Source organism: Hippocampus bargibanti, linkage group LG18 (genome assembly GCF_051943395.1).
Source record: "Hippocampus bargibanti isolate YZ-2025 linkage group LG18, ASM5194339v1, whole genome shotgun sequence".
NCBI classification, from domain to species: domain Eukaryota; kingdom Metazoa; phylum Chordata; class Actinopteri; order Syngnathiformes; family Syngnathidae; genus Hippocampus; species Hippocampus bargibanti.
The window spans coordinates 12215230-12430008 of NC_142751.1; the positions used below are offsets into that span (position 1 = coordinate 12215230).

Sequence of the window (214779 nt, forward strand, 5' to 3'; positions counted from 1 at the left end):
GCGGTGCACCCTACATATTTTAAACATATCGATTTCGAGAGCTGATAATGGTTAGTCAGGTGAAGTCACATTTATATATAGCCCTTAATCACAAACAGTCTAAAATGGCTTCACGTGCTCACAGTTGACAAATATTAATGATACCCCCTGACCTTAAACCCAAGGAGGCCAAGGGAAAAATAAATGGGGAAATTTTGAGAAACGTTAAGGGCCGTATATGGTCGAATCCCTCTTCCGGTAGGAGCAGGCTGCAATGAATGCTGAGTGAGAAAAATCACAGTGATTTACGATTGTGTACGATTGTATGATTTTATTGTGAAAGTGCATACATTAAAAATGTTGTGTTGAACACATTCATCCAAAATTAAAAATCGATAAGGTGATTTGAGCGTAATTAGTTTCCATTAACACATAGTGTTTAACTCAAGTACTGTATGTATTCCAGGTACTTTCTACCAAACTGGTGAATTTTGTTGTTGTGAACGGCGCCTTTAACAACAGAGTGGAAAGTCTCGTGGTCGAGATCTCGCGAGATTTGCTTGGCGCTGCGACCTCATGTGAAACACCATCCGCACGAGCCACAGCACACATAGTCCCCCGACCGACGTTTTTTGGCCTCTGCGGCGAAAAAACCGCGATGGAGACACCAATTGCTTTCGTCTGAACCACCGCGCCCCTTATTAGGAAACCAACAATTCCCCAGTCAAACACCCAAAACGCGCATTTTAGTCGAGACGTTTTTAAACAGGGGTGGCGCGACGATGTGGATTCAGGTCCGCACCATAGACGGGAAGGAGACCCGAACCGTGGACGATTTGTCCAGGCTGACCAAAATTGAGACCCTCCGTGTAAAAATTCGGGATATCTTCAACGTAAACCCGCAGCAACAGCGCCTCTTTTACCGGGGCAAGCAGGTAGGCAACCGTAACCACGCAACACTCGTCTCTTTTTTTGTATATATGTCTATGTAGCGAAAAACAAGTGACACTCCGTGGCTTCCTGTTTTGATAGGAATTCGCCAATAGCTATTGCGCAAGACCCCCCCCCCCTCTTATTCCCACTCTCCATTGTCAAAGAGTGGTCCTCACGGTCATGTCAAGTTGTTTTGGGAGCCCCCCCTGCACCCACAACACGCGCCGTGTACATGTTTGTTTACATTGACGCGGTAGAGTGGGAGAGAGCGGAAGGAGAGCACCCAACTACTTCACCAATGCTGTTTGCACGTTAGCATCAATTAAAGTCCTTGACACTTTATATCCATATGATAAAAACAGGAAGCAAGAGTATGCATTCCTTGTACAAGTACAGATACTTGACTTTAAATACAAGTACAGATACTTGACTTGAAATACAAGAACATATACTTGAGTAAAACAAAATGAAGTACTGAGCCAATGTGTTTTTCAGATCAAGAAAGTTCAGATTCCAAACGAAGGGTCAAGACCAAGTACAGTATCTTATTTGAATGTATCAGGCACAAATTGAAGCTGTCAATACCTGCCACCGATACTGTAAAATCGGCAAAATATGATGTCTGTCAGAAAGAGAGGTCTTTGTTTACAGTTTTTTTTTGTCATTGTGTTAAATTAAATTGTATATAGCAATACTTTTTGAGGTATCGGTACTTTTTAAGAGTAAATACTTGTATTGGTTCAAAATAAATTATGACATGTTGCGCTCCATGATAGATTGAATAGAAAGAGTCGACAATGACATTCAACTGGAAGGTTTTTGTAAAAATAAAATTGAGAACAACATAATAGCACAATTGGTTCCATTGGGGGACACATGGCGACCCCTTATCTTTATGTCTTTATTATTTTTTTCAATCAATTATCATTTATTGAAACGTATACAGCGCCCTCCCAAGCTACATCTTATGTGGAGTCCGATTTGATGAACCTCAATGTGGTTAAGTCATGCATTTCGTTAATTTAAATGGTTTTATTTTGTGTCGGGCAGAAAGTAGCACGCTGTGTATTTTGTGTTTACAACGTAACCAATTCTGCAAGTATATTTTTTTTAATGACTTTGCTCTCACTTTTGTTTGGACTGAACATAATGAACAAAAAAATACGTTTACTATGACGGGGTTCATCAGCTACTTTATGACAGTTCTTTAGATCTGTCAAGATTTTACGAGTGCACTGCCAGGTGTCGTAAAATGCACACTGGATACAAATAGAAGTAGTCCTCAATTGCAGAGGAATACATTGAAACTGTTTCTTACCATTTGCAGATTTTTTTTGAGGGGTTGGGGGAGGCACGTGGCTAAAATGGCGCCCAGCGATGCACTTTGGTGTCATTAGTCCGCCCCTCCTCCCGCTTACTTGAACGCCTTTGTTCGCATCAATGGTTATCCGGTGCAAAAGGAAGTTACTTAGTTATTATTGCCGGGCTTGGGCCTGTTAGCTCGTAAACTAACTGGTGCGGTTGCCAGATAGCATCCATTTTCAGCGTCGTATGCTCTCACGCATTCAGGAGGGCAAATGGAGGAGGCGCCGCTTGATACGGTGTTATCGTTTGTCACGATTTTTGAAGCTTCGTTGTGTATGCTTGGTGATTTTGGAGGTGTTATGATTGGGTAATGACTCAATAGCTAATTCCATATCAAATGAATCAATGAGTACTTTGCATCATTCATACATATTTCATTTCATTGAAAATTTCAGTCTCTCAAAAATAGTAAATGTTCTCATATTTCCGCCACGAAACTTAAGAGCAGACTTCCCATTTATCTATTCCAAATATGGAAGCAGAATCAAATATTGCGTTTGCAGAAAAAAAATATTTTGAAAACAATGACATGTTACAGGCCGAAGTTGTTATTCAATGGGAAAAGTCTCAATTCGGGAAAAGGCCTCATTTCTTCACTGCCATTCACTGCCATTCACAAATGTATTCCGGAATAGAAAATATGAGGTAAAGCGCCATTCCTGAATTTGTTCAGGCTTTGTTTTTTCATGCTTAGGTGCCGATAAAGCGCTGGCCATGGCCTATGTCATTGTTTTTTTTTTTCTTTTCCACAAGGGGCAGCATTTCCCTTTTTTCCATGTTAGCGCTTTGTTCCAACGTCAGCTCTTGTTAAAGCACTATGTAAATCAATATGTCTGTATTGTAAAGTATTTTGTACATCCGGCCCCATTTCAAGCTCATGTAACTCCAGACCCATATAACTTAGACATTAACTATTTCTTTTCTAATAAAAGAAGAGAGTCTAAGGTTTCTAACGCTGTATTGAATGTTTATGTAGCCCTAAAACTCAATATTCAGTGGGTCTTGGAATTCAAGTGAAAATGACAAAAACCCTGGCACCGGATTGGACACATTTTTGCACGTTTGGCAGTGAATGAGTTAGCCATCCTGTGTGGAGTTAGCATGTTTCCCCCTGTCTCGCGTTTGTTTACTTCTTGCGCTTCTGCATGTAACATAAATCAATATGTATGTATTGTATTTTGTACAGCTGCCCCCATTTCAAGCTCAGATAACTCCAGACCCATATAAATTAGGAATTAACTCTTTTTTTTTCTGATGAAAGAAAGTCTAATGTTTCTGTTTGTGTAGTCCTAAAACGCTATATTCTGTGAGTCCTGGAATTCAAGTGACAATGACAAAAACCCTGGCACTGGATTGGACACATTTTTGCACATCTGGCAATGAATGAGCTAATACAGGAAACTAAATGCTTCTTAAAATCCAATCAGCTGTTTATCGAACTATGTTCAAGTGAGGGCAAGGAGATTCATTTGGTTAGACTGTTTTCCTCTCCAATTTAAAAGAGATCTTTGTCATCGTCTTGTAATTGTCCCAGAAAATTGTGACTGGCGACACAAAAACCTGAAGGCCCGGGGGGGTACTCATAAATCATAGTACAACGACAAGCCTGTTCTAATTTGTGTGTTTGTATAATGTTTGTTATTTGGATGAGGTTGCGATCCCTCACCTGTTCCATGAATGTCGAACCGAGAGCCTGAAAATTGCGTCAATTTGATGTTGTTAAAAGACATGTGGTTGATTCATAGTTTAATTATTAGCTGGGTTATGTCACAAAGCAGTTTTAGGGTTAGAGGGGGGGGGGGGCTGTGCTGGCTATGCTGGCAACGGCGAGGTCTGCGCAACCGCAAAATCCCGCGCTTCCTCCTCCGTCTAGCTCGAAAATGAGCAGCGAGGCTTGATTCGGGGATTTCCGAGCGCCCAGCAATGCATGGAATGAGCCAGCGACACCCAGTCCAACACAAGCTCGTGCCCTCCCGCGCACGGGAAAAGCTCCGTCTTAATTCCTTTTTCAAAATGGCGTCTTGTTTACCACCCGCCATCGCACGCACACACCAACACAGACACGCATTCACGTTCCAGCTCACCGCAGCCCCCCACCACCACCACCACCACGAGGGTCTCGACGCCATCGCCGTTTGTGTTTCATTTGCCGTGGTAACTTGCGTTTCACTTTGCGGCCATTTTGTGACCACGCGCACACCCCTTCTGTTGTCCACGCGGCCATGTTACCTTATGCCTCCGCTCGCTTCCACTCAGCCTTTCAGTCAAGAAAACCAAAAAAAAAAGAAAGTCGGTTTGTTTATTAAATGGTTCAACATGTTTTATGCGTTACCAGTTCGGGCCGTCGCATATTGTCGACTCGTCGGAAAAGCTTAACGCACAAATGCAGCGCGTACATATGTGCTCACACTGTCGCGGTGACCTAGTTAAGGCTTCAACTTTTGATTATTGCACACGCGTGGAGGTTTTCGATGGCTCCTCTTTGGGCAGTTTTGACGCAGCCAAGCGTGTTTGTACCCGTACGCTTCATAGATGGTCACTAGACTAAGACAGGAATCAGGAATCTTTGCACACGGTTCCCTGTTTTTTTTTACTTCACATGTCGAAATACAATGTTTTCCTTTGCACTAGTCGCCCTCCATTTATAAGCGTTACTGTCGTTGAAAACATTGTACAGTGAGACCTCAACTTACAAACTTAATTGGTTCCCAGACAGAGTGTGTAAGGTGAAAAGTGTGTATCTCAAAAAAAGTTTCCCATAGGAAACCATTAAAATGAGGATAATCCGCTCCCGGCTTTTCATAATATATACTTTTCAACTAAATAAGCCTTAAAACTACACACAACATACCTTATTCTATGTATAATAAATGTGCTATTGTATTGTAATGAAAGAAATACACTGCATTGTATCATAAAGTCACTTTATTTACATTTGTGATGGTCATTGATGGCTTGATGGAATGGCGTTGGAGGTCGAAGGTCAGAGGGAATTGCTGTTTGGAAAGAGAGGCACATTACATGAGGACTGTAATTAAAGAAATAGACTGTGCTGTAAAATAAAGTTTTATTTACCTTTTTGATGGTCGTTGATGGCTTATGGAAGGAGAGTCACCTTCCATAAGGACTGTTGGGAACTTAACCTCTGGTGCTGTTCGGTCATGTGCTTCCGCCGAAGATCACTTCGCTAGCCGTGGTGGGTGTGTATTATGAAAATAGTGCTTATTGTAAGGTTTAATTTTCAGAAATTTGACGTTTGTAAGACGAAAAGTTTGAAAGATAAGGCGTTTGTAAGTTGAGGTCTCACTGTAGATAGAAAGCTAGCTAATAGATAGTTAGGTACATAGCTAGCTAGCTAGCTGGCTAGATCATTAATAGATAGCAAATAAATAGCTCACTAAGTAGGTAGCTAGCGCGATGGATAGCTTAGCGGTTAGCTTACTTTCCCAATGAATCACAGTTAAAAAAATATGAAGATGTTCACTGAAAATGTTGCTTATATTGCTGACTATATATTCTTATTCAGGTAAATCTCTGTTTAAGAACTATTCAATTTCCTGTATCCTGAACTGTTAAACCAGTCCTTCAGGGCTAAAAGGCCTTTAGCGTAAATTTAGCGAATGGCTGACACGCCCCACGGCCTGTGTCATTGTTTTTTTTGGAAATGTGACCTATTTTGTTCAGCTCTTCGCCGAGACGGGTTGTGGGTGGAGGGCGAAGGCGAAAATCGGTTCGGATAGCTGCCAATGCTGTGGGGGGGAAGCTGTTTCATCGTTTAGGAAAAATAACACTCCAGTCTTTCTCCTCACTCGCTTTTAAGTCTCTTAATCGCGACCTGGCTTGTTTTTTCTTTATTTGTATTGTATTTAAATAGTTCCAGGCAGTGATATTAAAAGATTCATGTAAAAAAAAAAATGGAAAAGTTATTAATTTTTTTATCACAGATGTAAGGTAATCAACAGAGCTGGTGATTGTTTTCTTGTTCTATTGAATACTTCCCGGTGATTGGCTTTCCATTGTTTGGCTTTTTGCCTGACCAAATTATTTAGGCACTTTAAACACACAAAAGTCGATTTTACACAGTGTCCAATTGCCTTTTGTTTTATAATAATAATAATAATAATAATAATAATAATAATAATAATAATAATAATAATAATAATACATTGAATTTGTAAGCGCCTTTCAAAACATCTCAAGGACACTTTACAGTCACGGGATAAGAACTTTTTTTTTTCTTTTTCTTTGTGCGGGTGAGCAGCGGCAGCCATTCGCGCTACCCGGAAGTAACACAGCAGTAAAGTTAGGTAAAGAAGAGGAAAGGAAAGAAAGAAGAACAAAATACAGACGCTGCTGGAAAGGCAGCCAATCTCGCGGCGCCATTTTGAAGTATAAAAAAAAACAAGATTAACTAAATAATCAATAATATGATAACACAAAGACACAGAGAGTCTTTCATTCATTCTTCATCACTTGCTGTACGCTCTTTGTGACATGAAACAGTTCTAGATGAAAGAGGAGAGCATCAAAGCATCCTTTTCAGCAGTGGATCAGGGACGTCATGGTGGAATTGGACAAGTGGGCTACATGGATTTATTTTCGCAGTTAACTCATTCACTGCCATTCACGAATTGATGAAACACAGAGGTGGAGGGAGGAAGAGGATCTGAGGGAACGAGAGGGAATAGAAATTTGAAGATGGTCAGATAGGTAAGGGGGGGGGCAAGGTTCTGGATAGCTTTAAATGTATAAAGACGAATTTTAAAGTTGATTCTGTATTTAAGTTGTACAAAGAAGAATGTTCAAGTTGATTCTATATTTGACCGGGAGCCAGTGGAGCTCTTGGAGGTGTCTCCGGTGTATCCAAAGCTTTGTTCGGATCAGACATCCTTAAGTGGAACACCACGTGACATTTCACTGAGTCATAAAATGAGTATACCAGAGGCAAATGTGTGTTTATATTCGACTGCATTATTTATGACCAGGAATAGACTGTACCCGTGCTCGGATCATGGTCATGTCATTGGTATTGAGGATGAATCTGGACGGACGGATTCATACGAAACGTCCCTTTCTCTGCGCGATGGGTTTCTTTGTGTTGTCGGCTGTCATGGAAAAACTGGGCTGCCACAGCCAGGGTGCCTTTTGCGCCGTGATGGTAATAAAGTTGCCAGAGGGTGAGAGCCGCCTCGATACAATTCGGTTTTAATGCGACATATGCAATTCCGCTGCGTTTTTTTTTTTAGTCTGAAAACCGAACCCGTGTTTCCAATGCGGTCATCCGGTGAAGGTTAAACGCTGACCTAAAATGAAGACAATGAAGTCACGTGGCTGCACGGTTTTCACCGTTGCCGTTTTGTTCTACATTTTGCCAGACAATTAAAACTAAAGATAAATGGGGGAGAGATGTACCCTACCACACTCGCCCACCAACGACTCGTTACGCCTTCAAATCGTCTCTTCCTGGAGGCGCGGCGGCGGCCATGCTCTGCTCGGCGGCACACAATGAACCTGGAGATGAATGTCTGACGCGTGTAATTAGTTATGGTGGCTTGTGTATGCGAGTCAATTTAGTGAAGCGCGTTCTGCAAAGTCTGCAAAAATTGGTGGAATATTGATGGTATTTTAGATTATTTCCACATTCGGGTTCACGTGAATGAGGGATGTTGAGGGGGTTGGGGTAGGTGATCGGGAATGTTCCCGTTTGGTCGTCATGGAAACCCTGTTTTGCGCCTCATAAAAATTTCGATTTAAAAAAAAAAAGCACGGTTCCGCATGTTTTTACTTTGATTTTGTAAACATGCGTATGTTTGTAATCAGTATGGCTAGAAAGCAATATGGACCACTAGATGATTGTAATACTTCTTCCGCTATGCTGCCCGTTTGCTTATTGAAAGCTTTGAACGTAGCCGTGGACCTTCTTCGTCCCTGACATGGCTGCTTGCTGTTTTGGTGTGACAGCGGTGGGCTATTGGATTGGATTGGATGAGGTTTTATTAGTCTTGCAGTGGAGACATGAACATTTCACAGCAGCAAAGTGATCAAAGTAAGAGGAAAGGAAAGAAAGAAGTAAAAAAAAAAATACAGGAGCTGCTGTAGAGGCAGACACTCTCGCGATGCCATCTTGAAGTCAAAACAACAACAAAAACTTAATAACAATGTGACACGACACAAAAAAAGTACTTCACCTTTTCCAACTCCTCGTTAGTATAGTGGTGAGTATCCCCGCCTGTCACGCGGGAGACCGGGGTTTGATTCCCCGACGGGGAGAGCACTTTTTTTGCAAATTTCCCCATTGTGGGACTATAAAAGGCTTTCTGATTTTTATTTTGCACCCTCTTTATTTGTATGTAGCAGTTCCAAATGAAAGAGTAATGGATAAAAGCGTCCTTTTCACCAGTAGATCAGGGACATCATGGTGAAATGCGCATTTCCCCATGATGTTACAAGCTAAATAAATTGAAAGCAAACACGAAGCTGTAGCATCCATTGACGAAGAGACTGTCAACACCACTATTGGAAGATTGGATTGAATTAGCCTTTATTAGTCTCGCAGTTGATACATTTCGATTTCACATTAATAACCGTAGCCAAAATGGAACTGTATAGTGCCACTTAGCAGTTTTTTTGACGACGATACTAGTGCAGCGTGTTCTACCGGAAACAAATTCCTTGTGTGTTCTACATACTTGGCAATAAAGATGATTCTGATTCTGATAAAGTGATGAAAGTAAGGAAATGAAAGAAAGCAATACAAAAACAAAATATAGTACTTGCTGTAGAGGCAGACACTCTCGGGACGCCATCTTGAAGTCAAAACAACAACAAAAGCTAAATACCAAATGTGGCACAACACAAAAACTGACAGTCATTAAATTTAAGTAATTCTTCCTTTTCAACTCCTCGTTAGTATAGTGGTGAGTATCCCCGCCTGTCACGCGGGAGACCGGGGTTCGATTCCCCGACGGGGAGAGCACTTTTTTTGCAAATTTCCCCATTGTGGGACTATTAAAGACTGCGATTTTTATTTTGCACGCTCTTTGTTGTATGAAGCAGTTGTAGATGAAAAAGGAGAGGATCAAAGCGTCATTTTCACCAGTGGATTAAGGACGGCATGGTGGAATGTGCACGTCTGCTACAAGCCAAATGTTGAAAGCAAACACAAAGCTGTAGCATCCATTGACGATAGGAGAGGTTCTCAAATCTCCTGTCCCATGTACTGTAAATCCGCTTCAATTCTAAGCAGCGACAGATTCGCATTGGTGCTGTTAATATTTTTCAATTTGTTTGTTTCAGCGGTAAACTGCATCCAGTTTACTAGTGAGCAAAGGTATTTCGACATCCCTAAAGATGTTTCTGGTTGCTCAGGTGTTGCCTTTGTGATTGATCATGAATGTAGGAAGCCTGCGATTTCCACCATTTGCTTTTCTCTGTGGACGTTTGAATCGAGCAAGCCGACAGTAACTGTTTGTTTACGTTGTATCTCAGTCATCCATTTTTGTGTTTTTTCACCAGATGGAAGATGGCCAGACGCTGTTTGACTACAACGTGGGTCTCAATGACATTGTCCAGCTGTTGATTCGCTCCAAGACAGACCCCTCGGATAGCCCCGTGACTAAGGACCCCCACAGTACGACGTGCACTTCGGCCGCCGCCACGGCCTCCAATGTCCCTCGGGCTGAAAGCCCCCACTGCCCCGCTACCATCTCCCCCGCCGCAATGGAAACTTCCAGCGATAAAGACAATGACTGCAGTGACGCGGCCAAGACTGCCAATGAGCCCAAGCCAGACAAGGCCATTGCCCTCAATAACTCAGCCAGCACCAAAAATGGGTTCAAGCCCTCGAGTCCGACGCGCGACACCCAACTCCCGACATCCAGCAAGAACACACTGGTGGACCCGGGAATTGGGAAGTACAAAGTAAGTCTCGGACCTTGTCGATCTGAAACCAACTGGGAATTAGCAAATTTTCCGGTGTATAAGGCGCACCCAAAAGCCTTTCTTTACTTGAAAAGATGACACTGCGCCTTATATGCAGGTGCGCCTTATATGTGAACTCATATTGAGCCACAACAGGTGTCTCAACTACTATCAGTCACCAACGACTCAATTTCCCCTTGTAGAAGTAATGTGTAACCCTAGCCTCTACTTTAGCGCCTTATCAAGTCAGCTTTTTTTGTCCAATATGCTAATATGCATGACATACAGCACAAATGAAGGCACAGCATGCAAGGCTGTCAGCCCTGCCTGCAGCCTCGCAGGTGCTGGTCATTCTAATCAGTGGCAGTCAAAAGGACTCCCGGCACGACCATTCGGTGTCGGGTCATTGTATGATTTGTATGCATTGTGTATGCATTGTATGCTGTGCATGTGTTTGTTTCATCTTGGCAGACTTTTACTCTTGTTTTTTCTTTTGATCCTTTGTATTTTTCTGAGTAGATTTTGTTCCTGTTGACTTTATTTTAATACAATTTCTCCAATACAACCTGCTGCTCCCTCCTGCCTGCTTTTTGGGATCCACAACTGCCATCACCACCTTGCAAACCGTGACAATTTATTTACAGGCAGTGGCTTTTATTTTTAGGTCTTCAATTATCTTCTTTTTTTCCTGTTGTAAAGACAAAGAACCGTCACACAATCAAATGTTCTTCCTGTAATTCATTATACAGTAAAGTCTCGTTATATCAATATCGGATATATCGATAGTCCCGGTTATATCGATACTATTTCTATGCACGCACGGAGAAAATTACATGCAAACAGGGTCGGATATATCGATAGTCCCGGTTATATCGATATTTTTTCGGACTCCCTTGAATATCGATATAACGAGACTTTACTGTATTTTTGTTGTCAACATGAACTAAAAAAAAAAAACAGAAAACATTGTTTCTGTGACCAGCCTAATGGCTACCCTTTCACCTCCTCCCCCCGCCAGATTAACGAGCTGGTAGACTGTCGGGATGTGACCGTGGGCGCCTGGTTCGAGGCCTGCGTGGAGAATGTGACCCGAGCCACCAAAGGACTCGTCAAAAACAAGGTGGGCCGACCACCGAAAAGGACTAACGGAAAGCTGGAAAGCGAGATGGGGCAGCAGCAGCCACTCAGCACGGGCCAAAGCACGGACAATGTCAGGAAGAACGTCAATGCGTTAAACTCAGAGAGCAACGGCGCATCCACATCGCAGACGGACATCACTGACGAGGATGTCGTCTATCACATTAAATACGAGGAGTAAGTGCTGTTTTATCATGCTGGGAAATGCTGTCCAATGGTCTTTGTTTACTTAACTGGAGATGGGCTAGGTGTCTATTAGAGGGGTCTGTTATCTATTAACTCATTCACTGCCATTCACAAATATATTGGGGAATTGAAAATATGACGTAGAGCGCCATTCCCGAATTATTTTTTTTCATGCTTGGGTGCCGATAAAGCGCTGTCCATGGCATCTGGCAATGTTTTTTTCCCTTGCACCAGGGGGCAGAATTTCCCCTGTTAGCGCTTTGTTCCATCCAGCTGTTGTTAAAGCGCTATATAAACCAATATGTATGTATTGCATTGTATTTTGGACTGCCGTCCTCATTTCAAGCTCATATAACTCCAAACCCTCATAATTTAGGAATTAACGATTTTTTTCTGATGAAAGAGAGTCTACGTTTTCTAACGCTGTATTGAATGTTTATGTAGTCCTACAACTCAAAATTCAGTGGGTCCTGGAATTTAGCCACCTTCATTTCAAGCTCATATAACTCCAAACCCTTATAATTTAGGAATTAACGATTTTTTTCTGATGAAAGAGAGTCTATGTTTTCTAACGCTGTATTGAATGTTTATGTAGTCCTAAAACTCAAAATTCAGTGGGTCCTGGAATTTAGCCGCCTTCATTTCAAGCTCATATAACTCCAAACCCTCATAATTTAGGAATTAACGATTTTTTTCTGATGAAAGAGAGTCTACGTTTTCTAACGCTGTATTGAATGTTTATGTAGTCCTAAAACTCAAAATTCAGTGGGTCCTGGAATTTAGCCGCCTTCATTTCAAGCTCATATAACTCCAAACCCTCATAATTTAGGAATTAACGATTTTTTTCTGATGAAAGAGAGTCTACGTTTTCTAACGCTGTATTGAATGTTTATGTAGTCCTAAAACTCAAAATTCAGTGGGTCCTGGAATTTAGCCGCCTTCATTTCAAGCTCATATAACTCCAGACCCTTAGAATTTAGGAATTTACTCTCCTTTCTGATGAATGAGAGTCTACATTTTCTAACGCCCTATTGAATGTTTATGTAGTCCTCAATATTCTATGGGTCTTGGAATTCAAGTGACAATCACAAAAACCCTGGCACTGGATTGGACACATTTTTGCTCGTCTGGCAGTGAATGAGTTAGCCATCCTGTGTGGAGTTAGAATGTTTTCCCCTGTCTAGCGTTTGTTTACTTCTTGCGCTTCTGCATGTAAGAGAATTTTATTAGCAAAAGGAAGCATAATTGTATCAACCCACATTCCCTTTCCTAAATTCAATCTTCATTTAGTTTTAATGACCGGAACGCTGGCGGCAACCAATTATTTGAAGAAGGTATTTTTTTAGGATTTTTTATTTTTTTTTAACCATTCATGAAACGATAGGTTATTATTTGGGAAAACGAAACGCGATCTACAGTTCGTAGTCTCCTCGCTGTACCTTCTAGCGCGATAATGAGCTTATATGCCTCTTCTGTGGCATACAATATGTCATGCAAGATGTTGCGGCGGGCAATTGGGTTCCCTCCCATTAGTAGAACGCAAATGCACGGCTACAAAAATACACGCATGCATCAGAAATGGCGTCCCACAAATTAGACTCGTATCTGGCGCGTACCCCCATCTTTTTTTTCCTGTCAAATTAATTCTACAAGCCGCCGTTTCCATGGTTACCCAGCGTTCTCTGGAGCATTACTTTTTTTCCCCCCGCCACTCTTTCGGCTTTTGTCTGTAATTGCTGTGAACGTGTCGCCGTTACGACATGGCCGCCTCGGCACGGCTAACGGCGTACGTATTCTTGTAAGCGTCGAAGCGACTGCGTCGAATGTTTCCCAATTACGCTTTTGGTTGCCGACGTCATTTGAATCTGTGTATCATATGCGGTTTCCATTTTCAATAAGCAATCGAAAATCATCAACGCGAAAATAAGACTTCCTGAATATTCAGCGCGAGTCTTAAATTGAAAAATATAGCTAAATGCGGTGGAATCTTTGTAAAATACGCTCAGTGGAAGACATTTGAAGTGATTTTACAAATTATGGACACAACTTGTCCGGAGGCGTCGGTTGTCCTTTAAAGTTCTTTCTATGTTCAGCAGATTTTGTTCATTTTTATGTTTTTAATTGAAAAAAAAAAATGGAAATAAGATAGCGCCAGTCCCATGATGCAACAGTCATGTTTTTTTTTCCCCAATGCATCTGATTGAGTGACAGAACGAGGAACTGAAATTGTACAGCAATAAACTTGCCAAATATTAATAATTATTATAATAATTGTGTTGGGGAAATTCAAGCTTGTACACAACGCAACATGTCATAAAAAATATACTTGAAATAACTGAACAGCCGTCATCTGATGACAACGTAGCAGCGTTTTTTTTTTTGGGGAACAGCACAGCTTTTGAGTTGAAGATAAAGATTAGAGCGTGAATCTTGGCTTGTCGTGTTAATTATGAGGGATAGAAACTGCAAACGGGTGTGTTTGGATCATAGTACAAAAAAGTCTCAAAGGACTCATGCACGAATTTGAACGTGAAGCTGACCATGTTGATTCCAAGCAACACTGATGTGGCCTTCTCGTCTTATGCCAGCTACCCCGAGAATGGTCTGGTGGAGATGCGAGCGGTAGATGTTCGGCCACGAGCCCGGACCCTGCTGCAATGGGACCAGCTCATGGTGGGCATGCATGTATTTGTCAACTATAACATGGAAACGCCGGAGGAGAGGGGTTTCTGGTTCGACGCGGAAATTCAAACCCTCAATCAGGCCTCCCGCACCAACAAGGAGCTCAGGGCCAAGATTCTCCTTGGGTGAGGGTCTCGAAGCTCACGCCTTCTTCAGCTCCTTCATGTTTCTCCCCTCATTGTGTTATGTGTCATACTGACTTCCAGGGGTCCCGGTGACGTGATCGGGGATTGTAAAGTTCACTTTTTGGATGAAATCTACCAGGTGGAGAAACCAGGAGCTCAGGCACTATCAGCTGCAGATGGACAATTTAAAAGTATGATGTTTCAACGAGCTTCTTGCAAAAAAAATATGATTTATTATTATATTTGTAAAAGAACAGGTAAAAATCTATCACTCCATTTCAAATACACTGGTCAAAATGGAGTGGACATGTCCACCATAAAGGGCTGCGTAAAAAAGTCTCCAGTCAACCATTTTGTTTTGAGGTAGCCATTTTGGAAAAACTACCTGAGGGCTGCATAAAAAAAGTCTCCAGTTGGCCATTTTGTTTTGAGGTAGCCATTTTGGAAAATCTACCTCAGGGCTGCATATATACTTAACATTGTAAGGTAACTAGTCCAGCCGGACTAGTTACCTTACAATCTTACTAACCAATAAGAAATTCAACGAGCCAAAATGTGTCTGATCTCAGTAAGTTCATCCGTGTGTAAAAATGGCACAGAAGACTACAATTGTTCATAGTTAATATGCATTTTATTGTATTTCAATAGTATTTTAATACTGTTGTTCAATAAAAAATGAGAATTATATATAAATATAGATAGATAGATAGATAGATAGATAGATAGATAGATAGATAGATAGATAGATAGATAGATAGATAGATAGATAGATAGATAGATAGATAGATGTTACTTTTGGGTTGAGTGAACGCTGGCGGGTGTGGCTGCCGCTGCTCACCCACAGAGAAAAATATCCTGTGACTGTAGTGTCGTTGAGATTTTTTAAAGGCGCTTATAAATTAAATGTATTATTATTATTATTATTATTATTATTAGTAGTAGTAGTAGTAGTAGTAGTAGTAGTAGTAGTAGTAGTAGTATTATAATAATAATTATTATTATTATTATTATTATTATTATTATTATTATTATTATTATTATTATTATTATTATTATAAAAAAGTCTCCAGTTGGCCATTTTGTTTTGAGGTAGCCATTTTGGAAAATCTACCTCAGGGCTGCATATATACTTAACATTGTAAGGTAACTAGTCCAGCCGGACTAGTTACCTTACAATCTTACTAACCAATAAGAAATTCAACGAGCCAAAATGTGTCTGATCTCAGTAAGTTCATCCTTGTGTAAAAATGGCACAGAAGACTACAATTGTTCATAGTTAATATGCATTTTATTGTATTTCAATAGTATTTTGATACTGTTGTTCAATAAAAAATGAAAATTATATATAAAGATAGATAGATAGATGGATAGATAGATAGATAGATAGATAGATAGATAGATAGATAGATAGATAGATAGATAGATAGATAGATAGATAGATAGATAGATAGATAGATAGATAGATAGATAGATAGATAGATAGATGTTACTTTCGGGTTGAGTGAACGCTGGCGGGTGTGGCTGCCGCTGCTCACCCACAGAAAAAAATATCCTGTGACTGTAGTGTCGTTGAGATTTTTTAAAGGCGCTTATAAATTAAATGTATTATTATTATTATTATTATTATTATTATTATTATTATAAAAAAGTCTCCAGTCGGCCATTTTGTTTTGATGCAGCCATTTTGAAAAATCTCCCTAACTGAACCCTCAACAGAAAGAAACACCCTTATGTTGTTTATGATGCTAAATCGCGGCCAATTTCAAGATTTTGCCATGAAAAATGATCTCGTAGAGGTTTTGATTTTATAGTCATTGAATCACTGGCGTCCAAAATCAATTAAACACACCTGCCTCTAATTATTGAAGGAACTTAGCTCACCAATAGACTCCATGTTTTGCCATCCCTCTTGTCGGTTTTAGGAAAGAGCGGGCCGGAATGCAAACACTGTAAAGCCGACCCGGATGCCGAGTGTCGCTTCTGCTCGTGTTGTGTGTGCGGCGGCAAGCAGGACGCTCACATGCAGCTGCTCTGCGATGAATGCAATATGGCCTTCCACATCTACTGCCTCAATCCGCCATTGGCTACCATCCCAGACGATGAGGACTGGTGAGATTCTATACATCCTTGATAGACATGTGTCAAAATAAAAAAATAATAAAAAGGGTTTATTCCGTGAGCTAATCCCTTGTGTCTTGACAGCCAAACCAGCGTATGGGTTTGCTGTTGCAAAGGCAGGAAAAAACCCACCCGCTATGTTTCTTTTTATATCCCTCTCCCTGTTTTGTAACTGCCACAAGCTAACATCAGAAATGTAACCTCTTCCCATGTGTCGCCGCCAGGTACTGTCCCACTTGTAAAAATGACACCAGCGAAGTGGTCAAAGCCGGGGAAAAGCTCAAAGCGAGTAAAAAGAAGGCCAAAATGCCATCGGCCACCACCGAGAGTCAACGGGATTGGGGCAAGGTGAGTGTAAAATCACAAAAAGGCAAATTGAAGATGGGCGTAATTATGTGAAATTGGTGTCAATTTTCTTCTCAATGGGTGCTGCTCAGTGTTTCACTCAAGACCCATAAAACACATTTACTTTACACATTTTTATTATTTATATACAGTGACACCTCGGTTTACGAACGCCTTGGCTTACGAACTTTTCGGTTTACGAACGTTAAATTTATGAAAATTTTACCCTGGCAGATGAACTCGTTTTTGGGATACACATGGAGCCCACAATGAGTGATGTGTCGTTCGCTAACGAGCCCGTTCTCTCACAAGGAAATGGCAGTTGACTGTTTTTGTGATTCGTCAAGAACGCAGCAGTGATGGGGGGAGGGGTTAAACATTAAAGAGACAAGCAGACGACAGAGAGAGAGTGAGAAAATGGATAGAAAACAATGTAATTTGGACTCATTTCAACTTTGATAATTCAAAGGCAGAGTGTAGACTGCAAGGTTAAAATATCCCATCAATCAGGCTCCACAAATAACCCGCACAAGACATCTGTACACTTGATCAAAAAGCTAAACAGAACACAATTGATGAGGAACTAGGTAAAATTATCGCAGAGAAAGCACCAACAAGGGATCATTCCTCAAGATGGTGAAATAAGAAGGCTACGTTCCTCATCAAGTGTTTAATGCTGATGAAACCGGCCACTCTATTCCATCAAGCCATGGACGATCGACAAATCAACAAATGATCAACATTAATGATCATTAAAATTAATGATCAACAAAGGTCAATAAAACCACTTTATTATACACTACAGTTTATTTCTTTAATTATAATACAATAACACCTTTATTATACATAAAATAAGGTATATTTTGTGTAGTTTTAAGGCTTAGAAAATTAGAAAGTAGAAAATTATGTTTTATGGGCACCTGGGAATGGATTATTCTCATTTTAATGGTTTCCTATGGGCAATTAATGTTTGGGATACACACCTTTCGCCTTATACACTCTGTATGGGAACCAATTAAGTTCGTAAGCCAAGGTATCACTGTACTTAATGTGAATAATCATGGCAGATCTCTGATCCTTTATTTTCCGCCATTTTTTTTTTTTTTTTTTTTTACCTTCTCTGGTTACGAGAACAATGCGACTGAGCGTGACCGAGACATTTTCCTGGACTTGTCACAGGAAAAATACCTCGTTTCTTCTGTGGAACGTTCTCTGTCTGTGGGCTAATTTAAAACAGCCCATCTTCCGTGTGTGTGTGTGTGTTATGTTTGGCGCATTTAACGGCCATAAGTATTCTCCTGAATTCTAAATTCCTTTAGATTTAGAAAGAAACAATTGTATTAGCATTACACTGTACTTGCTACGCTCTCAATAAAGCAATTTTTCCCCTCCGTGTTGCAAAACGGTTTGCAGCTATTTTAATCTAAACTTTCTGAAAATATACTGTCAAAATATACACATGATAAAACCATATCAAGTAATGTCATTGATGGATATTGTAGGTCTTAAAAAAATGAATGGACGAATCAGGGTATTGATCAATAAATGTGTCTCCATAGTTTTGTCCAGCTAATTTTTATATTGTCTGTGACATTTTGATATTCTTTTCAGGGCATGGCCTGTGTGGGACGTACTAAGGAGTGCACGATTGTTCCCTCTAACCATTATGGACCCATTCCCGGCGTTCCTGTCGGCACCACATGGAAATTCCGAGTCCAGGTTGGCTGCCATCTTGTTGCGCGGTGTAAACCGCGGACAACGCGTTTAATTTTTACGCCCCTTTGTCTTATTTTTGTCCTCTCAGGTAAGCGAAGCGGGGGTTCACAGACCGCACGTCGGCGGCATCCACGGTCGCAGTAACGACGGCTCCTACTCGCTGGTGCTGGCGGGCGGCTTTGAGGATGAAGTAGTAGGTCACAATGCTGGATTTACTTTTTTAGGTTGACTTTCTTATGTAATACTACATATGTGACTTTGTTTAGGACCGGGGGGATGAGTTTACATACACAGGAAGTGGAGGCCGTGATCTCTCCGGTAATAAACGAATTGGAGAACATTCGTTTGACCAGACGTTAACTCACATGAACAGGTAATGGTTTAGTTCAGGGGTGTCAAAGTCATTTTTTGCCGCGGGCCACATTGTAGTTATGGTTTCCTCTCGAGGGCCGTTATGAATTTGGGGAAGCCATTAGATTGTTTAAATCCCTTCAAATATTACATATAGAGCACACAGCAAATTAATGAATAACTCGTTTTCAAATCTGAAGTCAAGAATAATGACTTTTATTGTGGTTGACATCCAAAAATATGACATTTTGGCTCAGATTTTAGCAATCATCATGGAATTTAACAAGTTTGATTTGCTTTCGCGGGCCGAAAAAAATGATGTGGCGGGCCGGATTTGACCCACGGGCCTTGACTTTGACACCTGTGGTTTAGTGTATTCATTATTTCCCTTATTACAGGCGACGCGGTGGTATAGTGGTTAAGTCAAAGTCAGCTTTATTGTCAAATATGCTAATACAGTAAAGTCTCGTTATATCGATATCAGTTATATCGATAGTACTGCTTATTACGATACTATTTCTATGAACGCAAGGAGTAAATTTACATGCCGCAGGATCGGATATATCGATAGTCCGGTTATATCGATAATTTTTCCAACTCCCCAGAATATCGATATAACAAGACTTTACTGTATATGCAAAGAACTTATAATGACTTTGATAAACATAATAAACACGAAAAGGCCAACCTCACATTACAGAAGTACCGGATCATCGCACCTTTCTGTCAATTCCATTTTCCATACAGTCACATGTATACGTGATAGATATGGTATACCTGCAGAGCCTTGGCGCTGAACTGTGACGCCCCACTAAATGACAAAGTTGGAGCAGAGTCCCGGAACTGGCGGGCCGGGAAACCGGTGAGAGTGGTACGCAGCTCCAAAGGCCGCCGCATCAGCAAATACGCCCCCGAGGAAGGAAACCGCTACGACGGTATCTACAAGGTGAAGGAAGTGTCCAATTTTACAGCACATTTTGAATTTACTTGCACTTATGCTTGTTTGCTTACCCAGAGATTAACCGCTAAAGTGGAAAATATAGCCGATCCCCTCCTTGCGAACATTTTTAAATACGAACATTTTTGTAGTAACACATGTAGTATTCTCTCCAGTTGTACATGTAATAAAAAATAACAATAACATTAACAACAATAGTAATAATAATAATAATAATAATAATAATAATAATAATAATAATAATAATATAATAATAATAATAATAATAATAATAATAATAAATTTCATTCATAAGTGCCTTTCAAAACTCTTAAAGTCACTTTACAGTCTCAGGATAAGTTTTGCTGTGGGTGAGCAGCGGCAACCACATGTGCCAGCATTCACTCAACCCAGGATAATTCAAATAGATAGAAAGTTAGCTAGCTAGCTAATAGATAACTAATATATAGCTAGCGAGATAGCTGACAGATAGCTGGTAGATAGCAAGTATAAAACTAGCTTGGTAGCCGGCGAGATAGCAAATAGATAGCTAGCTAGGTAGCCAGCTATATAGCTACCTAGATAGCCAGGTAGACATTTACATATCTTTATAGAGCATATATTTTATGACATGTTTATTTTTCAGTACAAACCAATACAGGTTACTTATTCAGGCCTTAAACATACTTATATAAGCCTTAAACATACATTCCATCCAAAATGTACTGTAGCACCGAATCAACTTACAAACGAATTCACCTTACGAACAACCGTTCGTAAGTTGGGGAGCATCTGTACTCCACTAACAACCCTAGCTAAATGCTGTTACCTTTTGTTTTAGGTTGTGAAATATTGGCCAGAAATCGGCAAGTGCGGCTATCTGGTGTGGAGATACCTGCTGAGACGAGATGATCAAGAACCAGCACCCTGGACACCCGAAGGATTGGATATAATTAAGAAATTGGGTCTATTGATCCAGGTGAGGCAGCATGAAATAATTGTTTCCTTCACGTTGCTCCGCCCTGTTACTTCCCACCATTTGCCATGTGTGGGTTTCTGTCCGCGCAGTACCCACCAGGCTACCAGGCAGTTATGGCGAATAAGACAAAGAAGGAGGCCATCGCCCGGCCCGGTCGCGGCGGTCGGGGCAAGCACCGCTCCGGGAGAGGGCGGGGGAGAGGCCGGCCACGGAAACAGCTCAAGATAGAGGAAGAGGAGGATGAAGAATTTGAGCGCCTCATGGCCGCCGTGGAGGAAGATGAGGAGGAAAGGCCGCAGAGTAACGGCAATCAGACAACCAGCAAAGACTCAGGTGGGTGGTGGTGTTCGCTTGTTCGTGGGTAATTATTTTTAGTCAATATTTGTCTAATTTCCTTCCCCCATTTAATTTTATTATCATACAGTGAGACCTCAACTTACGAACTTAATTGGTTCCCAGACAGAGTGTGTAAGGCGAAAAGTGTGGATCTCAAAAAAAAAATTCCCATAGGAAACCATTAAAATGGGAATAATCCGTTCCCGGGGTTCCATAAAATATACTTTTCAACTAAATAAGCCTTAAAACTACACACAACATACCTTATTCTATGTATAATAAATGTGCTATTGTATTGCAATGAAAGAAATACACTGCATTGTATCATAAAGTCACTTTATTTACATTTGTGATGGGCATTTATGGCTTGATGGAATGGTGTTGGAGGTCGAAGGTCAAAGGGAATTGCATGAGGACTGTAATTAAAGAAATAAACTGCTGGAAAATAAAGTTTTATTTACCTTTTTGATGGTCGTTGATGGCTTATGGAAGGAGAGTCACCTTCCATAAGGACTGTTGGTGCTGTTCGGTCGTGTGCTTCCGCCGAAGACCACTCCGCCAGCCGTGGTGGGTGTGTATTATGAAAATAGTGCTTATTATAAGGTTTAATTTTCATAAATTTCACGTTTGTAAGACGAAAGTTTGTAAGTTAAGGTGTTTGTATGTTGAGGTCTCACTGTATTTTGATTTTTTTTACTGAACTTCAGAGATGTCAGGCAGCTCTATATAGTCATTCATTATCACTTTCAATAGTGTCGATGAACTATGATTGCTTCATTGCATTTGTCCTAATTAAAAGGAAAAAAAAGGCAATTGAACAAGCAATTTCATTTAATTTTATGGAATGTTGCACACCCACAAAGACTCTCTGAGGCCATTTTTTGGGAGAAAATACACAAGTAAGGTATGCATTAATGAAAAGATAAAGAAAATGTTTTTTTTTTCCTGTGGAACCAAAGGATGCTGTTTATTTGTCTTTACACCTCCGCAGAGACAAACGCGAGCTATTTGTGCTAATGTGACAGGTGAACCGATTCAGATGAATAATGGCGTTTTCCAGAGGGGATAAAACGAAGCATCTATTTAAGGGAAGTGTTTGTTTTTCGTAGCGATGACGTACCCACCAACCATCTATTAGCTGGGCATTATTTCAGGAAATACAGTAAAGTCTCGTTATATCGATATTCAAGGGAGTCCGAAAAAATATCGATATAACCGGGACTATCGATATATCCGACCCTGTTTGCATGTAATTTTCTCCGTGCGTGCATAGAAATAGTATCGATATAACCGGGACTATCGATATATCCGATATCGATATAACGAGACTTTACTGTATTCATAATTTGGCATGGATTTGGATCGAATTATCCTATATTAATTTCGCAGTGGAGAAATTTACATTTCACCGCAGCAAAGTGAGTAAAGGAAGAGGAAAGGAAAGGAAGTGGTGAAATGTGCCCGTCTGCTGCAAGCTAAATGTTGAAAGCAATCACAAAGCTGTAGCATCCATTGGCGAAAAGAGATTGTTTCACATTTCCTGTCCCACATAAATCCGCTTCAATTCCGAGCCGCGACAAAATGTTGAAGTTGTCTATTTGAGAAAAGGGTTTATCGTTGCAGCAGAACAGAGTAACTTTGATGCCATGGCTTGATCAAATGCCGAAATTACCGAAAGAAACGAGAAAGTTACGGAATAATCGAGGGTAACGGGATTTATTTGTTTATTTGTCTCTGCAACCCCCGCCCCCATTTTGAGCCCATTATTGGAGAAAATACTGAAGTTAAGTGTAGACTATTGGCGCCCTCTGTTGGCGTGACAGGTGAACAACAAGGGGTTGATTGGGTGCGATTAAAAAAATAATAATAATAATAATAATAATAATAATAATACATTTTTTATAAACGCCTTTTAAAGCTCGTAAGGACACTTTACAATCACAAAACAGGACATAATAATAATAATAATAATAATAATAATACATTTCATTTACAAACATGCGCATCAAACCTCTAAAGATGGAGGACACTGATGCTGTGGCGACCCCTTGAAGGGAAAAGCCGAAAGGAAAAGAAGAGGAGATTTATAAGCACCTTTCAAAACTTTCAAGGACACTTGATATGAATTATGATTGCATCTAATGAACTGAGGTGTGGATTTTTCCAAAGTTCTCTATCGGACTGTTACTTGAGCAATACCTCCTGAGTCAAAAAAATAAAATAACATTAGTGTGTGCGTATTATTTACTATTTCCAGATTCGTCACCAGCGTCCGAGCCTCCTTCCAAGCGCCCCAAGGTGGAGGCGGCATTTGTTCTGTCGGAGCAGCAGCAAAAGTTGATCGGAGAGGATGCGGCCAACAAGAAGCTGTGGGACGAGGCCCTGGGACACCTCGCGGAGGGGCCAGTATGTCCTATATCACACACCATGGAATATGCAAATATCATGTGGGATACAGTACTATTTAAATCCCCAAAAAATGTTAACGTATGTTTACTTTTGTGCTTTGGAGAACTTCCTGCGTAAGATGGAGCAGATCTTCATGTGCATTTGCTGCCAGGAGTTGGCGTTCCAGCCCATCACCACCGTCTGCTCGCACAACGTGTGCAAGGTAAAACAATAATGTTGCCCTCCAAAAACGTTATATGTACTGTACAACACTTTAAGGGGGGGGGGGGGGTTAATATTCCTGTTACAGTAAAGTCTCGTTATATCGATATCGGATATATCGATAGTCCCGGTTATATCGATACTATTTCTATGCACGCACGGAGAAAAATTACATGCAAACAGGGTCTGATATATCGATAGTCCCGGTTATATCGATATTTTTTCGGACTCCCTTGAATAGCGATATAACGAGACTTTACTGTATCTATCCCATTAACTCATTCACGAATTTCACTACCATTGTCGATAAAGCGCTGGTCAGAAATCTTGCACTGTTTTTCCCTTCTACAAGGGGGCAGCATTTTCCTTTTGTACAGCTGCCCCCACTTGCACCTCATATTACTCCAGACCCATATAAATTAGGAATTAACTTTTTTTCTGATGAAAGAAGATAGTCAAAATTTTTTTTTTACGTTGCATTGAATGTTTATATAGTCCTAAAACTCAATATTTTGTGCATCCTGGAATTTGAGTGAAAATGACAAAAGCCCTGGCACTGGAGTGGACATATTTTTGTATATTTCTGGCAGTGAATGAGTTAATTAAAAAACAACGCATGTAGAAAGGGACTACCGTATTTTTCGATGTATAAGGCGCACCCCCATTGAATGGTGTATTTTCAATCTTTTTCCATATAAGATGGCTAGCTAGATGTCTAGCTGGCTATCTATTAGCTATCTGTTAGCTAGATAGCTAGCTTTCTATCTATTTGAGTTACTTCCGGGTTGAGTGAACACTGGCGCATGTGGCTGCCGCTGCTCACCCGCAGAAAAACCGATCCTGTGACTGTAAAGTGACCTTGAGAGTTTTGAAAGGCGCTTAAAAATGAAATGTATTATTATTATTATGGAAAATGTTTCAATCAATCAATTCAATCAAACGTCTGAAGATGGAGATCACTGATTCGCTGTGGCGAACCCTGAAGGGAAAAGCCAAAAGGAAAAGAAGAAGAATGTATAAATATATCAGTTTTCCAAATCTAAGGCATACCACGTTATAAGGCACTACAGTAAAAGCTGAGGGTACGCACTACTTCTTCTACAGGAATCGTGGTTGCTGTAAGTTACTGGTGTCAAAGTCAAGGCCCGCGGGCCAAATCCGGCCCGCCACATCATTTTTGCGGCCCGCGAAAGCAAATCAAACTTGTTAAATTCCATGATGATTGCTAAAATCTGAGCCAAAATTTCATATTTTTGGATGTCAACCACAATAAAAGTCATTATTCTTGACTTCAGATTTGAAAACGAGTTATTCATTAATTTGCTGTGTGCTCTATATGTAATATTTGAAGGGATTTAAACATTCTAATGGCTTCCCCAAATTCATAACGGCCCTCGAGAGGAAACCATAACTACAATGTGGCCCGCGGCAAAAAAATAACTTTGACACCCCTGCTGTTAGTAGTTGCGAGACCTGTCGTGGCTCAATATGACTTCACATATAAGGCGCACCTGCGTATAAGGCGCAAAGTCATCTTTTGACCAAAAAAAAAAAAAAAAAAATCAAGGCTTTTGTGTGCGCCTTACACACCGGAAATTACGGTACTTTTTCCTCTGCGTGCTTAGATGTGCCTCCAGCGCTCCTTCCGGGCGGAGGTGTACACCTGTCCCGCTTGCCGTCACGACCTGGGTAAGGATTACGTCATGACGCAAAACAAGACTCTACAGCTTCTGCTGGACCAGTTCTTTCCTGGCTACACGAAGGGCCGATGAGAACCACGACGCTTCAAACCCAAAGGCACACACACACACACACACACACACACACACACACACACACACACACACACACACACACACACACACACACGTAAGTGTACATATACTGTTGAAAGCTCCACTTTAAGGGATGCATTGCACCCCATCCCCCTTTACCCCCAATGGGCACATGTATAGTGCATCACACAGCCATTTCATGTCTACAATCATTGAGCACACAAAGCACCTCAGTAGCTTCCGACCTCATCCGTTTTTCTCCGCAAAACCTCACCAGACTGAGATTTCAAACCAAGCACTTGAACGCACGTACACACGAGCCCGCCGCACAAATATACACACATACACGTATAGTACACACATACACACTTTGATAGTCTGCAAGAGGGGTCACCAACCAGTTTGGTATTGTTATTGTTTTTGCCAGGCTGATTTAAACAGTCAATATTCGTTATTTGAAAAAGAGTCAAATAAAAAGAAAAAAACGATTAAAAAAAATAGATTGAGACGTTACAACATAAGACAAAGTTAACTATGTTCTATGTAGAACATTCCTGGAATCCGCCTTGGTGACCCTTGCCCCTACAACTACATTAGTGTAGTATTCGACTACCAAGAGTACGTGGAATCGGCTTTCGGGAGGCGTATAGTCAAACGTAAGCCACCGTTTGACGAAATTTGGTATGTGTCATTGATCTGCCAACTTGCATTTATTTGTACCATCCACGCACTTTGATGATGATAAACATCTTTGATTCTCCTTGGTGACCCTTGCCCCTACAACTACATTACTGTAGTATTCGACGACCAAGAGTACGTGGAATCGGCTTTCGGGAGGCGTATAGTCAAACCTAAGCCACCGTTTGACGAAACTTGGTATGTGTCATTGATCTGCCAACCCGCATTTATTTGTACCATCCACACACTAATGTGTCTTTGAGGACATAGTAAAGCATTTCACAACCATATCGTATAGTCTCATTTGATGCGTTGTTGAAACTTATTTGGGATAACTCGTCCCATTTTCTAAGTGTCGATTGTGTCCCGTTTCACTTGACGGGATGCTTGTTTGAGGTGTACTCATGTCACGTGTCTTTGAGCATATCGTCACTTGGTAAATTTGATCAGGCAAACCCGTTTTTAATTGGCTTTCATCATAGCACGTTTTTGCTTCTTGGATGAAACGCCTGTTGTACACTCACTTTAAAAGTTTGAGGTAACGTGGCCCATTGATTGCAGCTTTGTTACATACAATTAGTGTGTCTTTGATGGGTGTGTGACACCCCCATACTCTGTTATGGTGCATTCAAATGTTGACGGTTGGCAGGATTTCAAATTCTCAACTCCTTTATGGTCACGTGACACGTTTTCCAGTCATGTTTCCTCGGTGGGCTTGTCGTGTTTGTTCGGTCATCGTCCTCGCTTCTGTTCAATCATTCAGGTTTTTTGTTGTTGTTGTCGTCGCTGTTGTTGTTGTTTCATAACATGCAAGTATAAATTGTCTTTTCAAGGCAAACTGTGATGTGCATTAATAATTTGTTTTGTTTGTGGCTGACTAAATGGCTTCCTTCCTGCAGTGACTCCCTTCTGTACGTGAACTTACAGTGCTAAAAATCCTTGTTAGACGTCTTGTGGACGCTTGGCTTCAGTGCAGTGGTTTTATTTACTTTTACGTACTTAAAAAAAATAATTATTGCACCCTACTCAAGAATTTAAAAGTTACATTTGATTTCTCAAAGACTTCAAATCTGTCAGGTTTCTTATTAAGATTTTGAGTTGCTTCCCTTCCATTTTAATCGTTTTTATTTGATGAGCACATTCGCCAGTCTGAGGAGGAGTTCTAATGCATCATGTTTTATACATGTTATAATACTTAATATGTACCTATTAAATATTTGGATTCAAGACAGCATTCTTTTTGTGTGTATGTGGACTAGTAACAGCATTAGCACACCAGTCTGAATTAAACTATATTATTATACTATTATGACTCTTTTGAACAATTATTTGCGATTTGCCAATATGGCGCCAGTATGTTGTATAGGCCGCGGCCTGGAATCAAACCCACAACCCTGACACTTTAAGGTGGACTTGGAAACTAATCGACTGCCTGAAGTCAGCTGGGATAGGCTCGAGTATGCCTGTCATCTGCATGGGGATAAAATGGTCCAGATATTGAATATAAATCTGATTGAGGCTCGGACACTAACTCATTTTTATTGTTTTGCATTTGACTAAAAATATCATCCTGCGTGTTTTGGGTATTTTAGATGCTATAAAACATTTTTCTGATGTCAGTTAGGAAAGAAAAGAATGGCGTCGGTACTCCTTGAAACCGCACATTTCATAGTGCATTGTCATTATTTCGAACTCCCCAAAAATTTCAATGTTAAATTTCATCCGTTGATGTTTTAAGCTTTCAAGGTCTATAATTGATTTTTTTTCTACCTTGGTGATGTCAAAAAAACATTGATTTCAAATGAACCATCATGGTAAGTTTTGGGGTTGTTTTATTATAAGCACAATAGGTACAGAAGCACAACTAGCCAGCTGAACATCATGAAACAAAACGGAATGCAGATGCAGTCAGTCCAATCACAACGTCACAGCTTTTCTTCCCTCATCATACAACCCAGAAACCAGAACATGAAATTTTATATTATCGCTGATAATGAAGCAAAATAATAATAATAAAGCCCTTTGGATAATTACTCTTGTCGCTAAAACAATGTGGCTATTTTAAGTACCAATAAATGGGGTTATTAACAAAGGGATGTTAATGAATGCTACACAGTGGTCCCCCTGAAAAATAAGATTCAAATGTAACACTCATGCTCGCTGCAGTACCAGAATGTAACTGAGGGGAAAAAAAAAGACCTTTGTGTGTTGTACAAACAATAGAACGAACGGCTCAATGGGTAAACAAAGCAGAGCTAACATATGCGCAGCTAACACTAAACAAGCCAAAGTCAAACATCCTTCCCTATTACCCAACCTTGATGCTCAAAGGGGAACACAGCTAAGAGATCAACAAACACAAAATAGGGAAAGGGAAAAAAAAGAAGAGGTGGGGTGGTAGAGAAAGGGTTCCTGGGTTCTACTCCTCATCGGAAGAGGACTCTCTATCGAAATTGTAGGCCATGAAGACAACATCTGGTCGAGGTGGGACGAGGGCGTGGCCCGGTTTCACGATCTCGAAGCCCAGGAAACTGAATGTACGTACCAGCTTAGCTAAAAAAAAAAAAAAAAAAACACACATCATTGGTACATGTTCTATGTTAGTTCAGCGATAAGGTGCTCCGAAGCTTTCTGTGTACATACCACGATCATCCCTGTTCTTGTAGAAGCAGACAAAGACGCCGACCACTTTCAGATGTTCTTCAGCGTATTCCAGCAGAGATGCTAAGCTGCAAATACAATAGAATCAGATATTTTTAAAAAAAACTTCATACAGTGATACCTTGGCTTACGAACATAATTGAATCTCAGACAGTGTGTGTAAGGTGAAAAGTGTGTATCCCAAAAATGTATTTCCCATGGGAAACCATAAAAATGAGAATAATCCGTTCCCAGGTCCCCATAAAACATAATTTTGTACTTTCTAATTTCCTAAGCCTCACAACTACACAAAATATACCTTACTTTATGTGTAATGTGCTATGGTATTATAATTAAATGAATAAACTGTACAGTGTAATAAAGTCGTTTTATTAACCTTTGTGGTGGTCGATGGCTTGATGGAATGGAGTGGCTAGTTTCATCAGCATTAAACACTTGATGAGGAACGTAACCTTCTTTCAACATCATGGGGAAGGATCCCTTGTAGGTGCTTCCTCTGCGATGATTTTACCTAGTTCCTCATCAATTGTGTTCTGTTTAGCTGGGTTGATAGCTTATAGCATCAAGTGTACAGATGGCTTGTGCGGGTTATTTATGGAGCCTGAGTGATGGGATATTTTAACCTTGCAGTCCACACTCTGCATTTGAACTATCAAAGTTGAAATGAGTCCAAATGTCACTGTTTTCTATCCATTTTGTCACTCTCTCTCTGTCGTCGGCCTCTCTTTAATGTTTAAACCACCTCCCCTCACTGCTGCGTTGACCAATCACGTGGCTTTAACAGATAACTGGAGGCGGGGAATAGAGGACCAAAACAAGCTGGCTGCCAATTTCTTGTTAGAAGGGGCTCGTTCGCGAAGGACACATCACTCATTGTGGCAGCTCCGTGTGTATCCCAAAAAATAGTTTGTATGGCGAGGTAACATTTTCATTCATTTAACGTTCGTAAACCAAGGTATCACTGTATTTGAAAATAAATACAATTAACATAAAATTGTATGAATGGGACTGAATCGTTTGGTGATGCGCCCCGTATTTAGCTAGCTCAGCTCATTTACACGTAGAGAAGATCACCCGTAAGGCTCACCTCTCCTTGCTACCTTCAGGCAGCGGCTCAACAGGGATCTCCACAAAGAGAGCGCTGCTGCTCACGACAGCCTCCCATTGAACCGCCTTGCTGACCGTGAGGTGACTTTGAAAGTGGAGTATCCCGGGGCGACCGCTGCCCGCTGGCTCCTCACTAACGGTCAACTTCAAGTCCTGGCGAGAAGACAAGGGGGCAAAATGAAATCGTTCAATGTAATCTTAGGTTGGAGGGCAGCATGGGTCTAACTTACTGAATGGAGCAACCGAGCTGCAGGAGCGTGATCCCGTGTGCCAGTCCCTCGCCCACCTGGGATCTTCAGGGGTGGGAGAGGGGCATCAGGAGCACCACAGAGGCCCTGGGCCGGGGGTACTACAGTGCATGGACAGACTGCAAGGCGACCACAGAAAAAGCATTGTTAGCAACGGAACAAAAATATAAAACGTAACATAATAATTCAAATGGATGACACGGCCCAAGAAATGGTCATTTGGCTCAAGATGGCTGCTTAAAACCATAGCGCCAGTCCCGTAGACACTTTTTTGATGTGTGTGAATCTCTGCTTTGCTCTTTTGGAGGCTTGCTTGCTACAACAATACGGATAAGACATTTTTTAGCTTAGTATTTAATGTATTCTGGCGATTGACGCCTATACACTGGTGAGGCACCCCAACTCCGCCCCCAACGAAGACGTCATTACGCTATGTGACGTCACTGGAAATGCAGCCGTCGGTTACATAACGGCCTTGACCTGTCACGAGACACGGAGCCGAACATTTTAAAAAATATATACATTATTAAGATATAACTTACCCTATAACTTTTTTGTAGCATTATGACGCATTATTCAGCCTACATTCAACACAGCTAGATGGTCGTTAAATGTCTTACATGCACAACAAGATTACCATCCATTGTGACGCACTAATGCTAAACGAGGAGGATAAGTGAAATATTTACCGAAATATCATAAAACTTTACATTGAAGCGAAGGTTCATGACTACAACGAAGTTAGTTCAACGATTAGCCTTACTTGCGCGACTGAGATGCTACTGGCCGACTAGCATGAACGGTTAGCGTAAATAGTAGCTAGCTAACGGGCGATGGGCAACAAACGTCAATATATGGAATCACATTCGTAATTCGGTGTATACTGGTGTTTACACGTTTTACGGCGTGCTGGAATTTCCACATTCCGTACTATAAATACATATCTTCACTTAAGCGGATTGCTGCCACCCACCCCCCCCCCCCCCCCCCATAAATCGATTAGCACCGTTAGCTCGCTTGTTTACTTACTTAGCAATCATGTCACAAATACCGCTACTCAAATCCGCCATGGTAGTGAGAGGCTGTTGTTTTCCTTCCTTTTCGCGAGCAAAGCAATGACTGTTGAGGATCCGCTGGAGGTTGGATTTTACCATCCGTCCTCGGGTCGAGACACGACGGGCCGACTGATGCTCTCTCCCCCGCTATGCCCTGGTGATGAGTGACGGACCAAAGTTGAAGGTAGTTTCTGTGACGATGTTAAGCACACCGTGAATGTTAACACACTTCCGTTTGAACCTCCGCGACGTCAAAAGACAGTGATGTCGAGTGATTCATTCGGGGGGGAAATACACACAAGCCACCACCTAAATCTAATATAAAATCATTCACATTTGCTGCATCATTGTTGTGACAACATTTGTATGCAAGCTCGTTGGAAAAATATGATTTTATTTTTGAAGTAACAACGGAAACAGATTACGTTTTTTCGTGGTACTTACGCCTCTGATGACGTAACGTCAGACGCTACCGATGCTAATATGTGCGTGGGTTGCTTCTGTCATGACTATTCAAGAACATCTTTCGACAGACGAAAGACTCAGAAAAAACGAATATCCCTATCGTCATAATTATGTTTTGTTTGTGTCAAAGTCCCACCACATACCACTTTGTTCGCCAAGTAGATGCCATTGACTCTACTTGCCAAACAAAATGCCAGCGAGGCTATGTGAAATGAAATGGAAAAGTACTGGGATCATAAAACAAAACCGAAGATGGAAGCTACCCTCCATCCAATGTACTCAAACCATTTCTATTGTCAGCAGTATAAGCGTCATATATAAGAATTTCCTCCCCAGGAGTTAACACTTGTCTTAGTAAAAACAATGGATGATGAAAACTCCAGGGACTTTAACGGTTGTCTGTTAAAAAAACGATGAAAAATTTTTTTTTTAATAGATTCAGGAATTGAACATGAATTTAAGCAACTAACTAAGTGATACGCTGGTTTAGTTAACATATTTGATTGTTACAAATGTCGTTTTTTTTATGAATTTCATTTCTTACCTATTTGGGAGACTGTGTGTAGTGAAAGTGTATTAATATGTTAACACAAGTGTTTAATGAACTGTACAGGTGTGCGTTAATTCATTCACTTTTTTATTCTGTATTTTGAACAAACATATGTCATCATTAGCTTTGCTGCTGTGAAATGTAAATTTCTCCACTGTGAGACTAATAAAGGCATATCCAATCCAATCCAATTACCCTGTCGCCTGTTGACACATGACAAATGTTCCATCAGTGACGTCACGTTTAAATAAAAATCGACGTTCACATTATTCTAAAAAGAAAACTAGTTAAGAAAAATGTAAATGTGTTTTAAAAATATGTGAAACCTAATTTACCACTATTGTGGCTTTAAAACTACAATTCTAAAACCACTGCTTTGACATTTTTTATCGTGACGTATTTTGAGACACGCCTAGTTTGTCCCCAGTAGCTTCCCGTCCGCCATCCCGGAAGGTGAAGAGGGGGGCGAAAAAAGAAAAGCAGCGACGCCTTGGAGCGACGCTTGCAGCTGATGTGCCGCTGGCCCTTAAAATGGAGAGCGACACAACCGTCCGTAGAATAAAGCCGCCTTTCGGGACGCATGGCAGTGGCAGCCGAGTGGACGGCTACGGAGAGGACTACAATGGTTGGAGCGGCGGTGGCGGCGTTAGTGAGCCGAAGAGGAAGCCCGACGTGAGCTTGTACCTGCTCCGAGAGGGTCTGGCAACTTCGCTGGTGTGCGTGTTTATTCTGCTTCTATGGGCACTCGTTCACTTGTCCCTCCAGCAGCTCGTGATAGGGAGGCCGAGCGGGGAGTTCAACGCGGAGAGAGCCAGGTGAGTAGGCTGAGCGGAAACACAACTGAATTTCATCCTGTTCAGGCGGCTAACGGTCTGGCTAACCTTTTCTCCAATCTTACCCGCATTGAAAACCTGCCAAGTACAGTGACATACATGCAGGTACTATGTTGAGAATAAACACAATTCAAACGCTACTGAAAAGTACAACCAAGAGAATACTTAAATGAAGCCAAAAGCAGATGTTTTGAGGCTGAGTTGATAAGCTCTAATGTACTTTTGCCAAATAATATTTGAATATCCCCGAAAACATACTTCCAATAAAATCTAATTATTGTAACAAATATCTTAAATGATCAACGTGTCAATTTCGCATCCTAATCAATGAACACATTACTTTTGACAGTCAATTGGATCATGAATTCATCTGCTTCATACAAAACATTTTAATTTTCATATTGGTTGTTTTACATCAGGCATGATGAGAACGTTCCTTTTCCATTTAAATAAAATATTGTGACATGAAAGTAAAACACTGGGCATATTCGGTGGACCCATTTAACCAGCCAAAAATCGCTTTTCATTATTTTTTATGATGACGAAAAGCACTATGTACAGTTTTTTTATGAAACGGTTTTGCACATTCACATTATACAGTTGACATTTTTGTTTTACTATGCTTAGAATATCTTGTTTTTCTATCCTTTCACCCTCAACCCCACCCCCTTTCAAATTGCTGCTGTGGACTGCAAATTTCCCCTTTGTGTGATGAATAATGGTTTTCTGACATCAAAACAGTCTTTTTTTTTTAATGGACTTGATATGATGACAAGAGTAAACAAAGGTGCTGTAATTTCAGGGTAACTCCACTATCCTTTTCTTTTTTTATCAAAGCATTGGCTCACTATGTTTCGCAAAGCAGGCTTTGGAATCATGTGACGAAAAAGAAATGATTCTGGTGCGACACGGATTATGATAACCACACTTTCTCTGGGGATCAGCTGTCTAAAATTCTGGCCTAACAGGATTAACTGTCGTCGTGTACGTTACACTTTCTCTGTGTAAAAATACACAACTGAACCGATTAAAAGCCAGTTGCAGATGATTCATTTTTGCCATTGAGACTAAATTCGGTTCAATTTAATGTTTCAATACACAGCAAAAAGCATGTCAGAGCAAGAAAGGGGCACGTCCGCTGAACAATAAAAATAAAAATGGGCAAAGGATGGACCCCTGTGGCACGCCTTCAGTGATAAATGTATGTTTTCTATTGATGGGTGTCCTCTTTAGTGTTGAGGCGAATGGAGGCGAAAGCACCAATTCACCCACTTTTATGCATGTTATAAAACTCCCACAAAAACAAGTGGAAATTGTTCACAATTCAATTCATGCACGTCAAAATAGCTCCAAAGAAGGCAGAAGTGACCTTTAAACTCAAAACTGGAAATGAAAATAGTATGTCTCTGGATCCAGGCAACACCTGGAGCGTATCGTCAGCGTGGGACCAAGGCCGGTCGGCAGCCATGAGAATGAAGTGTTAACGGTGGACTACCTCCTTGAGCAGATCGATAAAGTCCGTGTGATGACTGAACGAGGTCCATATCTTAAGCTCAGCGTGGATGTGCAGCGGCCCACCGGCTCCTTTTCCCTCGACTTTCTCGGCGGCTTCACAAGCTTCTATGACCGTGTCACCAACATCGTGGTGCGCCTGGAGCCCAAAGGTGGCGCCAAGCATTTTATGCTGGCCAACTGCCACTTTGACACGGTGGCCAATAGTCCAGGTATGAATTTTACCCTCGGGATGTCGACCGTTTACATGACGTACGAGTGCTATATTTTGTATGGAATGTATATTTAAAGGACAACCAACGTCACTTTTTTGTTTCTTAACTGATATCAGAAAAACGTTTATAGTATCTAAAATACCCAAAACACACAGTATGATATTTTTATTCAAATGCAAAACACCAATAAAAATGACTTAAAGTGTCCAAAATCTGCAAAAAAAAAATAACCCGGAAGTAGCCAGTTGCTGAAGGTCCCGCCCCCTTTTTCGTGACGTCACGCCAAGACGTCTTGCACTGCTGGAGAATCAAAACAATGGCTTCAGATTCGGAGAATATGCTTTCTTGTTACACATCCAGTTATGAATATGATTCAAATAGTTCTGAAGAGGAAAGCATACATGTTTGCATTCGATTAAAGAATTTATTCCGTGCCATTTTGAGGCAACATTGAGGGGAAATGTCTCACATCAAAAAGAGGCACAAAATGGCGACCTCTTGCAGACATGACAGTGTATTGCGTTTCCACAGGCTGATAAATTGCTTCCATGGAGCTTGGACGCCCTCTTCTGGCGGCTTTTGGGTGCAACACGGGGTTTTCAGACCAAACAAGTACAGCAAAATACATTGACGTGATGGAAGGACTGCTACAATGTGTCTTTTTTCGGTCAGGGGCGTTCCTTCAGTGACGTCATGTACGGACTCGTCACCAACTCAAAAACAAGACTTCCTGAATATTCAGCGCGAGTCTTAAAACGTAAAATATAGCTATATGCGGTGGAATCTTTGTAAAATACACTCAGTAGAAGTCATTTGAAGCCATTTTACAAATTATGGACACAACTTGTCCGCAGACGTCGGTTGTCCTTTAAGTCAAACACTGAACGGGGAAGTATAAAACACAGACTCTCTAATAGTTACTGAAGTTGCTGGCGCGTAATTACTAAATTACATGCCAGCAGCAATCACCTTTTGTTATGCATTACGTCTTCCTGGAGCGTCAACTGGGAAGAAGGATTTCCTCCCCGACCACATACTTTACGCAGCCAATCGCAAGCGAGCTCGTCCGGAAAAATGCGCGCAATACAAAATCTAACTTACAGCATCTCTGTCCTAACATTTTTTGACATATTGTACACGCAAAAACGTTCGTACGTACCATAACGTCGTTACTTGAATGTTTGTAATTTGTGGAGTGTCTGTAAATAGTTTGCACAGTTGCTCAATTAAAGAAAATGTATTTGAAAGTACATAAAATAGATGGTTATTTGACTATTTTAATTTTGTTATTTCAAATAATTAAGTTACATTTAACAATGCAACAAACCCCCCCCAAAAAAAACAAAGATGTTTTTCTTTTTTTCTATGATTCTTGACATGTTTGAAAAAAGAACGTCAACGCCCTCTATTTAAACACCTGAGAACTTTTAAATTATGACATGTTATTTTAAAAAGCACAATTACATCCGAGCCTATAATTAAGGCGGAACAATTGAACTTTGACTCCCCCACTCCACCCTTTGCTCATTTTTGCCCCAAGCACTCTACTGAACCTGAAATTTACCTTTCATTTGTTCCCACTGCCTAGAAAGGCTTTGGATATGTTTTTTTTTTAGCCTCTTATCATAATACTGCAGCGGCTTCGTATTTCCTCGAGTCAGTTCCAAAAGTTTTGAGTAAAAACATAAGCGTCGCCACATCATTTGTTGGTTTAAAACTTGAGATGTACTTTTTAACATAATGTTTTGATCAAGCGTGGACTCCTGAATACTAGACGCTCCCCAACTTACAAACGAGATACGTTCCGAACGGTCGTTCGTAAGGTGAATTTGTTCGTAAGTTGCTTCAGTGCTATAATTTGTATGGAATGTGTGTTTAAAAGACAACCGACATCACTTTTTTGTTTCGTAACTGACATCAGAAAAACGTTTTATAGCATCTAAAATAACCATAACACGCAGGGTGGAATTTTTAATCAAATGCAAAACACCAATAAAAATATCTTCAAGTGTCCAAAATCTGCAAAAAAAATTGAGCTGCGAATTGGGCATTTTCAGAAAGTCCCGCCCCCAGTTCGTGACGTCACGCCAGGACGTCTTGCCTTGCTCTAGAATCCAAACAATGGCTTCAAATTCGGAGAACATGCTTTCTTGTTACACATCCAGTTATGAATATGATGCAAATAGTTCTGAAGAGGAAAGCATACATGTTTGCAATCGATTAAAGGAGTCCTCCCATATCAATTCAAGCCGTCAATGACAGCAATGTAGCTCCTAGAAAATGCAGAAGATGGCGCCCAAGCTCTGTTTGTCTGTGCGCCATCTTGTGCATTTCCTGGGCGCTACATTGCAGTCCAGGCGGCTCGAATTGATACGGAAGGACTAATTTAATCGATTGCAAACATGTATGCTTTCCTCTTCAGAACTAATTGAATCATATTCATAACTGGATGAGTCACAAGAAAGCATCTTCTCTGAATCTGAACTCACTGAAGCCATTGTTTTGATTCTGGAGCAAGGCAGTGTGTGACCAATAGTGACATCACGAACAAGAGGGCGGGCCTTTCTGAATCATTTTGTGGGAGTTTTGGGACACTCTAAGTCATTTTTATTGGTATTTTGCATTTGATTAAAAATATCATACTGCGTGTTTTGGGTATTTTAGATGCTATAAAAAGTTTTTCTGTTGTCAGTTAGGAAACAAAAAAAATGGTGTCGGTTGTCCTTGTATAAGTAACCTGTATTGGTTTTGTACTGAAAAATTGACATTTAATAAAATCGATGGTCGATAAAAATATGTACATGTACAACTGGGGAGAATACTACATATGTTACGACAAAAATGTTCGTATGTACCATTGTTTGTAACGCGAATGCGTAAAAGGGGAGTGCGTCTTATCATGCCATCTTATTTGAACTTCAGTTGTACTTTCAAACCGGTTGGTTGAAGCGGGCAGTTTTTCCTCCTAGACTTCTCATAGAAGGCATTTTTTTCTACCCGTATACCAATGAGTCACAGTAGAGAATCATATTTGCTCGATCGCGTATGCGGATTAATGAACTTCTTCACCCCAGAGAAAGGGAAATGGCTCAGATCTGGAGCAGGAAGTAGCACAAAACTTGACAACCTATTGATTTCCTGAACAATCTTTGACTTGTAAAACTTAAATCAAATATTTATACCTTTCAATAAAATGTCATAAAAAGAAACTGATATGGCAGGATCTGCCTTTTCATGAAGCGGCCCATTGCTTTTGCCTGTTTAAAAAAAGCAAAAATGTGGTGATTTTTATCATATTTCAGAAATTTCCACTGGCCCAGTCAGGCCAGCACCTGGAGACTGTGCTATCTAGCAAGGTACCTAGCTGGCTATCTATTTGCTATCTATCTAGCGAGCTATCTATTTGTGATCAATTTGCTATCTATTAGCTAGCTACCTATCTGGCTATCCTTTTGCTAACTATTTGCTTTCTATTAGCTATCTGTCTAGCTACCTAGCTAGCTATCTATTTGCTATCCATTTTCTATCTATTGCCTAGCTACCTAGCTGGCAATATATTTGTTAACTATTAGCTAGCTACCCAGCTGGCTATCTATTTGCTATCTATTAGCCATCTGTCTAGCTAGCTAGCTATATAGCTGGCTATTTATTAGCTATATGGGTATCTAGCTAGTTAGCTAACTGTCTAGCTGGCTATTTATCAGCTATATGGCTATCTAGCTAGTTAGCTAACTGTCTAGCTGTCTATCTGTTAGCTAGCTGGCTAGCTTTCTGTCTATTTGAGTTCCTTTCAGTTTGAGTGAACGCTGGTGCATATGGTTGTTGCTTCTCACCCGCAGAAAAACCAATCCTGTGACTAAAGTGATGTTGAGAGTTTTGAAAGGCGCTTATAAATGAAATGTATTATTACCTCCGGCAATGTTTTTCCCTTCCACGAGTGTGCAGCATTTGCCTTTTGTACATCCGCCCCCATTTCAAGCTCAGATAACCCCAGACCCATATAACTTAGGAATTAACTCTTTTTTTTCTGATGAAATAGGAGAGTCTAAGGTTTCTTAACGCTGCATTGAATGTTGATGGAGTCCTAAAACTTAATATTCTGTGGGTCCTGGAATTTGAGTGAAAATGACAAAAACCCTGGCACCGGAGTGGATAGATTTTTGCACAGTGTCTGGCAGTGAATGAGTTAATTGGGAACTCAAATTTGAAGACTTTTGGGGGCGATGGCGTTGAACGTCTGTCACATGAGGAATGGCACTAGTAGCCCAGACAGACAAATTAGCGCTAAGCCTCCAATCTGCAAAGATGAAGCACATGACTTGGTTTTTCGAGGGTGAGGGGAAACAATTGAATGCAATGAATTCCTGTCCAATGTCACGCCTCGACACTAACCTGTTTTAAAATGTCGGCATTACATGCCCTACACTCTTCCTCCCATTGGGTAGCCCTACCACCCCCCCCATCCCTTTTTTTCTCTTTTGTTCGTTAATAATAATAATAATACATTTCATTTATAAGCGCCTTTCAAAACTCTCAAGGTCACTTTACAGTCACAGGATATTTTTTTTTTCTGTGGGTGAGCAGCGGCAGCCACACGCGCCAGCATCCACTCAACCCGGAAGTAACTCAAATAGATAGCAAGAAAAAGATAAGGAGTTTGGGATGTGAAATCGACCATCAGCAGCATCCTAAGAAAGAAAGACAATAGAAAGTCAGTGATGTGGATGACGGATCTCCTGTGTTCATATTTTATCAATGACATACTCTGTTATTATGTCTTTATCCAGTTTATGCTGTAAAAAAATTAAAACATGCTTTTAAAAATATATTTTTCAAGATTTGGAACGGATTAAAAAATTCTACATTGATTATAAGGGAAAGTGCTGTTTCGGATTTCAAACAAATTGGTTTTGGAACAGGTTTCTGGAACGGATTATGGTCGAAAACTGAGATATCACGTTATGTAAAGGTCTCTGGAGAAGAAGAAATGAAATAGAGGTGTCACCTTAATTTTCTGAACTATGCCGTGTGAGAAAGTTGCCATTTTTACCGTTTTCCTCATCCTCAGGTGCGAGTGACGACGCCGTGAGCTGTGCCGTGATGTTGGAAGTCCTCCAATCGCTCGCCAACCACTCCAATCCACTTCGCCACGGCGTCATCTTCCTCTTTAACGGGGCGGAAGAAAATGTCCTACAGGTCGTGCACAATCTCGACTATAACTCATTCACTGCAAGAATTGAAAGTATGACGTGGAGCGCCATTCCGGTTGTGCCGATAAAGCGCTGGTCAGCACTCTGGCCTTTTTTTCCCTTCCACGAGGGGGCAGCATTTCCTTTTTTTTCATGTTAGCGCTTTGTTCCAGCTTCAGCTGTTGTTAAAGCGCGATATAAATCAATATGTATGTATTGTATTTTGTACAGCTGCCCCCATTTCAAGCTCAGATAACTCCAGACCCATATCATTTAGGAATTAACTTTTTTTTCGAGTCTAATGTTTCTTACGCTAAATTGAATGTTTATAATAATAATAATAATAATAATAATAATAATAATAATAATAATAATAATAATACATTTCATTTATAAGCGCCTTTCAAAACTCTCAAAGTTACTTTACAATCACAGGATATTTTTTTCTGCGGGTGAGCCGCGGCAGCCACACGCGCCACAGTTGCCACAAAAGACGCATATAGACAAGGGGAAAAAAGGTCTTTCACATCAAAGAACAATTTGGAGTCTTCGTTGGAAGTGGAGAAATTTACACAAAAGAAACTTGTAGAACCTATAATAATAATAATAATTTATTATTATTAATCATACATAGGTTCTATAGGTTTATTATTCTTATCATAATAATGATGATGATGATTATTATTATTATTCATAATACATAGGTTCTATAAGTTTCTTTCGTGTAAATTTCTTCACTTCCTAAGAAGACTATAATACTAATAATAATAATAATTATTATTATTATCATTATAATAAGAATAATAATAAACCTATAGAACCTATGTATGATTAACAATAATAATAACAATAATAATGATAATAATAAGAATAATAATAAACCTATAGAACCTATGTATGATTAACAACAACAATAATAATAATAATATTATTATTATTATCATTATAATAAGAATAATAATAAACCTATAGAACATATGTATGATTAACAATAATAATGATAACGATATTATTATCATTATAATAATAAGAATAATAATAATAAACTCATAGAACCTATGTATGATTAACAACAACAATAATAATAATAATAATAATAATAACAAAGTCTTTGATACCCACAATGGGGACATTTGAAATCTACAGCAGCCCTCTCGTTTTGTGGACTGGTCTGACTCATTCTTTTCATTTCGGCTTTTCCCTTCAAGGGCTCGCCATTTATGTAGTAGAACTCAATATTCTGTTGGTCCTGGAATTTAAGTAACAGTGACAAAAACCCTGGCACTGTAGCGGACGCATTTTTGCACATTTCTGGCAGTGAATGAGTTAAAAATGCATGCCGGTTTTATTTGGACCAATTCTATAAATCTTTTGTTTGGTCTGCGTAGGCCAGTCACGGGTTCATCACTCAGCACCCATGGGCCAAACAGGTGAGAGCCTTCATTAACTTGGAGGCCGCCGGCGTCGGGGGCAAGGAGGTCGTTTTCCAGACAGGTAAGCGAACCAAGAGCAAATAGCCAAATACATTTTAAAACCAAGGCTAAATATTGGAAACCGTTCATTCCCACATGTTTGCTTTTCCCCTTTTGACAAATATATCAAGTAGTGACACATAACAGCTGTGTCTTAAATTCCCCCACCATCACCTCAGCGTTTTGGTTCCCACAGGTCCGGAAAACCCATGGCTGGTCCAAGCCTACGTGCACGCTGCCAAACACCCCTTCGCTTCCGTGGTGGGCCAGGAGGTCTTTCAGAGCGGGATCATACCTTCCGACACGGATTTCCGAATCTACAGAGACTTCGGTAACATCCCAGGTAACAACGTGGAAGGGGTTATCAAACAATCCCTTTTGTTTCTATTCCTTTTGAAAATGCTTCCAATCAAATCATTATTTGCAAGAATCCAAACTAGGGCGCGGAAAATCCTACTGGACCCTCCGCACCCTGCCCACCACCTTTTCCAGCTACTCCCCTCAGGCAGGCGCTACCGATCCATGCGCACCAAATCCAGCAGACATTTAAACAGCTTCTTCCCCCAAGCCATTAACTCTTTGAACTCTTTCAACAGTAGCCAAAATGGAACTGTATAGTGCCACTTAGCAGTTTTTTTGACAACGATACTAGTGCAGCGTGTTCTACCGGAAACAAATTCCTTGTGTGTTCTACATACTTGGCAATAAAGATGATTCTGATTCTGATTCTGATTTGGGTGTTCTGCAGGAATTGACCTGGCGTTCATCGAAAACGGTTTCATCTATCATACCAAGTATGACACCGCCGACAGGATTCTCACAGGCTCCATACAGAGAGCAGGTATGCGGTTAACAGGATATCGTAATTAATTAACTCATTCACTGCCAGACGATGTGCAAAAATGCCAGGGTTTTTGTCATTTTCACTCAAATTGCACATAAAATTGAGTTTTAGGAGTGCATAAACATTCAATTCAGAGTAAGTAACTTGAGACTCTCTTCTTTCATCAGAAAAAAAAAGTTAATTCCTAAATTATATAGGTCTGGGGTTATCTGAGCTTGAAATGGGGGCAGCTGTACGAAATACAACACAAGAAATACATATTGATTGAAATAGTATTTAGATATTGTATTTATGAGCGCCTTTCAAAGCTCTCAAGGACACTTTACAATCACAAAACAAATAAAACCACAGATAAAATTATAAATAAAGACAAAAGATAAAACAACACACAGAATGTGAATTTAAATAGGTGGATTAAAAAAAATAAGTCATCCTTTTTCTGTCAGTGTTGTACAAATCGACATTTTTATTCATTTACGCTCTTGTCAACAAATTCATTTTTGAATTGATTTAGAAGACAACACTGGCAATTAATTCTGCCGCGTTGTCTCGTCAATCAGATCCTTCAGAAGAAATGTGGTAGACCCAATTGATTTTCAAAATAAAAGTTATTAAAACAAGTGATTAAACTGCTGTAAAACATATTTAACTCTCCTCCAGGCGACAACATCCTGGCCGTCCTCAAGCACCTGCTCATGTCGGAAAAACTAGCCGACTCCTCCGAGTATCGCCACGGCAACATGGTGTTTTTTGACGTCCTCGGCATGGCCGTGGTGGCCTACCCGGCTCGTGTCGGCACCATCCTCAACTACATGGTCGCCGCGGCAACCTTCATCTATCTGGCCAGGAAAGCCTCTCAACCGGGCAACAGTGGTGGGTTTCAAATAACACGGGATTATTATTATTATTATGATGATATCAGGTTCACCCGCTTGTGATGCGTGTAGACAGAAAAACACAGCCATTTTATTTTGAAGGACCGCATTAAGGCTTATATTGAACATTCACCTGCTAATAAAAATAGAGTAGAAAACTCACTAAATAACTCATTAAGGAACCACTGTCTGCATATGACGGTCGATGGTGAATTGTGACAAAGGTTTTGACAAGTTTGACTTGACGGCTCGCCATAAAGCCACACGCGCCAGCGTTCACTCAACCCGGAAGTAACTCAAATAGATAGAAAGCTAGCTAGCTAATAGACACAGTAATAATAATAATATATTTCATTCATAAGCACCTTTCAAAACTCAAGGTCACTTTACAGTCACGGGATACAGTCGCTAATAGATAGCTATAGATAGCTAAACGATAGCTAGCTAGATAGCTAGCACCTGTGACTGTAAAGTTGCCGTGAGAGTTTTTAAAGGCGCTTATAAATGAAATGTATTATTGTTATTATTATTATTATTATTATTATTTATTGTTATTATAAAAATGTACCAAATCTTTTCATGGATTCGCCCTCTGTGCCACAGGTGGGCGCTATGTTTGCAACTTGGCATGCGCCACAGTTGTGGCCCTGCTGGGCTGGTTGGTCGCCTTCCTGTCTGTTCTCATCATGGCCATTGTGGTAACGCTGATGGGCCGCTCCATGTTCTGGTACACTCATTTCTATGCCTCTATGTGCCTCTACGGATCCGTCGCCACCGGCAAGATGGTGCTGGTGCACACGCTGGCCAAGAACCTTTATTACAGGGTGAGTGTAGCGGTTATTGGATTGGATTAGATTGTATTAGTCTCGCAGTGGAGAAATTTACATTTCACAGCAGCAAAGTAAGAGGAAAGGAAAGAAAGAAGTAGAAAAACAAAATACATGAGCTGCTGTAAAGTCACCCACTCTCGCGGCGTCATCTTGAAGTCAAAACAACGACAAAAATAAATAAGACACAGTCATTAAATCTTAAGCACTTTCTGCACTCTTTTTTGTATAAAGCAGTTCTAGATGAATGAGGAGAGGCTCAAATCGTCCTTTTCACCAGTGGATCGGGGACGTCACGGTGAAATGTGCACGTCTGCTACAAGCTAAATGTTGAAAGCAAACACGAAGCTGTAGCATCCATCGACGAAAAAAGATGTCATGTCTCCTGTTGCATGTAAATCCGCTTCAATTCCAAGCCGCTACACTTCAAATTTGCAATTATTGGCAAATTTCCCCATTGGGGATTATTAAAGGCTTTTTGATTCAGATTCTGATTCTACATACGCATTGGCACTGTTAATATTTTTTAATTCCTTTGTTTTGGCGGTAAACTGCACCCAATTTTCTAGTGAGCAAAAGTATTGTGACGTCACTCATGATGTTTCTGGTTGCTCGGGTGTTGGCTTTGTGACTAATCATGAATGTAGGAAGCCTGCAGTTTTATTGCCGAAAAGAGATTATCTCACATTTCTTATCCCATGTAAATCCGCTTCAATTCCAAGCCGCAACATTTTCAAATCTGCACTGACGCTCGCAGACTGTCCAACAACACCGACCTTTCCGCTGAACAAAGCGGGGCTGTGAAAATGCTGCCTATTACAGGCGCTAAAAAGCACAATCACCCCAGAGCTGTCCTGCGATGACAGTCAAATGGCACCAACATTCCTACCAATCAAAAACAGTGCTGGCATATTTGTGCTGCCGAAAAAAAAACAACAATCCGTATGCATTCCACTTGACGCAAAACAACTAAATGTGACAAAAGAAAACACACAAACAACAACAAAAGCAGGGCTCGTCGCAACACTTAGTGATGGCTGCCTACTCGGGCGCCATCTTGGACTTCCTTTTTTTCCTCTGAGCGAATGTAAATAACGGAAGAAAAGTTCAACCGGATCTACGTTTGCTTTCAGGGAGTGCGCATGGTTGAACTGGGTGATCTTTACTTGGACGTCAGCCTGCTGCTGTGGTGCTGCAGCCTGCTCTGGATGACCCAGCGAGGTCTCTGCTCGGCCTACGTTCCCATGCTCATGGTGTCCTTCCCGTTGCTCACCAAGCTGCTGCTCGCTAACGAGTTCAAGAATAGAGGTCGGGCGGGCATGTTTTGACAGCTCAACTGACGGTGACATCCCAGAAGATTCCTTTCCTAATTTAATTCTGTGTTGTGACCGATGCAGGGGCGTCGCTCAAGTACAGCCTTCTTTACTTGGCGGGCCTGGCTTTGCCATATTTGCACATCATGTTCCTCATTTGGGTCGTCTTCGAGATCTTCACGCCCATCATGGGCCGTAGCGGCACTGAGATTCCTCCGGAGGTGGTCCTGGCCGCCCTGGTTACCATCGCCACTGTTTTCCTCTCTTCTTTTTTTGTGAGTATTTTTTTTTTTTTAATCCCCCTTGAAGCGTCTCCTGTACCAGTTTTCTCATTTGTGAATTTTGTTTCGATGACAGCTTCATTTTGTCTACTTGGTGAGAAGCACCAAGTGGATTCTGGCGGGCCTGGGCTCTGTCTTCACCGTCGTCTTCCTGCTGGTGTCCAGCGGCCTGTTTTTTCCCTATTCGGGAAGTCCGGATAGTCCGCGCCCGAAAAGGGTCTTCCTGCAGGTTTGTTTTTGACGCACGCATTTGAAATGTAGAGTTGGAAATGTGGTTTAAGGTTTAAAATATTGAGATTTTGGATTGGATTGGATTAGCCTTTATTCGTCTTGCAGTGAAGAAAATTACATTTCACAGCAGCAAAGTTATGAAAGGAAGAAGTGGAACAACAAAATACAGGAGCTACTGTAAAGGCAGCCAGTCCTTTGGCGCCATCTTGAAGTCAAAACAACAACAACAAAATTACCAATAATGTGACATAACACAAAAGACAGTCAGTCAGTCAATCAATCTTAAGCACTCTGGATGAAAGAGAGGATCAAAGCGTCCTTTTCACCATTGGATCAGGGACAGGGTGAAATATGCTTCTGCATATTTCACCATGATGTCTACAAGCTAAATATTGAAAAGCAAACACGAAGCTGTAGCATCCATTGACGAAAAGAGATTGTCTCACATCTCCTGTCCCAAGTAAATCCGCTTCAATTCCAAGCAGCGACAGTTCAGCAACGGCGCTGACGCTCCTTTCTTCTCGTCGCGGGCTCCTCAAGACATGCATCCATCCATCCAGCCAAAGACTGTCCAGCACCACCGGTTCGGGTTTCAAATTAGGGCTTCAAGACAAAGTCTGGTTTCAAAATAATAATAATAATAATAATAATAATAATACATTCAAATTCTAAGCGCCTTTCACAACTCTCAAGGTCACATTGCAGTCACAGGATAAGTTTTTCTGTGGGTGAGCAGCGGCAGCCACGAACGCCAGCGTTCACTCAACCCGCGAGGTCAAATAGATAGCTAGCTAGCTATTAGAATGCTTGCTAGCTATTAGAGAGATAGCTAACTAGATAGCGAATATGTTTCCTGACTAAAATAGCTAGCTATCTTGCTATCTAGGTAGCTTGCTAGCTAGATAGCTAATATGTTTCCTGCCTTGACTTGAACATTGCATCCTCCCTCCCTCCCAAGGTGTCAATTATAAGACATAATTAGGATTTCAAGACAACATAGTTAGAAAAATACCGTTACGGTTGTTATTTGGCTTTCCAGCACACCACCCGCACTTTCTACGACGTTCACGGCCAAGTGGAGGCACGCGATTCGGGCGTGTGGATCAACAGCTTCGACTACACGGGCATGCAGCACGTCACGCCGCATTTGCCCGAGATCCACGACGGCGTGCGGACCGAATGCCGCGAGGACCGCCCCTACTGCGGCTTCCCTTGGTTCCTTCCCGTCAAGTTCCTCAGCAAGTGCGTCCCTTTCCCGTCGACTGTCGGCGCCGTCGTCGTGCCTTTTGTTTTTAACATTACAGCTTTTCGACAGGAAGAACTGGTACCTCCCCGCTCCAGATGTTTCTCCAAGCTCCCCGGTGGACTTCCGCCTGGTGTCTAAGGAGGAAACCGGCTGGGGGACCGTCAAGATGACGTTCAATGTCAAAGGTAAAAAGCGTCCCTGTGACACCCCCAAACCCCTCATCCTTTTGATTTTTGGGCGCCGCCCAGGTCCGAGTCACATGTCCCTCTACTTGATGCCTCACCACGGAGCAAGTCTCTCCACGTGGTCCTTTGGAGACGGAACGCCACAGTTTGACCTGAGCGGCGAGTACTTTGTTTCTACTCGCATGGTTTGGACGCGCCTTCATGGACGTTCTGGTTTGAAATACAGGTAGGTAGCGCTGATAGCATTTTTAGTCACTCCGCTTTTGGGGATGATGATACGATTGAGGAAAAAAAAATGCTCTTCCCAGAAGTAGGCATAAAGGACAACCGACACCTTTTTTTTTTGTTTCGTAACTGACATCAGAAAAACGTTTTATAGCATCTAAAATACCCAAAACACGCAGACTGAAATTTTTAGTCAAATGCAAAACACCAATAAAAATGAGTTAGTGTTCCGAAACTACTTCAAAATGAACTGGGAAATTGCTAGTTTGCTGTAGAATCAAAACAATTCGGAGAAGATGCTTTCTTGTTACTCATCCAGTTAGGAATATGATTCAAACAGTTCCGAAGAGGAAAGCATAAATGTTTGCAATCGATTAAAGAAGTCCTTCCGGATCAATTCGAGCTGTCTGGACTCCAATGTAGCTCCCAGAAAATGCACAAGATGGCGCACAAGCTCCGTTGGAAATGGGCTGACTTGTCTGCTGGGAATTTGTGTCAACTAGTATCAAATAGTAGTCTTGGTGCAACGCACAACGGTCACCATCGCATTATTTATGTGTTTTTCTTCGAATTTCGCCATCAACACGGATCAAGACACAGTTCTCAGACCAAACAAAGTACCCAAAATGCAGATGGCTTGTGCAGGTTATTTGTGGAGCCTGATTGATGGGAATTTTAACCTTGCAGTCTACACTCTATCAAAGTTGAAATGAGTCCAAATTTCACTGTTTTCTATCCATCTCTCTCTCTCTCTCTCTCTCTCTCTCTCTCTCTCTCTCTCTCTCTCTCTCTCTCTCTCTCTCTCTCTCATCTGCCTGTCTCTTTAATGTTTAATCCCCCCTCACTGCTGCGTTCTTGACCAATCACGTGGCTTTAAACGAAGACTTGTGGCGGGGAATAGAGGACAAAAAAAAGTCGGCTGCCATTTCCTTGTTAGGAGAACGGGCTCATTCGCCAACGACACATCACTCATTGTGGCGCTCCGTGTGTATCCCAAAAAATAGTTTGTATGCCAAGGTAAAATGTTCACAAATTTAACGTTCGTAAACCGAAACGTTCGTCAGCCAAGGGGTTCGTAAACCGAGGTATCACTGTATTTATTTATTTGTTTACTCATTCATATATTAATATTTTTATTTATTTTTTCATTTGTTTATGTATCTAGCTAGCTATCGAGCTAGCTAGCTATCGAGCTAACTAGCTAGCTATCTATGGATTGTAATCGCATTTAAGTGACGACGACAACAGACCAAAAACAGAGAGGATCATAAAGCATCAACACCATGACTTTAGCATACACACAATCACAACTTGATTCAATATTATATTCAGGATTAGCACACCGAGTCACACAAACACACTTGACTGTCACCTTGTTTTTGTTCCAGCCGCCCCGAGACACCCCGCCCTCTACGGCGGGCCCCGACGGAATGATCTCGGTGGCCATTTCCACTCACTACTTCTTCGGTGAGGACCAGAAGACACCTCAGCTGGAGGAACTCCTAAGCCGCTTCCCCTCATGGGCTTTCCCCTCATTCTGGGTTAGCACTTATGACTTGTACCGATACTGAGGCACTAACCCTGGCTCATCCTGCCTTTATACACACTCACACATACACACACGCAGCCTGAGAGACCCCCAGTATCACTGTGTCAGTTGCAAAGGCGTTTATTTTATTGATCTCTAATCTGTGGTGCCTTTTTCCTCCTTCTTCCCCTTCACATGCTAACGATTTTAACATGCTACCTCTTGTTCCTTCATCAGCATACAGTAAACTATCAGCACTGCACTCGACCCCTTTTTCACTGCTAACGGCTTCGAATATGATTTGAGGCGTTCTAATGGGCACGCGGCGCTAAAATTAGATGTTGAAATTGGGATTTAATGCAGGGTGTTAGGGTTTGAAATGAAGAGGTATGCTGATGTTGATGATGCTACCTCTCATCTACAACGCTGTCGACTTTAAATCATCGAAACTGGAATTTTTATTCTTTTTTTTTCGCCCCACTTTTTTCCAATCACCACCGGATGACGCTAACATCAAAGCTAAAGCTAAGTTAATTCAAGCAGACACGAGAGGAAGTTGTGAAAAATATCAAGCTGTGAAATCCATTTTGTGTTTGTCATTGAAATGTCCACGAGAGGGCTAGAAGGGGAGGGGGACAACGATCCAGTGAGACCGTCCGTCTTCGGGTATCGCCATGGTAACGGAGTGGCCGGCCAATTGGGGTCGAGTTTTCAAGTGAATGTAGTGAGAATTGGGTTTTCAAATTAGGGTTTGTAGAGGATTCAAGATTTGGTTTACAAAGAGGGTTGGATTATGAAATCTATAGAAACAACAATGCATAACATGCAAAAACTAAAATATGAAAATCTAGTCGCACTATTCTATGCATTCCGTTTGTCCCGAACCAACATGACTAACTACATTGTTGGGACTTGTAACCAATCGCGTTCAACGATATCACATTTGTTCATCACGCATCTGATTTCACACTCACACAAGCATGTTAGACGTACGCAAACAGATCTCGCAGTTTTTTTTTTTTTGCACCCGACAAGAACGTTTGCCTGCTAAAATGGCCACCCTATTGAAGATGGCGGTCAGAGGCCAAGAAGCAGGTGGCCCTGTAAAAAGCTACATGAACGGTTAAATCGCATAGTTCTTCTTCTTTTTTTTTTTTTTTTTTTTTACTTCAGACTAAAATTGTCCTGAATAAGAACAGATTTTTTTGGGGGGGCGACATAATAAATGAACACAAACACAAAAAGTACTATGTGGGAGCCATATCCGAATGTCTTCAGGATCCCCCCCCCCAAGTTAAAACTTTGAAAAGCCACTTTAGCTTTTCAGTCTTTGTTTACCTTTTTTCTTAAGTTTCCATGACCTTTTCAATGTTTCTTTCCTGACCCTCATCAACTTCTTCGCCGTTTGATTTTATTATTATTATTATTTTTTTTTTTGGGGGGGGGGGGCTAGGGGAGGGGGTAATGTGTCTGAAAAATTTGACACTTTACCGCTAACTGCTGTTTGTTTCTGGTTTATGATTGTTCCCCAACAAAATGCAGTTTTTCAGTGACAATGGACTGTTGGGATTGTCGCTTTGGGATGTGTTTAATACTGAAGATTTTACATAATGCTTGAATAAAACAAGCACTTGGAAGTAAAAACAAAACAAAATGACATCTTCCCATTTATAATAATAATAATAATAATAATACATCTCATTTATAAAACAATTTTTCCTCCATTTTGTACTAGCTAGCGGTTAGAAATGAAGGAAAAAAGGATGGCCATTTCAAGGTAAGATCAGAGCTTTGTCATTAAATGGTGAGTATTTTTACTTTATTTGAATGTTACTGTGCCGATGACCATTTTATATTGAAGTTAATGGTGTACATTTCCGGGTTGAGTGAACGCTGGCGAGTCTGGCTGCCGCTGCTCACCCGCTGAAAAAAAAAATTCTTATCCTGTGCCTGTAAAGTGTCCTTGAGAGTTTTGAAAGGCGCTTATAAATACAATTTATTATTATTATTATTATTATTATTATTATTATTATTATTATTATTATTATTATAAGCGCCTTTCAAAACTCTCAAGGACACGACAGTCACAGGATCTTTTTTTTCTGCGGGTAAGCAGCGGCAGCCAGACTCACCAGCGTTCACTCAATCACCTTCCCCCATTTACTTGTGAATTATTTAATCTTACTCAAGGTAACACCAAATTTTACGCTATGCAATATTGAATGCATTATTTTAATGGTTACTCAAAATTATAATGTATAAAATATTTTTAAGAATTATAAATCTAATTATAATTACAATGATGTAGATAAGGGGTCGGCTACCCAGAATGTATATAAAGATTGGACGAAAAAGTAGCTAAAAATAATTAAGATTTATAATGAAGGTAACAGACACATGCTGTGATTATCAATTATTGCTATATTAGCCTACAATCAAATTAATATTTGTTGACTACAAAATACACAAAGGGATTTCGTGGTTAATCAACACCCCCTTCGTTGAATTAATTTCATATTTGTTTTTAACAGTTAGCGACCCTCGTAATTGTAACGTGTCGGCTATGACGTAAATCCACGTTGACAGAAATGTCTAAATTGTAATTTATTCTCCACATTTTTAAAGCATTTAAAAGCCTTAAGATTTTTTTGTGTCGCGCTTCTCTAATGGAAACAATATTAAAACCGAAATATTTATATTTTACATACAGTAGTTTTGAAAAATATTTAAAAGTGGCTGGGAGCCACTAGGGCGGCGCTACTGAGCCGTATGCACAAGCTGACCAACAAGGTAGATTAATTGAGACTCCCATTTTTTTAAACATTTATTCTTTACTCAACCAAGAGCAAGCCACCATTATTCAACACCAATTAAAATGTAAGCAATTTTTTTTTTGTAAAATAATTTATTGGTCTATGTACAAGCAAAAAAAGAAACGAGTAGAAAAAAGTGAAAACCTCGTGTTCATAGCACTTGGCGTGTCTACTGCGTCGTATTAGTAGTATACTTGTAGTATTTAGGCGTGTCTACTGCGTCGTATTAGTAGTATACTTGTAGTATTTAGTACTGTACATGTACACTGTGGGGTTCTAGTACCTTAACGAGACGTACATATTGGGTACAACGAGGGTTTAGGTTTGTTGTTTAAGCTGTATTAATGACCAGTTATTTGTTTATGGTGTGTTTAAAAACTAAATATTGCGCTTGTTTGAATGAAACGTGTCCAAAGTACACTCAGTCGCCAGTCAATCAAGAGTACAGCCATATTTTTGCGAATGAATGTTCGAAAAAGCTTCGAGTATGTATTAGATGCAGGTGTCCCCAATGACGTATTCGGTACCAGAATTGAGTTTAAAAAGGCCTCTAGACAAAACACACAAAAAATGTCTTTGGTTCGTCAAGTCAGAATATTTTTTTTCCTTTTCAAGTAAAGCGTCGCCAGGACGACGGCACCGTTCCAAACGTTTTGTGTTTGTGTCCCGAATAAACAGTAGCCGTTCACTCGACACGGGTGGCATTTGGTCGAAAAAAAAAAAAAAAAAAAGAGAAATCATGAGTAGAGTAACATTTGGATACATTGCACGATATAATACTGACGCCGTTATACCACCCGGATGAACTTAAAACAAAAAAAAATGTTAGAACTAAAAACCAAGGATTCAGAAATGATGTTACAACCATAATTACAATAAATAATCCTCATAAATGTTGACCAATACCATAAAATTTACTCCATGCACAATACAATGTGGTAAAAGCAACAATTTTAAGCAGATGCTCTGTAAAAATGACGAGTGGATCCTTTTTTTATCCTGTAGAAATGTTATTTTACATTTTTCCTTTACATATGTGTGTAAGAATCCATAAATCATGATTTGGTTGTGTAGAAAAATAACATCTGTGAAAAAATATGTTTAAAACCACTATGAGGTATGAAACGTCATTTGTGAGGGTTTGTTTTTCCACTCTGATGGCACTTTTTTACATAGTCTTGGGGGGGGGAAAATAGAAGCCGGCGGGAATGAATTCATATCCCTATGTCTGAAAAAAAAAAATCACTCCCCATGTTGGAAACGAATTGACTGCCCACGTGGGTGGATAATACTGAGTGGAGTGGAAGTTCAAATGGGTTCAGGACATGGTGCAGTCATAGGCGCCCTCCTCCTCTGCCCGCTCGTCCATTTGATCTGGGGCTCGGTCCTCTGTGACTGGTTTGGACTCCAGAGAGGGCAGCGCCAGGAGTCCCAGGGGTGCGGCAGCCACGCACCTTCCGCTACCGCCATCGTCAGGCCGGGCCGAGGTGACGCCCCCGGGGATGTCACCGACGCTGAGGTTGGTGCTCGGACAGGCCGTAGGCTGGAAGGCCTCCGGTTGGACTTGCTCTGCTGCGGCGGATGCCATCAGCTGCTGCAGGTGAGGTTGGATCACGCCGAGGAACGCTTTGTAACCCAAGCTGCAGAGGAATTGTACCGGCAGAATGACTCACAAACAGTTTTCATGTTTCTCAATTTTGAATCTACAAATTTTCATGGTAAAAACGATCACTCACCAGTCAGTGGAGGTCCAAGCATTGACAGCCAAAAGTCCACTCCGTACGCTCTGAACGGTTTCAACAGGAACTTCAGGACTGGCCAGGAAGCCGATGGCCTGCTTGATGACGTTGGCGTCGCGCAGTATCAAACCAATGATGACGCACCATTCTAGGCATCCCGCCTCCATGAAGACATGCAGCAGGTACCTGAAAGGATGCCGTTGAAGAACCTTTCCGTGAGGCGAGGCGGCCATCTGGACTTACCTGAGCTGCACCTGCGACTTGTGCGGGCCTTTGTTGGCTAGTTCCATGGAGATGTGCTCCAGCTCGGCCTGGCTCAGGCTCAACGTGGACGAGTTTTCGTCAACCATAGTCCAATCGCCGTCCACCACCGAGCTGCTTTCCGTCAAGTCTGTGGCTGAACCGATGCTGTACTCCTCCGCTGTTGGTGAAAAAGAAGCTTATTCAAACGAGAAAGCTTATCAAAATGAGGACCGACGGGATCAAACCTTTGTTGGTGAGCAGCGACAAGAAGGCGTCATGCGTCTGCGGCGAGTGTCGGTTGGAGGAGGCGGCGTCCGTGTCTTTGCTCTTCTGGCTTAGGCCGTCCATCCAAGCGTGGTCGATGGTGGTTGCTGGAGGGCACGCAGTGTCCATGTTGCTGTTCAACAGGCTGTTGGCCGACTGCGACTTCAGGAGCCGCGTACTAAGCACTACAAAAACGAAAAAAAAACCACACGATCAATAATAATAATAATACATTACATTTTAAGCGCCTTTCAAAGCTCTCAAGGACACTTTACAGTCACAGACAAGCATAGGTACTATAATAAATAAAATATAATCACAAATAGAATGCAATAAATAAAATACAATTATAAATAGAAACGAGAGAGAGCTATACAGAAAATGCAATTTTAAATAGTTGGCTTTTGAGATGGAACTTGAAGGTGGGAAGAGAATCGATGTTATAAATGTTGGGAGGAAGTGAGTTCCAAAGTTGGGGGGCCATACAGAGGCGGAGGAAGGAAGAGGATCTGAGGGACCGAGAGGGAATAGAAATTTGAAGGTCAGGTTATGGATAGCTTTAAATGTATAAAGAAGAATTTTAAAGTTGATTCTATATTTGACCGGGAGCCAGTGGAGCTCTTGGATGACGACGGGAGTGATGTGGTGAAAGGATGAGGTTCTGGTGATGATCCAAGCTGAAGAATTCTGGACGAGTTGAAGTTTGTGGAGAGGTTTCTGAGGGACACCCAAGAGAAGTGAATTGCAATAGTCAATCCGGGAGGTGACAAGACTATGAACGAGGATAGCAGTGGTGTGAGGAGTGAGAGACCCGTGCGAAGACGATTGATATTGCGTAGGTGGAAGTACGCAGACCGGGTTAAGTTATTTATATGGGAGTGGAAAGATAGTGTGCTGTCAAGAACGACACCTAGACTTTTCACCTGATGGCAGGGAGAAATGGTTGAATTGTCAATAGTGAGAGAGAAACTGTTAGCTTTGCTCAAGGTGGATTTGGGACCAAGGAGGAGAATTTCAGATCAAGTCAAACAAATCTTGTTAGATGCCACATGGAAGAAAACCAAGAGATAAACCTCACCAGGGCGACAGCGTCCGTTTTTGAGCGGCGAGCTGATATTCGCCACGGGAATGACCGGGAAAGGCCACAGGAAGTCCTTATGGAGTCTCTTCAGGGCCAAGACGTAGTCGTCCACTCGGGCCACCCGGTTGCGCTCGCGGCACAACCACCCGATCAGCTCGAAACCCAGCTGGGCCGAGAAGCAGCCCAGATCGCGAAGACGGACCTGCTCCAGAAGGCGACGGGCGTGTCGCCACAGCATCATGTCGATGTACATGTTTTCGGCGCTCTCGCCGTCCCGTCTGAAGGGAAGCAGTAAAGTTTTGATGTTCAAAATTGTGTGCGTGTGTGTGTGTGTACATCTCATAATTGTGGCAAGATCCATTCCTACCCTTTATTCGAAGGTCCGGCGGGCATGCTGAAGGTCTTCTGTAAGTTGAACTTGCCCGTGGCCACCGACTCAGCAGACTGAGATAAACTGATACTGCGATTTCGGAAAAACTCAAACCCGCCGGTTGAACTGGGCTCCTGTTATAAAAAAAAATAAAAAATAACAGAATATTGTGTCATGATATGATTTCGCTTTGTAGATAGATTTATATTAATTCATTCACTGCCATACGATGTGCAAAAAAATGTGTCCACTCCAGTGCCAGGGTTTCTGTCATTTTCACTCAAATTCCAGGACCCACACACATTATTACATTTTAGGACTACATAAACATTCAATGCAGCATAAGAAACCTTAGACTCTCTTCTTTTCACCAGAAAAGAGTTAATTCCTAAATTATATGGGTCCGGAGTTATATGAGTTTGAAATGAGGGCAGCTGTCCAAAAGCCAATGCAATACATACATATTGGCTTATAGATAATACGTTTTAGGACTACACAAACATTCCATTCAGTGTAAGAAATCTTCGAATCTATTCTTTGATCAGCAAAAAAAATGTTAATTCCAAAGTCATATGGGACTGAAGTTATCTGAGCTTGACATTGGAGCAGCAATACAAAATACAATACGTACATTTTGATTTATATCGCGCTTTAACAACAGATGAAGGTGGAAAAAAGCGCTAACATGGACAAAAGGCAAATGCTGCCCCCTCGTGAAAGGGAAAAACATTGACAGACGTCTGACCAGCGCTTTATCGACACCCTCGTAAGAAAAAACAAAACCCGAACAAATTCGGGAATCGCCTTCCACGTCACACACACACTTTTCAATCCCCGAATAAATTCCCAAATTTGTTGTTCCGGTTTTGGTTTTGCTTGGGGGCGGTGTGGATCAAGCTCAGGTCAAACCTCTGGCAATGTTTTTCCCTCCCACAAGGAGGCAGCATTTGACTTTTGTTCCCCCATTTCAAGCTCAGATAACTCCAGACCCATATAATTTAGGAATTAACTCTTTTTTTCTGATGGAAGAAGAGAGTCTAAGGTTTCGAATGCAATTTAATTGAAAATGACAAAAACCCTGGCACTGGAGTTTTTGCAAATCGTCTGGCAGTGAACGAGTTAAAAAAATAATACATCAAATTCTGAGACTATTCCAAATGAAAATGTGCTGCATTCAATGTAATCAAGTATTTCCAGAATCAGCGAGTGTCTGTGTCACAGGTCGCATTCATACTTGAGTAGTTGGCGTTGGGGGTGGCGTCTCCATCTCCCCCGAACCAATGGCCTTCAGGAAACGGATCATGTGACGGCAAAGGTCCCATTTCCCCTGCTCTAGCGCCGTGTTGAAGAGCAAGGTGGCGTGCTGTCTGCTAACAGCCGGAACCTCCATATTCTTCAAAGGTAAGCAAACGCCACTCAGTTGTTAATCTTATTTTAGCTCTTTTATTTTGAAGAGTATTAAAGGACAACTAACACCTCCGGACAAGTTGCGTCCATAATTTGTAAAATCACTTCAAATGACTTGTACTGAGCGCGTTTTACAAAGATTCCAACGCATATAGCTATATTTTACGTTTTAAGACCCGTGCTGAATATCCAGGAAGTCTTGTTTTCAAGTTGATGACGAAGCCCTAAGTGACATCACGGAGGGAACGCCCTTGACCGAGAAAGTGACACACAATGCATTTTGGGTGTTTTTTTTTTTTTTTTTCATCCAAAAACACTGTGTTGATGGCGAAATTAGAAGGAAACCTACATACATAACGCGATGGTGAATCGTGTGTCGCAGCCAATTGCGGTAACACGCATCAAGAAGGTGTAAGTTGACACAAATTCCCAGCCCATTTCCAACGGAGCTTGTCCACCATTTGTGCATTTTTTGGGCGCTACATTGTAGTCCAGATGGCTCGAATTGATACGGAAGGACTTCTTTAATCGATTGCAAACATTTATGCTTTCCTCTTCAGAACTATTTGAATCATATTCATAATTGGATGAGTAACAAGAAAGCATCTTCTCCGAATCTGAAGCCATTGTTTTGATTCTAGAGCAAGGCGAAGACGTCCTGGCGTGACGTCACGAACAAGGGGGCGGGACCTTCTGAAACTCGCCATTTCCGGGGTCATTTTGAAGTAGTTTTGGGACACTTTAAGTCATTTTTATTGGTGTTTTGCATTTGACTAAAAATATGACCCTGCGTGTTTTGGGTATTTTAGATGCTATAAAATGTTTTTCTGATGTCAGTTAGGAAACAAAAAAATGGTGTCGGTTGTCCTTAAATAAATTAATTAAAAAATATATAGTCTGGACTCTTGTTTTTGTGAAGAAAAAAAAAAAATATTAGTGACATACGTTTCCTCATACCTGCAATATGATCAAGTAAGACGCAGCTGTGTCCAGATCTTGAGCCATGAGGCACTCTTCAAAAAGATCCTTGGGGTTCCCCACGGCGGCGAACAAATAGTTCCACAGGGCGTACTCCGTCTTCCGGGCGCAGTGAACGATGGTCTGGAGGAAGAGGGGGAACTCCGTGATGAACTTGGCCACGGTGGGTAGCAGCGGGTCGGGGATGGGCTCCCGCGACGTCGCCTCCTCTTCCAACACCACGTGCACCATCAGCTCCATGACGTGAGGGAAGTACGGCAGGGAGGCGCACGATTGAGCCAACATCAGCGCCTGTAGGGTAGGGGGGTTGCGGGGAAACAAATCAATAATAATGATAATAATAAGTTTATTTTCAAGTGCCTTTCAAAGCTCTGAAGGACACTTTACAGTCACAGACAAGCATAGAAAAAAACAGAAACAATAATAAATACAATTATAAATAGAAACGTTGCTAACTAAGGATGGTTAATTAACTCATTCACTGCCATTCAGGAATTTATTCGGGAATTGAAAATATAACGTGGAGCGCGATTCCCCGAATGTGAAAAAAGTTTATGTCTAGCTTATTTGGTTCTAGAGTTATCTGCAGTTAAAGTGGGGGCGGCTGTCCAAAAGGCTAATCGGCTCGTGCCGTAAAGCGCTGGTCAGACCTCTGGCCATGTTTTTTTCCCTTCCATAAGGGGACTGCATTTTCCTTTTTTCCATGTTAGCGCCTTGTTCCAGCTTAAGCTGTTAAAGCGCTTTATAAATCGTGATGTATGTAATGTATTATATTTTGTTTAGCCGCCCCCATTTCAAGATCAGGTAACTCCAGACCCGACTTACTTAGGAATTAACTCTTTGCGAATGAAAGAAGAGATTTTAAGATTTCTTACACTGAATGGAATGTTTATGTAGTCCTAAAACTCAATATTCTGTGGGTCCTGCAATTTGAGTGAAATGACAACCCTGGCACTGGTGTGGACACATTTTTACACATCGTCTGGCAGTGAATGAGTTAATATATTATTTTTTTTAACAAAGCAAAATCAAACCATGCCACAATATTAAGTTTTTATTTTTTTTATTTTTTATTTGATTTACGGGAACCGGCGGGTTTGTTCGGGTTTTGGTTTTTCTAACAGGGCTGCCGATAAAGCGCCGGTCAGACCTCTGGCAATGTTTTCCTTTCTACGAGAGGGCAACATTTGCCTTTTGTCCATGTTAGCGCTTTGTTACAGCTTCAGCTGTTGTTAAAGCGTTATATAAATCAATATGTATGTTTTGTATTGTATTTTGTACAGCCGCCCCCATTTCAAGCTTGGATAACTCCAGACTCATAACTTAGGAATTAACTTTTTTTTTCTGATGAAAGAAGACAGTCAAAGGTTTCTTCTGTTTATGTAGTCCTAAAACTCAATATTCTGCGGGTCTTGCAAATTTGAGTGAAAATGACAAAAACCCTGGCACTGGAGTAGGCACATTTTTGCACGTCTGGCAGTGAATGAGTTAAAAAAGTGATTATAAATTCGATTTGGTCCATGTTACGTTGACTCCACATACTTGTTCACCCAGGTTGCGAACCAGCAGCTGCCTGAGAATGTGATGCAGGTAGATCTGCGAAGTCCTCTCCACCGTGCAAAAAGGAAAAAGAGCTTCCAGCGGCTCGGAGGATCCTTGCAACCCGTCGTACAGCACCGTCTCATTGGTGGCCCCCAGCACCAGCGCGTCCTCGAACAGCACGGCCAGCGGGTAAATGTTAATGTGAAAGGGGAGCATGATGCGACGCGATAGGAAGGAGTGGGGCTTGCGGTGGTCCCTCGGAAACAGCGGCATCCACACTTTCATGCCCGCTTCGCCGCAGGATAGCCACAAAGCCTCCAGCAGGTGGCGTTTCTTCCTGTCCGAGCGACAGGTGGTCCACACGTTCTCCACGCACTGGGCTAGCACCACCGGCGGGCAGAATGGTAGCTAACCGGGAGAAGCCACAATACAATCAGGGGGAGTCTTCATCAAAATATCGACTACATAAAATAATTTTGCCTGAAAACACTGAACACTGAAATCATTTTAAAGCAAATTACATCCTACAGCTCATAACTCAGGATAGTCACTCACGATACAGACGCTCCCCAACATACGAACATTCGAGTTACGACGTTACGGTACATATGAACATTTTTGCGGGGACAGTATGTCAAAAAATGTTCGGACAGAGATGCTGTAAGTTAGATTTTGATTGGCGACGTACACAGACACATTAGAGGTGATGCATAACGAAAAGTAATGGCTGCTGGCACAAGCAAGGGGTCGGGACTTTCTGAATCTGCCCAGTTCCGAGCTCTTTTTGTGGCAGTTTTGGAACACTTTAAGTCATTTTTATTGGTGTTTTGCATTTGACTAAAAATATCAGCCTGCGTGTTTTGGCTATTTTAGATGCTATAAAACGTTTTCCTGATGTCAGTTAGGAAACAAAAAATGGCGTCGGTGTTCTTTAAACATACATTCCATACAAAATATAGCACTGAAGCAACTTACGAACCAATTCAGCTCACGAACGACTGCTCGGAATGTAAGTTGGTAATTTGTCAGTTGGGGAGCGTCAGTCATCTGAATTTGGACAAAGTTCTCACCAGCTTCTTGTTATTGACGGGCGTCTCCTTCTCTCGTACTTGAGGCCCCGAACGGTCCCTCTGTAGCATGATCAACTGGCCGGCCAGATTCAACATGATGCTCTCTGCCATGCGGGCCTGAGCGGATCCACATATCAAAATACATCAAGAGGACTATTATTCATTTTGTCCGGGTGTTTGGGTCCGTAAATGTGTGGGTGAGTCACCTGCTGTGGGGCTTTCAGCGCGATGCCCGTCTCAGTGCGCACGGAGGTGAGCGTGACGGAGACCACCAAGGCAGGGTGAGGGATGTACCGGGACATGGATACTTCCTGGAGTAGTTCCACAATGACTGATGGGTTTGGGCTGAAACATAATATCGCGTATTAATTAGCATTCAGGGGAGTGTTGTTTAATTATTATGAGAAAGTTTGTGATAAAATGACAACGTGCACTACCTGTCGCTCCTCCTCTCAATGCTATAGAGGCAGATGGAGCAGTCGGCTCTGAAGAGGATGACCATGTCCCGGAAAACGTTGAGCAGCAGAGTGTCAGAGTGCAGTTTGGTGACTAACGCAAAAGTGTTGTCCAGGTTGGACGAGCGCTGATACAGCCTCAGCTGACGGCAACACGGGACCAACGTTAAACGCTTGGACACCTCGCAAGAGGATTTTGCTGAGGGCGTCGAGAACGGTGAGTGATGATGATCTCACCTGCTCTTGCTGGTCAATGAAATTATAACAGGCCACCACCACAAAGTCGTTCCACCATGCCAGTCCGCCTGTCACCGTCATGTTCTGCTCCTTCGGGGGGAACGGACAAACGCCGATTCGTTCATTTGTTCTGTGACCGTGAAGATCGTCAAGCAATTTTACACGGTGAAATTACTTTAAATTAGTGTATTTTCTGGTATATAAGGCCTGAATGGTGTATTTTCAACCGTTTCCATATATAAGGCGGTACGCCAAATCAAACTTGTGAAATTCCACAATGCGTGCTAAATTCCGAACCAAAATGTCAAATTGCAGCACAATAACGGTCGTTATTTTTTACTTTAAATTTGAAAAGTACTGTATTTTCTGGTGTATAAGGCGCAGCCTCATTTGAATGATGTATTTTCAAAAAAATATATATATAAGGTGCACCAGACTATAAGGCACACCTTCAATGAATAAAAAAAAGTTTTCTAAATAGAATATAGAGATATAAAAGTTTTGAAAATATAAGGCAAACCACATTATAAGGTGTTGGGTATATACTATATTGCTGATTTTTGACTTTTTGTTTTTATTGGAAATCGTAATTTTCATTCATAAACTGGAACCCGGAATGGGATAATGAAAACCGTACTCATTACGGCAAAACCGGAGTAGTTGACAGGTATGTAATATGACTTCACATATAAGGGGCAGGGTCATTTTAGGAAGAAAATTAAGGCTTTTGGCTGCGCCTTATACACCAGAAAATATAGTAATTTTTCGTTAAAGCCACCCTCCCAAATAAAAAAAAAACTAGCTCTTCATCACACAATATAAATAATAAACTAGTTCATTGAGTTTCTTAAATTATCAATATTTTTTATATTTAGTTATTGCCATTCTAAAAAGTATTTTCCAGTACGCAATCGTAACAATAGGTCCTTGAGTACCTAACATTGTGGCTCGGGAAGAAATGAAAGTACTTGTCTCTGTTTGCTGAACTCAAGGTATAAAAGATTCTTCTGTAATTATTATTCTTCTTATTATTTTTACAGCCGCACATACCTGAGTGATGTTTCCAAACAGTTTCCATTTCCTGCTATACAAGGAATAATGTGCAAAGCCCCGCCTTCCCGCCACAGCCATGCACTGCCCTGCTGTGTCAATGGCTGCAAACTGCACACAGGTACAACGCGGGTGATTTTATTGCGCTGATTTTACAAGTGAATACGCTGTGGCGGCATCTCGGCTATACTTACGCGTATTGGCCAGTTGCTCTCTAAGTATGTGCTTTGAATCTGTGGGGGGAGGAAAGAGCAGGGTTGTCATGTTTTTTTTTTAATTTTTTTTATTACAGGCTAATAAACACGCCACACATGAACACAACAATTTTCACGATATTGTTTATGCTGCTTTAAAGGACAACCAACACCATTTTTTTGTTTCCTAACTTACATCAGAAAAACGTTTTATAGCATCTAAAATACCCAAAACACGCAGGCTGATATTTTTAGTCAAATGCAAAACACCAATAAAAATGAGTTAAAGTGTCCCAAAACTACTTCAAAATGACCCCGGAAATAGCGAGTTTCAGAAGGTCCCGCCCCCTTGTTCGTGACGTCACGCCAGGACGTCTTCGCCTTGCTCTAGAATCAAAACAATGGCTTCAGATTCGGAGAAGATGCTTTCTTGTTACTCATCCAGTTATGAATATGATTCAAATAGTTCTGAAGAGGAAAGCATAAATGTTTGCAATCGATGAAAGAAGTCCTTCCATCTCATTTTGAGGCGTCTGGACTCCAATGTAGCGCCCAGAAAATGCACAAGATGGCGCCCGAGCTCCGTTGGAAATGGGCTAATTTGTCTGCTGGGAATTTGTGTCAACTCGCATCAAATAGTAGTCTTGGTGCACAACATTCACCATTGCATTATTTATGTTTTTTCCTTCTAATTTCGCCATCAACACAAAGTTTTCAGACCGAACAAAGTACCCAAAATGCATTGTGTGTTGCTTTCTCGGTCAGGGGCGTTCCAGACGTGACATCGTGTCAGGCATCAAGACTCAAGACTTCCTGAATATTCAGCGCGAGTCTTAAAACGTAAAATATAGCTATATGCGGTGGAATCTTTGTAAAATACGCTCAGTAGAAGTCATTTGAAGTGATTTTACAAATTATGGACACAACTTGTCCGGAGGCGTCGATTGTCCTTTAAATTTCCCAGATGCATCCCTGCTACAGATTGCGGAAAAACTGTCCAAGTCACAATGTGAAATGGCGATCAGAGTGGCAAGCCTACCTGGACCACGTGCCAGTGCTTGTGCCCCAGTAAAGTGCTGAGTCCCTGAGATAGAGGGGGATTGAGGTTGTGATGGTGGTGATGGTGCAAGGGGGTGTCGTCGTGAGGGTTCAAACGCGTGTGCTGCTGCTGTATATCAGAGCTGCCGTGGGCCTGCGCCGGGTCGCCGCAGGTCAAGTAGAGGCGATCCTCGCCGTGCAGCAGCACCTGCTCCTGGTTACTCTGATCAACAATGGCATCTTTCGTACAATCGCAAAAATGGAGGTGGGTTTGCAGTGGGTGGGCTCACCGTGCAGGGGTTGACGGTGAGGGCGCTTTTGATAAAGTGAAATTGCAAGATGCCGACGGCCTGCGGGGATGACGGATGAGGTGCGGTCACTGTCGCCTCCTCTGCCATCTCTACTTTTTGCTCTTCATGCGTCTTTCTTCTTGTCTGTTTGGCGGGCAGCACCCACAGGTGATAGCCTTCTGCCCCCCAGCTCTGCATTACATTTAATACTTAAAATAAATAATGATAGTAATAAAACCATCGATGATTAGGTTTCTTCAGCCGTCATCTGTACTTCTTTGAAGGTGTCGGACAAGAGGCTTCGTCAGCGAACTAACATTTTTGCTGGTAGTTTTGGCCCTATATATATATCCCTACTGTCCAGACATGGCGGCGGCAGACTCTGCTATGATTGGTCCCTATATTGGGGGGAGCAGAGGACTACTCCCTGCGGCTACACTGATTACTTCTATTGTCTTGCCTGAGTATGGGGTCTTCGACTGGCCTGATTGCCCCATTTGCTCTGGTATCACCTCACCGGAATCACTAAGCCTATGTTGCCTAAGAAGTCGGTTGTAGGAACGATCCAAATTGAACCACACCCCACCATGGTGATTCAGTGAAGGGTTTTGCTGTTTTATGAAAATAGCTTCTTTTACTTCCCTTTCAAACCATCTATTTTCTTTCGCTAAGATGTTCACCTCATTGTCGTCAAATGAGTGGTTGCTAGCTTTTAGGTGCATATGTACTGCAGATTGAGGACCACTAGTCGTAGGGATATATATATATATATATAGGGCCAAAACTACCAGCAAAAAAATAGTTCGCTGACGAAGCCTCTTGGATAAGAAGCGAAACGTCCGACACCTTCAAAGAAGTACAGATGACGGCTGAAGAAACCTTCTCATCGATGGACCACTCCTGTACGAGACGGAATAAAAATATAAGTTTGCAGTGAATAAATATATACAAGAACACAAACCATGGAGCTGATTTTAAGGGGATCCTTCTTGGTGCCGTCAGATCGATACCTGTGAAAGCACACAGAAAGTACACGTTTCGGATTTTGTTTTTCTTAAACTCGTGTCGATGTGTGTTCACCCACGCAAAGTCCTCCCCAAGCGTGCAGATGAGCTGCGCCCCAAAAACGCTCCACAGCGACAGGCCGCCACACTCCCATGTCACCATGGCGACGCTATAGTCGGGTGACCAGCAGATGAGCTTCACTGGACCCGTCTTGTTGTAGATATCTGTCAATTCACCCGCCCCAAAAAAGTTCAACATTAACTCATTCACTGCCATTCACGAATAAATTCGGGAATTGTAAATATGACGTACATTGCCATTCCTGAATGTTTTTTTTTTCATGCTTGTGTGCCGATGAAGCACTAGGCATCTCCTCTTGCAATGTTTTTTCTTTTCCATGAGGGGGCAGAATTTCCCTTTTTTCCCTGTTAGCGTTTGTTCCAACTTCAGCTGTTTTTAAAGTGCTATATAAACCAATATGTATGTATTGCATTGTATTTTGGACAGCCGCCCCTCATTTCAAGCTCATATAACTCCAGAACCATATAATTTAAGAATTAACTATTTTTTTCTGACAAAAGAAGAGAGTCTGGCGTTTCTAACATTGTATTGAATGTTTATGTTGTCCTAAAACTCAATATTTTGTGTTTCCTGGAATTCCATTGACAATGACAAAAACCCTGGCACTGAAATGGACACAATTTTGCACATCTGGCAGTGAATGAGTTAAAAAAAAAATATTTTTAGAAACACTCCATTAAAAAAATAATTAGAAATAAATAAAAATAGATAATAAAAATAATATGAAAAAAAAGAATATACAGTAAAGTGTTGTTATATCGATATTGGTTATATCGATAGTACTGCTTATTACGATACTATTTCTATGAACGCAAGGAGAAAATTTACATGCCGCAGGATCGGATATATCGATAGTCGGGTTATATCGATATTTTTTCCGACTCCCGAGAATATCGATATAACGAAGACTTTACTGGATAACATTTTTTTCAGATTTGGCTGAATCTAACGATTGACCCACTAGGGGGAGCTGTGACATCATTGCCTTGCTTTTGGTTTCATGGGATTTTTTAAAAAAGAAGTAACCACGTGACATACCCGGGTAGTGTTTTGGGGTTAGCTCCAGTTTGTGCGAGAGTTGCATAGATCCAGTTGTAGTGTCGATCATGTAAACTAGTACCGAGCCACTGGGGAAACAAATTAAACGGAGGAGACAACAAGAGAATTAGTTAAAATCTGCATCAGGGATGGTCCAAATCTGGGCCACTGAGCATTTTCATTCAAAAATATTTTCCCTTCATTTTTTCCTCCAAATATATCTATTTATCATGCTTAAATTTCCAATTCATGTATCTTTATAAATCCCAGCTGCCTACTCAAAGCAAAGAGACTGACATCCGGCGCTTACAGACATGTTTCTGACAAGCACACACGAGGCAGGCTGGACAAACACGGCCTGACACATTCTCACACCGGCCGCATAACAATCGCCCCTCTATGGCACGTAAGCAAACGTGCGAATGCTTCATGAGCCGGCGTCGCGCCGTGTTACACGTGAGCACTCACTGACACGACTCAAACGACACATTGTGAAACAATCGCTCCACTCACGCTCACTCAACCGTTCACACACAAAGCCACGAGCACAGACTCGTACTCGGACACTTACCTGGCGCAGCCGAACGCCATCAGCCTGTACTTGTTGTTGACGGCCACGCAGGTGCCGTCGCTCACATCTGCGGCCCAGACGCCCTGCAGCTGCTGGATAGGCATGAAATGTTTATTCAAGACGGCATGCTAGTTGCCTTGAGGATTGCATTCACGTCAGTAAATCAAACCATTAGTGGGTTTGGGATTTATTTTTTTTTTTTGGGGGGGGGGATCCTTATAAAAATATTTTTTTGCGTTTCTTTGAGTTGTGGAACTGTGCGTGATGGATATGCAAACATCACAGAAATCAGGAATTTAACTCCGGGCATTCTTACGTCCGCAGTGATGGTGCTGCTGAGCGGCGTGATGAAGCCCAGACGGCCATCGCTGAGCACCACGGCGAAGCCGTCCAGCGTCTCGCAGTATTCCATGCAGCGGATGTGAATACCTTCCAAGTCCAAAGATGGGCCGCCTACGGACATATTCAGGTACCGGTTTGGTGTTTCTAAAACTTATATTGAGAAAAAAAAAAAACACGCTGGCGCACGAGGCCTCGTCGCACCTCGGGCAGATTGCAGGTCGAGCGAGAATGGGATGGCGGTGAGGCAGATGGCTTTGCGTCCGTTGCCGCCCGGTCCGTCCCAGTGTAGTACGTGGAGGTAGCCGTCCGCCGTGCACACCAGCAGCTCGTCCTGGAGGGACTGCAGACTTGCAGGAGGACAAGGCAGTGAATGAGTTAATGCCTCCAACACACCACACAGTAGATGGTAGATGGTAAATAAATACATAAATAAATGAGGGGGCCTTACCTGGTGATGGGAGCCTCCAGATCGACAGGTTTCTTGATCTCCAGCGACAAAGCGGGGGCACATTGCTCCTCCTTGTAACCCGGGGTCACTTTTACACGGGGGCTGCCCCTAAGCACACACATGCAAACGTTTCACCGGCACAGACAAAAAAAGCCTCCAAAATGTGCAAATCATGCTCTGACTTGTTCATATTTGGCAGATATGCCATATAGGAATGTAAACGCAAGAGAAGAGATATCAAGAATGTGCGCCCCCCCCCCCTTTGTGTACCAGATTTTGTGTGTGAATGCAGACACTCACTTTGGGTATATCGGTTCGTAGAGATACTTATCATCCCCGCCGCCCAGTACAGAGAACAAAAGGATGTAGCCTTTAGCAGTCTGTAAATGGAGAGCAAATCAAGTTGAGACAGCAAAGTAACATCAGTACATACGTCTTTTTAATTAATAATTACCGGAATGTGACAGAGAAAGGCCAAAGGGCCAAAACCGTGATGCAAGAAAAGATACTACAATTAGAAATGGAAATAAAAGGTGCAAGTATGCAGAAACGAGTCATAACCTCAGGAGGGTTCTCTCACTTTGAGGCCATCTTTTGTTCGCACTTCATAATTTGGCATATAGTGGTAAGAATGATCATAATTCACAAAGTGGATGAGGCTCATTTGCGCCAATTCCCGAATACGAGTTCACAGTATGTGACGGAGAATTCACACAAAAAAAAAGTCATTTCAAATCACAATGCTTGTCGTCCAGTTTAATTTTGCGGCGTGGGTCGCGCCACACTTTTTCCGCTAGTTGTGCAAAAATATTTACATACGTCGCCTCATTTTTTCCCAGCGTATAACATGGCTGCCATTGATGAAAAGGTTTCTTCAGCCGTCATCTGTACTTCTATGAAGGTGTTGGACGTTTCGCTCCTCATCCGAAAAGCTTCGTCAGCGAACAAACATTTTTGCTGGTAGCTTTGGCCCTATGTATATCTCTAATGGACCCATGGCTGCCATTACAAGACAGTTATCAAACTTGTTTTTTGTGATTTATCTAAAATATAATAATAATAATACATTTTCATTTCTAAGCGCATATCAAAACTCTCAAGGTCACTTTACAGTCACAGGATCACTTTCTCTGTGGGTGAGCAGCGGCAGCCACATGCGCCAGCGTTCACTCAACCGGGAATAACTCAAATAGATAAAGTTAGCTCGCTAGCTAGCTAGCTAATAATAATAATAATAATAATAATTTCATTTATAAGTGCCTTTCAAAACTCTCAAGGACACTTTACAGTCACAGGATATTTTTTTTTCTGCGGGTGAGCAATAGATAGCTAGATATCTAATAGATAGCAAATAGATAGCTAGCTAGGTATCCAGCTCTTATGTCAGAGAATACCTTCCGGCTCCGTTTTAAATCCGCATTTGCTGGTACAGTATTTGACATTCAAATCGCTAACTGTATCCAAAATTTATGACTGATAACCCTTCCCCGAAAACCCAAAACATGTTTACTATACGCACAGAAGGGCCCCTGAGTTCAGAGTTGCGTACCACTTTGGGAAAACAGACCGCTGATGTCAAAACAACCTTTTCAAACGGCGCGTTTCACTATGGCACGACGAGGACGGCACGTTAGTCACAAGAAAACAAATTCAAGGTCTCTTTGATGAAACAAGAACTTGTTTTCAGGTCCGCCTGACAGTCAGCGATATTGCACCGCCTCTCAAATGACCAATGCCTGCATTATTAAAAAGAGATTAATGAAAAGACCAATCACACATAACCGCCTTCCAACTTAATCTTCAAGCAACAATAAGAGGGCGGAAACATGAAGCGAACGCAATTACCTTTGACGTTGATATCTTCACCAAGCCACATAAAGCAGACATACGTGGCAAGCGCCTTTCAAAACTCTCAAGGTCACTTTACAGTTATAGGATATTTTTTTCTGTGGGTGAGCAGCGGCAGCCACACGCGCCAGCGTTCACTCAACCTGGAAGTAACTGAAATAGAATAGTAAGACAAATAGATTGAAAGCTAGCTAGCAAGCCACTAGATAGCTAATAGCTAGCCAGATAGATAGTGCTCAATACTGTCAATTAATGAATAACTACCAGATTTTCCAGTGCATAAGGTGCAACCAAAAGCCTTGATTTTCTTCAAAAGATAACCCTGCGCCTTATACGCAGGTGCGCCTTATATGTGAAGTCATTTCATTTGTAAGCGCCTTTCAAAAACTCTCAAGGTCACTTTACAGTCACAGGATAAGTTTTTCAATTAGCTAGCTAATAGATAGCTAATAATAATAAATAATAATTATAATACAGTAAAGTCTCATTATATCGATATTCAAGGGAGTCCGAAAAAATATCGATATAACCGGGACTATCGATATATCCGACCCTGTTTGCATGTAATTTTCTCCGTGCGTGCATAGAAATAGTATCGATATAACCGGGACTATCGATATATCCGATATCGATATAACGAGACTTTACTGTACATTGTGTTTATAAGCGCCTTTTAAAACTTAGTAGAAAGCTAGCTAGGCAGCTAATAGATAGTGAACAGATAGCTAGCCGACTAGATAGCTCTATAGCTAATAGCTAGCTAGTTAGCCCATACACTGAATGTCACTATTAAATACACAGATAGAAAGCTAGCTAGCCAGCTAGTAGATAGCTAATAGATAGCCAACAGATATCTAGCTACAATCCCCCCTGAATAAAGGCTAATCCAATCAAATCCAACAAATCCCCCACAGGTTGACAAAACGAGCACAGTAATGCCTCATAAAGGATGAATAAAGTCAAAAATAACAGCAGTAAATCTAATGAACGCTATACTTTAGCAAGCATCATGGAAGTTTGATTTGCTTTCGCGGACCGAATAAAATGATGAGGCGGGCCAGATTTGGCGCCCCGGGCCTTGACTTTGACACCTGTGCTATAGAACTACAAACTAAACCACCAGGGGGCGTATATACAAACATGAGGATGTTTGGAACAGAGGTTTGCTATATTATATCGCACTTTTTTTTTGTTCTTCCCACAGAAATGTTCCGACTGCTGGTAGGAGAACCGAACATTGCCACAGACGCGATAAAAAGCATCAGCGGAGGGAAGGCGTCAAAAAAGCGAGCGAGCAACACTTAAGGCGAATCAGGAGGAGCACAGCCTTGGCCTGACATAAAACCGAGACCTCAACTGAGGTCTGCAAAAACAATCAAAACGGGTAAGCTCCAAACTAAATAACTCAAGCCTGATCTCACATGCTCACATTTACTCGGAGAGAAGCAGAAAAAAAATAAGGAGTTGAAATACACTGAATACCCTCTCGGGGGAAAAGTCATGGCTTGAATAGTCGCGATTGTGTGACCAATAGGGCTTTGTGGCTTTTCCATCAATCGTTTAAAAAAAAGCAATATAGTAAGCTTCCTGGCCGTCATAAAGACGAGCTAGCAGCGTGACAGGGTTGAAATACAGAACATTCATCCCAAAAAAACAAATTCCCCTTTTTTATTAGAGGAAACATTATTACATCACAGTACAGTGATACCTCGGTTTACGAACCCCTTGGCTTACGAACTTTTCAGTTTACGAACGTTAAATTTATGAACATTTTACCTTGGCATACGAACTATTTTTTGGGACACACACAGAGCTGCCACAATGAGTGATTTTCGCGAACGAGCCCGTTCTCCTAACAAGAAAATGGCAGCCGGCTTGTTTTGGTCCTCTATTCCCCGCCCCCAGTCTTCAGTTAAATCCACGTGATTGGTCAAGAACGCAGCAGTGAGGGGAGGTGGTTTAAACATTAAAGAGTCAGGCAGATGACAGAGAGAGTGAGAAAATGGATAGAAAACAGTGACATTTGGACTCGTTTCAACTTTGATAGTTCAAAGGCAGAGTGTAGACTGCAAGGTTAAAAGTCCCATCAATCAGGCTCCACAAACAACCCGCACAAGCCATCTGTACCCCACAAGCCATCTGTACACTTGATTCAAAAAGCTATCAACCAAGCTAAACAGAACATAATTGATGAGGAACTAGGTAAAATTATCGCGGAGAAAGCACCGACAAGGGATCATTCTTCAAGATGGTGAAAGAAGAAGGCTCCGTTCCTCATCAAATGCTGATGAAAGCGGCCACTCCATTCCATCAAGCCATCATCGACCATCACAAAAGTAAATAAAACCACTTTATTATACAGTACAGTTTGTTGATTTAATTATAATACCATAGCACATTTAGAAAATTATGTTTTATGGGGATGTGGGAACGGATTATTCTCATTTTAATGTTTTCCTATGGGAAATAAATGTTTGGGATACACACTTTTCACCTTAAACACTCTGTCTGGGAACCAATTAAGTTCGTAAGCCATGGTCACTGTATTTTTGTTTTAAAAAAAGAGAGGTGGGGAGATGGTTGGGGGAAGGGGCTGAGTAGCCACAACTGAGAGTTCTAACACCTCTTCGAAAACCCCCTCATGCATTCACACATGCAGATGTGCTCAAACAGGAAATGGTCGCCATTGTCTAGGAGTCTGGGAGCACTTCGAAAAAAGATTTGTCAAAAGAAAAAAGTGTCACCTGAAAGTATTCAATAGCTATTTATTAGCTATTTGTAACAACACCAGCACGCAAAGAATCAAGATGTGTGCTTGCTACTACGCGATGTCAAGTAGCGTTCAGCTGTCGGCTCGTCTTTCCCCCCCGAGTTTATAAACCGCCGGGGTCAAAAGTATGATATGATCATTGCAATATGTGATCTGGAGAGGGTGGAATAATTATGAAAAATAATGCGCCGGTAAAGGAACCAGGAAGTAAAAAATGATAATGCATCGGTAAAAGGTCCCGGATGTTTAAAAAAAAGTCTTAACCTGAACATTTTTGGGGGAGAAATAATAATAATAATAATAATAATCCGTTTCATTTAGAAGCTCCTTTCAAAACTCTCAAGGTCACTTTACAGCCACAGGATATGTTTTTCTGTGGGTGAGCAGCGACAGCCACATGCGCCAGCATTCACTCAACCAGGAAGTAACTCAAATAGATAGAAAGCTAGCTAGCTAGCTAATAGATAGCTAATAGAAATAATAATAATAATAATAATAATAATACATTGTATGTATAAGCGCCTTTCAAAACTCTCAAGGAGCGTAGCTAATAGATAGCTAGATTGCTATATACCTAATAGATAGCTAGCTCGATAGCCAATAGATCGAAAATAGATGATTGCAAATAGATAATAATAATAACTGGATTGGATTTGCCTTTATTAGTCTCGCAATGGAGAAATTTACATTTCATAATAATAATACATTTCATTTCTAAGTGCCTTTCAAAATTCTCAAGGTCACTTTACAGTCACAAAATTGTTTTTTCTGCGGGTCAGCAGCGGCAGCCACGTGCGCGAGCGTTCACTCAACCCAGACGTACCTCAAAGCTAGCTAGATAGCTAACAGATTGCTAATAGATAGCCAGATAGACAGTTAGCTAACTAGCTAGATAGCCATATAGCTAATAAATAGCCAGGTACATAGCTAGCTAGCTAGACAGATAGCTAATACATAGAAAATGTATAGCTAGGTGGGAGCTAGGTAGATAGCTCACTAGATAGCTAGATACATAGATAGAAGGATTGCGAGATAAATAAAAAGAAGTGATGAGAGGAAAAAAAGAAGTCAAGAGAAAAAGACAAACTAAATGTGATGAAAGAAAGTTGAGTCAAAGAGCAAAAAAAGAAAAAAGGCACATTTGAACAAACTACAAACAGTCCCCCATTGCCATCTTGGCGCAACATTGCTATCATCTTCTAAATGGCCCAATTTTAATAACCACGGGCTTCTCCGTGCATGCATCAGATTCTTGCTAGCTGAGTGCATGAAAAATGCACAGGAGTACTTCTTCCTGACTGTATAATAACACACAAGGAACGTCTGGCGGCGAAAAACAGGATGTGCGGCCAGAAAATCAAAGTACTTTGCGTCTGTAACGTATCCCGTTGCTTTTTGACACCGGTCCACTTGAATAAATCCGCCTCTTCCAATGCGTTGGAGGCTTTCGAACAGATTAATAAACATAAACTAGACACCAAATTAGCAACATGGAGGATTGCTTTGAGGTCTGCACAGGTTGTCAACATCTGGCCCGTGTTATGACAAGTAATTTTATTTTTTTCCCCCGACGTATATAAAAGTACAGTGATACCTTGGCTTACGAACTTAATTGGTTCCCAGACAGAGTGTGTAAGGCGAAGTGTGTATTCCAAAAAATAATTTCCCAGAAGAAACCATTAAAATGAGAATAATCCGTTCCCAGGTCCCCATAAAACGTGATTTTCTACTAAATGCCATAAAACTACACAAAATATACCTAATTTTATGTATAATAAATGTGCTATGGTATTATAATTAAAGAAATAAACTGTACTGTAATAAAGTCGTTTTATTTACCGTTGTGATGGTCGTAGATGGCTTGATGGAATGGAGTAGCCAGTTTCATCTGCATTAAACACTTGATGAAGAACGTAGCCTTCTTCTTTCACCATCTTGAGAAATGATCCCTTGTAGGTGCCTTCTCTGCGATAATTTTATCTAGTTCCTCATCAATTGTGTTCTGTTTAGCTGGGTTGATAGCTTTTTTCATCAAGTGTACATATGGCTTGTGCAGGTTATTTGTGGAGCCTGATTGATGGGAATTTTAACCTTGCAGTCTACACTCTGCCTTTGAACTATCAAAGTTGAAACAAGTTCAAATTTTACCGTTTTCTATCCATTTTGTCCCTCTCTCTCTGTCGTCTGCTGGTCTCTTTAATGTTTAGACCACCTCCCGTCACTGCTGTGTTCTTGACCAATCACGTGGCTTTAACCGACGACTGGGGGCGGGGAATAGAGGACAAAAAAATATCAGCCGCCATTTTCTTTTTTGGAGAATGGCTTCACTCTCTCTCTGTCTGTAACCCCACCTCCCTTCACTGCTGCGTTCTTGACCAATCACGTAGCTTTAACTGACGACTGGGGGGCGGGGAATAGAGGACCAAAACAAGCCGGCTGCCATTTTTTTTTTTTTTTTTTTTTTAGGAGAACAGGCTCGTTCGCGAATGACGCATCACTCATTGTGGCAGATCCCGAAAAATAGGTTGTATGCCCAGCCTTGAGCCCAGCGCAATGTTTGGGGCGATTTGCAAAGGAATTGCCTCAAGGCGTTCCCCCCTCGATACGCCCGCGCTCGCAATAATGATCAGCCGAGCGAGCATTCCCTGGTATTTTTAAACTCCAGCCGCCGCTGCTCCGTGTTGTTTTTGGCCGGGGCTTAGCGGGAAATGGGTCTGACCTCCTTCCTCAGACATATTCGCAATATTCATTCGTGTGTATTCCAGCTCACATGTCTGACAAAAGAAAAGTGGGCCGGCGGGGTCAATGGAGAGACGAGGGGTCAGACACATTAGGTTGCTAAGCGATGATTGATTCCATATTTAACTCATTGACTGCCAGATGATGTGCAAAAACATGTCTACTCCAGTGCCAGGGTTTTTGTCATTTTCACTCAAATTGCAGGACACAGTGAGTATTAAGTTTCAAGACGACATAAATATTTAATTCAGCATAAGAAACTTTAGACTATCTTCTTTCATCATAAAAAAAAGAGTTAATTCTCAAATTATATGGATGTGGAGTTATTTAGGCTTGAAATGAGGGTGGCTGTACAAAATACAATACAATACATAGATATTGGTTTATATAGCGCTTTTAAAACAGCTGAAGCTGTAACAAAGCGCTAACATGGAAAAAATGGAAATGCTGCCCCCTCGTGGAAGGGAAATACATTTCCAGAGGTCTGACCAGCGCTTTATCAGCACCCCCTTGCAAGAAAAACCAAAACCCGAACAAATTCGGAAATGGCAGCGAATGAGTTAATTCGCTGCCATTTTTTTTCTCTGCAAATGGCCGCCATTTTGGAGAATACAACCTTGGAATTTTGTTTTCTACGGTCACCCAAATATGTCACTAAGTTCTACTACCATGGTAGCTAAGTTAAAATGACAATAAAATGTTACAGACTCCCTCAGGCCATATTTAAAAAAGAAAAATCTAATCAAATTCAATGGTGCCACAGTAATGGCAGCTGGAGAGGTGACTCAACGTGGTGAACCGCGAGGATAACCCAAAATGGCGGTAATGGCAGCAGAGGGGGATCAATTTACATAAATAAATATGCGCAAGCTCAGATGCACAAGCGAGAAGGCAAAATCGTTGTCTGCTTATTTTACTGGAAAGGAGCAAAGCGAAACGCGAATTTTATGAGCTGTTGTGGGTAAACGGTCATCTGCAAATATTGCGCCACAAAAAAAAAAAAAAAACAACAACAAGAATCAAATTTGGAACAGATGAGGATTTTTTTTCTTAATATCTATCTGATAGGTTTAAAGGACAACCGACACCCGCGGACAAGTTGCGTCCATAATTTGTAAAATCACTTCAAATGACTTCTACTGAACGCATTTTACAAAGATTCCACCGCGTATAGCTATATTTTACGTTTTAAGACCCGCGCTGAATATTCATAGTCTTGTTTTTGAGTTGATGACGATGCCTGACGTGACGTCACTGAAGGAACACCCTTGACCGAGAAAGCGACACACAATGCATTTTGGGCACTTTTTTTCATCTGAAAACATTGTGTTGATCGTGAAGTTAGAAGGAAAAAAACATAAATAACGCTATGGTGAATCGTTGTGTGTTGCACCAAGACTACTATTTGATACTAGTTGACACAAATTCCCAGCAGACAAATCAGCCCATTTCCAACGGAGCTTGGGCGCCATCTTGTGCATTTTCTGGGACGCTACATTGGAGTCCAGACGGCTCGAATTGATACGGAAGTACTTCTTGAATCGATTGCAAACATTTATGCTTTCCTCTTCAGAACTATTTGAATCATATTCATAACTGGATGAGTAACAAGAAAGCATCTTCTCCGAATCTGAAGCCCTTGTTTTGATTCTAGAGCAAGGCAAGACGTCCTGGCGTGACCTCACGAACAAGGGGGCGGGACCTTCTGAAACTCGCCATCTCTGACGTCATTTTGAAGTAGTTTTGGGACACTTTAACTCATTTTTATTGGTGTTTTGCATGTGACTAAAAATATCAGCCTGCGTGTTTTGGGTATTTCAGATGCTATAAAACGCTTTTCTGATGTCACTTAGGAAACAAAAAAATGGTGTCGGTTGTCCTTTAAGAGATGACAACAGTATTGACGCTATCATGCAAAGCATCATCGTTGTGTGCTATTTACTACCATTTGGCACTTTTACGGGCTACTGTTGAATTTGTTGATACTAGCAGCCACTGCATTTGAAATATCTCAAGTTAATGACTATCGCTAATAACGCCCCCCGGTAATTGTAAAAGCCTCCTTTAGGATTACAAATGAGCGCTGTTGAAAGGCGCTGGACTTCAGACAAAGTCGATCACGCGTTATTGACCTCCTGCGATGCCGTGTGACGACAAACTCTTCTTTTGTTGAGTCAGAGCTTTGTTTGAAAAGCGATGACAACACGTTTCTTGTTGTAAATGCTATTGTTTTAATAAGGTGTCATCGTACAGTCACCGTCTATGTAATTAGGAGAAATTATCATTAAAATGGGGTGGGGAAACAAGTTTATTCTGTTAAAATGAATGCACTCCATTTTGACGTAATCAACCCCCACGATCAATTTCACAAATTTGAAAGCGTCCATAGCTTGCGGACATGAATCACAAGGTCAAAGCATAGCAAAGTTTTCACTTACCACCACGGCTATCATGGAGTCGTCTGGTTTCCATTCGGCCTTCTGGTAGAATCCAAACTGTGCCACTGCCTTGGCAGATTCGATGTAGCTCACAATCAAAACACTGGGCTGCGAGTGAGGACATGGAAGGGGATAAAAAAGTGGGGGTGTTGAAAAATTGTGTGCCAGAGCATACGCGTATGTGACTTAATGGAACTAAAAACATGGAAAAACTCTTATTAACTCATTCGCTGCCATTTCCGAATTTATTCTGGAATTGAAAAGCATGACGTGGAGCGCCATTCCCGAATGTGTTCAGGTTTTTTTTTTTTTCTTATGGGGGTGGGTGCCATTAAAGCGCTGGTCAGACCTCTGGCAATGTGTTTCCCTTCCACAAGGGGGAGGCATTTACCTTTTTTCCATGTTAGCGCTTTGTTTCAGCTTCAGCTGTTGTTAAAGCGCTATATGAATCAATAATAATAATACATTTCATTTATATAAGCGCCTTTCAAAACTCTCAAGGCCACTTGACAGTCACAGGCTCGCGTTCACTCAACCCGGAAGCAAATCAAATACATAGAAAGCTATCTAATATGTAGCTAATAGCTAGCCAGATACAGTAAAGTCTCGTTATATCGATATATCGATAGTCCCGGTTATATCGATACTATTTCTATGCACGCACTGAGAAAATTACATGCAAACAGGGTCGGATATATCGATAGTCCCGGTTATATCGTTATTTTTTCGGACTCCCTTGAATATCGATATAACGCGACTTTACTGTATATAGCTAATAACTAGCTACATAGCTAATATATAGCCAGCGCGATAGCCATCTTGACAGCTAATATATAGCAAATGGATAGCTGGCTAGGTAGCTAGCTAATAGCTAGCTAGATAGCTCATATATAGCCAGCGAGGTTTACATTGCAATATAATACAGTAAAGTCTCGTTATATCGATATTCTCGGGAGTCGGAAAAAATATCGATATATCCAATCCTGCGGCATGTAAATTTTCTCCTTGAGTTCATAGAAATAGTATCGTAATAAGCAGTACTATCGATATAACCGATATCGATTTAACGAGACTTTACTGTGTTGTATTTTGTACACCTGTCGCCATTTCAAGCTTAGATAACTACAGACCTATATAACTTAAGAATTATCTTATTTTTTCTGATGAAAGAAGAGAGTCGAAGATTTGCTGAATTCAATGTTTATGTAGTCCTAAAACTCAATATTCTGCAAGTTTGCAATTTCAGTTTGGAGTGAAGCCTGGAACGGATTAAAGGCATTTCCATTCACTTGTATGGGAAAAGGCTGATTTTTAGGTACGAATGATTTGAGCGTGGTCAGTGAACAATTCGATTTAATCTTGTATCTCCGAAGCACCGCAACAGAAAAACGCTAACTATAAATCAGGGCTGGAAAACAGGTAAAACGAGGGAATTCTTGACAACGGAATGATCCAGTCAAACACTAGTGGCAAACGGTTGTTGAGAATCTCCAGTTTATTTCAAACCCGATCCCAAAGTGATCCCAGCGGTGGATGAGCTCAACCGAAACAATGGATAGAACAGATGTGCAAGTTGCATCTGTCCTTTTTTTCTTTTTACTTTCTGGCGAGGAAATAACGAGGGGAAGCAAAACATGGGCATAGCCGGCGCGGTGCTTATGAAATCAACAAAGACCCTGAATCCATTGTTGAAGGCAAAGAAACTTTCAGTAGGCCTGTCCTCCATCCTTGTTTTATTCCTCACAGCCTTGCTGGTTACTATGCGTGCGTTAGCGTGAATTTAATCATAACAATAATAAGCAATTTCATTTCTAAGCGCCTTTCATAACTCTCAGGGTCACTTTACAGTCACAGGAGAAGTTTTTGTGTGGGTGAGCAGCGGCAGCCACACGCACCAGCGTTCACTTAACCCAGAATAATTCAAAAAGATAAAAGGCTAGCTAGCTAATAGATAGCAAATAGCTAGCTAGCCAGCTATATCAATAAAAAGAAGTGTCGAGGAAACTTTTCCCACGCGCATCAGTGACTTCAGAGCAATGACCAGGGTGGGTGAGGTAAAAAATGTGGCCACTTAACAGCTGGAAATGGAAAGTAATCTTGTGTGGATCCATACTGTGGTTTTGTCACTCAACACGGAATAATTCAAAAAGATAGAAAGCTAGCTCGCCATCTAGATAGATAGCAAATAGTTAGCTACCGATCCATCAAGTGTGGGTCTGTCAGTTTGTCTTATTTACACTTCAAATTCGCTTTAGGGCTGAATAAGTAATGACATTCAAATCTAGTGACAGAGTGAAATACTATTTTCAAATTGCAAAGCCTGTAATGCTAGCTTTACCGCGACCTTCCCACCCCCATCACCAATCTCGTCAATAATTTAACAATTATCAAAATACAGGGAACATTCGACTTACGACCGGCTCGACTTATCACCACCCGTACATACGACCTACAGACCCTATTTTTAACATTCAGCATCTCACCCTCGCACAGCAATCAACCGTGTGATGGCACCGCAGGGGGGAGTTTGCTAGTCATTTAGCCTCTGAGTCTCTATTCAACATTTTGAATGAATTTCAACTTACAACCATTACATGCATTTGACTAAAAATATCAGCGTGCGCGTTTTGGGGGTTTTAGATGCATTAAAACGTTTTTTTCTGATGTCAGTTAGGAAACGAAAAAAAATGGTGTCGGTTGTCCTTTAAGATCCCCAGGGAGTGTTGAGCATTGACGGAAAACATTCATCAGGTGGACTATGATTGAAATAAGTAGTCCGTTGTGCAGACAATGTCGTTTATATAGCTTGTCTTGTAAAATGTGTGTGTTACGCAATGCCTTTACATTTCTCACCAGTTTCCAAAACACGAGCAAGCCGAACAGATGCCTTCTTTAAATATAATCGGTATGGTGCAAGATTAACTTACCCGACTGAACCAGATGCTGAGCTGCGTCTCGGAAAGCAGAGCGAAGTAGAAACGTTGCGAGCTTGGCTGGATGTGGAAGGGCTCCTCCGCGCTCTTCAGCGGGCACAGAAGCCTCCGTGGCCAGCCGGTGAGGAAATACATGTCGGCAAACTGGCTCCGGATCGCCTGGCCCTGTTTTTTTTTTCCTACTCCACTGCAAGTGTGTACTTTTTAAACCACTTCACACATACTGGGTCAGTAAGTGAGAACTCAATCGAGAAAAAAAAGAGATCAAGTGTTTTTGTTGCAATCCATGAATGTCCATGAGAACAATCCAGAGTGGATGAGGCTACTCTGCTAACCCGGGCTAGCGGAGCTTTTTCTAACTTTACGCGAACGAGTTACCACCCCGAGGCCAAAGACTGAAGCGATCAACGTCAGCAAACGCCGTTTTTGTTTCAATTGTCACAGTGTTGGTTCCAGTTGTGTTTACTGACCGTGCGACGCTCGGCTCTCACTCTTCGGTGCCTGCTCACCGACGCCATTTTTTACTCGACGCTCATTGGCCACGATGATGAAGTTTCTTGTTGTTGACACGTGACGTCACTCGACGGCACCACGTTGAATCGGTTTGTCAACATTGACCCCTAGTGGTTATTCAAGACGGAAAAAAACGTAATATCCAGTGGGATTTAAAGGCATTCTTGTCAACCTGAGGCGGTTGGCTATCTTACTAATAATGGAGTCTGCCCATTACAAAATGGTCACTAATCTTACGTTTTATATAGCGTACGTAAATTAAATTGCATTTTCTGTGTAGCTTTATCTCTTGTTTCTATTTATAATTGTGTTTTATTTATAATTGTATCTATGCTTGTATGTGACTGTAAAGTGTCCTTGAGAGCTTTGAAATGCGTTCGAAATATAATGTATTATTATTATTATTTATTATTATTATTATTATTATTATTATTCATTGGTGAGGATAGTTTTGCTTTTTGAATGTTGCTGTTCCGGTGGCCATTTTGTGTTTGGGAGCCTTTTACTGAGAGAGTTGCTTATTCTGTAGCCACAAGGGGACATAAGTCTTCTTGTGCCGGTCCAAAGCCCGGATAAATACAGAGGGTTGTGTCAGGAAGGGCATCCGACGTAAAAGCTTGGCCAAAACAAACATGTGAATCGAACCTCTAAAGCTGGAGGGAACTGATTTGCTGTGGCGACCCCTTGAAGGGAAAAGCCGAAAGGAAAAGAACATTATTATTATTATTATTATTATTATTATTATTATTATTATTATTATTATTATTATTAAAATGAAACAAAAATAGCTATTGAAAAATGAATTTATTGGTGTCAAGACTGTTTCGATCAAAGTCAGTGCCCACTTGTACAATTACTATACGCTGAAACCGTACAACTTGACAGGTATGTTAATAAGGGACAAATCGTTGATTTTAATATATTACAACCGTTTGTGTTGGAACATTTATTTTATGTGTAATGTTTTAAACATATTGTTTTAAACGTATTTTTCATCATTACAGCAGTTTTCCCGCTATTACATTTTACATTGTCAAAATGCTGCAGTTCTTAACTAATACAAGAGATGGCGATCTCCGAGAAAACAGGACATCAGGAAACAAAAAAAAAAAAAGCGAACGAAGAAGAAACGCGCTGGGCAACATGGCGGCTGACATGAGATTACCAAACATTAGAAAAATAGTATCTCTTTCTCTTTCTGCTGGAGATAGGAGAGACTTGGTCGTACCCGGCGACGTTATCACGTCAGACTCCGGTTTCATGAGGTATGTCTGTGTTATTGTTAAACCGTAATGACAATAAATTGTAGAGAAAACGGACGAGTAATCGCATATTGTGAGATCGGTGCTTTACCATACTGCTTGACCATTCTTATTTGTCTTTAGGGGCCATGGTACTTATGTAGATGAGGAAAAGCTGACGGCTTCTGTGGCTGGAGAAGTGCAGCGAGTGGACAAACTAATCTGTGTGAGACCACTCAAGACCAGGTAAAATGGGTACAAACATTGTGATTTAAAAAAATACCTTCCAACACTTTAAATCATTATTAGAAATCGCCGTTCAACAATTACAATCCCAACAACATGAATGCTTTAGAATGACTAGTGGTCAATATGTTTTTTTTTTTTAACGATGTATTTAAAATACATTTCTCTGTCTGTTTCGTGTTCTACTTGAACTCCCTCTATCGGTAAACAAAATAACGGCGCACTGAACTTTAATAATAATACATTTCATTTTTAAGCGCCTTTCAAAACTCTCAAGGTCACTTCACAGTCACAGGATCAGTTTTTCTGCGGGTGAGAAGCGGCAGCCACACGCGCCAGCGTTCACTCAACCCAGAAGTAACTCAAATATATAGTAATCTTGCTAGTTAGCTCACAGATAGTTAGCTAGCTAGATAGCCATATAGCTAATAGAAATCCAGCACTTTAGCATAGTATTTACTCTTAAAAATATGTTGTTTTTTAATTTTCTATTTGGGTAGAGTTTTATTTATAATCATAATACATTTCATTTCTAAGTGCCTTTCAAAACTTTACAATCAGGATCGGTTTTTCTGCGGGTGAGAAGCGGCAGCCACATGCGCCAGCGTTCCCTCAACCCGCAAGTAACTCAAATAGATAGAAAGCTAGCCAGCTAGCTAACAGATGGCTAATAAATAGCCAGATGGACAGTTAGCTAACTAGCTAGATAGCTATACAGCTAATAAATTGCCAATTACTTAGCTAGCTAGCCAATATTTATAATTTATATGCAATCCGTGTTTGACTCATTCATTAGAATTAGTTTTTTTTCCCCTTCGCATGAGGGGGAGTGTTCAAACTGGATGATTAAAGCATGTTAAATTAAAAAAAAAAAAATTAAAATTAGGATATTGTGTATTTTTTAGGAATAAAGTCTCTCCTTTGTTTACGATTAAAAAAAACAGACACTAAAATAAACATGTAAAAATCTTATGCATTTATTTTGCATTCCAGGTTCAATGGTGAGGTTGGTGATGTGGTAGTTGGTAGAATCACAGAGGTAATCTCTCGTACTTCTTCCCCTTCACATGTAATACTGTACATGTTTATTGAGTTTGTCATATTTTTTGTGTAGGTACAACAGAAACGATGGAAGGTGGAGACAAACTCCCGATTAGACTCCGTTCTTTTGTTGTCTTCTGTCAACCTACCCGGAGGGGAACTGGTAATAAAAAGAAAATAACATAAAATAAAAGCCACATATGTTTTGTTTTGAATTAACAGATTTTTGTTTTCTTCCAGAGGAGAAGATCAGCAGAAGATGAGCTCACCATGAGAGAATATCTCCTGGAGGGCGACCTGATCAGTGTATTCTTTTGCCTTATTTCCCAACATTTTGTTTTTTCACTTTATGTTTCCCCATTGATTAGTATCTTTTGTGGTTTTAGGCAGAGGTGCAGTCAATCTTCTCAGACGGTGCCTTGTCACTTCACACTCGTAGCTTGAAGTACGGGAAAGTAAGTAAAGCACAGGTGTCAAAGTCAAGGCCCGCGGGCCAAATCCGGCCCGCCACATCATTTTTTTCGGCCCACGAAAGCAAATCAAACTTGTGAAATTCCATGATGCTTGCTAAAATCCGAACCAAAATTTCATATTTTTGGATGTAAACCACAATAACAGTCATTATTCTTGGCTTCAGATTTGAAAACTAGTTATTCATTAATTTTGTGTGTGCTCTATATGTAATATGTGGAGGGAATTAAACATTCTAATGGCTTCCCCAAATTCATAACGGCCATCGAGAGGAATCCATAACTACAACGTGGCCCGCGGCAAAAAATTACTTTGACACCCCTGAAGTAAAGCAACAAAATAGACATTTTAAAAGTTGGCATTGGTTCTGATTCTGTCCTTTTATTTCAGCTTGGCCAAGGAGTGCTGGTTCAAATTTCTCCATCTCTCATCAAAAGACAAAAAACACATTTCCATAACCTCCCGTGCGGCGCCTCCATTATTCTGGGTAATAACGGCTTTGTGTGGCTGTATCCCACACCGGGACATCAGGATGAGGAAGCTGGCGGTTTCTATACCAGCCTTGAGGTGAGACATTTAGGTTTGAAACACTGCCAGAAAAAAAAAAATTCTACTTCTTTCTTTCCTTTCCTCTTCCGTTCATAACTTTGCTGCTGTGAAATGTAAATTCCTCCACTGCGAGACGAGTAACGGTACATTCAATACAATATTTTGTGGGTCCTGGTATTTGAGTGACAATGACAAAAACCCTGGCAATGGAGTCGACACATTTTTATTGATTTAGCAAAAATGTTTCTAAATTTGACACAGCAAAAAAGCCAATTTCACTACTGTAATTAAATAAATAGTTAAATACATAGATATAGATATCTAGCTAGCTAGCTAGCGCTACAAACACTAGCTAAAAAGATCTTCAGCTAGCTATATTGTCTGTCTGGCTGGCTGTATAGCTATCTAGCTCGCTGGCTAGCTATCTAGCTCGCCGGCTATTGTGTATCTATTAGCTAGCTGGCTAGCTTTCTATCTATTTGAGTTACTTTCGTGTTGAGGGAATGCTGGCGCGTGTGGCTGCCGCTGCTCACCCATGGAAAAAAAAAATCCTGTGACTAAAGTGACCTTGAGAGTTTTGAAAGGCGCTTATAAATGAAATGTATTATTATTAACAGCCACGGGATATTTTTTTCTCTGGGTGAGCAGCGGCAGCCATTTTATTGTTCTGTTCACGTTTTGTTTCTCTCCACCGCGTCCTTCATAGCCCGTCAGCCTCTCCGACCGCGAAGTGATTTCCCGGCTAAGGAACTGCCTGCTAGCTTTGTCTGCGCACAAGGTCCTTGTGTTTGACACCAGTGTTCTCTACTGCTACGAATCTTCACTGCAACACCAGGTAGGAAGCAGGGAGAAATAGAACACACATGTATGCTTTTGCTTATCTCTATCTTGTATCATATTTATTTTTAACCATGCATCAATAAATAGGAAGGAAATATAACGTTGTTCCAATGCAGGTTCCACTGTATTTGCATGCAAATAATTAAAATCAAATATCAATATTACGCCGCCTTTATTTCAAAGTCCAAGTCAGCTTTATTGGTAAATATGCTAATATGCATGACATACAGCACAGATGATATTAATGTCCTTTTGGATCCAGCGTGCAAGGCACTTATAATGTGGCTAAAAAAGACAGACAATTGACAACAGACAGTATCATATGTAAAGTGAGGTAGTGTCAAATGTAAAGTGATGTAGTGTAGTGATGCAAAAACAAACACAAAAAAAGGTTGCAGTGAGGTCTTGCAGGAAAAAAAAATAGAGTTCAGGATGATAGTACAGCGTGTACTCAGAGTTCGGTGAGTGTGGCAGTGGGAAGGGGCAGGGGGGCTGGGAGGGAGTTGAGTCTCCTGACTGCCTGGTGGCAGAAACTGTCCTATTTCGTAAATGGGTAAATATTTCCCTGTTAAATGATTCTCATGAGACAGGTTAAAAAAAATAATTCAATTGCATATTTAAAAAAAATTATGATGCATGAGTGTGATACATATTTTTGTGTGTGTATGCGCATGTGCGGTCTTTGCAGGTTAAAGACATTCTCAAACCAGAAGTGATGGAGGAGATTGTAATGCTGACACAACAGAAGCTTATTGAGCAAGAAGGTTAAAAACGAGAGTCATTTACAGCTGCCGCTGAGTCACTCACGCGGTGACAGGATCAACTTTATATAACTTTCCAGTTTTTGTATTTGCTGCTGTCGGAACAACAAAAACAGTAAAATGTTTTACAACAGTGCTTTTTTTAATTAAAAAAAATATGCAATTGAATATAACCTGTTTCAGTGTGGTAGGACTGATCTGATTACATTTGTGTCGATAATGTGTCTACTTTAAAGATTTTGTTTGACACTATGAATTACTACTGCACATCAACTATTTTTTTACCCCTATCGAGCCCGATTATAATTATATTAATACTCTGATGGTTATCCAAAATTCAGGAATTTAACAAGCAATGTTATGTTCTCGTTATGCAATATAGTACAAAGCGCCATTCCATCCGTCCTTTCATTTCTTGTGGAAAGTTGTTAAAAAATATTTTTGCTGGAATACATATCAGTCTCTATTTAATGACTTTTATTTCTAAGTAATTAAATTAAATTGGTGTTAACTCATTCACTGCCAGACGATGTGCAAAAATGTGTCCACTCCTGTACTATGGGTTTTTGTAATTGTCACTTGGATTCTAGGAACCATAGAATGTTGACTTTTCAGACTATATAAACATTCAAGACAGCATAAAAAACCTTTGACACTCTTTTTTTTTTATCAGAAAGGAAAGAATTAATTCCTAAATATAGAGATGTAGAGTTATATGAGCTTGAAATGAGGGTGGGTGTCCAAAATATAATGCAATACATACATATTTGTTTATATAGCGCTTTAACAACAGCTGAAGCTGCAACAAAGCGCTAACCTGGAAAAAAAAGAAAATGCTGCCCCCTTGTGGAAAGGAAAATACATTTCCAGAGGCCATGATCAGCGCTTTTTTGACAACCAAACAAAACCCGAACAAATTCGGGAATGGCGTTCTACATCATATTTTCAATTCCTGAATACATTTGTGAATGGCAGTGAATGAGTTAAAAAAATTACACACATGTGCTTCTACATTACAGAGTGAGAATACTTTTTCACCTCGGGAAACAAAAGGTGGTGGCGAATCTCACATCGTTTCGAACTTCGGAACCCGAAGAACTTCCCCTTTCTGACGCCGGCTTGAAAACCCTACGAGCCCACGCACGCACGTGACGTCACACGTCGCCCCACCCACATATTTGTGTAAACCACCTTGCGTATGGAAGTATGGCGACCCCAGCAACCACTCAAGAACTAGTCCTCGACCAAAAGTTCGCCACCGCTTCCCGGTGTACGTGAGGAGGCGATGAATAGGCGTGTTCGACCCGGCGGCTCGGTAACGAAAAGCGGGACGACAACGAAGCGGCCAGCGGCGGCCTCCACGCGGACACGACAGGAGCCGTCGGCGCCGTCCGGCTGACGGAGGACTTCAAGTCGACTGTATTCTTTCCAAGTGGAGTCCGGTTTTGGGGGTGGGAAAGGGAAGTCACGGACGCGGAAGTTTGACACTCTACTTATCGTCCCGGTGGCTGGAATGAAGTAAAATTGTTGAATTTCGAGATGTTTATGTTGAGGAAAGTTCTCGGGCGAGGAGGCGCCGGGGCGCCGTCGCCGACGACCAACTGTTGACTGGTCCGTCCACCTTCAAAGAGGACCAGAGGCTAACCCAAGTTAGCCTCCATGGCTATCTGCACTTGTAGCTTGGGTTTCTCGGCTAAACAGCGAGATTTAAGTTGACAGCAGCACGTAAGTTGCCTTCCAGGCATTACCGGGCGTGTAATTGTACCCCGCTTTCCATTTATTGACAACTTGCTCAGGGGTTAAAATGCTAGTCGACAACGTTCAAGTTTGGATAACGATACCTGTTGTGCTATGCTACGTTTCTTGTAGTTGTATTACACGGTCGGCCAAAAGTTGGCATAACCTTCTTAAAAGAACAGATTTGAGGTCGGACGGATGGAAGGAAGCCAAAATGAAATGATAAAAGTAAGAAATAAGGGAAAAAAAGGTTAGAAGGCCGAATGGTAGGTCGCATTGTAGGAAGATGAACTGATGGAAGCAAAAAGCATGAGAGAATGAATGAAAGGATGAAGTGGTGGAAGAAAAAAAGAATGATACTCGATAGGGATGGAGTCTGGAAATCGTGCAATGGAGCTCAAGGGATGGAAATAAGGAAGAAAAAGCAGGAAGAATGACAGGAAGTTAGCATATATGAATTGAAGGAAGGAAAGTAGAAGGGATGGTTGAATGGAAGACGCCGTGAAGGTATATACATTGAAGGAGGAGGTAAAGAGATGGAAGCCATACAAGAAGAATAGTTGAAATGGAGGAAAGAAGGAATAGCGGATAGTCGACTGCAATATATAACTAAAAAAACGCATGGAAAAGGTTGAACTAAAGTATGTATGAAAGAAGGGAACAAACAGAGGAAAAAAGCAGGATGGAAGACATGACGAATGGTTGGATAGTGGAAGGAAAAGACAGAAGGATGCTAGGAAGAAGCATAGAAAGTGCAAAGGCGTGGTTGTAAGGACAGAAATGTGAAAGAAGGGCATGGAAAGGATGGAAAGAAAGCTTCAGCAGAATTGAAAAGAAGACCAAATGAATGGATAGTGTGCAAGGATGTGAAGCAGGGAGGAAGGAAAGATGGAAATGTGGGGAAAAGAGGATAGAATGAAAAATATTAAGGACTAATGGGGAAAAATAACCGAGGTCGGGTGGGTAGGATGGAAACGGGAGCAAGTGGAATAGAGGGATGGGTTGTATGAAATGAGGAAAAAATGTAAAACAATATTATATATTTTTATATTTTTGGAGACCACGAGAGCAAAAATAGATGGATGAGTGTACAGTGATACCTTGGCTTACGAACTTAATTGTTTCTCAGTCAGAGTGTGTAAGGCGAAAAGTGTGTATCCCAAAATTTATTTCCCATAGGAAACCATGAAAATGAGAATAATCCGTTCCCAGGTCCCCATAAAAAAAAATTCTACCTTCTAATTTTCTAAGCCTTAAAACTACACAAAATATACCTTATTTTATGTATAATAAATGTGCTATGGTATTATAATTAAAGAAATTAACTGTACCGTATAATAAAGTTGTTTTATTTAGCTTTGTGATGTTCGTTGATGGAATGGAGTGGCCGGTTTCATCAGCATTAAACACTTGATTAGGAACGTAACCTTCTTCTTTCACCATCTTGAGGAATGATTCCTTGTAGGTGCGTTCTCTGCGATAATTTTACCTAGTTCCTCATCAATTGTGTTCTGTTTAGCTGGGTTGATAGCTTTTTGCATCAAGTGTACAGAGGGCTTGTGCGGCTTGTTTGTGGAGCCTGATCGGTGGGATATTTTAACCTTGCAGTCTACACTCTGCCTTTGAACTATCAAAGTTGAAACTCTCTCACTGTCGTCTGCCTGTCTCTTTAATGTTTAACCCCTTCCCGCCTCACTGCTGCGTTCTTGACCAATCACGTGGCTTTAACCAAAGACTGGGGGCAGGGAATAGAGGACAAAAACAGCTAGCTGCCATTTTGTTGTTAGAACTGGCTCGTTCGTGAATGACATATCAGTCCGTGGCCGAAAAAAGTTCGTATGCCAAGGTAAAGTTCTTATGCCAAGGTAAACCTTTCATCAATGTAACATTCGTAAACTGAAAAGTTCGTAAGCCCAGGGGTTCGTAAACCGAGGTATCACTGCACTTGTATTAAAAAAATGTCCTCCCTTTGCCCACAGATTCTGCCAGCACCCCAATCCCATTAATGCATGATACAAAGCGGCACGTTGGAGTAGCTTGGACCTACAGAACCAATCTGCTTCACACCAGGGGAGGACGCCCCGACTCCAGGAGGACCCCTTCCCATCCTCCCTCCTGCCCACCGGCCAGTTGTCGCTCGACTGAGCCCGACCCGGACAGTCCCGGCTGCGGCCTGGCCCCCTTCCCTTATGGGGCAGCAGCCGGGGAAGTTTGCCGGGGACCAGAGGAGACCCAGTCTGCCAGCCTTCATCAAGAGTGTCAAGAGGGAGTCCACGCGCCATGGGACGCAACCCTGCAATGTTTTTGCAGTGCACGGTAAGAGAAAGACCCCCCCCCCCCATCAAACCACATCTGTTTGATGTTCATGAAATATGACTTGGGTGTCAAAAAGTTGCACAATATCCGACAAATGATCCAAAGAAAATGTGGGGATTTTTTTCTGTTCCTATAATAATGATAATAGTAATTATGATAATAATAATAATGATAATGGTAATATTGATGATCATTATGATAATAATCATACTATTTCTAATCATAATAATAATGACAATGATAATCATGCTAAAAAATGCTAATAATGCTAATGCTGGCTAGCTAATTGAGTCAGGAAACATGTTCGCTCACTAGCTAGCTATTGGCTGTTACACTGTAAAACCCAACAAGTTGAAAGTACTCAAATTTTTTATGGCAACTGATTACGTCAAAATTTTTGAGTACAGTTTACTCAAAAGTTTTGAGTAACCTGTACAGGTTACTCAAAATCCGGGTTACAGTTTTGGTGTACAGGTTACTCAAAACTTTTGAGTAAACTGTACTCAAAAATTTTGACGTAATCAGTTGCCATAAAAAATTTGAGTACTTTCAACTTGTTGGGTTTTACAGTGTAGCTATCTACTGGCTGGCTACCGAGTTGGCTATCTTTTTGCTATCTAACTGGCTACCTAGCTGGTTATCTATTTGCTATCTATTCGCTATCTAACTAGCTAGCTAGCTAGCTATTAGTTATTTATTAGCTAGATAGCTAACTTTCTATCTATTTGAGTTATGCCGCTGCTCACCCACAGAAAAACTTCATCCCGTGACTGTAAAGTGACCTTGAGAGTTTTGAAAGGCGCTTAGAAATGAAATGTATTATTATTATTATTATTATTATTATTATTATTATTATTATTATTATTATTATTATTATTATTATTATATGGCGCTTTAACAACATGAAGCTGGAACAAAGCGCTAACATAAAAAAAAGGAGAAATGCTGCCCCCTTGTGGAAAAGGAAAATATTGTAAGAGGCCATGTCCAGCGTTTTATCGGCACCCAAGCATGAAAACCCCAACAAATTCGGGAATGGCGCTCTACGTCATATTTTCAATTCCCGAATAAATTTGTGAATGGCAGTGAATGAGTTAAGCTCAGACCACCATTGATCTTGCAGCTGAGAACGCCCGTCGACAAGTTACATAACGGCGCTGAGGAACACCAGTGGAACGTGTACGGGCAGCACACGATTGAGAGAGTCTTATGGGTGCACTCATCGGGTTTATATTACCAAAAAAAAAATACCTGGAAAGATATGATCAAAATATTACGAAACTCAATTTTGTTACCACTACCTTTTTAAAAACGACCGTTATTTTTTTTGAGCTAGCATATATTTGACCACATCTACATCCAATAATGCGAAATCCGCCTTACGCTTCCTTCTCCTCGGGCAGGTTGAAACTTCTCGCTCTGCAGCTTGCTGGGAGCGAGCGAGACAGTTCGAGCATGTGACAACCTGTCTTGTCGCGATCGCGTCGATGTGCTTAATTGCGGATAGCGTGACCGACGTGCCGTTCGGGTCGTTCGATACATGCTAGCAGTAAAAACAAAATACAGGAGCTGCTGTAAAGGCAGCCACTCACATGGCGCCATCTGAAGTAAAAAAAAAAAAAATACAATATATATCACATATCCAATTAACATCTGACTTCCGACCAGCTCGACTTACGACCACCCATACTTACGACCATGACCTCCAGACCCTATTTTTCAAATTTGTCTTCTACGCCTGGCACCGCAACGCGCTAGCAGGCCAGCAACGTGTACGACAATTTTGCCCAGCCAGCTAGCATCTCACTCTCGCACAGCAATTGACCGTGTGAGTTTGCGAGTCATTTAGCCTCCGAGTGTCTATTCAAAATTTTGAATGGATTTCGACTTACGATCATTTTGACTTACGACCGTTTGGTCGGAACAGAACTCGGTCGTAAATCGGATGTTACCTATATATACAGATATATTACATATACAGTGATACATCGTTTACGAACCCCTTGGCTTACGAACTTTTCAGTTTACGAACGTTAAATTTATAAAAAATTTTACCTTGGCATACAAACTTTTTTTTGCGACACACACACAGAGCGCCACGATGAGTGATGTGTCGTTCGTGAACGAGCTCGTTCTCCTAAAAGAAAATGGCAGCCGGCTTGTTTTGGTCCTCTATTACCCGCCCCTAGTCATCGGTTAAAGCCACGTGATTGGTCAAGAACGCAGCAGTGAGGAGAGGTGGTTTAGACATGAAAGAGACAGGCATACGACAGAGAGAGTTTCAACTTTGATAGTTCAAAGGCAGAGTGTAGACTGCAAGGTTAAAATATCCCATCAATCAGGCTCCACAAATAACCCGCACAAGCCATCTGTACACTGGATGCAAAAAGCTATCAACCCAGCTAAACAGAACACAAGTGATGAGGAACTAGGTAAAATTATCACAGAGAAAGCACCTACAAGGTGAATTCGTCAAGATGGTAAAAGAAGAATGCTACGTTCCTCATCAAGTGTTTAATGCTGATGAAACCGGCCACTCCATTCCATCAAGCCATCAACAACCATCACAAAGGTAAATAAAATGACTTTATTCTAGAGTACAGTTAATGTCTTTAATTATAATACCATAGCACATTTATTATACATAAAATAAGGTGTATTTTATGTAGTTTTCAGGCTTAGAAAATTATGTTTTATGGGGACATGGAAACTGATTATATTCATTTTAATGGTTTCCGATAGGAAATAAATTTTTGGGATACACACTTTTCGCTTTACACACAGTCTGGGAACCAATTAAGTTCTTACGCCAAGGCATCCCTGTACTTTTTTTTTCATTGTGTTTGTAGCCTGCAGAGGGCAGCACAGTGCCTCTGTGTTTTAGCCCCAGTGGAATTTCAAATGTGGGTACATATCCCGCCTTCCTGTGTGCAATTTGCTACTCCCGCAATTCCAGTGTGAATTTTGGTGGCACATGTCATCGCTGACATCATTTGATTTGTGTGCGTGCCTGCGTATCCCCCACTTCCCCGCCCTGACACGGCAGCTGCATTCAAGTGCGTAAATGGATCTCTTTTAGTGTGTAACCGGCTCTTTCTTGGCTGGAACTTGTGGAATCTATACAGTCTAGACCCCCAGATCTCCTGCAATGAGCACCCTTGGGGTCTTGATGATTGGGTAGATGTCTGCGCATATGTGTGTTTTTGATTCGCACCCATGCAGCAGGCGCCTCGGAATAATTCTTGTACGACACGCCAGCTGTTGGGAAATTTGGCAAAGAGGGGCGGGTGGACGGGGGTGTTTCCCCCCTCAGTGGCTTGCCCTCTTGCTATGGGCCAAGCGGGTCCATAATGGACATACACAGATAAGCAGATAACCCCTCCATACAATACAATACAATACAATACAATACAATACAATACAATACATATTGAATATTGAGTTTTAGGACTACATAAACATTCAATTCAACATAAAAAACCTTATACTGTCTTCTTTCATCAGAAAAAAGAGTTTATTCCTTCGTTACAGTAGCTAGCGTGCTATCTAGCTATCTATCTAGCTATCTAGCTAGATAGCTCTACAGCTAATAGTTAGGTAGCTAGATAGATAGCGAGCTATCTTGTTAGCTTTCTAGCTAGCTATCTATTAGCTAGCTCGATAGCTTTCCATCTATTTGAGTTACTTCCGGGTTAAGTGGACGCTGGCGCGTTTGGCTGCTGCTGCTCACCCACAGAAAAACCTATCCTGTGACTGTGAAGTGACCTTGAGAGTTTTGAAAGGCGCTTATATATGAAATGTATTATTATTATTATTATTATTTTAATTATCATTATTATTTTTATTTTATTATTTAATAATAATAATTATTACGATTAGTATGATGGTGATGATGATTATTATTATTTTTATTATTAATATCTTATAAATCAAATGTATGATTATTATTATCATCACCATTTGCTAGCTATTTGCTATCTATTAGCCATCTGGCTGCCTGGGTAGCTATCTAGCTAGCTATTGTCATTTCCTTGTGGATGAAAGCGTCAAGCTTGTAGTAAACCTTTTAGCATTGGTCTCGCACCTCGCTAGCTCCATTTTCTGGAACGATAGCGTTGAAATCAGCCTTATGAATATGACGTCATCCCCAAATAATATCGGTCCCGCTAATTGGCACAGTTGTCATCGTTTTGTGGTATGTTATGCTTTGGTCAGTTTTGCATTTTGTTTTGGCTTTTAGGTCTTGTTGTCGTCGAAGTGTTATTGTAAAAAAACATGTCAACATTAGCCCGTTTTTCTTGTGACTCATTTGAGTGGTGCGCCTGACGTGTGTTGAGCAACAAATAGAGCCCCTTGGAAACAAAGTGGTGGAGTTACATCTGCATTCCTTTCTCTCATATCTCGGTCAATATTTTAGTTTTTTGAGCATTTTTTTTATGTCTTTCAAAACATGGATAGTTTCGCTCCAGACAATTGGAGATTTAGACATGTCGGTTTCACGCAAAGTGAGTCTTGCCAGCATCTGTATGGCATTTATTGCAGTTTCTGACCTTGTGATTAGAGCTGTTTGTTTGCTATTTATTCATCATCATCTTTTTTTTTAACACTGATTTCTGATTAGCTTGTGGCCCACCCGCCTGCTTTCCACGCCATATGGTTTGCACATTTGTCTCGAAAAGCAGTCATCGACACTGCGTATCAACATGCATGCAACTTGCTATACAAAAAAAAAAAAAACATTGCATAAGGATCGTTGTTTGTGACCCCATTTTTAAACGTCTACATACAATGTTTTCTCTGTGTGGCAACTCATACCGATTCATTGCTTCTTTTCTGCTTTCTGTTTTGATCCCGCTACTCGAATCTCCTTGAAGAAGAAAAAAAATATGCCGTTTGGTGCCAACAATATGAGTCAAATTGAGTAATACAACATAATACGACTTGATTACAACCTTCACCGTGCTTCGCATGTTTTTGGCTTAGTTTTTTTTTTTACACAGAAATGAGCAACATTTCTGATTAATCACCTGTTTCTTGTCATCCTATTTAAATCATACCCTCTCCCCCAACAAAATACAAATCTGGTTTTAACTAACCCGGTTTTATACATACTGGCAATTGCCACAATGGTGAACCGACAGTCACCTCGAACGAGGCTGTCGAGAACCCGAGAGGGCCCGAGAAAATAACATACCAGTCTCCGTTCAGAAATGCATTTCATTAGAAAGCGTGTAACCGCGCTGGCGTCACTTTGCTAGCCCCCGTGACCAACGCGGACAGATGCTAAAGGTCCTGAACCTTAGACGTTGCCTCTGTGCAATTCACAGTTTTTTTCTAGTGATGAGCTATTATGTTAAACTTTTAGCCACGGATTGAATGACGCAGTCGAAAAACATAAATACAAAATGAAAACACTTGTTAGGAGCCTGGAACAGATGCTATGACTTCACAAACTGTAGCGCCTGGCATCACTCATGAAGCTCCGCCCCCTTAAGCAGCAGATTTAATAATAATAATAATGCATTTAGTAGTTAAAGCTATCATAATAATGCAGATATGGGTGATGTTGACTTAACAATTTGCTATCTGTTTGCTATCAAGCTGGCTAGCTGGCTATCTAGCTAGCTATTGATGATCTATATAGTCGGTTGGCTAATTATCTAGCTCGGTAGCTATTGGCTGTCTATTGGCTTGCTAGCTAGCTTTCTATCTATTTGAGTTACTTCCGGGTTGAGTGAACGCTGCTGCGTGTGGCTGCCGCTGCTCACCCACAAAAACAATGTATCCTGTGACTGTAAAGTGAGCTTGAGAGTTTTGAAAGGCGCTTAGAAATGAAATGTATTATTATTATTATTAATACATTCAATTTATAAGCACCTTTCAAAACTCTCAAGCTCACTTTACAGTCACAGGATAGGTTTTTCTGTAGAAGAGCAGCGGCAGCCACGCGCCAGCGTACACTCAATCTGTAAGTAACTCAAATAGATAGAAAGCTAGCTAATGTACTGCTAACAGCTAGCCAGCTCGATAGCTAGCCAGATAAATAGATAATTGCTAGCGAGACAGCTAATATATAGCCAGCTAGACAGCTAATAGATCACAAATAGATAGCTAGCTAGGTAGCTAGCCAGGTAGCAAATAGCTAGCCAGATAGCTAGCGAGCTAGATAGACAGCTGGATAGCCAGATAAATAAAAAGAAGTGAAGAGAGGAAAAAAAGAAATAACTTAGGAGTTTGGTCACAAACGCAAATGAAACTTGTAAGGCAAGGCACCCGCTCGGCGCATTTCTAGATAGCCAGCCAGCAAATAGCTAGCTAGACAGCTAATATATAGCCAGCTAGACTGCTAATAGATCACAAATAAATAGCTGGCTAGGTAGCTAGCCAGATATCAAATAGCTAGCTAGACAGCTGGATAGCCAGATAAATAAAAAGTGAAGAGAGGAAAAAAGAAATAACTTAGATATTTAATAAATAACTCACAGATATTTAGCGTAGCTTTGAATCACGGCGTAGCTTTGAATCCCCTGCTTGTCTGTAATTAGGTTTGCTCGGCTTATATGGCGATAAATCTTGTTTCGTGGCCGGCCAGGAACTACGCCAAGTGCCGTCTGCCATAAGTTTCAGGCACTGTGGGTCGGTGTAATTGTGTATTTGTACGTGTCTTCGCCTGTGCGGTCGGCGTCTTAGCTATGTATGACTGATTTGTCGTGAACCAAACCACAGAAGACTTTCATAGAGCGTACCTTTCATATCGAGCATGGCATTTGTTTCATTTTTATACTTATTAAAAAAAAAAGCATAAGCAATGCCCAGTCGGTAATTGATAGTTTGAGAATGAAATATGACTGACTGAAAGGAAGCTTGTATTTATTCCCTCGTGTATACATGATAGCCCTGTGACGAGTAGAAAAGCTAACATGGAAAGCAGGGAAATGCTGCCCCCTTGTGTAAAGGAAAAAAAAACATTGCCAGAGGCCATAACCAGCGCTTTATCGGCATCCAAGCATGAAAAAACAAAACCGAAACACATTCAGGAATGGCGCTCCATGTCATATTTTCAATTCCTGAATAAATTCGTGAATGAGTTAAAACACACTAAAGGACAACCGACACAATCAGAAAAAACGTTTTATAGCATCGACAATACCCAAAACACGCAAGCTGATATTTTTAGTCAAATGCAAAACACCAATAAAAATGACTTAAAGTGTCCCAAAACTGCCACAAAATGAACTTGGAACTGGGGATATTCAGAAAGTCCCGCCCCCTTGTTCGTGACGTCACGCCAGGCTACTCCTTCACAAACTGCCTTGCTCCAGAATCAAAACAATGGCTTCGGAGTGTTCAGATTCGGAGAAGATGGTTTTCTTGTTACTCATCCAGTTATGAATATGATTCAACTAGTTCTGAAGAGGAAAGCATAAATGTTTGCAATCGATTAAAGAAGTCCTTCCGTATCAATTCGAGCCGTCTGGACTCCAATGTAGCGCCCAGAAAATGCACAAGATGGCGCACAAGCTCAGTTGGAAATGGGCTGATTTGTTTGCTGGGAATTTTGTGTAAACTTACACCTTCTTTATGTGTGTTACAACAGTTGGCTGCGACACACAACGATTCACCATCACGTTATTTATGTAGTTTTCTTTCTAGTTTCGCATCCACTCTCTGTTTTCAGATAAAAAAAGTACCCAAAATGCATTGTGTGTCGCTTTCTCCGTCAGGGGCGTTCCCTCCGTGACGTCACGTAGGGCATCGTCATCAACTCGAAAACAAGACTTCCTTAATATTCAAGTCTTAAAACGTAAAATATCACTATATGCGATGGAATCTTTGTAAAATGCGCTCAGTAGAAGTCATTTCAAGTGATTTTACAAATTATGGACACAACTTGTGCGAAGGTGTCGGTTGCCCTTTTAAAAAAAATGCACATTACACTAGTAATGTGTCGTATGTCTTGTGAACGCATCACATGAAAATGTTCTAATTCCAAACACCAAAAGCGCTCTAAACATACTTATCCTGACACCTCATCACTGTTACATTTGTGGTACGGCAAACTTTGACACTAATCAACACGCAATTAAGATACGCAGGGCCTTCTCCGAGGGCTCATTAATTCACCGCAAATGGAGATGAGAGGATGAAGTTAAACGGGGCAATAAAACCAAGGTGGAAAAGAAAAAGGGGGGGGAGGGAGGAACAAAAAGGTTGCAGATGGAGGAACATGAAGAACATTGTTTTTGAGTGAGATCATTGGGAGAATAATGTGATTTATAATCAAGCTCGCGCGGTGCACGGTTAGCTGACAGAGAGCCACCTACGGGTTTGCCATTGTTTGGGTACCTTTCTGAGGCTTTGGATGTAAAAAAAAAGGTACAACATTCAATTGGGGAGGGATAACCATGACACTTTGTAAAGATCACAGGGCGCTGAAGTGATGATTGAATTCCACACAAAAAAGCGAAATGTCTTTCTTCCATTTGTTAAGCCTGGCGATGACGGCGCCGCGCTCAAACGGGTCTGGGACTGCTCGCTTCATTGTCCCATTTTCCAAGGTGACGTTTCAACACACAGCCCACTGAATGCAAAAGCCTCCGGACGCATTTGGATAAACTTTTCTAAAATAAGTCTATTGGCAGCGATCGGAGTACCCGAGCGCGTGCGTGATGCGGTGCACAGCGAGCGAAAAAAACAAAAATGTCGACCCATTACGGAATGCCGAATGCAGATGTTTGCGGTTCTTGCGGAGACATTAACGGATGGGAAGGGGGTCCTCGGTTTACGGTGGTGTCAACGGTACATACAGGTTTTGAGATTACAAACAGTGCACCAAAAAAATTAAATAAATAAAATATATCTATATCTATAGATCTATATATATATAGAGAGAGATGTATGTACTGTATATATCTAAATATGTATGTATGTGTATTTGTGTATGTATATAGAACTATTTGTGTATATATATATATATATAGATCTATATACATATATATATATGTGTGTGTGTGTATATATATATGTATGTATATATATACATATATGTATGTATATATGTATGTATGTATAATGTATGTATATGTATATATATATATATATGAGAGATACAGATATATATATATATATATATATATAGAGAGAGATTTATAGATAGGTATAGAGATATTGATATACGTATATAGATATTGATACATTGATATAGATATATCGATATAGGTATAGATAGATATCTACTTAGGAATTAACAACTTACAATTTAGCAATTGACATTTTTTTCTGATGAAAGAAGACTGGCTAGGCTAGCTAGCTAATAGATACCTAATAGATAGCTAATGTATCACTATTGAGATAGCTAGCTAGCTAGATAGATAGCTATACAGATAATAGATATGTAGCTCGATTGATAGCTATATAGCTAATAGATAGCTTGCTAGATATCTAGCTAGCGACTGTAACAGGAATGAACTCATTTTTTTTTTTGAAAGGAGAGAGTATAAGGTTTTTTTTTACGCTGCATTGAATGTTCATATAATCCTAAAACTCGATATTCTGTGAGTCCTGGAATTCCAGTGACAATGACAAAAACCCTGTCGCTGCACAATGTAAATGAGTTCAAAACGCTCACAGATTATTTTTTTTAGCATGCTTAATTATTCCTCTGAATGTTTAGTTTTCAGCTATTTGGGTCGATCCAACGGCGAGTGCAACCTTGAATTATGGACTGTTTGGATGAGAGACAGCTGAGGCAAGACAGAAGAAAAAGATGAAACACGTCTTGCGGAGCGCTCGACTCTTGCCAAGGATTAGCTTGTCCTTCCTCATATGGGAAAACCGCCGCGGTTGTCCCCAAATTCCCTGACTGACGTCTTTTGGATTGATCAAAAATATTATCTTCTTCCCCAAAATCATTTGCCATGAAGATTGAATGGTAGTTTACCGCTTCTTGACGGCGGCCATTTTGTCGCACTGTTCAAGTGGGCCTTATTCTTTTTTTCACTTTGACTCAACTTTCTTTCATCCCATTTAGTTTGTCTTTTTCTCTTGACATTATTATTATTTATGTTTTCCTCTCTTCACATCTTTTTATTTATCTAGCTATCCAGCTATCTATCTATCTTGCTAGCTATCTAGCAAACTAGCTGTCTACCTGGCTAGCTATCTATTTGCTGTTTTTTTTCGATCTCTTAGCTATCCAGCTAATAGCTAGATAGATAGCTATCTATTAGCTATGTCCTTGAGAGTTTTGAAAGCCGCTTATAAATACAATGTATTATTATTATTATTATTATTATTAGTTATTATTATTATTATTATTATTATTTGCTATCTATTTGCTATAGTATTTTCGATCTAGTAGTAGTAGCTATCTAGCTATCTATTAGCAAGCTATATTATTATTATTATTATTATTAGTAGTAGTAGTAGTAGTAGTATTAGCAAGCTATCTATTTGCTATATATGCTATTTTCGATCTATTGGCTAGGTAGTTAGCTATCTAGCTATCTATTAGCTATGTCCTTGAGAGTTTTGAAATGGCGCTTATAAAGAAATACTGTTATTATTATTATTGTTATTATTAGTAGTAGTAGTAGTAGTAGTAGTAGTAGTAGTAGTAGTATAGTAGCAAGCTATCTACCTAGATAGCTATCTATTTGCTATATATGCTATTTTCGATCTATTGGCTAGGTAGTTAGCTATCTAGCTATCTATTAGCTATGTCCTTGAGAGTTTTGAAATGGCGCTTATAAATAAATTATTATTATTATTATTATTATTATTATTATTAGCAAGCTATCTACCGAGCTAGCTATCTATTTTTGATCTATTAGCTATCTAGCTAGTTATATATTCGCTATATAGCTATCAAGCTGTCTATCTATTAGCTTTGTCCTGGAAAGTTTTGAAATGCGCTTTTAAATACAATGTATTATCATTATTATTAGCTATCTATTAGCTAACTAGCTAGCTTTCTATGTATTTGAGTTACTTCCGGCTTGAGTGAACGCTGGCGCGTGTGGCTGCCGCTGCTCACCCACAGAAAAACATATTATGTGACTGTAAAATGACCTTGAGGGTTTTTCTTGAGAGATTTTCTTTTCATAGGCACTAATTCCTTCTTTAACCTGTAAACATTCTGGAATGGAGCAAGAAAGAAAAGAGAAAAAAGGGGGATTGCAAGGGAAGGAGGAGGAGGAGCTTCTTATAAGCATCGGATGATTTCAGCAGAAGGAAAACATCAAAGCTCAGTAAAGAATCGCCACTTTTTTTTGTTTGGGAAGACGTGAGGCCATTTTTTTTTTAGTTATCTTGCACACGCGTGTCGTTTTTCTATCTTATCGTGTACACGTGAGTGTGTGTGTATATGTGTGTGTGTTGCTGGAGTTGCGAGGGCTCAGCTGATGTCATCGAGTGCAGCGAGTCGATCCTGAAAGAAGAGAGAGGCCCTTTGTTGGCAGCCGTAAGCGTTAAGTCGTCCCTGTGCCGCAACTCCGCACTTGCGCGGGTGTTGCGGGGGAGGGGGGGGGATTCGAGAGAGAGGAATGGCACCATAGAAACAAGTCGCCTGCCCATTCATCTGACACTTTCACAAGTGCCGAGTCGCCGGATCACGGATGCGTTCGTATGCCGCTTGAAAACTGAGCTTACTGGAATCGTAGTTGCGGTGAGGGTTGGGATGGAGGGGGCGGACATGGAGAAGCTACCAAAAGAAAGTTTCTAGCTTTTTGTTTCATCAAGTGGACGCTCAACAGGATTCATGAGAAAGAGCGATAAAGTTTGAGACGCCTTCCGGATCACTTTTTTTAAATCATTCGCCGATGAGGACACAAGAAAAAAAAAAAGTCTGATTTTGATGTTTTCAAGCAGGAAAGGAAAGAAAACAAATGAAAATGTTGGAAATTTGCCTGAAATTGGTGGGCTGTAAATCAAAAAAGGGGCTCTCGTCTTCCTCCAGCTGCTATTTGGAAGGTAAGCGCTCCGCACCGTGCACTCCGTGTTGTTCGCGAGATTATAACTTTGAACGTATTCAAGGGGAAGAGATGCGAGAAAGTCAGTTTTTGGGGGGGGGTTGGTGGTTAGAGTGGATTTTTGGCTTTGGTGAAAACTGCGGAAAGGAGGATAGGGGGGGGGGGGGTGAGGCAGCTCGGGAGGGGGGGGGGGGGTGAGGAAGGCCAGACACAGTGGCGAGCGGCAGAGGGAAGAAGTGGAAAAAGAGAGAATACACGGAAATTTGACTCCCCGCAGACCGTGTCCCACTTTATTGTTGCTTAAAGGACAACCGACACCCCGAACAAGTTGTCTATAATTTATAAAATCACTTCAAATGACTTCTACTGAGCGTATTTTACAAAGATTCCGCCGCATATAGCTATATTTTACGTTTTAAGACTCGCGCTGAATATTCAAGAAGTCTTGTTTTCGAGTTGATGACGATGCCTGACGTGACGTCACTGAAGGAACGCCCTTGACCGAGAAAGCGACACGCAATACATTTTGGGTACTTTGTTTAGTCTGAAAACTTCGTGTTGATGGCGAAATTAGAAGGAAAACACATAAATAACGCGATGGTGAATCGTGTGTTGCACCAAGACGACTATTTGATACTAGTTGACACAAATTCCCAGCAGACAAATCAGCCCATTTCCAACAGAGCTTGGGCGCCATCTTGTGCATTTTCTGGGTGCTACATTGCAGTCCAGACGGCTCGAATTGATACGGAAGGACTTCTTTAATCGATTGCAAACATGTATGCTTTCCTCTTCAGAACTATTTGAATCATATTCATAACTGGAGGAGTAACAAGAAAGCATCTTCTCCGAATCTGAAGCCATTTTTTGATTCTAGAGCAAGGTAAAGATGTCCTGGCGTGACGGCACGAACAAGGGGGGCGGGACCTTCTGAAACTCGCCATTTCCGGGGTCATTTTGAAGTAGTTTTGGGACACTAACTCATTTTTATTGGTGTTTTGCATTTGACTAAACATATCAGCCTGTGTGTTTTGGGTATTTTAGATGCGATAAAACCTTTTTTCTGATGTCAGTTAGGAAACAAAAAAAATGCTGTCGGTTGTCCTTTAAGAGGAAAGTGCAGCTCATCTACAATTCGCAATCCAAAGCGAATCTGTGTTCCTAAAAATGAGGGATTGATTTAGCCCCGGCTAATAAGACACATGAGGAATTTGAATGTTATATCATGCATATTGTCAACGATTAGTGTTGTGTTGGAATGTGAGCCAAAACATTGTGCAACCAAATGATTGAATCAGCGGCAACACTCTCAAACCCCCCCCCCCCCTCCCCCTTACTCCCCCCTCATGGTGATGACGGATGATTTTAAGACCATCTGGATAAACAACATTCCATTCGGAGTTTTGACGCAACTTGAATTTCTTCATCTTTTATTGGAAATTTGCAATTAACAAAACAGTCGGGATGTTACACGTTTGCTTTCACTCTTTGTTTGGGTATCTGACGAGTGTACATAAAAAAAAATTCTCTCTTTAATTACCGTATTTTCTGCACTATGAGGCGTACATAAAAGAAAAGTTGGTCTTGTGATTTACAAGACTTTGACGGTTTCCATTTATTTATTTATGTTTATTTATTTTTAATTAATTAAACCACATTTTTGTTTCAAAGCAGTTATGCTCTTTCAATGAATGCACGTCTTGCATCACCGGACAAGTATTATGTGCATTTCTATTGCTCAGAGCGGCAGAGTCATGGCCATAAAGCCTTTTACAAGCTACACACACACACACACACACACACACACACACACACACACACACACACACACACACACACACACACACACACACACACACACACACACACACACACACACACACACACTTAATCATTTCGTTTTCATTTCAACCACGCAGCCAGGACATGCTGTAATTTCTCCCACTGCAGGGACTCTGGAAGGTTTACAGTCATCTTTTTTCCTGTTTATTTATTTATTCATTTTTGTTTCATCTCTTGCTCCTTAATTCATGCGCTTTTCCATTTTGAATTATTTTTTTTTTTTTACTTTGAGTGGGTGTCATTCTGCTTGGTTTTATCGGTGAGTTGTCAACCTCTCACAAAGGCCTGTGGTATTCGCGGCACCTTCAGTGGGATGTAAAAAACAATACCAGATGCTATGGCCAGCGCTATATCAGCACCGAAGCATGAAAAAACAAAACTCAAACAAATTCAGGGATTGCGATCTATGTCATATTTTCAATTCCCGAATCAATTTGTGAATGAGTTAAAGGACAACCGAAGTTGTGTCCATAATTTGTAAAATGTCTTCAAATGACTTCTACTGAGCGTATTTGACAAAGATTCCACCGCATATAGCTATATTTTACGTTTTAAGACTCGCACTGAATATTCCGGAAGTCTTGTTTTCGAGTTGGTGTCGAGTCCGTACGTTACGTCACTGAAGGAACGCCCCTGACCGAATAAAGGACACATTGTAGCAGTCCTTCCATCACGTCAATGCATTTTGCTGTACTTTGGTCTGAAAACGTCGTGTTGGACCCAAAAAAGGCAGAAAAGGGTGAAAAAGCTCCATGTAAGGAATTAATCAGCCTGTGGAAACGGGCTGAATAATTCCTTACATGGCTTTGTCGCCATGTTCTGCCTTTTTTGGGTATGACATTTCCCACCCCTGATGCCTCAAAATGACACGGAATAAATTCTTTAATCGATTGCAAACATTTATGCTTTCCTCTTCAGAACTATTTGAATCATATTCATCACTGGATGAGTAGCAAGAAAGCGTATTATCCGAATCTGAAGCCATTGTTTTGATTCTCGAGCAAGGCAAGACGTCTTGCCGTGACACCACGAACATGGGGGCGGGACCTTCTGAAACCGACCACTTCCGGTTTCAAATTGAAGTACTTTTTAGACACTTTGAGTCATTTTTATTGGTGTTTTGCATTTAACTAAAAATATCATACTGCGTGTTTTGGGTATTTTAGATGCTATAGAACGTTTTTCTGATGTCAGTTAGGAAACAAAAAAGTGACGTCGGTTGTCCTTTAATGCGGCGCATATCTCCAATGACTTCCTCAAGCATGGGAAAGAATGGCGCCTAGACAAAATGCCTAGAAATCGTCTTCATCTTGGCCAGGAACTGTCAGATGCTCTGGGCATTGTAATCTGGCGTGTCGTGCTACCACAAATGCTCTTTTTAGACTTTCCGGTTGATCATCTCGCCCACGTTGAAGCCGGAAAGCCGTAGACATCTAAATTAATAGTAAATAAATCACTTATTTTCAGAATCAAACTGCTTTTATCTCATGACATCCCCGTAATATGTCTCCAACTAGCATCCCAACATCTAAAACATGTCAACAGTGTCTCGTTTTCATTAGATAAAACCATCAGTTGACCGGAGTCTGGGTAGAGATTTGGAGCTCCTTACCATCACAGCGACATAGTTGGAATGTCTTTCTCAGTTTTCTTTATCATGTTGCTTTCCTTCTCCCTCAACTCAAGTTGGTCATACGTGAACAGAAACTCTGTAGTAAGAAACCGACCTCCCTAATAATTCCCCAAATTTGGAGCCATTTGTTACTTTAACAGTTAAGAATCACACTGAAGTCCCACGTGTGCCATTTTTTTTTTTTACATTCCAATTATGAAAGACAATATATGCCTGTGTCCTTACTATAAACATGGTCGGGTGGGTGTGGGGGACCTTGCCTGGAATTTTGATTATGCACACGCATGACTGCCTCCTTTTGTCTCCAGTAGCCTTGAGATGAAATTACAGCCTCGCCGTCGAGTTCATTTTTTGTCTGTTTATATATATAAAAAAAATAATCAAAAAACGCCAGCGTTTCTGCCACTCAATTTCCAGCTCCATAAGCTCCATAAGAACATTTTTGTGACCAAAAAAGAAATAAAAAATATTGACGTTACTCATGTAATGTAATTCCTTTTCTGGTTATTTCTCAAGTTTGTCGCTAAAAGAATGTGTGTGTGTGTGTGTGTGTGTGTGTGTGTGTGTGTGTGTGTGTGTGTGTGTGTGTGTGTGTGTGTGTGTGTGTGTTGTTAAAGGGGGGTGGGGGGGTGCGTCCTGACGTTCTTTCAGAACATATGCGACAACAGCTGTGCGACCTTCGGCCAAACTGCTGTTCAAAATACTCCTCCCACCAGTAACTTTCCTTCAAATGTTCACATTTTTATTTGACTTTATTAATAATACTAATAGTAATCATAATAATACATTTCATTTATAAGCACCTTTCAAAACCCTGTAGGTCACTGTACACTGTACAGTGACGTTTCTATCTATTTAATAGTGAAATTTGGTTGAGTTAGCTAGCTAACTATCTAGCTAGCTATCAGCTATAGGGCTACCTAGGTGGCTAGCTATCTGGCTTGCTATCTGTTTTCTATCTATTATCTATCTACTAGCTGGCTAGCTAGCTTTCTATCTATTTAATAGTGACATTCAGTGTGTTAGCTAGCTAACTATTTAGCTAGCTATCTGTTGGCTATCTATTATCTATCTACTAGCTGGCTAGCTAGTATTATCCTATGACTGTAGAGTGTACAGTCATAGGATAAGTTTGTCTGTGAGTGAGCACGGCAGCCACACGCGCCAGCGTTCACTCAACCCGGAAGTAACTCAAACAGATAGAAAGCTAGCTAGCTAATAGATAGCTAATAATCATAAATAATAATACGTTGTATTCATAAGCGCCTTTCAAAACTCTCAAGGACATAGCTAATAGATAGCTCGCTAGATCGCTAATAGATGGAAAATAGATTATAGCAGATAGATAGCTAACTAGGTAGACCCGGAAGTAACTCAAATAGATGGAAAACTAGCTAGCTAATAGATAGCTATCTAGATGGCTATCGAGATAACTAGCTCGCTAGATAGATAGCTATACAGCTAATAGATAGGTAGCTAGATAGATAGCTATATAGCTAAGAGATAGATAGCTATATAGCTAATAGATAGCTAGCTAGCTAGATATCTCGCTAGCTACTGTAACTAAGTAATTAATTCTTTGTTTGACTTTTACCCCTTGATTTGATTTTTATTTTGCTCTCTGTAGTGTATAATCCAAGCTAGGAAAGATGGATGTTGGGATTCGTTCTCACGGTCCATTGCATGCTAGTTGCTCAGGTAGGAAATGAAAACTAAGCGTGGATAATCCAGGAAATGAAAAGTCACGGGGACAGACAGACGAATTGCAAGTCACGTGATCACGCATGTTAGTCCAAAACAGTTCGTCAAATAGCGCTAGCAGAACATTTGAGATTATACACTCAACCTCCCAACGTATCACTAACAAGTGCAAAGTTCACGCATACCAAAGATGTCGACCAAGCTCTTCCCACGTGGTTACATTTCCTCGCATTCTCATCTACTTCCACATGCGCTGACACATTTTTTTTTTTTCTCATTTTCAGAAGCTCTCCAGAGGCCGGACTTTGAAGGTCAAGGTCTGACCGAAGCGGCCCGTTGGAACTCCAAAGAAAACCTTTTGGCCGGACCGAGCGAAAATGACCCTAACCTCTTTGTGGCGCTGTACGACTTTGTGGCCAGTGGTGACAACACACTTAGCATCACTAAAGGTAAGCGCACAAATTATTATTATTATTATTATTATTATTATTTTGTCCACAGTTCACCGTATGAAATCCAACGACTGATTTAGTAATGTGCATCGGGATTGAAATATTTTATCCCCTGCTAATTTTGAAATGACGTTTAAATATGGTTATGTTTTGTTGTAAAACACAATATATCAATACAATATATCATAACTACATATCATATATTTAATAACTTTAGCTGCTGTTAAATGTCATTTTTTTCCACTGTGAGACGAATAAAGGTACATTCAATTCAATATGCATCCCGTAAATATTAGCTATCTCGCTAGCTAGCTAGCTAGCTATCATGAGCTACGTCCTTGAGAGTTTTGAAAGGTGCTTATAAATACAATGTGTTATTATTATTATTGTTATTGTTATCATTGTTATTGTTATCATTATTAGCAAGCTATCTACCTTGCTAGCTATCTATTTGCTATCTATTTTCGATCTATTAGCTATCTAACTTGCTATCTATTAGCTATTTAGCGATCTATTAGCTATGTCCTTGAGAGTTTTGAAAGACGCTTATAAGTACAATGTATTATTATTTTTGTTATTATAATCTATAACTATCTATTAACTAGCTAGCTAGCCTGCTATCTATTTGAGTTACTTCCGGGTTGAGTGAACTCTGGCGCATGTGGCTGCCGCTGCTCACCCAGTGCAAAACTTATCCTGTGACTGTAAAGTGACCTTGAGAGTTTTGAAAGGCGCTTATAAATGAAACATATTATTATAGTAACCAACAGGTATCAAAGTCAAGGCCCGGGGGCCAAATCCGGCCCGCCACATCATTTTTTTCGGCCCGCGAAAGCATATCAAACTTGCGAAATTCCATGATGCTTGCTAAAATCCGAACCAAAATTTCATATTTTGGGCTGTAAACCACAATAACAGTCATTATTCTCAACTTCAGATTTGAAAAGTAGTTATTCACTAATTTGTTGTGCACTCTAAATGTAATATGCGGAGGGGATTAAACATTCTGTACTTCCCCAAATTCATAACGGCCCTCAAGAGGAAACCATAACTACAAGCTAACGCTTAGCCAAATACTCTATTGGTCATAAATATTGTTTATCCAACAAAATTAGTCTGATTTGAGGAAGAAAAAAAACCCAATCACCTCGGTTGACAATAAAAGGTTTAAAATGGTCCTGTAATTTTATTTACAGGCGAGAAGCTTCGGGTGCTGGGCTACAACCACAACGGCGAATGGTGCGAAGCGCAGACCAAAAATGGCCAAGGCTGGGTACCGTCCAACTACATCACCCCCGTCAACAGCTTGGAGAAGCACAGCTGGTACCACGGGCCCGTGTCACGCAACGCCGCCGAGTATCTGCTCAGTTCGGGAATCAACGGCAGCTTCCTGGTGCGCGAGAGTGAAAGCAGTCCTGGCCAGAGGTCCATTTCCTTGCGCTACGAGGGAAGGGTTTACCACTACAGGATCAATACGGCATCCGACGGCAAGGTGACGCCACGTTGGATAATGACAAGCCATTACAGTAAAGTCTCGTTATATCGATATCGGATATATCGATGGTCCCGGTTATATCGATACTATTTCTATGCACGCACGGAGAAAATTACATGCAAACAGGGTCGGATATATCGATAGTCCCGGTTATATCGATATTTTTTCGGACTCCCTTGAATATCGATATAACGAGACTTTACTGTATTTTCGACTTCCCATTTTGTGTGTTGCGTAACACAAAGTAAGGACGAGTTCGTCTGCCAGTTAGTCTGTTGCCATCCAATAATTGAAGATTAAATTGTCTGTTACCAACATCTCACTAGCATAGACTAAAAAATTACAAAATCCACAACAATAACAATGAGAGATGCTGTGAACATTTCAACAGGATGTATTTATTTCAAGAAGCTCACCCACATTGAACCGAACCAAACCCATGAGCTCTGTCTCTTTTTTGTTTTATTGTATTTTATTTTGCTATTTTTTTATTTTTTGTTTTATTATTTTATTTCATGACATTTTATTTTATTATTTGTTTTATTTTCTTTTTTGGTAATTCATTTTGTTTCATTTTATTTTATTTTTTTGTTTTATTGTATGTTTTTTTATTTTGTTCATGATATTATTTGATTAGGTTTTTTGTTTTATTTTATTTTGCTATGTTTTAATTTTGTTTTGTTTTATTATTATATGTTTGTTATATTGTATTTTATTTTGTTCAATATTTTTCATTTATTTTATTACATTTTATTTTATTTTTTGGCAATTTATTTTGTTTCGTTCTATTTTTTTTTTGTTTTATTTTATTTTATTTTGCATTTTTTTATTTTGTTCATTGATATTATTTGATGTTATTTTTGTTATATTTTAATTAATTTTGTTTTTTTATTTATTTTATTTTGCTATTTTTTTATTTTGTTTTATTATTTTATTTTATTATTTCTTTTACATTGTTAGTTTTATTTTATTTTGTTTTGTTTTATTTAATTTTATTATTTTTTATTTTATTCTATTTTATTTTGTTCCGTTTTTTTATTGTATTTTTTCAATATATTTTTTTCTCTTGTATTTTTAATTTAATTGAATTTAATTTCATTTCATTTTGTTTCACTTTATTTGTAAACTGCTAATGCGCCCCAAAAGTACAGATGATGTGAAGCTTCACCTAACATGACCCATTCCAAAAAAAAACAAAAAACATGGAAAACACTTGTGTGCCACTGCTCCCAGCACTGCAGCGAGGTTAGCCAGCTCGAGGAGCACCGAGCAATGACAAGAATGCATCTAAGCACCAGTGTGCTGCGCGTAATAACCAAGCAGCCAGTGACGCCCATGCAAAGCGCACACAGATGCAGCCAAGTCTTCGCACAGTTGCTATTTTTTTTATGTAGTATTTGTTTTTTGTTTTTTGTTTTTTTTTGGAGGGGTGGGAGGTGAATGTCCAACACAATTCATTCCTGGGCTCATTTGATATTATTGAAGCATGAGTGCTTGACATTCCATTTTTCACAAATGAAATCATGGAAATCAAAGTCAATTTTAATTTGACGGTCAAACTGTCGCGATCATAAATAAAAAAAAAACAAAACAGGAATCTCTTAACTCATTCACTGTGGAGTTTTAGGACTACGTAAACATTCAATTTAGCGTAAGAAACCTTAGACTTTCTTCTTTAATCATAAAAACAGTTAATTCCTAAATTATATGGGTCTGCAGTTATGTAAGATTGAAATGAGGGTGGCTGTCTAAAATAGAGTACAATGCAATGCATACATATTGGTTTAGATAGCACTTCAACAACAGCTGAAACTGGAACAAAGCGCTAATATGGGGAAAAAAGGAAATGCTGCCATCTAGTGGAAAAAAACATTGTCAGAGGCCATGGCCAGTGCTTTATCTGCACCCAATAAATTCCCGAATAAATTTGCGAATGGCAGTAAATGAAGTGAAAGTGCAAAAAATATGTCTGCTTGAACTCCTTGAGTTAAATATTCTAGCCAATTCCTTTTATTTATTTTATGTTTTATTGTAATTTCTTTATGTATGTATTTATTATTGTTGTTGTGGTGTATTTGATATCTATTCACTATCTAGCTAGCTGGCTCTCTCGCTGGCTATCTATAAGCAGTCTAGCTAGCTGGCTATTAGCTGTCTATTAGCTAGCTTTCTATCTATTTGAGTTACTTAGGGTTGAGTGAACGCTGGCGCGTGTGGTTGCCGCTGCTCACCCATAGAAAAAATTATCCTGTGACTGTAAAAGTGACCTTGAGAGTTTTGAAAGGCGCTTAGAAATGAAATATATTATTATTTTCTTTTTTTTAAATATTGTTTATTTCATTTATGTATTCATTCATTTATTTAGCCATTTATGTATTTATTTATATTATTTATTTATTTATTTTACGATTTGGCACGGGTTGGGTTTTGATGCCGCTCCAGTTTGAATTTCAAGCTTAGAATCAATTTGACTGTCTCATAAGTCCCGTCTGCTAATATTGGCCGTCTTCCTCCCGCTAGCTGTACGTGTCGTCGGAGAGCCGCTTCAACACGCTGGCCGAGCTGGTGCACCACCACAGCACGGTGGCCGACGGCCTCATCACCACGCTGCACTACCCGGCGCCCAAGCGCAACAAGCCCACCATCTACGGCGTGTCCCCCAACTACGATAAGTGGGAAATGGAGCGCACAGACATCACCATGAAGCACAAGCTGGGCGGGGGCCAATACGGCGAGGTTTACGAGGGCGTGTGGAAAAAGTACAACCTCACCGTAGCCGTAAAGACCCTCAAGGTGGGATTTGAAAACTTCATTTGATTCCCATTCGCTCTGTGTCTTTTATTCGAATGACAATCGTTTATTTTAATTTGTTTTATTTTTATTATTTTATTTGGGTATTTTTTTTTTGGTTTGTTTTATTTTATTTCATTTTATTTGTAGTTTTATTTTATTTTGTTTTATTTAAATTTATTTTGTTTCATTTTATAAAATGTTATGTCATTTGTTTTGCTATTTATCCTGTTTTGTTCTGTTTTATTTATTTTATTTTATCTTATCTTTTATTTTAAATTAGTTTAATGTAATTTTTCGTTTACTTTTATTTTATTATGCTATTTTTATTTTGTTTGATTTGATTGTTTTTTGTTTTATTTTGTTTCATTTAAATGTATTTTTTATTACTTTTATTTATTTATTTCTATATTTTTTTAGTTCATTTCACATGTATTGTATGTTGTTTTATTTTATTTTGCTATTTTTTTTTATTTTGTTCTGTTTTATTATTTTATTTTGTGTTATCTTTTGTTGTATTTTATTTTGTTTAATTAGTTTTTTTGTATTTGTTGTTATATTATAATTTAGTTTCATTTTATTTTATTTAAATGTATCTTGTTTCTTTTTTATCTCATTTTATTGTATTTTTTGTTTTATTTTATATCGCTATTTTATATTTAGTTCTGTTTTATTTTATTTTATTTCATGTATTGTTTTATTTTATTTTGTTTTATTTTAATATAGTTTTATTTTATTTTTGTTTTATTTTATTTTATACTATTTTGTATTTTGTTTTATTTCATTGCATTTTTTGTTTCATTCTATTTTGTTTCATTTAATTTTATTTTTTTGTTTTATTTTATTTTTGTTTCATTTAATTTCTTTTATGTAATTTTTTTGTTGCTCTCGCGAAGTTTTATTTTTAATTGTCTTTTAATTATTTTTAATCGCAATTGCTTTTTATTCCTTTGAATTTCTGTAAATTCCACAACCTAGTACTTCTGTGATGTTTTCATTCAATATTCAGGTCATTATTTAAAGTCATATTGTTTTAAAGTACTGATACACTGACTGAATATTTCTCAGTTGTTGTTTTTGTTCCCACCACGTGGTCGTAAGATGTAACTACAACCAGCCATATTTTGCTCTTTTTATAGGAGGACACGATGGAAGTGGAGGAGTTCCTCAAGGAGGCCGCTGTAATGAAAGAAATTAAACATCCCAACCTGGTGCAACTCCTCGGTAAAACAGCTTAAATTTCAACGAAAGGCACAGTACAGAAATTAAAACTCGAATCGCCCGATGATTTTCCTAAACTTGATAAATTGCAATCCAAATTTGGATGTGTTATAAAAGTGAAATCGATGATTATTGGTCAACAGTTTGATCCTCATAAACAATGTTAGAAATTCGCTAACTTGGCATTTTCTATTGTGTATAGGCGTGTGCACACGAGAGCCTCCATTTTACATCATCACAGAGTTCATGACCCACGGCAACCTACTGGACTACCTGCGGGAGTGCAACCGAGAGGAGGTCAACGCCGTTGTCCTGCTCTACATGGCCACGCAAATCTCCTCCGCGATGGAATATCTGGAAAAAAAGAACTTTATTCACAGGTGGGCTCTTTTACTTAAGTCTCAATACTTCCGTATGAGTTTAACTAGTTAACCGAGAACGGATTGGGAGCACCCCCCTCCTCCTATTGCTCAGGTGGAAAAAAAGTTGTGTGATGAATTGGACGGGAAATTCCACTGACCACTGACCTCACAAATTGTGCTTGAATGGGCAGAAATATCCTGCCGACACACTCCAAAATTTTGCTGAGGGTTGTACCGGGAGTTAAAAAAAAAATAAAAAGCAATAAAAGAAATACATGATGGAGGCACGCAGGCATGAAACTTCTTCACTAAGTTATGTCAATATTTAATTTTATTATATTTACATATATTTGATTATTTAGGGATCACATGCTGTATTATTTTCCATTATTTTTGTCCCTGTGTTTGTGGACGTATTCAATATTTCCCATCTTCGAATATTTAAAAAAAAAAATTTCATCCTTAACTCAGCGGTTATCTTTGTATTTTCTGCATAATATTTAATTTTTTCTAATATCTCAGCATTTTTCATGCCTATATTTTTCATCTTAAATGGTTTGTGTATGTACACTATCCTGTGACTGTAAAGTGTCCTTGAGAGTTTTGAAAGGCGCTTGTAAATGAAGTGTGTTATTATTATTATTATTATTATTATTATTATTATTATTATTATTATTATTATCAGCATTATCAGCATTATTATTATTATTATTATTATTATTATCAGCATTATTATTATTATTATTATTATTATAACACGTCATTAATATTATTGTTATTATTATTATTTTTATTATTCACCCGTATGGTTACTTTTTTGACACTAAGTGTACATGCAATACACAAAACAACTCATGTGCAGAGTGATGCATCATAATTCATTCCTAAAATTACTAATTTCCTAAATTCCAGGACTCAGCCTCACTTCAGGAAGCTAGCTTAATGCTAGCATGTACTGTAAAACACTATTCATAGGATAATGAAAGTAGCATCAGTGCTGCGATAGGAAACAATGGATATTTTGAATAGCAATGGTGGGGCAACACGTGTAAACAGGCAATTGAACAATACTTACTTGGGTATATTTTACTTTTGAAAAAAGAAATATATAGACAATATATACTGTATTCTTCCGCTTACTAAACTTTTTGTGTATTTATTGTGGCAAACTGCACACACCACAAGGATCTACAGATGGCCATCTCTCTGTATTCATACAGAAAATCATAAATTGTAAACACAATTAAGAGCTTTTTTTTCATCAAAATAAAAAACATTAAAAACTCCTTTTATTTCTTAAAACCCAAATCCATCACTCACCCTCTACGCGTTTTCCTGTAGGGACCTCGCCGCCCGCAACTGCCTGGTGGGCGAGAACCACCTGGTAAAGGTTGCAGACTTCGGCCTGAGCCGGCTAATGACGGGCGACACGTACACGGCGCACGCTGGCGCCAAATTCCCCATCAAGTGGACGGCGCCGGAGAGTCTGGCCTACAACAAGTTCTCCATCAAGTCGGACGTTTGGGGTACGTGTCACACCCGCGCTGGGATAAATTCATAACAATACAACACAATACAATACATACTGATTTATATCGTACTTTAACATGGACAAGTATCATACACAGGAAATAAATCAGTCACAAAGATAGTAGAAAGCAGAGCGGTGGAAGGGAAATCATATTGATGTCTACTTTCACCCCCATGTTCAAACATGCGGTGTACTTCTAATCGTTCACGTTAGCTTTTTGTTTATTTGTTTACTCGCCAAAAAACGGACAAATTCTCTCATCTGAAAAACAAGCAAGTTGACCACCTCCTTATTTACGAACGCAACATTTTCTAATTTTGTCTTTGTTTCACATTTGCAAAGCTGTAGAAAACGTTTTGCTAGCATAAAGCATAGGTGTCAAATACACGGCCCGGGGGCCAAATCTGGCCCGCCACTTTATTTTATTCGGCCCTCGAAAGCAAATCAAACGTGAAATTCCATCATCCTTACTAAAGTCCCAACCAAAATGTCAAATTGTCCCACCTAAACCACAACAACACATTATTTGTTACTTCAAATTTGAAAAGTACTGATTCATTAACTCATTCACTGCCATTCCGGATTTTTTTTCGGGAATTGGTTTTTCTTGCAGAGGGTGCCGATAAAGTGCTGGTCAGACCTCTGGCAATGTTTTTCCCTCCCACGAGGGTGCAATATTTGCCCGTTTGTCCATGTGTGCGCTTTGTTCTAGCTTCAGCTGTTGTTAAAGTGATATGTTTATTTATTATTATATTATTTATTTACTATTTATTTGTGTATGTATGTATGTATGTATGTATGTATGCATTTATTTATTTTTACTCCCAAATGTATATTTAAGGAAAAGAAGAAGCTATCTAACTAGCTAGCTGTCTAGCTAGTGATCTCTTAGCTATCTATTAGCTATCTATTAGCAAGCTAGCTTTCTATCAATTTGAGCTACTTCCTGTTAGTTATATAGCTGAAAAGCTATAATAATAATACATTTCATTAATAAGCGCCTTTCAAAACTCTCAAGGACACTTTACAGTCACAGGATAGAGCTATCTAGCTATCAATCGGCCATCTATTTGCTATCTATTAGCTCACTAACTTTCCATCTGTTTGAGTTACTTCCGGGTTGAGTGAACGGTGGCGCATGTGGCTGCCGCTGCTCACCGACAGAAACACATATCCCGTGACTGTAAAGTGACCTTGAGAGTTTTGAAAGGCGCTTATAAATGAAATGTATTATTATTACTATTCGTATTATATAAATCAATATGTATGTATTGTAATGTATTTTGTACAGTTGCCCCCATTTCAAGCTCAGATATCTCCATTCCCATATAACTTAGGAATTAACTGATTTTTGTCTGATGAAAGAAGATAGTCGAAGGTTTCTTACGCTGCTTTGAATCTTTATGTAGTCTTAAAACTCAATATTCTGTGGGTCCTGGAAGTTGAGTGTTAATGACAAAAACCCTGGCACATCGTGTGGCAGTGAATGAGTTAATTTGTTCTGCGCTATTTGGAAGAGATTAAACATTCTAATGGCTTCCCCATAATCAAAACTGCCCCCTGAGAGGAAACCGTAACTACAACGTGGCCCGCGGGAAAAAAAAAATACGCTTGACACCCTTGTTCAACTTTGACCGAAATATATTGCGCGTTTTATTCTGAAAATCCAATTCAAACGGGACTCCGTGTACACCCGCAGCATTTGGCGTCCTGCTATGGGAGATCGCCACCTATGGGATGTCCCCTTACCCCGGCATTGACTTATCCCAAGTGTACGAGCTGCTGGAAAAGGACTACCGCATGGACCGACCCGAGGGATGTCCCGAGAAAGTCTACGAACTCATGAGGGACTGTGAGTAGTCGATGGCAGAAGAGCGGCTACAGTTAGCATAGCACTGCAAGTGTTATTTTTTTAAAACCCCTTCCACCCCCATTTAGGTTGGAGGTGGAACCCTTTAGAACGTCCGTCTTTTGCCGAGACTCACCAAGCCTTCGAGACCATGTTCCAGGAATCCAGCATCTCCGACGGTGAGTCTAGAACTTGTGGAGTTCCTTCTCCCCGTTCGACGTTCATTTGACGTGGTGTATATGATTAGAGGTGGAAAAGGAGTTGGGCAAGAAAGGGAAGAAGGTGACCTTGGGCTCCATTCAGCAGGCTCCAGAACTTCCTACCAAGACCAGAACGCTGCGCAAAAATAAGGACAGCCGGGACGGAGACAGTCCAGGTGAGGCGTCTTTTTTTGTTCTCGCTCAATATGCAGTTTAGCTAACGTCGTGAATTACAGTGATACCTAGGCTAACGAACTTAATTGGTTCCCAGGCAGAGTGTGTGAGGCGAAAAGTGTGTATCCCAAAAATTAATTTCCCATAGGAAACCATTAAAATGAGAATAATCCGTTCCTAGGTCCCCATAAAACATGATTTTCTACTAAATAAGCCATAAAACTACACAGAATTTACCTAATTTTATGTATAATAAATGTGCTATTGTATGTATAATAAATGTGCTACTGTAATGTAATGAAAGAAATACACTGCACTGTATAATAAAGTTGTTTTATTTACCTTTGTGATGGTCGTTGATGGCTTGATGGAATGGAGTGGCCGCTTTCATCAGCATTAAACACTTGATGAGGAACATTGCCTTCTTCTTTTACCATTTTGAGGAATGATCCCTTGTAGGTGCTTTCTCTGCGATAATTTTACCTTGTTCCTCATCAATTATGTTCTGTTTAGCTGGGTTGATAGCTTTTTGCAGATGGCTTGTGCGGGTTATTTGTGGAACCTGATTGATGGGATATTTTAACCTTGCAGTCTACACTCTGCCTTTGAACTATCAAAGTTTAAAGGAGTCCAAATTTCACTGTTTTCTATCCATTTTCTCACTCTCTCTCTGTCGTCTGCCTATCTATTTAATGTTTAACCCCCGCCCCCTTTCACTGCTTGACCAATCACGTGGCTTTCACCGAAGACTGGGGGCGGGGAATAGAGGACAAAAACAAGTCGGCTGCCATTTTCTTGTTAGAACGGCCTCGTTCATCACTCATTTTGGCGCTCCGTGTGTATCCTAAAAAATAGTTCCTATGCCAAGGTTAAATTTTCATAAATTTAACGTTCGTAAACCGAAAAGTTCGTAAGCCAAGGGGTTCGTAAACCGAGGTATCACTGTACTGATTTTATTCCCTCCCCAGATCCGGCGGACCCTGACGTGGCCCTTCCCTCACCGATGCTCCCAAGGAAAGAGCGCCCCCTACTGGATGGCAATCTGAACGAGGACGACCGGCTTCTGCCTAAAGACAAGGACAAAATACGCAGTGGCTTCCTGAGCCTGATCAAAAAGAAAAAAAAGAACGCCCCGGCGCCCCCCAAGCGTAGCTCCTCCTTCAGGGAGATGGACCTCCACCCCGATCGGCGGGGCGGCTGTCCGAACCCTCGGGACGGGGACTGCTTCAACAACGGTGGATCTTTGTCCATCGGCGACGAACCCTCAAAGTCCCCGGCGACGAACAATAACGGCACAAATGGAGCCCCCACTTATCCTGGACCGCTGTTCCCCCGGAGGAAGGGTGCCCCCGCCGTGCCCGGCAAAGCGGCGGTCACCCCTCCCAGTGAAGACGAGGTGATAACGAACTCTAAGCGCTTCTTTTGGTCCTCAAGCTTACCCGCCGGTTCAGACGGGACTCAGTGGAGGTCGGTCACCTTGCCGAGGGACTTGGGCCAGAGACGCTTTGACTCGGGAACCTTCGGAGGCAAACCGGCGCTCCCCCGCAAGAGAACCAACGAGCAGAAAGGAGATCCCGCCCCTCGAATGGGCACCCTGACGCCGCCTCCGCGTCTACCCAAGAAGGCGGAAGAGTTACCGGATGAAGCGCAGAGAGACCCGGAGCAGAGTCCCGGATCCAGTCCTCAGGCTTTAACCCCCAAGGTGGTCAAGAGACCCGGTTTCCCGGAGAACTCCAAGACCAGCGCCCTCCACGCCGAGCTGCTAAAGCCTAGCGTATTCCCGGCGTTGGGCGCCGCCGCAGATGAATGCCGGGCGCGGCGGAACAAGCACAACAACGACGCCCGAGAGAAGGGCAAGTTCCAGAAGCCCAAACCGGCTCCGCCGCCGCCCGCCAACGCCAAAACCACCAAAACCACCCGCGGTCAAGACCACGCACCCCTTTTGTCCGAAATCAAAACCAAGGGGCTCCCGTCCGCCTCGGACCCCCAACACGGAACCACTCCCGGCGACGGAGCCAAGAAGCTGCCTCCGACTAGCAACTCCAAACCTCAACCGCTCAAGACCTCCGCCTCGGCGAGCGGCTCCCTGGGGGGCGAGCCGGCCCCTTTCATCCCTTTGCTCAATCCCCGCCGCTCCCTGCGCAAGACGGCCCCGCGACAGTCCTCGGAGCGTACGCCCAACTCGGCCGTCACCCGCGAGATGGTCCTGGAGGGCGCCGAGCAACTGCGCGCCGCCATCGGACGCAACTCGGAGCAGACGGGAAGCCACGGCGCCGTCCTGGAGGCCGGCAAGAACCTGTCCAAGTACTGCGTCAGCTACGTGGACTCCATCCAGCAGATGCGCAATAAATTCGCCTTCCGCGAGGCCATCAACAAACTGGAGAGCAGTTTGCGCCAGCTGCAGATCTGCCCCGCCGCCTCTGGGGGCGCCAACGCGCAACAGGACTTCACCAAGCTGCTCTCTTCCGTTAAGGAGATCAGTGACATCGTTCAGAGGTAACGGAACACCCATCACAAATTCCAATCGACTGAAATCTGCCCGAAATCTGGCGCCAGGATACCACCTGTGGTCTTTGTGGATGCAATCAAAGGAATATGAATGAGTTTGAGCCGATGTTGAGAAACTGTGAATGAGTCGTCGTCATCCTTGAAATCACTCCAAAAGTGCCTGTTTTCAAAATAGGCCGCCTTCCACTTGTACCCGGAATCCATTTGTGCCAGTCAATCCCTGATAACCCCCTACCTCCTAATTTAGGGGCGACACAGGCTTTTTTTTGTTTCATGTGTTCTTTATCGCGGTGTTTTCACTTATTTGGCCAAGGCACATACTGGTAACATCCAACTTACGACCGAGTTCCGTTCCGACCAAACGGTCATAAGTCCAAACGGTCGTAAGTCGAAATACATTCAAAACGCTGAATAGAGACTAAACGACTCGCAAAATTGTCTTGCGCGTTGCCGGCCTGCTAGCGCGTTGCAATGCCAGGCGTAGAATTAAAATTTAAAAAATTGGGTCTTGGTTGTAAGTAAGGGTGGTCGTAAGTCAAACCGGTCGTAAGTCGGATGTTACCTATATTTTACATACAAAAAAAGTGACCAAACAAAAATGGCACCCAAAGTATCATACTTGGAGGGTGTAAAATATTATGCAGTTGGAAGAATTTGCCACTTTTTTTGTCTTCTTTGTTTATTTTAAATGTTTTTCAGAGTGCTTGGTGTGAAATCGAGTGTGTAAATGTGTGAAATTTGTATGTGAGAGATCTTAGCGTGTGCGAATGGGTGTGTTTTATAATGTATCTTTCAGTGAGTGCTTCAGAGAATGTTTATGTATTTACTACTTTGTGTGAGTGTGTTTCAAAAAAAGGCTTCCAACTGTATATGTGTACTTTTGCACCCCATATATTCGGAATTTTGTACGAATTTCGTGATCAATGAAGTGAAATTTGGGCACAGTGGTTGGTAATCACTAAATCATGGCGGACGTCGACGTTAAGTTGTGACGTCATAATAATTAACAAAATTCGGGTCACCCGGCGGCAGAACATCCAAGATGGCAGCCTGGTTCTTCACGCCGCCGAGTCGGACGTTCAGCACAAAAAAAAACAACAACAAACAAACAAAAAAAACCTGGCGGCAGTTGTGGACAATGTCTCGAAAACGTTTGTCAAACCCCGACTCGTTGCGACAACAAATCCAAGTGTTCTTTTCAGTGCCTTGCGAACGCTGCCTTGTTTGTGCCTCAACATTCGCAGCCATGATGACGACAGCCAAGTAAGTTGATACGTTAATTGTTGATACGTTGTGCCTTCGAGACTTCGACGTTAAATTGCCATACAAAAAATACAAAAAGTCAGGAAATATGATTAAGGAAAAGAAAATTATAGTCTTAGTCTCGTGTTCTTTGAAAGGAACAGGATATTTTTTTTAAAAGCCATCAGTAGCAGCTTCAACAATTTAGACTCGAAAGTGCGATGCGTGTTCAAACGCGGTATGTTCACAAGAGCAAATGGTTTCAAGTGTTTTCAGTATGAGCGTACGTGGTTTTTTTTTATAATCTAGTGTGAAATTGTAAAAATAAAACGTGAGTATTGGACCTTCTTGGACTTTTTTGCCGTAAAAAAACGTGAGCATTGGACCTTTCTGGATTTCGGTGCCGCGGTACAATTGCTTGTTTTTTTTTGCTAAAATCGTACGTACCACTACCCGTTTTGAGTCGTGGCCTCGTCACCGACTTGTAAATATGTTTTCTTACGCCTTTTTTTTAGCATCACGGTGCAATTTTGTTTGCAATAAAATGACACACGCTGAAAAATGAAACGTTTTGCTTAAAACGGCCTGAACTGTGTGTGCGTGTGTGACAGTAATGTGTCGTTTGCGAACGAGCCGGTTCATAGAGCTGGGATATCTGTAGTGAACGAAGAGAGCCGGCTCCTACTTTTGGTGCCATTTGAGTAGGTCACTGGAGATCGGTGTAGACAGGTACAGTGGACAAATGTTATCACATTATGCTGTTATTATCCAATTACTGTATTATCAATTTTACGAGTTGGTAATACAGCATTACTTATGTAAAGCAAATTACTGACTGCTGATTATTAGACCAGAGTAACCACAGGGAATGTGAATGTTAGTGGATGCTCTCTGCACATATAAAGTCACACAAATAAAAATATTTGATATAGTGTAGTTTTTTACAGGAGTAATTCGTTTTTAACATTTTACATGATTTCTGGTAGTTAATTAATTTAAGCAACAAAAAACAGAAGCCATTTGGGAGCTAAAAGGGCCAGATATTATTAGTGAGCCGAGCAAAAAGAACCGGCCGGCTCTCTGAAAGGAGCCGGAATTCTCATCACTCGTGTGCGTGTGTGTGTTTGTATGACTAGTCTTGTGAGGACCACTATCATTTTATACCATACGCAGTGAAGACTTTTTTGACAAGTGAGGACCTTTTGGCCGGTCCTCACAAGTTTTTCGTTCTAAAGGCTTATAAGGGGTCTATATATGCATCTGTTATGTTATATATGTTATATGCAGAGAGGTCCTCACAAATTCAACCCAAAAGATTTTTTGGTGTGTATTTTAATTTCACTTGGATACACACACTTTTTACTCATTGTGTCTGTGTTTATGTGTGTGTGTGTGTGTTTAATGAAAGGGAAAAGTTCATACCACAAAAAGTAAAGCAATATTTTAACCAAATTCACTATAGGGGTGAGGACTTTGAATGTAGCCATTGAGAAACCTCACTCCTGCTGTTATTTCAGTTACAAGTCCACTTTTTATTGCTTTGTTTAAAAAAAAAAGTTGAAGTAGGAAATGGGGTGACATTTAGTGTGGTTCTCACGAGTTATCCGGACCTCACGAAACCATTGAAACAGGGGTGTGTGTGTTGCATCAGGGCACCATAGACGAGACATGGACAGGTTATGTATAATGTATTTTTTTATCTCTGTCTAGAAGTCTTTTCATTAAAATCAGTATGTCAACATTTTTTTTAAATCATATACACGCAAAAAAACGCTTTTCAATGTTAGATCGTCTCATTTGAAAAAAAAAATGTACATATTTACGTTGTTTACTTTTTTCCTTTTAGTCGTGGGACAGACAAAAGCAGAAAGTGGTCACTCAAACAGTAAAAGATGAAATAAAGAGCATCCCCTTTTCTTAAAAAAAGAGTTAAGACAACAATGCAGGACTCATAAAAATAAATACAAGTTTTACACATGAGAAATCTGGCAGAGTTCAGTAGTGTGCGGATGGAAATTGAGGATTAAAGGACAACCGACGCCTACGGCCAAGTTGTGTCCATAATTTGTAAAATCACTTCAAATGACTTCTACTGAGCGTATTTTACAAAGATTCCACCGCATATAGCTATATTTTACCTTTTAAGACTCGTGCTGAATATTTAGGAAGTCTTGTTTTGACGTCACGTCTGGAACGGAGTTGATAACGATGCCTGACGTGACGTCACTGAAGGAACGCTCTTGACTAAAAGTGACACACAATGCATTTTGGGTACTTGGTTTGGTCTGAAAACATCGTGTTGATGGCGAAATTAGAAGGAAAACACATAATTAACACGATGGTGAATCATGTGTTGCACCAAGACTACTATTTGATACTAGTTGACACAAATTCCCAGCAGACAAATCAGCCCATTTCCAACGGAGCTTGGGCGCCATTTTGTGCATGTTCTGGGACGCTAAATTGGAGTCATGACGGCTCAAATTGATAAGTACTTCTTTAATCGATTGCAAACATTTATGTCTGCCTCTTCAGAACTATTTGAATCATAGTCATAACTGGATGAGTAACAAGAAAGCATTTTCTCCGAATCTGAAGCCATTGTTTTAATTCTAGAGCAAGGCGAAGACGTCCTGTCGTGACGTCACGAACAAGAAGGTGGGACCTTCTGAAACTCGGCATCTCTGAGGTCATTTTGAAGTAGTTTTGGGAAACTTTAACTCATTTTTATTGGTGTTTTGCATGTGACTAAAAAATATCAGCCTGCGTGTTTTGGGTATTTCAGATGCTATCAAACGTTTTTCTGATGTCAGTTAGGAAACAAAAAAATGGTGTCGGTTGTCCTTTAAGTGAATGAGTATGTGTGTCTCGTTTACATACATTTATTATTAATAGAAACTATGTTACAGAGTATCGCCGCGCGCCCCCGCCACCTTTCGGGCAATAGCCCACTACTAACACGTCAAACTGTACAATGTCCAGATGCCACCTAGCCAGGGCATAATCACATAGTTAAGCAACAGATTTATATACACAGCCGTTCATTCAGGAGTCACTATAGTACACACAAAAAGTGGGGCTTTTTGCCTGTTTGTGGGGGGGGCATGCTGCTGCTGCATTATAGACAAGGAGGCCATTTTGAGGACCAGTCAAGGCCATGCTGCTTTCGACACTCATACTAAAAAGGAGAGAAAAAAAACACATTTAATAAGCCAAATTTAGGAAATGATTAAGACTTTAAGGCAACAAACAAAATGGTGCTTGTGATATGACGATGCAACCATTTGACGCTGGCTTCGAATTGATCTGCATAAATGGTGAATCCGTTTGTCTCATTGTTCCAAGTTGGAATCACTTCTCCGGAGCTTGCAGGGTCTCTCTGTGTTTATGTAGGCTTTCTGCGGGTTGTCCAGCTTCCTCCATATACTTTTTAGCTTCGTTAGTCTAAATGTGAATGGTGGTTTGTGATGTGGCGTGATTGGTCGGCGACCAGTCCAGGGTGCCAGGATAAGCTCCAGTGGTACCTGTCATTCTAATGAGGGCAAATTTTGTGTAAAAAAAAAAAAAAAAATCAGTTTTCCGTCCATGTTCTGTTGACGAGACACATTAAAATGGCGTCCGTGCCTTCCGTTGTCCAAAGCCACCAAATCTCGCTGAGCAGTAATTTAAGTTTAATTCATCGTAAAGTCATTTGGAGCAAAAAAAAAAAAAAGGAGCAAATATTTAAAAAAAGTGACAGTAATGCAATGAGTAGGTAGTGGCGAGATTTACAGGAAAAAAAAGAGGGATGGGGGCAAAAAAAAAAATGGTCGGCGGTGAGGGGGATTAAAGGGTGGTGTTTCTTGGTCATTAGCATCCACAGCCTTCTCTTTGAGGTTGCGGTTCGCTTGTTAGTCGCCCCCCCTGGGGGGCCGAAGGCTTGTGCTGGACGCCCGATTCGGCGGCGTTAAGATCCAGGCTCCCATCTTGGATGTTCTGGTATATCTTCTTGGCCGCCTCCAAGAAGGCGTCCTCCACGTTTTCGCCTCTGAATGCAAAAGAAAATGGCGTCAGAATTAAAAGGGCAGGAGAGATGTTATAATATATAATAATAATAATAATAATAATAAATGCGCCAGCATTCACTCAACCGGGAATTACTCAAATAGATCAAGTTAGCTAGCCAGCTAGTAGATTACTAATAGATAGCTAGCTAGACAGCTAATCGATAGCAAATAGCTAGGTAGCCAGCAACGGTGACCCCGTTCAACTGGGAATCCCTCAAATAGATCAAGTTAGCTAGCTAGCTAATAGAAAACAAATAGATAGCTAGACAGCTAATTGATAGGAAATAGCTAGGTAGCCATCAACGGTGACCCCGTTCAATCGGGAATAACTCAAATATATCAAGTTAGCTAGCTAGCTAATAGGTAGCTAGCTAGTTAGACAGCTAATCGATAACAAATAGCTAGGTAGCCATCAACGGTGACCCCGTTCAATCGGGAATAACTCAAATATATCAAGTTAGCTAGCTAGCTAATAGATAACTAATAGGTAGCTAGCTAGTTAGACAGCTAATCGATAGCAAATCGCTAGGTAGCCAGCAAGTGTGACCCCGTTCAACTGGGAATCCCTCAAATAGATCAAGTTAGCTAGCGAGCTAATAGAAAACAAATAGATAGCTAGCTAACTAGCTAGTTATACAGCTAATAGATAGCAAATAGATAGCTAGCTAGGTAGCCAGCAACAGTGACCCCGTTCAATCGGGAATAACTCAAATATATCAAGTTAGCTAGCTAGCTAATAGGTAGCTAGCTAGTTAGACAGCTAATCGATAACAAATAGCTAGGTAGCCATCAACGGTGACCCCGTTCAATCGGGAATAACTCAAATATATCAAGTTAGCTAGCTAGCTAATAGATAACTAATAGGTAGCTAGCTAGTTAGACAGCTAATTGATAGCAAATCGCTAGGTAGCCAGCAAGTGTGACCCCGTTCAACTGGGAATCCCTCAAATAGATCAAGTTAGCTAGCGAGCTAATAGAAAACAAATAGATAGCTAGCTAACTAGCTAGTTATACAGCTAATAGATAGCAAATAGATAGCTAGCTAGGTAGCCAGCAACAGTGACCCCGTTCAATCGGGAAGAACTCAAATAGATCAAGTTAGCTAGCTAGCTAATAGATAGCTAGCTAGTTGGACAGCTAATCGATCACAAATTTGCTGAGTTGAATTTGCTTACGTTTTAGCGCTGGCTTCCAGAAAGAGGAGACCTAAAGAGGAAAAATATGTTTGTATCTATACACAAGTATTTTTTTTTTTCAACGCTGCAAAGTCTCTAAAAGTAGAATCTCCGCCACTCACCATTCTCCTCTGCAAATTGTTTTGCTTCTTCATACGTGACGTCTCTCTGGGCTTCCAGATCCGCCTTGTTTCCGATGAGGATGATCACCTGCCGAGAGGAAACGCGAAAAGGAGGAATGAGACCTAGGAAGAGGACGTCATCCATTATTGAATGTGAGTGATCCGTTTGTCTCGATGTGACTACCTGGCGACCAATCTCGGGGTTTGCTTACCACCCCAAAGTCATTTTAAGATGAAATGAATTGTTTCAACAATACCGTGTTGGGATTGGTGAGGTTTCTGGCGTCGGTCAACCAGCTGCTGAGGTGATTGTAGGTGCTTCTCCTGTATGAAAACCACAAAGAGTAGTTAGGAGAGAGCAAGGGGGTTTCCAATGCATTCTCGGCAGCCATTTTGCGATGTGCAAAAAAAATGTGTCCACTCCAGTGCCAGGGTTTTTGTCACTGTCACTCAAATTCCAGGACCCACAGAATATTGTGTTTTAGGACTACATAAATATTGAATTCAGCATAAGAAACTTTTGAAAACCGTACCTGGTGATGTCGTAGACCATCAACGCTCCCGCCGCGCCGCGGTAGTACGAGCGCGTCACGGCTCGGAAGCGCTCCTGTCCGGCCGTGTCCCAGATTTGCAGCTTGATTTTCTGGCCGCTCACCTCGATTATCCTCGTGCCGAATTCCACGCCGATGGTGTGGGGGCAGTCGGCCATGACTGGATGGAAGAGTTTGTATCAAGAAAAATACAATTAGAATTTTTGTTTTCAAAGTGTGCTAAGCTAAGTATTATCTAGGGGGGGAGAAATGACAAATTAATTTCAGAATTACGGCATATGTTATTTTGTGTGAACTTACTAAACACTAGCTATCAGGCTGGCTAGCTATGTATTCTCTATCTAGCTATCTGGCTAGGTATCTGTTGGCTAACAATTGGCCAGCTAGCTAGCTTTCTATCTATTTGAGTTACTTCCGGGGTGAGTGAACGTTGGCGCGTGTGGCTGCCGCTGCTCACCCACAGAGAAACTTTTCCCGTGACTGTAAAGTGACCTTGAGAGTTTTGAAAGGTGCTTATGAAATACAATGTATTATTATTATTACTTTTAACTCATTCACTGCCATTCACGAATGTATTTGGGAATTGGAAATATGACATAGAGCGCCATTAGTTCGTTTTTTTTTCTTGCTTGGGTGCCTATAAAGCGTTAGCCAGACCTCTGGCAATGTTTTTTTTCCCTTCCACAGGGGCTCAGCATTTCCCTTTTTTCCATATTAGTGCTTTGTTCCAGCTTCAGCTGTTGTTTAAGCGCTATATGTATGTATTGTATTTTGGACAGCCACCCCCATTTCAAGCGCATACAACTCCAGACCCATATAACTTAGGAATTAACTCTTTTTCGGATGAAAGAAAAGAATCTAAGGTTTCTAACACTGCATTGACTTCTTATACCGTCCTAAAAGTCAATATTCTGTGGGTCCTGGATTTTGAGAGACGATGACAAAAACCCTGGCACTGGAGTGGACACATTTTTTGCACATCTGGCAGTGAATGAGTTGATTATAAAAAATAAATAAGAATTTGTAAAAAATAACTCCACATTGTTCATTCATCTTGTTTATTTTCCAATTTAAAAAAAGTTTTTTTTTTAAATCAGGATTTATGTCTATTCCACTTGATGTGTGTTTTATTGTTTTTGTTTTATATAAATGTCAAAATGTATTCTCAAATTTGGATGATGTTTAAAAAAATACTTTTTTTTCATATACTGTAAAAAAAATTAACATTTTGTTTTAGGGAAATGTTGAATAGTTGCCAAAAAAGGTTTCTTACACTGCATTAAATTCTTATATAGTCCTAAAACTCAATATTCTGCGAGTCCTGGAATTAGAGTGACAATGACAAAAACCCTGGCACCGGAGTGGACACATTTTTCTGCACACAGTCTGGCAGTGAATGAGTCAAGTGTTCACAATGACAATTTAACATAACAATCAGCTGAAAATATCAATTCTGATCAATTTGTTCAGCAGCAGGTGCGCGTGACGTATTGAACCAAAGGTTCTCAAATTGCCGTCTCGTGGCTTCTGCATCTGGCGTCTCAATAGCGCCCATTCAACGCCGCGCCAACTGAAACGGCGGCGGCGGAGGTCGCCGACACAAGAAAAGAGCCTCTCAGTGCTGAGCGCACACTTCCTGCGCCGGTTTGAGGGATTTATATTAAAAAGCAAAAAAAAAAAGTCGATGAAAAGGAGGTCGCCATGTACTTACATTTCTTTTCTGTGAACTGGTGAAGCAAACATGACTTGCCTACGCCCATATCGCCTGCATGGAGCAAAATAGAGAAAAAAAATATATCAATCATTTCCAGAAAATAATCAAATTGGGAATATCCAGGCTAGCAAACGCCCAGTTGGGCAAAGTATAACACCATTAGACGCACTCGGAAGTGGATACAAACAACATTAAAAAGCATCGACTACTTTGTCTTCAGTTTATAACAACAAGAGAAAATCGTAATGCTTTGTCATTGTGGACGTAGCGCCGACATACTCACCGATGATGATGTATTTAAAAATGTAGGAGTAGTTGTACGGGGCGGTGGCCATTTTGGCTCTGAAAGAAGTCAAGTAGAAAGAATGACACCGTTGTCCACCATTTTTTATCTCAAAATGACAGTATGCTACTTTTCAATGGCGGCAAAAAAAAAAAAATCGATTGAGAACATAAAAAGACGCATGATGTTGAGATTTTTGAGAGGCTTAAAGGACAACCGACATCAGAAAAACGTTTTATAGCATCTAAAATACCCAAAACACACAGTATGATATTTTTAGTCAAATGCCAAACACCAATAAAAATGACATAAAGTGTCCAAAATATGCAACAACAAAAAATGAACCCGGAAGTGGCCAGTTTGAGATGTTCGTGATGTCACCCCAAGACGTCTTGCCTTGCTGGAGAATCAAAACAATGGCTTCAGATTCGGAGAATATGCTTTCTTGTCACTCGTCCAGTTATGAATATGATTCAAATACTTCTGAAGAGGAAAGCATACATGTTTGCAATCGATTAAAGAATTTATTCCGTGTCATTTTGAGGCATCAGGGGTGGGAAATGTCGCACCCAAAAAAGACAGAAAATGGCGACACAGCCGTGTAAGGGATTAATCAGCCCGTTTCCACAGGCTGAGTAATTCCTTACACGGAGCTTTGTCGCCCTTTTCTGCCTCTTTGGTCCTACACAAAGTTTTCAGACCAAAGTACAGCAAAATGCATTGATGTGATGGAAGGACTGCTACAATGTGTCCTTTTTTCGGTCAGGGGCGTTCCTTCAGTGACGTACGGTGAGGACTTGTCACCAACTCAAAAACAAGACTTCCGGAATATTCAGCGCGAGTCTTAAAACATAAAATATAGCTATATGCGGTGGAATCTTTGTAAAATACGCTCAGTAGAAGTCATTTGAAGACATTTGACAAATTATGGACACAACTTGTCCGGAGACGTCGGTTGTCCTTTAATTGACATTTCTGCTTCAAATCAGAAGCCGAAACTTCACCCTTCTCCTCAGCCTTTCCTCAGTTGCTTGCCGTCACATGACCCTCATGTGGCATTTCGAGCCTCTGTGTGAATGTATTCACTGAGATGTAGCTTTTCACTACACAGAATGGGGGAGGAAAAAATGGAACTTGCTTGTGCGTTCCTTGCCTCAGCGTTTCTTTTTTTGATGTCAGACACAAACCATGAAATGCCTTTCCTTGTCTTGACAGTGACTTTCCATTATAACAAGAGGAAGAAGAGACTTACTGCCGAAACCCATGACATCTCGACATCCTGAAAACGACTCGGTGACTCATAAGTCAGCAGAATTCCGCAGTTTGCGGGTGTTCAACAATCTTGACTACTTTGTGACGGGGCGTTAGAATACGGCCAACAGGCATACTTATATAACAAAAAAGGGACAGGAAGAATTACGTTTGTCACTCGATCGCTAATATAATTTGCAGTGCTACATAACGCCTGCTCTGATTGCTTTTCAGCAGACTATTTTAAATGGGCACAGTGGATATTTAAAGTTTACACACGCTTGTTCAAACACCAGGTTTTCGTGATATAACAACAATATAAATCATTTACAACAATCGCCACCATTACGGTAGTTTATAAATTGTGTAATTTAGTTAAAAAAGCATTGTTTCGAGGGCGGGAGGTGTAAAAGTAAACAATGCAGGTAGTGTGATTGGACAACTTCGATTATTTGGGGCGTGATTCAACCTACGTACAACTTCGGAACTGCGTCGTAAATCGAGGACCCCGCTCGTGCCCGGAATCGTGACAAAAAGCCACATTAAAATAAAAAAAAAACACCCCCAAGATATTATTACATTGATTGTATGTTTTAGAATGTAAAAGAGATTAAAAAAACGTTCAATCCGATGGGAGTTTACGCATCTTTGCGTTTACATTAGCAACTTTTACTTGTGCCTCGAAACAACTTTAACCTTTATTTTTTTTAACCCAACCGGAATCGATTGCTAATCAGAGGTAATCCGCAGTCAATTAAATTTGCAGACTAGTTTTTCGTCGAGCCTTTTCCTCCATTTAGGGCCCCCAAATTTACACTTGGTTGTCAAGTCTTGACAGCCAAATTGGCGTTAGCACAATAGCCGCTATATGACATCACCGAAGTGCTATTGTGACAAAAAAAGCACCGTCGTTATTGTTTAGCGATGGCGAGTGTCGACCCAGGGGGAAAGTTTTTCAATCGACGAGATGTCTTAGGGAGATTTTTGTTGTTTTTAAACGTCAGACATTTGATTACACTTAGCATTAGCATGCTTGTCTGCTAACGATATCTTGCTGGGGTTGGATTATAGGATGACGTAAACACTGTGACAGTTCCAGGGTGCACATCGGGTGGTTAAAGCGAGGGGATCAGACTAATAAATAATGTTTCGTCGGATTACAGTGTTTAGTTACGAGCCGTCATGTTTGCACTACCTCCCTGTTGAGCTAGCCTCGTTAGCATCCACTTTACGGCCCGCAAGAGCCACAATCTTTTATTAGCGTCCATGGGGTGTTCTCCGCCTTTGTACGGGACAGACGTCAAACGACCCCCCCCCCCCCCCGATTTGTTCGTACTCACCAGGAATGAAGTTGGAAACCGGAAAGCGGAGTGATTAGGGCGAGTTGTTTTTGCGGGTTATCCTGGCTCAAGTGGGATCTGCCTATCCAAGATGGCGGCTCGAGGCGGCACAGGGTTTCCTCCGCTGTGTGCAATGGACTGGAGGGACAAAGAGCATCACTGGAAGACATGACGCCGCCGGGGTTATTACCTCACCTGCACAGGTACACATCTGTCTATCTTTCTCTCTATCTATGAAATGTATTATCTATCTATGAAATGTAATAATAATAATACGTTACATTTTAAGCGCCTTTCAAAGCTCTCAAGGACTCTTTACAGTCATAGACAAGCATAGGTACTATAATAAATAAAATACAAACACAAATATAATACAATTCTACATAGAAACAAGAGAAAGAGCTACACATAAAATGCAATTTTAAATATGTATTATCTATATGACATGTATTATCTATCTGTCTATCTATGAAATGTATTATCTATCTCTATCGATGAAATGTATTATCTCTCTGGTCTGAATCTTACCTGTCTGTATATCTTGTTTACCTTGTCTAACTATCTTGTCTGTCTATCTTTCTTGTCTATCGATTTGTCTATCTATATTGTCTATCTGATCTATTTGTCTACCTATCTTGTGTATCTTGTCTATCTGCCTATTTGTCTATCTTGTCTAGCTGCCTATTTGTCTATTTTGTCTATCTTGTCTATCTGCCTAGTTGTCTATCTTGTCTATCTATCTATCTGTCTTATCTATCTTGTCTATCTATCTATCTATCTTGTCAATCTTCTCTATTTTGTCTGTCTATCTTGTCCAGCGAGCTAGCTAGCTATCTTATCTGATCGTCCTCCCATCCATCCACTCTTGCAACAGGTACACATGAAGCATTCCTTTGTGAAAATATGAATAATTTTATTCATACAACAATGGACCTTTTTTTTTTTTTTACATGCATCGACTCTGACAATGTCATATAACCACATGCAACGTGTTCTCCCCATGTCAGCCCGGAGAACCGAAACAAAAATGATTGATAGAAAAAAAATATTGACGTTGATTTCTTTTAAGAAGGTGAACACATATCAGATATTTTTCTAGCTAAATCAAAACAAGACATTTTAGCACTGACAATGAATGCACATGATCTTATTAGTGAGTGTCAGCCATAATCAAAATAGTTTGTGCGCTTCATGAATGTTTAAGTGACTTTATTTGCAAAATGTTATTCTGTGAACAATGAGAGAGGTTGTCATGACGCTGCAATTCCAAGAAAATAAAAAGATGGGACTGTAACTTTCCATCGTAGCAAATTATCGAGTCATCTTTAAACTTCAGATAACTTTGCAGTGCGCACAGGTGGTTAATTATGTTTAATCCATTTTTTAATCCATTTTGTCATACAGTGTGTTGAACATATTAGATGATGGACAAGAACAAACACAGTGTAGCTCTAATTCTGGTCAGCAGATGCCCTGGCTCACTTTTTGGCAGGACAAAAAAAATCAAAAATTATGTGAATGTAAATCGTACAATTGCGCAGCGGGAAAAAAAAAACATCTAGCATGTCACAAACGTGACTTGCAGCACTTCAGTGCCGTTTCGGTGAAGCTAAAGCACGAAGAAATGTCTTTGAAAGCAAAATAGTTTTAAAATTGCATTCAACTGCAACTTTGCTTTTTTTTGTCAAGAGACAAACTGTTGATGTTACAATTCCTAAAAAAATCTAATATTTCATTTTTAGTGTTGATAAATGTGAAAATACACTATAAGCAGTTTTCTTCCCGTACCAAAACACATGGCGCATACTGAACATCCCATTATTTTTCTAATTTAACCCTGGAAATCTGAATTAAAAAAAACAAATCATAAAATGCCACATGATAGTTTTTCTTTTCCTTAAAATAAAAAACAAAACACAGTGAATTGATATTCCCCCATCACCTACAACACAGGTGTCAAAGTCAAGGCCCGCGGGCCAAATCCGGCCCGCCACATCATTTATTTCGGCCCGCGAAAGCAAATCAAACTTGTTAAATTCCATGATGATTGCTAAAATCTAAGCCAAAATTTCATATTTTTGGATGTCAACCACAATAAAAGTCATTATTCTTGACTTCAGATTTGAAAACGAGTTATTCATTAATTTGCTGTGTGCTCTATATGTAATATTTGAAGGGATTTAAACATTCTAATGGGTTCCCCAAATTCATAACGGCCTTCGAGAGGAAACCATAACTACAATGTGGCCCGCGGCAAAAAATGACTTTGACACCCCTGACCTACAACCACATCCTCAGCATCAGCAGCACCAGGCTGGCCAGTGCGCATGCGTAGTTCAGTTTGCTCCGCCAGGGGGCGCTGTTGCACAGATCCCGGTCGCAGCAGTGGATTCGCACGCCTGGCAGCTCCTGTTGTTGGCAATGTCTGGATGTGGCACAGCCGCTGGTCAGGACGATACCCAGTGCCGCTGCGTAGATAGATGGAAAAGACAAGTCAATCGCAGTCGTCGACTGGCTCAGCAAAAAAAATAAATAAAAAAAATAGCTGCGGTCGGCAGCAATTACAGTGAGACCTCAACTTACACCTTATCTTACACACTTTTCGTCTTACAAACTTCAAATTTATGAAAATTAAACCTTATAATAAGCACTATTTTCATAATACACACCCACCACGGCTGGCCGAGTGATCTTCGGCGGAAGCACACGACCGAACAGCACCAGAGGTTAAGTTACCAACAGTCCTTATGGAAGGTGACTCTCCTTCCATAAGCCATCAACGACCATCAAAAAGGTAAATAAAACTTTATTTTACAGCACAGTTTATTTCTTTAATTATAGTCCTCATGTAATGTGCCTCTCTTTCCAAACAGCAATTCCGTTTGACCTTCGACCTCCAACGCCATTCCATCAAGCCATCAGTGACCATCACAAATGCAAATAAAGTGACTTTATGATACAATGCAGTGTATTTATTTCATTACAATACAATAGCACATTTATTATACATAGAATGAGGTATGTTGTGTGTAGTTTTAATGCTTATTTAGTTGAAAAGTATATTTTATGGAAAGCCGGGAACGGATTATTCCCATTTTAATGGTTTCCTATGGGATTTTTTTTTCTCGAGATACACACTTTTCGCCATACACACTCTGTCTGGGAACCAATTAAGTTCGTAAGTTGAGGTCTCACTGTAGTCTGTAATTTTCAAAGAACCTGGTTAATTAAAAATAATAATTGTTTTATTTACTGCGGGGCTGTGACAAACATTTTCAATAATAATTCATCACACATTTTCTAATGCCATATTAAAGTGCATTGAAATAGCTTTAAATGATGTATCGACGAAACCTTTTCATCGATGGTTCATATATTCATGCTCTAAAAACTCTCCACTAACAACACAGGCTAAACTGTGCTCTCCTCTGACATTTTTCCCCAAAAACCAAATTCCGCTCGGAACGGATAAAACAAAAAGTGAAATTATGAATCGTGAATCACGACTGCGACATTTTAAGCCTTGGCGGAGGTCAGTCAGTGTGATTGCTGATTTTGACGGTGTTTTATCAGTCACTCAGTGTCATGTTGTCAGCCTTGTTCTTAGCTTGCACTTTCTCAAAGGAGGGAAAAAAAGGTGCCTAATAAGCCCTTTGGGCTTCCAGACGTCAAGCCAGGCAACATCTGTGTGTGTGTGTGCGTGTGTGTGTGTGTGTGTGTGTGTGTGTGTGTGTGTGTGTGTGTGCGTGTGCGTGTGCGTGTGCGTGTGTGTGTGTGTGTGTGTGTGTGTGTGTGTGTGTGTGTGTGTGTGTAGGCGCACATCTCAGCATCTGACCATCACCGCCACCCTGTTGAGGACATGGTCCGTTTGACTTCACATGGCACCACGAAGGGGTCCTCACGACGGACTCAGCAAGGCGAATGAAACTGGCGGCGTTACGTAAGCGGCTAAGTGAATATTCACAACATTTGCATTTTGCATTGAAGTACGATTAGAAATGATTAAGCCAATGTCCTCTGGCACGCCACAGTGCATTCATCACCATTTAATCATCTGCTGGCCTATACATATTACGATGAATAAATATCCCACTTTGCCGTATTATCTGGGTCACCGAAAACAAAGGACTGCAAGTATTTTGTTTTGATGATTTTTTTTTATTTCATCACATATGTGCATTCCTATATAACACAGGTGTCAAAGTCAAGGCCCGGGGGCCAAATCTGGCCCGCTACATAATTTTTTTTGGCCCGCGAAAGCAAATCAAACTGGTAAAATTCCATGATGCTAGCTAAAATCCTAACCAAAATTTCATATTTTTGGATATAAACCACAATGAGTCATTATTCTTGACTTCAGATTTGGAAACTAGCTATTCATTAATTTGTTGTACGCTCTATATGTAATATGTGGAGGGGATTAAACATTCTAATGGCTTCCCCAAATTCATAACGGCCCTCGAGAGGAAACCATAAATACAATGCTATAAAATAATCAATTTACCAGATATTTTACTACAGAGGGACGATATTTTAATTACTCTTATCCAATGTCCTTTTACACAACAGAGATTTTTTGGGGGATTATTTAGGATTAGGACAGTGCTTCTCAATAATGTTGTTTTTGCATGGCAGAAAGAAAATATTGGTAATCCCTCCCTTAACTAACTATGAATAGTATCAATTGTCATCCCTTTTTAAATAAATTATTATATTGTTGTTGAAAGAAAATGCCACTTGTTCATCTTGTGTGATTTCTAGCTCCCGTATTTTCCGCACTATAAAGCACACCTAAAAGCACTTGATTTTTCTCAATGCGCTTTATAATCCGATGCGCCTTCTATATGGATGTGATTTCTTGAATGTAGTATTTTAACTCATTCACTGTGCAAAAATGTGTCCGCTCCTGTACCAGGGTTTTTGTCATTGTCACTCAAATTCCAGGACCTACAGAATATTGAGTTTTAGGACTGCATAAACATTCAATACGGCGTTAGAAATCTATGTCTCTCTTCTTTCATCAGAAAAAGAGTTAATTCTTAAATTATATAAGTCTGGAGTTATGTGTGCTTGAAATGAGGGTGGCTGGTTAATTTCTAGCTAATTTGTTTCTGGAGATATCAGCTGTTAAAACCAGGTGGTTTATATGAGTCTGGGGTTATCTGAATTTGAAATGAGGGCAGCTGTACAAAAGGCAAATGCTGCCCCCTTGTTGTAGTTAATTCCTAAATTATATGGGTCTGGAGTTATCTGATCTTGAAATGGGGGTGGCTGTACACAATACAATACATGTACGTACATAATGATTTATATAGCACTTTAACAACAGCTAAAGCTGTAACAAAATGCTAACATGCAGAAAAGGCAAATACTGCCCCCTTGCGAAAGTGAAAAAACATTGCCAGAGGTCTATCCAGCGCTTTATCGGCACCCCCGCAAGAAAACCCAAACACTAAATAAATAAAAGTCCATTTTATTCCTTTTAGTTTAGCTCCATCTAGTAGATGCATAATTGCAACATCAGGCACTATCATAGCATCTATTCTATGCACTTTATCATGCGGTGCGCCCAAAATATAAAAACAGCTTTAAAATAGAAGTGAAATTGCGCCTTATACTCCGAAGCGCCTTATAATGCAGAAAATACGGTAAATCCACACCTTCACAATCCTTCCAGATTGATTATCACCACCGCTTTAGGGGTTGATATTTTCTCAATGTGTGTGGAAGAAGTCATAGGAGGCCAGTTTAGGCTGCAGGTGCACATGAAGAAAAGCGAATGAAGGTTCTCGCAGGGTCAGATGAAAGTTAAAAAAAAAACAACAACAACAACCCTCAAGGTGATTTGATTTCATTTTTTTCTGCAGGAGGTGTAATTTACTCACTGCTCTCTGTCTTGATACAGAAACGATGCTTGAAGCCCTTGTGTGAGTGGGTGCAGGTGAGCACCTCTGGGTTGGAGCAGCCCACGTCCACGTATCGCTGATCCTGGATGATGTTGCACCCATAGCACTGCAGACCTTCCACTGCGCCGGGAGGAGGGGGAACATCGAGAGAGAAAAGATAAGTTGACAAGGTAATGATGATCGTCTCTGCTATTGTGCCCCTATGGAAGAAAGGCTACACACAATTATCATAAATAATCAGAATAGAATTGCAGGTTTTATTACTGCGGTAGACAGCTTAACGGGAAAGCAGAGGGGGGTGGCATAATAAGGAAGTTTAATATAATAATACCCTTGTGGTCGGTATTTTTCATTGATAATATTATATTGGTTTGTGTATTCATGCTCGGTGATGAAATATACTCTGATCCTCATGTTGCTGTTAAGCTAGTATGGCTGTAACTATTTTTAATCAGGGATTAATCTGTCAAATATTTGGTCGATTAATCAGTGAATTTGGAGAAACAAAGCAGTTCAATTTCATGCCTTTGTGTCAAACTTCTAAAAATAAAGTCATTGTGCGACCGGATTGGTCCGTAACGTTTCAGAACAATTAGCAAAATTGTTCATTGTTTAATTTTGATTCAACACAAAGATAATCGGTCGGATTTCAGGGAGGACCGAATAAAAACGGATCATAGTCTTGGAGAGTCAAGTCACTCAATAAATGTGTGAACTCTAGCTAGCTAACTAGCTAGATAGCTATCTCGGTCGATAGATAGCTAGAGAGCTTGATAAGTAGATAAACAGATAGAGATTGAGCTAGATAGATAGAGATCTACCTAGAGAGCTAGCTAGATAGAGAGCTAGCTACAGAGCTATCTCTATCTTTCTATCTATCGACTTGGGTATCTAGCTAGCTATATATATTTAGCTTGATATCTAGATATCTAGCTATTTGGTATTTAGCTAGACATCTCGATATTTAGCTAGATATCTAGCTATCTAGATAGCTAGTGTGTTGTTAGCTGTTCCTAGCTACTGTGATACTGTGATACTGTGATACTGTGCTACTGTGATAGATAGATAGATAGATAGATAGATAGATAGATAGATAGATAGATAGATAGATAGATAGATAGATAGATAGATAGATAGATAGATAGATAGATATCTTTTAATGCTAATAACGATACAATGTTATGCGGAGGTATCCTGCTAACAATTCTTCCTTTCCTTTCGGCTTTTCCCTTCAAGGGGTCGCCACAGCAAATCAGTGTCCTTCATCTTTAACAATTATGATACATAAATGATAATGTCAAAAGTACCGGAAAATAACTGCCAAGCACTTTGTTAGGGGCTTTTGTACTTCCACCGCAGCTGTTTTTTTTTGTCTTAAATGCCTCTTATTGATGCAGTTGCAACATTAAATATATTGTTCAAATATTTTTTTTTTGACTGTCAATGTTAGACTTTCCCTTTAATCGGCACTTTCTGTGGCGATATTAGTTTTGGATTGTAAATTCTGCCGAGCAACAAGCACCAAGTGTTTGATCCAACCAGATGGAGTCCATTAACCACTAAATGAACGCAACACCCATGCGAAAAAAAAACATTTTTTTTCCCCCTTTCAAAAAAAGCCACTTGAGCTGATGACATTATTGTGCTCAGCGCTTGAAGAGCAGTTAATCTAAAACGTCACTGAGATTCATCTTGAGGGCTGCTTTTCTACTTCCCCCTTCATCTTGAGTGACAAGCGTAAAAAAGAAGACGTATTGGTGATCTTTTTCTCGAGCTTTTGGCCAAACGGCGATGGACTCAGTAGTGTGTCACCGTTTCAAAGCTTAGCAACCTGAATACGTTGGAAGTGACGGCACAGAAAATGACTCAAGGGGTCTTGGACGGAAGTGGTGATTTTGAAGTGATGATTCAAATATTTTGCCCAAACGGCAGCAAGTGAGGCGTATTGACCCTTCCAGCAATGACCTTTTTCAGGAATTATCCGGATTCTTTTTATGTTCCTCCCAGTACTTTCAAGAACAAAATACCAGCCGAATCCCACCTGCGAGGTGGGGGTTAAACTGGGATTGCCTGTGAATTCACAGTGATCGCACACACCTGCGACCGACCCGCCAAATCCCTCCACCCCATACACACACAAGATGGAAGATCAGCTTTGGAGCTGAAACCAATCCGCACTCTTTATCCGCGGTAGCCCACAGAGGACACCAGCCTCTCACTTGCCTGGCCGCCGCTAAATAGCCAAACCCAAAGCCTGGAGCTTTCAGGGGTGAACTAATCCCACCGCAAATGCTCTTAGAAAAATCACTTTTGGAAATCTGCTGGAATCGATGCGAAGCTTCACCGGGACTGGAGGTGCATGCCAAACTTTAAAGGACAGCATTTTTTTTTGTTTCCTAACTGACATCTGAAAAACGTTTTATAGCATCTAAAATACCCAAAACACACAAGCTGATATTTTTTAGTCAAATGCAAAACACCAATAAAAATGACTTAAAGTGTCCCAAAACTGCCACAAAATGAGCTGGGCAGATTCAGAAAGTCCCGCCCCCTTGTTCGTGACATCACGCCAGGATACCCCTCCACAAACTGCCTTGCTCCAGAATCAAAACAATGGCTTCAGAGTGGTCATATTATTATTATTATTATTATTATTATTATTATTATTATTATTATTATTATTATTATTGTTATTGTTATTATTATCGTCATCATCAGCATTATTATTATTATTATTATTATTATTATTATTATTATTATTATTATTATGATAACACATCTCATTAATATTGTTATTATTGTTATTATTATTATTATTATTCACCCATATGGTTACTTTTTTGACACTAAGTATACATGCAGTACACAAAATAACTCATGTGCAGAGTGAGGCATCATAATTCATTCCTAAAATTACTAATTTCCTAAATTCCAGGACTCGGTCTCACTTCAGGAAGCGACCTTAATGCTAGCATGTAACACACTATTCATAGGATAATGAAAGTAGCATCAGTGCTGCGGTAGGAAACAATGGATATTTTGAATACCAATGGTGGGGCAACACGTGTAAACAAGCAATTGAACAATACTTACTTGGGTATATTTTACTTTTGGGGAAACAAATATATATATATATACTGTATTCTTCTGCTTACTAAACTTTGTCCTAATTTTCAAAATGGGCATTCTCACCTGCAGACAATTTCTGCGTTGGCAATGTCACATCAAGATATTTTGGAGCCCCATTTCCAAATTGGCATCACCTCAGGGAAGCATTCTAAGTATTCCATTAAGCGCGGCAAGAAGGCCTGCCGCGTTTGTTTTGCCGGATGGAAATGATGGCAATTTACATCGGGCAAAAGAAGCTGATTTAACTCTTCGTTAGCATGCAACGCTTCACGCTGGCTGCACTCATGAAGCAGCGAGGCGCTGCCCAGTTATGAGCATTTGTCAACATAATGAGGACTTAGTGGGGGGAGACAATCTACATCCACCGCTTCTTGGTAAAATCCAATTTATTCTCACTGCACACCACGTTGTCTCGAACCAAAAATGGATTCCTTGGAAACACCACACTTCAATTGGACATTTTTGACTGAAAACCTTGAAAATTAAACAAAAACAACTAGTGGGGCAATACAAGCAATGGGCCTAATACAATACACTTTCATTTATACATGCATTGACTGACTCAACATGTTTTATTTTTACGTTTTAAAGCCTTGTTGTTTTATTTCTGAGTGAAAAGTGAGTAAATCCATAAGTTTCTGTACTATATGTACTGACTTTTATAACGAATACAAACGAAATTGAAAGAAGTGACGCTTGTTTCAATCCATATTGTTTTTCACGAAGGAACCGTAATGTAAAATTACAGTTAATCTGAACTTATTGACAATTGAACAAATGATCGATCATATGATCTTTCAGCTCTTCAATTTTCTTGATTAAGAAAAAAAAAAATCATGTGACTAGCATTAGCCGCATGCTAGCATTTTTTGACAAAGAATATAATTTTTAAATATATATAAATTTGTATATATATATATATATATATATATATATATATATATATATATATATATAAGAAATATACAAAAAATATATATATAAATAAATGAAATATATATACATATAAAAGAAATATATATACAAAATATATATATAAAAATAAATATACATAAAAAATATATAAAAAGAAATATACATTCAAAAAATATATGAAAACAAATATACATACAAAAATATATAAATCGTGTGACTAGCATTAGCCTCATGTTAGCACTTTTGACCAAGTAGATAGATAGATAGATCTAAAATTTTAGATATAGAAATTTTTTATATACATAAAAGAAATATACTTAAAAAATACATATATACAGCTTCAGCTGTTGTTAAAGCGCTATATGAATCAATATGTATTGTATATGTGTATATGTGTATATGTATATATGTATATACAGTAAAGTCTCGTTATATCGATATTGGTTATATCGATAGTACTGCTTATTACGATACTATTTCTATGAACGCAAGGAGAAAATTTACATGCCGCAGGATCGGATATATCGATAGTCCAGTTATATTGATATTTTTTCTGACTCCCGAGAATGTCGATATAACGAGACTTTACCGTATATAGATATATTTTTTAATCTCATTCTACATATTTCAACTGTATTGACAAAACACATATAAAAACAGCTTATGCCTGAATATTTTTTATTTTGCCTCAAAACAGATGGGGTGGGACCTCAATTCAAAAACGGCTTAGCAGCTCTTCAAGCAAATTCAGGTAAATATTGCCTATGTTGAGTCATGTTGGTGCTCATCAATTCATATCTGACTTCCTGTTATGGTATTACAGGATGCATTTTAATAAATTTGGAAGCTGGTACAAATCACTCACTCGCAAATGCTCTTCTAATGCCTTTGAGAGTGCTCTTGTGTTGTTAAGCTCCCATGTTGTTGTTTATGCAGAGTTACAGTCCCACCAAGAAGACCCCCCAAAAAAATATAATCCAGTATCACTCTTAAAACAAACAAAAAAAATATTAATATTTTGGATTACATCCCATCATGTAAATATAATTTACTTTATGCATCCAAATCCTCCTTGTCGCCAAAAGTCATTTCAATTAATGCCATTTATGGATTCTACCTCATTGACAAACAAGACATCCGTGGGCCTCTCTGATGACTTTTTGACATCAGCGTTGACCAAACACTCTGGGGACACTTAAGCACGCTGTCGTCTCGGTTCTTTCATTTGCACGTCCTTTTATTCCCCCGCCCTCCGCAACCCCAGTGAGATAAAAGGTTACAGCAAAGCCCCGTTGCACTCGATTGTTATGACTCTTTGGGGAAATTGATGTTGGAGACGATGGATATTTGAAGCCAAATTACATGTGTGTATTTATTGTCAATGTGGCTTTGTTGATTATCTCTTACAATTCCTCTATAGTGGCTCTAAAATGTCCTCTAACACGTTACTTTTAACCCATTAAAAATAAGACACTTTTATTACATTAAAAAAAAAAGCCTACAAATAAAACTGAGAAATCAAATCTCGGACTGACCTTGTGTCAAGCAGAGCGTCAAAATAAATCCAAGCCTGTACACCAGCCAGGTGTGTAAAGTCATGAATGCAGCACAGGGATGGGATGGACGTCCCAGTCGCAGTCGCGCTGCTTCTGGAGCGCCGGAAAATTCTGCCACCTTTTGGGGCGGGGAGGGTCGCGGCACGAGTGCCGTGAACAAACTGCCAGCTAGCCAGTGCGACGAGGGTGGGAGGGTGGGAGGGTGGGAGGCGGCCATGCGGGCACTCAGTCAGCTAAGCAGCCACTCAGGCAAAAGGAGATGATCGGGAGGAGGAGAAAAAGGAGGAGGAAAAATATGCCAGTGGAACGATTAGAAGAAAAGGAAGTGAGGGTGTGCCACAAAATCATGGGGAATAGATCTGCTAATTAAGAAAATGATAGGTGAGCTCCAAAGCTAATTTCTTGAATTAACAAAACAAGTGTCAAATCAATGTCGACTGCATGAAGGGCATCGGGGGCAGTGTCCCACCAGCTGTGAATAAAGTACGTGTTAACACAGGGGTGTCAAAGTCATTTTTTGCCGCGGGCCACATTGTAGTTATGGTTTCCTCTCGAGGGCCGTTATGAATTTGGGGAACCCATTAGAATGTTTAAATCCCTTCAAATATTACATAGAGAGCACACAGCAAATTAATGAATAACTCGTTTTCAAATCTGAAGTCAAGAATAATGACTTTTATTGTGGTTGACATCCAAAAATATGAAATTTTGGCTCAGATTTTAGCAATCATCATGGAATTTAACAGGTTTGATTTGCTTTCGCGGGCCGAAAAAAATGATGTGGCGGGCCGGATTTGGCCCGCGGGCCTTGACTTTGACACCTGTGTGTTAACATGTTTAACTCCCAAATTGGACCCAAAAAAATGTCAAATAAACAACCATTAGGGTATTTTTTTAAATCGGTAGTTTCTCTGCCTTTATGCAAATAATTTAGATAGCCAATAGATACAATAATAATAATAATAATAATACATTTAATTTCTAAGCGCCTTTCAAAACTCTTTACTGTCACAAGATATGTTTTTCTGTGGGTGAGCAGCGGCAGCCACACGCGCCAGCGTTCACTCAACCCAGAAGTAACTCAAATAGATAGAAAGCTAGCTAGCGAGCTAATAGAAACAATAATAAGCATACATTTCATTTCTAAGCGCCTTTCAAAACTCTCAAGGTCACTTTACAGTCACAGGATCAGTTTTTCTGGAGGTGAGCAGCGGCTGCCACATGGCTGGATGTAACTCAAATGGATAGAAAGCTAGCTAGCCAGCTAGTAAATAGCCAACAGACAGCTCGCTAGATAGCCAGCCTGCTATACAGCTACACAACCAATAGATAGCCAGACAACCAGCCAATAGATAGCCAACATATAGCTAGCTAGATAGCTAGCCAGACAGATAGCTACATAGCTAATATATAGCTAGCAAGATAGATAGCCAATAGCTAGCTAGCCAGCCAACTAATATATAGCCAAGAGATAGCGAGCCAGGCAGATAGCTACATAGCCAAGAGTTAGCGAGCCAGCCAGATAGCTACATAGCCAATATATAGCCAGCCATTCTGTGGGTCTTGCAATTTGAGTGAAAATGACAAAAACCCTGGCACTGGAGTGGACACATTTTTGCACATCGTCTAGCAGTGATTGAGTTAAGAAGATAAAAACTGTATGGAGCAAACACCATCAGGATTATAGTAATCCCTCATTTTTCACGGTTAATGGGGACCTGGACCACCTGCGATCGACGAAAACCCGCGAAGTAGAGTTATATAATAATGCAAAAATTCAGAGTCATTCGTTTTTTTGTTTTTTTTTATTCTGAACTGATAAAAAAAAAATCTGCGATGCACTGAAACAGTGAAGTAGCGAGGGATCACTGTAATTCCAATTTGATAATCCATTGCTTCTAATAATAGCCCCGATCGGACAATGTGTTAAAAGCCTCGCCTTTATATGGAGTGGGGGGCGTGAGAGTGTGGGTGCGCCATTCAAACAAACACGCCATTATCTTGCGTATCGGCGCGCTTGCACACTGTGGAGAAAATTCCATCTAATCAAGAATTAAAACGTAAATCCTTTCTAAGAGACTGTAATGCCGTCGGATAAGGCAGAGCTTTGTGCTAAGCTCCATCCACAAGCTCCATGCGTCCTGGAATTCAAGTGGCAATGACAAAAGCCCTGGCAGTGAATGAGTTAATTGATTATAAAAAATAAAAAAAAAATAAGTGAGAATTTGTAAAAAGAATTCCACATTGTTCATTCATCCTGTTTATTTTCCATTAAAAAAATATATTTATTTTGATATTATTTTTGTATTTTTTTAAACCAGGATTTAGGTATCTTCCACTTGATGTGTGTTTTATTTTTTATTTATTATTTTTTGGATGAAAAAAGAAAAATTCTGATGAAAGAAGACAGCTGAATGTTTCCTTTTCATTGATAGAGATTAGACGGAATAGAAGTTATCATATTTAATAAAAGTGTCATGTTAGATGCTTAGTGAACATGTGTGACTCGAGGATACAATTGAAGCACAGACAACCATGGGTCAATCTGAATTGAACAGACACAGCCTGATAAACTGTCATCTTCATCTAGGAGAGCTCATTAGCCAGGTTACAAATGTATCAGTTCGTGGAAGAGACAATGTTTTATTGCTTACAGCTGTTCGTGCTTAGAACGGCCGGGGGCGTGGTATTCTTATCAAGAAAACTATGTTTTACTAATGTATCACTTTAATTTGCATATACAGTAAAGTCTCGTTATATCGATATTCAAGGGAGTCCGAAAAAATATCGATATAACTGGGACTATCGATATATCAGACCCTGTTTGCATGTAATTTTCTCCGTGCGTGCATAGAAATAGTATCAATATAACCGGGACTATCGATATATCCGATATCGATATAACGAGACTTTACTGTACTCTCAATAAATAGCTTGGCAGACGGCTGCAGAATTTGAGCGTCTGTCTTGAATGGCTACGTCCCCTGCCGGCAGTCAAAGACAATCTTTCTGTGTCCGAGCCTTTGTCCACAGTGTCCGATCGAACATCTCTGATATTACTATACCGTAAAAAAAAAAAAAAAAACATTTCACATTTTGTTTTGTTTTAGGGAAATGTTGAATTGTTATATACAGTAAAGTCTCGTTATATCGATATCGGATATATCGATAGTCCCTGTTATATCGATACTATTTCTATGCACGCACGGAGAAAATTACATGCAAACAGGGTCGGATATATCGATAGTCCTGGTTATATCGATATTTTTTCGGACTCCCTTGAATATCGATATAACGAGACTTTACTGTATAGTTGACTATAACTTTATTTTTATTGATTTATTTTTCCACTTTTTCAATCTCAAAGCTGCTGCGACAGGCAATTTGTGTCTCATCTGTGTTATTTTTTCCTCTCCTCTTCTCCCTCCCCACGGTCTTACTCTCCTTATTTATACGATATTATATATTTATATCGCACAGAGCCACTCAGGAGAGGGGGAATGATGGAAATTTGGAAAATGAAGAAGGAAGGTCCAGCGGTTCTCCGATAATGAAAATGAGTCTTCCCCCGAGACGCCAACGACTAATCTTGACACACAAAGGCCACTTTAATTTCCTTCATCTGCCATGTGGTGAGTCCGGTTCGTGACAGCAACAAGAACGGGAAGTAGGGGTGGCTTTAAATTGTTGATGGAATTGCAATTAAGACAACAACAGACGAAGAAGAAGAAGAAGAAGAAGAAGCAAGCCGGCGGCTATGCAAGCAAGCAAGCAATTGCGGAGGAAATGCATGAAAAGTTAATTTTGCTCTAACCTTCCACTACAAGCGTCGAGGGCATGATATGCAACACCAGTGTGTTGCATCCCATAATAACCATAATTAGCAGTCATCCGGCAGCGTTTGACCACAATGTTATATATTCAGGATTGCTTATTAAGTCATTCGCTGGCATTCCCGAATTTATTTGGGGATTGAAAAACATGCTAATAGCTAGCAATTAGATAGCTAATAGCTTGCTCGCTATAGATAGATAGCTATTAGTACTTAAATGCGTCAGCGCCTCTCAGGAATTCGCGCACTAATAAAAAAAAAAATGAATAATAATAATTGACTGACAGTCATTATTAATGCCTTGGCGGTAAAATTATAATAATAATAATAATTTCATTTTTAAGCGCCTTTCAAAACTCTCAGGTCACTTAACAGTCACCGTTAGATGTTTTTCTGCGGGTGAGCGGCGGCAGCCACACGCAACAGCGTATACTCAACCTAGAAGTAACTCAAATAGACAGAAAGCTAGCTAGCTACTTAATACTTTGTTAATAGATAGCTTGCCAGACAGCTAGCTAGAATGCCAGACGGCTAATGGATAGCTGGCAAGATAGCTAGTGAGATTGCCAGATAGGTAATAGATAGCAAATAGCTAGCTAGATATCCAGACAGCTAATGAATAGCTAGCGAGATAGCCACCCTCAATGACTATTGGAACAGCGACTGCGGAGCGATATCCCAATAAACCCCATGCGTATATTCTTTATCCTCAGGCCAAAAGGGTCAATAACGTCTCTTTTTTTAGGGGGGTGAAAATGCTAAATCTATAAAGGTATCTCCCCAAATTTTTGAAATATTTTCCTGTAATTAACATAGTTGTAGTTATGTTTTGAATTGTATGTTTTTTTTAAATAAGAATTTTCTAGAACATTGCTGCCGTGTTTCCCTCTTCGTGGAGTAGTAGATTCCTCAACCATAGGTTGCCAAGAAACAGCACAGTGAGTCCTCACTGTGCTGATTTTTTTATAATTATTATTTATGTAGTCCTTTATTTTTTTTCAGGTGGAAAGTTCTGCCTAACAACAAGTGCCGCAGCAATGTTGTTTTTCTGACATTTTTCATACGTGTACAACATAACGAAAAGCACATCACATAGAAGAGCCGCTCCTTCGGCATCTTGTGTCCGTACACGGCATCTGAAGATGCAATCAGTGGCCATGCATTTTGTGCATGACTGCTCCTGTCCTTGCGCTCGGGGGTCTCGGGGGCGGCGGCGGCGGCGGCATCGCCCGAGGCCTCGTCACCATCTGCCGCTGTCACTAGTGGTGGCGGCATCACGTTGACGTAGGCCCTGGCTTCGCTACAACACAGCGGGTAGCTTATCAAGCGGCATTATTGAAGACAGAGTTAATTGTTCGCGGATTTGTTTTTGTAAATATTGTAATTCTATCCTTTTTTTTTTTTACTCATTCACTGCCAAACGTGCAAAAATGTATCTTCTCCAGTGCCAGGGTTTTTGTCATTGTCACTTGAATTCCATGACCTACGGACGATTGAGTTTTAGGACTACAGTGATACCTCGGTTTACGAACCCCTTGGCTTACGAACTTTTCAGTTTACGAACGTTACATTTATGAACATTTTACCTTGGCATCCGAACTTTTTGCGTCCACAGAGCTGCCTCAATGAGTGATGTGTCGTTCGCGAACGAGCCTGTTCTTTTAAACACAAAATGGCAGCCGACTTTTTTTGTCCTTTATTCCCCACCCCCAGTCTTTGGTTAAAGCCATGTGATTGGTCAAGAACGCAGCAGTTAGGGGGGGTGGTTTCAACATTAAAGAGACAGGCAGACAACAGAGAGAGATTGACAAAATGGATAGAAAACAGTGAAATTTGACTTGTTTCAACTTTGATAGTTCAAAGGCAGAGTGTAGACTGCAAGGTTAAAATTCCCATCAATCAGGCACCACAAATAACCCGCACAAGCCATCTGTACACTTGATGCAGAAAGCTATCAACCCAGCTAAACAGAACACAATTGATGAGGAACTGGGTAAAATTATCGCAGAGAAAACACCTACAAGGGATCATTCCTCAAGATGGTGAAAGGCTATGTTCCTTATCAAATGTTTAATGCTGATGAAAGCGGCCACTCCATTCCATCAAGCCATCAATGACCATCATAAAGGTTAATAAAACGACTTTATTATACTGTAAAGATCATTTCTTTAATTATAATACAATAACACATTTATTATACATAATGAATTAGAAAATTAGAAAGTACAAAATTGTGTTTTATGGGGACCTGGGAACGGATTATTCTCATTTTAATGGTTTCCTATGGGAAATTAATTTTTGGGATACACACTTTTCACCTGACACACTCTGTCTGGGAACCAATTAAGTTCGTGAGCCAAGGTATCACTGTAGTCTCTTCTTTCATCATAAAATAGTTACGTCCTAAATTAAATGGGCCTGGAGTTATGCGAGCTTGAAATGAGGGCGGCTGTCCAAAATACAATGCAATTGGTTTATATCGCGCTTTTACAACAGCTGAAGCCGGAACAAAGCGCTAACATGAAAAATGGGGAAATGCTTACCCCTTGCCTAAAAGAAAACCATTGCCAGAGGCCATGGCCAGCGCAGGATGTAAGAATCCAATATGGCGGAGAACGTTAATGACACTCATAACAACCGTGAAAACGCCCAGCTGGCCAGATAATGGATTTTTTTTTTCCCCCAACAAATCCACTAAATGATAAATAAATGACTCAATATAGGGTTAAATACAATTTAAGCTACCGGCAACAGCGCCGTTGTTTAAAGATTCGCCCATATAAATCATCAACTCCGAAAATCTCTTAATTTAAACAGTCGCCCCCCTTCCCTCAATCTCCACGGCTTAGAGGCAGCAGCATCTGCTTGACACACACACACACACACACACACACACACACACACACACTTTGCATGGGAACATCCTAAACTCAAATTTAACCTGAGACGTGCTCTGACATCTGTTCCCTCTAATGACTCGCATTCACGCACTTAGCCACTGGTGAGTGTTTGCGCATTAGCATCTTCTTGCTGACACAACTTGCGCCGCAGCTTTTTGTAAAGGTTACACACACTCAGCCGCAGCGCCGTATCCAGCTTAGCATGGCCGACATTGCCTTCACCGATGAATCAATTTGTTTTTCATATTCGGGAATTGAAAATATAACGGAGTGCCATTCCCAAATTTGTTCGGGTGTTGTGTTTTCATGCTTGATTGTTTGGTCTGACATTTTGTTTCAGCTATTCGCTGGCTAATGGCTATCTGTTCGCTAGCTAATGGCTATCTGTTTGCTAGCTATTGGCTATCTGTTCGCTGGCTAATGGTTATCTATTCGCTGGCTGATGGCTATCTGTTCGCTAGCTAATGGCTATCTGTTTGCTAGCTATTGGCTATCTGTTCGCTGGCTAATGGCTATCTATTCGCTGGCTGATGGCTATCTGGTCGCTAGCTAATGGCTATCTATTTGCTAGCTAATGGCTATCTATTCCCTGGCTGATGGCTATCTATTCGCTGGATAATGGCTATCTGGTCGCTAGCTAATGGCTATCTATTTGCTAGCTAATGGCTATCTATTCCCTGGCTGATGGCTATCTATTCGCTGACTAATGGCTATCTATCTGCTAGCTAATGGCTATCTATTCGCTGGCTGATGGCTATCTATTCGCTGGCTGATGGCTATCTATTCGCTGGCTAATGGCTATCTATTCGCTTTCTGATAGCTATCTATTCGCTGGCTAATGGCTATCTATTCACTAGCTAATAGCTATCTATTCACTGGCTGATGGTTATCTATTTGCTGGCTAATGACTATCTGTTCACTGGCTAATGGCTATCTATTTGCTAGCTATTAGCTATCTATTCACTAGCTATTGGCTATCTTTTCACTAGCTATTAGCTATTCTCTATCTAATAGCTATCAATTCGCTAGCTATTAGCTACTTATTCACTAGCTAATGGCTATCTATTCACTAGCTATTAGCTATTCGCTATCTAATAGCTATCTATTCGCTAGCTATTAGCTATTTATTCACTAGCTAATGGCTATCTATTCTCTAGCTATTAGCTATCTATTCGCGAGCTTGCTATCTATTTGAGTTACTTTGGGGTTGAGTGAACGCTGGCGCGTGTGGCTGCCACTGCTCACCCACAGAAAAAAAAACATCCTGTGACTGTCGTGACCTTGAGAGTTTTGAAAGGCGCTTAGAAATCAAATGTGTTGTTATTATTATTAAAGGCGAAGGCTCTCACAGAGGATTTATTACAAAAACAGTGACAAAATTGATAAAACCCTAGTTTTTGTGTGTGTGTGTGCGTGTGTTTGTTTGTTTCCTTTTGTAGCCTCACCCGGTGACTCAGAAGCAGCATCATGTCATTAAATGCCAGAATCCCACCATGCGGAACTGATTCTCAAGCCAAAATAGTCTGATCACCTTTTTCAAAATAAACCCAGCACGACTGATGGTTCTCTATGTTTATTTTATTTTTATGTATTTTATTTTATTTTTTGTGTGTGAGTGTGCATAGCCTGCATCCCTCTCAGCCCCCGAGGCAGATTTGGCTGCAGGCCACTGCAGTCGAGCTCTGCAGGGGGAATATGAATGGCATTAGCTGCGGGCTGTTGCCATGGTGTTGACTTATTTACTGTACATCAGCCCGCTGACTTCAAACAGTACGTTTTGGCTGCCATATTAGTGTCAGCGTTATCATCCGAGGGACACATTTCCACTGGGTGATTTAAAAATAAATAATAATTAAAAATCCACTCTGGCCGCTTGTCAACAAGATGAAATGTGTGTGCTAAAAGTACATGGCAGTGACAAATTTATTCTTACATGTGCGTTTAATATAAAAAGAAAATTATTGTACCCTACCGGACGACTCACCTGGAATAGATAGATGAGCATTAATTTCAAGACAGGTAAATAAATCATTAGTCTTTTGAAATAGATTGATGTCGTTTGTCAGATAATGGATTTATTAGCTAGGTAGCTAGCTAGCTACTATCTCGGTAGCTATCTATTAGCTAGCTAGCTTTCTATCTATTAACTAACTAGATATCTGGCTGGCTATCTAGCTAGTTATATAGGCATCTACCTATTAGCTATCTATTAGCTAGCAAGCTAGCTAGCTTTCTAAAATGTTTATAAAATTTAGAAAAATCATGATTTTAAAATTTTACAGCTATCACCCTGTACCACCATTAGATTAAGAGTTTTGAAAGGTGCTTATAAATGAAATGTATTATTATTATTATTAGCTAGCTATTTCCTATCGATTAGCTATCTAACTGGCTATCTATTATCAATCTAGCTGGCTGGCGATCTCGCTAGCTGGCTATCTAGCTAGCTATTAGTTATTTATTAGCTAGCTAGCTAACTCTCTATCTATTGTAGTTATTCCGGCTTGCGTGTGTGGCTGCCGCTGCTCACCCACAGAAAAAATTATCGTGTGACTGTAAAGTGACCTTGAGCGTTTGGAAAGGCGCTTATAAATGAAATGTATTATTATAATAATGACCTGCACGTTTACTTATAATATAATGGCAATAATAATGCTCATTAATGTGATACATATGCCTTTATTAAAAACACACACACGCCTCAAAGCATTTTTATCAGTACTATATACAGTATATATATACTATATGCACAGTATTTTTTTTTCATTAATGGAGGTTGATTCCCCACTTTTGAAAAGGAAACAAACCGGAAGTTCTGATTGTAGTCGATAGAGGGCAGTCGAGATCGATAGCCTACTACCGGAAGTCAAGAACCGGAAAAGGAAAATTAAAAGACGAAGAAGAAACTCACACGTGTTTACAATATGTCCGCCTGACTCGTAGCCCACTCCTTTTTGACATAATAAGTTCTCTCGAAACAAGAATTTATTACTTCAACGCGTCTCGGGTGAACGAAAAGTCATTTTTGAACGCCGCCATGGCTCAGAGAAAGAAAAAAATGACCAAGAAGAAGAAAAATACGGCTGGCAGACAGCCGAACGCGGATTCCGACGACGGCGACTTCGAAATAGACGTGCAAATCAAAGATGACGATTCCGTAAGCCTTAAAAATATTTTCAAACCCTCACGCGATTGGTTTCTATCTTATGTTGTGATTGCGAAAACTTCGGGTATTGATTCCATTACCCAAGCATGCACATTGGAATCTAGCATCGGGGGTATAGCTCAGTGGTAGAGCATTTGACTGCAGATCAAGAGGTCTCCGGTTCAAATCCGGATGCCCCCTTCAGGTCTTTTTCCTCTCCAATAATGTATTACCAGAATGAAACATGACTCAAAGAATTAATACGTGTTAGTAAGTATATTGTGCTTTTTTACAATACGTCATCTATTTTTACGGCCTTTAGCTGCAGCACTCTTGAAGACTTGACTTTACACTCTTGACTTGACTATTTTTCTTGGGTGTCAGCCGAGACAGACAACCATCAATACTAACATTCATACCCAAGGACAATGAAGTTTTCACTGAACCTAAACTGAGTTTTGATGAGAGAAGCAAGGCACATTTTTGCCTCCTGGTTGACATTTGAGAACCAATGTTAGGCAAATATGCTAATTGTAAAGGTTTCAGTGCACCCTCTGCCTACTTCTGTTAATGAAATTCCCCCCACTCTTGATTAATATTCTTTATCCAACATCTATATTTTGAATTTTGACAGCCCAGGGAAAAGTTGTTGCGCTTCCCCACTGCTTCTGACTGCCTGTCTGATGTGGAGCTTGATACCAGGGAAATGGTCCGGGCCCAGAACAAGAAGAAAAAGAAATCGGGGGGATTTCAATCCATGGGTGAGTGCCACCACAATAAATATTAAGTGCAATAACATCCCTGTGTTTTATTGCTTGTGCTGTTGTACTTGTATGTGGTCAAATAATAGTAGGCCAGTTAAAGGACAATCGACGTCTCCGGACAAGTTGTGTCCATAATTTGTAAAATGGCTTCAAATGACTTCTACTGAGCGTATTTTACAAAGATTCCACCGCATATAGCTAGATTTTACGTTTTAAGACTCGTGCTGAATATTCAGGAAGTCTTGTTTTTGAGTTGGTGACGAGTTCGTACGTGACGTCACTGAAGGAACGCCCCTGACTGAAAAAAAGACACATTGTAGCAGTCCTTCTATCACGTCAATATATTTTGCTGTACTTGTTTGCTCTGAAAACCTTGTGTTGCACCAAAAAGCCGCCAGAAGAGGGCGACCAAGCTCCATATAAGGAACTTATCAGCCTGTGGAAACTAAATACACTGTCGTGTCTACAAGGGGTCGCCATTTTCTGCCTCTTTTTTGGTGATCCATTTCCCCCCAACGTTGCCTCAAAATGGCACGGAATAAATTCTTTCATCGATTGCAAACATGTATGCTTTCCTCTTCAGAACTATTTGAATCATATTCATAACTGGATGTGTAACAAGAAAGCATATTCTCCGAATCTGAAGCCATTGTTTTGATTCTCCAGCAATGCAAGACGTCTTGGCGTGACGTCACGAACTGGGGGCGGGGCTTTCTGAAAATGCCCAATTCACAGCTCAATTTTTTCGCAGATTTTGAACACTTTAAGTCATTTTTATTGGTGTTTGGCATTTGAATAAAAATATCAGCCTGCGTGTTTTGGGTATTTTAGATGCTATAAAACGTTTTTCTGATGTCAGTTAGGAAACAAAAAAGTGACGTCGGTTGTTCTTTAAATAATCAAATACGGTGATGTAGGCATATGTTTTCTTCACCACAATTCTCCATTTTGTGTATGGTTAGGACTCAGCTACCCCGTCTTCAAAGGCATCATGAAGAAGGGCTACAAAGTGCCAACGCCAATTCAAAGAAAGGTGAGACTGGCACCCCTTGTTATCTTCAAATACAATATTCTAACCCCATTATTCGCACATCAAGACTATCCCGGTCATTCTGGACGGCAAAGACGTCGTCGCCATGGCTCGGACTGGCAGCGGCAAGACGGCCGCCTTCCTGGTGCCCATGTTTGAGAAGCTGAAGGCGCCGCATGCTCAGACGGGTGCGAGGGCTCTCATCTTGACCCCCACTAGAGAACTGGCCCTGCAGACTATGAGGTTCACAAAAGAGGTAAACGATGGCAATGAATGCGGCGTCAAATGAAGTCACACCTGGAAATGAATTCTAATCAATTCAATCGTCGCAGTTGGGGAAGTTAACGAAGCTGAAGACAACCTTGATTCTTGGTGGAGACAGGTGTGTGGTTGTTAATCTTTTTAATTCATGTCTATGTTTCGTTTTTTTTGCTGTTAAAATGATGTCTGTGCCATTCCAGTTTGGAAGACCAGTTTGCTGCTCTTCATGAAAATCCGGACATGTAAGTACAAACACAAACTTAAGTCATTTTGTGTCATCGTTTGAAACAATTTTGCCTTGAGCTCCCTCTTTTAATAACAAACAATACTTTAAAGGACAACCGACGCCTCCGGACAAGTTGTGTCCATAATTTGTAAAATGGCTTCAAATGACTTCTACTGAGCGTATTATACAAAGATTCCATTTAGCTATATTTTACGCTTTAAAACTCGCGCTGAATATTCCAGAAGTCTTGTTTTTGAGTTGGTAACGAGCACTCACGTCACTGAAGGAATGCCCCTGACCGAAAAAAGGACACATTGTAGCAGTCCTTCCATCACGTCAATGCATTTTGCTGTACTTTGTTTGGTCTGAAAACTTTGTGTAGCACCAAAAAGAGGCCCGTGGAAACGGGTTGATTAATTCCTTACACTGAGCTTTGTTGCCATCTTCTGCCTCTTTTTGGTGCTACATTTCCCGCCCCAAGATACCTCAAAATGGCACGGAATAAATTCTTTCATCGATTGCAAATATGTATGCTTTCCTCTTCAGAACTATTTGAATCATATTCATAACTGGATGAGAAACAAGAAAGCATCTTCTCCGAATCTGAAGCCATTGTTTTGATTCTCGGGCAAGGCAAGACGTCCTGGCGTGACGTCATGACCAAGGGGGCGGGACCTTCTGAAACTCAGCATCTCCGGGGTCATTTTGAAGTATTTTTTGGACACTTAGTCATTTTTATTGGTATTTTGCATTTGACTAAAATATCAACCGCGTGTTTTGGGTATTTTAGATGCTATTAAAACTTTTTTCTGATGTCAGTTAGGAAACAAAAAAAATGGTGTCGGTTGTCCTTTAAATATTGCTGATTTCTCTCCGTGTCCGCCAGAATCATCGGCACCCCCGGCCGTCTTATGCACGTCGTGTCGGAAATGAATTTGAAGCTGAAACACGTGGAATATGTGGTGTTCGATGAGGCCGACAGGTACTTTAAGTATCATTTAGCAAAGCTGTTATCAAAACATATCAATATACACCCCGAACCTTCCTCAGGTTGTTTGAGATGGGCTTTGCCGAACAGCTCCAGGAGATCATCAGAAGACTTCCTGACACTCGACAGACTTTGTTATTCTCTGCCACGTTGCCTAAACTGCTAGTGGAGTTTGCCAGAGCGGGTGAGACGATCCAATATCAATATTTAATCAAATGTGACTTTCAAAGGTTACAATAATGCTTTTATTTAAAATGAATCACACGCACGCACACTGTAAGCACTTTCCAGACTGAATAAATTCACAAGTCGTACAGCATTGTCTTAGATGTAATAATAGTAATACTTTTTATTTATAAGCGCCTTTCAAAACTCTCTTAGACGAAACTGAAATCTTGGTTGTTTTAAGCAGAAGATAAAGAATATATTCTGTTCGCGTCAAAGCAACCGTTGCTTACAGGGTAACTGGCTGGCTATCTAGCTAGCTATCTATCTGGCTAGCTATCTAGGTAACTATGTATTAGCTAACTAGCTAGCTTTCTATCTATTTGAGTTATTCCATGTTGAGTGAACGCTGGCGTGTGTTGCTGCCGCTGCTCACCCGCACAAAAACTTATCCGGTGACTGTAAAGTCACCTTGAGAATTTTGAAAGGCACATATAAAAAAAATATATATTATAATAATAATCATACATTTTATTGTAAGCACCTTTCAAAGCTCTCAAGGACACTACAGCCACGGACTATAATAAATAAAATGCAATTATTATTAGTAGTAGTAGTATAATATTATTATTATTATTATTATTTAAATTATTATTATTTAAATTTTTATTTTTTATTTTATTATTGTTATTATTATTATTATTTATTTTTTATTTTATTATTGTTATTATCATAAACAAAATTCAGATGCTAGTTTCAGGCGCACATCTATGGTGTTTCACATTGTGCATTAGCTTTAAGCTACATGACTTACTGTCTGAATCTGTAAAAACAAATATTTTTTTAATCGAAATAAAATTGTAACATATTGGAAAATAGATCATATGTGTCAAAAATTTGCATTGTACTTTCTGAAGTGTCCTGTGAGTATTGATTGACAAGATTGACAAGTTTTTTATTTGTTTTTTGTTTTCATTCCCAGGGCTGACAGAACCAGTTTTGATTCGTTTGGATGTGGACTCGAAGCTGAGTGACCAAATCAAGGTTGGGGAAAAAAAAAAACAAAATTGCAATTTTATGTGCCGTGTATTGAAAGGTGCCTTGTCTTCTTTTCCCCGCAGCTGTCCTTCTTCCACCTGCGAGTGGATGACAAGCCGGCGATGCTGCTTCACCTTCTGAGGAACGTGGTCAAGCCTCAGGAGCAGACGGTGGTTTTCGCCGCCACTAAACATCACGTGGAGTACATCAAGGAGGTCAGCGGAGCATCAGAAAACTGCTTGCTAGCTTGCTAGCTAGCGTGGAGAGTCCTTCGCCATGTTTCTGACATCTCCGGTGGTTTCGTAGTTGTTGTCGTCGGAAGGTCTGGAGTGCGCCTACATCTACAGCGCCTTGGATCAAACGGCCAGAAAGATCAATATCGGGAAATTTGTACACCGCAAAGCCATGGTGCTCGTCGTGACAGACGTGGCCGCTCGCGGTATCGACATCCCGATGCTGGACAACGTGGTCAACTACAACTTCCCTCCAAGTCAAAGCTCTTCTTGCACAGAGTCGGTGAGCCAATGACAAGGTTGCACGCGACATGGTAACGTTTTCTTCCTGAAATGAGAGAAAGGCGGCAATTTATGGCACAAAAATATGGCAGTTCGTTTTATTAAACCTTTTCATGATTTAATTCCCAACAATTAACTCATTTAACTGCCAGACAATGTGTCCACACCACTGCCAGGGTTTTTGTCATTTTCACTCAAATTGCAGGAGTTTGAGGACTACATAATAATAATAATAATAATAATAATAATAATAATACATTTGATTTATAATTCAATCTCACTTTGCAGTCATGGGTTAATATTTTCTGTGGGTGAGCAGTGGCAGCCACACGCGCCAGCGTTCACTCAACCCAGAAGTAACTCAAATAGATAGAAAGCTAGCTAGCCAGCTAGCTAATAGATAACTAATAGCTAGCTAGCTAGCTAGATATCTAATAGATAGCTAGCTAGATACTACTACGACTACTACTATGACATACTACTAATAATAATCATACATTTCATTTCGAAGCGCCTTTCAAAACTCTCAAGGTCACTTTACAGTCACAGGATAAGTTTTTCTGTGGGTGAGCAGCGGCAGCCACACGCGCCAGCGTTCACTCAACCCGGAAGCTTATATACTACTACGACTACTACTATAACTACTACTTCTACTACTACTACTACTAATAATAATAATAATACATTTCATAGTAGTAATAGTAGCAATAGTAATAATAGTAATAATACATTTCATTCATATGCGCCTTTCAAAACTCTCAAGGTCACTTGACTGTCGCAGGATAAGTTTTTCTGTGGGTGAGCAGTGGCAGACACACCCGCCAGCGTTCACGCAACCCGGAATTAACTCAAATAGATAGCAAGCTAGCTAGCTAATAGATAACTAATAAATAACTAGCTAGATCGCTTATTCTTTTCCTTTCTGCTTTTCCCTGAATAAACATTCAATTCAGCGTAAGAAACCTTAGACTCTCTTCTTTCATCAAAAAAAGAGTTAATTCCTTAATTACATGGGTCGAGTTATGTGAACTTGAAATTGGGGCGGCTGTACAAAATACAATACATACATATTGATTTGTATCGTGCTTTAACAACAGCTGAAGCTGTAAAAAAAGCTCTAACATTGACAAAAGGCAAATGCTGCCTCCTGGTGGAAGGAAAAAACATTGCCAGAGGTGTGACCAGCGCTTTATCAGCACCCACGCAAGGAAAAAAAAACATTCCGGAACAAATTCAGTTTTCCATTCTTGAATACATTCGGGAATGGCAGTGAATGACTTAAATGGTTAGTTGAATTTTCCGCACAGGTCGTGTGGGCCGAGCGGGGCGCAGCGGCACAACCTACAGTTTGGTTTGTCCAGACGAGCTCCCTTTTGTGTATGACCTTCACCTCTTCCTGGGAAGACCCGTGCAGCTTGCCACATCGGCACACTCGGCAGGTAAGACCTTCACAAAAAATAAAAACAAACCCCGAAAAGTACTTTTTTTTTTTTTCTCTCGTCCTGCCTGCAGATTCAGACGGAACTTTCGGTCGGGTGCCTCAAAGCATCTTGGACGACGCAGCTGTCAGTCTGGTCACGGCGCACAATAATTCCTTGGACCTGCAGAACCTGCATCGCGTCTCGGAGAACGCCTACAAGCAGTATCTCAAGTCTCGGCCCAATCCCTCTGTGGAGTCCATCAGACGAGTGAAGAACTTGGACCTGACCTCAATGGCTGTCCATCCTTTACTAGGTCCGTTTTTTGGAAGATGAGCGAGCGCCCCTTGTCGGTGCCACCGACGTTGGTGACAGTTTGTTTTTTGTTTTAGGGTCGAGATTGGCGAAAACTGAACTGGACCGCCTTCAAATTGTCGACGCCATCAAAGGCTACAAATCTAAATCGGTGACTGCATTTTTCAACACAGATTTTTAACACCACTCCATTTTGACGCCCGCTAATTGTCTTCCTACACTAGACAATCTTTGAAATCAACTCCAGCAGCAAGACGCCCGCCAGCGAAGTGATGCGGGCAAAGCGCTCCAAGGACTCGCGGGTGGTGGACAAATTCAGTAAGGACAGGCAAAATCTGGCGGCCGAGAGACACTTCCCTAAGGCCGTCAGCGTCCCAGACGGTCAAGACGTTGACGACTCGGGCGAGGACGACGAGCTACAGGTAAACACATAAAAATGTTTAATCAACCTTTACGTACGACAACGCTCGTGACATTCTAGCTTTCACTCCAAAAATTATCTGTTGTAAAAGCATGCAAATACATTGATACCTTGGCTTACGAACTTAATTGGTTCCCAGACGGGGCGTGTAAGGTGAAAAGTGTGTATCCCAAAAATCAATTTCCAATAGGAAACTATTAAAATGAAAATAATCTGTTCCCAGGTCCCCATAAAACATATTTTTCTACTTCCTAATTGTCTAAAGCCTTACAAACTACACAAAATATACCCATTTAATTTAGAATGTAACTATTTTATGATAAAAGAAGAGACTCAGGTTTCTTACGCTGCATTGACTGTACAGTGATACCTTGGTTTAGGAACTTAATTGCTTCCCAGACAGAGTGTGTAAGGCGAAAAGTGTGTATCCAAAAAATGTATTTCCCATAGGATACCATTGAAATGAGGGCGGCTGTCCAAAATAATACAATGCAATACATACAAATTTGGTTCATTTAGCGCTTTAACAACAGCTGATGCTGTAACAAAGCGCTAACGTGGAGAAAGGGCAAATACTGACCCTGAATACATTCAGGAATAATAATAAGAATAATACATTTCATTTTAAGCGCCTTTCAAAGCTCTCAAGGACACTTTACAGTCACAGACAAGCTTATGTTCTATATTAAATAAAATACAATCACAAATAGAATACAATAAATAAAATGCAGTGATAAATAGAAACAAGAGAAAGAGCTAGAGAGAAAATGCGATTTTAAATCGGTGGGTTTTGAGATGGGATTTGAAGGTGGGAAGAGAATCGATGTTACGAATGTTGGGAGGAAGTGAGTTCCAGAGTTTGGGGGCAGAGCAGCTGAAAGCCCTGTCCCCCATCGTGCTGAGACGGGCGGGGGGGGGGGCATACAGAGGGGGAGGGAGGAATGGCAGCGAATTAGTTAAATATTAATTTGCGTGCGAAAAGACACTTTGAAAATGACCCAACCATTTTTTTTACTCTTTTTATAAACAGGACGTATTCTGCAAGGTGATTGGCGGCAAGAAGAAAGCCAATCAGGATGACGGGGAAGCGCATCCAAAGCGAGGGAAACGCGCGGCGGCTAAAGACGAGGATTACTACATCCCCTACAGACCCAAAGACTTCAACTCGGAGAGGGGGTGACAGCATCTTTAAAAAAAAAAAAAAGTCAACTTGAGTGAAATATTCTTAACACTTATCTCTTTGCGTGCTTTTAGCCTAAGTTTAAGTGGGGAAGGCAGCGCTTTTGAAACGCAAGCATCCTCCGCTGTCCTCGACCTCATGGGAGATGAAGGAGAAGGACTCAACCAGCATAAGAAAATTATGAAATGGTGACCCAAAAAAAAAATTAATTTTGCAATGTTGTCACACTTTGTACTCAATATTGATTTGGACTTGATTTGTAGGGATCGAAAGAGAAAACGCTTCGTTACAGACACGGGCAAAGATGACCAGAAGAAACGAATTAAACTGGATGGCGGTCAAACCATTCAAAGGAAGAAGAACAGGAAGAACTTGTATCCTTTGGATTCAATATGGCGCGTCGACCATTGAGTGTTTATGTTTTAATGTCAATTTTTTTAGAATGGACATTGGACCGGCGGGATTTATTTTGCTGTCATACTTAACAAACTCAAAGTTACGAGGAGTGGAAGAAGAAGTACAAAATTGACGAAGGAGCCGCTGACTCAGATGGGGAAGGAGGTGGAGGACGCGGGAGGAGGCCGCCAAGAGGTACATTTGACATCTTGTGTCTCGACACTAGGGGTGTCAAATTCATTTCACATGATGGGCCACATATGGCCTCGGTAGATGTCAAGTGTTTACTGTAAAATATCTAGCTTGCTACCTAGCTAGCTATCTATTTGCTATGTATTAGCTATCTAGCTGGCTATTTTTTTTTTGAACACTTGACACTTTATTTTTCACTCCAATTTGATGTTTACTGTAAAATATCTAGCTGACTATCTGACTAGCTAGCTAGCTAGCTAGCTATTTCAGAATCAGAATACCTTTATTCGTCCCGCAATGGGGAAATTTGCAGTCCACAGCAGCAATTGAAGAGGGATGGCTATTTGATATCTATAATAATAATAATACATTTCATTCATAAGCGCCTTTCAAAACTCTCAAGGTCACTTTACAGTCACGGGATCAGTTTTTCTATGGGTGAGCAGCGACAGCCACTTGTGCCAACGTTCACTCAACCCGGATTAAATGAAATAGATAAAGTTAGCTCGCTAGCTAGCTAATAGATAACTAATACAGGTAACATCCGACTTACGACCGGCTTGACTTACGAGCACGACCTCCAAACCTCTAGCTGGCTATCTAGCCGGCTATCTATTAGCTTAATAGCTATCTAGCTAGCTATCTATTGGCTATCTGTTATCTAGCTAGCTCACTTTCTACCTATTTGAGTTACTTCCGGGTTGAGCGAACGCTGGCGCGTGTGTCTTACCGCTGCTCACCCACAGAAAAACATATCCTGTGACTGTAAAATGACCTTGAGAGATTTTAAAGGCGCTTATAAATGAAATGTATTATTATTATACAATATGTTGTTAATTGAAGATGCCCATTATAATGTAGTGCACTTTATGTATGGAAAATGTATTTAAAGTTGCGCCTTATATTCCAGAAAATACTGTATTTATTTATTGGCTTTCTTCTTGCCGCCAATCACCTTGCAGAATACGTCCTGTTTATAAAAAGAGTAAAAAAAATATGGTTGGGTCCTTTTCAAAGTGTCTTTTCCCACGCAAATTTATATAGAATCATGTATATAGTCAATAATATGAGACTGTAATTTATTTACGTCTTACAGGCCGTGGGCAGAGTTCATCGGCTCCGAAGTACACACCCAACGGCAGCCGAGTGCGCAGCGAGCTCAAAACTAGCCAGCAGATCTTGAAAGAGCGCAAGAAACAACAGAAACATCGCTTCCTGCAGAGCGGAGGCCTCAAAAACTTGCGCGCCAAGAACAAGAAATGGCTGGGAGAAGTGAAGAAATCCGGTTTTGGTCGAGGCAGCCAAAAGAAGGGCAAGATGAGGAAGAGGTTGTGAGAATGAGCCACCAAAAAACACATTTAAGGTTTTATGGTTGGAATTCTCTTGGCTTCTTCACCGTGAACTTTCCAAATGGGAATGTATGCGAATGTATGGCCCGTTTTTGCATGCATTTTTTGAGTCCTTTACTGTGTAGATAACTTGATTACTTCATGGAAAATACAGAGAAGAATGGGATTACTTTTTGCTGTCATTATTTAAAGAAATGTGAAACTTAACGTGTCACATTGTTGGCACAGTTAGTTGCTTTTGAATCCTCCTTGATTTTTCTTAACACCTATTTTTACTTTCAGTGCCTCTGTTTTGAATGAATGAACGTTTTGCCCAAAAAGAAACTTAACGATATTGCCATTTTACATCATTGCCTTGTTTTTGTTATTTATTTTTTGAGTTTTTCGGCGTGTTTTGTTAATGTTTACGTCTTCGAGTGTAGACGTTTGGAAAATGCTAATACAGGTGGACACAATTGCGCATTGATTAGACACGCAGTGTCTTGCTTTATTCTATACTCGACGTTTCGCTTGCTTCGTGGCTAACTTTTAACTCCGAAACACGACGATTTTCGAGATTTAAATGTATTTTAAGTAAAGAGCGATATCAAAACATGTTTGAAAACTTCGTTGACGAATTGAGGTTGGAAGGTAAGTTATTTCGCCACGTCAGCGTTCTGTTTGCACTTTTACCCCACGCCGTAGTCAAATGTTGCTAATGTCTAGGCATTCTTATACTTATTTTTTTATTCGTCGTTTTTCGAAGTTGTTCTCGGACTTAAGTTGTAGACTTTACACAGTTCGTACGGTGATGTTGAATTTTAAATGTTTGGTAATGACTATTCTTGCCACAAAGTGCCGCTGTTGTACACCAAGCTGAACTAAACTTGCAAAGGTGGGTGCAATACTGTACCTAAAGCAAAACGATAAACAAACTCACTTCATAGGTTGTCTAATAAACGTCACACGATATATAGTGGGTTTATAGTAAGACAATGAAAAATTCCAATTTATGTATACTGTAGTGTTTTATTTCTGTTGACACAGCTGTAACATACATAAAAATACCACATTCAGTATTTTCATTCAGTCACATTGTAGCTAGTTCTTGAGTAATGAATGCATGTCTTGAATGACCGAGAATTTTCTTTCTGAAAATGGACCTAATACAGTATGACTGAGGGAAAAAAAAACAGTTTGGACCAAGTTATCCCACACTGGTTATCCCACACTTGCATGTCAAATGCTAATGTGATTTATTATCTGCAGAACTCCATCACCCACTTTTAAGAAATGCTGGGTTGTACCTCCGACCGCTGAGAAGGTGCAAAACATGAGCACATGCAGAAGAAACATCATCACAGTGCCATTCAAAGTGTAGGAGAACCGTTCCTGGTTTCATCTGGATATGGTTAGTTCCACCTTTATCTTTTTATTTTAGGTGTTCGTCAACGTTATCCATTACCAGAGATCCAAAGTCTTTCTGTGAACATTTCCGGTCTTTATGTGGACGCTGCTAAAAGATGGAAGTGAAATGAGGAGTTATCTTGTATGTAATTGTCATGTCAAAGCATGTGCATCACTCTGGTGTTTGTATCCGGATTCCCTCTGACGTGAGTCAAAGTTGGAGAAGTTGCCACCAATGTATTTTTGATGCCATTTTATCATATGTATAGTTTAGTGAGGGTATGCGGGTTGGAAGGGGTTGGATATCAGCGCATCTCTGCACTGTTATCATCTTTACCATCCTTTCGTCGCTGCCTATGGCGTACTAGCAGCCTGTCAAAGCCCCTTATCTTCATTCAGGGTTCCCAGGATGGATACAACATCCACTCGAGATACACCCGAGAGCCTGTCGTGTGCTCTTGAGGAGGTGGAAAGGAAAATAATAGAGGAAAAAAAAGCTCAGCAATGCAAGGCAGGATCCACACATGTTAAAATGTAATATTTTATAGTTGGTATATATAAATATGACATTTCAGTTCATTCGTTTCAAAACGTTGAGCTCGGCCAACAATCTGTCGACACTTTGAAGGCAAACTAATTCTTTTTGTTGAATCAAAACAGGACAATTGTAAACATCTGCTTTTACTTTAGAAAGCAATGATAGCGACCTTCTTGCCCGGTTTCTGACATTTTACGGCCTGAGCCACTTCATTGAATGCTAACAACTTGATATTTCTATATTTTGGTACACTCTTAATTTATTCATTGCCATTCACGAATGTATTTGGGACTTAAAAATATGACATAGAGCACCATTTTTGAATTTGTTCGGGTTTTGGCTTTTTTTATGCTTGGTTGCCGATAAAGTGCTGGCCATGGCCTTAGGCAATGTTTTTTTCTGTTCCACAAGGGGGTAGCATTTCCCTTTTTTCCCATTTTAGCGGTTTGTTCCAGCTTCACCTGTTGTTAAAATGCTATCTAGTTAGCTGGCTGGCTATCTATTAGTTTAGTAGCTATCTAGCTAGCTAGCTAGCTATTAGCTATCTGTTAGCTAGCTAGCTTGCTCACTTTCTATCTATTTCAGTTACTTCCGGGTTGAGCAAACGCTGGCGCGTGTGGCTGCCGCTGCTCACCCACAGAAAAACGTATCTTGTCACTGTAAGGTAACCTTGAGAGTTTTGAAAGGTACTTATAAATGAAATTTATTATTATTATTAGTAGAAGTAGTAGTAGTATATACCAATATTGCATTGTATTTTGGACAGCTGCCCTCATTTCTAGCTCATATATCACCAGACCCATATAATTTAGGAATTAACCCTTTTGTCTGAAGAAGAAAGAAGAGAGTAAGGTTTCTAACGTTGCATCGAATGTTTATGTAATCCTAAAACTCCATATTCTGTGGGTCCTGGAATTTGAATAACAGTGACAAAAACCCTGGCACTGGAGTGGATGCATTTTGTTGTCATATTTGCTATTTTTTTTTAGTTTTTTTAACTTCCGGGTTGAGTGAACGCTGGCGCGTGTTGCTGCCGCTGCTCACCCGCAGAAATAAATATCCTGTGACTGTAAAGTGTCTTTGAGAGTTTTGAAAGGCACTTATAAATGAAATGTATTATTATTATTATTTTTTTTCACATGGTCTGGCAGTGAATGAGTTAGTAATTTGAAATATCGTCCTGTTTTGGAATCTAGGGGTGGAAATTCGTTGATTACACGACCAAATAATTGGATGATTCAAACATTGTCTTTGCGTAGCTTGCTTGAGTGCATCCTTGCTTGCCACTCACGCGGTCCATCTCCTTGTCAGGTAAGATAACTTTGACCTTTTCTCAGGCTATCGTTCCACTTGAGGAATGACAACACCCCAACATGACTGACATTTGCCAATCTCCATCTGGTCTCCCTCTTAGAAACCCGCTACGGGAAAGCTAAAATTTTGCGGGGTCACCAGTCGGTTAGCTTGGGTTTATTGTCGTGTTATTATCGCAAGGCTGCGGCTTGTGTGTTGAAAGCAAGATGGCTCATGAAGATGTTTGGAACGTCGCGCATGTCGAAGAGCCTCAAATTAGCTTGGACACAAGGGAAGACGGTGATCCAAGGAGGGGGCCGCAAATGTCCTAATTAGAGCTGGAGATGAGATGTCTGCGGGTGTTTGTTGGTTGCGTAACAGCAAAACTAAAAGGAGTTACAAACCAGAATTGAGATAATTGTCACGCTAAGCCAACGCGCCAGATTCGACAGATTTGTGGGACACCAAGCAAGCATCTATCCCCCCTCAAATGTCTTTCATCTAACGTGTCAATCGGAACCCCCACGAGGCCACATGTGTACTTATTTTGATTTTTAGCTGTCGCCTTTTTTTGAAAATGAGAAAAATGGCAGCTCATCACCAGCGCAATTGAAAGGTTGGTTCTAAATATGTCAGACACATCTCATTTAGCACACGTAACGTCAGATTTAAGCACGATGCAAACACGCTGATAGTCGGGCCAAATTTGAATACAGTAAAAAGTCTCGTTATATCGATATTCTCGGGAGTCTGAAAAAATATCGATATGACCGGACTATCGATATATCCGATCCTTGCGTTCATAGAAATAGTATCGTAATAAGCAGTACTATCGCTATAACCGATATCGATATAACCAGACTTTACTGTATTTGCTTTCCCTTCCAATCCAATTCAGCAGACTCGATTGCCATATGTCTCTTAGCAGGGGCGGCGCGATGACCCCTGGTGGCCGTAATGGCCACCGCAACCTGTTTTTTGTTTTTTTTCTAAGTCAGTCAGGGTTTTCGAGTTGGTGACGATTCCTGACAATCTCACAGTTGCGCGTAACATACGTCTGCCGTCAATTAGCGATTTTTTTTTTTTTAGGGGGGAAAATATTGGCAATTGTCAATGGAAATGGAGCCCACCTGCCATGGTGAATGTAAAGACTGTTTTCCATAGCCCCGCATCTGCGTTTTTCTACTGTGATCCGTCAATCTGGATTCAGGCATCAGGGACTCTTAACATGGAAACTGAAGTGCGAGCCAACGTTTTGAAGGAGGTGAAATATAAGCTGCTCTTTTCTTGACTTTGTCTAATTTCGCACATCTTTTTGGTACCGTAAGCATCTTTCCATCGTGGAATCTCGGCGGTCAAACTTCATATGTTCCATGTCAGATCCGCCTCCAATCTGCAAATGACAATCACGTTTTCTCATTGGGAAGAATGCAAATGATCCAGAGATACTGTAACTTGGTCAAAGTGTTGCCAGAATCAAACGTTTGTCCCCCAAACAGGCATGGTTTGAAATAACGCTTTGACGGACACGTCTTGCAGCATAAATAAATAAATAAATAAAATAAATAAATAAACATATGCATAAATGAATAAACACGTGCATAAATGAATAAAAAAATACATAAATAAATACACAAATAAATGAAAAATAAACAAACAAATAGTTACATAAATAAATACTTGAATAAATAAATACTTAAAGAAATACATAGAATTTAATACAATACACAAATAAATAAACAAAACGAATTAATAAAGAATTAAATACTTAAATAAATAAATACCCAAATGGAAAATAAATAAATACACCAATAATATAACACAATACACAAATAAATAAGCAAAACTAATATGAAGAAATAGTTAAAATAAACAGTTAAATAAATACGTCTGTGTAAGCTCTCAGTCGTACAGGAGTGGTCCATCGATGAGAAGGTTTCTTCAGCCGTCATCTGTACAAAAGTGAAGGTTTCGGACGTTAAATAAATACACAAATGCATAAATGAAAAATAAATAACCAAGCAAATCAATAGTTAAATAAATAATAAATGAAATAAAAAAAAACTAATACATTTATTTACAAATGAATACATGATGAATAAATACATACATATACAAATGAAATAAATGATAAATAAATAAACAAATACACAGATGAATACATGAAAAATACATAAATACACAAATGAATACTTAAAAAATACATAAATAAAAAATAATAAAGCTGAATCACTCGCATGCTAGCGAACGCTAATGATGAACCTCATGGAATGATTGTGTTGAATGATACTGAGTATAGCTGTTTATATAACACAAGTTTAGCTTTAAAATAATGTTAGCGTCCGTTAATTCTGACATTGTCCAACTGCATATTTCAATGTCAGATCTCCATTTGGGGATATTGTCCTCCGTGGCAGAAGGGAAGAATTTGAGCAGCAATTAGCTCTGCTAATCTACGACTTGATTGACGATTAGGACCTACCCTGTGCCAGCGCAGAATCTCGGCCCTGAGTCGATCCCATGGGGTTATTTTTGGGGATGTTCCTGAGTGCCCGTCAGAGGCCCTTATAAAGAGATCTTCTTCGGGGTGGGTGGAAAGTTGCTTATCTGCTACAACAGTCCTGGGTGGAGCTGAATTGTTTACAACCCTCACATTGCGACAACAGTTAGATGAGGAAAAACATGTCTGAACTTTCCAAAAATAAAGTTTTAATTTAATGAGACAATTAATATATTGCAAGAAAAAAGTGAAATGTGTCCAAGAGCAAACTCAAAATAAAAAAAGTCAATGGGGTGAGAATGCAATACGAATATTCTGAACCAACGTTGAAGAACAACAGTCAATTTTTGCATGAATTTAAAGGACAACCGACGCCTCCGGACAAGTTGTGTCCATAATTTGTCAAATCACTTTAAATGACTTGTACTGAGCGTATTTTACAAAGATTCCACCGCATATAGCTATATTTTACGTTTTAAGACTCGCGCTGAATATTCAGGAAGTCTTGTTTTCGAGTTGATGACGATGCCTGACGTGACGTCACTGAAGGAACGCCCCTGACCGAGAAAGCGACACAATGCATTTTGGGTACTTAGTTTGGTCTGAAATTGTTGTGTTGATCCGTGTTGATGGCGAAATTAGAAGGAAAACGCATAAATAATGTGATACTAGTTGACACAAATTCCCAGCAGAAAAATCAGCCCATTTCCAACGGAGCTTGCGCGCCATCTTGTGCATTTTCTGGGACGCTACATTGCAATCCATACGCCTCAAAATGAGACGGAAGGACTTCTTTCATCGATTGCAAACATTTATGCTTTCCTCTTCAGAACTATTTGAATCATATTCATAACTGGATGCGTAACAAGAAAGCATCTTCTCTGAATCTGAAGACGTCCTGGCGTGACATCACCAACAAGGGGGCGGGACCTTCTGAAACGGAAACTTTCTGAGGTCATTTTGAAGTAGTTTTGGGACACTTTTCAGTCATTTTTATTGGTGTTTTGCATTTGACTAAAAATATCCTGCGTGTTTTGGCTATTTTCGATGCTATAAAACTTTTTTCTGATGTCAGTTAGGAAACAAAAAAAATGGTGTCGGTTGTCCTTTAAATATGTTCATATCTTATATGCCGTCACAAAATCAGCACCATTCCACAAAGGTTCCCTTTCTCCTGAGAAATGTTTTCCCAGAGCCTCTTTTCGCTCTGTCCCTCTCTGTGGCGACGCACTTCATTTGTCTTCGCCAGGATCAGAGAAACTGCCAAAAATCAAAATAATCACTACCCCCCCCCCCACCCCAATCCCCGCCGCCATGAAGTAGGAGACCTCTCGGAGACAAAGTCTGGATAACAAGATGACGAAACTTGTGAGGAGAGAGCTCAGAAGAAGATGGTCACTCCGTAAGAAAATCAATATCTGACAGGAATTTGGTCGTTTAAAAATGTGTACAAATCTAAATATCACCCCAAAATTTAATATTACCACAAATGTTGTCATTAAATCCCCATTAAATCCCAATTTTACATGAAAACATTCGTGAATTAATATACCTCCCAAAACAGGAAGTACGTCACAATTTCCAGAGGAAAAAAAATATGACAGTAAAATCATATTGTTGAAAAAGTTTAAATATTACCAAATGTAAGAAAAACCAATATATCAAAAGTTAAGTCGCATCATTTTAGAAAAAAAATAAATAAACCATCGTGCTTGTATGTTATTTTTTATATTTTGTTATTGTTACTATATTAATGTGATTACTTGAGCAGCAGCATCATTATTATTATCATTACATTATTATTATAATTAGCATTAGTATATTAATCTGATTGCTTTTGTATTATTGTCATTATTATTACTATCATTACAGTTTTGAAAGGCGCTTATAAATGTCATGTATTATTATTATATTATTATTTTTTTTATATATTGTTATTGTTGTTTTTTTCACTTTTTGTTACGGGTTGAGTGAACGCTGGCGTGTGTGGCTGCCGCTGCTTACCCGCAGAGAAAATATCCTGTGACTGTAAAGTGTCCTTGAGAGTTTTGAAAGGCGCTTATAAATGTCATGTATTATTATTATTATTGTAAATAACTTGAAGGCATCATTTCTGCTTGTATTTAGCCAAGCAGCCAGAAGGTGGCGCTGTAACCCTTGCCAGGCTCAACCGAGGAAGCGAGTGACTTGCTGTTTCTCAATCGGTTTTGGAAACCTGTTCGATGGTGATTGAATTGTCCTACGGCATCAAACGTACGAGTACACAGGACCTTCGGCTGGATATTTATGTAACAGATTTTGCATGATGATGTAGAAATATTAAATATTTTTAATATTTAATTTAAATAATTGTTCGGTTAAATTTGGGGGATCAGAAATCGGCCATAGCTGGCTATGACCAATCCCGCAGGGGTCAACCTTAAGCCCGTTAACATTGTGTGCATTTAAGTAATAATAATAATAATAATAATAATAATAATAGTATTATGAATATAATAATACATTTCATTGACCAGCCACATCAGAATCATCTTTATTGCCAAGTGTGTAGAACACGCTGCACTAGTATCGTCGTCAAAAAAACTGCTAAGTGGCACTATACAGTTCCATTTTGGCTTCCATTTTGCGCCAGTGTTCACACAACTCGGAATAACTCAAATAGATAGAAAGCTACCTGTCTAGCTCATAGATAGCTAATTTATCACTAATAGCTATCTAGGCAGCTAGCTAGATAGCTAATAGATAGCCAGCTAGATGGCTAATAGATAGCCAGTTAGCAAATGGATAGAACATGGATGGATGGATGGATAGCTAGATAAATAAAAAGAAGTGAACTCCAGTTACAGTGAATGGGGAAGGTGGCGTTACATGTTCCATAAGGCCCCGCTTGGGGTGCTGTGATTAGATGAAGAACATGTTCCCATTACTCGCCTACCGCCCCGGCCCCCGAGAGCCCGGATGGCATGCAAGGGCCTGACCACCGCCGCAGCATGGCGCCAAGCGGGTATTGGGAGTCTTGTGCGTTCGTGTCAGAAGGCCGAGACCCCGGATATGTTGTGGAAGTGTGTCGTGGACAGGGGCCAGACAAGACGTGACCTCCCGGAGGAAGGCTGTGCCGTCCAATGGGCTATTGGTCAACACCTTTTGTGCCCCCCCAACGCTAGCAGAAAATCGCAATTTGTCTTTCGCTCGCTATTTTGACTTTAATTAGCCTAACACAAAAAAGTTTGCTGTTTGGCAATTATGCCATTCGAAAAAATATACAATATAATTTATCGCAATTCATATCGCCGAATAAAGAACCGCCATTGTCGAACCGATGCGGTGTCGAATCTATCATAAATCGACATCCGATTGAATCCCAAAATGCGAGCCAGATGTGTGCGATTCATCTAGAAGATGCGAGTGAAGGTGACCCCCTTACCGTCATCTAGCAGGGACACTTCCATGACTCCCAGTTCATACTAGGGGCAGATCAAAGTCACTCCCCTGCACGCTGTCCACCGGACCCTCGGACAAATGACTTGCGGGGTCAGCTGTCCAGTTCCGATGAGGATGGAGGCCAAGGGCCGGAGAGTCATCCCCCCTCCTCCCTTCTCCACTCCCTTTCTGATACCTCAATTCTCAGAGTTTTGTGTTTCATTTATAGAGCTGGTACTGTATCTATTTTTAGGGGTTGCTAAAATTCAAGTACTATATGTAAGCAAAGCATTTTTCAAGCCACCCCCACATTTCCACAAATTACTATTTTATACATGACAAAAATGGGCATGTAGATCATAACTTCATTTTTTCATAATTTACTTTAAAAAAAATAAACGTGGCATACTTGTCTTTAATTGCCGAATTCGTAACACGCTTCGATTGATTTTAACTTATGCTTTTTTTTAGTTCCATGGCAATAATCTTATTCTAAATGTACAGAGGCTCCCCAATTCATGAATGAGATACATTCCGAGCAGTCGTTCGTAAGGTGAATTTGTTCGTAAGTTGCTTCAGTGCTATATATTGTATGAAATGTATGTTTAAGGCTGATGTAAGTATGTTTCAGGTTTATATAAGTATGTTTAAGGCTTGTATAAGTAACCTGTATTGGTTTGTACTGAAAAATAAATATTTAATAACATATATGCTATGTAAAGATATGTACATGTACAACTAGAGAGAATACTATATAAGTTACTACAAAAATGTTATTATCTACCGATGTTCGTAAGTTGCTTTCGTGCTATATTTTGTATGCAGTGTATGTTCAAGGCTTATATAAGTATGTTTAAGGCTTGTATAAGTAACTTGTATTGGTTTGTAGTAAAAAATAAATATTTAATAGAATATATGCGATCTAAAGATATGTACATGTACAACTAGAGAGAATACTACATATGTTACTACAAAAATGTTCTTATCTACCGTTGTTCGTAACTTGAATGTTCGTAAGTCGGGAAGCGTCTGTATTCTTATATACAGTATATTTTCCCCCTCCGTAAAACATTTTCTTTGAAAAATTTCGATTGAAATAGTGTAAAAGTTAGACGTCGACATATTTATTTTTCATTTTGACACATCACAAGTGCCGCCGATTACAGTCGTGTAAACGTCGCTACACGTTAGCGCAGTCAAGATACCAAATTCTACTCTGTTAAAAAGAAAATGTGCTAAAGTCTAACGTGAAAAGACTTTCTTCATAGGTAAGCAAGCATCTTGATTTTTTTTTTGGGTGGGGGAGAAAGGGCTAAAAGGTGCAAATTAACAAAGCTGTCAGTGGTTCCTTGAAGTGAATTGAACTTGCCGATAAGGCGAGTGGCTGGTTGAGGGAAAACCGACAGGAACACCCCCCCTCCCCCCTAGGCACCTCCACCACCACCCCCGTATGGTGCCTTCAAGCCATCTGGACCTCGTTCCCCCAAAAGAGAAGTGATGGACACGCTCTAAAAGAGCCATGATTGAAAAATTCAACACTGAGCCTCAATTATCAACCACGCGTACTGATATGCTTGCCTTGAACGTCAAGGCCCGGAGGAGAAAGTTTCGGGATGGATGCAGTCATATTAGCCACGTTTAGCGAACGATTGAAGTATAAATAAATAAATAAATTTTAAAAAATACCCATCAACCAAAATGTTATCTCAATGTAACATTGATGCTAATTTTCTTAGCCTATCTATGGCATTTTACATTGTGTGTTAGCATTAAGCTACTGGAATTTCTTTTCAAACAAAACTTTGGACAGTGATACCTTGGCTTACGAACTTAATTGGTTCCCAGACAGTGATATACTTTGACAGAGAGACATGTTTCGGACATCCAAAAGGAGACATTTGTTCGTCGAGAGTCTTTGCCATATGTGCTGTTGTGTTACATCACCAATTTCTATAACAGGAGTGAAACGAGGGGGAAACTGTTTTCCGTGTAGATTTTTTTTTGAGCTATAGTAAACGACATAAATCGCTCATCCCACTGGAAAATAGGCTTTGGTTGCCAAGTGCTTATGATAGTTATGTGACAGCACCCTGTTCCTCTTGATTACTTTATTTTCCGGTATATAAGGCATACCCAAAAGCCTTCATTTTCTTCAAACGATGACTCTGTGCTTTATACGCAGGTGCGCCTTATATGTGAAGTAATATGTAGCCATAAGAGGTCTCGCAACTACTTTCAGCAACTACAGACTCCTGTAGAAGTAGAAGTGTGTAACCCCAACCTCTCCTGTAGCGCCTTATAATGTGGTGTGCCTTATATTTGGAAAGTTCCTGTGAGACACGTTACCACATTTCGCCATGTTGTTGACACTGGAAGGAGTGATGGGAATTCCAGGTCTTTTCAGAGAGCCGGTTCTTTTTGCTCGGCTCACTAAAAAGATCCGGCTCTTTTGGCTCCCAAATGGCTCCTCATTTTGTTTTGTTGCTTAAATTAACTACCAAGAATCATGTAAAATGTGTTACCTTTCAACATTTAGCTTGTAGTAAACATGCACATTCCACCATGACGTCCCTGATCCACTGCTGAAAAGGACACTTTGATCCTTTCCTCTTTCATCTAGAACTGCTTTTTCGTTATTTTGTCCCTCTAAGTACGTATTCAAAATGAACACGGCGTGCATGCAAAAGGCTATTATCAGTGTGGTCGCGCCGGTTGAAATGATATCCAGAACACAGAGATCAAACACCAGAGGCTGGCTGAGTTATGGTACATCGAGAACAAAGGAGGAAGGGAGGGGGGTGAGGCGGGTCGGGCCGATTGGTTAAGGGGATGGAAAGAGTGGGAGAAGGAGATAGATGACGCCCACACGAGGACAAGATTCCTGGCCGCCGCATCACTTTCTGTTAGGGGTTTTGTGTCAGTCACGATCCGGAAGAGAAATTGCTCCCCTGTGGAAAATGTAAAGGGGAAAGCGAATGGGATGCAAGGGGATCCGAGGGGGAACCCCGGATTTGTATGATGGCTGGCCTGAAGCTGGTACAGAGCAGCGTATGGCGACAATTTAATTTCGGCCATGATATAAAGTGACCATCGTCTGATTATGGAACGTCTCTGAACGATTCTCCGAAGTGATTATCGTCCGGTGTGGTGTGTTCAATTTTCAGGATAATCATATCTCCAAAATCGAATACAAAGTGGGCTAATTTGTGACGTGAATCACACTTGGGTCGCACACACACCGATAATCGGGCCGAATTGGTGCTTTTTTTCCATTTCCGATTGTCAGCGATTATCGGAATGTCTCCCTAAAAAGTATTTTGAGTGATTATTTTACACACGCCTTGTCTGTGTTCACCAGATACAGGTAACATCCGACTTACGACCAGATCGACTTACGACCACTCATACTTATGACCGCTCGTACTTACGACCACTCGGATTTATGACCACTCGTACTTACGACCATGATCTCCAGACCCCATTTTTTAAATTTTAATTCTACGCCTGGCACCGCAAAGCGCTAGCAGGCCGGCAACATGTACAACAATTTTGCGCAGCCAGCTAGCATCTCACTCTCGCACCGCAATCGACCGTGTGATGGCACGAGAGGGGAGAGGAGGGAAGTTTGCGAGTCATTTAGCCTCCGAGTCTCTATTCAACATTTTGAATGGATTTCGACTTACGATCATTTTGACTTACGACCGTTTGGTCGGAACGGAACTCGGTCGTAAGTCGATTGTTACCTGTAATTGATAAAAAAGATAATCGTGACTGTGGTGTGCAGAGTGATTTTTTATTTTTTACATTTTCCGATCTAAATTTCCCGATTTTCGGTGAGCAATCGTCACTGTTAATCAAAGCTGTTCTTTCGGTCCAATCAAAATCCAGACATTTGTTTGACGTCGGGTACTACGATCCCATCTGAGAAGCTAATCAATTTTCGTTGGGTGTCCGATTTTCTTGGCCTTGGTTCGCGGGTAGGTGATAAACAACCAAAGTTTTCCTCGTTTAAGAGTTCCAGCGGGCCCCAGATGTCGCGATTCATCTTCATCCATCCGCCCGGTTTTCGAGCAGAGATGTCGTGATGATGGACCGTCAAACATCTGCGGGAGAGATCATGAGAGGAAAACAATCTCGATGCATCAAATGCAATGTCACCATCACACCTACAGAACGGAACGTTCGGCTGATTCATAAATGGAGATGACGCGAACGCTTTGACAAAATATCTGTGACCCCAAATAGCGTTCACATTCAGCTTTAATTTCCAACAATCCTAATTGATTTTAAGTGGAACTCTGGAGTCAGGAATTCTTTATTGTCCCCTTACGGGGTAATTTGCGGCGCAGCTAGCAAGGCCGAAAACAAAGAAACGGTCCTCGGATGCAACAACAATGGCAATTAAAACTCAATCGGAAACAAAAATAGCTCAAAAAGCATAATATCAGAATCAGAATCAGAATCAGAATCATCTTTATTGCCAAGTATGTAGAACACACAAGGAATTTCTTTCCGGTAGAACACGCTGCACTAGTATCGTTGTCAAAAAAAAAAAAAAACTGCTAAGTGGCACTATACAGTTCCATTTTGGCCATTATAATATAATAATATCCATTATAATATATATATATAGATATGGATATATAATATCCATTATATATTATATATATTATATATTATATTATATTATATATATTATATCCATTATAATATATTTTTTTAATGTCCATTTTTTTAACACTGCGTGTCTTCTGTCGTCTTGTGCCCCGCGTTAAAATTCACCATAATTAGTTCGGACGATAATTCGGATCTCCCGAGTTTCCGATCAATCATAGATCACATCAGCAAATTACATATTGACACGAGTACTCCTGCATATGAATTGGGAAACCAAAACATAACAATTAAAAGTGCAAAAGGCCGGAAGATAGAAAAGCGGATACACAGAATAACAAAAAAACGATATCCCGTGACGGAATACAAATATTTAACTCATTCACTGCCATTCCCGAATTTATTCAGGAATTGAAAATATGACGTAGAGCGCCATTCCCGAATTTGTTCGGGTTTTGTTTTTCATGCTCGCGAGGCATGGCCTCTTGCAATGTTTCTCTTGTCTTTTCCAGAAGGGGGCAGCATTTCCTTTTTTTCCATGTAAGTGCTTTGTTCCAGCTTCAGCTGTTGTTAATGTGCGATATGTAAATCAAGATGTTTGTATTGTATTGTATTTTGTACAGCCCCCCTCATTTCAAGCTCATATATCTCCAGACCCATATCATTTAAGAATTAACTCTTTTTTTTGATGAAAGAAGAGAGTCCAAGTTTTCTTATGTTGCATTGAATGTTTGTCGTCCTAAAACTCAATATTCTGTGCATCCTGCAATTTGAGTGACAATGACAAAAACCCTGCACTGAAGTGGACACATTTTTGCACATGTCTGGCAGTGAATGAGTTAATAATAATCATCATAATTTAATTTTCTATTTGCTGAATTTTTTAATCATGAAAATTAGGCCAAACAATGATTTTATGTTCTCACTAAGTATGTCACTGATGTTAAAGACAGAAAATCGCTAACCACGACGTCCGCTAACCAGTCTGAACAACATTGTTTTTGTTTCAAAAGCCGACATTAAAAATTATTGTTCACGTCTTTATAGAACATAAGAAAATGACATTTGATAAATTCAGGTAATCCAATAATATAATCATATTATTCCAACACCGATGCATTTCCGCTGCAGTTTGTCGACAGGAACGGTACAGAAATAGCGTTAGCGTTCAAACGTCAGTAGCGGGTGTTGGGCGTGCGCACGCATACTGTGCAGCACACCTACGTTGACTGTTTGGCCGCATTGTACCGCTGTAATTGATCATAAACAGGTTTGGGAGCGGGGGCGGGCAAGTGGGGAGGTATTTTTTTTTATTGCTTTTCCACTTGTTAATTCTCAAAACCAAATGCATTGGTTCTTTCCTTCCTGGTTCACGTGGAGCTTAGGTTGGCCGCGTCCATGAACATACCTTTGTTAATGGGCACCGGCGCTCTCGCGGCTGTGTCAATACCAGAGACGGAAATCAGGTGGTCGCTCGCTTCAAGAGGAGATGATTGTATAACTGAGAAAATACCACCACTTGTTCTTTCCATGATCAACAAAAAAAAAAGTGATCGTCACGCGTCGGCTTCATATTCCGCAAGGATGAATGCCTGACATCCGTTTAGGTTTTTCTTTGGATTTTTGTGGTTTTATAATGCTGATGTGAAGTCTTGCGTATTTTGTTTGGTGGAGGATTTTAGCGTTTTTGCACTGATTTTTAAAACACATTTCAACACATTTCTTTGGAACGGATTCATAGGGTTTTAATTCATTCCAAAGGAGAGAGAGGATTGGGATTTTAAATCATTCACTGCTAGACGATGTGCAAAAAATGTGACCAATCCAGTGCCAGGGTTTTTGTCATTTTCACTCAAATTGCAGGACCCAAAGAATATTGAGTTTAAGGACTATATAAAGATTCAATGCAGCGTAAGAAACCTTAGGCTCTCTTCTTTCATCAGAAAAAATATAGTTAATTCCTAAATTATATGAGTCTGGAGTTATATGAGCTTGACATGGGGGCACATGTACAACATACAATACTGTTAATACATACATGCATGTATGTATTTATATATCGCATTAACAACAGCTGAAGCTGTAACAAAGCGATAACATGGACAAAAGGCAAATTCTGCCCCCTTGTGGTAGGGAAAAACATTGCTAAAGGTCTGACCGGCGCTTTATCGGCACCCCCCCACAAGACAAACCAAAACCTGAATGAATTTGGGAATGGTGCTTCATGTCACACTATCAGCTATCTAATCGCTTGCTTTTAGCTATCTATTCGCTAGTGATTAGCTATTTATTCACGAACTAGCTGGCTTTCTATCTATTTGAGTTACTTCCGGGTTGAGTGAACGCTGGCGCGTGTGGCTGCCACTGCTCACCCACAGAAAAAAATGTATCCTGTGACTGTAAAGACCTTGAGAGTTTTGAAAGGCGCTTCTAAATGACATGTATTTATTATTATGCTTATTATTATTATTATGATAAAAACTCAACCAAGACATATATGCAATCTGTAACTGATCGGCAGGAGGCGTGATTTTACGCGGCCCTTCGTGTCCCGGGATCGAAGTTGAGCCTTGGCGAAGAGGGGGGAGGAGGCGGGTGGTGCAAGGAGCCGGCGGCGAATTCTTGTCCAAACATTCTGCACGCGGATTTGTATTCATTGCACCCCTGCTGCTATTGATATCATTACGCGGGGTGCACATGCTGAGAGGCGGGGGGCTGGGACTGGCAACGCGGAGGTCACGGAGCTCCAGGGCCTTAACGAGAACTGACACTGGCTCCAGGTCGGCCGAGCATCCACCGGATTTCAATGGGTGCCGCGCTTTCCCAGTCAGCGAATTACATCAAAGATCATTACCTGCTAATCAAAACACATGAGCGTAAAAGGGGGGCTTCCTTTTTGGATCTCGGGGCTGAGACAAAAGGAGGAGACCCCCTTCACCCCCTCCTCCTACCTCCTACCTCTCCCCACCCTCCGACCTAGCGATCCATCGAAGATCCCAGATGTATCAAATCAAGTTTCGGATCAACGCCATGTTTACAACAACTCTTGAGTCTCATGTTTGTATTCGGGGCTTCGTTCACACGCGGGATCCTTTCCCATGGTCTTTTGTCTCTTTCTAGTTGCGGAGGTCAGCGCCTCGTCAACCAGAAGGACATGGTGGTGGTGTTGATGTTAGATGTAAAGGACAACCGACGTCTCCGGACAAGTTGTGTCCATAATTTATAAAATGGCTTCAAATGACTTCTACTGAGCGTATTTGACAAAGATTCCACCGCATCTAGCTATATTTTACATTTTAAGACTCACGCTGAATGTTCAGGAAGTCTTGTTTTTGAGTTGGTGACTAGTCCGTGCGTGACGTCACTAAAGGACCACCCCATGACCGTAAAAAAGACGCATTGTAGCGATCCTTCCATCACGTCAATGTATTTTGCTGTACTTGTTTGGTCTGGGGACCTCGTGTTGCACCCAAAAGCCGCCAGAAGACCAGAAAAGGGCGTCCAAGCACCATATAAGGAATTTACCAGCCTGTGGAAACGTATATTTTACGTTTTAAGACTCGCACTGAATAGGAAGTCTTGTTTTCGAGTTGACGATCCCTGACGTGACGTCATGTCTGGGACGCCCCTGACCGAGAAAGCGACACACAATGCATTTTGGGTACTTTGTTTGGTCTGAAAACTTCGACACTCTGTCTGGGAACCAATTAAATTCGTAAGCCAAGGTATCACTGTACATATGTGTGTCCTTTGCAATAAAAAAAAATTTGGGGGAGGGTGTCGATGTCTCCTGCGTCATTGCTTCCGCGCACAAGTGAGCTAGCCGAGGCCTGCGTCTTGTAATGTCAGGGCTTCTCAGTCAACATGGAACACAGTGAGAGTGAGGGAGTACAAAAGAGGAGGGCGAGGGGGGTATACATGGGGGGGGGGGGGGGGTTCGACGCACGGGGTGTTTTGCTGCCGCTGTACTCAAGTCTCCATGGCCCATTAATCGTTTGTTTGAGTTTCCGCCCCAGCGAGCCTGTCATGTCTCCATTAGAGAGGGTTTGTTTCTTCTTCCTGTCCGCCTTTTTGGCAGCAGGGGGCTCTCACACATCTCATTTGGCAGCGCGCTACAGTCTGGTGCCAGGCAGACTGTCCTCTGGTGTGTGTGTGCGTGCCAGACTTTGTGTTTTCGGGTTACAGTACTCATCCTATTTGTGCGCAAAGGGGAACTAGTCGGGCGATGCTGCGCGAGGCTAAGAGGCGAGTCAGACGGGGTAGACTGTTGTCTTGTTGCTTTGAGTCTTCTGACTGACTTCTTGTATTAACCCTAATTGGATTAGGTTGCTTAGTAGTGTCTGTTTTTGCTTCACGGATGTATGGGATAATGAGCAGCGGCGATACATTTGAAATCGTTGCTGACATCTTGCTAATTTAGAGCAACAAAAAAAAATTGAAAAATAAGCGGAAGCAAGGCCTTTAAGGACAACCGACACCTCTGGACAAGTTGCGTCCAATTTGTAAAATAACTTCAAATGACTTATACTGAGCACAATTTACAAAGATTCCACCGCATATAGCTATATCTTACCTTTTAAGACTCACGCTGAATATTCAGGAAGTCTTGTTTTCGAGTTGGTGACAAGTCCTCACCCTACGTCACTGAAGGAACGCCCCTGACCGAGAAAGTGACACACAATGCATTTTGGGTACTTTGTTTGGTCGTGTTGATTGTGAAATTAGAAGGAAAACACATAAAATAACGCGATTGTGAATCGTTGTGTGTTGCACCAGGACTACTATTTGATACTAGTTGACACAAATTCCCAGCGGACAAATCAGCCCATTTCCAACCGAGCTTGCGCGCCATCTTGTGCATTTTTTGGGTGCTACATTAGAGTCCAGACGGCTCAAAATGACATGGAAGGACTTTAATCGATTGCAAACATGTATGCTTTCCTCTTCATAACTATTTGAATCATATTCATAACGGGATGAGTAACAAGAAAGCATCTTCTCTGAATCTGAACTCTGTGAAGCCATTGTTTTGATTCTGGAGCAAGGCAGTTTGTGAAGAAGTATCCTGGCGTGACGTCACTGAAGTTTTGAGCTCATTTGTGGCAGTTTTGGGACACTTTGTCATTTTTATTGGTGTTTTGCATTTCACTAAAAATATCAGCCGACGTGTTTTGGGTATTTTAGATGCTCTAAAACGTTTTTCTGATGTCAGTTAGGAAACAAAAAAATGGTGTCGGTTGTCCTTTAAAAAAATATTTTCAAAATCGGGAAATAAACTGGATCAATGAACAATGTGGATTTTTTTTTTTACAAATTCTCAATTTTTATTTTTTATATTCAATAACTGTTTCACTGCCAGACGTGGAAAAATGTTTCCACTCCGGTGCCAGGGTTTTTGTCATTGTCACTCGAATTCCAGGACCCACAGAATATTGAGTTTAAGGACTCCATAAACATTCCAACAAATCTCTTGTTTATTCAGAAGAAAATAGTTACAGTAAAGTCTCGTTATAGAAGAAAAAATATCGATATAACCGGGACTATCGATATATCCTAAATTTTCTCATATCGGGATATATCCGATATCGGAGTTATCATATGGGTTTGGAGTTATCTGAGGTTGAAATGAGGGCCAAAATACAATGCAATACATCCATATTGGTTTATATAGCGTTGAAGCTGGAACTGAGCGCTAACATTGAAAAAAGAGACATTCTGCCCCCTTGTGGAAAAGAAAAAAACATTGCCAGAGGCCATGGCCAACGCTTTATCGGCATCTCAGCATGAAAAAACAAAACCCAAACAAATTCGGGAATGGCGCTCTACGTCACATTTTTAATTCCTGAATAAATTTGTGAATGGCAGTGACTGAGTTAATCGGAAAATACGTATGACCCCCCCCGACCCCCCGTCATATTTTCAACCGAATTTGCCGCCCCAAATGCAACATTCCAGCCAGTCTGCCAACGTACTTACTGGGCCCGCTGCGGTGTAGCGGCTGACCCCTCGCGGCCGCGGCCTATCTTGATGTTAGTTTGACCCCCGACCCAAGATTATGCCGTAGACATCAGCCTGCTGACCTGTCAAATAGGCCCCTTTTCTTCCCGTGACCCGCAGATCCTTTGCCTTTAAACTGAAATATGGCTGCCAATCCTACAGAAGCCAGCCAATTAGGAAAAGCGGAATCAGAGTGGCACAATGAGGCGAGACTAATAGAGTCGTTTTTATCCGCCGCCCGCTCGTCTGCCTGTCTTGACTGCCGATCCGCCGCATTAATACGCCAGTTGATGCTTCCCCGCTCGTCTGCCGCGACCTGCTCAGCCATGAAAAGTGAAGTTATGAGCTTTGCTGTCGTTTGCTGCTTGAATGACGTTGAGAAAACATTTGTATTTTTTTTGTATTCATGTTTTTCGGAATGCGATATCAGGTCTCGTTAACCGATGCTAACTCCGTCGTAAAGTTCTGATTCGCGTTCCTGCATGTGTGTTACTGCGTGCACTTGCATACTTTTCAGTCCTTTTACTTCCAGTTTCTTTCTACTTTCACCTCACTAACTCGAAAACGAGTGTTTGCATCCCCGAGCAGCATTGGGACGTGGCTGAGGACCTTTGTCTCTGTTTAAAAAAAAAAACAAAACAAAAACACGAACAGCCATCTCCTGAGGTGTTTCCCCTTCAACGATCCGCAGTGCATTTGGGTTTCATCCTCTCATGCAACGTCCCGGGAGACAAACGCAAAAAGCGCCACCAAAGGCCACAGAGTGTCCGCGACGAAGGGAAAAATGGGGGACAAAATCAATAGCTCACCAGAGTGGAAGCGCTGTAGCCTGTAAACTGCATTTTCTCACCTTGTCACTCTTCAATACACAAAACATTTCCACTCTTGTTCCTTTTTGCTATCTGTTGCGCTTCCTCGACCTTTTTTTTTTACTTGAAACAAACTGTCCTGACCCACTTTTTTTATTCCTTTTAAACATACGATATTGAAGGCCTCAAATTACAGTGATACCTCGGTTTACGAACGCCCTTGGCTTACAAACTTTTCGGTTTACGAACGTTACATTTTTGAAAATTTTACCTTGGCTTACAAACTATTTTTCGGGATACACACGGAGCTGCCACAATGAGTGATGTGTCGTTCGCGAACGAGCACATTCTCCTGACAAGAAATTGGCAGCCAGCTTGTTTTGGTCCTCTATTCCCTGCCCCCAGTCTTCGGTTGAAGCCACGTAATTGGTCATGAACGCAGCAGTGAGGGGAGGTGGTTTTAACATTTAAGAAACAGTCAGACGACAGTGAGAGAGTTTCAACTTTGATAGTTCAAAGGCAGAGTGTAGACTGCAAGGTTAAAATATCCCACCAATCAGGCTCCACAAACAAGCCGCATAAGCGATCTGTACACTTGATGCAAAAAGCTATCAACCCAGCTACAGAACACAATTGATGAGGAATCAGATAAAATTATCGCAGAGAAAGCACCTACAAGGGATCATTCCTCACCATGGTGAAAGAAGAAGGCTACGTTCCTCATCAAGTGTTTAATGCTGAGGAAACCGGCCACTCCATTCTATCAAGCCATCAACGACCATCACAAAGGTAAATAAAATGACTTTATTAATAGTACAGTTTATTTCTTTAATTATAATACCATAGCACATTTATTATATATAAAATAAGGTATATTTTGTGTAGTTTTAGGGCTTAGAAAATAGAAAATTATGTTTTATGGGGGCCTGGGAACGGATTATTCTCATTTTAATGGTTTCCTATGGGAAATTATTTTTTGGGATACACACTTTTCGCCTTACACACTCTGTCTGGGAACCAATTAAGTTCGTAAGCCAAGGTATCACTGTATCCGTCCCTCTCAGCTCCATATGCACTCGCAATTGTATCTGCAATGTCAGATAAGAACATCGCCTTGATGAGAAACAGGCTGGGGGTTATTTTTACCTCGGGGATCCACTTCTGTCCATTGAGCGAGATAATAAAGATGGACTCCAGCAAAGATTACCTGCCGCCGCTGCCAGCTCGGCTTCATTTTTCACCGCGCTCTTACTTGAGCTAAAGGTACTTTGTTAAGTACTTGTTAAGTGTGTTTTCCCTCTGTGTATATAAACATCACCCGGGGTAATGGTGGCACGTGAATAAGACGTCAGGGGTGTCGGCTCAGTGACAGTTGCACGTGCGTTGTTGTAGTGGTTGTGGGTTGGGCGAAAGCTCGAGTGTAAGATTTTTTTTTCGGCACTTAACTCATGTGATGCTATGATCGAATGTATTCGGGAATTGAAAAGTGTGACGGAGAGCTCCATTCCTGAATTTGTTCGGGTAAAGTGCTGGTCAAACCTCTGGCAATGTTTTTTTCCCTTTCCCGAGGGGGCAGTATTTGCCTTTTATCCATGTTAGCGCTTTGTTTCAGCTTCAGCTGTTGTTAAAGGTATGAAGCGCATAACTGTCAAAGTTTGCATGGTGGTGGATCCCAAAAAAGCAGACAGGAGGGAGAAGCAGGGCGTAATCGACAAATTGTATTAAATAAAGTAAGCAGGAACGAAATCGGACAGGGTGAAGCAAACACATACAATGACCCGACACCGAATGGTCGTGCCGCGAGTCCTTTTAACTGCCACTGATTGGAACAACCAACACCTGTGCAGGTGGAGGCGGGGTTGACAGCGCTACCCGTTGGTCGCCAACCAGATCGTGACAACAACAAATTCATGAATGACTAGTTTTCAAATTTGAAGTAAAAAATAATTATTGTTATTGTGGTTTACATGGGACAATTTGAAATTTGGATTTGAACTTTAGCAAGCATCATGTAACTTGACATGCTCGATTTGCTTTCGCGGGCCGAATAAAATGATGTGAAGGACCAGATTTGGCCCCCGGGCCTTGCCCTTGACAGGAAAAAGGTTTCTCACCAGTGTGGTTTAGAATGATAGTGTCGCTATATGACATTTTATGGACGTTATGCGTTTTCAAGTCAAACCTGTAAAACTGAAACATTGATCGATAAATCTTATGTTGATTATAAAACCGATACATTTTGAATTGGATTAGCCCAAAATTATTTTTGTTTTATATTCTATCGCACTAATTTCGGTTCTGGGTCCACCCGGATCTTATCGCAGCTGAATTTGGATACATCCTGGACAGGTTGCCAGTCAATCCCAGGGCGCATACCTCTACTCGCATTCACGCCGATGAGAAATTTACTCACCACTTGTCCGACACAAAATGACCAATGAGATTTACCTTGACGTAAAACAGTTTGACGCTGCCACTGCTGCTGCTTTTCCTTCTCTGGTTTCATCACTCGATTCATCGCCTGCATTACCCGCCCCCCCCCTCAACCCTACCCAACTTTTAAATCCTCCGACTTTTTTGGACTAATTCCTTGCAGTCGCTCTCTCCACCAGCTGCACTTAGAGGCTCTTGAATCAAAGTGCAAGCGCTCTTAAATCAGTCATACGACGATGACGTGTACAGTACGGGCGGTTCCTGCCTCTCTTTTATTTCTCGGAACCCCAAAACTTCACAGAGCGACGTAAAGGTCAAGAGGGAAAGTGAAAAAGTTGAAAGAGTGTTAGCGTTTAACCTTGACCTTGGGATTGCATTTCTCTCAACGTGTGTGTGTGCGCGACTGCAGCTGCCCGACTCGCCACTTCACAGAGTGTTTACATTTTTCCAGAGGTCTTTATCTTTTCCCCGGGCTTAGGGTCCTTCTCCGTGTGAGTTTATACAGCCAGAAAGATCGCGCGCACACAACGCATGACCCAGCGTAAGCCTCACACCGAGTCGGTAAAGGGAGACTCCTGTCACACACTCATCCATCTTCGCTACATTCGGGGCCCAAAGCTGCGCCCAGTTTTCTCTCCCTGAAAGTTTAAACGCAGCAAAAGTGGGTTACCTAAAGTCTACCGTGAATCCCCAGAACAAAAACAATTTATAATTCTTCTCCGGAAATTAATTGGTACTGGGACAAATTTCATAATGAGTAAATGTTTGTAAGTCAAGATACGTTTTGCATGTAAATGCCCTAATCCGTTTCAAGCTCCCCTAAAATTCTGATTGTACGCCTCCCATAGCACATTTTTAAAGGAAAAACCATTTTGTACATCCAGAAACCGCTCCTCTCTATAAAAAAAAATCTGAGGTGGAAATATTCCCAATCTAGACATTTTTTGGGGTCCCGTCTCACATCCCCCAGACCCGATTATCAAGGCTGGTGTCTGTCTGTTGCCCTATCAGCCAGCTCAAGTCATGACTGCGTCCTTTCAGACTCATCCATCTTGATAGAGTGCCCTGTTTAGATACGCAGCCACGGGGTGCCTTCCACTCTGTTAGTGTCATCCGTCAACTTTCCGGGGTTTGCTTCTCCCTGGATGACATTTGCATCTCGCGTATCATATACCTTTGGGTTAAAAAAAAAAAAAAGGTCTGTTAAATTGTAAAGATTGTAGTAAAATCCCCTTTTTGTGTATTTTACTCGATGCCCATAAGTTGCATGGAATTAATTGACTGCACTTTTCTCAAAGTGGACTGTTTGTTTTTCTAAGTACGACACACACACACGCCGACAAAACGTAGGCGCACACGCATAAAAGTGTGACCTTTTTCACGTGCCTAGATAAAAAGTCGTTACAAAAACCAAACAAGCTGTCAGCGATAAGATAAAAAGAGAACAGCTGATTTACAGACACGGAACGCCTGGCAAGGCACCATTTTTTTTTTGCTTGGGTTGTTACCGGAAGTCATTGTGAGTTTTATTTTTTTATTTTATTTTATACTTGGTTAATTAACGAAACGTTTAAAAATAAGAATGGTGTTATTTACTAAACAAGATATTTTTCATACTCCAGCAATTTCAATTACTTTTTAAAATTAAAAACCCGGCTAACATTTAACTCATTCACTGCCATTCACGAATTGATTTTTTTTTCATCTTTGGGTGCCGATAAAGCGCTAGCCATGGCCTCTGAAAACGGGGCATAATTTCCCCTTGTTTCAATGTTAGCACTTCTTTACAGTTTCAGCTGTTGCTAAAGCGCTATATAAACCAATATGTATGTATTGCATTGTATTTTGGACAGCCGCCCTCATTTCAAGCTTAGATACCTCCAGACCCATATCATTTAGCAATTAATAATAATAAATAATAATAATAATAATGTATCATATAATACAATGCTATACAATATAATGTAGTTGAATTTATAATAATAATAATAATAATAATAATAATAAAAATAAATAAAATAATAGATAGCTACTAGCTAGCTAGCTGCAGACGTGACCTATTGTTTGACTGTTTTGTGTGGATTTTAACTCTGTGGAATTAACTCTTTTTTTTCTGTTGAAAGAACATAGTTGAAGGTTTCTACCGCTGTATTTAATGTTTTTATAGTAATAAAACTCCATATTTTGTGGGTCATGGAATTCGATTGACAATGACCAAAACCCTGGCACTGCAGTGGACACATCTTTGCACCTCTGGCAGTGAATTAATTCCCCCCCAAAAAACGACACACAAATTCACCCACCCATGCTATGAAGGCCATGGATCTGACAGAAGTCAGCGGTGAGATATCGAGTGTTCATCTCCTCCAGGGGCCCTGTGCCTCGTTTCGTCGGCCCCCAATGCCCGCGTGCGGGTCGCAAAACAAGCCCACCACCGATGATGTTTTTTTTTTTTTTTTTGTTTGATCGATGGCATCAAGTCACACGTGGACCTCTGTGGAGGCTTCGCAAAAAGGGCAAAGGCGGTGTGGTGATGGCAAGGGAGCGGAATTGCAGGAAGGTTGAGGGGGGGGGGGGGGTGTATTTTTTGTGGGTCCTCCGGCACGCAGTCAGACGGCGAAGCCTCCCGGAACATCATGCGGACACGTCGCATTTAGACAGATCGATACGTGACCACAAACGCCTCTTGAGGATCGCCCGTATTGATTGGGTATTTATGTTGCCTTGTTTCTATCCTGTGAGTGAATATCATTGTGATGATACACGGTAGAAATTCATTAAAAAAAAAAAAAAAAGAAAATACTCACCAGCTTTTTGTTGTACTGAAAGATCAATAATTTCAAAAACTTTTGCCTCCGTTAATGTGAGCTTTGGTTCACAGCATTTTAACTCTGACGATGTGCAAAAAATGTGTCCACTGCAGTGCCAAGGTTTTTATCATTTTCACTCAAATATTAGGACGCACACAATATTGAATTTCAGGACTACATAAACATTCAATTCAACAGAAAAAATCTTCTTCTCTCTTCTTTCATCCGAAAAAAAGGGTTAATTCCTAAATTATATCCACCTGGTAATATATGAGCTTGAAATGAGGGCAGCTGTCCAAAATACAGTACAATATTGGTTTACATAGCCCTGTAACAACAGGTGAATCGTGAACAAACCGCTAATAAGTCAAATAATAGGTAACATCAGCAGCTATCTAGCTAGCTATCTATTAGCTATCTGCCTAGCTAGTTGGCTATCTATTAGCTATCGATTAGCCACTCAAATAAATAGAAAGCTAGCTGGCACATGCTGCCGCGTGTTGTTGCCGCTGCTCACCCACATAAAAACTTATCCTGTGACTGTCAAGTGACATTGAGAGTTTTGAAAGGTGCTTATAAATGAAAATTATCATTATTATTATTATTATTAATTCCTAAATTATATGGGTCTGGAGTTATCTGAGCTTGAAATGATGGTGGCTGTCCAAAATACAATGCTATACATACATATTGGTTTATATAGCGCTTTAGCAACAGCTGAAGCTGTAACGCAGTGCTAATATGGAAAAAAAGGGAAATTATGCCCCCTTGTGAAAAAGAAAACATTTTCGGAGGCCATGGCCAGCGCTTTATCGGCACCCAAAGAAAAAAAAAAAAAAAAAAACCCAAAACCCGAACAAATTCGGGAATGGCGCTCCACGTCATATTTTCAATTCCCGAATCAATTAGTGAATGACAGTGAATTAGTTAAGTGCCATGGCCAGCGCTTTATCGGCACCCAAGCATGAAAAAAAAAGTTTATTTCTAGCTTATTTGGTTCTGGAGATATCGGCTGTTAAAATCAGGTGGTTTGTATGTGTCATGAGTTATCTGAGCTTGAAGTGGGAGTACAAAAGGCATATGCTGAAAAAACATTGCCAGAGGCCATGGCCAGTGCTTTATCTGCACCCAAACAAGAAAAACCCGGATCCCGAACAAATTCTGCAATTCTTTTAAATTTCAGATTAAATTCGGGAATGACAGTGAATGAGTTAATGAAGATATCCAATTGTACAAGTCTAGTTTGATTTTTCTCAATTGTACAAAAAAATGGACACGTATCAATTGTGACTCGGTACTCTGCAATTACGCAATATTAAATTTACTCATCTTAACCTATCTGGATCAATACGTTTGGCGTGGAAACAATGAAAACGCTCAACGGCGTCATTCGCCATGGTTCCGCTTTTCGAAGGGACACGCATGAAAAGACAACTTACCGTTCCCTAATGTGAAGGCCCCATGTCGCTGCCTCGAGACGTATTGACCCGCCGAGTCGAGGCTCCGTCCCCAAAGGCACAGTGGGGCCACGTGGCCTTGTAGCACCTTTACCCTCAGCTTCAGTTCCTCAGCAGGCAAAGTATTGATCCGGCGCAGAAAACCCCATCTTGAGTCGAGTCTCCCATCCCCCCCCCCCATATCCCCCGAACTGCGGTGGCGGTTCACATATACCATCGCGAGAACACCAAAGTCACATGACTCAAGTCGAACTTCATCGGACTTGTGTTTGCTTGGGTCAGTCAACCTGGTGAACGATTGGAATTTGACTTCATGAGACTTAAGTTTAGCTTGCTACATTTCTTTATTTACATTTACATTACATTTTTATTTATTTATTTAATAGCAGCATCTATTAAACAAATGTTCTAATTCTAATTCAGCAGCAGAAAGAACAGCTGTCAGCCGTGCTTCTTCTTCGGTTAGCCTTACAAAAAAAAAAAAAAAAAACACTGCCTCCAATAGGTCAAACATGGTACTACAACAGGACTTGCTTTGCGTGAATGCTCACTGTAATAATAATAATAAAAAACATAAGAACAGAAAATATCAACGGGAGTCGCCCTTCTGCGGGAAACAATTTAACATTACTTTTCCCGTCGTGATTGGTACGTTTGTCGCAAATGTCATTCATTTAAATAAATAAATAAATACATACATACATAGTTTTGTAAATAGTTTTGTATTTAATTATAGAAATAATTTTGTAAATTATTTTGTAAATTATTTTGTAAATAATTATAGAAATACTTTTGTAAATAATTATAGAAATAATTTTTCAAATAATTAAACATAATGGATATTGTAAAATAAATAAATACATAAATCAATAAATCAATGAATCAATAAATCAATATGCAAACAAATCAATATGCAAATAAATATGAAAAAAATGCAAATAAATATGCAAATAAATATGTGAATACATATGCAAATAAATAGTATGTAAATAAATATTATGCAAATAAATATGCATATAAGTTTGCAAATAAATAAACAACACTAAATAACTAATAAATAATAATAATAATACATTAATTAATCATAAAAAAATGTTCCCCACCAAGAGCCCAAAGACTGGGCTGGGATAGGCTCCAGCACCCCCCGCTAGGGTGAAGCGGTTTGGAAAAATGGATAGATAATTAGATTGATGGATAGATAAATGGATAAACAAAGCAATGAATGGATAAATAAAAACGGAAGAAATGTCCCGAAAAATCACATATTTGATCAAATTTGTGATCAAAAATTCTTTGGCTAAGTTCCATGAGGTGTTCAAGTCCCACCCGCCCACAGTACTGACGTAAAAATGCGCCGCGTGTACGTGCATTATGTCAAGGCCATGTTGGGATCTTCCCATGGATAACAAAGGTAGAGATCTTTAAACTGAAAGAAACCAGCCCGGTCCTTCAGATCTCACAGGACTGACGCGGAGTCTAAATGCGTTCCATATGGACGCAAACGTCTATCCCAGGTGGATGCGAGGAAAACGAGTTGTTTTTTTTTGTGGCGACTCCGGTAGCCGTCGCTTCTACCTGCCATTCCCACAGAAACGCCGCAAGTCTGCTCATGGCGTCTTATCAGTTCCAACGATGCGATAACTGGAGGCTCTGTTTCACCTTTGGCATTGAAATACGGACCATCCGCCGGGCAAATGTCACGTGATGATGATGGATGGGAGTTTTGCATCGTCATAGATAGATTTAAAATGTGATGTCAAGGTTTTTTTTTTTTTTTTATCCTGACAATCCTAATGTGCTCCTTGATTCATGGTACAAAAATGTCAGTGAATAACGGATGATGGCACATTTTTGCATTCAATTGGATCGGATTGGTACTGAGTAATATTTCACCTGAGTGAAAGGGCTTACGTTTCATAAATTACAGTTCCTGTGAAGACTTCCCATAAATTGTTGAAAAACTGATTTGGCCTTGATTTACGCTGGCTTTCCCAATATTCTTGTGCAGTTCTGGACAAAAAAAAAAATACATTTTTGGAACTTAAAATGTACAGTTTTATGAAACAACAAATAATAATAATAATACATTTCATTTAAAAGCGCCTTTCAAAACTCTCAAGGTCACTTTGCAGTCACAGGATATTTTTTTTTTGCGGGTGAGCAGCGGCAGCCACACGCGCCAGCGTTCACTCAACCCGGAAGTAACTCAAATAGATAGAATGCTAGCTAGATAGCCAAAAGATACCTAGCTAGATAGCCAGCCAGCTCGATAGCCAGCCAGCTAGATAGCCATCAAACTAAATAGTGAATAGATGTAGCTAGCTAGATAGCTAGCTAGCCAGTAAGATAGCTAATAGATAACAAATAGCTAGCAAATGATAATAATAATAGTAATAGTAGTAATAATGATAATAATAATAATAATGATAATAATAATACATTTCATTCATAAGCGCCTTTCAAAACTCTTAAGGTCACTTTACAGTCATAGGATAATTATTTTTGTGGGTGAGCAGCGGCAGCGACACGCGCCAGTGTTCACTCAACCCATAAGTAACTCAAATAGATAGAATGCTAGCTAGATATCGAATCGTTAACCAACAGATACCTAGCTAGATACCCAGCCAGCTGGATAGCCATCCAACTAAATAGTGCATAGATGTAGCTAGCTAGATAGCCAGTCAGATAGCTAATAGATAGCAAATAGCTAGCAAATGAAAATAATAATAGTAATAATAATAATAATAATAATAATAAATACATTTAATTTCTAAACGCCTTTCAAAACTCAAGGTCACTTTACAGTCACAGGATAATTATTTTTTGTGGGTGAGCAGTGGCAGCCACACGCGCCAGCGTTCACTCAACCCATAAGTAACTCAAATAGATAGAATGCTAGCTAGATATCCAATCGTTAACCAACAGATACCTAGCTAGATAGCCAGCCAGCTAGATAGCCATCCAACTAAATAGTGCATAGATGTAGCTAGCTAGATAGCCAGTCAGATAGCTAATAGATAGCAAATAGCTAGCAAATGAAAATAATAATAATAATAATAATAAATACATTTAACTTCTAAACGCCTTTCAAACTCTCAAGGACAACTTTACATTCACAGGATGAGTATTTTTTTTTTGTACGATTTTGTTTTATTTTATTTCCCAGTTAAAATCCATCTGCTTCATAAATTTTAACAGTATGAGACTTGGTCTCTCACCCTATCATCACTGTATCATCCATGTCTGATTCTCCCGGAGGATGGTCCCTATTTCGCCCCCTCCTTATCGCCCCCCCCCCCCCCACTACCAACCCCTCCCCGGTCCCTCGGGATTCCGACCAGAAGTGGTGCTGAAAGACTGAACGTGGGAGATGGAAAGGTCTTTGCTTCCATTTCAGCGCTCCCGTCCCAGAGGTTGCGTCTGCCAGCTGCCGAGTCAAAGAAAGGCTCGTCTGCCCCCACGTACAAATGCGGCTTTCCCATTACGTGTCTTCGTTGATATGGCGGACATCTTTACACGAACCAGAAAATGCGTTATCTGATGAAAAAGGGACTCTTCCAGACCGACCCCGATCGACCGCAGGCTCCGATCCAGGGAAGCGAGCGCATGCCCTGGAAATAGGCCAAAGCAGTGTTTAAAAGTCGCCGAAATCTACTAGCAAGAGCAACGTTAGCATCTTACCCAAGTGTACACAAACCAGATCTGCCGTTGATTGATATTGATTTTACAAATCTTTCTGCTAACCCGGGGGAAGATTTGTTTTTTTCTTCTCTCAAATGATTCCAAAGCCTCCAACGTGGACTTTTCAAACGTTTGGTGATGAGCTAAGCAAAGATGCAGCAACTTAACAATGGAAGCAGATGTTTTGGATGAGATGGATTTGATTCTTTTGAAAAGAAGAAGAAAAAAAATGCTCTTTGTGCCGAGGGCTCATCCATCTGCGGTGATCCGTGTTTCAGTACATCTTAATAACGTAATCCCCCCCCCCCCCACGTCCTGCCCCCCCTCCCTCGTTTTTCTAACTCGAGGAATGCTCTTGTTCTTGCACCCTTCTACTTTGTCATTTGGGGGGGTACCCGCTCTTTGATTTGTTTAGCTTCTCCCATTGGACGCTGACCGAGGCCATGAGTCATCATTTTTCTGAATTGATACAACCCCCACTCCCCCCCAAAAAATATCTCAAGTATTGCCAAAAAAAAACATTATGACCAGTCTGTCATCCTCGCCGCATTTTAAGGTTTCGACATACAGTGATACCTTGGCTTACAAACTTAATTGGTTCCCAGACAGTGTGTAAGGCAAAAAGTGTGTATCGCAAAAATTAATTTCCCATAGGAAACCATTAAAATGACAATAATTCGTTCCCAGGTCCCCATAAAACATTATTTTCTAATTTTCTAAGCCTTAAAACTACACAAAATATACCTTATTTTATGTATAATAAACGTGCTATGGTATTACAATTAAAGAAATAAACTGTACAGTATAATAAAGTCGTTTTATTTACCTTTGTAATGGTCGTTGATGGCTTGATAGCTTTTTTGCATAAAGTGTCTCAAGGAGCTCTGGGTTGTACATCATGGAAGTTGTGATATTGCAACAGCAACAGATGCAAGCAGACACACGAGAAACATCATTAATAGCTGGTTCCCTTACTTGTCTTTTCATTTCAAATTGAACTGATAGCTCGTGCGGATTATTTGTGCCGCCTGATTGATGGGAATTTTAACCTTGCAGTCTACACTCTGCCTTTAACTATGTCCAGATTTCACTGTTTTCTATCCATTTTGTCACTCTCTCTCTGTCGTCTGCCTGTCTCTTTGTTTAAACCACCTCCCCTCACTGCTGCGCTCTTGACCAATCACGTGGCTTTAACCGACGACTGGGGGCGGCGAAAAGAGAACCAAAACAAGCCGGCTGCCATTTTCTTTTAGGAGAACGGGATCTTTGTGAACGACATCACTCATTGTGGCAGCTCAGCATGTATCCCGAAAAATAGTTTGTATGCCAAGGAAAAATGTTCATAAATTTAACGTTCGTGAACCGTAAAGTTCGTAAACCGAGGTATCACCGTATTCCCCCAAGTGCGCTTCATCATGTCCATTTAGTGGTTTATTTTCTCTGCCCCCTCCTTCCCCCTCTATCTATTCCTTTCGCAGCAGGTAAAGATAGACGCTCATTATCCAAATAAACCATCCGCGTACCTGAACCGGAGTTTCATCCATCTTGTGGGCCTCTCTCATTTATTCTGCGTTCATTTGTTACTTTCAAGGGACGTATCAGCAGACTTTCAAGCGTCGAGCGTGATAACTGAAGACGTGGCCAAAGGTTCCGGGTCCTCCCTTTGAAAAGCTGACCCGTTCTTTAAATGTTTAAAGAGCTTATTGCATCATCAGTCCTCGCCCACACATGCATGTTTGGGTGAATCGAGGGTGGAGTTGGAGGCATGGTGGGGAAGGAGGGGGGGGGGGTTGTCATACATCATGTGTTTAAGCAGTGGAGGGGAGGTGGAGGTTGTTCGGGGTTAATGACCGACTCTCTCTGTGGGCCATACCGGCGGCTCTCGGAGAGGATAAGACTGGCGGTGTCGGGGCATCTGGAGCGCCGAGGTCACATCGCTCACTTCAAAGGAAGGCCGGGAGTCTAGGTCAGTGTGTTTGGGCCGTAGTGGAGGTGGGGTGTGGAGGTGGGGGGATGGGATAGGTAGGGGTGGTGCTCGGGAGGGATTGAGAACAGGATCATAAGGAGTCAAAGAGATGAAGAGGCCGAGCGACGGCTGGAGACAGTCCAAGACAAATCGGAGCGAGGCGGAGACGCGGCGAGGGTCCACCGGGGGATGGGGGGGGGGTGTGGCGAATGGACGATTTTGAAGTGTCAAATGTCGTACACAAAAGATGTGTACAGGTAACATCCGAGTTACGACTGGGTTCCGTTCCGACAAAACGGTCGTAAATCAAACGGTCGTAAATCGAAAAGTATTCAAAATGGCTGACGCGAGGATCACGTGATCATAACAAATGACGACACGCTGGCATTTCCTATACGACAGGATAGTATACGATGTCAATCTGTTGTTTTTAAGCAACGTTTTCTATCGAATACTATTACATACCAAAATGTTGACAGTTCATTTATAAATCATATAAGTTTTAGTGTCATTTAAATCATTTTATATTTCGTAATATCGATCTTTATTACTGTGTGGGTGCACACGCTTTCTGCTGACCCAAATACGCACGAGTTCCCACGCATGCGAGCTGTCGAAAAATCGCTCTCCCTGCTGGCTAACGGAGAAGCCAGAAGAGGTCACCCAACACACACGCTCGGACTGAGGCGGACGGCGAAGCAAAAAAGTGCTACTGGTTGCCCCAGAGGCCGTCTGCAACAAACGAACTGTGTCAACGAGGCGGCGGCGCTGACCGTGAGCCCGACGCGACTTTTGCGTCCCGGATTTTTTTTTTTTTCGGACACATCTCGGCGTTGTTTTCACTTAGTCGCCGTACTGACTGAAGAACATAGTTGACAAAAAGCAAGGGTGTTGTGTTTTAAATTTATTAGCAAATTTTCTTTTACAGTATGTACATGTATATTTACAACAAATATCCTCACGTTGAACTTGGATACATACTGACCTCTGCATAGTCCTCTCCCGTCGTCTGTCGGAGCGTGTTTGTAAAAATCGTTTACAAAACTAAAAAAAGGGGGGGCTGTAAAATAATGTACGAATACTACATGCATGGACGGGCCACGTGATTTACATAGTTGACAAATAAATACTATTGACAAATAACATTCTAGCGACTAACAAGTATTAAAAATAACCCTTTGTCCACATGGAAGGATATGCGGCAACACTAACTCTTAGCTTTTTTTCCCCCACATAATGTGTACCAAATATGTTTCATAAAAGTCCATTCCCTGGTGGTGTCCCGCTGCTATGTTGCAGGACTGTTTTTCATTTTATTGTTTGAGAAGTGCCAGTTTTCAGAATGATAATCCTTTCACTCAATTTCACCTAAAATGATTTTTGTGGTGATTTGGGGCAACATGCAAAAGAATTGTTATTGTCTACCTAGCGACATGATTATCGACATACATTATCGAGGTGTGGTTTCTGTCGATTTGGTGGATATGCACATAGCTTTTGAAAACAGGATTTGATTTTTCATGATTTTATAAAGTCATCCGAATTTGTCAATGACACCCCCTATTGTCATATTTCTTTTCACTTTACAGGATCTTTGAGAAAATACTTGTCCAGAACACGTTTTTTTGCATTGATCATTTTTCATTTCATTGCTATAATTCAATGAGATACCTGCCAGTGGCAGTGGGCCAGTTTAGCTTATTTGTGAATTTGGTAGATGCACTACGCACCCCCAGCGCATCTGCAAATTTGGTGACAAAAATATATCTATATATTGAATATTGAACTTCAAAGAAGCTGGTCGAACTCAATTTTTCTGAATTTGTTTGAGGAGCAGGTAGACAGCGAGGAAATATTTAAATCACACCCGATGGGGTTCACATATTGAAGGAGGGGTGCTAGGCGGTCTACAATTACCAAGGTAACATTGACGGCCGACGACATCATCATAGCATGTGTGCTTATGTCATGCAAGGACCCCAGCAAATCATCTTCTGCTTCTGTTTCTGTTTCTACGTACTGTGTACAGCACAGGTGTCAAAGTCAAGGCCCGGGGGCCAAATCTGGCAAAAAAGGACTTTGACACCCCTGATACACAGGATCCAAATGAAGTAAAAACTGCATCCTCACTCATGCTAGACTGGCGCCAGGCATGAAAATAGGCCACTCTAGCATTTTGCTAACTCACCCCATCCTTTCTCCACTCTTCTCCCATCGTCCACCATTGACCTCGTAATTGACTACACATACAGAATAACCAGCGGGGATACAGTCCAACTTTCCGATAGATGGACGTATTTGAGCGATAAACTTAAAATAGTCACTTGAAAGTCCACCATATGTTTTTTGTGCAGTATTTATGTGCGTTCAAGCGTCAAGTTCACATGACGCAAATGGAATTCTTCCGTCCGTTCGCCGATATCTCGCTGGTGTCGCCGGATGCATATGCGAGCAAAAAAATATATAAATATAGACGGATCTGAAGATATTGTCTTCGCCGACGGGCTCCCCTAGCTATTATCGTTCCACTCCGGCATGATGCTAACACTATGAACGGCGTGGTACTGGTGAGGCGATAGCGTGCGTGGTATGCCGTGAGTGTAGAGGTACTCGTTGCCTTGCAGGCCAGCGCTCGGCGACTGGATCCCGGCGCCGGGGCTGCACTGGCGACCCAGAGTCTGGTGGCTTACTGAGCTCTGGTACATGGCGGCGTGGTGACCGTCGGACAGCTGCGGGGAGGAGTGGCTCCCCACCCCGCCCAGTCTGGACACCAGCGAGCCGGATGTGAAGTGAGCCGAGAAGTGCTGGTAGGGAAGTCGATCCATGGGCTGCATGGTGGCCACCGAGCAGCTCCCGTAGGGCGATACGCCGGCCCAGGTGTTGCAGCTGATGTCCTCCAAGCTGGGAACGGACTCGGCTCCTTGCGACGCTCCGCCGGCGTACATGCAGGCCTGCCGCTGGCTGGATTCGCTGCGGTAGGGCCCGGCGGCCAAGCCTAGACTCTGTGCGTAGCCTACTGATCGGTAGTAATGGTCGTCCTCGCTGGAGGAGCTCTCCAAATAGGCTTTCTTGTAGCTGTGCTCACTTGAGTGACAGTCATCCTCTGCTGCTGCTGCTGGAATTACAAAATGAGTAAATACATAAAAATACAGTGATACCTCGGTTTACCAACCCCTTGGCTTACGAACTATTCGGTTTACGAATGTTAAATTTTTGAACATTTAACCTTGGCATACAAACTATTTTTCGGGATGCACACGGAGCTGCCACAATGATTGATGTCGTTCGTGAACAAGCCCGTTCTCCTCACAAGAAAATTGCAGCCGACTTGATTTTGTCCTCTATTCCCCGCCACTAGTCTTCAGTTAAAGCCACGTAATTGGTCAAGAACGCAGCAGTAGGGGGGGGGGGGGGGTTAAACATTAAAGAGACAGGCAGACGACAGAGAGAGAGTGACAAAATGGATAGAAAACAGTGACATTTGGACTCGTTTCAACTTTGATAGGCAGAGTGTAGACTGCAAGGTTAAAATATCCCATCAATCAGGCTCCACAAATGACCCGCACAAGCCATCTGTACACTTGATTCAAAAAGCTATCAACCCAGCTAAACAGAACACAATTGATGAGGAACTAGATAAAATTATCGCAGAGAAGGCACCTACAAGGGATCATTTCTCAAGATGGTGAAAGAAGAAGGCTACGTTCCTCAAGTGTTTCTTGCTGATGAAACCGGCTACTCCATTCCATCAAGCCATCAACGACCATCACAAAGGTAAATAAAACGAATTCATTATACAGTACAGTTTATTTCTTCAATTCTAACACCATTGCACATTTATTATACATAAAATAAGGTATATTGTGTGGTTTTAAGGCTTAGAAACGTAGAACATTATGTTTTATGGGGACCTGGGAACAGATTATTCTCATTTTAATGGTTTCCTATGGGAAATTAATTTTGGGGATACACACTTTTCGCCTGACACACTCTGTCTGGGAACCAATTAAGTTCGTAAGTTATCACTGTATATCGACGTTTGGACTAAAATTATGTCTCTTGGAACACATTGTAGGTTGTAAATCCAGTCTTCGTTCTAGGTCGTAATATCTGATACTGAAAATGGGGTGTCTAACCTTTCCTCTTGATGCAGTGGTACTCCTCGTGGGGGAGGGGATAGGAACCCGACTGGGGCAGCAAGTCCTGCGAGGTACTCGTCACGCCGTTTTCGCATTGAGAGTACTGGGAGCTCAGGGTGCTCGGGGTAGCCAAAACTTGGACGTCCCCGCTGAACGGACTCTGGCTGGAGCTCACTCGTTGGCGCACCGTGCTGCGAGGGACCACCGGGTAATCCTTGGTGCTATGTGTTCACACCCCCAAAACAAAAACCCAAATGTTATAAATCCAGAATATGCGCAGAATGCTTTGTTCTGACTATAACGAAAACCCGTGGCCATATATTTTGAACGCCTTCCTGAAAATTATGATTATTGCAAGTTAGTGATCTTAGAAGATACCATGTTTGTCATTTATTATTTATTTTGTAAGTCTGATACTGCCCCCTAGTGTAAAAAAGGACCACACACCAGGGGGGAGCAGCGCAATGTCAATTGAAACATGAAGGGTTTCTTTTTTTGGCAGGACCAGAATATACAAATGGCATTCCCATGTATTTTGATAGTACTGCAAGACTGAAAATGATGACGTCATACCACTCTTTTTTTTTTTTTTTTTTGCAGAACCAGACTTGAATTTGGCTCTTTGATTCTTGTGGCTGCTCTTAAATATTTTGGGAAGAGTGGCGATTCGAATGGTCGGGGTGAGTGTGTGGGGAGGGTTACGTGAAGGGGCCCTTAAATTACAAGACCAGATTTTGTCCTTTGAAAATGTGTTTTGTGTGCACCCCATGGGTAATACATACAGTACGTGTACATTAATGTACGTTCCAAAACGTAAATGACGTGTGCTCGAACGGAAAATGTCGTCGAAGTTCAAGAGTGTTATGCTAATGCCACCGCTACTTAACACTCGTAACCGGCCCGTGAGGCTTTGTCACTGACACCCTCTAATTGCTTTCATTTGACACGTTTCCATGCTAGGAAGTCATCCATTAATGAAAGCCGTGCCAACACATCACGGGCCATAAAATGAGGTACACTCCAACTATTGAATATTGCTCCGTAACATGTAGCCCGTGAAGCTTTGGACACAAAGTTTTGGGTGACCGATTTTTGTATGCACTCCACCCCCCCCCCCCATATCAACCTTTTTTAATGGAAATGTCAATGCGTTTGATTTTTAAAAAAGAACATTATGAGTGGTGTTTATTATAGGCACAGTTTCACTCTTTCCACTTCACTGCAGCCAATACAGAATTCCGTACGTAACACCGCAACACAATAATAATAATACATTTCATTCATAAGCGCCTTTCAAAACTCTCAAGGTCACTTTACAGTTAAAGTCACAATTTTGTTCATTAGCCGGTCAATGGCATTTTCAATTGCTTGCTGGCATTAAGCTAAAGTGGCGTTACCAAGGCAAACCTACTATATGAACCTGTACCGCAGCAAACACGCTATCGGATAGTACAGGTCATTGTTTGGCTTTTATGCAAAGCCAACGGCCATTTACCTTTGCATCCTGGACATCCGGTGCAGTTCCATGTCATCACTTCCCCGAAAACCTTTTGCAAACGGATTGTTCTCAATTTTAAGCTGTGTGATCTAAAAGAAAATAAGGGAAACAAGCCAGTTAAAGATTGGCTATTTCTGTTTACGTGTAGCATATTTTGGAATTGATCAAATAGAATAAGAATATAGATATGAATTTCCTTCTGTCCCTTGAAAATAAGCATCTTAATGAGTATTTGAGCACTATTCATTAGCATTAGCAGGTGGAGTGGACACATGGCGGCCTATAGCACATTATTAACATTTTTCTTACTATTAGTGCAGATGTTGCCCTGTTTGGTTATTAAACAGTTGTGCTCAAGTGCCTGCACTTCAGAATGTGTTTTTTTTTGCAGGTCTGGAAAGCCCCAATAATTAGCCCAGGGGGTTAAGATCTGAACCTCCATCAATAGCAGGTTGGAGAGTAATGAATGGTTTCTCCAGAATGCAGCTTCCTGCTTGTTCCTAGAACCTGCTTGTTCCTAGAACCTGCTTCCTGCTAGTTGGTTGCAGAGACATTACGAGCCCCAAAACTGCTCTGAGCAACCCCCCAATATCCCCCAAAAGTTAAAAAAAAAACATCGACGTCCACGTGTTTAAATGATCTTAAACAGACGCTGTTTACACACATTTCGTCTTTCTTCCACGAATTAGGGCCAGGCAGGGCAGACACACGGCTTGCTTGACTGTACGTAAACCCACATGAAGAAACGTCAAATTATTTCAGATGTGTGGTTATTTAAAATATTATTCTTTCGAACACAAAAATAATGCACGAAAAGCAACCCGTTTTTGATTTTTAATTTAGGTTATTCGAGTTTTTCTGTGTGCGAAATGTTATTAGTAGTAGTGCGCTACGCATTTTTCGTAGAAGCTTTTGTGAATTTCCGCATTAAAAAAAGAGGACTCAATTTCAAACTCATTTAAAAAAATAACTGCAATTTAGGGGGCAAGTATTTTATTTGTTCGGTACATAATTATTTTTTACTTTATTTTTAACTACAATATAAATAACTTTCATTAATTAGTTCGTTCCGTATGTTACGTAACTTTTTCTCATTTGACAGTTACAGCTACTCACATTACGTCCGATAAGAAACCGTTTTTAAACAGCTTGAATCTTTTAAAAATACATTTGTTGTTATGCTTTCTCCCCCAAAATATAAAAAAATAATAGTTATTATTATGAAAGACTAACTTTAGAGAACACCCCCCCCTCCCCCATCGCCGTCTCGTTCGTCAGTGACTTTTTTCAATGCAATCTGAATGATGTGTACTTTTGGACGTTTGGGTTTATTAATATGTAAATTCAATATAATTTTCACGAATCTGGTTCGGGGCGGTGCAAGGGAGCCGACCTTGTGGTTCTGGTAGGACGTGACGGCAATGAAGGCGGTCTCGGGGAAGACGTGAGTGCAGAACGCCGTGTTCTTCGATCCGAAGCCGTTGTTCTCGTCGGCCTTGACGATGTGGATCCTGGGCTGATATTTGTGCATCGAGTTGAGGATGATCTGGATGGATAAATAATAATTTAAAAAAAAACACCAATAGATTCGTGCAATATAGAGACAAAATTTGATTGGCTGTTTGTTAGGAGGTACGATTGATAATGATGTTGAATCCACTGGGATAGTGAGATGGGATTTTTTCAGGGGAGGACGAAAAGCCTTTCAGATAAACGTTTTGGATCCTGATTATAATATTAGTGTTGTAATTAATAGGATGCAACCACTAGAAAGAAAAAAAAAAAAATATTGATCACAACTTTATTTAATCTAACAAGCGTCATAGAAAATATTTGGATGCACATAATCATTAAAACGTTTTTTTTTTTTTACTGTTAAGTAACATTTCAGGGTGAACTTTTCAAAGAAAATAACAATAAAAACGGATATGACCCACCTTATCTATTGTGCAAATGAGTCTGAATTGCATTAAATATAATCCGGATTGTCCACTTTGACAAATGTATCCAAATTTCCATCAACAATAAAAAATATGACAGAATATATGGAACATTAACCCATTTACGCTGAGCGTGTGCATATAAACACAGATAAATTCATTTAAAAAATCAAAACAGAGTATCAAATATAAAAAAAAGAGTATCAAACAGAGTATATAATTCACAATAATTAACAATAACTATGGTGGCAAGAAACTACATTAATGCACTTGAAAATTAATTTATCTGTATTCGTATGAACACCCTCAGCGTAAATGAGTTATCAGAATCAGAAAACCTTTATTGGTCCCGCAATGGGTAAATTCCACAGTCCACAGCAGCAATTTAAAAGGGGGTGGTGTGGGGGAGAGGGTGAAAGGATAGAAAAACAAGATATTCTAAGAAAAGCAAAATAAAAATGTCAGCAGACTGAGATGTATACTGTAAATGTGCAAAACCGTTTCATAAAAAAAACGTACATAGTGCAAGTATCACTGAAATAACAAATATGTGAAAATGTGTATTTTATCCCTTTTCCCATATTACCCAATATTTTTCAGGATTTGGTTCCTGATTTAATACTTCGAGCCCCCAAAAAACATTCTTTTTCTCCGTCATTAAAGCAGGGTAGGGAGGAAAATCAGCAAATGAGATTTTTTTTTTTTTTTTCGTAACTTGACATCCAGCTTCATCCAAAGCAGTTTACAGGCGTGGCCAAAGCATGAAACCCTGCCCCCAAATAAACAGCTACAGTGAGACCTCAACTTACAAACACCTCAACTTACAAACTTTTGGTCTTACAAACGTCACATTTATGAAAATGAAACCTTATTATAAGTACTAATTTCATAATACACACCCACCACGGCTGGCGGAGTGATCTTCGGCGGAAGCACACGACCAAACAGCACCAGAGGTTAAGTTACCAACAGTCCTTATGGAAGGTGACTCTCCTTCCATTAGCCATCAACGGCCATCAAAAAGGTAAATAATACTTTATTTGACAGCACAGTTTATTTCTTTAATTACAAGTCCTCATGTAATGCGCCTCGCTTTCCAAACAGCAATTCCCTTTCACCTTCGACCTCCAACGCCATTCCATCAAGCCATAAATGACCATCAAAATGTAAATAAAGTGACTTTATGATACAATGCAGTGTATTTGTTTCATTACAATATAATAGCACATTTATTATACATAGAATAAGGTATGTTGTGTGTAGTTGTTTAGGCTTATTTAGTTGAAAAGTATATTTTATGGAAACCCGGGAACGGATTATTCCCATTTTAATGGTTTCCTATGGGAAATTATTTTTTGAGATCCACACTTTTCACCTTACACACTCTGTCTGGGAACCAATTAAGTTCGTAAGTTGAGGTCTCACTGTATTTGATTGAACCTAGCAAAAGAGTCTTAAATCTGTCAAATAAATATATAGTGGAATTACAACAAACAATGTCGCATACTCTACAATGCACCTCATTAGCTGTCTGTATGAAAACATTTTGAAATCAACCCGTATATTGAAATTGCGTCTGAATGATTCTGTCTCTTTTCTGCCAAACGTGCTCTAAAACGTTCCTTATGTAACCCCAAAGATATTCCTGCCGCCTTCTAATGTGCTAAGTGACGACTCGCAGAAGGCCCGCGTGCGCCTGCTTTGCCGTCCAATCGGTCTTGAACTTGAACTTCCTTCCTCGCCGCTATTTATTCATTCGAATGCGACACAAAATGTCAACAGCCTTGAAGGAAACCTCTTTGATTTCTTTGGATTCAAACGTAGAGAAGAGCATGGCCCTTTGCCTCCCCCCCCTATTGTTGTTCCCACTCTCTCCCTGCCCCCTTCCACCTTTGGTATTCCGGCCTATCTGTTATCTGGACGGTTGTTTTTGTACCTGCCTTTCACTGCCACACTGACCTCCGGCATGCCCCCACAAGGCTTTCTTTGGGGGCCGAGTGAACTCCCGAAGCCATAGAAGGATACAATAGTGCCTCCATTATTAGTTTCCAGTTGAACTTGATCGCATTTCACGCTAGGGTAGCTTTTGGCAAAAGCCCGAATCTGTACAGGACATTTTTATGTCCGCGCCGTGCGTTTTTGCATGAACGTGGTGAGTGACCCCCGGTCACTAAACAGCAGTTGGGATTTCATTTTGGATGGATTGAGAGATGGGGCGCTTGGTCTTGGACTGTCGTATGTTCTGAATGGCCTTCGTTTGCACTGCGACCCACTTCCTGGTTTGGTGGTTTTGATTGCTTCATAATGCTGACCTAAAATTTAAAATTCACTCTCAAACTGAAAAATACAAGATGAATTAAGTGAAAAAAAATGTGTTGGTCAGATATCAAAAAAGTAGCAAAGTGAAAGCTTTGGGAAAGACGATAAGCCAAAATAATGGGAACAAATTACAGTAAAGTCTCGTTATATCGATATCGGATATATCGATAGTCCCGGTTATATCGATACTATTTCTATGCACGAACGGAGAAAATTACATGCAAACAGGGTCGGATATATCGATAGTCCCGGTTATATCGATATTTTTTCGGACTCCCTTGAATATCGATATAACGAGACTTTACTGTATATTAATCGGGGAGAAGGTTTCTTTAGCCGTCATCAAACCTTCTCATCGATGGACCACTCCTGTACGACAGAGCTTACACAGACGAAATTATATCAATGTTTTTGTTTTGTTTTTTAAATACACTGTAATAAAAAAAAATCCACAAATAGTTGAATCAGCAGGTGCCAAACTATGAGTATGATTTAATTCTTTTATACAATTTAAAGCGTGTGGCTGCCGCTGCTCACCCGCAGAAAAAATATCCTGTGACTGTAAAGTGTCCTTGAGAGTTTTGAAAGGCGCTTATAAATGAAATGTATTATTATTATTATTATTATTATTATTATTATTATTATTTAAAAAAAATCCCCATTGTGGGACGAATAAAGGTTTTCTCATTATTATTATTATTATTATTTGAAAAAAATCCCCATTGTGGGACGAATAAAGGTTTTCTCATTATTATTATTATTATTATTATTATTTAAAAAAATCCCCATTGTGGGACGAATAAAGGTTTTCTCATTATGATGATGATGATTATTATTATTATTATTATTATTATTATTATTTTAAAAAAATCCCCATTGTGGGACGAATAAAGGTTTTCTCATTATTATTATTATTATTATTATTATTATTATTATTTGAAAAAAATTCCCATTGTGGGACGAATAAAGGTTTTCTCATTATTATTATTATTATTATTATTATTATTAATGTGCAGTAACATTTGTTTTCCAAGAATAAATATAATATAATACAATACGTCTGTGTAACGTCCGAAACCTTCACTTTTGTACAGATGACGGCTGAAGAAACCTTCTCATCGATGAATATAATACAATGTGGATATTGCTTTAGTTAGCGATTTATAGATTTATACAGTATAGATATATAGTAGAAGTGCAGCATATATATTACAATCCCAAAAATACCAGCACAAGAGGGGGCCCGGCCTTTTCCATGCTTGGTAAGAATAGATCGCCTAAGTGGGTCATCTCTTATGGCCATGCCGCTTGAGTATTCACTGGCTATATCGTGACATCCAGATGTCATCTCGCACCAACTTTTGCTTCAACGGCAATGTGTAACTTAAGACTTGCATACCAAAATTGTTCTATTAGAGTGACTCAGCATGATTCAGATTTGCTTTCTACTATCTTTGTGACTGCTTTTCCTGTATATTTCCTGTATAGTATAGTTGTCCATGTTGAGCACTTTGTTGCAGCTTCATGTTGTTAAAGCGCTATATAAATCAATATATACAGTAAAGTCTCGTTATATCGATATTCAAGGGAGTCCGAAAAAATATCGATATAACCGGGACTATCGATATATCCGACCCTGTTTGCATGTACTTTTTTCCGTGCGTGCATAGAAATAGTATCAATATAACCGGGACTATCGATATATCCGATATCGATATAACGAGACTTTACTGTATTATACCAATAAAATATTTATTATTCTAGCAACATATTCATGTCAGTCCTCATATTGATTAAATGTTGTATTATTCCAGCTGTGCACGAGTGTTGAAGCAATCGGCTGTGAAATCCTAATGTATTATGAGCTATCTAGCTAGCTATCTCGCTTGCTAGCTATTTGCTATCTAGCTCCCTGGCCGGCTATCTAGCTAGCTAGCTATTAGCTATATAACTATCTAGCTGGCTGGCTACCTATCTAGCTCGCTGACTATTAGCTATCTATTGGCTAGCTTTCTATTTGAGTGACTTCCGGGTTGAGTGAACGCTGGCGCGTGTGGCCGCCGCTGCTCACCCACAGAAAAAAAACGTATTATGTGACTGTGAAGTGATCTTGAGAGTTTTGAAAGGCGCTTATAAATGAAATGTATTATTATTAGCAACGCAATGTCCATTCACTACAAAACCACCATCCCACTAAGATGGATTTAAGATGCTAAAAATGTCACTGCCTAAATGCACATTTCACCCCCTCGGGAAAATAACACTGCACGCTCGCTGCGGCTTCCCAATATCCATATGGAGGTGGTGGTAGGGCTGTTTTCCGTGGGACCACCCAGTGGGGTTCTAACCCGAGCTCAAGCCACTCCTAACCCGCCCCCTTGCCCCCCTCGCCATGATAATAGTTAATGATAGTGAGTGATCACTTTTGGCCCTTCTCGCTTTCAAGTCTTGACCACATCAGAGATCCCTTCTACACCCCCCTCATCATGTCCCAGTTCCAGTCCCGGGATTAGAAACGTTTGGGAAGGGCCGATGTTGCTATTACTCTTTCCGCACTTCTACCACTCAAATCTAAATGCAGTTCAAGGCCCTCAAATCCTTTCCGAAATCTTACTCCGTACCCCAAACAGAAGATTTCGAACAGAATTGAAAGCGTTCAAAAAGAGGAATGCACACAATTCCGTTTCAATGACTTGTTTTGCTGAACATTAATTGGGGTCTCTAACAGGTACTTTGAATCTGGGGACGTTGCATTCAAACACCCACGTAAAGTAGTATGTCATGTGGTAGTTGTAGGGGGAGGGTGTGCACACTTATGCAACTGCCTTATCTGAGTTTAGATTTACTCTCCCTCTGTAATTCATTCCCGAATTTATTCGGGAATTGAAAATATGACGTACAAACGCCATTCCCGAATTTGTTCGGGTTTTGTTTTTTTTTTTCATGCTTGGGTGCCGATAAGGCGCTGGACATGGCCTCTGGCATTTTTTTTTTGCTGTTCCATAATAGGGCAGCATTTCCCCTTTTTCCATTTTAGCACTAAGTTACATCTTCAGCTGTTGTTAAAAGCGCTATATAATCAATATGTATGTATTGCATTGGACAGTCGCCCTCATTTCAAGCTCATATAACTCCAGACCCATATTTAGGAATTAACTCTTTCTGATGAAAGAAGAGAGTCTAAGGTTTCTAACGCTGCATTGAATGTTGATGGAGTCCTAAAATTCTGTGGGTCCTGGAATTTGAGTGACAATGACAAAAACCCTGGCACTGAAGTGGACACATTTTTGCAAGTCTGGCAGTTAATGAGTTAAAAAAATGAATCCAATCAAGTTATTTCCACACTTCCCACCGGTGACTCTAATGAAAAATTGATGAAAGCTAACAGTAGAATTTCAAGGTACCGGTGTATAAGGCATTGCCAAAAGCCTTGATTTTCTTCACTATGTTCTTCACTATGTTCAGTCCAAAGTACCCAAAATGCATTGTGTGTCGCTTTCTCGGTCAGGGGCGTTCCCTCCGTGACGTCACGTCAGGAATCGTCACCAACTCCCCAAAAAATACTTCCTGAATATTCAGTGCGAGTCTTAAAACGTAAAATATAGCTATATGCGGTGAAATCTTTGTAAAATACGCTCAGTAGAAGTCATTTGAAGTGATTTTACACATTACGGGCACAACTTGACCGGTGGCGTCGGTTGTCCTTTAAGACTTTAAGCTTCATTGTTTCCATCGCGACGATCTAAATAATCCTCAACCAAGGTTCTCGGTGACACTCGCCCTTGTTGCAATTGGTATCCGCTAATTTCTTCCATCCAGCTGCACTAACACAACCTGTAGACCCAAAGTTCTGGCCTGCAGACCATGTAGCGAAGTCATTTATGATTCCCTCGGGCACCAAAGACAAAACGATAAGACAGACAGCATGCATGCATGCATGCATACATACATACGCTGCAACCAATCGCCCCCGCCAACCCAAAATTTACAACAGCACTCACATTCCATCCCAGCTCAGATTTCATTTGGCCAGCTGGGCCCTCCCGGCCTAACTAGGTGTGACTTGGATGCGTGGCAGCTCACTTGTATACGAAATGTCTATTATCGTGCTGCTCAAACTTTTTACAGCCAAGTAGCAGCTCCAAAAAAATGCTGAGATTTACCAATTTGGCCAATATCATGACTCATATTGAAAATACAGTAGCGCAGTAGGCCTAAATGTTCATCAAAAGCAAGACATAGGTTTTATTTGTCAAAATCATATCTATTACATTTTGCAGACTAATATGAAAAATAAAGTAGCGCAGTAGGCCTAAATGTTCATCAAAAGCAAGTTAAAAATATATTGATAACCTAAATGTAAACACAACTTTTTTTTGCGATTGACGGATTTAATCTCGGCCGGTAGCATTCCGTCACAAAACTATTATTGTCGTTGTCTCAAATAAGTCAACTGCTTAGCTATCATTATTTGACATCGTTAGCTATGACAGCAAAGTTTAAACACAAACAGTTTACATCAATAAAAATTTAAACAATTTACTTTAATCATGATTTGAATTCGCCCTGCAATATTACAAAGTTTATAAACTTGATATGTGATTGTATTGTACCATACCTTAAATACAACTGAACTTTACCTTAAAAAAACGAAAAATATTGTCCGGTATTTTTAAAACAAGTATATTCTAGCTAGCTACCTAGCTAGCTAGCTTGGTAAACAAACAGCTAAAGCCTAGCCGACCTATCTAAACAAATTATTATTATTATTATTATTATTATTATTATTATTATTATTATTATTATTATTATGAAAGTTATTATTGTTATTATTATATTATCATATTTGACAATGAAGCTGACTTGGACTTAGTTTACTTTGATCCTTCACTATCTAATTGCTATCTATTTTCGATCTATTCGCTATCACGCTAGCTAGCTATTAGCTACATATCTATCTCGCTATCTATTAGCTATGTCCTTGAAAGTTTTGAAAGGCACTTATAAATTAAATGTATTATTATTATTATTATTATTATTATTATTATTATTATTATTATTATTATTATAGCATATTTGACAATAAAGCTGACTTGGACTTTTCTTTACTTTGATAATTTGAAATAATCCTATCTATTTGCTATCTATTTTCGATCTATTATTATTATTATTATTATTAAATTATTTCTTCCCTCCACTGTGTTTGGTTGTTTGAAACGTTTTATATGTTATGTTATTTTTTTAACCCGTTCAGTGATTCTTTAGCATACCACTTGTGTTCAGAATGTATTTTTTTTATGATTTTTAATTCATTAATTACCTATTACTACAAAAATGTCGCCTTAATGCATCACAAAAATGTGCACTTTATAGTGATTAAGCACGAAGATAAAACAAATGTGTTTCAAAGATTGTAAATATGTTATTGGGTGCATGGAGGTGTTAGCATATTAAATTAGCATAACGAGACCAGAGTCAAGCATATTCCAAAATGCCTTGTACTTGACTAATACACAAAATGGCCGCCCATTGCATTGCAAATGTCCATCAATTACATTTTGGTCCTGCCAAAAAGCTTACAATGCCATCCAAAGTGTATTTTATTTTATTTGCAACATAATATCTTGTGCTAATGATGCATTTTTTTTTTTGGGGGGGGGGGGGGGGGGGGGGGGGCAACGTGGCCATTTGGCTCATCCTGGTGATCAAATCTACTAGCATGAGCTCATTCTGGCTTGGACTACAAGGTCAATGGAAAGCATGCAGCTATTGTCCTATCGACCCCCCCCCCCCCCACACTTTAATGACTCTAGGCTTAATAGTTACTCCAAAACATCAACGGGTCGATGGCAAACTACAGCCAACAGGTTCCTTATTAACATGGAGACACTGTGATGGAGTGTGTGTGTGTGTCTGTGTGTGCACTGGGCCACAGATGTTTAGGGGCGGGGTAGTGTGAAATAATGAGTTTTTTAGGAAATGGCTAACAGGCCCATTTTAAGTAAAAAAAAAAAGGAAAAGGTTTCCTTTTTTATGCACGTGGACTTCCCATTTTAGGGGCCATGTTCGGTGCACGAAAGTTTCCTCAATCGCTCATTAGTTGAATGTGAAAAAAGTGCGTATTGTGAAAGTGAACGAGGACTCAAAAAGTCCCTTTCAAAAGTTTCATTCGACGTTGGCGTACATTGAAAACTGTTCATGCTAACAGGATATTAAAAATGGATGAACTGAAATTTTCAAGGAAACAGATCAAAAAACTCGGATCAAATTGCAAGTTGTGCAATTCACAACGAAGACATAAACGTCGATCGTTTATAAATTAAAGCTGTTTCATTTTAAATAATATGCCTCACTTACCAGAGTAAGGATTTTTTTTGTGAGTTAGTATTGGTGATATTTTTTTGGTCAAGAAAAAACGGATCATATCCGTAAAAATCATTCTGCCGTGCATTTTCGATATTTCAAATTAAAGTACGCTTTTATTGTGAAAGTGAAATATTGCAAGGAGAAGCACGGCCAATGTTGCTATTTAAAAAAATATCGCTACATATATGGCATTATGGGTTGCCATGAAGAAAACTTCGCAATGCAAATACAGTACTGCAATGGACCCCCCCCCCCCCCCCAAAAAAAAAAGTGAAGTACGTCTTGCCTTAAGTTAAAAATATACTATGTAAATACTATATATAAAATAATATAAAAAATATAATACAATATAAAAATATACTAAATACTACATATAAAATAATATGAAAATATATAAATTTAATATAAAAATAATAATAGAAAATATACTAAATGCACTTTCCCATTAAAAATGCATGTATATTTTTTGCAATATTTTATTCATCATATCATAAAAACATGTTAAGGCCAAATTATATAAATGGGAAGTTTTATCTTCATTTTAGAATTGCTGCAATGGACCCCCCAAAAAAGTGAAATATGTCTTGCCTTAGGTTAAGAATATACTAAATACTATATAAAAAATAATATTACAAAATATAATATAATATAAAAAGTCATATAAAAATATACTATATATAAAATAATGAACAAATATATTAAAATATATAAATATAATATAAAAATAATAATATAAAATATACTAAATACACTTTCCCATTAAAATTGCATTTACGTATCTTTTTTAGCAATATTTTATATATCATATCATAAAAAAAAAAAACATTTTAAAGCCACATTATATAAATGGGAAGTTTTATCTTCATTTTAGAATTGCTGCAATGGACCCCCCCCAAAAAAGTGAAATACGTCTTGCCTAAGGTTAAAAATACTGTATACTAAATACTATATATAAAATAATATAAAAAATATACTATCATATAAAAAGTCATATAAAAATGTACTAAATATTATATACAAAATAATATGCAAATATATTTAAAATATATACATATAATATAAAAATAATAATATAAAATACACCAAATACACTTTCCCATTAAAAATGCATGTATCTTTTTTAGCAATATTTTAGTATATATCATATCATAAGAAACATTTTAAAGCCACATTACTTTATATATTTTTTGTACTTTTATGTATTAATAACAATCTGCAACCTCGGATCTACATTTCGTGTCATAAATGAGAGCTTGGAGGAAAATCTTGGTCAGCATTTGAAAAGTGCCCTTTGAGCAACATTGCGCAAGCGCATAGATTGAAGAGACAGGCCTAGGCACCTACGTGTCCGAACGGGTCCAGATGGTTGTTGGTCAACTTGAGTTTCTGGAACGAGACCAGTTGCCGCATCCAGTGGGCACCGGTGGCCGGAGAGTCCGGGTGCACGTATAGCCTCCCGGGCATGGCGGGCTCGGCCTTGCCGGTCACCGACCTGGAGGGTCGTAGTTACACGGATCGGTATTGCATCAGTAGGAGGAAGAAAAATAAATAAATAAACGTACGTTAAAGTAATAAAATGAGATTTTAAAAGCAGCCATGCACGCGTAATTACGCGTGACGCGCAAGGCAAAACAACACTGGTGGCTTTGGACTTTGCAAAGAAAACACAGATTAATTAGTTTTAACAGTGTAGTAAGTGTAAAGTAGTATAAAAATAAAGGCAACAAAAAAAACTAATAAATAAAATAGTTTTGCATATGTTTGTGCCAGAATACCGACAGGCGTTTTCTCATTTTTCCCCTCTTTTTAAGGGAGTCAACTATAACAACACGACCGAATCTTCATAATGTAGAATAATATGAGTCACCTAGAAACGTCGCTATTTATTTTTGTTTTTTATTTTAAAAAAAAAGCTAATGTTCCAATTTGGATAGCATTAAAATATACTTACTGTTTAAACAAAACAAAATGATTATTTTCTTTCAAAAATAGACATTTAAAGTGGAGCATAACTTTTTAAACGGCAGTGTGTGTGTGTGTGTGTGTGTGTGTGTGTGTGTGTGTGTGTGTGTGTGTGTGTGTGTGTGTGTGTGTGTGTGTGTGTGTGTGTGTGTGTGTGTGTGTGTGTTTAAAACAGAGCTCAAAACTTTCCATTTCAAAATGTACAAATGACTTCTTTAGGCTTATGACCCCACCCAAAAAAAAAAAATCATACCATTTTTTTAATATTATATTTTTCAGCTTGACATACCATTTATTATCAGCAAACTTGTATCGATGATCATCTGCCGGCACGACATCCATCAGCAGGATATATTTCGTTTTGGGGTTCAGGCCGGTGACTTTCACTTTAAAACTGGGAAACATCCGCCTACAAAGGTGCAAAAAAAATCATCATGGACACCATCAAAAACATTGAAAGTTTTAAAATACAACAACAATGTCGATGTTCCACATAGAACTATTTTAAAATTAATATACATATACATTTAATACGATCGATATTTGTGATGAAAAGCAATCGATTTTGGTCCGTGAGTGTGTGTGTGTGTGTGTGTGTGTGTGTGTGTGTGTGTGTGTGTGTGTGTGTGTGTGTGTGTGTGTGTGTGTGTGTGTGTGTGTGTGTGTGTGTGTGTGTGTGTGTGTGTGTGTGTGTGCGTGCGCGTGACATCTGACCTGCCGGCTTTGGTGATGATCATCTCGGTGCCCACCTCGTGGAACTTCACCCACAGTTCCCTTTCGTGTAGGTACACTTTTATGCCCTCCATACCCTACACAATAAAAAAAC

General features: G+C 40.4%; 10 protein-coding genes, 3 long non-coding RNA genes and 3 other non-coding genes across 25 annotated transcripts in view; 10 read left to right on the top strand and 6 right to left on the bottom strand.

Moving 5' to 3' along the window:
* Positions 1-548: 548 nt before the first annotated feature.
* On the top strand, positions 549-27399 carry uhrf2 (ubiquitin like with PHD and ring finger domains 2). 2 transcript variants are annotated; one of them, XM_089021184.1, is made up of 17 exons: positions 549-914; positions 9793-10197; positions 11216-11511; positions 14109-14327; positions 14409-14518; positions 16250-16436; positions 16670-16793; positions 18402-18509; positions 18595-18699; positions 18773-18879; positions 19641-19803; positions 20636-20773; positions 20863-21106; positions 23367-23515; positions 23622-23720; positions 25345-25517; positions 25552-27399. In XM_089021184.1, exons 1-16 carry the CDS (start codon positions 762-764, stop codon positions 25489-25491), a joined length of 2754 nt encoding a protein of 917 aa, XP_088877310.1. In that variant the 5' UTR covers positions 549-761; the 3' UTR covers positions 25492-25517; positions 25552-27399. The 2 variants fall into 2 exon arrangements, with proteins under 2 accessions (XP_088877310.1, XP_088877309.1); XM_089021183.1 differs by having other exon boundaries at positions 25345-27399.
* Positions 8476-8547, top strand: trnad-guc (transfer RNA aspartic acid (anticodon GUC)). The gene has a single exon. It is a non-coding gene; the product is annotated as a tRNA-Asp (tRNA).
* On the top strand, positions 9178-9249 carry trnad-guc (transfer RNA aspartic acid (anticodon GUC)). The gene has a single exon. It is a non-coding gene; the product is annotated as a tRNA-Asp (tRNA).
* Positions 27400-27987: 588 nt separating the features above from the next.
* oaz1b (ornithine decarboxylase antizyme 1b) lies at positions 27988-31425 on the bottom strand. The gene is given in 6 exon segments (XM_089021186.1): positions 27988-28725; positions 28816-28901; positions 29921-30093; positions 30171-30257; positions 30259-30307; positions 31218-31425. Coding segments are annotated over 6 exon segments (654 nt in total). The 5' UTR covers positions 31343-31425; the 3' UTR covers positions 27988-28591.
* Positions 31426-32686: 1261 nt separating this feature from the next.
* Positions 32687-49619, top strand: ermp1 (endoplasmic reticulum metallopeptidase 1). The gene is given in 16 exon segments (XM_089021185.1): positions 32687-33073; positions 34508-34815; positions 39887-40014; positions 41396-41501; positions 41676-41822; positions 42228-42320; positions 42984-43196; positions 43802-44022; positions 45159-45333; positions 45423-45613; positions 45696-45848; positions 46890-47092; positions 47166-47281; positions 47345-47449; positions 47452-47507; positions 48895-49619. Coding segments are annotated over 16 exon segments (2682 nt in total). The 5' UTR covers positions 32687-32789; the 3' UTR covers positions 49078-49619.
* Positions 49620-51166: 1547 nt separating this feature from the next.
* On the top strand, positions 51167-58069 carry LOC148884684 (uncharacterized). The gene is made up of 3 exons (XR_016118358.1): positions 51167-51911; positions 56766-56945; positions 57935-58069. It is a non-coding gene; the product is annotated as an uncharacterized LOC148884684 (long non-coding RNA).
* ric1 (RIC1 homolog, RAB6A GEF complex partner 1) lies at positions 52955-80554 on the bottom strand. The gene is made up of 27 exons (XM_089021280.1): positions 80013-80554; positions 77086-77193; positions 67591-67670; positions 67291-67398; positions 67044-67189; positions 66817-66953; positions 66501-66592; positions 65930-66018; positions 64890-65034; positions 64767-64815; positions 63806-63997; positions 63517-63738; positions 62478-62516; positions 62284-62394; positions 61234-61323; positions 60979-61139; positions 60748-60886; positions 60542-60658; positions 59472-59879; positions 57909-58220; positions 56779-56937; positions 55542-55678; positions 55172-55452; positions 54075-54278; positions 53830-54007; positions 53584-53772; positions 52955-53487 (listed from the first exon to the last, which is right to left on the bottom strand). The coding sequence occupies exons 1-27, from the start codon at positions 80151-80153 to the stop codon at positions 53166-53168; spliced, it is 4356 nt and encodes a 1451-aa protein (XP_088877406.1). The 5' UTR covers positions 80154-80554; the 3' UTR covers positions 52955-53165.
* exosc2 (exosome component 2) lies at positions 66832-85853 on the top strand. 5 transcript variants are annotated; one of them, XM_089021287.1, is made up of 11 exons: positions 66832-66969; positions 70343-70522; positions 81739-81796; positions 81917-82018; positions 83012-83057; positions 83133-83222; positions 83300-83365; positions 83446-83514; positions 83921-84097; positions 84786-84914; positions 85608-85853. In XM_089021287.1, exons 3-11 carry the CDS (start codon positions 81792-81794, stop codon positions 85686-85688), a joined length of 765 nt encoding a protein of 254 aa, XP_088877413.1. In that variant the 5' UTR covers positions 66832-66969; positions 70343-70522; positions 81739-81791; the 3' UTR covers positions 85689-85853. The 5 variants fall into 5 exon arrangements, with proteins under 5 accessions (XP_088877413.1, XP_088877412.1, XP_088877411.1 ...); XM_089021286.1 differs by having other exon boundaries at positions 81743-81796; XM_089021285.1 differs by lacking the exon at positions 70343-70522 and having other exon boundaries at positions 66833-66969.
* An 868-nt stretch (positions 85854-86721) lies between these two features.
* On the top strand, positions 86722-121045 carry abl1 (ABL proto-oncogene 1, non-receptor tyrosine kinase). 2 transcript variants are annotated; one of them, XM_089021282.1, is made up of 12 exons: positions 86722-87405; positions 89397-89733; positions 107163-107327; positions 108527-108822; positions 111346-111618; positions 112755-112839; positions 113039-113216; positions 114540-114724; positions 116429-116581; positions 116668-116757; positions 116826-116954; positions 117921-121045. In XM_089021282.1, exons 2-12 carry the CDS (start codon positions 89607-89609, stop codon positions 119450-119452), a joined length of 3213 nt encoding a protein of 1070 aa, XP_088877408.1. In that variant the 5' UTR covers positions 86722-87405; positions 89397-89606; the 3' UTR covers positions 119453-121045. The 2 variants fall into 2 exon arrangements, with proteins under 2 accessions (XP_088877408.1, XP_088877409.1); XM_089021283.1 differs by lacking the exons at positions 86722-87405; positions 89397-89733 and adding an exon at positions 100964-101703.
* Positions 121046-124255: 3210 nt separating this feature from the next.
* On the bottom strand, positions 124256-131303 carry rab14l (RAB14, member RAS oncogene family, like). The gene is made up of 8 exons (XM_089020251.1): positions 131185-131303; positions 128594-128652; positions 128308-128361; positions 126579-126756; positions 126303-126369; positions 126046-126133; positions 125924-125954; positions 124256-124729 (listed from the first exon to the last, which is right to left on the bottom strand). The coding sequence occupies exons 2-8, from the start codon at positions 128643-128645 to the stop codon at positions 124552-124554; spliced, it is 648 nt and encodes a 215-aa protein (XP_088876377.1). The 5' UTR covers positions 128646-128652; positions 131185-131303; the 3' UTR covers positions 124256-124551.
* Positions 131250-150961, top strand: LOC148884689 (uncharacterized). Of its 2 annotated transcripts, XR_016118253.1 has the most exons (6): positions 131250-131387; positions 134999-135124; positions 137090-137260; positions 141832-141885; positions 146171-146322; positions 150862-150961. It is a non-coding gene; the product is annotated as an uncharacterized LOC148884689 (long non-coding RNA). The 2 variants fall into 2 exon arrangements; XR_016118252.1 differs by lacking the exon at positions 150862-150961 and having other exon boundaries at positions 146171-146883.
* On the bottom strand, positions 131919-142748 carry LOC148884690 (uncharacterized). Its single transcript, XM_089020252.1, has 3 exons — positions 142670-142748; positions 137070-137210; positions 131919-133652 (listed from the first exon to the last, which is right to left on the bottom strand). Exons 1-3 carry the CDS (start codon positions 142731-142733, stop codon positions 133465-133467), a joined length of 393 nt encoding a protein of 130 aa, XP_088876378.1. The 5' UTR covers positions 142734-142748; the 3' UTR covers positions 131919-133464.
* Positions 150962-152328: 1367 nt separating the features above from the next.
* Positions 152329-163154, top strand: ddx54 (DEAD-box helicase 54). The gene is given in 21 exon segments (XM_089020869.1): positions 152329-152579; positions 153202-153328; positions 154294-154364; positions 154429-154617; positions 154694-154743; positions 154823-154864; positions 155735-155830; positions 155899-156020; positions 156984-157045; positions 157123-157254; positions 157346-157523; positions 157526-157555; positions 158862-158993; positions 159067-159288; positions 159365-159438; positions 159512-159709; positions 160739-160884; positions 160963-161076; positions 161152-161262; positions 161385-161479; positions 162573-163154. Coding segments are annotated over 21 exon segments (2550 nt in total). The 5' UTR covers positions 152329-152459; the 3' UTR covers positions 162812-163154.
* trnac-gca (transfer RNA cysteine (anticodon GCA)) lies at positions 152697-152768 on the top strand. Its single transcript has one exon. It is a non-coding gene; the product is annotated as a tRNA-Cys (tRNA).
* A 12609-nt stretch (positions 163155-175763) lies between the features above and the next one.
* On the bottom strand, positions 175764-185906 carry LOC148884693 (uncharacterized). The gene is made up of 3 exons (XR_016118198.1): positions 185831-185906; positions 181150-181234; positions 175764-176065 (listed from the first exon to the last, which is right to left on the bottom strand). It is a non-coding gene; the product is annotated as an uncharacterized LOC148884693 (long non-coding RNA).
* A 10721-nt stretch (positions 185907-196627) lies between these two features.
* Positions 196628-214779, bottom strand: part of tbx5a (T-box transcription factor 5a) — a 20077-nt gene continuing 1925 nt past the window's right edge. For 2 of the 3 annotated variants that reach the window (XM_089020249.1, XM_089020248.1), the window contains exons 3-9: positions 214668-214762; positions 214243-214362; positions 213336-213483; positions 202760-202912; positions 201364-201455; positions 199866-200089; positions 196628-198844 (exon numbers count right to left, since the gene is read on the bottom strand). In XM_089020249.1, the coding sequence (XP_088876375.1) occupies positions 198240-198844; positions 199866-200089; positions 201364-201455; positions 202760-202912; positions 213336-213483; positions 214243-214362; positions 214668-214762 (1437 nt within the window). In that variant the 3' untranslated portion in view covers positions 196628-198239. The remainder of the gene's footprint in view (positions 198845-199865; positions 200090-201363; positions 201456-202759; positions 202913-213335; positions 213484-214242; positions 214363-214667; positions 214763-214779) is intronic. The other variant, XM_089020250.1, reaches the window with a different exon arrangement.

What these genes read in the sequence shown, in the direction of transcription:
- uhrf2 (XM_089021183.1), top strand. Translation starts at nt 762, where the DNA reads ATGTGGATTCAGGTCCGCACCATAGACGGGAAGGAGACCCGAACCGTG. An exon ending in ACGTTAACTCACATGAACAG is followed by an intron (nt 18,880 to 19,640) that starts GTAATGGTTTAG and finishes GTATACCTGCAG; the next exon opens with AGCCTTGGCGCTGAACTGTG. An exon ending in AATTGGGTCTATTGATCCAG is followed by an intron (nt 20,774 to 20,862) that starts GTGAGGCAGCAT and finishes CTGTCCGCGCAG; the next exon opens with TACCCACCAGGCTACCAGGC.
- LOC148884690 (XM_089020252.1), bottom strand. Translation starts at nt 142,733, where the DNA reads ATGACTTTACACACCTGGCTGGTGTACAGGCTTGGATTTATTTTGACG. An exon ending in GACGCTCTGCTTGACACAAG is followed by an intron (nt 137,211 to 142,669) that starts GTCAGTCCGAGA and finishes CTCCCGGCGCAG; the next exon opens with TGGAAGGTCTGCAGTGCTAT. An exon ending in CTGTATCAAGACAGAGAGCA is followed by an intron (nt 133,653 to 137,069) that starts GTGAGTAAATTA and finishes CTATCTACGCAG; the next exon opens with CGGCACTGGGTATCGTCCTG.
- rab14l (XM_089020251.1), bottom strand. Translation starts at nt 128,645, where the DNA reads ATGGCCACCGCCCCGTACAACTACTCCTACATTTTTAAATACATCATC. An exon ending in TTTTAAATACATCATCATCG is followed by an intron (nt 128,362 to 128,593) that starts GTGAGTATGTCG and finishes TGCTCCATGCAG; the next exon opens with GCGATATGGGCGTAGGCAAG. An exon ending in ATGGTCTACGACATCACCAG is followed by an intron (nt 126,370 to 126,578) that starts GTACGGTTTTCA and finishes GTTTTCATACAG; the next exon opens with GAGAAGCACCTACAATCACC.
- abl1 (XM_089021282.1), top strand. Translation starts at nt 89,607, where the DNA reads ATGGGGCAGCAGCCGGGGAAGTTTGCCGGGGACCAGAGGAGACCCAGT. An exon ending in CAATGTTTTTGCAGTGCACG is followed by an intron (nt 89,734 to 107,162) that starts GTAAGAGAAAGA and finishes TCTCATTTTCAG; the next exon opens with AAGCTCTCCAGAGGCCGGAC. An exon ending in CACACTTAGCATCACTAAAG is followed by an intron (nt 107,328 to 108,526) that starts GTAAGCGCACAA and finishes TTTTATTTACAG; the next exon opens with GCGAGAAGCTTCGGGTGCTG.
- ric1 (XM_089021280.1), bottom strand. Translation starts at nt 80,153, where the DNA reads ATGTATTTCCTCACCGGCTGGCCACGGAGGCTTCTGTGCCCGCTGAAG. An exon ending in AGCACTGGCACGTGGTCCAG is followed by an intron (nt 62,517 to 63,516) that starts GTAGGCTTGCCA and finishes CTCCCCCCACAG; the next exon opens with ATTCAAAGCACATACTTAGA. An exon ending in AAACGGACGCTGTCGCCCTG is followed by an intron (nt 54,279 to 55,171) that starts GTGAGGTTTATC and finishes TCGTTTTTGTAG; the next exon opens with TGCTTAGTACGCGGCTCCTG.
- exosc2 (XM_089021284.1), top strand. Translation starts at nt 81,675, where the DNA reads ATGGCGGCTGACATGAGATTACCAAACATTAGAAAAATAGTATCTCTT. An exon ending in GTGAGACCACTCAAGACCAG is followed by an intron (nt 82,019 to 83,011) that starts GTAAAATGGGTA and finishes TTTGCATTCCAG; the next exon opens with GTTCAATGGTGAGGTTGGTG. An exon ending in GTAGCTTGAAGTACGGGAAA is followed by an intron (nt 83,515 to 83,920) that starts GTAAGTAAAGCA and finishes CTTTTATTTCAG; the next exon opens with CTTGGCCAAGGAGTGCTGGT.